Here is a 288358-nt window from a genome sequence, read left to right on the forward strand (position 1 = left end):
AGTCTAGGAACTACTGGCCGGTCAGTTTAACTTTGGTGGTGAGAAAGTTTTTATAAGTGATAATTCTGCCCAAAATTAACAGTTACTTGGACAAATGTTGATTAATTAAGGCAAGCCAGCATGGCGAATCATCCTGTGAATACCCCTGGATTCCTGTTTGGTTTAGGCTGTGTCTTCAATGCATTGCTCACGAATCCAACAAATCCCTGGGACCTGATGGCCTACACCCTCATGTTCTAAAAGAAATAGCTGCAGAGATAATGGATGTGCTGTCTATAATTTTCCAAAACTCCTTAGATTCAGGGACAGTCCCATTAGATTGGAAGTTGGCAAATGTTACACCGCTTTTCAAGAAAGGAAGGAAAGAGAGAAAACAGTGAACTACAGGCCAGTTAACCTAACATCAGTTGTTGGGAAAATGCTGGAATCTATTATATAGGAAGTCGTAACAATGCATTTAGAAAGGCGTAGTTCAGTATGATTAGAACAAGTCAACATAGTTTTGCAAAAGGGAAATCCTGTTTGAAAAATGTATTTATTTTTTGAGGATGTTACTAGTAAGGTAGATAAAGGAGAACCAGTGGATATAGTATACCTGGATTTTCAAAAGACATCCGATAAGGTGACACAAACGGTTAATTGGCAAGATAAGGCTCATGGGGTTGGAGGTAATATGCTGGCATGCATGGAGGATTGGTTAACAGATAGAAAGCAGAGAGTTAGCATAAATGGGGCTTTTTCAAATTGGCAGACAGTGAATAGTGGAGTGCTACAAGGATCAGTCCTCAGGCCTCAGGTACTTACAATCTATATTAATGACTTAGATGAAGAGACTGAGTAATGTATCAAAGTTTGCTGATGATACCAAGGTAAGTGAAAAGGTACAGTGGAATGGTCTGCACTGGAGTGCTGTTTTTGGCTGCAGTCAAGTGCTTCAGTTGGAGTTTGGTGACAGAGGGAGTTTAAGTTAAATTAAGTTAAGTTAAATTCTATCTAAGGTCTAGTCTTTCTTTGACTTGGCAATTAACTAAAAGTTGCTGTTAGGATTGGAAGGTGAATTTTAGTCCAGCCTTAAAAACAGGGCTCATGCGGGCTCTGCTTGCAACTGCAACTAGTTAATTAGATAACTGGCTTAATCAGGCTTTCAGAGACGAGGTTCAGAGAATATAAAAGTAGGCCACCTTTCCTCAGAAAAAAGAGTGGCGTCCTTGGAAAGTAGGAACTGGCGAGTAAATTAGGTGACGATATTTTTAAACAAGTCGCTATACTTGGATTTAACTGAGAAGCATCAGGAATAAGGAAACTTTAGGGCCAATATAATAAAGTAATATAAATAATCCAAAATAAGCCACATGCCAATGAGTAGAGAAATAGGAGGATAAGGCAGATGAATGCGTGGCTGGAAAGATGGTGCAGGAGGGAGGGCTTTAGATTCCTGGGACACTAGGACTGGCTCTGTGGGAGATGACATCTGGGAGATGTACAAGCCAGACGGGTTGCACCTGAACAGAGCTGGGACTGAGTTCCTTGCAGGGTGTTTTGCTAGTGCTGTTTGGAGAGCTTTAAACTAACTGGGTAGAGGTGTGGGAACCAAGAGAAAATATTAGAAAGGAATACCAGGGTGCACAAAATACTGGGAGGGACAGATAGCGCTAGTATAGAGAATAGTAAGTTAATAGGTAAAGTCGGGGCAAGGGAGAAAGTAACAATCTAAATCAGGGTTACTATGCATGTATGCGAATGCACTGAGTATAGCAAATAAGATTGGGGAGTTACAGGCGCAGATTGCCATGTGGCAATAACAGAGACCTGGCTCAAGGAAGGCCAGAGCTGGGTGTTAAATATTCCTGGGTACAAGGTGTTCAGAAGAGATAGGAAAGGAAGAGAGGTGGCGGTATTGGTTAAGGAGAGCATTGCAGTGCTGGAGGAAAGAGAATGTCCCAGAGGGTTCAAGGACACAATCGATTTGGCTGGAGCTAAGGAACAAAAAAGGTGCAATTACATTGCTCAGCGTAGTCTATAGACCGCCAACTAATGAGAAGGACATAGAAGAACAAATCTGCAGGGAAATTACAGAGAGATGCAAGCATTATAGAGTAGTTATAATGGGGGATTTTGATTACCCAAATCTGGACTGGAATAGTAGTAGTGTAAAGGGTGGAGAGGGGCAAAAGCTCCTAGATTGTGTTCAGGAGAATTTTCTACAGCAGTATGTGTTCAATCCAACAAGAAAAGATGCACTGTTGGACCTGGTTCATGGTCTACTTGGCCCACCTCATTTCCAAGTGTCAGTGGGGGAACATTTATATTTAGGAGACAGTGATCATTGTATTATAAGTTTTAGGATGATGATAGAAAAGTACGATACACAATCCAGAATAAGAATAATTAATTGGACAAGAGCCAACTTCGATTGGGCAAGAACGTAACTGGGCCAGATAGACTGGAACGAAAGATTGGCAGGAAAAACTATACCTGAACAATAGGCTACCTTCAAAAAAGAATTGGTTTTGGCACAGTTAAGTTATATTCCATTGAAAGGGAAAGGTAGGCAAACAAATCCAGAGTTCCCTGGATGAAAAAGGAGATAGAAATTAAGATAAAGAAGAAAAAGTGTGTTTGTGACAGGTGTCAGGTAGAAAATACAATTGAGAACCAAGAGGAATACAGAAGATTCAGAGGGGAGGTGAAAAAGCATATTAGAGAAGTGAAGAGGGATTATGAGAAAGGACTGGCAGCCAACATAAAGGGGAATCCCAAAGTCTTCTATAGAGACATAAATAGTAAAAGGGTGGTAAAAGGAGGAGTAGGGCCAATTAGGGACCTAAATGGGAATTTACACATGGATGAAGAGGTCATGGCTTAGGTATTAAATGAATATTTTGCATCCATATTTACCATGAAGTAGATGCTACCCAGGCCATGGTGACAGACGAGGAAACTCTGTCACTAAAAGTGTTCAAAATTGAAAAGGAGCAAGTGTTGGAATAGACTGTCGGTACTTAAAGTTGTCAAGACACTGGGACCGGATGAGATGCATCAAAGATATTGAAGGAAGTGAGATTAGAAATTGCAGGGGCACTGGCCATAAACTTTCAGTCTTCCTAGACTCGGGGTGGTGCCGGAGGACTGGAGAATTGCAAACATTACACCCTTGTTCAAAAAAGGTTGTAAGGATAAGCCCAACAATTACAGATCAGTCAGTTTAACTTCAGTTGTGTGCAAGATTCTAGAAACAATTATTTGGGAGAGAATTAGTAGTCACCAGGAAAAATATGGGTTGATAAGGAAGAGCCAGCATTGATTTCTAAAGGGGAAATCATGTTTAACTAACTTGCTGGAGTTTTTTGAAGAGGCAGCAGAAAAGGTTGATGAGGGTAATGCTGTTGATGTGGTGTACATGGACTTTCAAAAGGCATTTGACAGAGTGCCACACAACAGACTTGTGAGAAAAGTTATTGCTCATGGAATAAAAGGGAGAGGAGCAACGGGGATACAAAATTGGCTGAAAAATAGGAAGCAGAGAGTAATGGTCAATGGATATTTTTGGGGCTGGAGGAAGGTTCCCCAGGGGTCAGTATTGGGACCCTTGCTTTTCCTGATATATATTGATGATTTAGATCTTGGTGTGCAGGGGACAATTTCAAAGTTTGTGGATGATACAAAGCTTGGGAGTGTTGTGAACTGTGAAGAGGATGGTGTGGAACTTCAAGAGGACATAAACAAGTTGGTGGTGTGGGCAGATAGGTGGCAGATAAAGTTCAATGCAGAGAAGTGTAAGGTGATGCATTTTGATAGGAAGAACATGGACAGCGAATATAAAATAAGGGGTGAAATTTTGAAGGGCGTGCAGGAGCAGGGAGAAAGACTTGGGTGTACATGTGCATAGATCATTGAAGGTGGCAGGACAGGTTGAGAGAGCAGTTAATAAAGCATATAGTATCCTGGCTTTATTAATAGGGGCATAAAGTACAAGAGCAGGGAGGTTATGCTGAATTCATATAAGACACTCATTAGACCTCAGCTGGAACATTGTGTACAGTTCTGGGTGCCATGCTATAGGAAGGATGTGAACACTTTGGAGACAGTACAGAAGAGGTTTACAAGAATGGTTCCAGGGATGAGAAACTTCAGTTAAGAAGATAGATTGGAGAGGTTGGGACTGTTCTCTTTGGAGAGAAAAAGGCTAAGAGGAGATTTGATAGAGATGTTCAAAATCATGAAGGGGCTGGACAGAGTGGATAGGGAAAAGCTGTTCCTGTTCGTAAAAGGATCAAGAATGAGAGGGCACAGATTTAAAGTGATTTGCAAAAGAAGTAAATGTGATGTGAGAAAAAACTTTTTCACACAACAAGTGATTCGGGTCTGGAATGCTTTGCCTGGAAGTGTGGTGGAGGCAGGTTTAATCGAGGCATTCAAGAGGGCATTAGATGATTATTTGAATAGAAACAATGTGCAAGGGTACGGGAAAAAGGCAGGGCAATGGCACTAGGTCATCATGCTCATTTGGAGAGCAGGTGCAGACACGATGGGCCAAATGGCCTCCTGTGCCATTAAAATTCTGTAAGCTGTGGGGAGGACACAGGCTACAAAGAGATATATACAGGTTAAGTGAGTGGGCAACAAAATGGCAGATGGAGTATAATGTAGGGAAGTGTAAAGTTATTCATTACGGTCATAAGAATAGAAAAGCAGAATACTTTTTAAAAGCTGTGAAATTTGTAAGTGTTGATGTGAACTTGAAAGTGTTGAAAGAGACTTGGTGCTCGTACAAGAAACACAGAAAATTAGCATGTAGGTGCAGCAAGCAATTAGGAAGGCAAATGGCCTTTATTGCAAGGGGGTTGGAGTACAAGAATAAAGAAGTCTTGCTACAATTGTACAATGTTTTGGTGAGACTACATCTGGAATATTAGGTGCAGTTTTGGTCTCCACATTTAAGAAAGAATGTACTCGCCTTGGAGGCAGTACAGTGAAGGTTCACTAAATTGCTCTGCGGGAGAGGGAGTTGTCATATGATGACAGGCTAAGGAAATTGGACTTTTATTCTCTGGAGTTGAGAAGAATGAGAGTTGATCTCATTAAAATCTACAAAATTCTGAATGGCTTGACAGGGTAGACACAGAGATTGTTTCTGCTCATGGGAGAGTCTAAAACACAGGGAACAGTCTCAGGATAAGGGGCCAATCATTTAGGACTGATATGACGAGAAATTACTTCACTCAAAGGGCTGTGAATCTTTGGAATTCTCTACTCCAGAGGGTTGTGGATGCTCCGTTGTTGAGTACATTTAAGGCTGGGATAGACAGATTTTTGGTGTCTCAGGAAATTGAGGGATATGGGGTGCAGGCAGGAAAATGGGGTTGAAGCTCAAGATCAGCCATGATCATATTGAATAGGGGATAAAACAATGAATAAAAATAAGTGAAAAAAAAACTTTTCATATATTCATTGTTTTATCCCCCCCTTTTTATCCCATTTTTGATCCTTTTTCCCCCACCACCACCCCACCCCTAGTAGGGCCATCTTTTACTTGTTCATTTTGTTCTTTTCAGAGTGCTTGCTCTTGTTCTGCTGTTATCACATTCTGCTTTCTTACCTTTGCCACTATCAGCACCTTTTTTATCCCTTACCACTACCACTAACACTCCCTTTGTCCTTTTGTTCATGACATCTTTGGCAACCTCTCCTTTGCCCCCACCTATCACTAGCCTCCCATCCAGCTTCATCTGCTCCACCCCCCTTAAACAGTATAAATTTAATCACATTTCTGCTTCTCTTTAGCACTGAAGAAGAGTCATATGAATTCAAAACGTCAACTCTGTTTCTCTCTCCACAGATGCTGTCAGACCCGCTGAGTTTTTTTAAGCATTTTCAGTTTTTGTTTCAGATTTCCAGCATCCAAAGTATTTTACTTTTATATTATAATTTACATCATTTTTAACAAAGTAAAAAGTCCCAAGGTGCCTTCCAGAAGCATTCTTTATTTTGCACTGAGCCACATAAGGCAATATCAGGACAGGTAACCTAAAAGCTAAGTGAAAGATGTAGGTTTTAAGGAATTTTTGAAAGGAAAGAGGTTCGGGGTAGATGACCCACTAATTCCACACAATTCTATCTTGTCGAGATGCTTCTTGTAAGATATCTTATCAAAAGTTTTCTGAGAGTTCAGAAATGTCTATGAGATTTCCCTCAACCACTAACTTGATCTTTTGTAATGTGTGTAAATAATGGGAAAAAAGACAGAGGTGGATGAGAGTTTTTTTTAAAGAAGTTTTTAGTTATGATCTGGAATGTGCTGCTTGAAAGGGTGGTGGAAGCAGATTCAATATATATGGAAAAAGTAAAGAATTGCAGGGCAATGGGGAAAGTGCATTGGATTGGCACAGGCGTGATTGGCCAAATGATTTCCTTCTGTGCTGTATGATTCTATGATGTGGGACAGAGCTTGGGGTATGACTGTGGAAGTACTGAAAGGTGGCAGGGTTGCAGAACAGTCACTGTTTTCATGTTGACCAGGACACCAAGAAAAGTCCCTGCTCTTTTGAAAGCATCACGGTCTCATTTTTATGTTTATTATAAACAAGAAACAAACATAAATCCCGTGATAGGTTAGCACTTCCAATAATGTAGCATTTTCTCAATAATGCATGGAAATAACTGAAGTTACTTGCTCCAGAGCTGATAACTTGGCATCATGCCAAATGAGCCAAGCTTACACTTGTATGTCTGCAAAGTATGTCCCTTTCTCCCTCCTTCATTTGTTTCTCCCCCATTTTTGTATTTCTGTCCACTTCTGCACCATTCACTTTTCGCTACTTTTGTTGCTCCTTCCTATGCTACTTCTGTCACTTTTTCCTTCTATCTTGCTTTTCTCTTTTTTTTAATGCGCACTCTTCTCCTATGCTTCTCAGTGTCTTTAATCCCTTTGTTTAGAATCTCTTAGCCAGAACATACAGATCTGTGGCCCAATTGAAATCAAACCTCGAGCCACATTCAAATTAGATTGGCAAGTTGCAGACGCCTGTTGTGTATCCCAAGGCAGCTGACAAAGTGGACATCACCATCAGGTAGGGGAACAAAATTTTCAAAAGTCAAAACCAGGATACCTTGAAAATCTTTGAGAAGGTGGTGCTCCTTGATAGGCGACCAATAGCAGGAGTCTGGGGGAGGGGTATTTAAAGGTGGGAGGTCATGTGATGACATCTCCCAGAGTATGTCAGCCAGAGTTGACAACCCTATTGAGATACCCAATTATTGAGGATAGCAATTAAGAACCACAGGCTTTTGTTTCTGCCTCATTTAAAAAAAAACGGAATCAAGACTTTATTTATCACAAGATCTCAGAATCCTGTATTCTATTCTAACTACTGCTCAATGCATAATGGTAAGACGAATCTCCGTTTAAAAGTCTCATTTATTTTCATTTGCACACTGGGCTCTAGCAATAGACACTTCAAACCAAAGTTGGACTTTAAACTAGCAAACGTACCTCAAGTGTGGGAGATTTTGTTTGCACCCAGAGCCGCAAGCAAGAAAGCATTCGATCTTTCGATGAGAAGTTTGGCTGAATGTGCCATGACTCAACAGAACTTGCCTGCCACCTTCCTCAGCACTGATTGGGGGTTTACCAATGGGCACTGTCCGAATACCTCTTCAAGTGCAGCTTGTGGCTGGCGGACACAGCTGTCAATCTTCTGTTGTCACCGAGAGGCTGATTCCCTTCCAGGTGGTCATGGAGTAATTTATAGGAGGTCATGTGGATAAATTACCCTGAGTAGCTCCTATAATTTACCCCCATTGTCTCTTATGAATCAGTGCCTCGTCCACTGGCCTTTTCCATAGAAAGCATGATTGGCCAATGAGAGCATTTTGACAGAATAGCCAATCGGGCACTGAAAGGCAAACCAACCAGGACAGCAAAAAGCTGTCCCATCGAGAACCAGTTCACTTTGGAGGGAAAAAAGGTTTTCCCCTGGTGCCAACTCTGGATGCTGGTGAGAAGGTTTTCTGTGCATGTGAGAGCATCCCAGTGTAGTCACTTAATGGTCAGTGAACTGACTGCAACATGGCTCCCCCTAGCCCTGTGCCTCATGCTAGATGTCACATGACTAAAGCAAACCAGATGGGACATGTTGTAATGATTGCATTTCAAAACCCAAACATCCCCCTTTTCATAAACAAAAGACAAATCTGCATGCACTATCATGTGTAATTGTGAGTTACCCAAGTTACCCCCATACCGCAACTTTTCTTATGCATTAACAAACAATTTGTTTGTCAGTCACTGCACATGTATTGCATATATGGTCGTTATTTCGTGCAGGTCTCTTAATGGTACGCATTCACATTGCCATTGGCTGTTCTTCTGGGTGATGTTCCCTCTCTGGGGAGTGTCATTCCTGTGGCATTGTGTTGCCATGGTAACTGTTGCTGTTGTTCCATTTCTGTTGCTGGGGCCCAGTGAACCTCTGGGACTGATGGTCGTTCTGTACTCTGTGCAGCTGGTGAGATCCCATCTTCCTCACCGGCTGCCTGCAGTGAAGGAACAGCTTCTCTAGTTTGTATATGCCTGTGGTTGTGCCAGTATATTTAGTCATTTACTTCCATTGCATATGATCGAGGTGAAAACTGCTCTACGCATGTCCCAAGTTGCCACTTGGGCTGACGCCCGATGAGGGCATTGAAGGTTTTTACCCTGATGGGCTTTCCAATGCTCAACTCTGCCAATGGCTTGGCAGTCTTGTCAAAATGAAATTTGGCTTTCTGCTTGATTTAGCTTGATTTTTTCACCCATACCTGTTACTGTTTATGGCTTCTGTAGCTTTTTTGCGATTGGAAGAGTCGTTTGGGTGTGACATGACATTAGTCTTTGGACTGCACGACTTTCTATGCTTTAAGTGGGTGTGTTTCTCCACTTGAGGATTGCCTTGTACACATCTGTGCTTGATTTGTTCGATTTCTTGATCATTCCTTTGGCGATTCTTCACTGCCACCTCAGCCTTTTCATTCGACTGAGGATAGTGCAGAGATGACGCATAGTGTTGAATTTCCCAATCCTTTCTGAAGTGGCTGGATTTGTCATTTATGAACTGAGGGCCTTTGTCACTCATCACAATGTCTGGAATGCCATAACGACTGAAGTGTGCTTTCAGGCATTCTACAGCCTCACCAGTCGTTTTTGAAGTCAGCTTGTCTAACTCCCAGTAGTCAGAATAGTAGTCTATGGTGACAAGATAATCAGTTCCTGCTAGAGAGAAGAGCTCTACTCCCAGCTTCATCCATGGTCTATCTGGGATGTCATGCATCATCAGCATCTCTCTAGCTTGCTTAGCTTGGTACTCCTTACAAGCACTGCACTGACTGATGTGCTCTTTAATTTCATCGCTCATGTTTGGCCAGTAGAGGACTTCTCTTGCCTTCTCAGACTTGACTTAATTACTTGGTGGCTTGCATGGATGCGCTTCAGCATCTCTCCTCTCATCTCCTTAGGGATAATGACTCTATTTACTTTGTACATTATGCCATCTTGGGCTTTCAATTCATCTTGGTGTGCCCAATATGCTGTTGTGACCACAGGTCTGTCCTTGATGCGCTCAAGGCCATCCTTTCATCACTATTTATTGCTTGGAGAGTTGCATCTTGTTGGGCAACTCGCTAGATTTGAGCAAGGCACTTGTTTGTCATATCCAATGTGTCTGCTGGGTTGATGCCTTCCAGAGCATGTTGAACTGCTTCTTCACATTGAATCTGGAAGAATTCACACTCTCTTCCTTAGGGCTGCTGCTCTCAATATCAATTCAGCGATGTGCATCTATTTCTCTTGCTTGAATGTCACATCTATATGATACCTCTGTAAACGAAGCAACATTCTTTGTCGTTGCTTTGGAGCAGACAGTAGCGGATTGAAAAAATTCTTTGACCCACCCAAGCAGGTATTGCTGAAAATGTTCACAAGCAAAAACAATAGCCAGACACTCTTTCTCGATCTGAGCATAGCATTGATCAGTTTGCGTTAAGGCCCTGGATGCAAATGCGACTGGTTATCCTTGCTACATTAGGCTTGCTCCAAGACCTGTCTTGCTGGTGTCACACTGCAAGATGATTTCATCATTGACATCATAGTAGTTCAGCACTGGTGTTTTCATCACCAGTTGTTTGATTTTAGTGAATGCTGCTTCTTGTTCTGTGCCCCAATACTACTGCATACCCTTGGCAGTGAGCTTGCATAATGGTTCACACTCTGACAATAAATTAGGCAAATATTTTGCTAGGTAGTTCACGAATTCAACAAATCATTGCACTGCTTTCACATGTGTTGGTCGCTGCATTGCTGCTACAGCTCTCACCTTGTCAGGATCCAAGCAGAGACCTTTTGCTGTCAGTACTGTAGAGAACATATCTTTTTATTTCTGTTGGACTGTGGATTAGAATTACAAAGGCTGTAGTTTGAAAGACATATCTACTGGAACAGTGTGAGGGATATATACAATGTTGCTGTCCTGGAACAGAGTGTGCCATGAAAGATAGGATGGTGCCAAAGAGGAGTCCAGTCTAACTGGGAAATGCCTGGCAACAACATTTTTAATTGGCTCCTGACCAGGTGACCGGAGTTTTGTATGAGAGTAGTGCAGCAGAGAACAGCTCCTAGCCTGAAAAGAGAAATGTCCTAAAACCTCTTCCTCCTTCATGTGTAAGATTCCAGTAATTCTACAAAAATAGCTAGCTGTTTTTTTCTCATATCTCTATAACCTGCTCTCTCTCTCTCTGAAAAACCCCTGTAAAGAGGAAAAGGGGAAAATCACCATGACAGACATTGAAAAGCAAGTGCTCAACCAGTGAACTAAAGACTGAAAGTGCTGTGAAAACCACCTCATGTCATCAACAACGAACTTAAAGGAATTTGGAAGATATTGATCAAAATCAACTCATTGAATCCTGTATTGCAGAACTGGTGCTATTAAACTGTTTTATCCAACCCTTAAAATCCATGTTTTTTTGTGTCTTATGTGTATTGTATGTGTGTGTAGGGATTTAAGAAGTGGTAGAGTTTAGGCTATAGAATTAGAAATTAGCAGTTCATATTTCTACCTTTTGCTAATGGTTAAAGACAATTTGTTCAATAAACAGTTATTCACTCATTAAGTTTACAAACCTGGTGCTCATATTCTATTAACCTAAATTAAACAATTAGGTGGTTTGATCAAACTTTTCACATTTGTCATGGCTCAGGGAACAGTGGGGCTTGATATTGCAGCGCACTATCCCCAGTTAGTCATGACAAAGTTTGGGGGCTTGTCCCAGGATATTTTGGAACAAAAGACAATGACAATTTGGGTGTAGATTTAGTAAGTAATAAAAGCTAAAAAGAAACACCAGGTTTGTACTATCAAAAATAAGATGGCACTGGAAACTGCTAAAGCTTTCCTGCAAGTGGAAGAGATGTCCCTGACAATTTTACAAGGGATCCCAAAAGGTTAATCGAATTGGCAATTAAATTAAGAGTAGGATTGCCTGCCAAAGCCAGGAAGGCAGACATAATTGAAAAGATAGCACAGCATTTAAAACTGGAAGGAATACCTGAGAGACCGAGTTCTCCAAAGGATGATTCTTGGAATGGCTCAAATTCAGCTGCAAATAAAAAAAGTGGAAGTAGAAGCAGCAGAAAAGGAAAGTGAAATGGAAATGCGAAAACTTTATATCAGAGGGAATTAGAAATGGTGAGGTTAGAAAAGGTGGAAAGAGAAAAAGAGAGAGACAGAGAATTCCAACTTAGAATGCTGGCAGTTAAAAAAAGAGGCACCAGTAGGTTAGGCAGGACTTACTTCCAGATCAGAACCCAGTGGGGAGATGTTTAAATTTGTACAAGCTTTTCCAAAGTTTGAGGAAAGGGATGTTGAAGCATTTCTTATTTCATTTGAGAAGATAGCTAAACAGATGATCTGGCCAAAGGAAAACTGAACATTGCCCATGCAGAGCAAATTGACAGGTAGAGCACAGGAAATTTATGTTTCACTGTCAGAGGAGGTTTCTATGGATTATGATGTGGTGAGAAAGGCCATTTTGTGTGCATATGAGTTGGCCCCTGAAGCACACAGACAAAAGTTTTGAAATTTAAGGAAACAGCTTGGGCAAACTTACATTGAATTTGAAAGGGTTAAGTTTTGACAGGTGGATATGAGCATTACGAGTTGAAACTACCTATGAAGTTCTCAGAGAGACCAATCTCTTGGAAGAATTTAAAAACTCCTTATCTTCTGTAATAAGAACACATGTTGAAGGCTAAAGGGCTGCAACTGCTAGACAGGCAGCAGTAATGGCTGACGATTATGAGCTGATCCATAAAACTAAACCTTTTTTCCATCACCTCCATAAATTTGAAAAGGGTAGAAAGTGGGAGAGTGAAAGGAAGGCAAGTAGCCAGGGTAAAGAATGGATAGCTGGGAAAAACTTGAGATCTCCTCCCCAGATCAGGAAGGAAGGTACTGAGGGTGGATGTACTATGTTAGCTAAACATGATGTAAACGTAGGAGACTCAGTGCCGATAAAACAACATCCTTATCAGTTGAGCCCAGAGAAACAAGCTCAGGTAGAAACAGAGATCCAAAATATGCTGGAAAATCAATTGATTGAGCCAAGGCAAAGCAGCTGGAGTTCACCAGTAGTGTTGGCTCCTAAGCCGGATGGATCAACTAGATTCTGTATAGACTACATGAAAGTGAATGCAGTAGTGAGGACAGATTTGTACCCAATTCCTTGGTTAGAAGATTGCATTGATAGGGTTGGCAGTGCCTCATTTCTTTCTAAACTTGATCTATTGAAGGGGTACTGGCAGGTGCCATTAACATCAAGGGTTAAAGAAATATCCACATTTTTTACATCAAGTGGATTGTATCAATGTTGAGTCATGCCATTTGGGTTTAAAAATGCCCCAGCTACATTCCAGAGACTTATGAATCAAGTTGTAGCTGAGGTACATAACTGTGTGGTTTATTTAGACGATATCCTAATATATAGTAACACATGGGAAGAGCATGTAAAGCGATTAGGGGACCTGTTTAAGCAATTACAGTTAGCTGGCTTAGTTATAAATATGGCCAAAAGAGAATGTGCAAAAGCAAGGGTAACTTATCTAGGTCACATCAGAGCACAAGAGCAAGTGTTGCCAAGAACAGCAAAAGTGAACGCTGTGATAGAATTCCCTACTCTTAAAACTAAATGAGAAATCATGAGATTTTTGGGAATGTGTGGGTTTTATTAGAACTTTGTGTCTAACTTCAGCACAACAGCAGTACCTCTCAGCAATTTGTTAAGAAAACAGACTTTACTAAACCTTTTAAAATGGCAAATGATACTAGCGACTTGGGGGTAGATGCAGTCCTATTACAAGATAATAAATCAGGGATAGAGAAGCCAGTGGGGTACTTTTCCAAGAAACTAAATCAACACCAGAGGAAATACTCTACAGTAGAAAAAGAAACTCTAGCATTGTTGTTGTTTCTTCAACACTTTGAAGTTTATGTCCGATACGATAACAAAGAAACACTAATCTACACTGACCATAATCCACTGGTGCTCACTGAAAAATTTAAAATTCGAAACGCGAGATTGTTTAGATGGAGTCTATTGTTTTCACCATTTAATGTAAAGGTTGTTCACATTGCTGGCAAAGAAAATGTGATCGCGAGTGCAATGTCCCGGGTGTGAAATACTGAAATAAGTTAAAGGGGTAAGAAATGCTGAAGATTGCATATGATTGTATAAAGGGAAGGAAGGATCAATGGAAGTAAGTCTCATGCTTTGTTGTCCATGTTCACATACCTTGTGATGAAACATTTTTGAAATGGCGCTTCATCTCTTTTAAGGGTGGAGGCATGTAAGGAACATATCTTTTTATTTCTGTTGGACTGTGGATTAAAATTATAATGGCTGCAGTTTGAAAGACATGTCTACTCAAACAGTGTGAGGGATATATACAATGTTGCTGTCCTGGAACAAAGTGTGTCATGAAAGGATGGTGCTGAGGAGGAGTCCAGTCAAATGGGGAACTGTCTGGCAACAACATTTTAATTGGCTCCTAACCAGGTGACCAGGGTTTGCATGAGAGCAGGCAACAAACCTCCTAGCCTGAAACGAAAAAAAACCTAAAACCTCTTTCTCCTGTGTGTATGATTCCAGTAATTCTACGATAATAGCTAGCTGTTTTTTTTTCTCATATCTCTGTAACCTGCTCTCTCTCTGAAAAATCCCTGTCAAGAAGAAATGGGGAAAATCACTGTTAGAGACATTGAAAAGCAAATGCTCAGCCAGTGAACTAAAGACTAAAAGTGCTGGGAAGACCACCTCGTGTCATCAACAAAGAACTTAAAGGAATTTGGAAGACATTGATCAAAATCAACCCATCAAATCATGTATTGTGGAATTGGTGCCATTGAACTGTTTTATCCCACTCTTAAAATCCATGTTTATGTTTGTCTTATGTGTCTTGTATGTGTGTATATAGGGATTTAAGAAGGGGTAGAGTTTAGGTTATAGAGTTAGAAGTTACTAATTCATATTTCTTTCTTTGGCCACTGGCTAAAGACAATTTGTTCAATGAACATTTATTCACTTATTAAGTAACCCTGGTGCTCATATTCTGTAAACCTAAATTAAACAATTAGGTGGTTTGATCAAACTGTTCACATTTGTCGTAGCTCGGAGAGCAGTGGGGCTTGATATTGCAGTCACTATCCCCAGTGAGTCGTGACAGTACATGACCTATGTACTTGAATTCAGGTATTTTCAGTTGCAATTTTTTCTTGTTCAGCTGAAGGTTCATCTGGCGAGCTCTCTCTAGCAGTTGCACTAGATTCTGTCGTGGTCAGCTAAGGCTTCTTCCATTGTGTCTCCACATCCATAGACTAGTTGATCATCCACTATGGCTTCCGCTCTGGGAAAATCACTGACTACCTCATGTTGTCTGCATTGATACTACATCTGGAGATGTGGAAATGCCAAATGGCATGCACAACCATCTGTCTCTCCCGAACGGTGTCCAGGATGTAGATAGACAGCTGCTGCTTTCATTCAGCTTCACTTGCCAGTAATCATCGTTTGCATCTAGGGTAGTAAAGGTCTTTTGCCTTGGCAAGTTGTGGCAAAATTCCTTCAACAGTTGGCATGGGCTGATGAGATCTTTTTAAAGCTTTATTTAGGTCCTTTGGGTCTATGCATACTCTCAGTTTTCCAAGTTATTTCACTGCTACCATGCTGCTAATCCAGTCTTAGGAGTTGTCACTTACTTGATATCTCCCTTCTTTTCCAGCTTTTCTATCTTGTTTTTTAGGCTTGATTTGAGGGCAGCTGGAACTCTTCTTGGCAAATGCTGAATTGGTCTTACACTCTCATCTACTTCGAGATGATATTTACCAGGTATACATTCAAACCCTGTAAGCACATTTTTGTATTCCTCTTGGATCTGTTCAGCGGTCAATGGTTTAGTACACTGTGACAAGTTGTAAATCTCTGTTGGCACCTTTAGGGTTACCAGTCCAAGCTTTAGACTTGTTCCGGCTGAGATGAGTGGTTTTTGTGTACTGGGATCTGGAACTCCAGATCTTCATTCTTGTCATTGCATTGGGCTCTCAGATTAATTTGTCCTCTCGGTACGAGTATTGTGCCATCATACCACCCCACTCTTACTCTAGATGTTGGCGAGAAGGATTTCTGTGAATGTGAGAGTACCCCAGTGCAGCTGCTTAATGGTCAGCGAGTGAGCAGCATTCCTATTTGCAGGGTGCAGCCAAGAGGGTTCATTGGGTTGCTATGACAAATGAAAGAGCCAGCTGGAGTAACATTGCTGTTTTTTAAATTTTGCAGTTTGGAAGCAGAATTGGGAAACATTGAACTTCTCCCAATATGACCATACCAATTTTGCATAATTTGCCTACTGATGTATGAGCTTCTAAATTAATATTTTATTATATCAGATCTATAGTAATTATCAAGTGTTTCGAATGAAAATATATACTCCGCTACAGAGCTAGACTCTTCTTAAAATTGAGTAATTGCCCACATCAGTGGAGCAACACTGAAATACAAGGAGACTTTTGCTATAGATATCATGGGTGTAGGAAAGCATATGTAATGTACGCAATTACATTCAAATTAATTTCACTGTACCTGAGAAATGGTAGGGGAGTCAATTGAAGGGAATCAGATTGCTGTTTGATGTTCTGCTGGTGATGACATTTTGCACTTTATGACCATTCAGAAGGTAGAAATGCAGGTTCAGTGATGTCTGCAAGGTGGTATTTATGTTTCACTGCCGCTTCTAGTTCAGAAGGCCAATGGAGTGGTTAACGGGCATACAAGTTTGACATTGCAAACTACATCTAGACAGGAATGCATCCACTATGATAGAAACTGACTGAAGTGAGTGGACATATGGTTTCCATACTCCTTCAGAGAAGATGCAATGTAAACAACAGAACTGTGATCACTGATACAGTTGCCAATATTAAGAACTAGTTTCAGGAATGTATTTTGCTGAAAGAAAATGGATTTCTGCATTTTGACTAATCAGTAAATCTGGCAACAATTCTCCCTTTATAATTTTTCATAAAAATAGAGAACAATAGATAGGTGCTTATGTTATATTATATGACATATTAAACATATTGTATATAACAAACTGTCCAATTCATCACACTATTACATTTCAATTTTGTCATATCAACTTCTCTCATTCCTGGGTATCACAGCTTTGTCACTTTAAAATATTTGTTTTCAGCACTTTTATCACTTCTCTTATAAGTGTATAAATAGTAAAAGAGTGTGTGGCCAATCAGGGGTCAAAAAGGGGATTTATGCATGGTGGCACAGGGTATGGCTGAGGTACTAAATGAGTGCTTGGCATCTGTCTTTACCAAGGAAAAAGATGCTGGTAAAGTTGTAGTGAAAGATGAAGTAGTCGAGACACTGGATGGACTAAAAATTGATGAAGAAGAGGTATTTTAAAAGCTGGCTTACTTAGCTGATAAGTCACCAGCACTGGATGAGCTGCATCCGACGATACTGAAGGAAGTAAGGGTGGAATTTGCGGAGGCACTGGGCATAATCTTCCAATCCTCCTTAGATACAAGGGTGGTGCCAGAGAACTGAAGAATTGCAAATGTTACACCTTTGTTCAAAAACAGTTAAGGATAAAGACAGCAATTACAGTCAGTTTAACCTTGATGGTGGGGAAGCTTTTAGAAATAATAATACAGGACAAAATTAAGAGTCACTTGGACAAATGTGGATTAATTAAGGAAATCCAGCATGGATTTGTTAAAGGCAAATCATGTTTAACTAACTTGATTGAGTTTTTGATGACATCACAGAGAGGGTTGATGAGGGTACTGAGGTTGATGTGGTTGTACATTGTCTCTCAAAATTGCCACACAACAGGCTTGTCAGCAAAGTTAAAGGCAATGGAATAAAAGGGAAAATTGCAGCAAGACATGAAGTTGGCTGAGTGACAGGATACGGTGAATGATTGATTTTTGGACCGGTGGAAGTATACACTGTTGTTCACCAAGGATTGGTACTTGGACCATAACTTTTATTGATCTATATTAATGACCTAGACTTGGATGTGTAGGGCACAATTTTAAAATTTGCAGATGACACAGATCTTGGAAGTATTGTGAACTGTGAGGAGGATAGTGATCAACTTCAAGAGGACTTAGGCAAGCTGGTGAATTGGGTGGAAATTTAATGCAGAGAAATGTGAAGTGATATGTTTTGGCAGGAAGAACGAGAAGAAGCAATGCAAAATTATGTGCACAGTTCAGAAGGGGTTGCAGGTACAGACAGACTTATGGATCTATGTGCACACATTATTGATGTTGGCAGGGCAGGCTGAGAAAGTGGTAGAGCACAAAAGCAAGGAAGTTATGGTGAGTCTTTATAAAACACTGGTTCGGCCTCAACTGGAGTATCGTGTCCAGTTCTGAGTGCAACACTTTAGGAAGGATGTGAAGGCTTTCGAGAGAGTGCAGAAACTGAACCGAACTAAATACTACAGCTACAAAAGGTCAGGGCCTAGGAATCCTGCGACGAGTAACTCACCTCCTGACTCCTCAAAGCCTGTCCGCCATCTACAAGGCACAAGTCAGGAATGTGATGGAATACACCCCACTTGCCTGGATGAGTGCAGCTCCAACAACACTTAAGAAGTTTGACAATGTCCAGAACAAAGCAGTCCGCTTGATTGGCACCACATCCATAAACATTCACTCCCTCCACCACCAACGCACAATAGCAGCAGTGTGTACCATCTAAAAGATGCACTGCAAGAATTCACCAAGGTTCCTTAGACAGCACCTTCCAAACTCACGACCACTACCATCTAGAAGGACAAAGGCAGCAGATACATAGGAACACCACCACTTGGAAGTTCCCCTCCAAGTCACTCACCATCCTGACTTGGAAATGTATTGCCATTCCTTCACTGTCACTGGGTCAAAATCCTGGAACTCCCTTCCTAATAGCACTGTGCGTGTACCTACACCATGGTTCAAGAAGGCAGCTCACCACCACCTTCTCAAGGGCAACTATATGATGGGCAATAAATGCTGGCCCAGCCAGCGAAGCCCACATCCCATGAATGAATAGAAAAAAGGAAAACATTTATAAGAATAGTTCCAGGGATGAGGGACTTAGTTATATGGATAGACTGATATCCTCAGAGACGGTCAAAAGGATATTTGATAGAGGTATTCAGAATCATGAGCAGTCTAGACAAAGTAGATAGTAAGAAATTGTTCCCAATTGTGGGAGGTTCGAGAACCAGAGAATACCAATTTAAAGAGAATGGCAAAAGAACCAAAGGTGACATGAGGAAAAGCTTTTTTTAATGTAGCAATTGTTTAGGATCTGGAATACACTGTCTAAAAGTGTTGTGGAAGAGGATTCAATTGTGGCTTTCAAAAGGGAATTGGATAATTATCTGAAGACAAAGAATTTGCACAGCTACGGGAAAGGGCGGGGCAGTGGAACTAGTTGAGTTGCTCTTGCAGAGAACCAGCATGGGCATGAAGGGTTGAATGGCCTCCTTCTTTGCTGTAACCATTCTATGATTTTATAATCATTTCTAATTTGTCTATCTATTGTATGTGACTGAATCATTTTCGAGCATCATAACTCTTTGCTCAGTTGAGATCAGTTGACACCACTTCAGACATTTGCTGTAACCAAATTTCACATGCTTTTTTCTTTCAATTTAATTGAAACTTTGCTTATGTTTTATTTTTATTTACCCACTTCCAACCTGCAAAATTTATCCATTTGCCACTTCCAGCAAGCTGACACCATTGCTGCATGTTAAGTTTTTTCACACAATCTTTTAATATTTTAATATAAATGAGTGCAATCTTATCTTCCTTTCTCCCCATTGTTTCTCTACTGCCAAAGAACCCTGTCTTGCCTGTGTAGTTACTGAACATTCCATGCCATTGTCACTTTAATTAATTTTTTTGTTGTCTTTTCTCCCCAGTCTGTGTATGGGCACTTTGAATTCATGAAACCCACATATTTATTTAATTACTTATGCTAAATTTCAGCCCCACTGCTAACTTTATTTAATTAATTTACTAGGTGCCATTTATCTATTAAAGTCTGTTTTAAGTGTATGAAGCCTGCATATTAATTTAATTCATTTCTTCATTATGCCAAGGCTCTACTTTATTTAAGTAGATTCTCATAATTCTGTATTCTCTCTTTTCATGCCATTGTCAACATTTCTTCAGTTGTTTAGTTACTGTGGTTTCATGAGATTATCATTATGACCATTATGGCTGCTTTCAATGCAACAAAGCCACCTGTTAACTAACTTAATCAGTGCCAAATTCCATATTTCAATTTGTTTAATTCATTTCACCTGATTGTAAAATATTGCAATCCTTTAGTCCATGAATGTGGCATATTTTCAAAGATCATTCAACATAATTAAAAATAGTGTGCTGATGCATACCTCCAGTCCTCAAATCTTCATTGTTATGTTTAGGGAGGTGGTGGCGTAGTGGTATTGCTGCTGGAGTGGCAATCCAGCGACCCAGGGTAATGCTCTGGGGAACTAGGTTTGAATCCTACCATGGTAGATGGACTGTAGGGATTTGAATTCAATAAAAAAATCTGTAATTAAAAGTCTAATGATGATTTTTGTTGTAAAAAACCCAGCTGGTTCATGAATATCCTTTAGGGAAGGAAATCTGACTGTCTACATGACTCCAGGTCCATAGTAATGTGGTTGATTCTTAAATGGCCTAACAAGCCACTTGGTTGTATCAAGCCAATAAAAAGGAAGGAAACCAGATGGACCACCCAACATCAGCCTAGGCACTGGAAACAACAATGGCAAACCCAGCCCCAATCCTGCAAAGTCCTCCTTACTAATATCTGGGGTTTGTGCCAAAATTGGGAGAGCTGTCTCACAGACTGAGGCAACAGCCTGACATAGTCATACTCGCGGAATCATACATTACAGATCATGTCCCAGACACCACCATACCATCCCTGGGTACGTTCTGTCCCACCGGCAAGACAGACCCAGTGGAGGTGGCAGTACAGTGGTATATAGTCGGGAGGAAGTTTCCCTGGGAGTCCTCAACATCGACCCCGACCCCATGAAGTCTCATGGTATCAGGTCAAACATGGGCAACCTCCTGCTGATTAAGATGTACTGCTCCCTCCTCAGCTGATGAATCAGTACTCCTCCATGTTGAACACTACTTGGAGGAAGTACTGATGGTGTCACTAATGGGGACTTAAATGTCCATCACCTAGAGTGGCTCGGTAGCACCACCACAGACGGAGCTGGCCGAGTACTAAGGGGGCCATAACTGCTAGACTGGGTCTGTGGCAGGTGGCCCCATCCTCACCAACCTTCCTGCCACAGATGAATCTGTCCACCGCACAATCCTTGTGGAGGTGAAGTCCCGCCTTCACATTGAGGATATCCATTGTGTTGAGTGGCACTACCACTGTGCTAAATGGGATAGATTTCAAACATATCTAGCAACACAAGAGTGGGTATCCATGAGGCGCTGTGGGCCTTCAGCAGCAGCATAACGATACTCAGCCACAATCTGTAACCTCATGGCCCACTCTACGATTACCATCAAGCCAGGGGATTGACCCTGGTTCAATGATGAGTGCAGAAGGGCATGCAAAGAGCAGCTCTAGGCATACCTAAAAATGAGGTGTCAACCTGGTGAAGCTATGACACAGAACTACTTGTGTGCCAAACAGCATAAGCAGCAAGTGATAGACAGAACTAAGCAATTCCACAACCAACAGATCAGATCTAAGCTCTGCAGTCCTGCCACATCCAATCATGAATGGTGGTGGACAGTTAAACAACTCACTGGAGGAGAAGGCTCCACAAATATCCCCATCCTCATTAATGGAGGAGTCCAGCACATCATTGCAAAAGATAAAGCTGAAGCATTTGTAATAATCTTCAGCCAGTAGTGCTGAGCGAATGATCAACCTTGGAGCTCCTTTGCAGGTCCCCAGCTTCAGATGCCAGTCTTCAGCAATTCAATTCATTACACATGATATCAAGAAACGGCTGAAGGTACTGGATATTGCAAAGGCTATGGACCCTGACAATATTCCGGCAATAGTACTGAAGATTTGTGCTCCAGAACTTGCTGTACCTCTGGCCAAGCTGTTCCAGTACAGCTACAACACTGGCATCTACCCGGCTATGTGAAAAATTGGCCAGATTTGTCCTGTACACAAAAAGCAGGACAAATCCAACAGGGCTAATTACCGCCCCATCAGTCTACTCTCGGTCATCAGTAAAGTGATGGAAGGGGTCATCAACAGTGCTATAAAGCGGCACTTGCTTAGCAATAACCTGCTCATTGATGCTCAGTTTGGATTCTGCCAGGGTCACTCAGCTTCTGACCTCATTACAGCCTTGGTTCAAACATGGACAAAAGAGCTGAACTCCAGGGGTGAGGTGAGAGTGACTGCCTTTGACATCAATGCAGCAGTTGACCAAGTGTGGCATCAAGGAGCCCTTGTAAAACTGGAGTCAATGGGAATCAGGGGGAAAACTCTCCACCGGTTGATGTTAATGTATAAGTAATCATACTACATGGCAATCACCTTGTTAAAGACAGTTACTAGTTAAATAGGTGATGGGCATTGATTAGCCCATCTAAACAGAATAAAAAGAGGCAACTGGAACACTTTATATGGAAGCTCGTAGGAAGTTAGTAGCATTGAACATAAACCAGCATGAATTAAAAGACCAGCTTAGGTTAATTCTTCTACTACAACTACTTATTGTGAGTAACATGGTAACATGGATGAATTTTAATGATTGCTGTATATGAAGCTTTTTGTCTCAATCCTCTGTAGGAGAAGTGTACTGATGATTTAAGTTATAGGATGGTGCAAGATTATAAGCTTTGACTATCCACCATTTTGTTTGAGTCTGAACCATATCAGCAATGGAAGGCTAAAGTTGAGATGTGGAATTGGGTTTTTCCATACACTGAAAGAAGCAAGGTATGGCATTAGTGTTATAATTACTAGCCAAAAGTAAGATAAGGAGGAGTAAGCTATTTTCAGAGTGGGAAGTGGATGCTTTGGATCATGATGAGGAATTGAACCACCTTATTACAATTTTTGGATAAGTTGTACAAAAAGGATGAATATGAAGCTTGGACAATCTTTGGTGGATTTAAGAAATCTGATGATCAGTCCATGGAAGAATATATAATGGATTTTGATAAATGGTACAAGAGACTACATAGGTTTGAACTTGGAATTCTGGAATCTCTATTGGTGTTTAAATTACTGGGTTATGCTAACATTTCCTATGTTAGTCTTTAGTACCAATGGGTTCAATTCTGGGGGAAAGAATCTCTCCTAGACCAAATGGTTACTGACCAATAAATAAATAAATTTCTGGGGGAAACAGTAGTTCCCAGTCATTTTCTTAGCAAATATTAACAACTATGCTATGAAACAAAGGATAGAGGATTCTATGGTGGCTGCATTTTGAGATCTACCAAATATTAGATGAAGATTCCAATACAAAGATAGGGTTAATGAAAAGAGGTCTGAAAATGGTTGTAACCCTTGCCAATTTGAGAGTTGGGACCAAAAGCATGTCTGGGATGGTGACCATGTGTGTTTAAACCCAAAAAATGCATGGGGGAATAGTTCATTTGTAGTGTGAATCCTAGTATCATTATGCAATGAACTACCCACAGTGAATGAATCTTGTTTTTGAAGTGACCCATGAGTTGGATTCATCAGGCTGAGAATGATTGTGACTGCCATGATTGAATTGTATTGGTCAAAGTTTGAACCCAGTATCTTGATGGTAGATTCCTTCAACTGCATAGTTCTGGACAGTGGTTGCACTTCTACAGTGTGTGGCATGGACTGGCTTGAATGTTATTTGGAGTCTCTCTAAGGCAGACTGGTGAAAGGTCAAGAAGTATGAAAGCTCTACCTGCTTCAGGTTCAGAGATGATGATACATTAACATCCTCCCTTGTAAGATAGCAGAGATCAGTCTGGTTATCAGTACTGATGTGGTTTCTAGCAAGATATCGCTATTAAGTTGATCTGTAATGAAGGCTGAATGTTACTAGACATGAAGAATGATAGAACAGTCCTGTTCAAGAAAAAAATGTGGATCTACGTTTTACTCAGTCAGGCCATTATTGCCTGCCACAAAGGAAGCCAGAAATTTCTCATCAAATGTCCATGAAGTTTTCTTAACTGCTGGGAATAAAAAATTTGGTGGGCAACATTTGGAAGTTATATACAGTTTGCACATCTGGCACCAGAGAAATTGAAGAATCTTCTTTTGAGATGTGGGAGTTGTTGATAAAGGATATGGTGACCTTATTGAACAAATCGCTCTGAAATTTGTGTTCAACACTGTAGGACACCATCACATCCTGTTGTGAGCTTGCCACTAGGGAGTTCAATGACAGTGGCAATGGACTTAAGTTTCCCATAAAGATGGGGTACACTTCATAGATATGGCAACCAAATTTAGCCTAGCCACTAATACACGAAGACAAAAGGACCATTGTCTAAGCTCATAGAGAAATGATTAGGAACACCAAAGTTCCTGACAATGTTTGGGAATTTGCTGCTCATGAGGAATTCTGATATGCAATCAGTTAAGTACACTGCATCTGAGAGCCTGTTTTGTAATGGTCTTTGTGAAAGAAACCATGTGGTAGAAGATGACATGTTAAACAAAATGTTTGCTAATCAACCATTTTTGTTAATTGCAAAATGGTGCTAGCATAGGCAGTGTACACAACTCCTTGAAAATAGTTGAGGGGTACAGAACATACCAGTTGATGTACAGAAGAAATCGGAAGTTCCCTTCCGATGTTGGATGTTCCTCTTCTAGAAGGGACTAGCATTAGCTCCATGTTTTCTGCTCATCCAACAGCTTTTCTGTCTGCATGCAAAGCATTCATTAAAGCTGAGGTTTTAATGAATGCTTTGCATTCGCCAAAGTTTGGCGAGCCTTACGACACTGCGTAAGAACATCGGGAATACCATTTAGACAAGGAGACATTGTATATTACAAAAGGAAGGCTGGAAAGGACCTGGCAAAGTAATAGGGAGTAATGGAAAAGTTATAATTGTGCAACACTGCAATCAGACTGTTAGGGTACATTCTTTTGAGGTTAATTGGTACTGCCTAGACCTTTCTGAACAGGACATAGCACCATCATACACCAAGTTGAGGAGCAGACTACAGCAGTTATAGGATCAACTGACTATGAACAAAGTAACTGAGGTACAGGATAATGGTAGTTGCCCAAAAGGGCAACTACCCAAAGTAGGAACAAAGAACATTCATGCCAGAGGGTATTAGTGTGGAGGGATGCTCCCATCACAAGGAGAGCAGGAAAGGCCACTGGTAAATACAAACGTTGGCTAAATGTACAGGATGAAGGACAAGTAGACCAGATCTATGGACCTTCCTTCCATCATAAAGTCAGAAGTGGGAATGTTCACTGCACAGTATTCAGCACCATTTGCAACTCTGATACTGAAGCAGTCCATGTCCAAATGCAGCAAGGCCTGGACAATATCCAGGCTTGGGGTGACAAGTAACATTTGCACCATGCAATGGCCATCACCAACAAAAGAGAATCTAACTATTGCCCCTTGACATCAAATGGCATTACCATCACAATCCCCCACTATCAACATCATCTGGGGGCTACCATTGATCTGGACTAGGTATGAATATTGTGGCTACAACAGGTCAGAGGCTAGGATCTTGTGGCAAGTAACTCTCCTAAAGCCTGGCCACCAAAGGCACAAGTCAGGAGTCTGATGGATTACTCTCCACTTGTCTGGATGAGTGTAGTTCCAACAACATGACAGTTTGATGCCATCCAGCCCAAAGAACCTGCTTTATTGACACCCTATTCACTCCCTCCCCCACTGACACTGTCAGCAATGTGTACCATCTACAAGAGACACTGCAAAAACTCAAGGCTCTTAAGGCAGGACCTTCCAAACCCATGATTGCTACCATCTAAGATGAGGGCAGCAGTTACATGGGAACACCACCAAGACACTCACCATCCTGACTTGGAAATATATTGCTGTTCCTTCACTGTCACTGGGTCTAACAGCACTGGGTGTACCTACACAACATGGACTGCAGCAGTTCAAGAAGGCAGCTCCCCAACTTGAACGACAGTTAGTGATAGGCAATATATGCTGGCCTAGCCAGCCAAGCCCACACGTAAATTAATAAAAGAAACCAATTGAGTCACTCTTGCATGTCCAAAGCCCTATCTCAATGCATTAACTTTTCACCATGCACCATTAATACTTTTGAAAACCAATCATTCACCATTTTTCTCAGTAATGTGACATTTTTAATGTCAAACATAACAGAACAATTTCTTTAATTTTTGGAAAATATTATTCTTTTAAAATAGAGGTTTAGTAGTTTGTGGGTGTGCCTTAATTGGATTAAAGCCAGCTAGTCTGGGTGCTTTATGTATTTAGTTTTGATATGTAAGAGATAGCATTCAAGTGGGGTGGAAACCTGATGCTTTTCTGGTAGATACCAAGCCATATGTTTATTACTAATAAAATTGGTACTGAAGGGGTTTCATTGTCTCACCAGCCTCTGAACTTCACCTTTTAAATCGGTGGTGGTAGGTATAACTTCAGTAGTTTGCCTCTGCTCTGCACACTCGATGTAAGATCAAAAGGCAGCTGCAAGCCTCCAAATGACTCCACAGTGAAAAGAACCTCATTCTGAATTCATAAGGTGCTTTGCCTGATGTTTGGTTAAGTCAATGTGTTGCTGTTGCCTTAATGGAGATTAGTTTGGGAATTTGTTACAAGTTATGATAATAGTAATTTGTAGCCTGTGTAAATTAATAAAATGTTTCAATTAGTTTAATGTGAAGCCTCACTGGGTCTGATTTTCCTGAATTTAGAGTCGCATCTCAAACATAACACTTTTAAAAACAACTGTCATAACCTATAATATAGGGTTAGGGTTAGGGATAATAAAGTTTCCCTCCGGGGAATTTTAAATAACTCTGCTTTACCAACTGCATCATTGTCATAACAATATAACATAACAAAAATTTGCCCATTAAATTGTCCTTTGTGATTTTCTTGTGCCATGGCACAACAAATGGAGAATATTTAGCCACAAGTTTGAATTCTGAATTTAGTGCAGTATACAGAATGGTACTACCCTCCACCTCTCACCATTTGTATAAATTCCTAATTCCACTCGATGGTACATCCAAGGCTTTCAATTCCTCTATAGTCTAGTTGCACCCCCACCCCACTTCCATCTAAGGAAAGAAATGCTCCCCACTCCCAGAATCCAGGACCCAATCTAAATGCTTGTGAAGCCTTAGACTTAACTGTTGATCCCAGGGACATCACAATGCTCCCCAGACCTGGGTCCCTGGGATCACTTGCTTAGTGATCCCAAATCTTGGACCACTGGAATCCCCTCCTGCAGTGTTTAGTGGAACCCTGCCCCATGCCTGTGCTCTTTGAACCTGAGATTTTAACTACCAGACACTGGGCTCTCTTTTCAATACTCTGTTCTTCAGAATACTATTGAGGTGACAGCCAGAACTCAACTTTCAGACTCAGTTGTCATTTATGGGTTCAAGTCCTATTGCAGGGACCTAAGCACATGATCTTTGTGAACATTAGTGACAGCATAGCACTTATACTGCGAAAGGGTGTCTTTTGGGTGAGATGTTCAACTGAGACCCAGTATGCCTTCATATAATTTTGAGATCTCCCCAGTGTCCTTGCCACTATTTAGCCCTCCACTAAATAGCATAGAGGTGGTGGTGTAGTGATATTGTCACTAGACTAATATGCCAGAAACCAAGGCTCTGCAATGCTCTGGGGCTGGTCCGAAACGGGGTTTGGATCCCACCACAGCAGATGGTGAAATTTGAATCAATAAAAATCTGGAATTTGAAGTTTGACTACGAAACCACTGCCAATTGTCATACAAACCCAGCTGGGCACTAATTTCCTTTCAGGAAGGAAATCTGCTGTCTGGCCTACATGTGACTCTTATTGCCCCCTTGTTCAAAGGGCATTAAATGTTAGCCTAGCCAGTGACACCCACATCCCATGAATGGAGGAGGGAGAAACAAGCATGCCTAAACTTAAAACTACCTCTGAGGTCAGTAAATGCAAGTCTTACTTCTCCTGCTTGCTCTGTTGAATGTAGGAGAAACAGCAACATGAAGATAGCAGCAGTAGCATAAGAGGGATATCTTCCAATTCTCTGTCTGCAACACTAACAGAGATCAACTACAACAGGCACACACCCTACATTGTGCAAACCCTGTCATAAAGATAAAAGCAAATTATTGACTGCTGGAAATCTGAAATGAAAACAGAAAATACTGGATTAAATTTAGCAGGTTTGGCAGCATCAGTGAACATGGAGTCCATATGACTCTTTTACGTTAACTCTGTTTCTCTTCCTCCATAGATGCCAGACTTTTTTCCAGCATTTTCTGTTTTTATTCCCGATCACTTAAAAAAACAGAAAATACTGGGAAAACTGAGCGGGTCTAGCAGCATCTGTAGAGAGAGAAGCAGTTAACGTCTCGCGTCCGTATAACCCTTGTTCAGACACTTGCCTCTCCCTCGCTTCGCGGTTTCTAACTCGACGTATTATATAAACATCACACAAGATGGCGCTGTCGCTATTCCCCTCAAAACGCCCCAAACCCATGTGAAACAAACAGCACATCCACAGTGCACCGCGGTATTCCCCGGCCCCGCCCCTTCGCGGGACGTGTGTGTGCATCCGCCCGCCCACCCGCGCCGCCGCTCGTGCCCCCCACCCCCAAACTCCGTGCCCGCCCTCAGCAGATGTTTGGCCTATGAACGGTCAGGACGCGTGCGCACATTCAAATGTTGACGGGGAATGTTTGAGAGGGAGGCTGGGCGCGAGATTTGGCGGGATATAGAAACGGAGCCGGAGAGCGGCTGAAGGAGCGGCGGAGAGCAGAGCCGAGCAGACGCACGTACACATTCCGGAGCAGCTGGGGATATGGTGACTCCACTGCTGGTACTCAGTCAGCGAACAGCGACCCTCAGCCGATGTATTAATTATTGGAGACTGGCCACCCCGGAGCCCCCGAGCGAGTGCGTGAGAGAGGGAAGGGAGTGAGTGTCGGGAGATACAAACCGTCCTTGTCAATAATGGCCAAGCGAGCTCGGAGGTGAGTGAGTGCGCAGCCGGCGGCATCTCACCAAGCACTCATGGTGATCGAACAACCATTAGTTTAATCACTGATGAAAGTTGCTCTCGTTGCTTGCAGCAGGTTACACTGGGGCTGTGATGTCGGAAGCTATATCCATATAATATTTTTTTAAAAAAGGACTTTCGTACCTTTTTTTGAAGTAACGTGCCGCTGAGTAATTGCCATGCTCTGGTTTGGTGTTTTGCAAGAGTAAGCTTTACCCATGTTCACGTCCATCTAGAAAAGTTGCTTGGGAACTGTTAAACTTCGCAGTTAAATATGCAAAGTGCACCAGGTGTAACGTGCGAATTAGGTTACAAATATTTTATAAATTTTGATTTGTCATTCATGTGTTCCTGCAGATGTAACTTGCCACATCATAACTGGGCGTGCTACATAATACAGTATCATTGTGAAACTGATCAGAGAAGCTGGCCAAAAAATAAAATTGGCAATACTGTAGTTGGCCAATAGCTGCAAATAGTACAATTCAGCCGAAATCATTGCAGTTATTAGTTGTCTGGTTTATTGGAGGGTTAAATTCGCCATGACCTGAAGTTTAGATAAAAATAAAATGATAGGATAAAATTATCCAGGTTTTGTTTCTGGTGTTGTATTAGAGTTGTATTAGAGTATGAGGGGAGAGGTACAAGGCCAACTATTTTCAAATTAAGCCCTTGGTTTTTCTGTCCTTAAATCTCATGAGAATTCCACGGCGTGTATATTGAAAGCTTGTTAGATATGCTGTTCAGAATAATTTAACAAATAGTAAGGGAAGTAGACTTTCTTATCCTGTAAAATAAATTGCAGAAATCAAATCTATTTAATATAAATCAGAGAAGTTAGTTTTCCCTGTCAGTACCTAAAATTGTTTACCTGGATGTTATTCTGAAATGATCAGTTAAGCAAACTGGAAATCATGCAACAGGATGGAAGGAGGCCATTCAGCCTTTTGTGTCCATGTTGCCTCTCTGCAAGAGCAACTCATCTAGTCCCACTCCACTGCCTTTTCCCTGTAGTTCAGCATGGTTTTCTCTTCAGGTGCTTATCCGATTTCCTTTTGAAAGCCACAATTGAATCTGCCTCCTCCACATTCTCTCAAACAGTGCATACCGGATCCTAACCACTTGCTGCATTTTTTTTAAAAAGAAAAGTTTTTCCTCATGCTACTGTTGGTTCTTTTGCCATTCACCTTAAATCAGTGTCCTCTGTTTCTTGACTCTCCCGACAATGGGAACAGCTTCTCCCTATCTACTCAGTCTAGACCCCTCATGATTTTGAACATCTGTATAAAGTTTCCTCTCAGCCCTCAATTCTCCAAGGAGAACAGCCCCAGCTTCTCCAATCTATCCATGTAACTGAAGTTCCTTATACTGGGAACCATTCTTGTCAATGTTTTTTTGCACCTTCTCTAAAGCATTCACACACTTTTTCTAAATTACTGTGCCCAGAATTGGACACAGTACCCTAATTGAGGCTGAGCAAAGTGTTTTATAAAGGTTCATCATAACTTGCATTTGTACTCTGTCTCTATTTATAAGGCCCTGGATGTCATATGCTGCTTTAATCACTTTTTCTCAACCTGTCCTGCCACCTTCAGTGAATTGTGCACATATATGCCCCAGGCCTCCATTCCTGCACCCCAAATTAATTGTACCCTTAGTTTATATTGCCCCTCCTTGTTCTTCCTACCAAAATTTATCACTTCACACTTGCATTAAATTTCCTCTGCCATATCTGCCCTTTCCCTCAGTCTGTCCATGTCTTCTTGAAGCCGATCACCATCTTCCTCACAGTTAGCAACTTCCAAGTTCTGTGTCATCTGCAAATTTTGAAATTGTCCTCTGCATCCAAGTCTACGTCATTAATATACATCAAGAAAAACTTGAGTCCTAACACTGGCTCCTGGGGAACCCTACTGTGTACCCAACCATTCACCTCTACTGTTCCAGTCACTCAGCCAACTTTGTGTCCATGCTACCACTATTCCTTTTATTCCATGGGATTCAACTTTGCTGGCAAGTTTATGTGGCACTTTATCAAAAACCTTTTGGAAGTCCATGTATACCACATCAAGCACATTACCCTCATCAACCCTCTCTGTTACCTTATCAAAAAACTCAAATCAAGTTAGTTAAGCAAAGTACTTCAGCCATGCCCTCTGACTCCTTTTAAATATGCCCCCCTTTTTGGTCCTAATTGGCCTCACCCTTCCCCTTGCTATCCTTTTACTATTTATGTGCCTAAAGAAGACTTTTAGATTCCATTTTATGTTAATTGCCAGTCTCCTCTTATATTGCCTCTGCCTTATATTACCTTTTTCACTTTCCTTTGAACTTGCTGTATTTAGCCTGCTTCTCATTTTGTATTATCAATCTGACATACACCCTCTTTAATCTACTTCATCCTATCTCTCTTTCATCTTCCCGGGATCTCTGGCTTTGATTGCCCTACCTTTCTCCTCCATGGGAATTTACCCTGACTGTACCTGAGCCATCTCCTTTTTAGAGGCTGCCTGTTGTTCCTTTTAATGCTTTGTCTGCCCATTCCAGTTAGATTCCAATTTACCTAGGACATATGTTTCCTGATCTTCTGAAATTGGTCATCCTCCAGTTAAGTATTTTTACTCTAGGTTGCCCCTTGTCCTTTTCCATAAATAATTGTATGGTTGCGGTTTCTGAAGCATTCCCCTACTGACACTTGATCCATTTGACCTAACATTCTCTAGAAGCAGATCCAGCAATGCTTCCTTCTTCGTTGGGCCAGAAAAATACTCAAGAAAATTCTCCTGAGCACTCTAGAGAAACTCTTCTTTCTCCTCTCTGCACTATTACTGCCCCAGTCTGTACCAGGATAATTAAAGGCTCTGATTATCACTATGCTATAGTTTTTGCACCTCTCTGTAATTTGTTTACAAATTTGCTTCCCTCTTTCCAACTGTTTGGCCTATAGAATTCACCCAGTAGTGTAATGGCATCTCAAATGTTTCTTAACTCCTAACCAAATTGAATGTCCTTGATTTCTCCAGAATATCATCCCTCCAAGACTGTAATATTCTCCTTAAACAATGCTGCCACACCACCTTTCTTTCCTTTCCTATCCTTCCTAAACGCCTTGTATCCAGAAACATTTAGTGTCCAATCCTATCTTTTTCTATGGTGGGTTCCTGTTATCACCACAATATCATATATTCCCTTGTAGCCATCTCCACCTGCAGCTTGCCAACCTTATTTACCACGCTTAACATATGTGTACTGTAACCCTAATTTAGATCTTATTGTATTCTCTCTTAGTCTGACCCCACCTAATCCTATTTCTTACACTCGTAATATCCCAGTCCTTCAAGCAATTTGTTTCTCCTTGTGACAGTTGATGTCATCTGCCAGTTTATCCTCTCATGTCATTGTGAGGGGGACTGCAATGGATAAAACAAGCACTAACTTCTACCTGTGTCAAAATTTTCCATCAGCCAAAAAATGGGATGGAGACCTAGTGTAGCTATGTCCTGCCCTAAATTCTGCCCTCATTCTACCCAATTTACACAGGAAGTATCCATTCAGGCTCATTATATCTATATATTTGTTACTTTTAATTTTTTTTAAGGCATCTTGTGATCATCTGTACTCCATATCTGGAGTACCATGTACAGTTTTGGTCTCCTTATTTGAAAAATAATATTATGTTGGAAGTAGTTCAGAGAAGGTTCACTCAACTCATTTCTAGGATGAAGGGTATATCTTATGAAAATAGGTTGAACAGGGTGGGCCTATACCCATTGGCATTTAGAGGAATAAGAGGTGATCTTATTGAAACATCTAAGATCCTGAGGGAATGTGATAGGCTGGATACTGGGAAGATGTTTCCTCTTTGGGGAGACTAGAATTAGGGGATACAGTTTAAGAATAAGAGGTCTCCCATTTAAGAAGGACATGAAGAGAAATTTTCTGAGAGTCGTTGGTCTGTGGAATTCTCTTCCCCAGAAAGCAGTGGAGGCTGGGTCATTGAATTTATTCAAGGCAGATTAGATAGATTTTTGATAGACAAGGAATTCAAGGGTTATGGGGGAATGGACACAGTGGAGTTGAGGGCACAATCTGATCAACCATGATATTGAATGGCAGAGTAGCTCCTAAGACCTGTGTTGATCCAGCTTTTGTTGCCCCTCCTAATATCTAATGGCTCAGATCTAATTTTGTCTGATTAGTGATAGCAGTCGGCCATTTGACCCCTCAAGCCTTTTCCGTATTCATGGGTGATTTTCATCATAACTCCTCTTACTTCTCTTGGCTCCATTTAACAAAAATCTATCACTCAATTTTGAACTTTTCAATTCATCTAGTCTCAACAATGTTTTGGGGGCTGAGTTCCAGACTTGCATGAAAAAGAACTTACTGACTTTGCACCTGAACAATCCAACTCTAATTTTAATTTTAAGTTTATGCTTCCTTGTTCTCATACCGGAGGAAATAATTTCTCTGTCTGCCCTGTTAAATCATCTTTAGATCACCGTTAATCTTCAGGGGAGTACAAATCTAGTCTATGCAATCTGCCATTATAATTTAGTCCTGTTAGCATTTTATTGAATCTGTGCCACAATTGTTCCAAGGCCATTAAACATTTTTGAGGTGCAGTGCAGAGAACTGAATGAGGTACTCCAGATGCGGTCTAAGCTTTATCTAACTGTAGCATAACTTCTACCCCTTTTGTATCCCAGCCCCCATGAGACAAAGGCTAGCGTTCCATTAACATTTTTAATTACTTTTTGTGTCTACAAAAGGTCCACTAGGCTTTAGTGATTTTATGTGCATAGATCCCTGAATCCCTCTGCTCTTCCACAGATCCTAGCTGCTCACTATTTAAAAAATACTCTGATCTATCTTTCCTAGGCCTGACATAGATGGCTTCATATTTCGCCACACTGAACTCCATCTGCCGGTTTTCCCCACTCACTTAATCCATCGATGTCCCTTTGCAGCTTTGTGTTCCTAACTATGCTATTTACTGTGCCCACCCAACTTGAAGTCATTAATCTGTTCCCTCATCCAAATTATTGATAAATATAGTGAAAAGCCAAGGCTGCCCTACAGACAGCTAGGGGACACCGCTAGTCACACCCTGTCAGTTTGAATATGTACGCATTATTCACACACCCTGACCTCCCAACCAAGTCCCTAACCATGTCAATAGTTGTCTCCAATTCAACTCACTTTCAGCTTTGCTAGCAACCATATTGAATGCCTTCCGGAAGTCTATATAAAGAGCATCTATATACACTTCCTTATCTACCACATTAATAGCCTCAAAAAATTTAATTAGGTTATTTAGACATGACTTGCCATTTACAAATGGATGCTGGCGCTAATTCTGTCCCTAATGACATTTTCTAGTAACTTCCCAACAACAGTTAAGTTAATAAATGTATAATTCCCTGAGACCTTAAAGAGAACGCGTGCTTCACGGATTGTTCCCATAATCCCAAGGGCAATTAGGGATGGGCAAGAAATGCAAACCTTGCCAGTGATACCTAAATTCCATGAATGACTTAAGAAAACATGTAGTGTGCAGTAGGTATTGATTTGAGTTTTAACACAATCCGCCAGAGCAGTTTAGCCTTTGTAACACGTTTCCTCTGATCTAGTGTTGTCTGTTTTTTACCTTTTTCTGTTGTCCTGCCCCATGCTGCTGTCATTTCCTCAGTTTGTTGCTTTCTCAGTGCCTTTAAAATAGTGCATAAAGAAACAAATATTTACTAAAAATCACCTTATATGGAATTACTATTTGAACTTACGCAATACTTGTGATCTTGCCCAAGAATTTATAATCTAAACTGTCTCAGAAAATTTGCTGTGTTATGTAAACGCTAAACTTTATCAAAGCACCAGATGGTGCTATGCTGCATAAGATAACTGCAGTGACCTTTAATAGTTTAGTGCTTTGCAAGCTCCAAGTATTGAAATTCATTGCTAAAGTTTGACTATCCATAACATGGCTGGTTTGGTTTATTGAACTTTCTTATTGAGTATATGTTATTTGTGCATTACTTCTTTTGTAAAGAAAGCTGCATAGTACTTCTAATAATAGAGTGGCCACTGACGAAGCTCAAGAATACTGCACACCAGCCTGCTCAGCATTCTCTCAATTATAAACGGGGTTGGAAACGGGCGAGTCATGTGACTGATGTAAAGTCCTCCGGATAATTCAATTAAAAAAATAATAAATTTAACCGCCAATTTAAATAAAGAACACCCTTTTTTTAAAAAAAAATGAACCTGGAAGATTGCAGTGTTGGGGTATAGATCACTTGGTGAGTGTTTTGATTTTCTATGTTTTAGGGATTTTTTCTTGTTGGCCGGTGGGGGGCGTTGTCCAAAAGGCCTGGAAGGTTCCTTGGAGCTGCCATATGGTTGCAAGGTTCTCCTTATCCTGGTCCAGGAAATCAATGAAGGTTGTGGATTGAAGCCAGCAGTTGTCCTGGGTTTAATTCTCTTGGATGAAAGACCACTGGAACCCTTCAGCTCAAGCCCATTTGTCTTGGGTTAACCTTCTGTGTTGGCAGTCCTTGTCCTGAGTTGCCGTGTTGTCTTCAGTGTTGAGGGAGCATGCAGCTTGTCACCATAGAGTGTCTGAACATGGATATCTGTTGCTATGCAAGTCAGGCATGGGGCTGGGACTGGGACAGCAGCCGGTGAGAAACTCATTTAACATTTGTGGGCCGAGCCTCTGGTTAGTGATCCTAAAATAAGAATAGCAGACAGGGACTGATCTGCTTTAAAAAATGGCCTGTCTGCTATCAACCCAGATGGATGGCCACCCAGCTAGCAATAACCTAGCTTGTATTTTATTACTGTCATTGAATAGCATTGCTTGAATCTGTTTCACAGATTCTGCAGCCAGTTATGCAGTTAGCTGTCTCATACTATTGTTTTGAGGTGAAATTTCTTCACTCAGGGTTGTGCATCTTTGGAATTCTCTACCCTAGAGGGCTGCGGATGCTCATTTGTTGAGTATAGTTGAGGTTGACAGATTTTAGACTCCAAAGGAATTGAGAATTAGGTGGCATAGTGAGTTGAGGTTGCAGATCAGCTGTGACCTTATTGAATGACAGCAGGGCTGAGGACTGTATGGCCTTATTTCTGCTCATTTCTTATGTTCTTGGGTTAATTCCAATTCAGAACTATTCATCTTGTGGAATTTCTAACTTTTTAAAAAAACTACAATTGTGTAACTGCAACCTTGATGATAAATGACTGTGATCCGCTCAGCACATATAAGTACTTTTTGAAGTGTGGTCATTGGCTGCATTTTCCCTACATTACAACAATGTGTGACCTTGTCATGTGCATGAAAGCAAAGAGATAAATAACCGAATAATTTGTTTTGGTGGTAATGATTTGAGAGATGAATGCTGTCCGGTACACCAGAAGATCCACCTACTTTTCAATATTGCCATGGGATATTTTGCACTCGGCTGAGGGATGAAATGGTAGTTTAATTTAACATCTGATAGTGCAGCATTCTTTCAGTACTAAGGCGCCTTAGTTTTTGTGTTCAAGCCTCTGCAGTGGACTTGATTCCACAGATGAACACTGCCACTGAAGCAAAGCTTCTTTTAATGTCAAAAAACTTTGCAAGGCGCTTCACAAATGGGCATAACTGAAATGGGTTCAAACCAAGAAGTAAGAGATTAGAAAGCTGACAAGGTGATGGGGTTTGAGATGGTTTTTAAAATTGGAAATAGTGACATAGATGTTTAGGGAGGCACAGTAGGAGATGATGCATGGAAGGTCTGTCAGAGGAACAGAATTTTCAGGAGGAGAAATAGGGCTGAGGAAGAGTTCAGTACAGCCCACATAATGATGTAAGTGATCACATGACCCACACCTAGGGTCAGTCTAGTGTTGGAGAGAGCTATGTATATCAGCAAGCATGAAGACAGCTCCTAGCTTAGAACTATTTACAAATATACAGCAAAAGGTACAAAAGTCAATAAAGACTTGCAGTTATTCTCCATATGACTATGAAGACTTATTCAGACCTATCGAACTGTAACCAACACTCTACAACATGGTGGAAGCATGTGTAAAGACCCAAAACCTTGCAGAAAATGCAGAGAAATACTAAAATGCTAGAAGACTAAAGAAAAATTTAACAAAGCTTTCTGGTCTGAAAAGAAGCTCCAGAAGCAGAAGTGCAGAGGAAAAATTGCTGTGGAAAAGCTCCAAAGAAAAGCTTGGAAGCTGAAGGAAGAAATTAAAAATTCCTACTGCAGCAGAAAACTCCATTGCATCCCCTTTGGAAGTCCAGCTTCAAATCCCAGAGTCAGCAGACCTAGCTAGGATGAGCTAAATCAATTAAAATTCCAGGTAACAGCAAGTCCTGAGGAATCTTTTAAAATTTCAGAGTCAGAAGTGCAGTTTGATTAAAACCCATTTACTAAAAACCCAATCCCTGAGTCAACACCTTTAACACATGGCGTCAAGCTCGCTCCAAAAAAATTTATAACTAATTAATTGAATATTCCGGGAGAATCGGGACTTTAAAAAAACCCAGCTAAAGGCAAGCAAAAGCCAGGATTCGGCGAATTCACAACTTAAAACATTTACGCTGAGCAAGAGATCTCTGCAGGCAGCAGTTCCAGGCAGCCATTCTCGAGAACCTTTTTTAAGCTGAGCACGATTACCATTGTAGTGGAGCCTGTCAGAACTTGCAAGTGTGGAAAACCCCTTTTTTTTTGTCTCCCAAGTGAACAGCAATGTCATCTTGAAATTCAAAAAGCTCTTAAAGCAGAACCTACACTTTAAAAATTTTTTTACCATGGATCAGAATTCAACACTTCCAAACCAATTTGGACTTAGCCAGGGGCCAAACTTAATGGGAAATTTGGTGTCCTTGAGAGGATAATTTCCAAACTGCTGGAGTACATCAGGTCTAAGTAAAAAGTAAGAAAAAGTCCAGATCACTACCTTTATGATGTAAAAGCAAAATACTGCGGATGCTGGAAATTTGAAACAAAAACAGAAAATGCTGGAAAAACTCAGCAGGTCTAACAGCATCTGTGGAGAGAAAGACAGAGTTAATGTTTCGAGTCCTTATGACTCTTCTAACGTTTTCCCAATGACGGATGTTATGCCAACTGTCTTATAGTTACCTTTTTTTTTGGTGTCTCTCCCTTTTTGAATAAGGGCATTACACTGGAAGTTTTCCAGTCCTCTGGGGCTTTTCTAGAATCTAAGGATTCTTGGGAGATTACTACCAGTGCATCCACTATCTCTCTAGCTACTTCCTTTTAATATCCTAGGATGCAACCCATCAGGTCCAGGGGACTTATTGGTCTTTAACCTCATTAGTTCCCTAGTACTTTTTCTTGTGATAATTATTGTATTTATTTCCTTGCCCCCTTTTGCCCCACAATTATTTAGTATTTTTGGAATGCTATTAGTGTCTTCTACCATGAAGACTGATGGAAAGTATTTATTTATTCAACTCCTCTGCCATTTTCTGGTTCCTTATTATTTCCCCAGCCTCATTCTCTAGGGGGCCCATGTTCACTTTGGCCCCTCTCTTCCTTTTTATATATTTAAAGAAGCTCTTACTGTCTGTTTTTATATTACTTGCTAGTTTACCCTCAGTTTATTTTCTCCTAATTTTTTGGTCATCTTTTTGTTGGTTTTTAAAACTTTCCCAATCCTCTGGCTTACCACTAATCTTTGCCACATTGTATGTCTTTTCTTTTAATTTGACACTATCCTTAACTTCCTTGATTAACCGTGGTTGGTTTGTCCCCTCCCTAGAATCCTTCCTCCTCACTGGGATATATGACTCAACAAAGATGAGCTATTTTCTTAAACGTCTGCCATAGTTCATCAACCATCTTTTCTGCTAAAATCCTATCCCAGTCCACTCCAGCCAACCACCCTTTCCTTCCTGCCCGTCCTTTCGAAAAGTCACATACCCATTAATATTTAGTTCCCAGCTTTGATCACCCTGTAACCATGTCTCCGTAATGGCTATAAGATCATACCCATTAACCTCTATTTGTGCTGTTAATTTTGTTCCAAATACTACATGTATTCAAATAAATAGCCATCAATTTTGCCTTTTTACCACTTTTTTTTCCCCCTCCCTTTGACCCTATTTGCTGCTGTTTTTTATGTTTGTGTACACTGTTTTTTCCTGTCACACTCTGGGCATTATTACCTAAATAGCTGCCCTATCCTTTTGCTTTGTAAGCTTACGTATCCCCTCTCCAGATCCCACACATCTATTTAGTTTAAAGCCCTCTATAAAGCCCTACTCATTTGATTCACCAGGACACTGGTCCCAACATGGCTCAAATGAGCCCTGTCCCACCGGAATAGCTCCCTTCTGTGCCAGTACCCCATGAACTGAAACCCTTGCTCCCACATGAATATTTGAGCCACGCATTTAACTCCTTGATTTTATTTACCCTATGCCGGTTTGTTTGTGGCTAAGGTAGTAATCCTGAGATTATTACCTTGGAGGTTCTGCTTTTTAATTCAGCTCCTGACTGTGTTCAAATTCTTTCAGCAGAACCTCCTTTTCTAGTCCTATCGATGTCGTTGGTACCAACATGGGCGACAACAACTGGATCCCTCCCTCCCACTCCAAGCTGCCCTCTAGCCCTGAGGGGAAGCCCTTACCCCTGGAACCGGGCAGGCAAATTAGCCTTCACTTCTCATGCTCATGGCTGCAGAGAACAGTATCTATCCCCCTAATTATACTGTCCCCTACCACTACTACATTCCTATTTACTGCCCCCACTTGAATGGCTCCCTGTTCGATGGAGCCGTGGTCAGTTCGCTCATCCTCCCTGCAGTCCTTGCTTTCATCCACACAGCTGCAAGAACCTTGTAATTGTTGGACAGTTGTAGCGGCTGAGGCTTCTCGAATGCTACCCCCTGGGTCCCCATACCTGCCTCACCTGAAGTCATACCCTCCTCTCCCTGATCAAATACCAAATTTGAATTACCTAATCTGAGGGGTGTGACTATCTCCTTGAGCAATATCAAAGAATTATGCAGCACAGAAACAGGCCCATCATGTCCGTGCTGGCCATCCAAGCACCCATCTAATTCTAATCCTATTTTCCAGCACTTGGCCCATAACCCTGTATGCTATGGCATTTCAAGTGCTCATCTAAATAATTCTTAAATGTTGAGTGTTCCTGCCTCTACCACCCCCTCAGGCAGTGTGTTCCAGATTCCAACCACCCTCTGGGTGAAAAAGCTTTTCCTCAAATCCCCGCTAAACCTCCTGCCCCCTGGTTATTGACACCTCCGCTAAGGGGGAAAAATTTCTTCCTATCTATGCCCCTCATAGTCTTGTATACCTCTATCAGGTCCCCCCTCAGCCTTCTCTGCTCTAATTAAAACAACTCTAGCCTATTCAGTCTCTCTTCTTAGCTGAAACGCTGCTGCTTAGGCAACATCCTGGTGAATCTCCCCTGCGCCCTCTCCAGTGCAATCATATCCTTCCTATAGTGTGGCAACCAGAACTGCACACAGCACTTCAGCTGTGGCCTAACTAGCATTTTATACTGCTCCAACATAACCTCCTGGCTCTTATATTCTGTGCCTCGACTAATAAAGGCAAGTATCCCATATGCCACCTTATACCTTATCTACCTGTGCTGCTGCCTTCAGGGATCTATGGACATGTACACCAAGGTCCCTCTGATCCTCTGTACTTTCTAGGGTCCTACCATTCATTGTGTATTCCCTTGCTATGTTAGTCCTCCCAAATGCATCACCTCACACTTTTCAGGATTAAATTCCATTTGCCACTGCTCTGCCCATCTTGTCAGCCCATCTATATAGTCCTGTAAGGCTTTCCTCCTCACTATTTACGACACCACCAATTTTCATGTCATCTGTGAACTTATTGATCATACCTCCTATATTCACATCTAAATCATTAATGCACACTACAAACAGCAAGGGTCCCAGAACCGATCCCTACAGTACACCAATCGTCACAGCCTTCCAATTGCAAAAACAACCTTTGACCATCACCCTCTGTCTCCTGCCACTAAGCCAATTTTGATAACTTTCTCCTTCGTGATGTGGTGCAATGTCTGCAACTCGAACTCCAGCTCCTTAACTCGGATCCGAAGTTCCTCGAGTTGCAGACACTTTCTACAGATGTGTTCGCTCTGGATCACCTTGGTGTCCAGCAGCTCCCACATGCTGCAGCAGTAACACCTCACCTGTCCTGCCATCACTATCATATCGTATTTTATTTAATTAATTAATTACTCTAGTATCCCCGCTCTTTACACTTTATTGCTGTAAAAAAAATTACAATATCGATGTTATACTTAAGCTACTTTTTTTAAAAAAAGGAAAAAAAGACCAGCGATCTAAACACAAACTAAAGACTTTATTTTTACTTTAAAGGCTAGAAATACTCATCAATCCTACTCGCCAATTGGTGGCTCTCCGCGCTCTTTTCCCTCTTGCGCCTCTTTATGAAGCCTCTCGCCTCTCTCCGTGCTCTTCAATGGACTCAATATAGTTGTTCCAGTCATTTTACTTTTCTAAACTAAAGAGGATCATCAATTGACTTGTGGAAATAATGAACCCCTTTTTTTTTAGAGTCTTTTATAGAGTGTAATCTTTTCCATAAGTTATTATTCACTATTACTTAGATGGTAAGATGTTGTGCTTCCATCTTGTAGATTTGGCATTCGTTGCTCTTAGTGGTGAGTTAGCATGCAGCACAGGCGATGTCCCTGGTGTTGCAGGAGTCGTGCTCGCTGTTGCTAATGTTGCGTCATTTGCTGGTGATGTTGTCCCCTTAGATATTGATGTTTCCCAGTGTTGCTGATGGTCTGTTCTGTTTTTTCCAGCCCTGGTGTAGGTTGAATATAAACTCTCTTGTTTCTTCTCATTTGCTTACCAGTTTTGGTCTCAACTATGTATGATCTTGTTGTCTTGGCTTCAGCAACAACTTTGCTGGGCTCGGGACTGGATCCTCTACATGTACACTTTGTCCTTTCAACAGCTCAGATAGGGATTTAGCATGTTTGTTGAAGTGCTGACCATCTCTTTGCTTCAGTGACTGTGTCTGGATTGGTCTTTCTATAAACCTGTGTTCTCGGGTAGTGTGGTAATGAGATGATGTTGAATCCATACTGTTCAGTGAATTCCTTAACTTCCCTGGATGTGAACTGGGTGCCACTGTCACATATTAATTTTTCAAGAATTCCTTGCTCAGCAAACAGAACTTGTACTCCTGAGATGATTGTTGTGGCACTCATCCTCTGGGTAAAAGGAAGCTTTGAGTAGTAGCCTGTGACTGAGATACACTTGTTTGTGTCACAGTTTGATATTTTTCATAATGTTATTGTAGGCTTCTGGGTCAGAGTGTGGATGGTTCTGTCTGTGTGACTGATATAATGAGAATAGGGGTGCTTAGACTACAAGATTGGAATTATCAAAAGAGTAGGCGTAAAACACTTTTGAAATGGCGATGGATAAATTAGGATGAGGGTTAGGATGACACAGACTCTACAGAGGGATATAGGTTAAGTGAGTGGGCAAAAATTTGGCAGATGGAATATAATGTGGGAAAATTGAGGTTATGCATTTGGGCAGGAAGAACAGGGGAACTGAATATTATTTAAATGGAGAAAGACTGCAGAAAACTACACAGGGCTTTGGGAGTCCTTGTGCATGAACCCCAAAAAGCTAACATACAAGTTCAGCATGTAATAGGGAAGGCAAATGAAATGTTGGCCTTTATTTCAAAGGGAATGGAGTATAAGAAAAGGGAAGTCTTGCTAAAACTATACAAGGCACTAGTTAGACCACACCTAGAATACTGTGAACAGTTTTGTTCCCCTTATCTAAGCAAAGATATACTGGCATTGAGGGCAGTCCAGAGAAGGTTCACGTGGTTGATCCCGGGTATGGAGGGATTTTCTTATGAGGAGAGGTTGATTAGGTTGGGCCTGAACTCATTGGAGTTTAGAAGAATGAGAGGTAACCTTATTGAAACGTTTAAGATCCTTAGGGAGCTTGACAGGGTAGATGCTGAGAGGTTGTTTCCCCTTGTGGGAGAGTCTAGGACCAGAGGACATAATCTCAGAGTAAGGGGTCGCCCATTTAAGACAGAGATGAGGACGAATTTGTGGAATTCTTTATGCAGAGGGCTGTAGAGGCTGGGTGGTTAAGTATATTCAAGGCTGAGTTAGACAGGTTTTTAATCAGTAAGAGAATCAAGGGTTATGGGGAAAGGCAGGAAAATGGAGTTGAGGATTATCAGATCAGCCATGATCTCATTGAATGGCGGAGCAGATTTGATGGGCTGAATGGCCTACTTCTATGTCTTGTGGTCTATGGTTCCACAGGATGTGAATGAAATTTGCATTTTTAGATAAGTGAAGGGGTTGTTTGATTTTTTTTTCCAAGGGGATGGTGTAATGTTTACAACTGGCAAGATAGTGAGGCAAAGAAATACTTTTATTTTTCCCAAAAGGAAAAGGCCATATCGACAACATGAAAGGTTTTTAATATTATGGAAAAAGTAAATTTCCAAAGACATGTAGAACAATAGGATTTTACACACCTAAGAGAGAGAAATGTATATAAAGAAGGATGGAAGGCTATGTGAGGTGTGGCTGTGGAAAATCTGGGAAGGTACACGGTGTGAACCAGACTTTGGAAAAGCCTCTAAGAGCCACTCTGAAGAAGTGCTGCTCCAGTAACTACAAGTTTATGTTAAAAACCTTTTGAATTCCATTGTCAAGTGGGTGCTGTGGTAACCTTGCTGGATTGCTTATTCAAATTTAGTTTGGACTGTTGCCTTAAAGGGGGTGTGTAATTGGTTGTCAGGTTAATCAGGAATTTTGGGATTTGTTATAATATCAAGTAACTGTAATCTTGTGTATGTGTTTGAATTCTTTTCTTTTGACTTTTAATTTAATTTTTAAGATCTCTTGTTAGGGGACTCTTTACTTCTAAATTCAGTGCATAAATCTTCTTGTATTAACTACAAATTGCAAAACCTTTGTGATATCGTGGCCAAGTTTTCCTTGTGGATTTGGTCTGCCTGGCACATACCACTTGCTACATCATAACAATTGTGTGTGAATAAATTGGCTCCCATAGTATGGGTGGTACTTAAGTTATCTTTTTGTGTTGTGTGTTTCTGTACTTTTGGCATAAATTGCATATGGACACCGTATTTTCATGTCTTTGTATATGCCTATCTAATACACAGCGAGTTTACCACCACTCTTGAGTCCAGGACAAAGCAGCTTGCTTGATTGGTACCCCATCCACTCTCTCGACCACTGACGCATAGTGGTAGCAGTGTGTACCATCTACAAGATGCACTGCAGGAACTCTCCAAAGCTCCTTAGACAACACCTTCCAAACCCACAACCACTACTGTCTAGAAGGACAAAGGCTGCAGACACATGGGAACACCACCACCTGGAAGTTCTCCTCCAAACCACTCACCACCCTGACTTGGAAATATATCGCTGTTCTTTACTGTTGCTGGGTCAAAATCCTGGAACTCCTTCCCTAACAGCATTGTGAGTGTATCTGCACCACATGGACTGCAACGGTTCAAGAAGGCAGCTCGTCATCACCTTCTCAAGGGCAATTAGGGATGGGCAATAAATGCTGCTTAGTCAGTAACGCTCAGATCACACGAATGAATAAATAAACTTCTCCATTCCCATGTGGCCTTCATGTATCTTCTGGAGAAGCTCTTCCTTCATTGTTTTGAGTATGATTATTCTTGATTCGGCTAGCAGAACACCCATCTTCCAGTGAGATGTCAACTCTGATAGACCAGTACTGCTGTGTTGCTGGCTGTGTTTGCTGTTTCTTCTCAGGCCATCTCTGGATCCCTTGCTGAGAGAGCATCTATCAGTAAGTCCTCATCTTTGCTGGTCTCATCTCTAATTTGACTCTTTCGGTGGTGTTACATTCACCAGGTGATTAATCTTTGTAACTAGATCTTTTAGTTTGGTTGTCACCACAGGACAAAGACGAGATACAGTATCTGTCAGCACAATTTCGCTTCCTGGTTTGCATTTGAGTGAAATCTTAACTCTGAAGCCTCAAGAGTAATCTCTGTAGTCGTGCTGATGCTTTACACAGATCCTCCTTGTAGATTTGCTCCAGTAGATGATGATGATGATGATCACTCTCCATTATGAACTTTCTTCCTTAGAGATAAGTATTGAACTTCTCATATCCATACACCACTACCAAAAGCTCTTTCTATGTTGGCATATCTGGTCTCAGCTAAGGTCAGAGCTTTGGATGCAAATGCTATTGACTTTCCCTCTTGCAGCAGGGCTGCTCCCTTTATAGAAGCATCTACTTGCAGAGTGACAGTAGGACAGACTTCTTTCCTGACATATTACCTTTTTTTTAGTTTGTTGAAACTCCTTTCTTATGACTCTGACCACTGGTACTCTATCTCCTTTCATCAGCTCCCATAGGTTTGTTGTGTGCTCTGATATACGTGGTATGAAGGAGCTTGTTTATTGGATCAAGCCAAAGAAACTTCTCAACTTTCTCTTATCCCTTGGGGCTTCCATTCCAAAGACAGCCATGATTCTTTCAGGGCTCGGCTTGATTCCATCAGGTGTGTACATCATTCCAAAGAACTAGCATTGTGTTGCTTTCACAATGCTTTTGACTCTGTTTAACTTGATCCTAGTTTTCCTGGTTCTTTCCATGGCTTGATGTATATGGTTGCCATGATGTTTTCCATCTGCACTGGTATATCTGGATCTCATCTGCTGTGCTGACTGCTTCTTTTGCACCCTCTGTCTCGTTTACTTTCTACTGGAACACATCCTGATCACTTGAGGGCCAAAAGGCAGATGCAGGAATTTGTACCGTCCAAAAGGTGTGTTGAATGTTGTCAATAGGGAAGCTTCCGCATCTAGTTTCACATTCCTGTAGCCTTTTCTGGCATTGAGTTTGCTGAAACCTTTTGCCCCTGCCAGTGCTGGTGTAATTTCTTCCAGTCTTGGAATGGGGTAGTGATCCATCTTGGTAGCTTGATTGAGATCTTTGGGACCCAGGCAAATTTTTAGCAGTCCATTTGGCTTCTCCCTCACCACAATGAAATTTACCCAGTCTGTAGGCTCTGTCACTCTGGCAATCACCTTCTTTTCTTCCCTTTCTAGGAGCTCTCTTTGAAGCTTTCCTTAAGTCCTATTGGTACTTTACATGGTGGGGTGGATCACTGGCTTAATTGCTGGATCAATAGTGATATACTCAAAGCATCCAACCGTCCCATCGAAACACTCTGGGTACATTTTCATCAAGTTGTCTTTGCGCCTGATTGGAGAGTGCTTTTCAATGGGTGTACTTCCTCCAATCCTCAGTGTCGCCTCCATCACCTCCTCATGGTTTACTGAGACAATCTGAAGCGCTTCACAGCTGCTCAACCCCAGGATAGCAGGACCATCTGTTTCAGTGATGAAGGACATACAGTTAACATCTTTTTTCCTTTGTGTGTCCCTCTGATTTGGGTTGTTCCTAGGTGTTAAATCTCAGTTTCTCCTGTATGCTGTTAGGTGTTCTGAAACAGAATATTCTTTGAATAATCATTTTATTCCAAATTTTTGGGAAAGATCTTCTGATATAGTCTGAGTGCAATGATACTCTATGCTCCGGTAACAGTCTTCACCTTTTAATATTTATTGTGGGCTTTCCTCTCACCCTCTTCCTGTTCTGAATGGTTGTGTAAATGTTTTTTCTCTGGGAACGGTAGTGTCCAGCCATTTCATGCAGTAGTATGGTTCTTATGTCTATCGTGTTCTCAAATTCACTGTCATTTTCCAGGGTATGGATGTTTTGGTTGCTTTTCCTGTCCATTCACCCAGTTGCACTGGCTCTGGTGCTTTGTTTACTGCTTTCTATCTTTTTGTTCGGCACATTTTTGGCCTTTCCACAAGCTCTGCAAATTGATCTATATGCAGGACATTTCCTTCTGTCTAAAATTATGTGGTCGTCCACAGTTTCTGCACGTCTTTCTCTGTGTTTGGTGTACGTTCTTTTGTTGCTGCACTGCATCAACCCTGTTGCCTTTCTCTTGGCTTAACTGAAGGCTAGCTGTTTGGGTAGTCAGTGTCTGCTCAGCTGTCTGCTCGTGGCTTTGTGTGCTCTGCATTGTTTACATTACGAGCTCGTCCTTCCTAATTAGCCATTTCTGTACTTCAGGGTATGGAGAACCTAAGGTAGTTGATCTATCAGCCTTTCATCTGTGTCCTCAAACTTACATTTTTGAGCTGCATGTTTTAATCTTACAGAGCTGTCAATAAGCTCACCTAATTCCTGTCTTGAGGCCTTGAAATTCATACTGATAGATGCTATGATTTGATTTTGGCTGGAGATGGGTGCTGAACTTCTCAATTTATGTCTGGATTTTTGCTGTCCTCTTCAGTAAGCAGCTTAAATAAATTTAACCCTATATCTCTTGCCCAACGAAGGATATAGCTGACCCTCCCTCTCTTCTTAAGTAACTATTGAATGTCAGTCCACACTTCTGTTTAAAATGCGCAAATGCCTCCAACGACATCAACTTCCCAATTAATTTTAGGTGTAGTGGTTCATTCATCGCTGTGCCGGTAAACGTTTCTTTTTTTGTTTTCACATGATTCACTCAGACTTTCTTCTGGCACTTAATGTGGGTCAATTTTCCAAATTGTTACTAAATTAATTTAAAATGCTTTAGGTTTACCCACAGACACTCTCTGCCACCATGCTATGCCTTGTTGCCTTTTTGATACCTAATGTTGGGAATAATCACACTTTAAGCTTGGAAAGATGAGAGCTCTTTATGTTTAATACTTGCATTCTGCCTTGTACAAAAGGAGGACCAGTTTGAACTGTTTCTGGTACACATCACATGAGTCTCTAGTGCAACTGTGAAATGTGGCCCCTGGAATACTTGCACATAATTAGTTCCTAGCTCTTTACAAATGTTTACAGATAATACACCAATGTGCAACAGTTATGAAGAGCAGCCTTTTATTGATTTGAGAAATAGGTTAAAGCATCCTTAGTGCCCTGGTTGATAAAAGTAAAGTAGTGGACGTGGAAACTCTGGTTTGGATGAATGACTTATGGAGCATACATGTGCCTCCATCTGACTCCCTAGGAATATTGTTTGTTTATGTTTAAATTATGATCCTGATGTTAAATGAGGCGCTTTGGGAGTGGCTCAGATATCAGATGGAAAGCTGGAAGTAAGCAATGGGTGTAATGCAAAGCTGCATAATATGGTTTCAAATATTTAAAGGGCCAATCCAGAGACTTTCCTCATGTCCGAACAGACTCGGGGCGATCAAGCACCCCCCCTTTTAATGATGCCTTCCCTGAAGTACTTCTGGGAGCATTAAGGAGCGGAATAGAGATGCTCTTTCCCCAGCAATGGGAGGAAGAAGCATGCTGCTACAAAGAGGAAATGACTGGAGGTGACTTAGGATGTCGGCAGCAGGAACATTGTGCCAAACTCCTTCCTGCCTTCAGTGACAGAAGCACTTTAATGGCCTACCAGTCAGAAAATGTAGGCATCATTGCAAGTTCACCTACATCATGCACTGCTCATCAAACCCCCTTCCCTCTTTTTGCCGCAACTCTGCTTTTTTTAAGTGGGTGTGAGGAGCCAGCACATCCATCTACCTCGCAGTTGCACCCATCTTTCTCTGTCTTTGCACTTGCTCACATCCCCATCTTTCTATCCAACCCAGTCACTCTCATCCCTACATGATTTCTTGCCTCTCCCTGATAGTCATCCCCATCAAATGCACTCCATTCATCAGGTGAATGTATGCTATTACTGTCCCTCACTGGCCTTAGCACCTTCCAAACCCATGACCATCTAGAAGGACAGGGGCAGCAGATACATGGAACACCGCCACCTGGAAGTTCCCCTCCAAGCCACTCACCATCCTGATTTGGAAATATATCACTCTTTCTTCACTGTCGCTGGGTCAAAATCCTGGAACTCCCTCTCTAACAGCAAGGTGGGTGTACCTACACCACATTAACTGCAGAGGTTTGAGAAGGCAGCTCACCACCATCTTGAGTGCAATTAAGGATGGCCAATAAATGCTGGCCTAGCCAACGAAGCCCACATCCTTTTGAATGAATGAATAATTTTTTAAAAAGGCCTTTTCTTTCCCCTATTGCAAGAAAAGAGAGAGGGAGTGAGGCAAAACACAAGGGAGAAGGACCTAACTGAGGTGGCCCTCTACAGATCTCATGACTGACAGCTAGCGAGGAGGGAGCAATGGAAATCTGTGATGTCTCCTTGTCCCTGGCCTTCATAGATGTGGACCTCCCAGCCACCTTGTGACAGAATCAAACATAGTCCATATACGTGCCTTACAATGCTCACCCATGTGCACCTGATTTGAGCAGTGAGTGAAATATCATCTTCATAATTAGCCACATTCTTACCATGCAAGTATAAAATTCATAATTTTTTTTCTTTCTGCCAGGATCTTCATGCATGTAGCAGCAGCTGATGGACTTCCCAGACAACAAGTCTTCAGAGGAGTTGATTTCTTTTGAGGATTGTTACTGGACTAATACTTACCATGCACCAGCTCAGATATTTGCACTTCACTGAGTCTGGTTCAGCAGATAGTGGGTGACTGCCACTTCACAATTGATTAAGCGCAGATAGTGGTGACAAGGACAGATGTGGAGAGTCTGAGTTGGTGTATGAGGCAATCTCTAAGCTCTAATCAACTGGGCATAGATGCTGTCCCCTGGGGCTTGTTGATGAAAAAGATAAACATTGAGGGGCAGCAGGTGATACATGTAAATTGTCTGTGATTGCAGAGAATGAATGAGTCCACTTTGAGCATGAGTGGGCTGATGTCGCAGAACATTGCAATGATGTCACCTTGCATGGATTGAGTGACCAACTCCAGTTGAACATCAATTGCAGCAATCGAATGAACCCATGCACAGCGAGGCAGGCTTTGAACGCCAATATGCTTGGTGCTTTAAATAGGATGACCAATACCTTAAACTTGACCTTACAGTATGTCATTGATCTGCAGAGTGTTAGCAATGAAGTGTCGCTGGCCCATGAGAGGGATGACTGCTGAAAAGGGATATGGAAGTGGGATTTCACTCAAAGCACTCTCTCACTTCTCATCCATTGCCTTTCCTTCAGGCAGTACCCGAGTTGCTACTTCCTTGCCCAGTGACTGAGCCTATGGCCTTAGGTGGAACCCTCAAGGCTTCAAAACCTAGAGGTCATCAGTGAAAAGCATTTCAGCAGTTTGAGCAGGGACCTAGGCACTCTTGTCTCTAGCGCTGTGGAAAGCATAAGGGTTACACCACATAGTGATAGAAAAAGGAAGAGTAAAGCTTTGTTGTTCACAAGGGCGCATAACTATGTTGAGGTTTCTGTTTAGTAGTACTAAGGGAATCCCTGTACCTGGGTAGCAAGGTGAGAATCTGCTGCTGCTGCATTGGTGTTTTCACCTTCACCCCCACCTCTGATTTGTCTGAAATTAATAGATGCTCTGCAGCACGCAGCTATTATTCTGGAGACCCTGCCTGGTGAATATTGAATGATACTTCTAGATCAGTCCAAGCACCTGAAGTACATCTTGAACTTGCTGATCACTTTGTCCCAGCCAGAAGACTGGAAGAAACATAAATATATCTATGTCAACCTGGCTACTTTATAAAATTATTATTTCTATTTTAAAGATGGGCAAGGCTTTACCCTGACTAGCCATCACTCATAGCAGAGGAATTTCTAACCTTCAGATACCAGCAGGGACCTTTTTCTTAAAAAAAGAGAGGTGCTAATGCTCTCTGACTGCTGACAATCAAATTCCAAATAAATGTGCCAACTGCCTTTGCATTTCTATGGCAGAGCTCCAGCCAACAGAGTCGGCATGTCTGCAAAGGATAAAGGGACCCTGACTCCTATATTAAACATCTCAAGATTCCAGATCTGGGAAAATACATCCTTTGACCAACACCAGAAGTGGGAGATGTGTCACATGACCTTTCCTCAAGCTGCTAGAACCTGTAATATTGCTGTGCAGAACTGAACCCAGGCAGTCTACCATTTTTATCATTAACAGGTAGCAGCAGAAAGAGCTCTGCCCAGGTAAAGCGCCTGGCCCTCATCTGCACTGTGACCTCCTCAAACATTGGAACTTCTGTATCTGTGCCTTCAAGACCAATTCATCTCCATGTGCCATCTTCCATCGTGGAAGTCTTTACTTCTGGAAAGACGGATCCCGTTTCAACCTGCTAACCTCTGAAGGAATAGGCCACTGGATCTTTCGATTCTGGATTCATGTGAAACCACTACTCTTATTTTTATCGTGGTCTTGCCCTGTACCCCTTTCTTTCCCTTATCACTTTTTTTCTATTGTTTGAGTGCAAAAGGGGCAGATGTTACGAAACCCCTTTCCCACTTTTTGTGTGTGTAAAATAAACCAACCCTCTTATTTAAGCTTTAACTCGAGTTTGCTGTGGGGTTGTTAATAGAGGATTGGATCACTCCAAGCTGAAGGGTTGGGGAAAGCATGCCACCACTTATAAAGAGGGAAAATCAGAAATCAAAAACACCTTTCTGTTTACGGATGGGAGTGAGAGGAGAAATCAGGGCTGTTTAAATTAATCCCTCTGCAGTCTGTAGCAGCTTCTGTTGCTCCATTCTTGTGTTTCATTAATGACATCAGTAAGAACTCAACTAATCAGATTTGAAGGGATATCGGTTGTCTCCTGGCAGACACCCCTCAAGTGTGTTTGCGGATCCCAAGATGTTGGGATGAAGTAATCCTGGTGACCCCCGAGAATCTCTTTATACAACACTGCAGTATTTTTCATTGTAATGTGATAAAGTTGCAATTTTTTTCAGTGGGAGAATTGTAAGATTTGAGAAAATTCAGCCTTGGAATAGGTGGATGATTATTTGACAAATATCTCAATTATATTTAGAAGGATTAATTATGATAGGAACCTAGAGCTTTTACCCATCACAGCATAAGGCCATGTTCTGCTGGGGAAAGAAAGGGGGTCCTCAAGTTGTTTAATATGCTTATTTCAAATTCTTAACTCGATATGTTGAATGTCGAAGGTTTATTTGGAAATTCCCAATCCACAATAAACAACAGCATATATTTAAAGAGTGTCCCGGTGGTTGATTTTAACTTATTAGCAATTTTATAACTTCTTCCACAAAAACTTCCTTCAGCCTTTCTTTGTGATGCTGTATGTGTCACCACTGCACATAATGTGATCATAAATTTGAGAAATTCAATGAACCATAACTAAACCACATGAAAGTTGCTCTTAAAGCATGTGTTTGGTAAATTACAACATATAGGATACAATTTACAAATTGCAATTGGCTGATCCGATTTTTGCAAGTAAATATGGGAAATGTATTTTCTTTTAAATTCTCAAAATGCTTTGGATAAGATTGCTGATGCTTCACAGAGGGTGAGGAATTGAGCTGTACGGGGTGGAAAGATCTGAGGTTTGAACCGTGGTTTGTGCTGAGCTTATCACAGCTGCTGTGATAGTAGAGGCACCACAGTGAAGTTGAATAGCCTGGCAACAATCTGTTGAGATTTGCCCATCAATAATGGCCACTTGAGGGGGTAATGGATGTCACCCATAGAATTGTATCCTGGACAGGAATCTCATTTATCATCAATGTCTTTCTCTGACTAAAAAGAGCAAATTTAAAATTGAGCAAAGATACATAAGAAACTAACAATTTTTTATCTTTTTCTTTCAAGGGATTTAAGCATTGGCTAGCATTTGTTGCTCATCCTTAATTGCCCTTGAGAAGGTGTTGGTGAGCTGCCTCCTTGAACCGCTGCAGCTCATCTGGTGCAGGCATGCTCATAGTGCTGTTATGAGGGTGGCCACAACCATCTTCCTTTGTGCTGGGTATGGAGAGTTTTCCTTCTGATTCCCATTGACTTCAATTTTGCCACATTTGTTCAAATGTTTCCTTGATGTCAAGGGCAGTCATTCTTGCCTCGCCTCTTGAGTTCAGCTCCTTTTGTCCATGTTTGGACCAAGGTTGTAATAAGATCAGGAGCCAAGTGACCCTGGGGAACTCGAACTGAGCATCAGTTAACAGGTCAACGTTGTGTAAGTGCAGCTTGATAGCAGTGTTGATGCCATCCTCTATCACTTTGATTGAGAATAGATGGGGCAGTAATTAGCTGGGTCATATTTGTCCTGCTTTTTGTGGACAGGGCATACCTGGGCAATTTTTCACGCTGGGTAGATGCCAGTGTTGTAGCTTTACTGGAACAACTTGGCTAGGGCCATGGCTAGTTCTGGAGCATGAATTTTCAGTGTTACTGCTGGTATGTTGTCAATGCATAGCCTTTGCAGTATCCAGTGCCTTCAGCCACTTCTTGACATTGCCTAGAGTGAATCAAATTGGTTGGAGGACTGCTGTATTCTACAGTCATGTTCTTCCCTCAACGAATCATTTACGAGTATGTTGCCCATATGCATATTAATCCTTCCATGCCACCTTGGGTCAGAGACATTGTTCTTTGGAATATCTCTAGTGCAGAAGCAAGTCTGAATGGTAACCTGTTAAATAATGACCAAATGCTGTTACAAAAGTGAATTTTTTGTCCAGAAGGAAATGCGAAAAGCTGCTGTTTGCATCTATATTTTAATTGTTCATGGGATGTGGGTGTCACTGGCTAGGCCAGCATTTATTGCCCATCCCTAATTGCCTTTGTTCAGAGAGCATTTTTAAGAGTCAACCACATTTCTGTGGGTCTGGAGGCCAGACTGGGTGAGAACAGCAGATTTCCTTTCCTAAAGGACATTAATGGGCCAGATGGGTTTTTATGACTATCGATAATGGTTTCATGGACTGCTCATCATTAGACTTTTAATTCCAGATATTTATTGAATTCAAGTGGGATTTGAACTCGGGTCCCCAGAACATTACCCTGGGCCTGTGGATTACCAGTCCAGTGACAACATCACAACGCCACTGCGTCCCCTTTGGTGAATAGAGCACTTTTTTTGCTAATTTGGCAAGACTTTCATCCACTGATGCCATCGGGCAGATCTCATATTCAAATGTTTTGTTTAGTTGAGTCAAATCCACATAGATCCTAATTGAACCATTGGGCATTGGTACGGTGACAGAATACAGAATTCATTGGTATGGTTACTGGAAAGAGAACCCTTTGCTGTAATGTGCTCAATCTCACTCATGACTTTGTCTAAGAGTGGCTGAGGGACTTTAGCAACGAGGCAAATTGGCTTAGCATCAGCACTTAGGGTTATACAATATTCTGGCTTCAGCTTTCCTAAGCCTGATGATAATGTTGGGAATTTATTCCTGAATGTTATTGAACTGCTCATCAGCAATTTCATCAGCCTTGTAGATCAGCCTCAATTGTAAACATGCTTTCCAGCTTAATGATGACTTTTGGTTCTGTATGACATACAATGGTTCAATGATTTCTTTATCTTTGTATCTTAACCTTGCCAAGGGTTGACCTATGTCTTTCAGTGTAATTCCTCCTGGACCTTGTAATTGGATGGATGATGGTTGTAACTCTTTCGAGTTATCAACAGATCGCATGTAACTCTTTCGAGTACATTCACAGTTCTTGGTTTCTGGGAGTGGGACATGAACCCACAACCTTCTGATTCAAAGGCGAGGGTGCTATGAACTGAACTGAGCCACAGCTGACACCTCGGATGATGGTTGTAGTGTGATATTTTTAAGCCACTTTGCTTCATCAGATAAAACTAAAACACCTGTACCTTTTTAATTTCAACCCTGCAGGGTGTCCATCCACTTTTTTAATAGACCATTAATTATTTTGTTTCATTAGCTTACCCTAGGAAGGTTACTTGTTTCTTTGTGTGGCTCATCCACTTCTTGTACTTGGTCTCATTATTTTCTCTTTTTGCTTGTGGGCTATTTGTGTTCTAGATCAGCAGACAACTTTAAAATGTCCAAACTTTCCACAGTTAATGGCATTCTTGTTTGCACTGCTGGACATTCTTCTTGCTTGTGCAGGGTTTTCCCGCCACACCAAGAGCATTTCAAGATGTTGGTTGGTGTGCTCTTCCCTGATTTTGCAGTCTTCCGCTTTAATGCGATATCTCTTTTTTCTGCCTGACATATTGAATGGTCTCACTCATTCGCCTCCAAGGGACATCACCTTCCCCACAAGCAACTGCTCTGTTTTGCTTTCTGAACTGTCTGTCAAGTGATTTGTACTGCCTTGGTGAGAGTTAGATCTTCTCTTTTCTAAGAGATCTGGAAGAATTTCATCCAGAGCCCCAACTATTATGTGATCATGTGTTAACTCATCTATCCCCTCCAAGCCACACACCATCCTGATTTGGAACTATATGGTCATTCCTTCACTGTCAAAATCTGAGTCAAAATCCTAGAGCTCCCTTCCTAACAACACTGGGTGTTCCTACGACACATTCAAGAAGGCAGATCACCACCACCTTCATGGGCAATTAGGGAGGGGCAAAACGCCCAGAATAAATCCATGCATTCACCCAGTTTTTTTGTTTCTGCTTACTAAATTTTGCTCATTCAATTTTTTTGAATGCTGAAATATGACTCAAATGCCTGGAGTACCTTTTATTATAAGAGTTTGAAGCCTCCTTGACTCCCTGTCTCGTTATTACATCATTGCCAAGAGCTCCAACCACAGAGTAAAGTACTGACCTGATTCTGTTGTTGCTTTTTGTGAAAATCTGAAGCTGTTTGACATCTGGAAAATCTCCTTCTCCAGTTGAGCCTGTTGGAGCTTTCAGTGCTTTGGAATGGTTCTGAGAGTGGATTGGCATTACATGGCAGTGTAGACTCCATGCTTGTCCCAAGCTCTGGATCTGCTACTGCTTCAGTAACCTGGCTTCTAGATTCTGGTCTGTGCTCACTGCTGTCTGGACTCTGGGCCTGTGTCTCAGCTTGCATCTGCTGCACCGGCGATGCTTCGAGTTCTTCAAGTGAGCCTTCAATCAATTTTCTTTTCATCCTTCATCCAAGGAACCACAAGCCAGGCCACTAAAGCAACAGCAGATCCAGAGCTTGGGACAAGCATGGAATCCACACTGCCATGTACTGCCATTCCACTTGCAGAACCATTCCAAAGCTCGCAAGAGCTTCAACACTGGGTCGACTGGAGAAAGAGATTTTCCAGATATCGAACAGCTTCAGGTTTTCACAAAAAGCAACAACAGGATCAGGTCAGTACTTTGCATTTGGAGCTATTGTTGACGAAATAATAATAACGAAACAGGGTGTCAAGGAGGCTTCAAGCACTTACAATAAGGTACTCCAGACATTGGATTTTTTGACTGCAGCATAGCTGCAGTCAAGGTCAGTCACTTCAGCAGAGATAAGCTGTTGAACCTGGAAACTTCCTGACTTTAGACTAATGGATAAGTTGCTAGGCCTTTGGGATCTTGATTGCACTTTCTGAGCCAATAAACCTGTGGTGGTGGGTGTGGAAGCAATGCCAAATAGGAAGAGAAACGATCAACCATGTAGAAATTCATTTGGTTCGTTACTATTATATAAGTTCCCTCTTATGCCTGTCTGATCTCTGTTTCCTTGCGTCAAAAAGTTAGAATTTGAGATGAATCTGATCTTAATTATTGGGAATTGTATTTCGAAACCAAATTTGAGAGAAAATACCAAGGAGCTAACGAAGAATTGCATCCTGAACTCATGTTAACTGCTTTAAATTACTGGGACTGAATTACCCTATCTTTCGAGGTGATGAACAGAAACTTTTCAGATGCCAGCTTTAGCTCATGGAGGTGACACCTTGCCCCCTTACTGAAGCTTCCCTGCCTATGATTTACATAATCCAGCAAAGTCATGTTGTGTTGTTAGTATTGCTGGAAATAGAGATAGTTTAATTAAGTTGTATTTGTGGGTGTTAGGAATGACTTTTAGTTTTAATGTTTAAGTTTGATTTGTATTTCTGTATCTGTGTATTGAAGGTCAAATTGAGTTTTAGATTCGCTTTAAAAGGTGCCTGCATTTCTAATGAGAGTTATATGACTCTGGCAGCTAAGTTAAACAAATGAGTGGAGAAACTGGGCTGTTGCCTAGCAACAGGGGTCCAGAGAGGCAGGTCCCTCCTACAGACAGCATGGAAAGACTAAAAAAAACAGCAGTTTTGAGTTCAGTTTGAAGATATCTGCCGAACAGAAGCCACCTAGAAGAGATAGATAGCCATTCCCAAACTAAAGAAAAGATCCCAAAATCCAGGGGAGTGGAACAGGAGAGTCCCAAACAGAGCTTCTAGTCAAAGGAAGGACAAGGACCAGGGAAAGGTCTTGTTCATGAAGTTAAGAATGAGAGGCAGAGAGAGGCTTCAAGCTGCAGATTTAAAGAGACAAAAGCTGCAGAAAGCAGATTTAAAGCGAGACCAGCTTGTAAGAGGCAAGAAGGTCCAAAGAGATGGCTGAAGGTCTATAACTCTTTGTTATGGGCATGTGAAGCAGTGGTGTACCATTGATGGCTAGGTCAGAGAGAGAGTGCATGGAAGACAGCTTGAATGCATGTGGTGACCCAGGGGAGAGGAACATCAGAAGGAGAGTTCAAAACCCTGGAGGTGAACCCTTGCAGAAGGTGTCTGAGAAAAAGTGTTGGTTTGGGAGTAGATTCCAAAGCGAGTTCTTGGAGAGTGGAGATTGGAGTGTGAAAGATGGGGTTCAGTGAGACTGGTTGGCTCATGGTGTGACAAGTGTCTGGGGGGAGTTGAGGAGAGATCCATAGCATCTGTCTGGGGTGGCATCTGTCACTTGGTTTCAGAGTGTAGTACACCTGACCACCGGTCACCAAATGGTTTAGGTGGACTGTGAACATTAGAGTATGAGTTTTTGTAACCTGTGTTATCCTTACAAATCTGTATATATCTGTGAAGGTATAGTTTATATAGAGTGAAGGAGTATTATAATGTAGTTCATCTTTTGTTTAATATATGTTTTTATTCTTTTGTTAAAGTTCATCAGCTGACTCCTGTGATTCTGTTCAGTAGCTACTCTCCACGCGTCTAAACAAACAAATAAAAGTTAGGATCTATCAAGCTGGGTTCCACCATGGGATCAAGCTTGTCCAGGGGTAATCTCAGCTGGGATCATAACAGTACGGACATCATCTTGTATTACGTGTACTAACTGCATGAAAAGCTGAAATGCTGAGGTCACTGATGATTTTATACAAATATGTTACTCCACAGTCTTGACAGTGATGGAAGGTAAACAAAGGGACAACTAATGTTTCCACCCACTAGAATTTGAATAATTTTATCAATTTGAAGTAATCTAGAAGCATTTGCACTTCACTACAGATCATAAGAAGTGTATAATTTTATGGCCCCTCTTACTGCAGTGACTTTGCTGCTTTGTGCTATAATGTGCACCTGGTTCTTTCTTACAGTTTTCAGACCTTTTTGTCTTTGGCCACTCTCATCCCTGTGGTCGGTCTGTCCTGGTGAGACAGGACATGGCCAGAAATGGTGGTCTGGGACATTGGCTGTAAAGTATGATTCAGTGAGAATGACTGTCAGGTTGTTATTTGACTAGTCTGTGAGACAGCTCTCCCAATTTTGGCACAAGCCCCAGATGTTAGCAAGGAGGACTTTGCACACACAGCCCAGTCAATCCTGCAGTTATCCTTTTTGGTGCATAGGCCGATGCCAGGTGGTCTGTAGTGGATTGGTTCAATTGACAGGCCAGCTTTCAACTTCAGATTTATTAATTAAATTTAAATTCCACAAGCTGCTGTGGTGGGATTTGAACCTTTTGTCTTCCTCTGAATTACTCACCCAGTGACATTACCACTACGCCACTGTCTCCACATATGATAGTATCACAAAGGATATTGACTTGCATGTATTACTGTGTATAGTGAGAATGAGCTAATGAATGTTAGGAGAGTATGAGAACACTGGGGTGAATACCCTGACAAAAATATTCACCAAGGAAACTAGATAAATCCTTAGCCCATCACCATAACTCCTTATCAAGGAACTGTGTTTCCCACTCACTTTATGGCTTGGAGATAATAATGCCTGAATTTAGCTTTCTGAACTATTCCTGCATCAACTAGCTCAGATTACATTAGCATTTATATTATTAATCTACTGAGTAAATGAATGAATTAACCCTTTCTTGCCGATTAACAATAGTTTTGTAACAAAGGCATGACCTAACAATTGTTTATTAACCTTCTACTAGTATGGAAACATTGTATATTAAATATTTACTCAACCAAGTTAGTTGTGAAATAACTGAACTGCTTTTGTAACCTCTTATTTATGCCACAAAAATTCAGTAACTGCTTGCTGATTATGGAATTTTAAAGCACAGAAGGACGCATTCAGCCAATCATACCGCTGCTGACTCATTGAAAGAGCTGTCCAATTTAGTCCCACATCCCAGCTTTGTTCCCTCATAAACCTGCAAATTAGTCCTCTCGAGTCCAGTTGACTTTTGAAAGTTCCTATGGAATCTGATTCCACTGCTCTTGGGTATATTGCAGATCCTAACCTTCTGAAGAAATTTCTTCAGTGTCCCTGTAATTCTTTTGCAGATTTATTTTAAATGTATGACATCTGGTTACTGACCACCTTGCTAGAGGAAATAGTTTCTCCTTGCTCTGTCTAAATGATTCAATTTTGAATACCTCTTAAACTTCCCCTTAATGTTCTCTAAGGAGAACAATCCAAGCTTCTTCAACATTTCTGCATAACTGAACTCCCTCATCCCAGGTGTCATACTGGCAAGCCACCTCTATATCTTCCCCAGGCCCGTTACGTCCTTCATAAAAGTGCAGTGTACAAAATTGTACGTGGTAGTCCAACTGAGGCCTAACGAGAAATTTGTGAAGATTTATGTGACTTAGCTTTGTAAGTAGGGGCAGTGAACACAAAAGCAAGTGCCTCGTATGCTTTATAATCTTATTAACTTGCCCTACCATCTTCCAAGATTTGTGAATATACGTTCCAGATCTCACTTTTACACCCACCTCAATATAGTGCAATTTAGATTATTTTGCCTCCATGTTGTTTCTCAGTGCATTATTTTGCACTTGCATCTGCCATGTGTCTTCCCATTTCAGTAGTCTATGTCCTTTTGCAGTCTGCCACCTATCATTCTCATGATTTAAGTTTTATTGTTCGATGACTTAGAAATTATAACCCTGTACCCAAGTTGCTAGATATAAGCGAAACACTGATCCCAATACCAACTCCTGTGGGACCCCACAGCATACTTTTCGTCAATCAGAAAAGCATTAATTCCCACTATTCTCTGCTCCCTATCCCTTAGCCAATTTTGTCACAAGTTTACCACCGTCCCTTTAATACTGTGCTTCTATTTTCTGAATGTGTGTTATGAGATACTTTAATCAAATGTCTTTTAAAAGTCCATTTATACAACATCTACACTACCATCTCTGTACTTCATCAAAGAACTCATTCGGGTTGGTCAGCCATGATTTGCCTTAAACAAATCCAACCTTGCTGTCCCTTATCAACCCATCCTTTTCTTTCTCCAAGGCTGAGACTGGGGAATCAATAATAGGAAATGAGAAATGGAAGAGACTTTGAACAAATATTTTGTATCTGTCTTCACAGTAGAAGGCAAAAATGACCCAAGGATAGTAAAAAAAGACCGGAACAGGAGGGAGGAACTTAAAACTAAGATAACTAATGGGACTAAAAACGGACAGGTCACCAGATCCAGGGAACTTAAGGTCTTAAAAGAAGTGAGTGCAGAAATAGTGAGTGCATTAGTTGTATGCTTCCAAAATTCCCTAGATTCTGGAAAGGTCACAGTGGATCCAAAAACTGCAAATGTAACACCACTATTCAAGAAAGGAGGGAGGAAAAGCAGGAAACTGTAGGTTAGTTAGTCTAACATCTGTCATTGGGGAAATGCTAAAAACAATTAGGTAGGAAGTAGTAGCAGGACATTTAGAAAATCACAATACAATCAAATAGAGCCAACATGGTTTCATGAAAGGGAAATAGTTTTTGACTAATCTGTTAGAGTTCGTTGAGGATGTAATGCACAGGTTGGAAAGGGGAACCAAGGAGATGTAGTGTTCAGTAAACTCCCGCTGCTCACTCCCCCTCCATCATCACTATTTTGTTTACCCACGCAAATTTGTCTTTCAAATCGCAGTTTGCGTCCTGAAACCTCGCTCATCTGTGGTTTAAAAACGTAACAATCCTGATTTAAACAGCACACATGAACAAAGGTTAACAGAGAACATACTGTACCTTTAAAATTCCATAAAAACACTGTTTGTTCTCTTGTCCTCGAAGAAAGTGTGCACTGCAAAAACCCTTGCACTGCACGTGTGCAGTCTCCATGTGCACGTGGGTTGCTATGATTCACAGGATTCTACAGTAGTGCAGTATTTTGCAGTACAGTTACAAGACAGAACAGTACTTTACTAAAAACGTGTGAGCCACAGCCAAGCAGAAAACACCCCAGGAAGGTGATGACACTTGAACAAAAAGTCGCAATCCTAGATAGACTGCAAAATGGTGCAAGTGCTTCCATTCTAGCCAGGGAATACTTTTGTGAACGAATCCACAATCAGGTACATTAGGCAGTCTGATGAAAAGGGTCAGTGTTAGTGTTTCTAGTAATTGTACTGCCAAGTTAACTTTTGTAAGCAGGAGAGATCCACACTTTGAGTAACTTCTCCATTTCCTCTGTGTGGATGGAGCACCAGCATCAAAGGAGGGCCCCAGTTAATGGTCCAGTCATTCAAAACAGAGCTCTTGAAATGTACCAGAGCGTAGACTAATAAAGAGGGTAGTGCTGGCGACGATGAAGATGGTGCAGAAAGTGCCTCCCCTTCTATTTCCAAAGAATTCTCAGCCAGCACAGGATGGTTCAATTGCTTTAAAAAGTGTTTCGGGCTGCATAATGTGAAGTTGAAGGGGGGAAGGGGAAGGCTGCTTTTGTTGACCATGCATCTGCAGGAGAGTTTCCCAAAGTGCTGCAGGAATACATTGAGGAGAGAGGCTACCAGGCAGAGCAGGTCTTCAATGCAGACGAAACTGGTCTGTTCTGGAAGAAGATGCTAAGTAGGACCTACATTTCAAAAGAATAAAAGACAGGTTGACACTTCTGCTTTGTGCCAAATGTGGCTAGCTTTAAATGTAAACCAATGTTGGTTTATAGGTCAGAAAACCCTTGAGCTTTCAAAGGGAAAAATGTCATCTGCTAGCCTTTTGGAAGGCTAACAGCAATGCCTGGGTATGGCACCTGTATTTGAAGACTGGTTTGCCAATTGCTTTCTGCCAATTGCATTTATTCCAGGGGAAAGAACCTGTCTTTCAAAGTCCAACTGATGCTCAATAATGCACCTGGGCATTATCACACTCTTTTTTGCCGAGAACCATCCAGATGTTGAAATTTTGTTTTTACCCTCCAAATAAGACCTCACATATCCAGCTAATGGAGCAAGGCATCATTGCCTCATTCAAGGCTTACCACACCCGACGAAGTTTCAGCCACACCCTTCATCTTCTGGAAGCAGACCCTTGAACCACAGTCCGTGACTGCTGGAAGGAATTCCACATCCTCGTAGCAATAGGCATAATTAAGCATTCATGGGTTGAAGTTAGAGCTTCAGCCATAAATGCCTGCTGGAAACAAAGTTTGGCCTGAATTGTTCACAGGGTTCCCTAATGTGGAAGCTGAATTGGCCAGAATTGTTGACTTGGCAAAAGGAGGAGAGGGATTTGAAGACATCACCACCGCAGCTGAAGTGGGTGAGTTGCTTCAATCTCAACAAGAGCTCTCTCCGGAAGAATTGGTTGAATTTATGAGATTAAATGAGAGTGAGCAGGAGCTGGAAGAAGAGCCTAGAAAGGCTCAGTTCACAACCAAAATAATAGCAGATCTCATAAGATCAGCCGAAGATTTGAAAAAAGCAAGCAACAGACCATGATACAAGCATGGAAAGAAGCATTGCCTTTTTGTAGAGCGATTGACATAACTATTGCTCTCTACAGCGAACTTTACAAAATTGAAGAACAAAAGGTGAAGCAGTCCACAATAACATTGTTCTTCTCAACCAAATCATCCACATCAATGCCTGCATCAGCCACATCACCCACTCTATCGACATCCATTTTCAAGTAAAGTATGGTACCTGTACTGTGATTTGTAAATTGTACTACATGATACTGTATTCTGTAGTTGAAAAGTTTTACATTGTTTTTGTTTTCTTGTATTGGCAAACAATTTCTTCAGTAAAACTGTCTTTGATTTAATCACAAAATTTTTTATTGATTCATTTCAGGTAAAAATGTGAAATTTGGGGTTGGCTGGAAAATATCTAATTCAGTTGCATTATAAACTGTTCGTCGTCCGCGATTTCACCCTTTGTGATATTTCGCAGGAAGGGAACCTCCACGAACAGTGGGAATTTACTGTATTTTGATTTCCAAAAGGCATAACGGTGTCATATAAATGTTACTACACAAGATAAGAGCACTGGTGTTGAGGGTGATATATTAGCATGGATAGAGGATTTGGTAATGAACAGGAAAGAGTCAGGATAAACAGGTTATTTTCACGTTAGCAAAATGTAACTAGTGGAGTGGCCCAGGGATCAGTACTGGGGCCTTGATTATATATGATGTATATTAATAACTTGGACGAAGGGACCAACTGTATTGTAACCAAATTTGCTGCTGATATAAAGAGAGGTATGAATGCCAGTTGTGGAGAGGACAAAGCTTGCAAAGAGATGTAGCGAGGTTAAGTGGGTGGGCAAAATTTTGGGAGACTTGAGTATAATGAGGGACAGTATGAGATTATTCACTTTGGCAGGAAGAATAAAAAAGCAGAGTATTTTTTAAATGAGAGAGACCGCAGACTGCGTGGGATAGATGGATGTGGATGTCCTTATGCATGAATCACAAAACGTTAGCATGCAGGTACAGCAAGTAATTGGGAAGGGAAATGGAATGATAGCATTTATTGCAAGAGTGGTGGATTATAAAAGTAGGGAAGCCTTACTACAGCCGTGCAGGGCATTGATGAGATTGCACAAGAGTACTGTATACCCTTTTGATCTCCTTACTTAAAGGATATACTTGCATTAGAAGTGGTTCACACAGTTCACCAGGTTGATTCCTTGGATGAAGGGGTTATCTTAAGAGGAAAGGTTGAGCAAATTGGGCCTATACTCATTGGAGTTCAGAAGAATGAAACATACGATTCTGAGGGGGCTTAATGCGGTAGATGTTGAGAGGATGTTTCTTCTAGAACGAAGAGCCATGGTTTTAAAGTAGGGTCTCCCATTTAATACAAAAATGAGGAGGAATTCTTTCTCTAAGGGTTGCTAGTCTTCGGAATTTTCTTCCAAAAAGGGAGATGAATGCTGGGTCATTGAATATATTCAAGACTGAATTAGACAATATTCAGGATTGAATTCGACAGATGTTTGGTTGCAAGAGGGTCAATGGTTATGGGAGATGGGCAGTAAGGTGGAGTTAAGGCCATAACCAGAGCAGGCATGATCCTATTCAATGGCAGAGCAGGCTGGATGGGCCAAATCACCTACTCCTCCCATTTCTTATGATCTGGTTAAGATGTAATCATAAGGAAAGCAGCAGTGCAACTGCCATGATTGTCCTGATACAAAACCTACCCAGACCACTAAAGAGCAACTTTTTGTGGGGCTAAGAAGTACAGGAGTGCTCCTGTGGGATCAGCAAGGGAAGTGTAACCACCCCACCCCCCCCCACCTTAACCCTGCCACCTTGCCTGGACTACCCCACCTTCATACAGTTACCTTGGGGCCCTGCAGGAAACCTTTGGGCCACCTGACTTTCAGCAGCTGCTTGCACATCTCCCGGCTGTTTTAGTAGGATGCCGGCCAGTGGTATGTTAATGAGACCTGGCCACTGGAATTAGCTGGACTGCTGCTCCTGGGTGGACTTGCTATTTCAAATGTTTCTTGGGAGGTTGTTGTGGCTTGTGGGAGTGAAAGTGTTGATATTACAAATCTCAGTTGAAACTTATAAACATAGCGCGTTGCATTAAATGTAGTGGCCAGCAATCATTCTTGCAAATTTTTAAATTTTGACGTATTTATTATCTAGGTAATTTGGATTTGTTTTTGAAGACAAGTAAATAATTGAAAAAGGTAAAGAATGTTTTCCTTCCTTTAGGAAGGAAAAGTGCTTCATGCCATGCTATTTACTTCACTCACTAGGCTTTAGCAGACAGCACACACCCTGTTTAGTTGAAGTATGTAAGCGAATGGGCTCTGCGTAGAGGATGTATTTTGTAACACAACTAGTTATGTGGTTACTTATTCTGGAAAATAGCCATATAAAAACAAATTTTGTCATCCATTTTATCACTGAAACATTGGCCCTACATTTTCCGAGATGGGTAACAGCAAAATACTTGACTGAGGTCACTGATGCACAAGAAGTTTAAACTTCTGATTTCTGCCTGTATTTGCTCTGTGATTCCCTACTCTAGTGGGATTAGAAGGGCATATCCACGGAAACTTGTGCTATTTGTCCTGTACTTGCCCTGGTTTTTATACAGATTTACTGATTGAGCTGACAAGTGTAAAGCTTGCTGAGTGGCGCAGCTGGAATGTGAAAGCCACCAGCACCCCTGACAATGTTTACTTCCTCCCTTTGGCAATGGTCACCACCTCCCAACCAGCAGCATCCCCACTCTAGACTCACTGTTCACCTGGCTGGACAGGAGCCAGGGATTCGAATGTTGGGAGAATTAGCATTGCCAGGGATGCACGGAGAGGGGAAATGAGCAATTTTAGGGTTCGGGAGTGGTGTAAGCACCAGGAAAAGGTGAGGTGGTGGTGTGTGTGGCGGGGGGGTGAACTGAGGAGGGGGGTGGGGGGGCTTGTGGTGTTGGGCATTGTGGGGGGGGTGGAGAAGTTGAGCATTGGCGGGTGGTGGAGGGAGAGCATTGACGGGGGTGAGCATTTTTGGGGATTGAGGAAGGGGAGTGAGCGTTGTTGGGGGGGGAGAGGGATGAAAGTTGTTGAGAGGAGGTTGGAGGTTGTTTAGTGTTGGGGTTGACAGCTCCCTTTAAAAACAGAGTGGGGCATGCCTTCAGTTCATGATGAAAAGGAATCTGGAGCCAAGAACAGAAGGTACAAAGACTTCAGCATAAAATGCTAAGTGGCCCGATTGTTATGACGCAGCAGATGTGTGCCAGGCAGATCAAATCCACGAGGGAAACTTGATCACTCGGTCACAACGATCTTGCAATTTTATTTTATTTCGAGATGAATGCCTTGAATTCAGTAGCAGTAAGCCTACCACGACTTCAGAGGTTTTTAGATATTTATAAATTAAATATTTATTAACAGAGATTTCAAGCACATACATAGGTGTACGAATTGCGACCATAATAACTCCTAAAATCCCTAATTAATCTGGCTCCCAATAGACCCAGGAAAAGTAACACAATATCCTGGATGGTGAGAATTCAAAGTGAGTTTTCTTAGCTTCAGTTCCTGTAGACAGGAACTTGATGCACAGAGGCTGGAGGCTTTTCACGCTTGTGTTAGATATTAGAATGCCTTCTACCCTTACACACAGCCTCATCTCCTCCTTTTATACATGTTTCTCCCTTTTTAATGTAAATTCCATTGTTCCCATATGTTTTTGCAACTTTACTTTTCTCATAAAATTAGTACTATGAAAGATTATTATCAGTAACCCTTTGGGAAAAACAAACACACTGGCTTCTGGTTAAGTGTAACATCCTACTATCTCTTTGAAATTCAAACTAACCTAATTTATCTATATAAATGCAAATTTTCCTCACCTCGCATTCTAAAACCTCAGCCATGTTTGCGTATTTAGCATTTCAAACCTGGCTTCTTTTTGATAACTCAAAGCCTCCAGACAATTTGTCCCCAATTCTATTACACTCCACATGCACATACACACACACACAAACTAATTCAAACCCCACCATTAACCCACTTTTTACAATAAATCGCAATAATGTTATGAAAATTATTATATTTTCATGACACCCAATTAAATTGCAGTCAATGGCAGTGCACCCTCTCCAACACTGTCCAGAAAATCTCAGCCATTTACTTTCCCTGCAACTAGATTACATTTCAATAGCAGCTGTCATTTTAAACTTTAGATTCTTTTAAACAGTATTAAAAAACTTGGATCATATCTTACAATGAGGATGATGGAAAAATAGCAAAATACATTAGGAATAAAAATAAAATGTGCCATAGATACATACCAGGTAAAGCAGCATCTATAAAGAAAAGATCTGGGCTGATACTACAACGACGACAGGCCCTGAAAACATTCCGGCAGCACTGCTCAAGATTTGTGCTCCAGAATTAGCCACGCCCTGAGCCAAGCTGTTCCAGTAAGGTGACCTCCAACACCTACCACCTAAAGGTTCGAGCACAGCACATGCATGGGAACTCCACCTGTAAGTTTCCCTCCAAACCCCTTACTAGTTTGACTTGGAACTATATATGTCATTGTTCCTTCACTGTCACTCGGTCAAAATCATGGAACTCCTTCCCCAACAGCCCTGTGGATGTATCTACACCACATGGACTGCAGTGCTTCAGGAAGGAGGCTCACCACCAGCTTCCCGAGGGCAATTGGGGATGGGCAAAAAACGCTGGCCTAGCTAGTGATGCTCAAGTGCCGTGAAAGCATAAAAACAAATTGGGGTTTTGTATTTTTAAATTGATGGAGAGTTTTGCACATGCAGAAACTTATCACCCTCACTTAACTAAGGCTGGATAGAAATGTAGAGGAGCTGAGACTCTAGGGCTTCCAGTTGTGCATAGACTACAGCTGGGAATATCACAGGCTAAAACCATGCAGTTTACCAGTGCAGTGTGGTCTTGGCTAGACAAGTAGTAGGAATTGGGTCACTGCTTGTCTAGCTATGACGATCCTTCTGTTGGAGCTTTGGTTTGCAGGCTTGTCTGGAGTGGGGTGGCAGGTTTTACTTTGCTGTGTGGGCCCTGGAAGAAAATCCACTTTTTCTTGGATTCCTGCATTACCTCTGGATTTTATAGTGACCTCCAATGTTGCCACCACTTTCTACAGAGCCTTAATTTTGTTGTTCAGCTGTCTTGATTCTAGTATCTGGCCTTCTGTATCTTCAGTTTACTGCTCCTGTTAGAAATTTTCATTCTATTCTGAACTAGACCTGAGATGTTCCCTCTGCTTCCCCTCCTCTGGATTCTGGTCCAGTGCTGCAAATGACCTTTTTTGCTCTGCTGTTTTCTGTCTACTTACGTAGTTGCTGACTCCATTCATCCCTTCATCGCTATACTTGATCTGCTTGTGTGCACTAATAGTCACTGGATGTGAGGAAATTAACCTCACGTAAGCATAGCAAAGATTAGGGTAGAAAAAAAGGGACTTTTTTATTTAATGAAAAGGGAATTAGGCTTGTGGAACAAGTTACATGGCCACTGAAGTAAAGCTTCAAGATTTGCCTTCTGGAGGGAAGACATTGAGAGGTGTGGTAAGAGAGGTTGTTGATAGAAATGAGCTCAAGTCGACTGACAGCATTTTTCTTTATTTTGAAAACTTTTGTTCAAGGAAAAATACTAAATGGACCCTTTTGTAAGAGAAAAGTAAGAGTAAGGAGAGATGATGTCTTGGAGGGGGCATCGAATGAAGCTTTGTGGGTAGAGCTTAGGAATAAAAAAGGGGCAGCCACATTGTTAGGTGTTTATTATAGACCCCCAGATAGTCAGCGGGAAATTGAGGAGCAAATATGTGCACAATTTGTGGAGGTAAAAACTAACCACAGAACTGTGGTCCAGGGGGCCATTCAAGTGGGGAGAGTAATAAGTAGCGTAGTTGTAGTGGGAGGCATATAGTTAGGGGGATAGACGCAGTTCTCGACAGCCGTGAGTGAGAGTCTCAAAAGCTGTGTTGCCTGCCTGGTGCCATGGTTAAGTACATCTCTTTGGGGTTGGGGAGTGGAGTGGGAGGGGAAGGATCCAGATGTCATTGACCCATGTGGCTATCAATGACATAGGTAGGACTAAGAAAGAGGTTCTCCTTGGGGAGCATAAGCAGCTAGGGGCTAAAGTAGAACCACAAAGGTGATAATCTCTGGTTATTATCTGGGCCACGAGCAAGTTGTCATAGGGTTAATAAGATTGTTGTGGGAGAAATGGGTTTTGGTTCATGAGGCACTGGCTGTAGAGAGGGCTTTAAATTAAATAGTGGAGTGGGAGGTTTCAAGTGAAGGGAGATTTGCAAAGTTAAAGAGAAAGGACAAAGCATGGTAGTGATTTGGATAATGATAACCAAAGTGTGATGGGAAGGGACAGAACATGCAAACATGAGGGTTGGTCAGAGTAGGGAAAAATGGTACAAAGACAGATTGCTCTACCTGAATGCATGCAGCATTCGAAACAAGTTGGATAAATTGATAGCACAAATAGAAATAAAATGAGCATGATGTGATGGCCATTACAGACAAAAGGTTGCAAAATGACCATGGCTGGGACCTGAATGTTCAGGGATATTTGACATTTCTGAAGAACAGGAAGAAAGGAAAAGGAGGTGGGGTAGCTCTTAAAGGATGTGATCAGTACAGTAGTGAGAAAGGAGCTTGCCTTGGGGGAACAAAATGTTTTGTCAGTTTGGTTAGAGAGAAGAAATAGCAAAGGAATGAAGTCACCAGTGAGAGTAATTTATAGGCCCACTGACAGTAGCTATACTGTAGGGCAGAGTATCAATCAAGAAAAAATTAGGGCTTTTTTCTTTAAAAAAAAAAGCTACTGCAATAATCGTGGGTGATTTTAAATTTCATATAGATTAGACAAATCAAATTAGTAAAGGTAATCTGGAGGATGAGTTCATAGTGTATTTTTAGAACAATATGTTCTGGAACCAACCAGGTAACAGGCTATTTTAGACCTGGCAATGTGTAATGAGAGAGGATTAATTAAAGACTGTAGTAAAGAATCCTCTAGGCAAGAGTGATCATAACATGTAGAATTTCACATTCACTTTGAGGGTAAGAAATGTGAGTTTAAAACTGATCTCTTCAACTGAAATAAAGACAGTTGGATGGGCGTGAAGACAGAGTTGGCTAAAGTGGAATGGGAAAATGGATTGGAATGGGTTAAAAGGTAAGATGGTAGAGAAGCAGTGGCAGAGATTTAAGGGGATATTTCGTACCTCAACAAAGATGTATTACATTGAGAAAGAGACTCTACGAGAAGGAAACACCATCGGTGGCTAATTAAGGAAGCTAAGGATGGTATCCAGTTGAAAGAAAAGACTCCGGTGTTGCAAAGATTCGTGATAGCCCAGAAGATTAGGAAATTGTTAGAAATCAGCAAAGAATGACTAAAAAATAATAGGGGGAGAAATTGGAGTCTGGGAGAAGATTAGCAAAAAATATAATATAGACAGCAAAATCTTCTACAAGTATATAAAAAATAAAGAGCAACTAAAGTGAGCTTTGGTGCGTTAAAGGGTGAGACTGGGAATCAATAAAAAGTTATTGTATGAGATAAGTCATGGTGTTGGTGGAGGTATATTAGCATGGATAGAGGATGGGCTAACGAACACGAAACAGAGACTCAGTAAATGGGTCATTTGCAGGTTGGCAAACTAATTAGTGGAACGCCACAAGGATCAGTGCTGGGATCTCAACTATTAACTTTCTATATCAATGACTTTGATGAAGGGACTGACTGTATTGCATCCAAATTTGCTGACAATATGTTGATGGGTAGGAAAACAAGTTGAGGAGGATACAAAGAGTCTGTGAAAGGATATAGATAGGTTAAGTGAGTGGGCAAAAATTTGGCAGATGGGGTATAATGTGGGAAAATGTGAGATTCTCCATTTGGTAGAAAGAATAAAAGAAACATTATTTAAATAGAGAGATCGCAGAATGCTGCGGTATAGAGGGACCTGGGCATCCTTGTACATGAAGTTAGCATGCAGTATAGGAAGCATTTAGGAAGGCAAATGGCATGTTGACCTTTATGGCAAGGGGAATGGAGTATAAAAATGGACATTTTGCTATAATAAACGGCATTGGTGAGACCACACCTAGAATATTGTGTACATTTTTGTTCTCCTTGTATAAGGAGTGATATACTTGCATTGGAAGCAATTCAGAGAAGGTCCATTTGGCTGATTCCTGTGATGAAGGGGTTGCCTTACGAGAAAGGGGGCGATGGTGGCTTAAAAATGTCATTGGATTATTAATCCAGAGGCCTAATGCTCTGGGGACATGGGTTCAAATCTCAGTAGGGCAGCTGGTGGATTTTAAATTCAATTAAGTATTCTGGAATTGAAAACTAGTCTCAGTAATGGTGAGCATGAAACTCTCATCGATATTCATTCTAAAAGCTCATCTGGTTCACTAATGTCCTTCAGGGAAGGAAGTCTGTCACCCTTACCTGGACTAACCTACATGTGATTCCAGATCTCCAGTAATGTGGTTGACTCTTAACTGCCCTCTGAAATGGCTGAGCAAGCCACTTGCTTAAAGGCCAATTAGGGATGGGCGATAAATGTTGGCCTTGCAGGCGACACCCACATCTCATGCAAGAATACATTTTTTTAAAATGGAAAGGTTGAGTAAGTTGGACCTATAATCATTGGCGCTTAGAAGAACGAGAGCTAATCTCATTGAAACAAAAGATTCTGAGGAGGCTTGCCAGGGTAGATGCTGAGAGAATGTTTTCCCTCGGTGGGGAATCTAGAACTGGGGACACAGTTTAAAATTTAGCGGTCTCCCATTTAAGGCAGAGATGAAGAATTCCTTCTTTTAGAGGGCTGTCAGTCTTTGGAATTTTCTACCTTGGAGTGGTGCTGGACCGTTGAATATATTCAAGTTGGACAGATTCCTGATTTACAAGGGAGTCAAGGATTATGCGGTACAGGCAGGAAAGTGGAGTTAAAGCCACAATCAAATCAGCCATGTCTGAATGTCAGAGCAGGCTAGATGGGACGAATGGCCTACTCCCCCTATTTCATAAGTTTGGCTGAACATCTTGTCTGAAAGATGATATCTCAAACAGCAATGCTCAGTAATGCTCTTATAGTGTCAGCCTGGAATAAATGTGCACAAATCACTAAAAGCTAATGACAAATACAAAAAGGGCTCATGTGTACTGTCTTGTTCAGGCCCTATCTGGATTAATGCCTTCAGTTATGGGCATGGAATTTCAGGAAAGAATGTATGTCAGGGAATTCATCAGATACCAAGTTTAAATTATGAGGACAGGTTACATAAACTTGACTTGTTATTCATGTGACTGATTAATTGAGTATAAAATAATAGACTTAGAGTAGATGCAGAAAAGCTATTTTCTCTGGTATCAACCATAGTTGGTTGCGCTCTAGTCTTTGAGTCAGAAGATGTGGGCTCAAGTCCTACTGCAGGATTTGAGCACAAAATCAGGGCCAGCGGTCCAGTGCAGTAATGAGGAGTGCTGTGCAGTTGGAAGTGCCCTCTGCCTCCTCAGGTGGCTTAAAAGATCCAATTGCACTATTTTGAAAAGGGGTAGGGTTTCCTGGTAACATTGTCCTGCAATCAGCATCAATAAATCATAACAAATTGCTGTTTGCGGGAACTTGTTATGCACAAATTGGCTGCTGTGTATCCTACATTACTACAATGATTACGCTTCATAAGTACTTAATTGCCTTTAAATGCTTTGGTAGGTCCTGTGTTTGTGAAAGGCATTATATAAATGCAAGCCTTTTTTCTGGAGTGTTGTCTGGAAGCTAGGCTATTTGGGAATGAATTTTTTCATGAAAGGCAGTAAAATCTGGAAATCCCTTCCTCCAAAGGGCTGTGGATAAGGGTCATTTGAAATTTCCAAGACTTAAACTAGGAGATTTTTATTAGGTAAGAAGATCAATGAATATGGATAAAAGGTAGGAAGTGGGGAATGTATAGATTGATTGACTATGATCTAACCCAATGGCAAACGAGCTTGAGGGGCTAAATGACCTAGTCCTGTTCCTATGATCCTTATTCATTTCTGTTTAGGCTATTCAATGAAGAATGGACATTTGTTAAGAAACTATGGGCAGAATTGTCCGTGCCTGCTGGCGTCGGGCGTGTTTGGTGGTGTGAGCAGACAATATGGCGTGAAGGCCAAAAACTGGTTTCACAACGTCGTGAAACCAGTTTGTGATCATCGGCTCAGCCCATCGATGGCAGGCTGTGTTTCCCGCCATCGGACGTTGGCAACCTCATTGTAATACATCAGAATATCATTATAAGGCTAGCCCACCGGACTCATCCACCCCGCTGGATCGCCTGCCCCGACATGTTTCACAACACACATAAAAGGCGTGCACTTGATGGGCTGCACTTTGAGGGGGACTCTGAGGTGAGTGCATAGTAATGTTGTGGAGCGCTTGCAAGGGACGCTTGTTGGACTTCAAAGTTGAGGCAAGTTGGGTTGGGGGGGCAAAGGCTGCTCCGTGGTTGAAGGTAGCACATAAGCACATGAGGGGTGGGCGAGGGGAAGTGGCCACACGTTAGGGACATCTTGTTTAAAGTGATCAATCCTCTGCAGTTGAGACAGTTCAGGCCCAGCCACATTGATATGTCTGGGGTCGGGCCACTAGCTTATCTGCCCACTCGAGCAACACAGAGGCATCAAAGTGCCACCAAGTGCTCCAGAGCTTTTCACCCCATGGCGCACAGATGACCACCTAATGAGCGTTTTAGTGGACTGCAGAACAGTTGGATGACTGGGCACGATGTACAACCTCCTTGCTAAAGCTGGCCATGGAGCAGTCACTGGTGGAGGCACTCCCAGGCCCTTGCAATGTCATCATCCCAGTTTGGACCAGTCTCTCCCATGGTTCAAGCTAACCGTGCAGCTTTGCAAGTGGGGATTAGAAGAATGCCTGTGCATGCAGTTCAAAGGGCAAATCTGCCGCCAGTCAGTCAGGTGGAGTGGGGTGGAGGAAGGTGGGGTTTCGGGCAGCCATGCAGCACATTAAACTCTGACCACCCAAGTGGTGGCCAGCATTCTCTGGGATGTGTTAAGGGGCCTTCAAGGAAGAGCAGCGCCCTCTGGAAGAAGGGGCAGCAGGGGCTCCCGCACACACCGCCGAAGAGCCACAGTAAGCCATCGCTGGTTGGTGCCTAGCTAGACCCAGGGCCCATAGATGCCGCCTTTTATTCCTGCAGATGACCGAGAACTAGTGTCACTGAAGACTGCGCATGTCTAGGGAACTGGTTGGTCACATCTGCCAGCTACTACAGGATTTGGTGCCACGTGGACATAAAGGGCATCCACTGCCAGTGGCCTTGAAAGTGATAGTGGCACTTGGTTTCTACGCCAGTGGCTTCTTTCAGGGCTCCACAGGTGACCTCTAGGGGATATCACAAGCCTCCACCCACAAATGCATCCATGAGGTCATGGATGCCACCTTCGTGACAGCACACAACTTTGTGCATTTCACCCAGGACCAAGAGAGCCAGGATGCAAGAGTGATTGGATTTGCCCGGATCTCGGGTTTCCCACAGGTGCAGGGTGTCATCGACTGCATTCATGTGGCGCTAAGATCTCCGCCGCAACGCATAGCCAACTATGTCAACTGCAAGGGATTCCATTCGCTGAACGTGCAGCTGGTGTGCGACCGCCACAAACACATCCTGCAGGTCTGCACATGGTTTCGAGGGAGTGTGCACGACTCCTACACCCTCAGTCGGCCACAGATCCCTGACGTCTACCAGGGTCCACAGAGGCTGCAGGGTTGGCTCCTCTGGAACAAGGGCTACTTGCAAAGGACGTGGTTAACGATACCTGTGTGACAGCCTCAGACTGCAGCAGAGCAAAGGTATAACCAGGCTCCTGCTGCAGCTCACATCTTGATGGAGCAAACTATTGGGATGCTGAAAATGAGGTTCCAGTGCCTGGACCTGTCTGGTGGAGCCCTGCAATATAATCCACAGAGGATGTCACGCATTGTCGTTGCCTGCTGCGTCCTTTGCAGTGCCAGGTTGTAATGGGGAGAGGAGTTAATTAAGGAGGAAATGCAGGAGCTGGAGGCCTGCTCCCATGAGGAGGACAGAATCACAGAACTGTTACGGTGTAGAAGGAAAGCATTAGGCTCATTGTGTCTGCACCGTCTTTCTGAGCATTTTAACTTAGTACCAAGCTCCTGCCTTTTTCCCAATGTTCTGCACATTATTTCTATTTAGATAATCATCCAATGCCCTCTTGAATGCCTCAATTGAATCTGCCTCCACCACACTTCAGGCAGTGCATTCCAAACCCTAACTACTCGCTGTGTGAAAAAGCTTTTCTCACCTCGCATTTTGCAAAACACCTTAAAACTGTGCCCTTTGGTTCTCGATCCGTTTACGAGCGGGAACAGTTTCTCCCTAATACTCTGTTCAGGCCCCTCGTTAATTTGAAAACTTCTATCAAGTCTCCTCTCAGCCTTCTGCTCTTCAAGGAAAACAGTCCCAACTTCTCCAATCTTTCCTCATAACTGAAGTGTCTCATCCCTGGAACTGTTCTCGTAAACCTTTTCTGCACTCTCTCCAATGCGTTCACACCCTTCCTATAGTGTGGCACCCAGAACTGTATACATACTCCAGCTGAGGTCTAGCCAGTGTCTTATATAAGTTCATCATAACCTCCTTGCTCTTGTACTCTATGCCTCTATTAATGAAGCCTAGAATACTGTATGCTTTAGAAACAGCTCTACCTGTCCTGCCACCTTTTAATGGCTTACGTACATATACACCCAAGTCTCTCTGCTCCTGCACACCCTTTTAGAATAGTATCCTTTTATTTTATACTGACTCTCCATGTTCTTTGTACCAAAGCGTATCACCTCACACTTCTCCACATTGAACTTCATCTGTCCTCCTCATAGTTTACAATTCTCCCAAATTTTGTTGTCTGCAAACTTTGAAGTTGTCCCCTGCATACCAAGATCTAGATCATATGCATATAACAGGAAGAGCAAAGGTCCCAATACCGACCCCTGGGGAACTCCACTACAAACCTTCTTCCAGCCTGAAAAATATCCATTAACCATTACTCTGTTTCCTATCCCTCAGTCATTTTTGTATCCACATTGCTAATGTCCCTTTTATTCCATGACCTGTAACTTTCCTCACAAAGTCTGTTGTGTGGCACTGTATCCGAACGTCTTTTGGAAGATCATATACACCACATCAACGGTCTTGCCCTCATCAACCATCTCTCTAAACTCTTTAAAAAAAACTCCAGCAAATTAGTTAGACACGATTTTCCTTTAACAAATCTGTGCTGACTCTTCCGAATCAATCCAAATTTTTCCATGTGACTATTAATTTTATCCCGAATAATTGTTTCTAGAAGTTTCCCCAGCACTGAAGTTAAACTGACTGGTCTGTACTTGCAAGGCAGACCGTTACAACCTTTTTTGAACAAGGGCGCGTAATATTTGCAATTCTCCAGTCCTCCGGCACCTCCCCTGAATTCAGGGAACATTGAAAGATTATTGCCAGTGCCTCTGCAATTTCCATTCTCTCTTGCTTCAGTATTCTTGGATGCATCTTATCTGGCCCCGGTGCCTTATCAACTTTAAATACCAACAGCTTATCCAATACCTCATCCTTATCAATTTTAAACCCTTCTAGTGACTGAGTTTCTTCCTCTGTCACCATGGCCTGGGCAGCATCTACCTCGTAGGTAAAGACAGATGCAAAGTATTCATTTAACACCTCAGCCATGCCTCTTGCCTTCATGTGTAAATACCCTTTTTTTGGTCCCTAATCAGCCCTACTCCCCCTTTTACCACCTTTTTACTATTGATGTGCTTGTAGAATACTTTGGGATTTCCTTTTATGTTAGCTGCCAGTCTTTTTTTCAATCCCTCTTTGCTTCTTGTATTTGCTTTTTCGCATCCCTTCTGAACCTTCTGTATTCAGCTTGATTCTCAATTGGACGTCGATGATGATGAGGGACAAAGGTGACGATGACAGTAATGAGGCCCTCGCACTGGCCAGATAAGGCAGGTGTGCTTGGGAGGCCCCTGTAGCTGCTAGATTTGTGGAGGATGATGATATCATGCAGTAAGGACACTCCATAGATCTTCACATAGCCTCTGAGAATGTCTGACTCCTATCTGACTGAGGGCAGCTCGCTTGTGCTCTGTGATCAGGGTCATATAGAGACACAGCTATGAAACTTTAAATACATCTGATCCTTTGTCTGCCTTCAACACCTGACCACTTCAGGAGCACAGTATCGCTGGTCACAGATGCTGAAGAGATGGGGGCCAGCCCCACCTTAAAGATGTTCAGAGCACACCGAGAATGACGGAACTCAGTGACGTCTGCCCACGAAGGCTCCGGAGCCTGAGTATGAAATAGTGTCCCGATGTCAACGTGCAGTCGCACGATACTTCGGTCGGCGGGCACGTGCTGGAGTCGACAGCGTGCCCACTGACAATTAAAAGGCCCTTAAAGAATCAATGAAATTAATTTTTTTGCTGCCCATCGAATCTTAACATTTGGTGGGCAGGCAAAACGGCCAAGTGGGCGGGATGAGGTTTCCAAAAACAAATAAGAATAAAATAAAAGTTTAAAATTTTAATTAATAACACGTCCCTGCTCATGTGACAGTCACATGAGGGGACATGTTTTATTACATTTTTAAAAAAATGAAGAACTGAAGAAAAAAATCTTTGTTTCCCTGAGGCAGCTTTGTGCCTCAGAGATTCTGAAGCATGCACTCGCATGCATGCGCGAAGTCAGTGCTTGCCCTGCTCGCCGCCCTCCCCCTGTCCGCATAGGCAGCGCTGAATGCTGCAGCTTGTGTTTCACGGTGGGCGGGCATTAATTGGCCCGCCAGCGTGACATCGCCTTCTGGCCTCGATTGCTGAGCCAACCCGACATGGGCTCAATTCCGTTCATGGATGTAAACATTAAACTTGGCTCCAAAATACTCACTTATGTGGCTCCGACAAAAATCTTGATTGACTTTTGTTCTAAACCTGTTTTTATATAATGTGGAAATGTTTCTTTTCAATTTCTTGTTTCTTATGAATCTTTAGTATTGTTTTTGGGAAATGAGTTTTGGGAAACCTAGTACATTTATTTTTTTATTTTTATTATCATCAATACAGACTTGAATAGCCTTGAAGGTTCTAGTGATTAATTTCAATATGTAAAATAATAATCTATGAACGTCTATCTTTTGGAAACAGTGAAGATGATGATGACGAACATCTGTTCCAAGATCGTGACTATGACATGCCTCAACAGAAAGGTACAAAGAAGCTCTGTAACAAAGTTAAATGGATACCTGATGAGGTAAATCTGAATGGTCCTAGTAGAATATGTGCATGTTTTTTTCATTTCTATAATCTTCCATTTAATATGTGCATGATTTTTAAAATTTTATAAGCTTCCATTTAGCTATCACATAGCCAAAAATGAGAATCATACAGTATAATTATAGAAACAAACTTCCACAAGAAATTGTTTTATAGTTGAAATCTAATTTGACTGCAATGACAAATTGCTAAAGTACTTAAGATATGGACTTGATTTCTGTTTGAATTCTCATGGTTGAACCAATTAACACTTCAGCCAAATAAGTTAAAATTCTTGGCTGTGTTAGTTTCTGTTGTAACATATGCAGTTCTAGTCTACTAATGAATACTCTGTTGTCTCTTGGTAATAAACAGGATGAGAAGTTAAAGAAGTTGGTAGAAGAACATGGTACAGAAGACTGGAATTTCATTGCTAATCATTTTCTCGTAAGTGGAAGAATTGTAAATATTTTATGATTTCTGTTTTGAAAACCACGTTTGTTTAAAAATTCTTTCATGGGATGTGGACGTTGCAGTCTCGGCCAACGTTCATAGCCCATCCCTAATTGCCCTTGAGAAGCTGCCTTCTTGAACTGCTGCAGTCCGCGTGATGTAAGTATACCCATAGTGCTGTTAGGGAGAGAATTCCAGGATTTTGACTCAGTAACAGTGAAGGAATGGCGATAAAGGATTGTGTGGCTTGGAGGGGAACTTGCATGTGGTGGTGTGTTCCCATGCATCCGTTGCCCTTGTCCCTCTAGGCGGTAGAGGTTGTGGGTTTGGAAGGTGCTGTCGAAGGAATATGTGATCAGCAAAGCCATCTGTTAGAGGAAGATAACATTTCCACTTCTCTGGTGATTGGAGAAGCTTTTAGCAGCAATTATTAAATCATGGCCTTAAAGGATACTTTTTTTTTAGAGCCCATATCCACGACATTTAAAAAAACCTGTCACAATTTGCTCAGTTGTGATTATATTGCTAGTTTATACTTTCTTCAGCATTAAGAAAATATAAGGTGAAATAAAGAAACCCAGTCAGTTCTTGCCATTTTTCCCCCCCCCCGTTTTCACAAAATGAGAGAAGTTAATTGGCTGCTAATCTTAAACTTTTTAAACAAGAATTAACTTCTCTGATTTACCTTGGGATGTGCCTGTTTGTGTCAATTAGAATTTGTTATCTTAAAGGGTCAAATCTCCACTTAATAGGCAAATAGTACATTGATTATAAGTACAATGGCCCAGAATTTGCTGGACGGGGCATCTCCCTTAAGCAATTAGAATTAAGGATTGAGAAAGAAACAGAGGAATGACTGAGAAGGAAATAGTGCGAATTAGTCAAATCCACTAGAGAAAAAGAGGAAAAGAAAGCCTAGATTAAGAGAGAGAAGGTGGCAGAAAGTAAAGTAAGAATTTTAAAAATTTTCATAAAGAACAATTTGCTACCTGCAGGAATGAGTCTCCACAGTTTTCAGTTGTTCCATTTCTGGGCTGGAGAGGTTGACTGGCATTCCAGAAAGATAAATCTCTTCATTGGTAGGGTTATTAAGTTCCAGCCAAACATTACTTTGTGGTGGGTTTAATTGGTAATTAATGCTCAAATATAATTTCTAGAAACTCTAGGGAAGGTTAACAGTGAGCTGCTATTTTCATGAGGCTAACGGAGTGGTGCAAATTATCCAGCAATTTGTGCAATTCCTCACCACAAATTGCTGGGCAATTTACAGACTACTATTAGTGCATTAAACTCGCTGTTATTTTGCCAGGAAATTATGACCCATTGTATAATGCTCTTGTCCTTATAAAACACTACGGGGATTATATTTGCGACTCCCCGTTAGACAGCATTATTCCCCTGCTCATAAATGGTGAGGTTTGAGGAGCCCTAGATATTTAGCCTAAGATTTCACCATCGTGAAGAGGCACGGTAGTAAAGGCAGCATCAGATAACTCCTCCAGATTTGGGCTGCTGCTAGCACATTGGCTCACTGATGGGCAGATTGTGGGCCTTGGGAGTGCTATTCTGGGGATTGGGAATGCTGTCTGAGAGATGTTGCAAGCTTCAGGAATTGACGCTGGTTTGGCTATCAATATTGGGTGGGTCATCCATGAAAACATCATGGACTGGAGGGACGGCTTGAGTTAAGGAAGGAGGTTGGTGCCAGGAATGGCTGAGATTGTGGTACATGCATGACATTTAGAGCTGGTTTTCTGAGGCAGCTAGTACTGGTTGTCTCAGGGCAAACTGATGTTGTAGCAGGGACTTGAAGTAGACATTGGGCCCCTTTTTTTGCATAAGCAATAGCATATTCCCTGTTTCAGGCTTTCATAGGGGATGCTTCTCATGGGCCCTTTCCTTTGGTGGGCAACGCACTTCTGGTCAGACTGTGCACATGCATCATGCCTGCCATTTTGTGGCCTTATGCCGCTCATATTGACCCCCAAAATTGACATCAAAAATAACTTATATGGTGCCTTAAACATAATGAAACATCGCAAGGTCTTTACAGGAGGATTATGAAACCAAGTATGACACTACATACTGGAGGCAGAGTTGGAGAGACCTTGAGATTGCATGTGGTGCCATATTTGCGCAAGAATTGATGCAAGTGCTTGTAATTACGCGAGATGTATCTTTGTTGCATTGACTAAAGTGAAATTCATCTTTTCAAGTGAAATGCCATTTCTGTTAATGCATGCTTAATTTTTAAGAAGTGAAATCTTGTCCATCGATTCCTTTCATTGGTGTTGCTTGGGGATTCCTTACTTTTCAGGTGATTGGTCTCCACATGGGGATCATAACAGGTTTTAAGGGGTGTCTTAAAGGAGATGCAGGGAGTGTTTTCCAGAGCTTGGGGCCTTGGCAACTGAAGGCGTGGCCACCAATGGGTTGATTAAAACCAGAGATGCATAGGAGGCCAGAATTAGAAAAGTACAGATATCTGAAGGTTGTGGGCCTCGAGGAGATCACAGAGATAGAGATGCAACAATTCCACAAGAGTTCAGTTAGTAAGTTGTAAAGTTCCTTTATGCTTCAGCGAATTGGAGTTTTAGTTGCAAAACCACATGAAAAGCCTCCTCTGAGTAATGTAACTAACTTTAAATTTGGCATATTCCTGGTTTATATTGCTAATCAAGGACTTTGGAAATGTTGCAGAACCGAACAGATGTTCAATGTCAGCATAGGTGGCAAAAAGTTTTGAATCCAGAGCTAATAAAAGGACCATGGACTAAGGAGGAAGATCAAAAGGTAAGATGATGCTCCTTAAAGGGCATTAAGTTAGTAATAATTAATCTCAGTTTAAATTTTTTTGAATGTTAAACCGTGATTTTTATTTCCTTTTTTTAATAAAAATATGTTTTTGTTCATTCCATTGAATTGAATGGAAAATAGTGGGTACAAAATTGGAAATGATACTATTTTTATCAACTGCGGTATCTCTCAATAACTTTGCAGTTGCAACTTTAGCCTATATGGAACCACGACAGCCTATCCTGTACTCCATTCTTTGCTAAAGTATTTTATTGCTGAATCAATCCACAGATATGTCATTATGTCAGACCTGAGGCTCTGCCCTGTTTCAGATCATGAAAATTTTTTATATTGTGCATTTTTACAGGAACTTATTGTTATGCCTAGTGTTGTAACAATTTTTAAATCTTTGAGAGTATATTGTCTGGATTTGACATTGAACTGGTGAGGCATTTTTCTATAAACTATCTCAAAGTTCTGCTTGCTTGACTGGACATATTCAGGCTTATAATCAGAGTCATTACAGCACAGAAGGAGGCCATTTGCCCCATCAAGTTCATGCTGGCTCACTGTAGAGCTATCTAATCAGTCCTATTTCCCTGCTCTATCCCCAGAGCCCTGCAAGTTTATTTCCCTCAAGTACCCATCCAACTTCTTTTTGAAATCATATAATAATTGTAGCACAGAGGGAGGCCATTCAGCCCACCCTATCTGTGCTGGTTTTCTGCAAGAGCATATTACTTAACCCACTCACCTGACTTTTCCCTGTAAAGCTGAAAATATTTTTTCAATAATTATCCAATTCCCTCTTGGAAGCCACGATTAAACCTGCCTTCACCACATTCTCAGGCAATACATTCTAGATCCTAATCACTTTCTGTGTAGAAAGCAAAGTTTCTCTTTAATGTTGCTTCTGGTTCTTTTGCCAATCACCATCTGTGTGTCCTCTGGTTCTCGACCTTTCAGCCTTTGGGAACAGTTTCCCCATATCTACTCTGTCCAGAGCCCTCATAATTTTGAAAATCTCGATCTAATCTCTATCAAATTTCCCCTCAGGAAAATAGCCCCAACTTTTATCTATTAATGTAGTGAAGTTCCTCATCCATGGAATCATTCTCATGGTTTTTCATCCGTGGAATATTTTCTACACCCTCTCTAATGCCTTCCCATTCTTCCTAAAGTGTGGTGCCCAGAACTGGACAAAATATTCCAGTTGAAGCTGAACCAGTGTTATATACAGATTACATTAAGTCCTTGCTTCTGTGCTCTATGCCCCTATTTATAAAGCCATATGCTTCATTAACTGCTTTCTCAACCTGCTCTACCATGTTCTATGAGTTGTGCATGTATGCTCCCAAAATACCCCTGATCCTGCAATCCCTTTAAAATTGTACCCTTTTGTTTTAGCCTTTCCTTGTTCTTCTAACCAAAATTCATCACTTCACACGAGTTAAATTTTATCTGCCACTTGTCCACCCATCCCATCAACCTGTCTATGTCGTCTAAAAGTTTGTCAATATCCTCGCAGTTCACAATACTTCCAAGATTTGTTTCAGCTGGAAATGTTGAAATTTTGTCCTGTGTACCCAAGTCTAGGTAATTTATATATCAAGAGAAGCAGTGGTCCCTAACACTGAACCGTGGGGGTGCCCAGTACATACCTTCCTCCAGGCTGAAAAGCAACTGTTCACTTGTTTCCTGTGACTCAGCCAATTTTGTATCCATTCTCCCACTGTCCCTTTTATTCCATGGACTTTAACTTTGCTGATAAGCATGTTAAATGGCACTTTACCAAATGCCTTTTGGTGCTTGCTCTCAGCTAGACCTCTGTTACCTCACCAAAAAAACATGCAAGCAGCCCACACATGATTGGTCCTTGACAAGTCTGTGCTGCTTTTCCTTAATTAATCCACATTTGTCCATGTGACTGTTAATTTTGTCCTGGATTATTGTTTCTAAAAACTTTTCCACCACTGGCTTAAACAGACTGGCCCGTAGTTACTCTGTTTAGCCTTGCACCTTTTTTATTAAAACAATGGTGTAACATTTGCAATTTTCATGTCCTCTGCCACTACCCCTGTATCTAAGGAGGATTGGAAGACTTATGGCCATTGCCTCTGTATTTTCCACCCTTACTTCCCTCTGTATATTCCTTGGATGCATCCTATTTGGTCCTGATGACATATCAACTTCAAGGACAGCCAACCTATTTAATACCTCTTTATCAATTTTTAGCCCATCCATTGCCTCAACTACTTCCTGTTCCACTGACTTGGGTGGCAGCCTCTTCCTTGGTAAAGACAGAAGTACTCATGGGCCAGAATTTTCCTGTTGGCGTGCGGGGGCAGGCCCCGCATGCTGACGTGTAAAATAACGTGCGGTGACGTCGGGCGGGCGTCACGACGTCACCGTGCGCCATTGGGATATTTAGGTGGGCGGCCGCGCGATGTTCTTCGCTGCACGCCCACCATTAATTATTCACGTAGTTAAGGCCCTTGAGGCAGCAATTGACTACAATTTTTCGGGGCCCATGCGATCTTCAACACGGGCGCAATGGGCAGGCGGGTAGGAGACATTTGTATAAACCTCATCCACGGACAGGATAAGAGGGGTGAGTGGGGTCGCAAATGTTCTCTGTCAGATATTTAATTGTGAAAGTGACTGATAGTTGCCTGTGTGAGCAGCAATACTTCAAAACTCATATCAGCTACTTGGCAGGAGTGAAAGCCTTCAGGTCAGGTCTCTACAGTGAAGATCATTTTTGGGGCCTGCAGGTTTCAGGAAGCCTTCCCTTCACCTGGGAATGGGAGCTGTGCTCTCCACTGGAGGCACCTCCTCTGAGGAGGAAGAGAGGGCCAGAAGGGGAAGGAGGCCTGGAGTCCACATTCAACCTCCAGGGGAGCCACCTTTGGGAGGAGAGGTGCAGGCACAAGCGGTGCAGGGCCAACATGAAGTCCAAGACGGAACGGACCGCAGAAGACGCCACTATCCTGCTGCCAGGGTATACAGGCGGAGAAGCAGCTACCTCAATATGTCTGAGGTGCAGTGCTGAAGGAGCCTCTGACTCTGAAGGGAGACAGTCACCTCCATCTGTCAGATTAAAGACCTAAGATCTTGGCAAAGTGGGTGGGCACCCCATGCCAGTGGCTCTAAAGGTCACAGCTGCCCTAAACTTCAGTGCCTCTGGCTCTTTCCAGGGGTCAGTGGATGATCTTTGCAGAGTCTCCCAATCAGCTGTGTGCACTTGTGTCAAGCAGATGCTCTGTTCAGGTGTGCATTGACTTTCATCCACTACTGCTGGGACAAGGCCAGCCAGACAGAGCGAGCCAGAATCTTCGCAGCGATTGCTGGCTTACCCCGCATCCAGGGTGCAATAGACTGTACACATGTGGCCATCAAGGTGCCAGCAAGTGAGCCCGGTGCCTTCATCAACAGGAAGGGCTTCCACTCTTTGAACGTGCGGTGTGTGATCACAGGATGCTGATTCTACAAGTCTGTGCAAGGTACCCAGGGAGCTTCCACGACGCATACATACTCCAACACAACCAGGTGCTGAGGCTCTTCAGTGCTCCAGCCCAACTGGATGGATGGCTGGTGGGTGACAAGGGCTATCCCCTCAAAAAGTGGCTCATGACGCCTCTCCACCATCCAAGAACAGAAACTCAGCAGCGGTACAATAGGAGCCGTGCCTCCACAAGGGCTGTGGTAGAAAGAACCATCAGCCTTCTCAAGCTGCGCTTCTGATGCCTGGACCATTTGGGGGTGCACTCCTATACCCCCCAGATCGTGTGTTACTGATGGTGGTTGCATGCTGCCCTCTCCACAATCTGGCACTGGAAAAGGGCGACGCAGTGGACAAGGAAGACGTAGACGCATGAGTCCAGCAGTGAGTCTGAGGATGAGAATGCTGAGGGGGTAGACGCTGACCCGGACATACTTCAAGGAGGCAGGGACACCAAGGAGGCTTTAATCCAAAGAACCTTCAGCTAGCACACCACAGATGGACCTTCAACATACGCCACAGATGGACCTTCAACACAAGCTGGGGCTGCAGGCTCCATACTCGATACCTGAGAGCTAAATCTGCCTGGATAGTAACATTAACGAAGACCCTTGTCAATAAAGCTCAATGTCAAACAACTCACTCATAACACCATGGGTTCTGTCCACCTGCAGAAGTAAGGAATCACCCTGAGGCATGGCAACATATCAAAATTTATTGAGATAACAAACGTAACTTCAGAAACCAAAAAAAAAAGGTGTTGCACATCGCACCAAGTCTTCAATGAACTACTATGAGCCAACATAAAAGCACCAGTGAGAAACCTGTGGTGTGCCTAAGGTGCCTTAAATTTATGCTTATGGGTGCTACGTCTAGGTACTGTCCCCTCGCTGGCACTGGCATCTGAGACAGACTACTCACTGTGCTGCCCTGTTTGCATCGATGACCTTGGCAGGCAACCTCTGGCCCATGGAGCCTTTGGCCCTGCCTGGGATGGAGCGGCCAGTTCCACGGCTGGCTTCTCCCCAGTTGCTGCAGCCTCACCGGATGCCATGGTCACAGGCAGAGGAGCTGCTGCCCTCATCTGGAGTGCCCTGAGAGGAGCCCGCAGAGACAACAGGCAGTTGCTGCGCCAACGAGAGGTCGCTTCGGACCTCCCTGCTCACTGTAGATGGATGGGCACCGAGCTGGGATACTTGGTGCCCAAACCATCTTCCACACGGGCAATGATCACCTGAGGTCAGTGTCGCTGTGAGGGCTTGCAGGTCTGAGCGCAACCCCAGGAGGCCCTGATTGTTCTCCTGGAGGAGCCCCTCTACAATAGTTGCCACTCTCTCCATGGAGGAAGCATGGCGCTTAGCCATGAGGCTCATTGCATTGGTGATGCTCCACGTGGACTCCTTCAGCACAGGCACCACGCCGCACATAGCCTCATGTATCTCTGCCAGATCGTCCCACATACCCTGCTGCACTTCCAGCCTTTGCTGCCTCACGGACGGCCCCAGAGGCACATCATTAGCCACTGACCGAGCATGTGCCTAGTCCCTAGCAGCCCTCTGACTGCTGGCACCCTGGGCACTCTCTCTGCCTGCCCGCACCTCAAGTGAGTGAAGTGCCCTCACTGCTGTGCCCCAGGACAATAGCCGAATATCTAATTCCCGCTGAGGTGCTAGTATCTGCGCTGGTGCATGCCTGGCAGGGATGGTGTGATGCTGGTGAGTGGATTTCTTCTGGGCCCTCTGGTGAGAGGTGTCCCCTCAGCCGCTGCCTCCCGGCCCTGCTCTGGTGATGCTAAAAGGAAGAACGACATTTAATTAGTTCAAGTGGAGACTATGTCGGTTTGCATGCTGATCCCTCAGATCGTTATGCGCTCATCCTTCCATAATCAATGGCCAACCCATGTTGCAAACTTCAATCACTGAGCATTCAGCAGTGCCATGGCTTTTGGGATGCGCATGATGACCTACGTGCTCAGCAAACATCTTCCCATGGCCACTGCCACCGGTGGATCTGGGTGCATGGTGCCTCTCCAGATCCATGACCTGCTGCTCAAAAGGTGTCAGGATCGCCAACTGGGCCTCGCTTCCGCCAGTCTGCATCTGCTCTGCGGAATTGTGCGCAGTCTTCTCCAGAGAAGGAGAGAGGAGCATTAATTAGCCCAGCCTGTACCTAGATTCCCATCACACCCCTGCCAACCCAACCAGAGTGAGACATTGCAGGGCTCCAGTTCTTCGTTACCCTGCAGCCGATGCCCCACCCCCAACCCTTGCCCAAATGCTGACTCCTTCACATGTGGCACCACAGGGCGTAACTTTGCTAAGCAAGGAGGCACAAGCACATGGAGTGCAAAGGCCAGCAGATTGATTGGTGCCCTGTCAACTGGAAGGTCCCCTAACTTTGACATGCTTCCCAGTTCCAGCACTATGCCTAGGTGCAGATCCTTGAGTTTCACCCCCATTCTATACTCTGGGTGTCAGTGTCTCACATGCTGCAGGTGCAGAACCCATCCTAGCTCAACCCTCTCAGGGTGAGCTAGGCATGGGTAATATCTGCTGGTACACCCAGCAAGGGATACATGCCGTGAAGGATTCAATCCCGTTACTGTACTCTAGTTGATGGGTGGGGGGGGGTGTGGGGGTTTGGTTGGGGGGAAAAGGGTGATGGCTGCATTAAGTGACCTCAGCCAACATGATACTCACCCTTCCCAAGCGCAGGAGATAGTTGAATCTTTAACGGCACTGGACCCATGTGCGTCGCAGCACGTCATGGGAGCTCACACTCTCAACCATCTCCTCCCACGCATGTTTTGTCTGGTGGGGAGGCCTCTGCATCCCATCCCTTGGAAGCACGACCTGCTGCCGCCTCCACCCAGCAGGACAGCTGGGCACTCCTCCAAGAAACGAGGGGCACACTGCCATGCTGGCCTGCCCTCTGGCCTGGCCTGTCCTGCCCCGCCCCGCTGGCCTACCCTCTGGCCAGGCCCGCCCCTCCCCGCTGGCCTAACCTCCGGCCTGGCCTGGCCCGTCCTGCCCCGCCCCGCTGGCCTACCCTCTGGACTTGCGTGCTGCACAGTAGCCCTCTGCTGTGCTCTTCTGCAGGCCATTGTGAGCAGCCTTGCAAAGGCTGCCAGGCCTACATTTAAACAGGTCGCCATTAGACCCGGTGGTCTGTGCACTCCTGCCGCCCGCTCTCCTCGGGATTTGAGAAATACGCTGGGCGGGCCTTAATTGGCCTGCCCATGTAAAATGGTGGCGCGGACCCAATCACGGGTGGCAATCGGGTCTGTGCCCACCTGCGTCCACCCGCTCCCACTTGGCCCGCCCGACGTGGGGAAAATTCTCCCCATTTAGCACTTCAGCTGTGCTTCCTGCCTCCATGCGTAAATTACTTTTAGGACCCTAATCTTTACTGCCCTTTTACTATTTTAGACAACTTTGAATTTCCTTTTGTTGGCTGCCAGTTTCCTCTCATACACTCTCCTTGCTGATCTATTTACTTCCCCTCTGCACCTTCTATATTCAGCCTGGTGCTCAATTGTGTTATTCACCTGACATCTTTTTCTGCTTCATTTTACCCTCTATCTCTTTTGTCATCCAGTAAGCTCTGGATTTGTTTGCTATATCTTTACCCCTCATGTGAACGAACCTTGACTGCACCCAAACTATCTTCTCTTTAAGGGCAGCCCTTTGTTCCATTACAGCTTTTGCCTGCCAATCTTTGATTCTGATTTACCTGAGCCAGAACCCCTTCACCCCATTGAAGTTGGCCCTCCCCCAATTAATTATTCTTACTCTGGATTGCTCCTTGTCCTTTTCCATAGCCAACTTAAACCTTATAACACTCTAATCACTGTCCCCTAAATGTTCCCCTTCTGACACTTGATCCGCCTCATTCCTGGGCACCAGATCCACTATTAATACCAATCAACAGTACATCTGTTAAAATCTCTTAAAATCATCTCCTAAGTTGGGTGTTTATTCTGATTGACCCACCTGGAGCCAAGAGCTCTCGTGCCTGGAGATCAATTATAGTAATATTCCTCTAGTTTTTTATTTCATGTCGTTTCAGTGTATTTATTGGTTGTGATGGTGAGGCAGGACTCCTTGAATGCAATGGTCTGTGCTTCCAAAAAAGCCCCCCAAAAGCTGTATTATTTTGGTTTGAGAAAAAACAATTTACAATCAATATACTGTGTATGTTACATAGGAGTACATAGGATATACGGCACAGAAACAAGCCATTTGGCCCAACCGTGCTGGTATTTGTGCTCCATTTGAGCCTCCTTCCATCTTTTCTCATCTAAATCTGCCATCATAACCCTCTTTTCTTTTCTTCCTTGTGTGCTTGTCTAGCTTCTGTTTAAATACAGCTATCCTATTTACTTCAACCACTCCCTGCGGTGGCGAGTTTAAAATTCTCAACTCTGGGTGAAGAAGTTTCTTCTGAATTCCCTATTGGATTTCTTGGTGACTATCTCATATTGATAACCTCTAATGCTTCTAGTAACCTCTCTCTGCTCTTCCCCACAAGAGGAAACATTTTCTTTACAATCTACTCTGTCAAAATTTCCATTATTTAAAATATTTTTATTAGGTTACCGCTCAACCTTTTTTTTTCAGGAGAAAAGGGACCCAGCCTGTCAATACTTTCCTGATGTGTACCCACCCATTTCTGTTGTAATCCTTGTAAATTTTCACTGCATTTTCCCCAGTGTCTTTATGACCTTTTTATAATATGGTGACCAGATTTGCGTGCACTACTCGTAAGTATGGTCTAACCAAGGTTCAATACAGGTTTAGTATAACTTCAGTGATTTTCAATTCTATTCCTTTAGAAATAAAACCTAGTGCTTAGTTTGCTTGTTTTTATATACCCTTGCTTACCTGTGGCCCAACTTTTAGTGATTGGTATTTGTGCTCGGACATCCCTTTTGTCCCTCTACCCAATCTAGACTTGCACTTTCTGACCAAAATGTGCTACCTCATGTTTATCTGTGAACTTCAGTTGCCAATTATGTGCCTATTCTGCAAGTTTATTAATAGCCTCCTGTAATTTATTGCAACCCTTCCAAGTATTGACTATCATCTGTAAATTAGAAATTGTTTTTGATTCCAAAGTCCAAGTTGTTAATTTAAATTGTAAATAGCAGTGGCCCCAGCACTGATATTTGTGGAAAGCCACTTTGCGCCTCTGCCACTTGGAATAACAGCCCTTTACTCCCACTCTGGTTTCTGTCTTGAAGGTAGCTAGCGGTCCATTCTGCCACTTGTCCCCTGACTCCACATTCTCTCATCCCATTCATTAGTCTATATGGGGCACTATCACCATGCTAGATGGGACAGATTTAGAACAGATCTAATGACTCAAAACTGGGTATCCATGAGGTACTGTGGGTCGTCAGCAGCAGCACCACAATTTGTAATCTCATGGGCCAGCATATCTCCCAATCTACCATTACCATCAAGCCAGGGGATCAACCCTGGTTCAAGGAAGTGTGTAGGATGGCATGCCAAGAGCTGCACCAGGCAACCTAAAAATGAGGTGTTAACCTGGTGAAGCTACAACACAGGACTAATTGCATGCCAAACAGTGGAAACAGCGTGTGATTGGAGCTAAGCAATTCCAGAACCAATGGATCAGATCTGAGCTCTGCAGTCCTGCCACATCCAGTTGTGAATTAAACAGCTCAAAGGAGGAGAAAGCTGCACAGATATCCCTATCCTCAATGATGGGGGAGCCCAGTACGTCAGTGCAAAAGACGAGGCTGAAGCATTTGCAACCATCTTCAGCCAGAAGTGGCGAGTGGATGATCCAGCTCGGCTTCCTCCTGAGGTCCCCAGCATCTCAGATGCCTGTTTCCAAAGACGGTGAGCCTGACTCCAGCCTGTCTCTGCCCCCGCACCCAAGATAGCATGGGCGGGCACTGCCGGGCAGGAGGCAGGATCACGACATTGGTAAATGACCTGACTCTCAATTCCCACCTCCAAGGTGAAAATCTGACTCCTTTTGTCTGTCTTCATAGCAGAAGGCACAAATTACATACCAGAAGTAGAGGGTAACCAAAGGACTTATAGGACTGGGAAATTAGCAGAGAGAAAGTATTTGAGAAATTTAAGGGACTAAAATCCGAAAAATCCCCAGCACCTGACCTACATCCTGGGGTTCGAAAAGAGATAACTGCAGAGATAGTGGATGCACTGGTTATGATTTTCCAAAATTCCCTAAATTCTAGAACAGTCCTAGCAGATTGGAAGTTAACAAATGTAACACTTATTCAAGAAAAGAGAGAGAAAATGAGGAACTGCAGGACAATTAGCCTGACAGCAGTCATTGACAAAAGTACTGGAACCAGTTATTGAGGAAATCTTAACGATGCATTTATAAAATCATTGTATGCTCAGACAAAGATGGTACATTCTGAAACCTACCAGGGAATAGACTATTTTAGACCTAGTAATGTGTAATGAGACAGGATTAATACTATTAGGATTAAGACTATACTATTAAGTACTTAATAGTATAGGATCCTCTAGGCAAGAGTTATCATGACATGATAGAATTTCACGTTCAGTTTGAGAGTGAGAAATGTGGGTCCAAAACTGGTGTCTTAACTTTGTAATTGTCTATTCAAGTTTATGAAGCCAGAGTTGGCTAAAGTGGACTGGGAAAATATGTTAAAGGTAAGTCGGTGGAGATGCAGTGGCAGACATTTAAGGAGATATTTCATAACTCTCAACTACATTCCATTGAGGGAGAAAGACTCTACCAGTAGGATATACCATTCATAGCTAACCAAGGGTGATGTCAAATTGAAAGAAAAGGCACACAAAGCTGTGGAGATTAATTGTAGGGTGGAAGATTAGGGAAATTTTAGAAACCAGCAAAGGATAACAAAAAAACATAAGAGGGAGTTAATTGGAGTACAAGTGAAAACTAGCAAGAAATACAAAAACAGACAGTAAAAGCTTCAAGTTTATAAAATGGAAAAGAGTATCTAAAGTGAGCACTGGTCCCTTAGAGGGTGAGACCGGTGAATTAATAATAGGAAATGGCAGGAGCTTTGAGCAAGTATTTTGAATATGTCTTCACAATAGAAGACGCAAAAAGTATCCCAAGCACTGTTGAAAATCAAGAGGCAAAAGGGAGAGAGGAACTTATAACAATCACTATCACTAGAGAAAAAGTAATGGAAATACTAATAGGCTGACACGTCCCCTCGACCTGATGACCTTCACCCTCAGATCTAAAAAGAAGTGGCTGCAGACATAATGTATGCATTGGTTATAACCTTCCAAAATTCCCTAGACTCTTGAAGTCCTAGTGGATTGGCGAACTGCAAATATAACACCTCAACTCAAGAAAGGAGGGAGACAAAGCAGGAAACTATAGGCCGGTTAGCCTAAAGTCTGTCATTGGGAATCCATTATTAAAGGGTTAGTAGCAGGATATTTAGAAAATCATAATACAAACAAGCAGTGCTAACATTTTCTTTGAAAGGGAAATCGTGTTTGACCCATTTCTCTGAGAACGTAACAAGCAAAGTGGATGAAGGGGAACCAGTAGCTGTAGTGTATTTACATTTCCAAAAGGCATCCTATTGGGTGCCACGTAAAAGGTTGATTCTCATGTGTAGAAATACTAGTTTGAGGTGATATTTTAGCATGGAAAGAGGACTGGATACCAAGAAGCAGAAAGTTGGGATAAATGAGTCATTTTCAGGTTGGTAAACCCTAACTAGTGAAGTGCCACAGGGTTCAGTACTTGGGCCTCAACTATTTATGATCTGTATTAGGGATTGACTGTATTGTAGCCAAATTTTCTGACAATACAAAGATAGGCGGGAAGGCAGGTTATGAGGACAATATATAGAGTCTGCAAAGGGAAATCGATATATTAAGTGAGTGGACAAAATTTGGCAGATGGATTATAACATGGGTAAATGTGAGGTTGTCCATTTTGGCAGGAAGAGTAGAAAAGCAAAGTATCATTTAAATGGAGAGAGACTGCAGAATGCTGCAGTATGGAGGGATCTGGGTGTCCTTGTACATGAATCATAAAAAGTCAACATGCAGGTACAGCAAGAAATTAAGCTGGCAAATGGAATGTTGGCCTTTATTGCAAGGGGGTTGGAGTATATAAGTAGGGCAGTCTTTCTACAACTGTATACGGCATAGGTGAGACCACACCCAGAATACTGTAGTACAGTTTTAAGTCTGTCTTAAGGAGGGACATACTTGCAATTGGAGGCAATTCAGAGAAGATTCACTTGGTTGGATAATGAGAGGTGACCTAAATGAAACATAAGATTCTGAGGGGGCTTGACAAGGTAGATGCTGAGAGGATGTTTCCCCTCATGAGGGAATCTAGAACTTAGGAGTGCATTTTCAAAATAATGGGTCCCCCATTTAAGACTGGCATGAGGAGGAATTTCTCCTCTGAGGGCCGTGAACCTTTGCAATTCCTCACCCCAGAGAACAGTAGAGGCTGGGTCATTGAATATATTCAAGCTGAGTTAAGCAGATTTTTGATTGACAAGGGATTCAAGGATTCTTAGTGACAGGCAGGAAATTGGAGTTAAGGCCACAATCAGATCAGCATTGATCTTATTGACTGGCGGTGCAAGCTTAAGAGGCTGAATGGCCTACTCCTCCTATTTCTTGGTTCACAAAAACAACATGGTTTTACAAAAGGGAAATCATGTTTGACAAATATTAGTTTTTTTTGAGAATGTAACTAGTAGTCCAGATAAAGAACCACCAGTAGATGTAGTATACTTGGATTTCCAAACTGCTTTTGATGAGGTGCTGCATAAAGGGTTAATGTACAAGACAAGGGCTCATGGAGCTGGGAATAATATATTAGCATGGATAGAGGATTGGTTAATGGACAGGAAGCAAACAGTAGGGGCATTTTCAAGTTGGCAGGTTGTGACAATTGCAGTGGCACAAGGATCAGTGCTAGGGCCTCCGCTATTTACAATCTATAATGACTTGGATGAAAAAATCAAGAGTAATTTATCTAAATTTGCTGACAGTACAAAGCTAGATGGGAATGTAAACTGTGAGGAGGAAACAAAGAGGGTGCAAAGAGATGTAGACAGGTTAAGTGAGTAGGCAACAAGGTAGCAGATGGAGTATAATATGGGGTAGTTCATTTAGAGGTTATTCATTTTGGGAATAAAATAGAAAAGCAGAATATATTATAAAAGGTGTTGAACTTGTAAATATTGATGTTCACAGGGCTTGGATGTACTTGTACAAGGAATGCAGAAAGTTAGCATACAGGTACAGCAAGGAATTAGGAAGGCAAATGGCATGTTAATCCTTATTGCAAGGGGATTGGAGTACAAGATTAAAGATGTTTTGCTACAATTGTATAGGGTTTTGGTGATTCCAAACTTGGAATATTGTGCATAGTTCTGGTCTCCATATTTAAGGAAAGATATACTTGCATTTGAGATGGAACAGCGAAGGTTCACTAGATTGGTACCTGGGATGAGGGTAGTCCAATGATTGTAAATTGGGCCAGTGCTCTATGGAGCACAATATTCCAAGTTTGGAATCACCAAAACCCTATACAATTGTAGCAAAACATCTTTAATCTTGTATTCCAATCCCCTTGCAATAAGGATTAACATGCCATTTGCCTTCCTAATTCCTTGCTGTACCTGCATGCTAACTTTCTGCATTCCTTGTACAAGTACATCCAAGCCCTGTGACCATCAACATTTACAAGTTTGACACCTTTTATAATATATTCTGCTTTTCTATTTTACTCCCAAAATGAATAACCTCTAAGTGAACTAGCCCATATTATACTCCATCTGCTACCTTGTTGCCTACTCACTTAACCTGTCTACATCTCTTTGCACCCTCTTTGTTTCCTCCTCACAGTTTACATTCCCATCTAGCTTTGTATTGTCAGCAAATTTAGATAAATTACTCTTGATTTCTTCAATTTCAGAATGAGAGGGGATCTCATTGAAACATACAATATTCTGAAGGGGCTTGATGACTGGAGAATCTAGAACTTGGGAGCACAGCTCAGGATAAAGGGCTAATCATTTAGAACTGAGATGAGAAATTTCTTTACTCGGGGGCTTCGAATCTTTGGAATTCGCTACCTAGGGTTATGGATATTCCATCGCTGAATATATTTCAGGCTGAGATGGGCAGGTTTTTGGGGTCTCAGGGAATCGAGGGTATATGGGAACATGCAGGAAAGTGGGGTTGAGGATGAGGATCAGCCATGATGGCATTGAATGCCGGAGCAGGCTCGAGATGCTGCATGGTCTAATCCTGCTCCTATTTCTTATGTTCTTATTTTATTATAGAACAGAAAATACCCAGCCTGTCAGATGATGAGAGAAACAGTTCACGTTTCAGTTTGATGACTGATTGTCAGACTTTCATAGGATTTCTTTTTGGTGTTAGTGCTTTGATTTTTTTCTAAAAATAATTTTGACCATGATTTTATTTCAATGTTTAAAGCATGGAAACTGATACTTCTGTTCAAACTTTTGGCTTTACTTTTCCCCACCGCCAATAGGTAATTGAGTTAGTTCAGAAATATGGTCCAAAACGATGGTCACTGATTGCCAAGTATCTAAAAGGCAGGATTGGAAAGCAGTGCCGGGAAAGGTGGCACAATCATTTAAATCCTGAAGTAAAAAAATCATCTTGGACAGAAGAAGAAGACAAGATCATTTATGAAGCACATAAACGTCTGGGAAATCGCTGGGCTGAGATTGCAAAGTTGCTTCCTGGAAGGTATGTTAAATCTATTTCTACAGTTTTTAAATGCCCTATTTTGACCAAGGAAATTAAAGTAAATTATTATTCTTATGACTGACGATGTGAATGATGTTGAAAAATGAAATAATGGAATATTTTTCCATTTCTTGCATTCAGATAGGATCAAAATACTTCCAAAAATAGAATATTTTTGATGCAGGTAAATGTCCTCCTGCAGTGACCTTGCAGTGTGCCTTTTGTACTGTTTATGCAGGCACCTTGACCACATCTGGTAACAGCTCTGTTTCCTATAGCATCTATTCTTGTTATCTGCGAGTGACTTTTCCAAATAGTGCTGCATCAAGTGAGTGCTGAGTTCTAGACCACTTAGTGCTTTTTAAGAAAGATTAAGCTCGTGCAAAAGTGACAAATACGATATCAGGACTAAAATCTTAATAGCATAGGAATTTTGAAAGCTCTGTTGGAGCATGTGACTCGTAGAAGTTCACAGGGTTTTGTACTGATCCCTTGATGCATGCAGCATTCATAAGCTGTGAAGGGGAATACTCATTTCCCCCAGTAATTTTAATGAGGCTTCTTTTTATTCAATTAAGAGGGGCAATGCTAGTAAGGCCAGCATTTCTTTTCTGTCCCTAGTTGCCTCGAGAAGGTGGCGGTGAACCACTGTGGTTCACGTGGTAAAAGAACTTCCTTGGTGCTGTTAGGCAGGGAGCTTCAGGATTTTGGCCCAATAACAATGAAGGAATGGCAATATATTTTCAACCAAAATGGTGTTTGACTTAGAGGAGAACTTGGAAATTTTATCCAAATCTGATGGTTATGTCAAACAGGCTTCCACAAAAGCAGCTAACATTGGGAAATGAGCTGATAAATATATGTGTTCAAAAGGATTTCAAAATCTTGATATAAATTTTTATGAAAACTGACCAAATTGATACTTGAATGGAGTGGTTGGATTTTTCTTTAGAAGGCAGTTGATCATCTGTCTTTTTTTTCTGATGGCTTTTTTTTAATAGAGAATATCGGGCATATTGGCAATGGATTAAAGTTGTTTGACAGACAAAAATCAAAGAGCTGGGGTCAAGGGAAGTTTATTTCCCTAATCTTTCTTGCATGATACATTATCCCATCTCTTTTTTTCTGTTCTGAATTGGATCTGACACTTGCCTGCCCATCCGGCTAGCCAATGTTTTCTTCATGCTTTCACAATTTGCCAAACCCCAGTTTAGTGTCATCAGCAAATTTCAGTATGGCCCTTCTATTCCTAATCTATATATATATTATATATCCTTGTAGAACGCTACTTAGTGCATATTTATGTTACAAGTAACTCCCTTATATTTTCCACCCTCCAACCATATGCCCATCCATGTGATCACATTCCCATTAGTTCTATTTGTTGTTATCTTCACCATAAGTTTCTTTATATGGCACTTCACCTGAATGCTTTTTGGCAATCCATATAAATCTCATCCACTACTTTCCTTTTACCCATTCTTTTTGTTATTTCTTCCAAGAATTGTATAAGGTTGGGCAAGCATGTCCTGGCTTACTAGACCTGATTAGCATTTGCTTCTTCAAGCATTTAGTAATTTCTTTGTGCATTATAGTTTCCAGTGGTTTATCAACAAGTGAAAACTAATTGCTCAGTAATTTCATGCCTTATCCCTGCCTCCCTCTTTTTGAAGATGGGATCCAATCTGCTGGTGCAACTTTTGTTTTCTGTGGGTTTTTGGGAAATTCAAGTCAGTGTTGACTTCTTCCCGAGCTTCCTTCAGGATGCTCCAATTTAACACTTGGGTTCCAGTAATCTGTCACCCTTAAACTTAAGTGGCTACTTCAGTATAATCTCTTTTGAATAATAATGCTGTCAATGACCTTTTGATACCAAGTTGCTATTAGGTTACTTACTGCAACACTGGGTTTATTACTTGAACTGCAGTTTACCTTTATATTCAAACTTCTCTTCTATCTCTTCATTTTCTAGTGATCTTGGTGCTCTTGAATTTAATGTGTGTATAATTTCTAGTGTTGCATACCAGCAATCTTGATGCTGACTCTAGTCAAGAAGTTTAGATGTGACCAAGTGAGGCCATCATAAAACAAAATTGATTTGGCAGAGTCATCTAGAAGAAAGAGATGAAATTCTTACAATGCCATTGACAAGTTTTTTTCCCTTTGAAGATGATTAATTAATGATTGGCAACTTTGACTGAGTGTGGCATCTAGAAGACCTAGTAAAGTCAGTGGAAATCAGGGAGGGGAGATTCTTCACTGGCTGGAGTCTTACCTAGCACAAAGAAAGCTGGTTGTGGTTGCTGAGGGCCAATTCTTTCAGCTGCAGGAGTTTCTCAGAGCAGTGTCCAAAGCCTCTCCATTTTCAGTTGCTTCATCAATGACCTTCCTTCCAACACAAGGTCGGAAGTGGGAATGGTCACTGATGATTGAACAGTGATCAGTTCCATTCACAACTCCTCAGAGTGAAACACTCAGTGCTTGCATGCAGCAAGACCTGGTCAAAATTCAAGCTTGGCAGGTAAAATCCATGCTGCACAAATGTCAGGGAGTGACAGTTTCTAAAGAGAGAATCTGACCATCTCCCTATGACATTCAACAGCATTCCCATCTCTGAATCCCCCACTGTCAATGGCCACACCCAGATATTGATCAGAAACTGAACTGGACAAGCCACATAAATGCTGTGGCTTCTGACCGGTCAGAAATTTGGAAACTCCTGGAAATCTGCAGTGAGGAACTCATCTCCTGACTCTCTAAAGCCTGTTCACCATCTACAAGGTACAGGTCAGGAATGTGATGGAATACTGTCCACTTAACCTGGATGAGTGAGGTTCCAACGACACTCAAGAATCTCAACATCATCCAAGACAAAGCAGTCTGCTTGACTGGCACCTCATACATCACCTTTTTAAACACTCACGAACTCCATAGCTGGTGCACAGTAGCAGCAGGATGTACGGTCTCCAAGATGCACTGCATCAACTTGCCAATGCTCTTTTATTGGCACCTTCCATACCCACAATCTCTACCACCTAGGAGGACAAGGGCAGCAGGTGCATGGAAACACCTTCCTCTTGCAATTTCTCCTCCAAGTCACATACCATCCTGATTTGGAAATGTGTCACCGTTCCTTCCCTGTTTCTGGGTCAAAAACCTGGAACTCCCTTTCTAACTGCTCATGTACCTAAATCACATGGACTGCAGCGGCTCAAGAAAGCGACTCACCACCACCTGATCAAGGGCAGTTGGGATGGGCAACGAATGCTCACCTTGTTGATGATGTCTACATCCCATGAATAAATAGAACAAATATGACCAGTTCAGTGTGCACATAAAGACCATGCCTATGGTAGGCAATCTAACATTCTTAAATTGGCACATATAATGAAATGGGTTTTAGTAATCCTGTTGGCCCTGATTTTAACTGCCCCCATTTGGTAGATACAGGAAAGGGGAGCAGTTAACCTAATGAGAGTCACTCACCCCAAAAAATCCAGCTTCACACCTACCCTGTGCCAATATTAACCTGCCCTTTTGAGGAAGACATTTGCAGGAAGGAAGTCACATTCTTTTTTAAATATGTCAATGCGGTCTGATAATGTCATCTGGAAAAATAACCGGAGGCCTAAGGAGTGCCTTTTCCTTTATCGAAAAACTTACCTTCTGGCCCCCGGTAAGTTTAAATATTTTTCAGGTTTTCTTGTAGGCCAGAAGACACAGGAGAACTCCTCCTGTCCTCAAGGAAGCATTAGGCCTCCCCTGCTACTCTCTTAGCCTCCTGATTGTGGTCCTGATCTATCGGCTTCCCTTCTTATCTCCTCCCTCCCTCGAACTAACTAAAACCTGTTGCTTGTTTGCATTCCCACCAATCCGCCAAGCTGTTAGAGACTGCAGCATATTTACGTGAGACCCTGCTGTTAAGATCAGCATAGCCTCCAGGTGGCTGGCTTTTCTGGGTTTTCCACATGCTACCATGCTTTCCTGCACTCTCCCTGCCTTCCTATAACGATTGTGTCCCACCAGTATAAGTATATTTTTTAAAAATGGTTGACATTTAACTGATTTTGAAGAATTCCTGTGTTTAAAGTGATTATACACCTTTTGGACAGTCATTTAGTGTGAATGCTCGAAATTCTTTCACCTGAAGTTCAGTATTTTTTTTTTGTTCACCAAGCGTTATATTTACTGTCACAAGTTCATCTTTGTTTTCTGTAGCAGTAATATACAGAACTTCGTCTAGTTTTTATACAAGTATATATACTAAATCCATACAGGACAGATAATTCAATCAAGAACCACTGGAATTCCACAATGAGAAGGAAAGTTGAGCAGGAAGGATATCTGCAGGAGGCTCCCAAATGTGATTTACTCCCAAGCATACAGCAACAGAAAGTACCACCACGGACACCTCTGAACACAGTGCAGTTCCAGAACCAGTTTTTCATTCCTGTGCCCACGCAAGTAAATGACTTGCACTTTTTAAAATTGAGTAATTCATGAATTCAAATAAAATAGCATGATCTTATGTTGGTTTTGATATTGAATCTTGAAAAGCCTTGAATTTGAGATATAGCATATGTCTTTTTTTAAGGCCCTAAGACATCAGTACTTGGGTACAGAAGAATCTTGCACAGAAAATACTACAACAGGTTTTTCTCAAGTAAGAAACAGGCATTTTTTCTTTAATTTGATTTTAATGAGGTTCAAGAATGCATACTTCTTGCAACTGTCTGGTTTTTAAAGTTTTTACACGTATATCAATATCCAGCCATTGTCAAAACATATTGTAAGGTTTAAGCTTAGACATTTTTGAAAAAAATATATTTCTGTTCTGTTTGTCACATAAAAATGCGTTGTGCTTTATCTATTTAAATTATAACGTGTTCTGTTTGGTTATCCATGCTACCTCATAATATGTCTGAATTCAGAAATGGCTTTTCAAAACTCAGTTTACTCTGCTTTAACTTATGCTTCAATCAATACAACTTCTGGTTTCCTTTTAAAGATCAGAAATAATTTGCATTCTGCTTCAAAGTTGTGATTCCAGTTACACTAATGAGGCACTGAGGCTGTCCTATAAATGAAACAAATGTCCACACTAAAATATTTTACTGCCATTTTCATTTGATGTTATTTGATTGGTTAATCCTGTTAAAAGATCATATTTGCCCATAGTACCAGAATTTAAAAACTGTTATCATTGATTGCCTTGCAATAGTTCGTGCACTTGAATGAAAGAGTGAACCTCATATCTTCGTCTCTCTCTTCCTGTCACTCTCCATTTTGTTCTTTTCCTTTTTTGTTCTCTTGTTACATGTTCATTTTAGCAACCATATGTTGATGATGATCCTGATAAAGAACAAAGAATAAAGGAACTTGAACTCCTCCTAATGTCAGCAGAGAATGAAGTCAGAAGAAAACGAGCAGGAGCTGTAAGGATTCTGTGTACTCTCAACCTTTGATTGCTTAGCTTTTTTCATCTTAGACTTGCTATTTCATCTGTGCTTTTTTTCTTATTTTAACCTTTTCATTGTGATGCTCTGGCTTCACTAACATTTTAGAATTGTATTTTAGAAATTACTAAATAACATCTTTATGCCTTGATGTAGTTAGAAGTTTTTTGTCTCGATAAAGATATGTCTTTGGCATTCATGGTCTGTGATTCAGTAAAGATGTTTGGTTTTTTTCCTGCCTAAGTGGCCTAATTCTTCAAAATTATTTTTTTGAATTGAAGTTTAGTATATATTGACTTATATTTTATGAAGCCAATGTATATTTTGATTATGTGATATGCGTTGCTTTGATCAAATTTCTTGTCATGGCTATGCCTATGCTGGGAACAATGCAGGTTTGGAGGTTAAGGTAATCTGTCCTTGGCCTCTTAAAGTTAACTTGGGTCTGAGAATGTAGCAAGAGTGCTGCAACAATATTTTTATCATTAATAAAACAGCCACATGGGAATTTGATGATGTGGCAATAACAGATCTGGCACAAAAAAACCCAGCTTAATATCCCTGGATGTGAAGTGTTCAGGAAAGATAGAGAAGGAAATAAAAGAGGAGAGATGGCATTATTGATTAGAGATAGAGGACAGAATTTTCCATTCTGGAGACTAAGAGCAGTGGCAGGTGGGAAATTTAGTGTGATTCCCGCTGGGTGCCAGGCCATATAAACCTGGATGATCATCTGCTTTTCAGCTCATTAATTATGTATCAACAAGGAGTATGTTGAATCTCATGGCGTGGCAGGCCAGGATTCATCTGCACCGCCATTACCTCAATGAGCTGAAGTCCTGGTGCGGATATTCACTCTGTGAAGGTCAGGTGGGTTGTGTTGTTCAGGTTCTCCATGGTGCCTAAAAGAACCAAGCCCTCCACTCCATGGTTCAGCAAGGCCTCCCTTGCGATTCTCTTGCAGACTGTCCAGGAAAGGCAGGAGTACCGCTTGCCTTGAGATGCAAGCAGGATGTCCTCCTACCTGACCATGCTAGCCTGAGGAGATCAGTGCCTGTGGGGAAACAAAGGACTCCTCTGCAGTGCAGGAAAAGAATGAATGATCTGATGCACGCTGCATCAGTAAGTGAAACTCCTACTCACTCCAAACTCTCACATTTATAAGGCCATCAGGTAGTCTAAGGATCAGAGTCCACAAGGATGTCACACACGACCGGCATATGGGACATCAGCACTGAATGTTTGCCAACCACTTTAAACTCACCATCTCGTGTAAGTTATTGCACAAACTATGTCTTAATCCCTTACTGGGGAGGGTCAGCCGACACAACAGGCACGCATGCTTCTGAACTGCTCATTTATCCATAGTGCTCACAGTTAATACATCTGTCTTTATGCAGGACAAAATCACTCTCAACAAAAGGGAGAGCGCGAAGACTGGAGGGGAGACCCCCGAATTGAGGACACACTCACCCCACTAGAAACAGGCCGCAGAGCTGGCTGGAGAGGATAGGGATCATTCCTGTGCAAAAGGCAAGATTGGCCTCCCCCAACAAGCCAGTGAGGGTGCATCCAGTATACATATGGACAATGACTGAGAGTGACCTATAATGTTGGACCCTGCCTAGTCAATCCCTAATTATCTATTCTAGCAAAAAAAAGGCGAAGGACGACCTCTAGCAAGGACTTCAGCCCCAACCCCCAGACCAGCTCAGGTGAGGATGCTGAACATCCATCTGATGAAGATCTGTCATTGCATTCACCTGCACCCTCTACCAGCACAGATACATGCACCTCAGAGGGACCTAGTTCTAGGTTTGGTTTGAGTTCGCTATCTGGTGATCACCTCACAGACATGGCTGTCACTGCCAGCTGTGCACCTAAGATCTCTGATACTCAGACTGCTGGAGACCAGGCTCCTGCTGAGTCAAAGTCCGATGACAAGCCTCTGGAATTGGCTCTGAGAGAAATGATGGAGATGCAGAGACAGGCATGGGAGCATCAGGCAGTGTTGTCAAAGGCTGTAACCAGACTGGAACAAAAAATGGAAAAGTCCAGCCACATCCTGTCTGATGCCATGGCGCCATCAAACGAGCGGATCAAAGTTTCCATGGGCAGGGTTGTGGCTGCCTTGGAGGCCCAAATCCAGCAGTTTCTGCCGGATTTGCACTTGGACCTGCACGCCATTGCTCTAGCCATGGGGGCATTCCAGCAGTGGCTAGGTGAGAGGGGGATTGGGTGCCTCGACCGCCCCTCAGGGGCCCTTTCTCAAGGAATCAAGGAGGGACCCTAGGACACCCAAAGGTAGGAGGAGTGCTAGCCAGACATCCCAGGGGTATCCACCCAGGACACTCCAAGGGTGTCCTGCTGCTCTAAATTCCCTCTGCCAGTGACCCCATCAATTCCAGCAAGCCAAGCTGAGGAGGGTGCACCTGCCCCAGATCAAGAGACCCTTAGCAGGCCGGGGCTCTACAGACCTTGGGCCACCAGAGGATGCCTGCTGAAGTCATCTGAGACAACAGGGCATAAAGGTCAGCAGGCTGCCTTCCATCTCTGCTGCGGATATCGGGGCTGCACCAAATGTAGTGGTACAGTATGAAAATTTTAAGAAATTTTGAATGCACAATGATGGCATGGGCGTTTGTTCATTTATATATACCCTTCACTATTGTAAATATATTTTGCCTTTATCCCTCTCCAAGTCTTGGGTATTCAATGGCAAACTGATGTGATGCTAGGTCCCATGTTCATTCGAGGGTCAAAAATGTACCCGCCTCTCCCCCGCCCTAAATGAGCTGCCATCTAGATCCTCGGTTGCATTAGCTCTCGCTCAGTGTCATCACCGTGAGCCTTTAGCTTCATATCTGCGACATTAACAAAGGCACTTCATATGTGAGAATGATGGCTGGACAATACACCTGTGACCTTTGGATCTCAGGAAGACATTATTTGGCCTCAGGAGAATTGTTCATCAAAGTCATTGATTATCCTGATGCTATCACACTGAAGCCTCTAGTTTATGGGTGTAACAAGTATTTGTTGTGATTAGTGTTGGAATCTTTTCTCCCAAATGTACTTTGCGATGGCATTTATTTTATGATGGTGAGTTTTTGAGAAAGCTAGTATTCATCATTGAACAGTCTAGGCTTTCATGCCTCCCTGCAGCATGTTTTTGTCTCTGCTTTTAATATTGAATGTTATTCATTTCTGAGTTCCCACTCTCCCAATGCATGAACAATGGAAGTTGGTTCTACTTGGTGACATTAGAAATGTCTGCAAGAGGGAAATGAGTATGTGATGTCAGAGATGTGTGCTCATCCTGATGAAGCTGTCTACTTACCTATGAAAATCTTACTTTGCTCCTGAATGGCTGACTAGTGTTGCTTTACAGAATCCTTCTGTAAAGGCACAGTAAACGCAACTCGATACGGAATTCATAGCATGACTGTACACTTATTAACTTAGAGTAGATAGAAAGGATTGACCTTTGTGAGAGGGACAGACCTTTGTGAGAGGGACAATGTCGAAGACTGTAATGCTATGAAAGTGATGCTTGGGCACATCCCCTGAGTCGTCAGGAGAATCTTTGAAGGGAATAAGTTGTCATTGATTGCTGTGTCAATACCGACTAGGCCATGGTTCTTCCAAATCCCAAGGCAATGCAGGATGTAGACTTGGCAAGCTTCAGACAAATACAGGGTCATAAGTGTTTGTAAATAATCAAACAGAGGTCCTGCTGAGCCACTCTGTGTGAGGAGAATGCAAACAAAACCAGGAGCTTTGGGTGCATACTGTAGAGTGACAGGTCACTGCATCCTGATGTTTGAAAGCATATTGAGGCTCAGTAGCAAGATGATGCCTCTGCATTATTCATCCATGAGAGCTGGTGTTTGGAGAGATGTTGCTGTCCAGATGTTGCTCCCTCTTGAGATGGCCAAGTGCTAAACATTGACTGATGGTTTTCCTGTTTCTGCTGCCTTGCTAAGCTGCTGTCATACTGGCAAGAGTACATCCATGTATGCAATGGCATTTCAGCTGCTTGAAGGCTGCCATGCCCACTGACTCCTTGATGCCATGGTTGTAAGGACTGCACTATGTGTAGTTGCCTCAGAAGGTGCACTAGTGGAGTGCTAACCACATTCCACAGCGGCCACATGTTCCCAAGGCTACTGTGACTTCTAAGGATGACCCCATCATTAATGTTGAAGGCGACTTATACTGCTTCCATGATCATGGTGAGATTGATGACCTTTCCTGAAATGGTGACACTGAGAATGAAGGTTTTGTTGCGTTCCCTGCATCGAAGCCTGACGAGAACTTGGATTGTGAAAACTTGCCTTCACCTTATTCCTGTTGAAATCCTGTAGCAATGAAGTTGTCACAGACACATCTGCTATGTCATGCCCATGCAATGCCATCCTCATGTGGCTCATCTGAATCCTTGCCCTCCTCAGAGTCATCTCCTTCCAAATCCTCCTCGCTCAAGGGGACATCTAGCTCCTCAATGTCTCCCTCTGGCAACACATACCCCCCACCCCCCACCTTTGCAGCGCTAGGTTGTGCATGGATGATGATGTGTGACACTCTCTGTGGTGAGCATTGCAGAGCTCTGCCTGACCTGTCCAAACATCAGAAATGCATCTTTAAGAGGCCAATAGTTTGCTCTATTTAGGACCTTGTGGCGGAATGTGCAGCATTGTATCTCTCCTTAGTTGCACTCTGTGGCTAATGAATGGGCAGCATGAGCCATGTTTTCTTGGGAGCATGGTTGTGGGGGTGGGGTGGGGTGGTGGTGGTGGTGGCAGAGGGGTACCTCTCATCACTGAGGAACCATCCCGCTAAGCGTTGAGGTCCCTCAGATATTTCTGGCACCTGGGAGTGACTCAAAATGTAAGAGTCATGAGAGGTCCCAGGGTACCTAGCACAAACATACTGGATCTGCTTTCTGTGATCATAAATTAGCTGAATGTTCAGTGAGTGAAAACCTTTCCTGTTAATGAATCTCTCAGGCTGCTGCCAGGGATCCCTGAATGCCACATGTATGCAGTTGATGGCACCCTGCACTTGTGTGAACCAGGGATCACAGCAAATCTCACAGCTCTGGCAGTCTGGTTTGTTTCATCCATGTGGCTCTGCAGGCACTGGTAAGCTTTACTGAAAGGGGCATCCGTCATCTTTCTTATGCATTTGCGTGCCTCTGACTGTAAAATTCCGCAAAGATCCCCAGTGAAACCCTGGAAGGATCCAATTGCTAAAAAGGTTCAATGTGGCGGTAACCTTCAGAGCAACCGGCATCGGATGCCCTCCCAAGCCCGTGTGGCGTGGGTTCCTCACCAAGACTGTGGTAAATGTGAGCTACCACATCCCCAGACATGCGAAGGTGCCTGTAGCACTGTCGTTTGCTCATCTCCATGTATGAACTCTTGCCTTCTGTAGACGCTTGGTTGCACCAAACATCTTCATAGATTTGGCTATCCTCTTCAGTATCTGGAACTTCCTGGGCCTCGCTGGCTCTTGATCCTCAGGGCGATGGTCTTCCTTGAGCTGTACCAATCGACAATGGGCCCCCCTTCTCATTCTAATCATAGCTATCAACAAGGCAGTGTTGCTTGCAGCCTGCATTCTCCACTCCTCTGTGCATCTTTAAACAGATACAATTGAGCAATCAATGGTAGCTCCCTTGAATGGTCTCCCTCCATGTACAAGTCTGCATATCCAATCTCTCGCCCTTGACTTGCCATCAGTCTGTGCATGGCATACCAAGGCGACTCCTTGCATGATGAAATCATCCTGGAGGATGACAGATGGCTGAGCATTCCCCTCAGATGCGACTGCGCATTCACAACGAGAGTCTTAGGGTTAAATGACACATGTTGTATAACCCACAGTCAGGCTTCTGGTGACTGCACTTCAGTGGCCTTTACAATAACTATCGATGCCGAATCCTTGCACTTATGTCATGACTACAAGCATGGTGCCTTGAATGCCATGACCAGTACACTGGGAACATTGAGACTTGTAGGGTCTATGCTGCTTCTGCACGTAGCTGTGGCCCTTGATTATTTGACCCTACATCCATTCTCTCATGGCTCTGTAAGGATCAGATGCCACTTAAGGCCATATACACTGCAGCAACTACACTTAATGGATTCTTGCCTTAAATGTGCAACATTAGTAAAGGAGCCAAGCTCATTCATTGTGCATTAGACCCTCAAATCCAGCACTCAGCTGAGCTGTGCTCTCCATGGTTTGAGCAGGAAATTTATAGGGTGCCCCTTCAATCGACCAAAAAATGTTTGGCTGAATTCCTCCCACGTGCCCAGAGGCCCTTCCCCAAACTTTTTTTTCTCTGGCTTATTTTTAAAACTGCGTCATTCTCAGGTGAATCCGAAAATGGTGCTGTTGACTTTGTCCCTGAGACCAGCTTTTGACCTCCCTCTATCACTCACCAAATTCCTTCCATCCTTCTCTATACTCGCTGCGTCCTAAATAACCTTCCACACCTGTTACCCTTGACCCCATCATTGTACGTGTAGATATTTCAGTTCTCCTCATACCACGCCCACTCCCAAACCCCCAAAACTCTTTAATGTTGTTGTCCTCATGCTGTTTGTCAACCTGACCCCTCTCCTCCTTGAGGCCACACGATCACTTACTTTTCGGGACTCCTCAGCTCAAGTGTGAGACTGAATACCTCCCCATGGGAGCCACCGACATGCAGGATCTAGGTGTCTCCCCTGAATGTTACTGTGCCCTCTGCCTCACAGTACCATGACTCAAACCCTCAGGCCCAAATTGCCTGGGTGACTGACCATGCCCTGCAAACCATACTGTGCATGACTGTTAGTGCAGAGAGAGTCTTCCCCTTGCCCAAGACCGGGACTAAGACGTGTGCCACGCAGAGCCCTCTAACATGGTCCATCCAGCCCCAGGACAGTCTCTTCAAGCTGCCCCTAGCAGCGTGGCCTCAACCCCAGGACAGTCTTATAACTCTTGCCCCAGAACAGTCTTTCACCTCCTCCTAGTTCTGCCCTGTCTCATTCTTCCCTTTTTTTGTGCTTCCCACCCCCTCTAGTCCTGCCTCCTCCCCCCCACCCCCTCTTGTGTTTCCTCCTCTGTCTCACCCCACCCATCTTGTGTCCCAATACCCCACCCTTGTCCTGCCTCTATTTCACAATTCCCTGCTGATGTTGCCTCCCGTGCCCAACCTTGGTGCAGCTTGTGTTGCAGGCACCTGATATTTTACAGCTGTGGTTGTAAAGGAAGGTGAAAGCAGCGTCTACGGACCTCCAAATCGTGGATGAACTGAAGTTCGCCAGGTGCGCACAGTGATAAAACAGACCAATCTAATTATCTGCTGTCGGGCACTTAATTTGAAGGGGGAATTTTCCCTTGAGCAGTATGTCCAGCCCAACAAGGAAGGAGGCATGGCTTGATTTGGTTCTGGGAAATGCAGTGAGTTAAGTGGCTCAAGTGACAGTAGGGGGAACATTTAGAGAATAGTGATCATAATAACATGTAGCTATGGGAAATGGACAAGGAGCAACGTGGAGTAAAAATACTGAATTGGTGGAGGGTCAATTTCAGATGAGAACAGATCTGTCTCAGGTAAATTGCAATCAAAGATTGAACAGGCAGGACTGTAATGGAACCATGTGCTGCCTTTGAGGAGGAGATGGTTTGGATACAGCCAAGGTACGTTCCCACAAGGGGAGTAGGGCAACCAAAGCCAGAGTTCCCTAAATATCAGAAAAGATAGAGTAAGACGAACCAGAGAAAGTGTGCATGTGACAGGTGTCAAGTAGATAATACAAGTAAGAACCAGGTTGAATATAGGATGTTAAGAGGGGAAGTGAAAAAAGTATTGAGAAGTAAAGAGACAATATGAGACTGGCAGCTAATATAAAACAAAATCTAAAAGTCTTCTGTAGGCACATAAATATTTAAAAGTAATATAAGGAAGGGTGGGGCGATTTACAGACAAAAAAGGCAATTTAAACATGGAGGCATCTGATTTTTACCATGGAAGCAGGTGCTGCCAAAATCAGTGAAAGAGGAAGTAGTTGAGATATGAGTTGAGCTAAAAACTGATGAAGCTGGCTATACTTAAAGTTAATAAGTCACCAGGACTGGATGAGGTGCATCCAGGGATGCTGAGGGAAGTAAGGAAGGAAATTGCGGAGGCACCGGCCATAGTCTTCCAATCATCCTTGGATACAGGGATGGTGTTAGAGGACTGAAGATTTATCAATGTTACACCTTTGTTCGCAAAGTATGTAAAGATAAATCCAGCAACAAGGGCCATTTAGTTTAAACATGGTGGTGGGAAAGCTCTTAGAAATGGTAATCTGGGACAAAGTTAAGAGTCACTTGGGCAAGCATGGATTAATTGAGGAACGTCGACACAGATTTGTTAAGGAAATATCATGTTTAACCAACTTTGAGCTTTTTGATGAGGTCACAGAGGGTTGATGAGGATAATGCGCTTGATGTTGTCATATGGACTTCCAAAAGATGTTTCATGAAGTGCCACATAACATGTTTGACAGCAAAGTTGAATTCCATGGAATAAAAGGGATAGTGGCAGCATGGAAGTAAAGTTGGTTAAGCAACAAGGAACAAGTGACAAGTGGAGGAAGGCATACAGTGGGTATTCCTAGGGGTTGCCACTAGGACCATTGCTTTTCTTGAGCTTTATTAATGACCTTGGTGTACAGGGCACAATTTCAAAATTTGCAGATGAGACAAAACTTGGAAGTATTGTGAACTATGAGGAGGATAGCAATGGACTTCGAGGACATAGGTTGGGGGATGCATGGCAGATGAAATTTAATGCTGAGAAATGTGAAGTGATACATTTTGGTATGAAGAACGAGGAGAGGCAATATAAAATCAATGGTCATTTGGTTTCGGAACTTGAGTGTTGCTGAAAAAAGAGATGTCGAAGATTTTCTTCTTGCACTCATCAGGACACTTTTTGAGAGAATACCAATATAAAGAGAAAACAATTTATACTGTATGCGAAGAGAGTGCTGATTGGTTGGGAAGTGGACCCTTGTAGAGGTGTTGCCATGAAGAATGCACCAGTGGTGGTGACTGACAATTAACTGCCAAGCATTGTTTTGAAATTTAAACCAGGCAGCTTGACCCTGATTGATCAAGGCATTGCCCCGAGTCCATTTACCAACTCAGAGTCAGAGTCTACTTGACAACCAACCGGCACACTCTCTTCTCCTACAGTATAAATTGTTATTTCCCCCTTATATTGGTAGTCTTGCAAAGAGTCCTGATGAGTGCAAGGTGAAAAGCTTTGACATGTCTCTTTTTTCAGCAATGAAATAAATGAACGTAAAGCGGCTGCAGGTACATACACACAAATCGTTGAAGGTGGTCTGGGCAGGTTGAGAAAGTGGTTAAAAGTGCACATGGGATTCTGGGCTTATAAAAAAAAAGGCATGGAGTACAAATGCAAGGAAATTATGATGAACATTTATTAAACATTGGTTTGGCCTCAACAGAGTACTGCGTAAGATTTTAGGTAGCGTGCCTTGAAAAGGATCTGAAGGCATTAGGGTGCAGAAAAGGTTTATTAGAATGGCTTCAGGGATGAGGAACTTCAGTTATTTGGATTGCTTAGAGAAGCTGCAGTTGTTTTCCTGAGAGAAGGAAAGGCTGAGAGGAGACTTGATAGAGGTTTTCAAAATCATAAGGGACCTAGACAGAGTAGATAGGAAGAAACTGTTTCCATTGGCAGGAGGATCGAGAATCAGAGGACATCGATTTAAGCTGATTGACAGAAGAATCAACGGCAGCAAGAGGAAAACTTTTTATGCAATTGGTTAGGATTTGGAATGCTCTGCCTGAGCGTGTAGTGAGGCAGATTTAATTGCAAAGCAAGAAAGACTTCCATTCATATTACACCTTTCCTGACCACTGGATGTCTCAAACCACTTTACAGCCAATGAAGTACTTTTTGAAGTGTAGTCACTGTTGTAAGGTGAGAAATGTGGCATCCAATTTGTGCGCATAAAACTTCCATAAACAGCATGTGGTAATGACCAGATAATCTCTTTTTGTGGTCTTGATTGAGAAATAAATATTGGCCATGATACTGGGGATAACTCCACAGCTGTTCTTCGATTATAGTGCCATGGGATCTTTTACATCTACCAGAGCAGGCAGATGGGGCCTTGATTTATCGTCTCATTCGAAAGGTGACACCTCCAATAGTGCAGCACCCTCAATATTGCACTGAGGGTGTCAGCTTTGATTTTTGTCATCGAGTGCTTACTTGACACCTTTTTTGAATAAATAAAGGCATGAGGGACGATGGCTCCCTGGTGCTTTTGTTGTGGCAACATCTTGAGCAATCAGAGCCAACTTGCCAACCAGTCAGCACCCTTTTTCTCATGTAGTATAAATTGTTGTTCCCTTTGAAATTTGGCATACTTGCATCTGTCCTGATGAGTGCAAGACAAAAAGCTTCAACAGCATATTTTTTTCTCAGCAATACTCGAGCTCTGTACTACCAAGTGACTATATCCAAGAGGGTTGGGGGTGCTAGAGGAGATTACAATGATATGGAGGGGTGAATCCATGGCGGGATTGAAAACAATGACAATTTTAAAAGCAAGGTATTGCTTGATTGGGAGACATTTTAGGTCAGCAAGCACAGGGTTGATAAGCATCCTAGGTCCAACCACCTTCAGCTGCTTCATCAATAACCTTCCTCCCATCATAAGGTCAGAAGTGATTGCAATGTTCGGCACCATTAGCAATTTCTCAAATACTGAAGCAGTCCATATCCAAATGCAGCAAGACCTGGACAATATCGAGGCTTGGGCTGACAAGTGGCAACTAACATTCGTGCTACACAAGTACCAGGGAATGACCATCTCCAACAAGAGAGAATCTAACCATCGTCCCTTGACGTTCAATGGCATTACCATCACTGAATTCCCCCACTATCAACGTCCTGGGGGTTACCATTGGCCAGAAACTGAACTGGACTAGCCATATAAATACTGTGGCTACAAGAGCAAGTCAAGGGCTAGGAATCCTGCGACAAGTAACTCCTGACTCCCAAAGTCTGTCCACTACCTACAAGGCATAAGTCAGGAGTGTGATGGAGTACTTTCCACTCGCCTGGATGAATGCAGCTTGAACAGAACTCAAGAAGCTTGACACCATTTAAGACAAAGCAGCCTGCTTGATTGGCACCCCATGGTCAAACATTCACTCCCTCTACCACTGATGAACAGTGTGTATCATCTACAAGATGCGCTGCAGGAACTCATCATGGCTCCTTAAATAGCACCGACCAATCCCACAACCACCACCACGTAGAAGGACAAGGGTAGCAGACACCTGGGAACCCCACCACCTGGAAGATCCTCTCCAAGACACTCAGCATCTTGACTTGGAAATATATTGCTGTTCCTTCACTGTTGCTGGGTCAAAAACCTGGAACTCCCTCCTTAACAGCACTGTGGGTGTACCTACAGCACATGGACTTTAGCATTTTAAGAAGGCAGCTCACTACCACCATCTCAAATGCAATTAAGAATCTGCAATAAATTCTGGCCTAGCCAGCAGCGACCATAAGATGTAGGAGCAGAAGTAGGCCATTCGGCCCATCGAGCCCACTCCGCCATACAATGAGATCATGGCTGATCTGATAATCCTCAACTCCACTTTCCTGCCTTTTCCCATAACCCTTGATTCCCTTACTGATTAAAAATCTGTCCTATCTCAACCTTGAATATACTTAACAACCCAGCCTCTACAGCCCTCTGCGGTAAATAATTTCACAGATTGACAACCCTCAGAGAGAAAACTCCTCTTCATCCCTGTTTTAAATGGGCACCCCTTTTACTCTGAGATTATGCCCTCTGGTCCTAGGTCCTAGACTCTCCCACAAGGAGAAACAACCTCTTGGCATCTATCCTTTCAAGGCCCCTGAGAATCTTGTATGTTTCAATAAGGTCACCTCTCATTCTTCTAAACTCCAATGAGTACAGGCTCAACCTCTCCACATAAGAAAATCCCTCCATACCCAGGATCAGCCTGGTGAACCTTCTCTGGACTGCCTCCAATGCCATTATATCTTTCCTTAGATAAGGGAACCAAAACTGTTCACAGTATTCTAGGTGTGGTCTAACTAGTGCAATGTATAGTTTTAGCAAGACTTCCCTTTTCTTATACTCCATTCCCTTTGAAATAAAGGGCAACATTCCATTTGCCTTCCCTTTTACCTGCTGAACTTGTATGTTTCCTTTTTTGGGATTCATGCACTAGGACTCCCAAATCCCTCTGTGCTGCAGCCTTCTGCAGTCTTTCTCCATGTAAATAATATTCAGCTCCCCTGTTCTTCCTGCCAAAATGCATAACCTCAATGTTCCCACATTATATTCCATCTGCCACTTTTTTGCCCACTCACTTAACCTGTCTATATCCCTCTGTAGACTCCTTGTGTCATCCTCACCACCTGCCTTCCCACCTATTTTCCCACATCTCATTAATGAATTTTTTTTTAAAGTGAACAGGACTTGGTGTAAGTAAGGCTACAGGCAGCAAAGTTTTGAATGATCTCATAGGATAGAACATGGAAGGAGCTTGTGGGAATAATCAAGTCAAGCGGTAATTAAGCAAGGGTGAAGGTTTCAGCAGCAATGATCAGAGGCAGGGTGAAGACAGGCAGTGTTATGGAGGAGGAAATAGCTGGTCTTAATGATGGTGTGCATATGTGATTGGAATATATATATTCAAGGCTGAGTTGGACGGATTTCTGTCCAGCAAGGGAGTTGAGTGTTACTGGGAGGCAGGCGGGAAAGTGGAGTTAAGGCCTCAATCCGATCAACAATGATCTTATTGAATGGAAGAGCAAGTTCAAGGGGCGTAATGGCCTTCTGCTTCTATTTCTTATATCCTGCTCTTCTGAAGCTCACCTTTGGGTTAAATATGGCACCAACATTGTGAACAACCTCAGGCCAGATAAAGGAATGGCATCAGTGGCTAAGGAATTGAGTATAGCGGGGACTGAAGGCAATGGCTTCAGTCCTCCCAATATTTAGTTGGAGGAAATGTCTGCTCGTCCAGTATTGGGTGCTGGGGAAAGAGTGATAATTTAGCCACAGTGTTGGTAGTGAATGTCGTCTATGTACATGTGAAAGCTTGTGTTTTCAGATGGTGTTGCTGAGAAGCAGCATGTAGATAAGAAATTGGAGGGGGCCAAGGATAGACCTTTGGGGTACACCAGCGCTAATGATGTGAAAGCGGGAAGAAAAGCCATTGCAGGTGATATTCTGACTACAACTAGATAAGAATGGAACCAGGCAAGTGCATCCCAACTAGCTGGGTGAGCGTCATTGGAGGAGTATGGTGTGGTCAACCATGTCAAAGGCTGCAGGCAAGCAGAGAAGGATGAGGAAGGTTAGTTTACCTTTGTCATAGTCACATGCAGTTTGCTGGTAGTGGTAAAGATTGTTTAAACAAAGTATATGATCAAAATTCTGAATTAAGTAGCCCATTGGGGGAAAACATATCAAATTTACATTTGGACATAAAATTTGTTTTTTTCATATATAATTGGATAGAAAATTGTTTGGGTAAGATTAAATTTACTACAAGTACAGGTGCACTGTTTATTTTTTAGCAACTGACTATGCCTTTTGGTAATCAGATAAATAAGCACTTAAAGCACCTGCCTTCAGTTATAATTTGAATGTGAAACTAAAGAAAACTATTTGTCAAGTGTTGCATGTTTCACGCATTCATAGAAATAAGGATGACGCAAGAAAAACTGCTGTTGGCAATTGCACCCTTGGCGAGGCTGGTTAACACTCTAGAAATCACTAGGAATGCTGTTTAAGGAGTCTAACATACTGGTCTATATGACACAAAATATTGCACAACTTTTGCAAACATTTATGGTGATTTTATCTCTCATTTGGTAGCTGCATTTGGAGATTTGTTGTGAAGCGTGTATTGCTTAAAAATGATGTTGGATTGCCCAGAAATGTGTGTTTAGTGTTCCTCACACATTAGTTTTCAATTCAGACTGAGGAAATTGAAACCTTCAATCAATGTACTTGATTAGAATTGTAGTCATAACCCATATTACATAGTTAGAATTTCAGTTAAATGTTGAGTCTTTAAATTTTTGATTACATTATAGAGTTACATAACATTATTATTATTTATCAATATTTGTGCAGGTATGTCTAAAATTATGACCTGACAAACAGTATATTTTAAATGTCATGGAGGCAACTGTTCAGAAGCTAAAACATTTTTGTATTCAACTGTCTAACATTCAGATTGTTTATTTAAATTCTACTTAGTGGTTTCAATGATCATTTATAACTAAATATTTTGTAACCAAAAATACTTTTTTAAAAAAAAAGTAAGATCATTTAGGATTGCCAAGGTTAACAATATTATCAACAGTACATAATTTAGGTATTAATCTACTTGGATTGTGATGCCTCTTTCTGGAATGTGGAGTATTTTGTTTTGATGGGGAACTATTTTGGTGGATTGGCAATGGTGGATCAAATAATTGCTTCTGCAAAGTCTTATAAATAATTATGTTTAAAAATAGAATTCTGAACTTTATTGCAAACATATTTACTTTAGAGTAAGCTGCTTTTTGTTTAATTGTTTTGTTTAGTCACAAGAGACTACTGACTTCACCTGCTGGTCAAGAAGTTTTTTTGGTGATGAAAGTTTGTCCAGTACCTTGAGTAGCCTGGAGGATAAAGCAACTGAAATTTGTACCAAGGAGCAGCTCCAGGGGACAAGCACACCTGTGCAGCAGGCATCCCTCAACCGTTTTCTTGCACAGGAGGAGAATTCAGTCCTCAATACACTACATTCAATTCCTGATTTTGCTAAGACATTTGAATTAATTGAAGCAGTAAGTTTGTCACTTCCTATAATTGTCGTCACCTAATATGAAATTGATTTCTCTACCATATAATAATGGTACTTAACAATGGTTTGTGCACTTTTAATACTTGTTTTAATTTACCATTTCCATATGTATTATGCAAAGTTTGTTTATCTTGTGTAGAAATTTTTGTTTCCATCTGTAAATTTGTAGTTTGCCTGCAGTAAAAATGGCACAGTCCCCACTTCAAAACCTTTATTTAAAATTTCTGTATTTTCAGTAGTTTTTTTATTCATTATTTTTATTTGTTTTCAATAATGCTTTTCTGGCGGCTGGATTATTTTCTTGTGATTGGATTCTTTTTCTTTACCTTGAATTTTCTTGGATTTTCTTTCTTTCCATAATATTCCAGGATCAATCATATAGCACAGATCAGGATCACGGATCTTGAATTAGACATAATAACCCAGAGAAGGCTCAGTATTGTATCATTGCCAATGCTTACTGCTATATGCCTTCCTGTTATGTCAGTGACAATCTCGTCAATAGGAGCGAGGTTTTGCAAGGTGACAGGACCTCTTGTGCTGGTTGTTGTGTGCAAACTCCTCTAGCAACAAGAGTGGACATGGGTTATTTTGTGCACTAGGCAAGGGGTTTCAACCCTATAATGAGCCAGCTCCTCCTAGTATAGATAATGACAGGAAGAAGCAGCATGTGTGACCAACCAGAGGTATTTTTGAGGGCAGTAGCAACAGCTTTTGAGTGAAGAAGGCAAGAGATGAGGGACAACTTCTCTTCTAACTAATGGAAAACTAGAGGAAGTAGGGAAGGGGAAGTTGATTACATTGAGGCACAGGTAGGGGCCTGTGGGGCTGTGCAGAAAGAATAAAATGTGAAGGGGAATTTGCTGTAGTACTCTTGGTGAGATAGTTAAGTTTCCCACTGCGCAGCTATCAAGTCCTGGACAAAATTCTGCTCGCATTCACACATTTTGCCACCTTTTGCCATTATCTATTTACACCTGTGAGAGGATGAGGTCCTTTTCCTGCCATGACCTTTCTCCACCACTATTTCTAAAATTATTCTTTATTTCAGGCATCTTCCTGCATCTCTGCAGTATTGCTTAACTGGCCTAGCACAAAATGCCATCTGCTGTTTAAGCTGCTGTAAAATCTTAAGAACCTGTAGCAGTGCCCGATTTCCCACCGTCTAATTGCTGAGCAGCTTACGGGAGTCAATTTCAGTGCTGTTGGCTTGCCTGCCACGTGCAATTGACAAGCAACTTGAGAAATTCACTCATCTGATTCTCTTGCTCTCCTACCTCCTGCCAGTTTTATGTTGAAAGGTTTAAATTAACCCTAATGTAAGAAAATTATGAAACATTATGAGGCAAACTGAAATACAAATTGAACCAATTACAGTAAGTGTGAGAGAGGCACTCATTTTTAATTTAAAGTAGGTAAACTGGCTATTACGGCAATAATTTCAAATAAAGGTGTAACTTGTTACCGTATAAACTACAATTAAATATTTGACATCTTTTTAAAAAAAAATGAAGTACTTGCTTATTTGTGCTTCTATTTTTCTTTAAAGGTTTTATTGTGTGTAATCAATTGTACGTGGAACTGAAGATTCTGAATTTGGATATTTATCACCAACAGACCTCTATCTTCAATAATAATGTAGAACTAAACAACTACTGTAACCATAACAATAGAATATGATGACATCAATCTACTTGTATTCAAATTGCAACAACCTTCTTCCTCCCTCTCTCTCTTATGCACCAATAAAAGGACTTGTGTGATCTAGAAAATTTATTTAAGAATGCTAACTAAAAAAGGTTGTGTATCCTGCATTATTATTTGACGACCAGACTGCTGTGTCTAAATGTGAATTAAAATGAAACCTTTTATTATGGATTTTGTTGTTTGAGTGTAACTAGCTTTTTCCTTCTTCTCAGGATTCTGTAGTGTGGAATGAGCTAACCAACTTTGACTTCTCTGAAATCAATGAAAAGACACCTGCTAAACAGACTCCAGCTAAATTTGAACGTTTGCAGCGCAGAGGTGGAATAGGTTATCGCTTTGATGGCCATGCCATTTCAGATCTGAGCAGAAGTACTTGCAGCAACAGCAGTGGGCAGGGTGAACTCATCCCTATAACGTCCCCTATCGTTGCCAAGTTCAGTACACCGCCAACTATTTTAAGGAGGAAAAAGAGACTTCGGCTTGGCCCGTCTCCATCCAGTGACTGTAACAGTGTTTCCTTCATGGACAATAGCACGACGAGCCCAAAAAGTACTCCAGTAAAAACACTGCCATTTTCTCCTTCTCAGGTAGAACTCTCAGAACTAATGTAAAAAGCAGACATCACTGTTTACATTTAGAATCTTTTGTCATTTTAGTTTTTAGCATTATTTAAATTTTCTGTTTAGATGTGGTTTAACTTAGTACAGAAAAAAATGTAAGTGTAGCATATTTAAACTAGATTTAACTGACTTATTTTAAACAACTAACAATTGTACAAGATTGCTTTAAGATTAGGAAGCAACTAGCCAAATAAGTAGGAAAGAATTTCATACATGCAGTTAATTTATGAATAGGTTGCTGCCTAGGGCAGTAAATGTTTGATCTTTAGAATCATTCATAAGGAACTAGATGTATATTGTAGGACAGAAGCTTAAGATGGAAATGGGTTTGCGGCTTTTGACTACAACATTATTTCAAGAAGCTGATGGGCTAGATATCCTTTTTTTATTTGAAGGGTGTTTTTATTGTAGTTGAAAAGCAAATTTCTGAAAATAATCACAGTAGGTGTGTCAGCATGTGTAACGAGTACAGGTCAGTTGACACTTCAAGTGTAAACCCTGTGTCGAAAACAGTTGTGATGAGTTTTTAACCTAGATGATTAACCAGTATTTTATAGATGCTGACACACTTGCTGAGTACTTCCAGCATTCTGTTTTATATTTGATTTTTATGTCATTTTGTCATGATTGCAGTTGTTTGTGGATATTAGAAAATCACAAAAATTCAGCACTAAAATTTTTTTTTATATTTTATTTTCCTGCCCTGAAACCCCAGTTTTTTAATATCTGCTCTGGCAATGATCACCTGAACCTTGATAATACAGCACTTACTTCAACTCCAGTCTGTGGACAAAAAGTTCTGGTCACAACTCCGTTACGGAAAGACCAAACACCGAGAGTTCAAAAAGAAAATGCAGGGTGAGTAGCTATGGGTCTTCCCTCCTCCAGATAGGCATGTAATATTTGGAAAAAATTACTTCTGAAAGCTTTTGTGCTTCCCCATCTCTACATCAAACAGCCTTTTATGTGGCAGAATTTTCCCGTTGACGTGTGGGACCGGGCCCCGCACGTCCACGTGTAAAATGACACGTGGTGACGTCAGGTGAGCGTCCTGATGCCATAGCGATATTTTGCTGGTCGGGTGCACGATGTCCGACGCACGCCTGCCATTAATTAACGGGCCACTTAAGGCCCTTGACTAACTAGTCGATTTTTCGGCTCTTGTGCGATCTTCGGGTCGGTGCAATGGGCAGGCAACTAGGACACATTTGTATTAACCTCATCCATGGATGGGACAAGAGGGCTCACTGGGGTCACGAGTGTGCACAGTCAAGTATTTATTTTTTGAAAGTTTTTGAAACTTGCCTGTGTGTACTTCAAAACGCATACCAGCTGCTTTCTCTGGACTCTTAACCTTCAGGTCAGCACTCTGCAGCGAGGAATCTTTTCTGGGCCTGCAGGTTTCTGGAAGCCTTCCCTTAGCCTGGGAATGGGAGCTGAACTCTCCACTGGAGGCACCTCCTCTGAGGAGGAAGGGAGGGCTACAAGGGGGAGGAGGCCAGGAGTGCAGAGTCAGCCTCCAGGGGAGCCACCTTTGGGAGGACAGGCGCAGGCACAAGGGACGCAGGGCCAAGAGGTAATCCAAGGCGGAAGGGGCTGCAGTAGACGCCACTATCCTGCTGCCAGGGTATACAGGCGGCAAAGCAGCTACCTCAGTATGTCTGAGGTGCAGTGCCGAAGGAGGCTCCATTTCTCAAGGGAGACAGTCAACTATATCTGTCAGATGATTGGGCCTGAGATCTCCACTAACTGTGTGGGTGGACACCCCATGCCAGTGGCTCTGAAGGTCACAGCTGCCCTCCACTTCTATGCCTCTGGCTCCTTCCAGGGGTCGGTGGGTGATCTTTGCGGTGTCTTCCAACCAGCTGTCCACACTTGTGTCAAGCAGGTTACATATGCTCTGCTCAGGCGTGCATTGATCTTCATCCACTTCCTTTGGGACCAAGCAAGCCAGACAGCAAGCCAGAGGCTTCGCGACGATTGCTGGCTTCCCCCGCGTCCAGGGTGCAATAGACTGCACACATGTGGCCATCAAGGCACCAGCAGGTGAGCCCGGTGCCTTCATCAACAGGAAGGGCTTCCACTCCCATGAATATGCAGATAGTGTGTGATCACAGGATGCTGATTCTACAAGTCTGTGCAAGGTACCCAGGCAGCTCCCATGGCGCCTACATCCTCTGACACTCCCATGTGTCGGGGCTCTTCAGTGCTCCAGCCCGGCTTGATGGATGGCTGCTGGGTGACGAGGGCTACCCCCTCAGAAGGTGGCCCATGACGCCTCTCCGCCAACCAAGAACAGAAGCTGAGCAGCGGTACAATAGGAGCCAGGCCTCCATGAGGGCTGTGGTGGAGAGAACCGTCGGTCGTCTTGAGATGTGCTTCTGATGTCTGGACCGCTCAGGAAAGGAGGCGATGCAGTGGACGATGAAGATGTCGACGCAGTGGCTGCGGCTGCACACAATGAGTCCAGCAGTAAGGATGAGCATGCACAGGGAATTGCTGAGGAGGTAGATGCTGACCCGGGCGTACTCCAGGGAGGCAGGGACACCCGGAAGGCTTTAATCCAACGAACCTTCAGCTAGCGCACCACCGATGGACCACCAGGGCAAGCCTGGGCTGTAGGCTCGATACTGAACACCTAAGTGCAAAATCTGCCAGGTTAAGAACAGTAACTAAGGACCTTTTTAATAAAGCTGAATGCCCAACAAAGCACTCATTACAGTTTTGGAAACCATACACGTGCAGAAGAAAAGAGGCAGCCTCAGCCATGGTGACATATCTGAATTTAATATGTCAGGCAAACCAGCTTATTCCAAAAAAGACAATAGTGTTACAAACCAGGACAATCATAAGGTCCTCATCTTGGGCCAACACAAAAGCATCAGTGAAAAACCCATGGTGTGCCTAAGGTGCCTTATGTTTTCGTTTCCAGGTGCTGCGTCTTGGTCCTACCCCATTGCTCGGAGTGGCATCTGAGACAGCCTGCTGACTCTGCTGTCCTGTTGGCCTCGATGACCTTGGCGGTCGTCCTCTGGCTCGTGGAGCATGCTGGCCCCGCCCGGGAGGGAGCTGCCAGTTCCACAACTGGCCATATCCCCAGTCATCGCAGCCTCACCGGATGCTACAGTCACTGAGAGAGGGGCGGAGAGCTGCTGCCCTCATCCGGAGTGCCCTGATAGGTGCCCGCTGAGACGCCAGGCAGCTGCTGTGCCGACGTGAGGTCGCTTCGGACCTCCCTGCTCACCGTGGATGGATGGGCACCGAGCTGGGAAAGTTGATGCCTAGACCATCTCCCACACTGGCACTGACCAACTGAGGTCAATGCTGGTGTGAGGGCATCCTGGCACCCGCTGGAAGCCATGACGGGTCTCCTAGAGTAGCCCCTCCACGAGAGACGCCATTCTCTCCATGAGGACGCATGGTGCTCGGACATGTGGCTCATTGCTTCCTCAATCGTCCACGTAGACTCCTCCACCATGGAGACGAAGCCAAGCATAGCCTCATGTATCTCCCCCAGGTGCTCCCGCGCACCTGGCCGCATTTCCTGCACCTGCTGCGTCATTGACGACTCCAGAGGCATATCATCAGGCACCGACTGAGCATGTGCCTGATGCCCTGCAGCTGACTGCTGGCACCATGGGTACTCTATCTCTGCCAGCTCCTCCAGCGACTGTGAAGTGCCCTCACCACTGCCCCAGGGCACTAGCCGATGTTCGAAATCCCACCGAGGTGCTAGTATCCGCGCTGGTGCCTGCCTCGTAAAAATGGTGTGATGCTGGTGAGACTTCAGGCCCCTCAGGTGTGAGAGGGGGCATCTGCTGCTCCTCCTCCTGGCCCTGCTCCGATGATGCTGAAAGGAAGAACAAGGACAGTGGATCAGTTAACGTGGAGACAATGTCAACGTGATTCCCTGGATCATTATGCCCTCACCCTTCCATAACCAATGGTCAAGCCATATTGTAAAATTAAATCAATTAACATTCAGCAGTGCTATGGCTGTTGGGAAAACAATGCTGACCTCACTGTTGGGCATAAATACCTGGCCATGGCACCCCAGCCTCACTGACATCAGTGGACCTGGGCGCATGGCGCCTCTCCAGATCCAGGGCCTCCTGCTCCCACCAGCTAAGAATGGCGATCTGCGCCTGGCCGCTGCCAGTCCTCACACGCTCTGCTGTGTTATGAGCATTCTTCTGTAAATAGGAGGCGAGCATTGATTAGTGCAAATTACACACGGACTCGCTTTGCACACAGCCCACCCCAACCAGAGTGAGAATATCAGGGCTCCAGTGCCGCCTCACCCCGCTGCTGCCAAACACTCACAAAGATGCTAGGCCTGTTCCGTGCACCCCCCCCCCCCCCAAACTTGGCCACATGCTGCCTACATCACATTAGGCACCACACGGTATATCCCTCCATAGCAAGGAGGCGCAAGCACGTGGAGTGCAGAGTGCAGCAGATGGTTCGTTGCCATGCCACCTTGAAGCTCTCCTCCCAGTATGTCATCACCCTGGCTTGGACATGTTCTGGAGTTCAAACACAGCGCCTCGGTGCAGCTCCTCCAGGTTGCCCCCAAACCAGTCATGTGGAACTTAGTGTAACACATGCTGCAGGGGCAATACATATCTCTTCATCACCCTCTCAGGCTGACCTCAGCATGGACAGTATCTGCTTGCCCACTCAGCAAAGGACAATGCTGTCAATGATTCAATGCAGTCACTACACTCCGACTTGGGGAGGGGTGGGGGTGGGCAGCAGTGGGGTAAGCCGACCTGGGTTAAATGACCAATGCCACCATGGTACTCACCCTGCAACAAGTCGTTGAAGCGTTTGCGCCACTGGATCCAGGTGCATTGCACCACATCGCGGGTGATCGCCGCCTCCTCCCAGGCACATTTTGTGATGTGGGGAGGCTTCCTCCTCACATCCTGGGGAACCAGCACCTCCCGCCATCAGGCAGTAAGGCAGTCATCCGATAAATGAGGGGCACGCTGGCCCCCCGCCCTACCTTCTGGCCTGTCCTCTGCCCTACCCTCCAGCCTAGCCTGCTCCACTGGCCTACCCTCTGGACTGGCCTGCTCACCAGAAACCCTCTGGTGAGCCCTTCCACTTGCCATTGTGAGCAGCTTTGCAAAGGCTGCCAGCGCTTCATTTAAGGCGCTGGGCCACCATTGGACCCGGCGGACAGTGCATTCCCGCCGCTGCTCGCCTGCTCCTGCTATCCTCAGGAGTTGCGCATTATGCTGGCTGGGCCTTAATTGGCCCGCCCACGTAAAATGGCGGCGCGGACCCGATCACTGGCGACGATCGGGGTTCCCCTCTTCCCCCCGCCACCGGCCAACCAGAAAATGCGGCCCATAAAATCTTACGTTCCCAATATGCAATCTTCAGATTACTAACCATACAACATTTAGAACACATGGGTAATATTCGAGGAGCTTGTTGCTATCATGTGATTCTGTAAAAGCTTTTATTTTAATCAAATAGTCTCTGGATGGGAATGGCTTGAAAAGTTGATTGACCTAATTGCATTCAGGGTTTTCTTGTGTATTTTTGGCAAGTGGATCCAAATTCAGATCACAATTTTTATATTTGCAGTTGAACTTTTTATCTGTTTGATTCTCCCTACCCTGCTGAAGATAAAGAACTGGCTTCTCTTCTGAATCTGTCTGTTTTTTGATATGGATTTGGAGCAGTCAACTCAACAAAGTTAAATGTCTTCTTCAAGCCTACTGCCTCAAATCTGCCACTGAAAAGTACCAGGATTCCCCTTCATTTAAAAAAATCACCAATTCCCTTAAGACCTGCCACAAGCCAACTTGGTCATATTTAAACAGAGGTATAGGTAAGCCTTGTGCCTCATCCCTCTCTATTTCCACGATAAATAATGATCACCACTATTATTAGTGGTAAGAGTTGCTGCAAGCTCCCCCTGAGGTGGATACAACACTGGAGAGCCATTTTGTGTGCTATTTTTGAAGGTTAAATAGTGACCTCTTTTAATACTTCAGGATTGACTCAGGAGTTTTGCTACTCCCTTTACATAGCTCTGCTTAAGGCACTGTTTTGCACTATAGTCATGAATTTCTCAATAGGAATACCTTTGTTTTGATATGGACAGAAATATAAAGGGTTAGATTGGAGGCTCTTGGAGTCAGACATCACTAAAGACATCTCTAACTGCATGTGTAGACATTAACTCACCAGAGATTACAGATCAAGAATGCCTTACTTATGTGCAGTGTTCCCTTTTGCGGGCGGACAAAAAAAATTTAAAGCAGCCAAACATGTAACTAGAATTGCCTGTGCGACCCAATAAACATTGGAGAGAATGTTGCTTGTGCATCCCACAGAAGGGTGCACAAGAAAGAAAGAAAGTGGAACAGGATAGAAAACTGCCAGAACAAAAGTAGCATGACTAATGGCCCATAAGTTTGAATAAATAAACATTCATTCACCAAATAAAGTAAGCACATCTGCCTGTTCTCCCCATTCTCAAGTTCTTCACTTTTCCATACTTCTGCCAAGGTTCTTCATAAGACAGAAGTATTTCAACACCCAAAAGTTGCAAATTCATTTATGAGCACACTTACTTTCAAGTCTATATGGCCGAGCTGTCTTTAAACAAAATTAGTAAGAAAATAACAACAAAATCTATCATCCCTTTCTATAACTACTACTTGAAACTCGAATTACCCATTTTACTAGTTAACTAACTTACTCTAGTTTCTGATCTATTCTACAAAGTGCTCCCTGAGTGAAATGAGGTTGACGCTGGTAGCTGGATGACATGGGATCCTTGGAGAACAAAAGTTTATTTCTTCATGGGGGGAGATGGGTAACTGCTGAACCATTGGGAACTGCTTTTGGCAATCTGGTGCTTTTTAGTACCTTTGGGACGGTCTTCACCTGAACCATGCTGGGACTAGTGTTTTGACGGGTTGAATAACTAGGGCTTATAGTGTAGAGGACTTTAAACTAAATAGTGGGGGCAAGAGATCAAGTTTACGAGGATGTGATAAATTAAAGAGTGAGGAGAAGGCAGAATAGATGAGGGGGAACCAGTGGATGTGGTGTATTTGGATTTTCAGAAGGCTTTCGATAAGGTTCCACACAAGAGGTCAGTAAGCAAAATTAGAGCATGTAGGATTGGGGTAATGTACTGGTATGGATTAAGAATTGGTTAATGGACAGAAAACAGTAGGAATAAATGAATCACTCTCAGGATGGCAGGCTGTGACTAGTGCCCAAGATCAGTGCTTGGGCTATTCACAATCAAAATAAATGATTTGAATGTGGGGATCAAATGTGATATTTTCAAGTTTGTTGATGAGACAAAACCTGGTGGGAATGTGTTGTGAGGAGGATGTTAAGAGGCTTCAAGGAGATTTAGACAAGCTGAGTGAGTGGGCAAGAACATGGCAGATGGCACACAATGTGGAAAAATGTGAAGTTATAACATGGGAAAAATGGAAATGCAGAGTATCTCTTAAATGGGGAGAGATTGGGAAGCGTTGATGTCCAAAGAGACCTGGGTGTTCTTGTTCATATGTCACTGAAAGTTAACATGTAGGTTCCACAAGCAATTAAGAAGGCAAATGCTATGTTAGCCTTTATTGCAAGGGGATTTGAGTACAGGATTAAGGAAGCTTTGTTGCAGTTGTATAGAGCCTTGCTGAGATTAAACCGGGAGAATTGTGTACAGTTTTGGCCCCCTTGCCTAAGAAAGGATATACTTGCCATAGAAGGTTCACCAGAATGAATGCTGGAATTGTCCTTTGAGGAGACTGGGCCTGAGACTGGCCAGCTGGAGAGCAGAGGGAAAAAGAGAATCTGGAGGTAGTAACTACCACGTACAAGAGCGAGCGAAAATAGGACCTGGAGACAGTAACCATCACCTAGAAGAGCTATCCAATCCAGTCCGGTTTGTGGGTTCAAGCGGAGCGACCGTGTTCGGAGAGAAATCAAAGTGTTTTATAAAAGGAAAATATGTGATTGGCTGGTGAATATTTTGCTTGTTTACCTTCAAAACTTATGTAATTTATTGGTAATAATAGGGTTTTGTTAGTTGTAGTAAGGTTTGCTAGCAGTAGTCAAAGTTATTGGAGTAGCAGTGTTTATTAATTATTAATTAAGAATAAATTAATTAACACACAAAGATGGCAGGGCAGGTGATGTGTTGCGACTGCAGAATGTGGGATTTCCAGGACACTGGGGTGATCCAGGGCAAACGCATCTGCAAAGTGTCTGTGGCTAGAGGAGCTGGAGGCCAAGTTGCAGATGCTGTGATGCATCAGGGAGGGGGAAAGTTACCTGGACACTTAGTAGCAGGAGGTGGTCACACCCCTTAGGGTGAGGTCATCTGATTTGGTCAGGGACAGGAGGATGTGACTGCGAGTGAGGCAGGTATGGGGACCCAGAAGGTAGAAGTGGAAGAGCCCAGCCTTTGCAATTGTCCAGCAGATTCAAGGTTCTTGCAGCCTGTATGAATGAAAGTTGTGGCTTCAGGGTGGATGAGCAAATTGACCGTGGTACAGGAAGGGGGATTTAATAGGAATGTAGTAGTGGTTGGGGACCGTATAGTCAAGGGGATAGACACAATTCTGTGCAGCTGAGAGTGAGAATCCAGACCGCTGTGTTGCCTGCCATTGCCAAAGTTCAGGACATCTGCTCTGAACTGGAGAGGAAGTTGCAGTTGGAAGGGGTGGATCCAATGGCCACATAGGTATTAAAGTCGTAGGTAGAAGTAGGAAAGAAGTTCTGCTGAGGCAGTATGAGCACCTGGGGGCTAAATTAAAAAGCAGGACCTCAAAGATGATAATCCCTGAATTCCTACCTGAGCCACAAGCAAATTGGCATTGGGTAAATCAGTGCATGGCTCAAGGATTTGAGAGGGGGATTTGGGTTTCGATTCATGGGGCACTGTCACCACTACTGGGTAAAGTGGGAGCTGTATGATTGGGATGGTCTTCGCCTGAACCGTGCTGGGACGAGTGTTTTGGCGAGTTGTATACCTAGAGTAGTAAAGAGGGCTTTAAACTAAGTAGTGGTGGCAAGTTTGGGAAGATGTGATAAATTAAATAAAGAAAACAAGGCAATAAAGCAAGGCAAGGAATAAGGGAAATTATCAGTGTGGCAGGAATGGACAGAGTGTAAAAACCTAAGAGTGTACCAGTAGATAAGGCTAGAGGTTACAAAATAAGTAAAAAGAGAGAACTAAAGACTCTATCTGAATGTACTTAGCATTCATAACAGATGACTTGACAGCAGAAATAGAAATTAATATGTATGATCTGATAGCCATTAGATACATGGCTGCAGGATGACAAAGACTGGGAGCTGAATATTCAAGGGTACATGACATTCAGGAAGGACAGGAAGCTAGGAAAAAGTGGAGGAGTGGCTCTGTTAATTAAGGATGACATTGGTACAATACAGAAAGGTGACCTTAGTTCTGGAGATGAAGATATAGAATCAGTTTGGGTAGAGATGAGAAGTCACTTGTGGGACTCATTTATAGGCCCCCTAACAGAACTACGCAGTAAAATGGGGTATACAGGAAAAGACACTGGAGGCTTGTGAGGAAAGTACGGCAGTAAGCAGCATAAGTGATTTTAATCTACATATAGATTGGACAAATTACATTGTCAAAGGTAGACTGGATGATGCGTTCATAGTGCTTTTGGAATAATTTCTTAGAGTAGCACATTCTAGCACCAACCAGAGAGCAGGCTATACTTAACCTGGTAATGTGCAATGAGACGGGATGAATTAATTACCTCAGTGAAGGTGCCCCTAGGTGGTATAATAGTGATCATAATGTGATTGAATTTCACATTCAGTTTGAGGGAGGGAGGAGTGGATCTAAGACTAGCGTATTATTAAACTTAAGGGCAATTATGGGGGCATGAAGACAGCTGGCTAAAGTGAACTGGGAAAGTGGGTTAAGGGATAGGTCAGTAGAGATGCAATGGTAGACATTTAAGGCGGTATTTCAGAATACTCAAAAGATACATTCCAGTGAGAAAGAAAGATTGTATGAGAAGGATGCATCATTTGTAGTTAAATGAGGAAGACAAAGATATAATCAAATTGAAAGAAAAAGCACTAAGATCCGCAAAAATGAGTGGCAGGTCAGAAGATTGCTATTCTTTATATTCTACCCAAAGAATGACTAAGATTAATATGGAAGGAGAAATTAGAATGAGAGAGAAAACTAGCTAGAAATATAAAAACAGTGTCTGCATGTATTTAAGAAGGAAAAAAGTAAGTAAAGTGAGGATTTGGCCTCTTAGAGAGTGAGAATGAGGAATTAATAATGGAAAATAGGGAAGTGGCAGATAAATTGAAAATAAATTTTGCATCTGTCTTCACTGTAGAGGATACAAATAACATCCCAGAAATAATTGTGAATCAGGAAGTGAAAGGGAGGGATGAACTGGAAGACAATTATAATCACCAGGGAAAGGGTACTGAGAAAATTATTAGAACTAAAAGCTGACGTGTCTCCAGGTCCTGATGGACTTCATCCGAGAGCCTTAAAAGCAATGGCTGCTAGGATTTTCCAAAATTCCCCAGATTCTGGAAAGGTCCCATCAGATTGGAAAATAGCGAATGTGACTGCTCTATTCAAGAAAGGAAGGAGATGGAAAGCAGGAAGCTACAGGCCAGTCATCTGTTATGTAGAAAATCTCAATGCAATCAAGCAGAGGCAGCATGGTTTCGTGAAAGGGAAATCAAGTTTGACTAATTTTTTGGAGTTATTTGTGGAATAAACAACATGGATAAAGGGGAACCTGTGAATGTGCTGTAATTAGATTAATAAGGTGCTACATTAAAGGTTACTCACAAAATAAGAGCTCATGGTGTATGGGGTAACACAGCGTGGATAGAAGATTAGTTACTAACAGGAAACAGTAGGCATAAATAGGTCATTTTCGGGTTGGCGAGATGTGATGAGCAGAGTGCCACAGGGATCGGTGCTTGGGCCTCAACTATTTACATTTCATATCAATGACTTGGATGAAGGGACTGAATGTATGGCTGCTAAATTTGCTGATGACACAAAGATAGGTAGGAAAATAAGTTGTGAAGAGGACATGAGTTTGCAAAGTGTCCCAAATAGGTTATGTGTGGGCAAATATTTGACAGCTGGAGTGGAATGTGGGAAAATGTGAACTTGCCCACCTTGGCAGGAAGAATATTATTTAAATAGAGAGAGATTGCCGAACTCTTGAGGAACCGAGGGATCCTGGTGTCCTGGTACATGAATCGAGAAGTTAGTATTTAGGTACAGCAAGTGATTAGGAAGGCAAATGGAATGTTGTCATTTATTGCAAGGGGAATGGAATACAAAAGTAGGGATGTTTTGCCACAGCTGTACAGCTGGTGAGGCCATATCTAGAGTAGTGTGTACAGTTTTGTCTCCTTATTTAAGAAAGGACATAAATGTGTTTTATATATATATAATGGCAAAATTTTTAGTTTGCCCAACCTGCTGGAACGTGAAATGACGTCGGGATGCTCGCCTGACCTGCTCGAGCGTGAAATGACGTGTGTTGACGTTGGGTGAGCATCCCGATGTCAACGCGCAGTCGTGCGATATTTTGTTCGGCGGGCACACACTGGAGTTGGCAGCGCGCCTGCTGACAATGAAAAGCCCTGTTAAGGCCATTAAATTATCAATTAGGTTAAATTTTTTGCTGCCCATCCAACCTTATGGTTGGTGGGCAGGTGAAAAGGCCAAGTGGCCTTTGAACCTGAAGAGGGTATTCCCTCCAACCCTGCAACTACCACAAAGGCCAGTTGAAGAGGAGAAACTACAATCCCCGATCACACAGCGACCACAGAGACTCGGGCTTCCTTTCACCGGTTTATTCAAGCATATGCAAGGGAGCCGCAATCATTCCTGAAAATGACCCAGCTCCCAGATTGATTACATTTCACTATTTTTGTACTTTTTCTTATCACAATACATTTGAGTACATCCAATCGGTAACAGACACACAGGTATCATGTTAAAACTATCCTATTGAGTACATAAGCATGTGATTTTGCTAACCAATTATTCTAAAGGGTGTATACATAATTATATTATCCAATCAAAATTAAAACACGTACGCAAAGACCTTGATTCTCATAACTCAGGACTGTTTGTGTTCCGTCAAAGCCCTCTCTTTGTATGTCCTCCCATATCTAAGCTAAACCATCTGCCTGTCTCTATTTGAGAGAGGAGTATACCTAATCTAACTTTGTGTCATGTTTATCTCCAGTCCAGCTCTCAAGGCTTCAACGCACCATTGCACCGCTTGACTTGTTCTGCTTGTGACTGGATATTAGCTCATCTCTTGAAACTGTATAAATCACACAAACTCAAGGCCCCTTTGTGTGCAATATACACCTGCTTACCCTCAGCTGTCAATAGGTTTAGCATCAATAGCTGTTTGGAGATTTTAAGTGTTCTTCAGTAAATTCTTAGTGTTCTCTTTTTAGCGTTTTTAATTTTCCCCCAACACACTTTTTAGGAAACCTCATCCACAGGCAGGATGAGGTTTCCTAAAGCAAATAAAAATAAAATCTAAAATTTAAATAATAACATGTCCCTGCTCATGTGGCAGTCACATGAGGGGACATAATGTATTACAATTTTAATTTCTTTATTTACTTTTTATAACTCCGTCTCCCTGAGGCAGACCTGTGCCACAGGGCGATTATGAAGTGCGCACTTCTCTCTCTCTCTCTCTCTCTCACTTTTTTTCTTTCTCTCTCTTTCTTTCTCTCTCTCTCTCTCCCTCTCCTCCTTTCTCCCCCCCCCCCCCCCCCCCCCCCCCGCCAAAAATCACAGGCAGTACTGCTATTCATGTTTCATGCTGGGCGGGCCTTAATTGGCCCACCAGCATGAAATTGCCTTCCTGCCCCAAATGTAACAGCGGCCAGCTTCCTGACCAGCCCCACTGAGCCTGCCCTACAAGAGCAAGGTTCTGCCCATAAGACCCTGGGGGGAGTTTACAGGGTGGATGTTGAAAGGATGTTTCTGCTTGTGGGAGAGACTAGAACTAGGAGACACAGTTTGAAAATAAGGGGCCTCTCATTTAAGGAGATGAGAAGAAACATTTTTCTGAGGGTTGTGAATCTTTGGAACTCTCTTCCCCAGAAAGTAGTGGAGGCAGGGTCAATGAATATTTTTAAGGCAGAGGCAGATAGATTCTTGACTAACAAGGAAGTCAAAGGTTATAGGGGGTAGGCAGAAATGTGGAGTTGAGGCTACAATCAGATCAGCCATGACTTTATTGAATGGCGGAGCAGGCTCGAGGGGCTGAATGGCCTACACCTCTTAATTTGTATGGTCATATTCTCTAGAGTTTAGAAGAATGAGAGGTGATCTCATTGAAAGTGTACAAAATTCTTACAGGGTTCAACAGGGAAGATGTAGGAAGGATGTTTCCCCTGGCTAGGGGTCTAGAACCAGGGGACACAGTCTCAGAATAAGAGGTGGCCATTTAGGACTGAGATGAGGAGGAATTTCTCCATTCAAAAGGTGGTGAATCTTTGGAATTCTTTACTCCAGTGGGCTGTGAAGGCTCAATCATTGAGTATATTCAAGACAGATTGAAAGAATTTTGGATATGTGGGCATAGTGATGATCCTCACCTGTTAATGGAAAGATTTCTAGTTAAAGGAACCTTGGCAGGGATCAGAATGGCTGCATCCTACATCGATTCTTCAGGCTTCAGAAAGCACAAGAATGGAAGTAAGACAGAACAGAATGAAAGAGGATGACCAGTAGCACCTCCACACCTGGGCCTAACATGAGTGGACTGCAAGGAGTGGGAGCATAAGAGTAGATGTTGCTATTGCTCCAGAAAGTGACAATGGAACCCACTTTGTCTTTCATGTGAAGCCTGCTCCCTTCCCCCTGCCTGTTCGCTGATTCTTCCCTAGAGATCTTGCTGCAGGTTGTGAGGGACTGCAGTGAAGTTTTGCTTTCTGTAGATGGAAGAAGCCAAACTCATAGGACAAGTCATGGTTTTATTCACATCCAGTTTCTTTAAATCCCTCAGTGACCCAACCCCTCCCTACCTCTGTAATCTCCTACAAAATATCTGCGCTTCTCTAATTCTTCTTGAGCATCCCAAATTTTAATTGTTCCAGCACTGATGGCTGTATTTTCAGTCGCCTAAGCTCTATGCTCTGGAATTCCCTATCTCAACCTCTCCACCCCTCTACCTTGATTTCCTCCTTTAAGACATTCCATAAAACCTACCCCTTCATCTGCTCTATCAATTCCTTACGTGGCTCGATCTCATTTTGTTTCATAAAGTCTGTGAAGTGCCTTGGGTCATTTCCTTATGTTAAAGACACTATAAATACAAGTTGTCATCGACAGCATCAGGGGCGGTCCCCAGATTCTGTACCACAAGAAGTTCAATGACCTCACAGTGTGGTGGAAAGGTGAGCGGAGTCCTACTTTCAGGTGCCATCTCCAACACTGATTTTCCCAGCATTGTCTTGCACAGCACTCCTTTGACCAATACACTGTGCATCTCCATTCATTCCTATCTCCTCGAGGCACCCCCTCACGTCCACAGCAATGGAGAGTTCCTTCCGGAGGCTGCAAGGCACTCAAGCTCTGCTCAGCTGGACATAGATACTGAAGAGGACTGTTCTGGAACAGGAACAGAAAATGTGGGAGGGAAGTGGCCATGCATTAGGGAAACCTTGTATAAAGTGACCATTCCTCTGCAACTGAGACAGTTCAGGTGCAGCCACATTCAGTAGAAAGAGTGGCCACCTGCATGGGAAATCGATGACTTGGCAGGTAACAGAGTATATGTTTGCTTTGACCAATGGCCTGAACGCGATGGATGGAATTTGCATGCCCGTTGGCGTCGGGTGTCATGCTAGGCATGAGTAGACAATATGGCAGGAAGGCCAAAAAAACGGTTTTACACCATCATGAAACTAGTTTACAATCATCCGCTCAGCCCATCAATGGCGGGCCGCGTTTCCTGCTGCCACACATCGGTAACTTTGTTTTAATACATCTAGATGTCATTATAAGCCCTGCATGCTAGAATCATTCCCCCACGCTGGATCATCCATGCACGTCGGTGTGATTGCACGCTGATGTGTTTCACAGCAGAATTTATAAGGCGTGCACCTGGTGAGCTGCATTCGAGGGGAACATGGAGGTGAGTGCTTAGTAACGTTGCACAGCGGTTGTGAGGGGCGCCTGTTGGACTTCAAGGTTGAGGCATTGCGCATTCAGGCAAGGCCGCAGAAAGTCACTTTTTCCCAGCTGGCTGACAGTGCGGTGCCAGGGCAAGGGCTACACTGCATGTTAATGCACAAGCACGTGCGGACGGTGGGAGGGAAGCGGCAACGCATTAAGGAAACCTTTTATAAAGTGACCATTCTTCCGCAGCTGAGACAATTTAGGCACAGCCACATTGACATGCTTGGAGTCAGGCCTCTAGCTTGTCTGTCCACTCAAGTGACGCAGAGGCCCGAAAGTGCCACTAAATGCTCCTAAAAGTTTCACCCCTCAGGCACAGACTTCAAGCTAATGAGTATTTTAGTGGACTTCAGAAAATTGGATGACTGGGCTTGTTGCACAATCTCCCTGTGAAATCTGGCCATGGAGCAGTCACTGGCGGAGGCACTCTCAGCCCCTTGCAATGTCATCATTCAGGTTTGGACCAATCTCTCCCATGGTTCAAGCTAACATCACAACCTTGCAGTGTGGTTTAGGAGAATGCCTAAGCTGAGGCACAGCTTTCAATCCGGTGGGCAAAGCTGCTGCCAAACAGTCAGACAGAGGTGTGTGGGTTTTCGGGCAACCATGCAGCGCACTAAACTCTGGTAGTGCATCAGGAGCATGGAGCCTGGTGACTTGGCTGTATTCCTCATGGCTTACAGAGAGTGATGGAGAAGAGAGCAACGGAGGTGGATGGCTGGGCAGAAGGAGGAGCAGCACCCTCAGGAAGAAGGGGCGACTGGGGCTCCTGCCTATGCTGCTGAAGAGCCACAGTGTACTGTTGTTCATCGGTGCCTAGCTAGACCCAGGGTCTATAGATGGCACTTGTCATTCCTGCAAATGACCAAGAGCCAGTGTTGCTGAAGACTGGGCATGTCCACTTGCTGCAGGATTTGGTGCCATGGGGACATAAAGGGCATCCAGTGCCTGTGAAAGCTTAATTTTAATGCCAGTGGTTCCTTTTAGGGCTCCACAGGTGACCTTTGTGGGATATCGCAAGCCTCCATGTGCAAATGCATCCAAGAGGTCATGGACGCCATCTTTGCGAAGGCATATAACTTTGTATTTCGCCCGGGATCAGGAAAGCCAGGATGCAAGAGTGCTGGGATTTGCCCAGATCTCAGGTTTTCCACAGGTGCAGGATGCCATCGACTGCTCTCATGTGGTGTACAGACCTCTGTGGCAACAAGTGGCCAACTACATCAACTGCAAGGGCTTCCACTCGCTGAATGTTCAGCTGGTGCGTGACCACCGCAAATGCAGCCTGCAGGTCTGCGCATGGTTCCCAGGGAGTGTCCACGACTCCTATATTCTCAGTAGATTCCAGATCCTTGAGATGTCTTCCAGGGTCTAGAGAGGCTGCAGGGTTGGCTCCTCGAGGGGATAAGGGCTGCCTGCAGAAGATGTGGCTGATGACACCCATCCAGCAGCCTCAGAGTGCAGCAGCCAGAAGGCTGCAACGAGGCTCATGCTGCAACTCGCGCCTTGGTGGAGCAAACCATCGGAATGTTGAAAATGAGGTCCCGGTGCTTGGACCAGTCTGGTGGAGCTCTGCAATATAGAGGGTGTCACGCATTGTTGTCTTGCTGAGGAGGAGATGGAGGAGCTGCACATCTCCTCTGATGAGGTGGATGTCAATGGGGATGAGGGTGAGGAGGTCCTCTCAGGCGAGGATGACGGCGATGAGATCATTGCGCTGGCCAGACAAGGCAGGCACGCTCAGGAGGGCCCTCATAGCTGCTAGATTCGTGGAGGATGATGACGACATGCAGTGAGGAGACACCGTAGATCCTCACTTTGCATCTATGAACATTTGCCTCCTGTCTGGCAGTTTGGCAGCACATATACCCTCTGTGATCAGGCTCCTGTCATGGAGACAGCAGATGCCCATACTCCTACATTCTAGGCGGATGGTGACAACATGCAGTGGGGAAACTCCATAGACCCTCAAATATCTTATGTGAATGTCTGACCCTTCACTTGCGCTCTGTGAACAGGGTCATATCATGGAGATGCAGTAGGGAAACTTTAACTTCTCCTGATCCCATGGCATCCTTTGTGAGTTAACCCTACAGTCCCACATTGTCACCGGATACAGATGCTGAGATGGGGGCCAGCTGCACCTTGAAGGTGCTGGGAGCACACACACAATGATGAAACTCTGTGTCGCCGGTCCAGGACATTCTGGCAGCAATGATAAGCCTATCACCTCAGATTGAAGGCAGACAGACCCCTCCATCGTGCCTTGCAATCCCGCCCTGATGTTCCCGAGCTTGCCTTTGTACCTGCAGCAACTGAGGTATGACCGAATCTAGAGTTTTGTCATCTGATTCAGACTTGGTAGGTTTCTGGTCTCCAGCAGTTCTGAGTGCTGGAAACCTGGGAAGTCCCTGCCTCCGCCTGTTGTTGGTCAGATAGTGCAATGTGCTCACCAGATTGTGACCCTGAGGCTACTCTAAAGCTTGGTCCCACCGAGGTGTGTGCTGTTGCGCTGGTGGAGGGTGTGGGTGAGCGCAGAGATGGGTCTTCAATGAGGGTTTCAGCAGATTCCTCTTCTGAGGTATCTTCAGGGCTTGTGTCGAGGACCTGAGTCGTGGATTCCGCTGGCTGTTTCCCAGATGTGTCTGCGAAAGCAAGAAGAGATAATTAGTGCATGGCAGTGGCCTTCACTCACGGCATGATAAGACCATAAGACATAGGAGCAGATATTAGGCCATTCGGCCCATCGAGTCTGCTCCGCCATTCAATCATGGCTGATAAGTTTCTCAACCCCATTCTCCCGCCTTCTCCCCGTAACCTTTGAGCCCCTTACCAATCAAGAACCTATCTATCTCCGTCTTAAACACACTCAATGACCAGGCCTCCGCAGCCTTCTGTGGCAATGAATTCCATAGATTCACCACTCTCTGGCTAAAGAAGTTTCTCCTCATCTCTGTTCTAAAAGGTCTTCCCTTTACTTTGAGGCTGTGCCCTCGGGTCCTAGTCTCTCCTACTAATGGAAACATCTTCCCCACGTCCACTCTATCCAGGCCTTTCAGTATTCTGTAAGTTTCAATCAGATCCCCCCCTCATCCTTCTAAACTCCATCGAGTATAGACCCAGAGTCCTCAAACGTTCCTCATATGTTAAGCCTTTCATTCCTGGGATCGTTCTCGTGAACCTCCTCTGGACCCTCTCCAGGGCCAGCACATCCTTCCTGAGATATGGGGCCCAAAATTGCTCACAATATTCTAAATGTGGTCTGACCAGAGCCTTATAAAGCCTCAGCAGCACATCCCTGCTTTTATATTCTATCCCTCTCGAAATAAATGCCAACATTGCATTTGCCTTCCTAACTACTGACTCAACCTGCAAGTTAACCTTAAGAGAATCCTGGACTAGGACTCCCAAGTCCCTTTGCACTCCAGATTTCTGAATTCTCTCCCCATTTAGAAAATAGTCCATGCCTCTATTCTTCCTACGAAAGTGCATGACCTCACACTTCTCCACGTTGTATTCCATCTGCCACTTCTTTGCCCATTCTCCTAACCTGTCCAAATCCTTCTCCAGCCTCCCCGCCTCCTCAATACTACCTGTCCCTCCACCTATCTTTGTGTCATCTGCAAACGTAGCCAGGATGCCCTCAGTTCCTTCATCTAGATCATTAATGTATAAAATGAAAAGTTGTGGTCCCAACACTGACCCCTGCGGAACTCCACTAGTCACCGGCCGCCATCCTGAGAAGGACCCCCTTATCCCCACTCTCTGCCTCCTGCCAGACAACCAATCTTCTATCCATGCTAGTACCTTGCCTCTAACACCATGGGCTCTTATCTTACTGAGCAGCCTCCTGTGCGGCACCTTATCAAAGGCCTTGATTGTCTGATGGATGTTGTACTGCTAGACCCTCACTTGGTTGAGCACCGCCTACCTCACCGTCAGCACAGGAAAGGTCCAGATTGTCGCCGGTCAGCTGGATGACTATTTTCAAAGTCCATGAGGACTTCGCTTTCAGGCATTCCCCCACCAGTCTGTGACCTCTCCCTTTGGTTGTATGCCAGCTTGTCCTGCATGAATACAGATGGAGAGTGTAAGCAGGACATCAGCCAGGCCAGATGATGCGTTTGCCTGGCATGTGTGGGTGTTAAGTGGTCCCATGGATGGGATGAGGACAATGACAGTAGGTGCTTGAGGGAGATGTCGGGAAATCTGGGGGCAACATATTTCCTCCCTTTGGCAGCCATGTCTTTGCAGCAGCTTTCTATCCCTTGAAGAGTGCTAGCTCTTTGCAGGAGTGGCCTTTAAATATGGCGCCTAATTTAGTGAAGTCCTGATGTGACGCAGGGCAGGCGAATGAGAGGTCACCTCGCCAGCAACCCTGAATGCTTCCCGGGAATGCATGATGAATGAGGTGGGATTGGGACAATACAGCATGAGGAGCTGCCATTGTGGCCGGCAGGTAAAACACCCTTTTTCCTGTCCGCTACCACACTTAGTGCAAATCTGGGAGAATTCCACCCTTAGTCATCCACTTTAAACAGGTTGATGAGAGCTTCACCTTAGCTGTTCAGGACCACAGTGAAGTGTAACAAAGTGCTCTCCAGGTCCTAGCTAGCATGGAAGTGCAGGTGGACCATGAGAGGGAAGATGGAGAAATGGCACATAGAAGTGCTATCCTGCTAAAGGTGCTTCTCATCCCTTGCCATCTCACCACCACCCCCAGCCCCCATTCAGAGCCCCACATGTTGCTTCCTGTTTCAATGACTGAGGGAGCCCCTGCGCAGATGGAGTTGGGGCAGTCTTAGGCTGGGCCTTGCAGGGTCCAAAGCCCAGAGGACGCCCACCACAGGAATTTTGACAGAGTAGTGAAATGAGCTGCCTGTCTCTAGCTCTGCTGAAACCATAGGTGTAGCACCAAGTAGGCGTAACAGAGTAGAAGAGGAAGGTGCCTTAGTTGCACAAGGGGATTCAATCGGGTGTTTATAATAATTTTGATCTTGTAAATTTAGAATTTCAATGAATCAGGCACTTTATTTGAAGTCTCCATTGTTCAACCATTGTCATTGTTGCCCACTGCATTACAAATGGACATTAGCCTTCAGGTGAATGGTATGACTAGAATGGAAGACGAACAAAGGCTGTGAATGAGGGAGGGAGTTTTGATTGTGGGAGTGATTGGTATAAGGGGGGTGGCAGTGGGATCTGCATTGGCATGTTATATAGCTTCAAATACTCAGTTTCTCTCAAGCATACTAAATGAGCTGACCGTGGGCTTCCCTGGCAGCTAGGTAAGTGGCTGTTGGTGCCCTGGCCACGTCAGCTCCTCCTCTTCCTCTGAGGATGTAGAGCATTCATTGCCTTCCTCCTTCTGCAGCTCCAATCCTCTCTGAAGTGGAATTTTGTGAAAGGTGCAGCAAACCACTATCATCTGGACACTCTTTTTGGTGCATACTGAAGAGCTGTCCCCAGATCTGTCCAGGCACCTGAGTTGCATCTTCAATAATCCCTTTCAATTGACAAATACTCCTGGATAATCTGAGGGTGCCTTAAAATCCACATGTGCCCTCTATGATTCTCTGTACCTGTGGGAATCCAGCCATTGTAGGAAATATGAGAGCCCTATGGCCCTGATTGGCCGCCTCAATATCAAAGTGGACATAGGTGGTGGCTTGAAAAACATGACATCAGTCACCCTGAATGGCCACTGGCAATGCATGCCCACCTAACCCTCTTGGAATGAGGCCTTGTTCCAGGAGGCTGCAGGTGTCAGCAGCAACCTGCCGCGAAAGCCTGAGGCTCTTGTTGCTCAGTCACATCATGAAAGCTGTCTGGATGCATACCCTGTGTTGGGAGTATTGTCTCCTGATCTGTATCTCTGTGTCCATACCCTCTGCCCTATAGAATGGCATGTTGCTGATCAGAAAGCAGTTGCTGATGCTGTTGGTGTCGCAGCTCCTTTTGTTTCTCATCAGATGTTCAAGGTAGAGCTGCATAAGATGCTTCTGTGCAGTAGTGAAGGTGGGCAGCAGGGAAATGCAGATCAAAATTGACAAAGTCCAAAATAGGTGGAAAAAGTTGGAAATCACTTTTTTTAAAGCAGTGAAAGCATACTCCCAAAACAAGTCCTGTTAATACAAACTTTCCACTTAGACAAGGAAGCAGCAGTGTCATTCTATATCCTTCCAGCCTATCAATTTCTTCCTCCATCTAAATTCTTCCCCTTGATGATATAATTCGCAAACATGGGGTCAGCTTCACCTCTCCACCATTCGACCATCCACTATGTTGTCAGACTGCTTGTCCAATATCCGTTTTGGATGAGCCATAATTTTATTAAGTTAAGCATTAGAAAGACTAAGTCCATTTGTCTCACACTGAACCAGACTGTATGCAGTCTTGGCATCCTTTTTTTTGCAAAAATATACTTTATTCATAAAATATCTTCAACCACATTCCAAACCATTTCAAAAACACCATTACAAGGGTACAATCCGGTTCAACTTTTACAAAATGTATCACCAGGTGCATCAGCACAAACAATATTACAATCATTTACAGCCTTTACAGCAGTCTTGGCATCCTATTTGACCTTGAGCTGATTTTCTGATCTCAAATACACTCCATAAAGATGCCTAATTTCACCTCCATAACATCAATATCCTCCACCATTGTCTCAACACATTCATGTCATTGTCACCTCCAGACCCAGCTATTCCAACACTTTTCTATCCGACCTCCCATTATTCACCCCCTATAAACTTCAGCTCATGGAAACTTCTATCGCTTGTGTCATGTCTCACTCAACTACATCCACCACTTGCATGTATTTAGCATAGTAAAATGCCCCAAGGCACTTCACATTGTTACTCCTGTCCTTGCTGACAAGCATAGGCTTCCAATTGCTCCCAGTGCCCCGAATTGGAAAATTCTAATCCTCTGATTTTAAATCTCACGATCTTGCTTTTCTCTATCTCTGTAACCACCTCCATCCTATTAAACCCTTTCTTTTGCATCTCCCCCATCCCAAACACTCTGACTTCGGCCGTTTGTGCACACCCTTTGCTTTGCATCATCATTGATGGCAGTGGCTTCAGCCATCTACACCATACTTTTTGGAATTCCCCCTCTAAATCCTCTCCCTTTCCACCTCCCCCTCCACCTTTAAAGCTCTCCTTCAAACTATTTGACCAAGTTCTTGGTCATCTCTCCTAATGACCTGCCTTTTGGGATCAGCTTCAAGCAAATGTGGGAGCCATTCATTTCACTTGCACTTGCCCTCAGACCTTCTATGGGCTATTGCACTGGAATTTGCAGTGATTAGATATCCAGTTCAGCACAAGGAATCTGTGTAAAGGGCAAGCAACTGTGTCTATGTATCTCTTTAACTAATCAGATTTCTTCATAGGGCATGTAGAGTTTGAATCAGGAAGTGTAAATTAGAACAGTTAATTCAATGCCAGTTCATGTACAGAAAGCAAAATAAAGAGGGGGAAGATTAAAATGGGAATAAGGGAGAGTTAAGTAACAGAAAAAACTTTTAATAATTTTTAAATTTCAACAGTAATTATAATCAGAAGGATTAAGTTTCCATACTTGTAAAAATTAATTTTCAGCACCTGGAGATGCTGTTTGGCAGTATGAATTATCATGCTATTAAGAAAATTACTTGGCCTGGAATGAGCAAGTCCTAAACTTTTCTGATCATCTATCATGTTGGTGCCACAGCTCCCGTGTGTTTCAGTGCCAACTCGAATGGCAACTGCCTGATTATTGTGTTTAACCTTACATGTGGTTGCCAGAAGTTGATGCCTGATTTTACTTTTTGTTAACGCTCTCATTATTTCTCCCACAAAATCCGGGCCATTATTTCCTCCTTTGTCTCTGTGTCCCTTTTCGTCAGGTTACGCCACTATATAAAGCGCCTTGTGTCGGGCAGAGTTGGTGTTTTATTGTTGCCCGTGATCAAAGTGTTTTTATGTGTAAGGTTTCTTACCCTCAGAGTGGTTTGTCCCAATTTAAATGGTTTCCAGCAGCAAGCTTTTTGTGAATTTAAAAAATAAAGAAGATTATCTATTAGAACACATTGCCGCAGAGGTTTAAACACAATGCCTTACACACAACACACAAAGATTAAATGCAGATAAAGAAAAAAAATACAATTGCAGTCTGGAATTATTTTGGTCTCTTTCGGAGCAGGCCTGTTATTTCTTAGATGAATTGATGCTTTAGCATGAATGGAGGTCTTGTAAAAGCAGAGGCTTCTTGTAGTTGAATTGCCATGAGATTGGCTCTCAGGTGAACTTGAAGTTGGAACAGCTTAGGGGAAAGTCTCCCATTTCAAACTATAGATATGTATTACTGTGTCTGCATAGTTGTCTTGCAGCTGGTTCAATGCCTTGAGTAGTGTTTCTAATGATATCTGTTTTTGAACAGCTTCTGCTATTGTATTTTTAAAAGCAGGCAGCAAACATGGCTGCCTTTCCCATGTGACCTGTGACAAGTCCAAAGTCCTTTTCTAAATATGGTGGTATGTTAGACTGGTAAACATCCTGTATTGTGGCTTTTCACACCGAGAGTTTCAGACAGTCAATATGCTGGGGTGAGGAGCCATCACAATACAATGAAAAGTGGACGAGATCCGTTTCATATTCATCTAGCACCAATCAAGTTTCAACGTCTCTTTTGTCCATGGTCCTTTCTGTTGATGGTGCATTCTTAACAAAGGGATGTGTGAAATTCACAGGTGGTTGTGATTGTCCACATGTAATTAGGTTTTTGCATGAGTTCCAAGATTACCTGGAGCTGTATACAGCCAGGTCACATGATATGCTCCAGTCATCTTAAACAAATTTTGGTGTCCACTTTTTTTTAAAAAATGCTTTAAAGTTTTTAATATCTTAATGCCTGTACTGGGCATAACAGCCTTGGGACGTTTATCTATATTAATGGAGTAATATAAATGCACGTTATTGTTATAACAGAGAATCTTTAATTGTTTTTTCTTGAGCTACAGAATCTCTTAAAATGTGCTACCTTGGTCACAAATAAAATAGAATATAAATTGGGAGGGTGGGTTCAATATTTCCTTCCAATACATTGATGGATTATAAAACAATGGAACTATATATATGCAGATGATGAATGTAATAGCACAATGAATGGATAGTAAATAGAATCTAATAACTATTTTCTTTTCAAAAAAACTATTCATGAGCAACTCCTTGGGGAAATCAGCTAGTATTTGAATAAATATGTTTATGGCACTCTTGAACTTGGTTGAATTAATCATTTATTATACATAGAAAACATTCCTGTCTATGCAGCTCTCACTTTTGTCAACATATGAGTTTATTAGCTTGGTATCAGGAGATTCACAGGGATATTTGGCTTTTTCAGAAAAAGTGATGCATAAATCTAATAGACTAAGCATAATTTTCTTTACTTGTGAGTAGTTAGATGTAAAACACACTTAAGTACATAATTTGTTTTCTCCTTTTCCACTCTCTCACTTCAAAAACAAATGTTCTTCTTATTTATTTCAGCTTTATCTAACTTGGCCTCATGTATTACAATTAAAGTGATTAGTAAAGAACAGTTTCTAATGCAGTTTATTTAATACTTAACACTGCAATCTGTGTCTTGTAGATTTAGGACCCCCACAATAAGACGAACGGTTTTAGATAGCACACCAAGGACACCTACACCTTTTAAGAATGCACTTGCTGCCCAAGAAAAGAAATATGGGCCTCTAAGAACGGTGGTAAGTGCAGTATTGTAGATCAATGTATGTCGGCTTAGTTCTGTCAAGCATGTTTTTGTCTGTCTTGAGGCCATTCGCTTCTTTTGCTGTTCCATTCTGCTATCCATTGTTAACTTACTTTATGAAGTATCCTTATGTATTGGGTATTGATATCCATTGGACTGTCCAATGACACTACCCTCCAATGGAAGACAATACATATCTTATCAACCCAGCAACCATGTCACGGTATGGTTGGTGAAAATACTTTCTACAAAATAAATTTGGAAATTAATTGTATGCAGACTGTATAGTATAAATTAAAGGCTGCATTTGCTGCCATCACTGTGCATGCGCAATTGTGTGCTGATCGTAGACCCAGGTTAGTGGCTCCCATCTTTATAGGGGGCAATGTGCAGCAAGGCTCATTTGTGGTCATCACTGTCCCTGGCAGCAGGAGGAGAGAATGCTGTGAATTTCTATCCTGGACTGACAGCAATGGATTTTACAGGAGGTTAGAAGGCAAGGATTTGCGGACTGGAAAGTAAAATCTTTTCCTTGTGGGATATTTTACTGTAGTCTGTCTTACTATCCCAGTAACGTAAATGGATTGTAGGTTGCCGTGAGTGTTAGATTATATTGCCTCCCCTCATTTCTCCCCACTTCTGCCGCTCCTGAGTTCCAGGCTGCAGGCACCAGCAGTGACATCATTGGATTTCTGCGCATGCACAGATCAGTGCACATATGCAGATGGGTATCAGTGGCCATATTACATTGGCAGGAGAGACGGTGCAAGTTAAAATACGAAAAGGTGGTTCACAGAAAACTACCTCAGTATAATGTTGGCTGTTTGTTTTCATCTGTTTGGTACTTTTGATTCACTTATCTGCTTTTGCATACATTATCAACAATGACATCTTGTATTATATAGTGCTTCTAACATAAGATGTCCCAAGGCACTTTACAGGAACACTATAAAGCCCAAGCCGCATAAAGAGGGGAATATTAGGCCAGAAGGACAAAAATTTAGCCAAAGAGGTAGGTTTTAAAGAGTGTCTTAAAGGAGGAAAGAGAGGTGGAAATGTTTAGGGAGAGAATTCAAAAGCTGAGGGCCTAGACAACTGAAGGCACGGCCACCAATGGTGGAACAACTAAAACTGAGGATTCTCAAGATGTCAGGATTAGTTGAATGTTGGTATTTTGGGGGGCTGTGGGTGTCAGAGGAGATTAAAGTAGAAAGAGGTACGGCCATGAAGGAATTTGAAAACAGGATGAGAATTTTGAAATGGAGCAGGGATGAGAAATTTCCACGATTTGGCAGGATTCCAATTTTTAGATAATGGAATTCCACCCTTTTATTTTATTTTCTGAACTCCGCCTCCTCTTGGCCACTGCCACCTCCAATGGAGCCAAAGCCAGAAGGAGAAAGCCTCAAAGGCCTGAAAAACCTCTGCAAATAACTAGGCTGAGAGCAGGCTTGTGGGCTGGCATACTCTGCTGCTGGATGCTTGAAGCCATGGGGTTCGGAGGGCTGGTGGGAATGGGAGCGGAAGAGCAGTGGAGCCTGAGTCTCATTGGGGTTCAACTGGGGGGAGGGGAGCACTGGATCTTCAGCAAACTGGGAGTGGGCAGTTCAGAAGGGGGGGCTACTTAGTGAGAATGTGGGGCAGGAGGGCTTTGGAAAGAGGGGCTGCTGAATGATTGGGGGAAGAGGGGGTTTTGGGAGAGGAGCTCCTGAGTTCGTATATGGTGGGAAGGGGTTTTGGGAAGAGGGGCTGCTAAGTGATTGGGGAGAAGGGGGTTGTGAAAAGGGCTGCTGTGAGTTGGGGAAAGGGGTTGGAGAAGAGGGGCTGCTGAGAGTATATCGGGAAGGGGGTTTGGGAGAGGGGCTGCTGAGTGAGTAGGGTGTTGGGAGAGGGGCTCCTGAGTGAATGGGGTGGCCGTCGGTTAGAGAAAGGCTCTGCTGAGTGAGTGTTTGGGAGAGGAGGGTTGGGAAGAGGGACTTGTGTGTTGTGGCGTGAGTGGGGCTGATAACAATGTGCATGTGGGTGGGGGAAAGGGGCTTCACTGAGTCTCCTGTCACCAGGGAATTGTGGAAAGCTTGATTGAAAGGATTGAATTGATGAGGATATAAAATAACATTTTTACAAGTATCTTAAGATTTTTATATTTATATGATTTATCATATGTTAAGCTATAATATGCGATCTTTAATTATATTCTAAATGTTGCAATGCAGCTTTATTGCTGTTTTGTGTTTGCTGGCACCTGGGGGGTCATGTTAATTTTCAAGCGTTTTTTTATATAGTCTTTCATGGGATGTGGGCCTTGCTGGCTCGGCTAGCATTTGTTGACTATCCCTAATTGGCCTTGAGAGGGTGGTAGTGAGGTAAAATAGGGTCACATTAGAAAATAGTTAGTGGACCTCTGCTGTTGTCCTTTGCCTCCCATTACGTGTACATAATCCAGCATGGTCATGTCTGTTTTTCATTTGGATTTCACCCTGTATTACATGCATCGATTGACATAGGATCAAGTAGATTAGAGAATTAAATGAATGGCTCAAAGAGTGGTGTGGGAAGAAGGGATTTTGATTCATGAGGCACTGACATCAGTACTTTGAAGAGTGAGCTATTCCATTGGGGTGGGCACCATTTAAACTGGGCTGGGACCAGTGCTCTGACCAGTCATATAATTAGGGCTGTGGACAGGGCTTTAAACTAACAGTGTTTGGGGATGGGGGGTAAGGGTTCAGGTGAAGGGAGATTTGGAAATCCAAAGAGAAACGTTGCAACACCAGAACAGTGTAGTGATGTCGGTAAAGACAAGCAGAGTGGGACAGGAAGGGACAGTGAGTTTAACATAAATTGTGTATCAGTGAATAAGGTTATTGCAGGGAATAGAAGTAAAAAATTGAAATTTAAGTTTCTTTATCTGAATGCACAAAGCATCTGCAAGAAAATAGGTGAACTGATGGCATGAGTCAAGGTAAATGTCTTAGATTTAATTGCCATTGCAGAGAAATAGTTGTAAGGTGACCAGGGTTGGGAAATAAGTATTCCAGGGTACACAATGTTTCAGAAAGACAGACAGATTGGCAAAGGACAAGGGGGAGCCCTGATGGTAAAGAATAACATAAGGAAATTAGTGAGAAAGGATCTGGCCTCAGAAGATCATGAAATAGAATCAGTGTGGGTGGAAATTAGGAATAGCAAGAGTCAGAAAACGCTGGAGGAGTTATACTGTTGGACAGACGTTAAACAATAATTATTGGAGCTTGTAATAAAGGCAATGAAATAATTGTGGGGGTTTTAATCTTCTTATAGACTAGGACAAACAAATTGGCAAAAGTGGTCTAAAGGATGATTTTGTAGAGTTTTTTTCATGACCATTTCTTGGAGCAATAGGTTGTGGAACCAACTAGGAATAAAGCTATTTTAGATATAGTATTGTGTAATGAGGCAGGGTTAGTTAGTGAAAGGCCCACTTGATCACAATACCATTGAATTCCATGTTAAGTTTGGAAGTGACATACTCCAATCACAAACAAGAATCTTTAAACTTAAACAAAGGCAATTGCACAGATATGAGGCTAAGGTTGTTTGGGTAAATAGGACTAAAAGGTATGGCAGTAAATGAACAGTGGAAAACATTTAAAGAAACGATTCAAAATGTTCAGCAAAAATACATTTCATTGAAAAACCAAAATTTAGCAAGAAAGAACCTTCTGTTCTTTCACTCAGGAAGTTAAGCATAGTATAAGATTAAAAACAGAGGCTTACAATGTTGCAAAGAACAGCAGCAAGTCTGAGGACTGGGAGCATTTTGGAAACTAGCAAAGGGAAAAAAATAGAATATGAGAGTAAACTAGCCAGAAATATAAAAACAGATTGTAAGAGTTTTTGTAAGTATATAGAAAGGAAGTGAGTAGCTAAAGTAAACACTGATCCTTACAAGCAGAAACAGGAGAAATTATCATGGGGAATGAGGAAATGGCAGAGGCATTGAACAAATATTTTGTCTGTCTTCACGGTAGAAGACAGAAGTTGCATACCTGAAATAGAGGGTAACCTAGGGGCTAAAAAGAGTGAGGTAAATAATATCAGCAGAAAAAAAATATTGGAGAAACTTAAGGGATTAAAATCTGATAAATTCCTGGGACCTGATGGCCTGTACCCTAGGGTTCTAAAAGAGATAGCTACAGAGATATGCTAGCTATGATTTTCCAAGATTCCCTAGATTTGGGAACAGTCCCATCAGATTGGATGTAGGCAAATATAACATTGCTTTTCAGGAAAGGAGGGACAGAGAAAATGGGGGGAAAAAAACTATAAGCCAGTTACCCAAACACCACTTGTTGGGAAAATGCTGGAATTTATTATTAAGGAAGTCTTACTATAATTTTCTAAAAGCATCATTATAATTAGAAAAGGCCAACATGGTTTTACAAAAGCGAAATCCTGTTTGATGAATTTATTTTGAGGATGTAACAAGTGGGGTAGATAAAAGGGAGCTAGTAGATCCAAAAGGGATTCAATAAGGTGCCACACATAAGGTTAATAGGCAAGATAAGGGTTCATGAAGTTGGAGGTAATATATTAGCATGTATAGAGGATTGGTTAACGGACAGGAAGCAGAGAATGGGCATAAACTGGGCATTTTCAAGTTGGCAGGCTATTAGTGGAGTGCCACAAGAATCAAATGTTGGGGCCTTAGCTATTTATAATCTGTATTCATGACTTGGCTGAAGAGACAGAGTAATGTATCTAAGTTTGTTGATGATACAAAATTAGGTGGAAAGATAAGCTGTGGAGAGAACACCAAGGCTGCAAAGAGATATAGGCAAGCTAAGTGAGTGGGCAACAAGATGGCAGATGGAGAATAATGTGGGGAAATGTGAACTAATTCACATTGATCGTAAAAATAGAAAAGCAGAATATTTTTAAAAAGGTGTGAAACTTCTAAATGTTGAGGTGCAAAGAGACTTGGGTGTGCTCATACAAGGAATGCAAAAAGTTAGCATACAGATACAGTAAGCAATTAGGAAGGCAAATGGAATGTTGGCTTTCATTGTTAGGGAATTGGAGCACAGAACTAAAGACGCCTTGCTACAATTGTACAGGACCTTGGCGAGACCACACCTGGAATACTATATGCAGTTTTGGTCTCCATATTTAAGGAGGATATACTTTCATTGGACGTGGTACAGCAAATGATCAGGGTTGAGAGGATTGTCCTATGATGAAATGCTGAGTAAGGCCTATATTCCCTATAGCATAGAAGAATGAGGGATGATCTCATTGAAACCTTCAAAATTCTGAAGGGGGTTGATGCTGAGAGATTATTTCTGTTGGTTGGGGAAATTAAAACATGGGGCACAGTCTCAGGATAACGGACCAATCATTTAGGACTAAGATGAGGATAAATTACATCACTCAAAGGGTTGTGAACCTTTGGAATTTTCCAATCTTTTTGTCTGCCACCCTCATCCCTGAGTCAAGATGTTGTTTAACCAGAAGCCAATTGTAGGTCAGTAAATAAGCACATGGGTGATAAATAAATGGGACTTGGTGCAGGTATGGATACAGTCACCAGAGTTTTTGATGATTCCTGGTTACGGATAGTGGGACTTGGGAGGCTGGCCAGAATTGTGTTGGAGTAGCCAAATTTAGAGGTAACAAAGGCATGGGATGAGGGTTTCAGCAGCAGATGAGTAAAGGCAGAGGTGGGTTAGGCAATGTCACAGAGGTAGACATAGGTGGTCTATGTCGGAAGCTCATCTCGAGGCCAAATGACACCAAGGTTGTGAACAGCTTGGTTCAGCCTCAAAACAGTTGTCTGGGAGAGGGATGGAGAGCTAGATAATGGAGTTTGTGGCCGGGGCTGAAGTTAATTAATATTTTAACTATTTGCCTGTCAATTTCTTTAGTTTGGCTCCTTTCTAAATTATCTTTCGAACATCAATTCTATGGAGTCATGGATGTTTTAAAAATATTTTGCCTTTTGTGGACTTGCATTGTTAAAGTTATTAAAACTTGAGAAATTAATTCTTGATCCTATTCTACAAATTATCCTTTGTAAAGGAACCAATGACTTTTAACACAAAAGGAGGTTTAAATTTATTTTAAACAATAATCGTTCCAAGCAGTTTGAACGGTTTAAACACCTGCTATCATTTTACATGAAGAAATTGTAATCACTCCTTTGTCTACCCAGCCTCAGTCACTTGCACACTTAGAAGAGGATATTCGAGAGGTCTTGAAGAAGGAAACTGGTACTGACATATTACTTGGAGAAGGAATGGATCCCATCTTCAAAATTAGTGAGCAAGAGGTGCTAATATAGTTTTTCTTGGTGGTTCTTGCAGCCTGAATAGTTTATGATTATGGTTATTCTGACTGATTTGTAAATTCCTGGTATTCATCTTTACTTCTATTCTTTTCCTCACTCCTAACAAATCACAGCACACTGCTCCTTTCAAGAAAGTACGAAAATCTCTTGTTTTAGACACATGGATCAAGGATGACATTGGTACTCAAAAGTTCACACAGACCTCTGTTTCAGATGTACAGGTGAGTTTACTAATGTTTATTGGAAACTTTGCAAAGTAGTAATTTTTAGAAGCAAATTAATTATGTATTGGAGTTTTTTAAAGAGAGAATTAGTATGAAAACTTATTGCAATTAGCTACTAAAACTTATTAGTTACAAAGTTTAACTTCATATTCAGTGTCATTGCTTCACATGTTATGGAGCATGCACATGGTTTCTAAAGTAGCTTCCTTAAGATATCTGCTTAACAACTTCCCTTACCATATAAACAGTTTTATTTAAATCAACTGTCTATACTACGTGTTACAGTGGGAAAGACCTGTGAACTAATAAGATTGCATGTTTACAATTTTCCTGCTATTATTTCAGCACTCAAATTTAATCTTATAAAATTTTCTCTTTCTAAACACCTCTTTCTTGGTTTTATGCTTAAGTTTTCCCCATAGTTTTTTCTTCTTTGACAAAGCAGATGATTTTTACCTTGGATCTTTGCTGTTTTAATTCTTAATTTGAGTTCCAAAGAGATAAGCAAAACAGGATCTTTGACTATTAATTCCCTTACTTTCCTAAACCCCCAAATCATCTTGTAGGGAACAAATCATTCTTCACTCAGCCTGAGAACAAAAAATAAAGTTCTCAGTACCAAAAACAATCAGTCTGTGTAACCGCTATGCCTTAGACAATACAAATATGTGCATCACTAACAGACTGCACCATGGACTGTTGAGCCCTGAGAATTGTTCGAAACCTTTGCAGTGCCATATAGCAATTACTGCACTAAAAACAGGCATGTTGCCTCATTTATAGTGTCACCTTGGCTTGATAATATTTTATCAGTCAGAAGGTTGTGGATTCAAATCCCATTTCATGAACTGAACTGACACTTTATTGCAGTTCTGAGGGAATGCTGTTTGGTCAGAGGTACTATCTTTCAGTTTAGATGTTAAACTGAAGACCATTCTGCCTGTTCTTAAGACATAAAAGACGGTCCCATTATTTGAAAAAGCAGCAAGTTTTCCTAGTAACTTGGCAAATATTTATTCCTTAACTAACGCCATCAGAAACAGGTTAAGTGGTCATTCATCTTATGCATTATTAAGGGACCTTGCAGTGTGCAAAATAGAAGATTATGTTGGATTTCATGCAGAAAAGCTAGCTTAAGTTTTGTATTCATATTTAACAACATTTGAGGGGGTTCTCTGTGAAATTTAAAAAAAACAACTTTCTGATACTTTACCCTCCTGCGCCTGATTTAACTGTAATTTTTATTCACATTGATTTCAATATGTGTTTTAGAATTAGCAGAGCTATCCAATGAAATATTTATGATCAAGGTTTCAGCCTCTGGGGATTATAAGGAAAATATTTTTAGCTATCTGTTGAAAGAATTGGTGATACTGTAGCATTTTTTAACAACTTGGAACTGGAAGTTGAATTCTATCCTTTGAAATAAAGCCATTTATTCACATCTAGTATTGTGGCAGCATTTGATTCAATTTCGATAATGAATTGCTTTTTTATTTCAACCTCCACATACAAATAGAACTGTCAATAACTCTCTTTCCTTTTTAAAGGTTCATCTGATATGTGACAATTACATTCTATAAATATTGATTGCGTTACTTATACAAGCTCACTATTCCTAACTCTGTTTTGGGACTGATGGCACAAAATAAAAAGAACTGACTCTTGCCTATCCATACCAGCAATACCCAGTAACAATGTAGTTAAGTCTGGAATATAGAAATAGCTACCTGTTAACTTTTTTCAAAAATGTATTCAACAGTTTATCATTCAATGGAAGAACTTTGGCTTTGAGGAAAGGTGAGAGAAGTGTGGCTGGGGCGGAGGGAACCAAAATTGGTTCTCAGCAGTATGGGTAACAGATTGGTTCTCGAGGATAGGATAGAGTTGTTTGCCATTTTGGAGAGTGGGGACTCAATTGCTTCTTCTGAGGCTTTGGCAGTGGTGGAGTCTTGAATTACCCCTCAATTGTGAGGGGTGGAATTACATAATAGGGTCAGAAGTCTCAAACTGCTTCTCGAACATGGTGGGGTAGGGTACTGGGAGGAGATATGGAATGCTTGTCCTTGGGGTGGTAAGATTCCAAGTTTCTTGGTAATGGAAGGACAGCAGAGGTACTTGGTGCATTGCCTATTTTTTTGCCATCTGCAGAGAGCGTTCTTGGCTCTTGCTCATTAATTGTCACCAAAAATTGTGACGGAATACTCTCCACTTGCCTGGATGAGTGCAGCTCTAACTACACTCATGAAGCTCGACACCCCCCTAGGACAAAGCAGTCTGCTTGATTGGCATGCCACCCACTACCTTAAACATTCACTTTCTCTATCACCGGTGCACAGAGGCACTAGTGTGTACCATCTACAAGATGCACTGCAGCAACTCATGAAGGATCCTTTGAAAGCACCTTCCAAACCTGTGACCTGTACGATCTTGAAGGACAAGGGCAGTGGATGCCTGAGAACACCACCACCTTCAAGCTCCCCTCCAAGCCACACTCCGTCCGAACTTGAAACTATATTGCCGTTCCTTCACTGCTGGGTCAAAATCCTGGAACTCCCTCCCTAACAGCATTGTGGGCGTACCTACACCACATGAACTACAGCGGTTCAAGAAGGTGGCTCACCACCACCTTCTCGAGGGCAAGTAGGGATTGGCAATAAATACTGGCCAAGCCAGGGATGCCCGCATCCCTTGAATGAATAATTTTTTAAAAAATTCTCTCTTTACAGAGAATCGCAGTGCTTCAGTTTTATCAGTCATCTCCAGCTTCCACTAAAAGGAATCATCACACAATTGATACACACAAATCTTTAACTTTTGTATTGTGATGGACTTACAATATCCTCATTGAAGTTCATTAAGTTGAATGGTTGTTCTCTTGCATGTGAACAGTTCATTTCAAAGCTCTTTGAAGCAGTTTATAAGTTTCTTAAAGAATGATTGCCTTCAGATGTCAGCTCAGGATAAGTACTTTGACATTCTACTTGTTTAATTCATATACCACTGAGGCACACTTAGATTTGTATATAGCAGTTGAATGAATGAAGAAAGGTAAATTGCCCACCATAGATATGATCATTTTTATTCTTGGAAAGGATGCACTTTAGTGTACATCTGTTTACAATGTGTTGGAGTGTGGAAAATGTAGTTTCTTCAGGAAGACTGATTAAATTTTTCACCCTTATGCTATGAAAGGTAGTAGTATGCGACATGAATAGAGTGACTCTCTTTCATTGAGTTATTTTGCATTGGAGGTTACATAAATTGCTGTGTACACTTCCTTTTTCTACAAAAGGCAAAAAAATACATATTGAAATAAGTCATTCAAGCTACAACAACAATATGTTGCATTTATTTGCTGTCTGCAACATTTAAAATGTCCCACTGTTATAGAGGATTTCTTGAGCAAAAATGGACAGCAATCAAAAGGAGATGTTAGAAGGAATTAACCAAGTACTTGGCCAAATAATTGAGATTTAAGTGATAAGGAGGGATCTTTATTGGGTGAAATTGTGACTCATCCAAGATTGGAAGTTAAATGAACGGCTTGACGACACAGAGGCACTGGAAGGGTTGTGAGAGATGATGATTGGGTGCAGTGCTGAGTATGATCAGAGTACATTGGTAGGAAGTTCAAGGATAAATCCTGGGGGCTTTAATAATAGTGCACATTCTGGAAAGTGCTGTAGATGTTTTGGGTCTGATCGGATAGATAAGGATCATTCTGTGATGGAAGTTCCACTGAGCTGGATAACAGAGCAGGGTCTTTGGAAGAAGATAGTGTTTTTGATCATTTTGAAAACAGAGAAGTTGAGGAGGCTAAAGAGGATTTGTGACTTGAATAGGGCAGTTTCAGTGTTGTGGCAAGAGTGAAAACTGGGGAAATTCAAAATGGAATGCAAGAAAGATAGATTAGGCTAAAATTAATAGTCAAATTTATTTGCAAGATATATAATACAGAAGCAAAATAAAACAGCAAGATAATGATGGTCTGCATAAATTGGGAAGAATTATAGTTTGTACAACATAAGTATGGTTGTATTCTCTTTTGAAAGAAGTTCAATATGCACCTACAGAGCACTCATGTAGCCTGACTCTTGTACCTGCATTTGGGGAGGGGGCAAAATCTGGATCAATAACTTCTGCTGGATTTGTGTGTCTGATCTTTTGGCACCTCACAAGAGCCAGTACCTTCAGTAGAGAATAGGAAAAAGTGGCAAAGCATAAAATTATCGAAGTGAATACTGTTTTAAAAGATGCATTTTTAAAATCTTGCAGATTTGAGGCCACTTGCTTTCCACAGGGAGGGGAAAAGTTAGAAGTGAGTCAATCTAGATTAGTCTTGCATGTCCACTGGCATTTGGCTTGAGTTGTTGAATTAACTTAGAAGTTGCTTGCTTATATGTCCTTTTCTTTAGGAAAGAATGTGGGAATCAAGTGGGGGAAAGAATAAATGGGGGAAATAAGTTGCCTCTGTGTTAGTCTGAAAGCCTGTTGACCAACTCATTACTGAGGACACTTTTACCTGAAAAATTGGACATCACCGCAAGTAAATGGAGCAGCAATGTTATCTTGTCTCAGATAAAGCAGCAAAATACTTAAAAAGCTGTACGATTTGAAATTCCAATACAGGTAAGCTGTGGCATTGGTCTTTTTGAAGGTCTGCATGCATTACAGAGAAAAAAAAGTTCACATAACTTCTGTGTGTTATCAAACAAGACAGTTGGGAGAATCTGATCATATTCTTGAGTTAAGAAATTTCAACTTCAGGCAAAGCATTCTGCTTCAGCCATGTCACTTACCACTTATTAATTTGGTTCATCAAATCTTCTTGTACTTTGAAAGGTGGATTCTGGTGTTTCTGGTTGCAACTTTTCCAGAGAAACTACAATTTGATCCTATGCCTCTCATATATCCTACATACCTTTAATTCTAGTTACTTGGACCCAATATGCACATGGCAAACAAAATTTTACGTTCGAGAAGCAGGCAGATGTTCCTCCCAATCCTATGTAAATTTGGGCTTGATGATGCCAGGTTAGCTTGATTCCAATATTACAGAAGGCAAGTGGGCCCAAAAGTTGGAACCCCATTCTCCTTCCATATCAGGCCAATTGTCACATCATTGAGGGAATTAAATTGCCAATTCCCTGGTATTTTGCGTAGCTCATGCAATTTAATCGTTGCCGCAGGGACTGCACAGGCAGGTGGGAATCACGGCAGGGTGCTCCAAAGGGCTCCAGGGTGGGTAAGAGCCAACACCAGAGGAGTAGGAGGTTGCAGCTCAGTCTGCAGGAGAAATCAGTGAAGTTGTCTTGCAATTACTTTGTGGGCAAGTTTTCTGTTAAGCCAATGAAGTGGTCATCTGTGAAGGGCTCACTTAGGAAGAGGGGCATGACCTAAGGAGAGGCGATTACAGGGCAGGCTGCAGCAAAAGAAGCCAAAGGTGCCATGACAATAGTCCACTTCGATGGAGGCTCCTCCAATTGAAGAACAGGGAAAGAGAAGAGGGCTGCCACCCAGGGGCAGCAACAACCAACCTGCCAGCAACATGAGTGTCATTGAAAGCCCAGGAGCTCAGTGAAGGGAGCATGGGAAAGTATGCCAAAGGCAAAGATACTACCCTGAAGTAAGGATGTACAGGCATCACTCCAATTTCTTTCATATGACTGAGCGCCAGTGCCACAGAGGCAGAATTTTCTGTGCCCGCTGGTGTCTGGCGGTGGCATGAGTGGACAGTATGGCACAATCAGTTTTATGACTGCATGGAACCAGTTCTCGATTGTCTGATCAGCCCACAGATGGCAGGCCAAGTTGCCAGCCAACGGATGTTGGAAACCTCATTGTGCATCCACATATAATTATTAAGCTTGCCTGCTGGAATTATTGTCCCGTCTCTCCCCCCCACCCCCTCCCCCCCCAAACAGATTGTCCGTCCACGTCGGTGAGAAAACATGCCGACATGTTTCACAGCAGCACATGAGCGCCCATGCACTTGGCAGGCTGCACTTTGAGGGGAACTTGAAGGTGAGTAGATAGTAACATTGTGCAGCTCTTGCCAGGGTCGCCTGCTGGACTTCAAGCTTGAGGGGCGCAGCAGGGTCGGGGTTAAGGGCAGCCCTGCCATTGAGGTGACTTTTGGTGTGGGGGGCAAGGGCAGCCCTGCCACTGAGGCAACTTGGAACGGGGGAGGGGGTGCCGGGCAAGGGCCTGCCTTTGAGTATAGCGCACAAGCATTTGAGGTGGGGGGTAGGGTGGCCGAGGGAAGTGGCCATGCATTAGGGAAACCTGTATAAGGTGACCATTCCTCTGCAACTCCAGCGGTTCAGACGCAGCCACATTGATATGATTGGAGTTGGGCTTCTAGTTTATCTGCCCGCTCAAGCAATGCAGAGGCATCAAAGTGCCACTGAGTGCTCCAAAGCTTTTCACCACTAAAGCTCGCCATGGAGCAGTCACTGCTGGAGGCACTCTCAGCCCCTTTCAATGTCAGCACCCTGATTTGAACCAGTCTGCCTCATGGTTCAAGCTAACAGTGCAGCCTTGCAGCATGGGTTGGGAGAACACCTGAACTGAGAGCACAGCATGCAGTCCAATGGGCAAATCTGCCAATTGGCCAGCTGGACAGGGGCAGAGGTGGTGGGGTTTCGGGCAGCCATGCAGCGCACTAATCTCTGACCATCCAAGTGGTGGCCAGCACCCTCTGGGAACTGTCAAGAGGCTTTCACACTTAACCAGGACGGGCTCTTAGTACACCCATGCTAACCATGTGTGTCTCTCTTCCATCCTGCAGGAGGACTACATCAGGATCATGGAGCCTGGTGAACTAGCTGTATGCCTGATGGCCTACAGAGAGTGAAGACGACTGAGGCTCCTGGCTGTGCAAAGGCAGGAGCAACAATCTCGGGAAGAAGTGGCAGCTGGGGCTCCCACACAAGCCATCAAAGAGCCACAGTGGTATGTCGCTGTTCAGCACTTAGCGACACCCAGGGTCTATAGACGCCACCTGTCATTCCTGCAGATGACCGAGAACCAGTATTACTGATGACTGTGCATGTCTAGGGAACTGGTTGCCCACATCTGCTAGCTTGCCCACATCTGCTACCTCGCCCACATCTAGCTACTGCAGGATTTAGCGCCATGGGGACATGGAGGGCATCCGCTGTCAGTGGCCCTGAAAGTGACTGTGGCACTCAATTCCTATGCCAGTCACTCCTTTCAGGACTCCACAGGTGGCTTCTGTGTGATCTCTCAAGCCTCCACCCACAAATGCATCCATGAGGTCATGGATGCCATCTTTGCGACGGCACACAACTTTGTGCATTTTGCCCAGGTCCAGGACAGCCAGGATGCAAGAGCAATTGGATTCACCCAGATCTCGGGTTTCCCACTGTTTCAGGGTGCCATCAACTGCACTTGCATGGCGCTCAGACCTCTGTTGCAACACGTGGTAAACTACATCAACCGCAAGGGATTCCATTCTCTGAATGTGCAACTGGTGTGCGACCACCAGAAATGTATCCTGGAGGTGCGCGGACCGTTTCCAGGGAGTGTGCATGACTCCTACATCTTAAGTCGGTCACAGATCCCTGAAGTCTTCCAGGGTCCACAGAGTCTGCAGGGATGGCTCCTCAGGGACAAGGGCTACCCACAGAGGCCATGGCTGATCACACCCATGCAGCAGCCTCAGACTACAGCAGAGCGACGATATAATGAGGCTCATGCTGCAGCTCACAACTTGGTGGAGCAGACCATTGGGATGCTGAAGATGAGGTTTCAGTGCCTGGACTGGTCTGGTGAAGCCCTGCTATGTAGTCTGCAGAGGATGTCACCCATTGTCGTTACGGGGAGATGAGCTGGCTGAGGAGGAGATGGAGGAGCTGGAGGGCTCCTCTGATGAGGAGGACGCCAACAGGGATGAAGGTGAGGAGGTCCTCGGAGGCGATGATGACAGGGATGAGGCCCTCGCACTGGCTAGATGAGGCAGGCGCACTCGGAAGACCCTCATAGATTTGTGGATGATGATGACGACAACATGCAATAATGTGACCCCATAGATCCTCACATTGCATCTGTGAACGTTTGACCCCAATCTGGCTTATGAGAGCGCACATACCCTCGGTGCGAATGCTCCCATCCTGGAGACGCAGTGGAGGCCTTAATAGTTGCTCGATTGCAGGAGGATGATGACGACATGCAGTGAGGTGACTCCATAGATCTTCACATAGCCTCTGAGAATGCCTGAATCCTGTCTGGCTGAGGGCAGTTTGCTTGCGCTCTGTGATCAGGGTCATATCATGGAGATGCAGCCATGGAACTTTAAAAGCATCTGATCCTTTGTCCGCCTTCAGCACCTGACCCCTTCGTGAGCACAGCGTCACTGGTCACAGATGCTGAAGAGATGGGGGCCAGCCCCACCTTAAAGGCACTGAGAGCACACAGTATGAGAGAACTCTGTGGCACCAGCCCACTACATTCTGGCAGCAATGACAGGCATCAGTAATGTTTTCAGGTAGTGAGAGGCCGGACCATCACTTCAGTTCGGAGGCTGTACGGAGCACAGGGAAGAGACCCTGGACTGAGACACCTGCCTTTATCTTGTGCATAAAGGTTTCACATCTGAATGACAGAGCACTGCTCATCACAACAAGGAGCCATAGGCAGGGAAGCATTCTTGGGAGTTTATTGACAATAGTGAACAGTATGTGCAGGTGATTAATAGGCTGTGTAACTAATTCTTCTTAACTTTCCTAACCCTGCCGCTACATCTTGATGCTCCCCGGGCATCCACAGAGGAGGTGGAGGCAGCCCTGCTGATTGCAACGCCCTGTCTGTTGATGACCTTGGCGGGCGTCCTCTGAAGGGCCGAAACGTGGAGGGCTTCGGCCTGTGGCGGTGGCACCCTCCTCAGCCTGTGGAGCTGGATAGGCTGGACACTCTCAGAGTCATCTGGGTGCATGGCCCTGGAGTGTGCACCTGCTGACCCGCCTCCCTATGGGTGCCCGAGGGCCCAAGGCTGACTCCTTGAAGAAAAGGGGTGGCTGGAGTGAAATCGACCTGTCCAGCACCCCTCTTGCGTACACACTGTTGGAGTCCAACTATGGCCTTAGTAATGGAGTTCAGCCCGCACAGCAGCGCAGGAGTGACGTCCTGGGCCAAGGTCCATGGCAGCTGCCATCCCACCAGTGTTGACCTAGTGCATTGCTTTGCTGGCACTATCACCTTAGCCTGAAGGTGGATGGACGACTCCATCATGCCTTGCAACCTGAGGAGTGTAGCAGACATCCCTTCCTGATGTTCTCGAGCTTGCCTTTGCAGCTCCAGCAACTGTGACATGACAGAGTCCAGAAGCTCGTCATCTGACTTGGACCCAGTAAATATCTGGCCTCCAGCAGTCCTCCGAGTGCCATCACCTGGGAAGCCCCTGCCACGACCTGTGGATCAAACAGTGCAATGTGTTCACTAAATTGTGACCCCGAGGCTATTATACCGAGGTGTGTGTCTCTGCGCTGGTGGAAGGTGTGGGTGATCACTGTGACGGGACTTCAAGAAGGGCGCCTTCAGATTCCTCTTCCGAGGTGTCTTTGGGGCTTGACTGGAGGCCTTGGGACATGGACTCTCTTGGCTCTTTCCCAGATGTGCCTGCGGAAGCAAGGGGCAATAATTAGTGCATGGCAGTGACCTGTGAAACAGGACACATTACTCTGAGCACGGTTGTCTGATGTATGTTGCACTGCTGGACCCTCACTTGGTAGAGCACTGCCGACCTCACTGTCAGCACAGACTGGTCCAGATTGTTGCCGGTCAGGTAGATGGCTCTGTTTTCAAAGTCAGTGAGGGCCTTGATCTCAGGCATTCCTCCACCGGCCTGCGGCCTCTCCCTGTTGTTGTTTGATAGCTTGTCCTGCATGAATGAAGATGGAGAGAGCGTAAGCAGGACGCCTACCAGGCCAAATAACAAGTATACCTGGTATGTGTGGGTGGTGAGTGGTCCTATGGAAGGGTTGAGGACAATGAACATCTGTGTGAGGGAGTGAATGGTGATGCCCCTTGAACTGGCAGTGAGTGAGGGCCCTGTGGATGCACAGTGTGTTTGAGAGAGTTGAGAGTGACGAGAAGAGTAACCTACTCTGGCAGAACGAAGGAGATCATTTATCCTCTTGTGGCATTGGGTGGCTGTCCTCTTTTGAAGGGTGAGGCACTGACCACTGCTGCCACTGTCTCCCAAGTCTGGTTGGTGACGCCGCTGCCCATCCTGCGGCCAGAGCAGGGTATAGGACATCCCGGTGTGACTCCTCCACATCCAAAAGGCGTTCCAGAGATGCATTGCTGAAGCAGGGGGCTGCAGTCCTTTTGCCTTTCAGAGCCATTCTGCCTTCCATGCAGCAGTCGTGGACTGGAAGCACTGAGATGTGTGCTAGCAGCTGGCCTTTAAATATGGCGCCGGGTGTGATGAAGCGGCGTGGTGATGGTGGATGAATCAAAATGGCGTGTTTCCCAGGAGTGCATAAATAATGTGGTGGGTTTGGGACAACATGATGTAAAAACCCGCCATCGCTGCCCGCGGGTAAAACATCGTTTAACCTGGTTGCTACCGTACTTAGTGCAAACATGGGACGATTCTACTCTGTGTCTCTCCAGGGAGGCGATGACATCCACCTGTGACATCATTTCTGGGGAGATAAGTTCCAACTGCCTGGGTGGTGTTTCAACACCTGTGGCATTCAAGGTAACAGTGGTCCTGAACCTCTATGCGCCAGGACCCTTTCAAGGATCAGCAGGGGATCTTTGTGACATCTTGCAATCTTCAGCCCACCACTGTAGCAAATTAGTGATGGACATGTTGTTCAGAAGAGTGGAAACTTTCATACCACTGACAACAAGAGCTAAGCTGAGAGAGAGGCTTTGGGGCTATTGCCGGCATTCCTGAAATGCAAGGGATCATCGATTGCACACGTGCAAGGCTTCCACGAACCACTTGAAGCGTACATTAACCAGAAAAATTTTCAATCCTTGAATGTCCAGATTGTCTGTCATCGCTGTCACTACATTCTGCAGGTGTGCGCGGAGTAGCCATGATGCCTATATCTTCAGGCACTCCCAGGCATTACGGCTGTACTCGCCCCCTGCTCAACTAGATAGCTGGTTAATGGGAAACCAGGGATATCCATTCAGGAGGTGACTTATGATGCCTGTCAGGAATTCACGCTGTCCAGCTGAAGAGAGCCACGATGTGAGCCATGCCTCCACCAGGTCAACCATAGAGAGAACCATAGGGTCTGCTCAATATGATATTACGATCAGGATGGGAGGAATGCGCTAATGATCTAGCCCCACTACTCTGCAGGCCATACCATTAATTGAAAAGTTTAATTTTCTCACCAAAATAGCCAATTGTCTATTTTCCCACCTGGCGCCCAGAATAAGAGTAGTGGCATTGTCACTAGATTAGTAATCCAGAGACCCAGGTTAATGGTCCGGGCACCACAGCAGATGGTGGAATTTGAATTCAATAAAAATGTCTGGAATTAAGAGCCTAATGATGACCAAGAAACAGTGTCTATTGTCGTAAAAACCCATCTGGTGCACTAATGCCCTTTAGGGAAGTCTGCCATCCTTACCTGGTCTGGCCTACACGTGACTCCAGACACACAGCAATGTGGTTGACTCTTAAAATTCTCTCTGAAGTGGCCTAGCAAGCCACTCATTTGTAACAAACCACTTTTTAAAACAAAAATAGCCAATAAGCAATGACTGGACGGATCACCAGGCATCAATCTAAACACTGAAACCGACAACAGCAAACTCCAGTCCTGTCGACCCTGCAAAGTCCTCCTTACTAACATCTGGGGGCTTGTGCCAAAGTTGGGAGAGCTGTCTCACAGTTAAGTTAAGCAACAGCCTGACATAGTCATAATGGAATCATACCTTACAGATAATGTCTCAGATACCATCATAACCATCCCTGGGTATGTCCTGTCCCACTGGCAGGACAGCCCCAGCAGAGATGGTGGCACAGTGGTATACAGTTGGGAAGGTGTTTCCCTGGGAGACCTCAGCATCGACTCTGGGCCCCATGAAGTCTCATGGCACCAGGTCAAAAATGGGCAAGGAAACCTCCTGCTGATTACCATGTACTGTTACTTCACCCCTGCCCCATAGCTGATGAATCAGTACTCCTCCATGTTGAATACCACTTGCAAGAAGCACTGAGGGTGGAAAGAGCGCAGAATGTACTCTGGGTGGGGTCCATCACCAAGAGTGGCACAATAGCACCACTACAGACCGAGCTGGCTGAGTCCTAAAGGACACAGCTGCTAGACTGGGTCTGCGGCAGGTGGTGAGGGAACCAACAAGAGGGAAAAATGTACTTGACCTCATCATCACTAATATTCCTGCTGCAGATGCATCTGTCCATGACAGTATCAGTAGGAGTGACCACAGCACAGTCCTTGTGGAGACAAAGTCCCATCTTCATATTGAGGATACCCTCCATCATGTTGTGTGGCACTACTGTGCTAAATGGGATCTAGCAAATCCGGACTGGGCAACCATGAGGCCCTGTGGGCCATCAGAAGCAGCAGCAGCAGAATTGTACTCAACCACAATCTGTAATCTCATGGCCTGGCATAGCCCCACTCCACCATTATCATCAAGCCAGGGGATCAACCCTGGTTCAATGAAGAGTGCAAGAGGGCATGCCAGGAGCAGCACCAGGCATTCCTAAAAATGAGGTGTCAACCTGGTGAAGCTGCAGCACAGGACTACTTGTGTGCCAAACAGCATAAGCAGCAAGTGATAGACAGAACTAAGCGATCCCACCAATGGATCAGATCAAAGCTCTGCAGTTCTGCTACGTCCAGTCATGAATAATGGTGGACAATTAAACAGCTCACTGGAGGAGGAGGTTCCACAAATATCCCCACCCTCAATGATGGGGAAGCCCAGCACATCAATGTAAAAGATTAGGCTGAAGCATTTGCAACAATCTGCAGCCAGAAGCACCCAGAGAATAATCTATTTCTGCCTCCTCTGGAGGTCCCCAGCATCACAGGGATGCCAGTCTTCAACCAATTTGATTCATTCCACGTGATATCAAGAAATGACTGAAGGCACTGGATACTGCAAATGGGACCTGACCATAGTACTGAAGACTTGTGCTTCAGAACTTGCCACATCCCTAGCCAAGCTGTTCCATTACACTTACAACATTGGCATCTACCCAGCAATGTTCTGCACACAAAAAGCAGTGCAAATCCAACTCGGCCAGTTACCACCCCATCAGTCAACTCTCGAGCATCAGTAAAGTGATGGAAAAGGGTCATCAAAGGTGCTATCAAGTGGTACTTGCTTAGCAATAACCTGTTCCTGACGCTCCATTTGGGTTCTGGCAGGGTAACTCAGCTCCTGATCTCATCACGGCCTTGGTTTAAACATGGACAAAAGAGCTGAACACCAGAGGTGAGGTAAAGTGACTGGCCTTGACGTTAAGGCAGCATTTGACCAAGTGTGGCATCAGGGAGCGCTAGCAGAACTGGAGTCAATGGGAATCAAGATGAAAACTCTCCACAGGTAGGAGTCATACCTAGCACAAAGAAAGATGGTTGTGGTTGTTGGAGGTCACTCATCTCAGTTCCAGGACATCACTGCAGGAATTCCTCAGGGTAGTGTCCTAGGCCCAACCATCTTCAGCTGCTTTATCAATGACCTTCCTTCCATCATAAGGTCAGAAGTTCGCTGACGATTGCACAATGTTGAGCACCATTCGTGACTCCTCAGACACTGAAGCAGTCCATGTCCAAATGCGGCAAGATCTGGACAATATCCATGCTTGGGGGCTGACATGTGGCAAGTAACATTTGCACCACAAGTGCCAGGCAATGACCATACCCAACAAGAGAACCTAACCATCGCCCTTTGACATTCAGTGGCATTACCATCGCTGAATCCCCCACGATCAACATCCTGGGGGGTTAGGATTGATCAGAAACTGAACTGAACTAGCCATATAAATACTGTGGCTACAAGAGCAGGTCAGAGGCTAGGAATCCTGTGGCAAGTAATACACCATCTGACTCTTCAAAACCTGTCCGTGATCTGCAAGGTACAAGGTAGGAGTGTGATGGAATACTCTCCACTTGCCTGGATGAGTTCAGCTCCAACAACGCTCAAGTTTGACACCATTCAGGACAAAGCAACCCGCTTGATTGGCACCCTGTCCACAAACATTCACTCCCTCCGTCACCGATGCACAGTGGTAGCAGTGTGTACCATCTACAAGATGCACTGCAACAACTCACCAAGGCTCCTTAGACAGCACCCTCCAAGCCCACAACCTCTACCATCTAGAAGGACAAGGGTAGCAAACACATGGGAAAACCACCACCTGGAACTTCCCTCCAAACCACTTACCACCCTGACTTGGAAATGTAACACCATTCCTTCACAGTCGCTGGGTCAATATCCTGGAACTCCCTCCCTAACAACACTGGATGTAGCTGCGCCACATGGACTGCAGTGGTTCAAGGAGGCAGCTCACCACCACTTTCTCGAGGGCAATTAGGGATGGGCAACAAATGCTGGCCTAGTCAGTGATGCCCACATCTCATGAATGAATAAGAAAAACAGACTTATTTGAATAAACTTAGAACAATTGTCTATTATAAAACGAAACCTTTGTTTTTAACAAGTTGCAAGTACTGGTTAACACGATTGTAATCAGGAAGTATAGCTATCTATCTCTTCCTAAATAATTCTCCCAGCATGCACACAGACAAACAAAGGACAAACAGAGTTTTTCTGCAGAGATGGGCTTTGGAGGATGGGTATTATGAAGTAAAGAATAAAGTTTGCAGGGTCTTGAGGCTGTTGACCTGAGTTCCCTCATGTGAAGACAGGCTGCTGGTCCTGATGAATGTCTGGAAGTTCTGACCAACTGTTCTCAGCTTTACAGGTCCAAATGCAGGCCAGTTACATTTGGATGGGGGTTCTCTGGGTGCAGATTGATAGCCGCACACAATTTTAGGCAGGAGCCAGTTAGGGTAGCTTTCCTTCCTCAGCTTGTTCCCCAACAAGACTGCCTTCAAAACCAGCAGGCTCACAACTTGTTTGTTTCTCTTTCCCATGTGATTTCCAGCAATTTACCAACCTTGCTGTTTGTTTTTTTTTCCCCATCAATTAAAGTGATTGCTGTTCAAAAAAACAACCAGATCTTCCTCAAGTACCATAAGGGTCAGGCGATTTATCAGAAGAGGCCTGCTTGTTGACAGTTCCAAGGTGAATTTATGACCTTTTTGAAAAAAAAATGCCAGGTTAGCATCCAAATATGCAGATAATGCCATGCCCTCCCATTTTGCAAAAGAAAAATTCAGTCTGGAGAGGGATGGTTCTAGTAATATGATGCTGCTGCCTTGGCTGATCTGGCGCCTTGTCCAAATCAAATTTTGCATCCTTGATTGTTGTCATGTGCTGTATGATGTACAACTAGGTTATGCAGAGAGGAGAAGAACTTGGGGGTGAGGATGTGGCGGACCACCATTCACCCTCAGATGATGAGTCCAACTATGACTCGGAGGAGGAATATAAGGTTGAACATTACCATGGTGGCCACCAGACACTGGGTGCTAGGAAGAGGAAGGAGTATGGAGGCGCCATGAGACTACTTCTCAGTCTTATTAAGCACACACTGAAAACATCCAAAAGGCTTGCAAACATCTCATAGAAGGGCTTCTGATTTTCATTTGAAGGTAAGATGGCATTGCAACCCCTTTCAACTTAAGAGAGCCTCCAGTCTATGCATAAACCACCACAGAATGCGACAAATACAGACCAGAACACTCAACCTTATATATATCCAGAGGACACCACATTGGCATTTCTGGGTCTACAGTGACTTCTTTCGTTCATTTATGGCTGCTACCCTATCGCTGCAAGCAGTGTTGTGGTCACCCTGTTGTACCTGATGTCCCATTGGCCTTGATGACCTTGGTGGACATCCTCTGCTCGCATGAGACCATGAGGGCCCAGGCTTTGTGAGGGACTCCTACCGGTGGCAAGAGACTCTTCTGTCACCGCAACATCCTGAAGCACTGGTGTCACTGGCAGAAGGTCAGAGGAGCTGCTTTCACTGTCAGAAGCACCCTGAGAGGAGGCCCTAGATCCAGACAGCTGCTGCTCATCTGCCAATGTGAGGTACAAATAACCCTCCCTGCTTACTGTGGATGAATGAGAATCTAGTGTGCCTGTCCATCTCTCACACTGGTAACACCTAACTAAGGTCATTAACAGTATGTGGGCTTGTAGGTCTGAATGCATAATCAAAAACCACTGATTGAGCTTTTGGGCCTGGCTCTTCCTTGAGAGCCGCCAATCCCTCGATTGGTGGAAGCCACATGTTCAAAAGAGAGGGTACTTGTGGCCTGGATGGATTCTCCACTGTCTGTGCCAGGGCACGTATACCCTCTGGAATTTCCATTAGATTTTCATGCATTTTCCCTTGGACAACCAATGTCTGCCTCACATACAACTCATGAGGCTCATCATCTGCCTGGGGCTCAGCAACTTCCTGGTACCCCATGCTCCTCTGAGTATCAAAGGCCCGGCCTATCACAGACTCCGAAAGCTGGCCTGTTGATTGTCTAGTATTTTAAACCAGTTGGTGCAACCGTCTCAGCCGACTTGTGCAAACGCACTGAGGTGACAGTATCTGAGCTTGTGTTAGGTGTAGAGCAAGGATGGGACGATGCACCCTCTGACTTCCTGTCCTCTTCCTCCAACATCAACGCCAGTCCCTCGGGGTCGATGTCTGCTCAGGCTGCCAAGTGACCTGCTAAAGGGATAAAACGGTTGACTTCAAGTTAACAATAAGTCGGCTTTTGAAGCCTCAAAATCCTTCCAAAAAAGGGTGTTGACTTATAAGCCAAGTATAAAATGTGAACCGTTGGTGTAGGTGGCTGCCATTTTGAAATGTGAAAAAGCAGAACATCGGTAATTCAAATTAAATTAATATACATTTCATTTAGCGAATTAATTCTACAAGGATACCTCTAGCCACAATCAAAGTTTGAAAATAGTCAAATTCATTGTCTTCACCATCTGACGCCAAGAGTTCATTGAATTCATTCTGAGTCACTTTGCCTGTGGCATCATCGTAAGGATCCCACTCTAGATCAGATGTGTGCTTTCTGTTTCAGAATCACCCCGCAACAACTCCTTCTTCGCCATCTGTTAAACTGCATTTTTTTGAACAATCTGATGACAATTTATTCATTAATAGTATCCCATGATTTGATGACGCAACCATACAAAACATCAAGCTGACTTAACACGCATATTTCCACTCTTGGTGAAGGTTTTTTCTCTTGTCAACCGTCCACCCATTCCATTTGGCATGAACATGATCCTTGAATGGCTTTTTGAGGCACACGTCCTTGAATGTTACGAACTACAAACGCTAGACCCCTTATATAACTGCAATTCAGCTGTTATTCCTTTGCATGTGATCCCATTGATTACATGGGATCTGAATATGTCCCACGCTAATAAGCTGCGCCCTTTGCTTAAGCTACCAACCCACCTATTCCACACATTATCAATCCACAACTTCACTCCATCCTCATCCATCCAACTGTTGTCAAGGACATGCACAAAAATTTCTGCAGGGAACTTGATGTTTAGCAAGGTGTTACGTTTTGAAGATTATCATGGGCATTAATTTCATCCCATTGGCCATAATGGCTAGTACCACCATCAATCTAGTCTTCCCATGTCCTGTGATTTTCACTAGAACTGTCTTCAAACATTTCCACTCCACAGTTCAGTTGCTTGACATTTTGAAATTCATAGTCATTTCACCCGTGTTGCCAATGTAACATAATGGATACTGGTGTTTTTGTCACTGTCTGATGATCAATCGCTGGAAACTGGTAAATTTGGCATCAAGGTATTTGGTGGCCTTTGAGTGATCTTGGTCTTCTGCTGCAACACTAGACATTTTTGTTTCACAAAGTGGCTACACCAACTAGCTATTGCTCTGTTGTCTTTGCTGGACCTTAGGTTTGATTTGACCCACTTATGCGCATTTCATTTCTGATGACGCTCTATCCATTCTGATGATTTTCGAGGACCCATTCCAATATCTGCTTCTCAAGATCAGGCAAGTGGCTGGTCCCTGTTCTAATGTTTCATTTGGTCTTGGGCATCTTCTTCAGGGCGGATTCTTCCTTCCATTCTAGTACCAGCTTTTCAGTGACGGCAAATTCCCTTGCTTCAGTATAGTTATTTGATGAGTTAGCAAATGTTACGGCTTTTAGTTTGAAACCAGCTTTGTACTTAGTTATTTTTGCCTGAGCACCCATTGCAAAGTTTGGAAGTGTTCTGGAGTTTGAATGCTTATAGGATAGAGATCTCTGCTACATGTTGATGTTTTTTAAAAAAATTACAAAACCTTATTTGATGAGCAGGGGATCAAACAAAATGAAGCTTTCCACCAAATGTACTGGGAGGCACCTTCTTACTAAAGGACATCTTTTGTCCTTTTTTTGTGGTGTTTCAGTACCACAAAAGTATTTTGGATACATTAGCTGTTTCCCAAAGCACCAATTGTTGGTACAGTTGGCTGTGAATCTCTCTTGTTCATTTTTGACAGGAAAGTGAGCAGGCTGTATTGCTAGATGTGCTACCAGCAACACTGTAAAGAGGAGAACAGGTAACTAGTAATGGGACAAAGATAATGTTCACGCGATAAAGAACTAGTTTTTGCTGGGATATATTCAGGACTAAAAGATTTCCTTTCAGGATGTCCAGATACCATCCACCAGTGAGGTTTCTTTTTTATTCATTTATGGGATGTGGGCATCGCTGGCTAGACCAGGATTTATTGCCCATCCCTAATTGCCCTTGAGAAAGTGGTTGTGAGCCTCCGCCTTGAACCGTTGCCAGTGAGGTGTGAATAAGAAAATCCTTTTGGTGTCCCCCTGACTCAAACAGGGAAGATGTGGTAAATTAAAAGGAGAGCACAGGACAAGAGGGCAAGGCATCAATAAGGATAATAATCCGAGCTTGGCAGGAAGGGACAGACCATACAAACTTAAAAGTGTGTCAGGAGATGAGGGTAGAAGTTGCAAAAATAATTTAAAACAGAACTAAAGGCTCTGTATCTGAATGTGCTGAGCATTCCTAATAAAATGGATCAGTTGTCAGCTCAAATAGAAATATGCATGATTTGATAGCCATTACAAAGATGTGCCTGCAAGATGATAAAGGCTGGGACTTGAATGTTCATGGGTACATGATGTTTTGGAAGGAGGAAGCTAGGAAAAGGGAGGGGTAGGTCTGTTAATTAGGGGTGACATTAGTACTACAGAGAGAGCTGACCTTAATTCTAAAGATCAAGATGTAGAAACAGTTTGGGTAGAGATAAGAAATAGCAAAGGTAAGAAGTCACTTCTGGAAGTAGTTTATAGGCTCCCTAACTACACTGTAGGATGGAGCGTACAGGAAGAAATAATGGGGCCTTGAAAGAAAGCTATGGTGATAATCATGGGTGATTTTTGCAGATAGATTGAGCAAATCAAATCGCCAAAGGTGGCCTGGGTGATGAGTTCATAGTGTTTTTGGAACAGTTTCTTAGAACAGCACGTTCTAGAGTCAACCAGACAGCAGGTTATTCTAGATCTGGTAATGTGCAATGAGACAGGATTAATTGATGGCCTCATAGTAGAGGTGTCCCGAGGTCGCAGTGATTTAATTGGCATCCGTTTTGAGGGAGAGAAGACTGAGCCTAAATATGGTGTTTTAAACTTAAATAAAGGCAATTATGAGGGTATGAAGACAGAACTGGCTAATGTGAACTGGGAAATTAGGTTAAGGGATAGGTCAGTATAGATGCAGTGGCAGACATTTAAGGTGATATGTTTTCATAACACTCAGCAAAAATAAATTCCAGTGAGAAAGAAGGACTCGAAGGCAGGGATGCACCATCCGTGGGTAATTAAGCAAGCTAAGATATAATCAAATTGAAAGAAAAACATACAATTCCGTGAGGATTAGTTGCAGGTCGGAAGATTGGACAGAATGTTAAAAGCAGCAAAGAATGACTAAGAAATATAACGAGGGGGAAAATAGAGTGAGAAATTAGAGTGTAAGAGAAAGCCAGCTAGAAACACAAAATCTGATGGTAAGAGTTTATATAGGGAAAGAGTAACTAAAGTGAGCATTGGTCTACCAGAGTGAGAGTCTAGGGAACTAACAGCGGAAAATAAGGAAATTCAGATGAATTGAACAGATATTTTGTGGGTGTCTCTTCACTGTAGAAGACATACATAAACCCCAGAAATAATTGTAAATCAAGGGGTGAAAGGGGGGGAGGAACTAAAATCAATTACAATCACCAGGGAAAGGATACTGAGAAAATTATTAGAACTAAAAGCTGACAAGCCACCAGGCCCTGATGGACTTCATCCTAGGGTCTTAAAAGAAGTAGCTACTGAGCTAGTAGATGCATTGGTTTTACTTTTCCAAAATTTCCTAGCTTTTGGAAAGGTCCCATCAGATTGGAAAGTAACAAATGTAATTCTATTTCAGAAAGGAGGGAGACCGAAAGCAGGAAACTACAGGCCAGTTAGCCGAACATCTGTCATAGTGAAAATGCTGGAACAACTATTATTAAGAATGTTATAGTGGGGAAGTTAGAAGTATTCAATGCAATCATGCAGAGTCAACACACTGCTGCCACTGTGTCAGTGGTGGAGGGAGTGGATGTTAAAGGTGATGGATGGGGTGCGAATCGAACAGACTGCTTTGTCTTGGATGGTGTCAAGGTTCTTCGGTGTTGCTGAAGCTGCACTCATCCAGGCAAGTGGAGAGCATTCCATCACACTCCTGATTTGTGCCTTGTAGATAGTGGACAGGTTTTGGAGAGTCAGGAGGTGAGTTAATCTCCACAGAATTCCCAGCCTCTGATTTGTTCTTGTAGCTAAAGTATTAATATGGCTGGCCCAGTTCAGTTTCTGGTCAGTGGTAACCCCTCGGCTGTTGTTAGTGGGAGTTTCAGTAATGGTAATGCCATTGAAAGACATAGAGTGATAGAGGTCTACAGCATAGAAAAAGGCCCTTCGGCCCATCGACTCTGCGCCGGTCATAGGGAGATGGTTAGATTCCCTCTTGTTGGAGATGGTCATTACTGGGCACTCATGTGTCACAAATGTAACTTGTCAGTTATCAGCCCAAGCCTGAATGTTGTCCAGGTCTTGCTGCATATGGGCATGGACTACTTCAGTACCTGACGAATTGCAAATGGTGCTGAACGTCGTGCAATCATCAATGAACATCCCCATTCCTGACCTTATGATGGAAGGAAGGTCATTGATGAGGCAGCTAAAGATGTTTGGGCCGAGGACCGTACCCTAAGGAACTCCTGCAGCAATGTCCCGGGACTGAGATGACTGACTTTCAACAACCACAACCGTTTTCCTTTGTGCTAGATATGATTCCAATCGGTTTTCCCCCCGATTCCAATTGACTCCAGTTTTGGTAAGGCTCTTTGATGCCACACTCGGTCAAATGTCGCCTTAATGTCAAGGATAGTCACTCTCGCGTCACCTCTTGACTTCAGCTCTTTTGTCCATATTTGGACTAAGGCTGAAAGGAGGTCGAGCTGAGGTGGGCCTGATGGAAACCAAACTGAGCGTCAATGAGCAGGTTATTGCTGAGTAAGTACTGCTTGATAGCACATTCGGCAACCCTTTCCGTCACTTTGCTGATGATTGAGAGCAGACTGATGGGGCAGTAATTGGCCAGGTTGGGTTTGTCCTGCTTTTTGTGTACAGGACATACCTGGGCAATTGTCCACATTGCTGGGTAGATGCCAGTGTTGTAGCTGTATTGGAACAGCTTGGCTGAGGGCACAACTAGTTTTGGAGCACAAGCTTTCAGTACTACTGTCAGGATGTTGTTAGGGCTCATAGCCTATGCAATATCCAGTACCTTCAACCATTTCTTTATATCACATAGAATGAATAAAATTGGCCGAAGACTGGCATCTGTGATGCTGGGGACCTCACGAGGAGATGGGATGGATCATCCACTAGGCACTTCTGGCTGAAGATGGTTGCAAATGCTTCAGCCCTGTCTTTTGCACTGATGTGCTGGGTGCCCCCATCATTAAGGATGGGGATATTTGTGGAGCTGCCTCCTCCAGTTAGTTTTTTAATTGTCCACCACCATTCACGACTGGATGTGGCAGGACTGCAAAGCTCAGATCTGATCTGTTGGTTGTGGGTTCGCTTAGCTCTGTCTATCACTTGCTGCTTTCACTGTTTGGTATACAAGTAGTCCTGTGTTGTAGCTTCACCAGGTTGACGCCTCATTTTTAGGTATGCCTGGTTGCTGCTCCTGGCATGCCCTCCTGCACTCTTCATTGAACCAGGGTTGATTCCCCCCAGCCTGATGATTAATAGTAGAGTGGGCTGTATGCCGGGCCATGAGGTTACAGATTATGATTGTATATAATTTTGTTGCTGCTGATGGCCCACCGTGCCTCGTGGATGCCCAATTTTCAGTTCCTAGATCTGTTTGAAATCTATCCCATTTAGCACGGTGGTGGTGCCACACAACATGATGGAGAGTATCCTCAGTGTGAAGGCGGGCCTTCGTCTCCACAAGGACTGTGCAGTGGTCACTCTGAGCAATACTGTCATGGATTTATGACGAGCAACAATTATCATAATTGTCTAATAATTATCAACTATTTATTGGAGTTCTTTGAGGAAGTAACAAACAACCTGTGGAAAGAGGGGAACCTGTGGGTATGGTGTACTTGGATTTCCACATCAAAGGTTACTACACAAAATAAGAGCTCATGGTGTTGCGGGGGTGGGGGCAACATATTCGCATGGATAGAGGATTGGTTAGCTAACAAACTGAAAACTAAAAGTAGGCATAAATGGATCATTTTTGGGTTGCAAAATGTAACGAGTGGTATGCTACAGGGATCGGGCTGGGCCTCAACTATTTACAATTTATATCAATGACCTGGATGAAGGAATCAAATGTGTGGCTGCTAAATTTGCTGATGACACATAATTAGGAGAGAAAGTTGTGAAGAAGACTTAGCATCTGAAAAAGGATTAGATAGGTTAAGTGAGTGGGCAAAAATTTGGTGGATGGAATATAAGTGGGAAAATGTGAGTTTATCTACTTTGGTAGGAAGAATAGAAAAGCATTATATTATTTAAATGGTGTGAGATTGCAGAAGTCTGCTGTACAAAGGGATCTGGGTGTTCTGGTACATGAATCACAAGTTAGTATGCAGGTACAACAGGTGATTAAAGAAGGCAAATGGAATGTTGTCATTTATTGCAAGGGAAAATGGAATATAAAAGTAGGGATGTTTTGCTACAGTTGTACTGGGTATTGGTGAAACCACATTACTGTGTACAGTTTTGGTCTCCTTATTTAAGAAAGGACATAATTGCAATAGAAGCAGTTCAGATAAGATTCACTCGACTGATTCCTGGGATGAAGGGGGATGAGGAAAGGTTGGACAGGTTGGCCTCTATCCATTGAAGTTGAGAAGAATAAGAGGCGACCTTATTGAAACATATAAGATCCTGAGGGGACTTGGCAGGGTGGATGTTACCCCTTGTGGGTGAGACTAGAACAAAGGGACAGTTTAAAAATAAGGGGTCTCCCATTTAAGACTGAGATGAATAGAATTTCTTTTCTTTCAGTGGGTTGAGAGTCTGTGGAATTCTCTTCCCCAGAGAGCCGTGAAGGCAATGTCATTAAATATTTTTAAGGATGATTTAGATAGACCCTTCCTTGTTAGTCAAGAATCTAAGGGTATAGAAGGTAGGCAGGAAAGTGGAGTTGAGGCCACAATCAGATCAGCTATGATCTTATTAAATGGCGGAGTAGGCTCAAAGGGCTGAATGGCCTACTCCTGCTTCTAATTCACATGTTTGTATGTATGCATCATCTTTCAAGTTTCATTTTTGGACCCACTTTCTTTTTGTGGCTAAATGAAGGGGTATTGAGATATTCAGCTTGGGTAGACTGTGGAGCAGGGATATAAGAACATATGAAATAGGAGCAGGAGTAGGCCATTCGACCCCTCAAGCCTGCCCCACCATTCAATAAGTACATGACTGATCTGTCCCAGGCCTCAACTCCTCTTTCTTGCCAACTCCTCATAGTCCTCAACTCCCCGATATTTCAAAAATCTATCTGCTGCCTCTTTAAATACTTTCAGTGATCTAGCCTCCACAACTCCCTGAGGTAGAGAATTTCCTCCACCCTGCTGAATTATCTCTCATTTAATGGGAATAGTCTTTGAGTCATCTTGGGAGAAGTATTTATTCAGACCAGAACGGATATTTATGGGGTGATTGTATTCTGAGCAGCCATTGTGGCCAAAGTACAATAGCCAGACAGGCACAAATCATGGAAATGACCATCTCTAAGTTGCTGGATAGGCAAGTAAGAAAAACTGCCTTTGGTTCAATACCTACTTCAGTAATAACTGTATATTTACCTTGGGAAGTCATTGAAAGAATAATGTCTTCTTTAATTATCTAAATAGCCTGGAAACATAAGAATGTTTTGAGGTGAGAACAGGGAAGAATAAACAAAGTAACTGGATCTCAAGTAAATATTAAAAATTCATTAAAGGAGACAGGGAAGAATAACGTTATTTGGATCTTAATTGGGTGCAATTAATTTGGTCTGCAAATATATACTTGCGGGGCCTCAATCTTTCAGCCATCAGCAAAGTGTGCAATGGTACTTCATCAGTCATGTGACTGTTTCTGCTACATTATAATGATGGGTCAGATTGCAGTGGACTTATGCAACACATCAGAAACAACACCAAGATGTATGACCAATGCCGTGGGTAATTTTCTAAGAAGATTAGGATTAAGCTAAAAGATTGCAACTGCAGCTGACCAGTTTAATGTTTAGAGACAGATTGAATTGCTATCCTTTTAATTTCATTCTGTATTTCTTCGAATGATGATTTTGTAATTTAATTTACAAAAGAAAATCACAATGCTACTTGTTTCATTAGTAGAGGGCAGGATATGAGCAGCTGAGGTTTGGACTAATTAGCCATTATGAAGGCTGGAAAGCCAGCAAATAGGCAGTGGAGTCATCCAGTCTAGAAGTGTCCAGGTGTATATGTGAAAATAAGCTGGGGTAAAAGACAAAAAATGGGCTTTGGAGATCTGTTCAGGTTTGAATAGGGTCCTAAGTTTTTTTTGTGGTCTAGTTCAGCCTAAGCAAATGATTAAAAGGAGGATGTGTTTTATTTGGTTAGAGGAAACTGCAACTCCTTCCTGACTTAATGCCAGAAGGCGTAAAGGGAGTTGTGAAGTTGAAAGGAAACTGGAGAGGTAGAACCATATGTCATTCATGTCACTGGAAGATGAGCCAAAAGTACAGATGAAGTTACTGAAGGACAAAACATAGGAAAGGACCTAGAATAGATCCGTGTGGAACGGGAGACCAAAGTGAAGGTGGAATAAAAGCTGAAGTTGTGCTGGTTGTATTGTGCTGAATACAAGTGGAATCAAATTCAGTAGACAGCAGAATGGGAAGATGTAGGATCAAAGAATACTGCATCAAAGGTGGCCATTCAGCCCTTCATATCTTTGCCAGCTTTTTAGTTATCCTGTTAATAACACTGGCCTGCTCTTTCCTCAGCCCTGCAAATTTTTCATCTTCAAGTTCATATCCAATTTGTTTTGAAAGTTGCCTTTTAATCTGTTCCACGACCCTTTTAGGCTGTTCATTCCTGATAATCATAGCTTGCTGCATAATAAATGTTTTCCTCGTGTCACCTCTGGTTCTTTTGCAAATCACCATTAATTTGTGCCCCCCGACTATTGACCCTCTTGGCACTGAAAACAGGTGGTTCTTATTTAATTTATGGAAGGTTTTCATGATTTTGAGCACCTATCAGAGGTCTCTATAACTTCCTTTACTTTAAGAAGAATAACCTCAGTTCGTTGAGTCTTTGCACATAACTGCAGTCTTTTATCCTGGTACCATTCTCGTAAATCTCCTCTACATTCTCTCTAAGGCCTTCCTAAAATGTAGTGCCCAAAATTTGACACAATATTCCAGCTAGAGCCTAGCCAGTGTTTTAAAGGAAAAGGGGGGCTCCTCACTCGGGGTGTGCAGTGTACAATTCTAAAGGGGGTAGGAGCAGAGGAACCTGTGTGTATGTGTGCCTAAGTCATTGAAGGTGGAAGTATAGTTAAGAGAGTGGTTAATAAAGCATACAACATCCTAGGTTGTATTAATAGGGACATAGAGTACAATAGCAAGGATGTTATGTTGAACTTGTATAAGGCACTAGTTTAGCCTCAGGCTGTATTGCATCCAGTTCTGGGAGCCGCACTTTGGAAAGATTTTTAAAAATATATTCATTCACGGAATGTGGGCATCGCTGGCTGGGCCAGCATTTATTGCCCATCCCTAGTTGCCCTTGAGAAGGCGGTGGTGAGCTGCCTTCTTGAATCGCTGGAGTCCATTGGTATAGTACATCCACAGTGCTGTTAGGGAGGGAGTTCCAGGATTTTGACCCAGCGACAGTGAAGGAACAGCGATATGTTTCCAAGTTAGGATGGTGAGTGACTTGGAGGGGAACTTCTAGGTGGTGGTGTTCCCATCTATCTGCTGCCCTTGTCCTTCTAGGTGGTAGTGGTCGTGGTGGGTTTGGAAAGTGTGGTCTAAAGAGCCTTGGTGAATTCCTGATGCAAAGGCATTGGAGAGAGTGCAGAAAAGATTCACGAGCATGGTTCCTGGGATGAGGAACTTCAGTTATGAAGATAGATTGGAGAAGTTAGGATTGTTTTCCTTGGAGGAGAAAAAGAGGCTGCGGGGAGATTTGATAGAGATATTCAAAATTATAAGGGGTCTGCACAGAGTAGGTAAGGAGAAACTGTACCCACTCATGAATCAAGAACAACGGGGCACAGATTTAAAGTAATTGGTAAAAGAAGCAATATAAGAACTTTTTCACGCAGAGTGGTTAAGGTCTGGAATGTGCTACCTGAGAGTGTAGTGGAGGCAGGTCTAGTTGAAGTATTCAAAAAGTAATTGGACTGTTATCTGTAAAGGACGAATATGCATGGTTATGGGGAGACGACAGGAAAATGGCACTAAAGTGAATTGCTTATTTGGAGATGGGTGCAGGCACAATGGGCTGAATGGCCTCTTTATGCACTGTAACAATTCTGTGGAATAAAGCTGTTGCCTTGAGCTGGAAATTAAGAATACAACAGATAAAAGTTGACCAGAACAATTAAAACCAAAGAAGTTTGTTTCATTTTTGTTGCTACTGAAGTCCTGTGAAATTTTTTTTTTTAGAAGTCTGAATTGCTACTTTTGTTCGGTTGCTTAATTTGTTGTTGACCTTGTTCTTACCAGATTGTTCATCAATCTTGCGACAGATCAAGCTGGTGAAATACGCTTGGAGGCACCTGTGAGTTTACAGTATCCAGTCCGTAGGTCAAAGTGAATGCTTCGCTGCATCGCCTGGACTTCCTTTTCTTTTTTGTTATATTGATTCTTTGGATGTGGGTGTCGCTGGCAAAGCCAGCATTTATTACCCAAGTTTAGTTGATCTGAGAAGATGGTAGTTAGCACCATCTTGAAGCGCTGCAGCCCATGTAATGTTGTTTGTATCAGTTTGAGACCACTGAGTGGCTTGCTAGACCATTTCAGGGCAGTTAAGAGCCAATCATTTTGGTGTGGGACTGCAATCATAGTTAGGCCAGACCAGGTAAGTATGGCAGATTTCCTTCCTTAATGGACATTAGCAAAGCAGTTTGATTTCTGTGACAATCTGACAGGACTTTTTTTTATTGTTTCCCACAGATTTTTTTAAAAACTGAGTCGTGGCTCAGTTGACAGTGCTCTCACCTCTGAGTCACAAGGTTCCAGGTTCAAGTTTCACTCCAGGGCTTGAGCACAAAAATCCAGGCTGACATTCCAGTCTCTTGCTTCCTCAATCAACATCACAAAACATAGATTACCTAGTCATTATCATATTGCTGTTTGTGGGAGTTTGTTGTGTGCAAATTAGCTGATGTGTTTCCTACATTACAACAGTCATTAAAATTCAGAAGTACTTCATTGGCTATAATGCGCTTTGAAATGTCTGGTGGCCGTGAAAAACACCTTAGCAAGCCTTTTTTTATTTTTGAATTCAAATCTTAAAACATTCATGGTGAGGTTTAAATTTGTACTCTGAATTATTAATCCAGGTTTTGGGATTAAAATCTCATTAAACAATCAGCATGCTACTGTACCCATATAAGTAGATATTGGACCTAACTCTGTCCCCAAAACAAGGGATCTGCTTATAGGAACAACTGCTTCCACTGAACACGAGATAGTGACAGCAGGTTGGAAATTTGTAACTAGATAGCATCCTTCTATCACTTAAGAATGTCATCTGTGATATTGGCCAGCTCTTTAAGGTTGAAGCTTCTGGAGATATTTGAATGGTGAGCTTTAAAAAAGCTGCAAGATGGTAATTGGAAGAATGAATGAATTCAACGAATTAATGGATAACTAACTACTCTGGTTACTTTTTAAGCTGCCACAAATCTCGGGTATCATTTTAGAGAAATTTGGAGGATGCTTTTTCCTATGTATGATTCATTTTATTTTGTATGATACACAGATGAGCAGTGAATGGGAAGCAGTAGCTTGTGGGAAAACGGAAGATCAGCTAATAATGACTGAACAGGCTCGGAGGTACCTGAATGCGTATAATGGCAGCAACACAAGCAGGAGTCTGATCCTATAACTGGCCACTGATGAAGGAGCACTATCAATATACACTAAAACTGATTCAGATTTTGAGCTGAAGTCTTTTATCATAAACTTAACTCCTAACCTACCTAGGTGTGATTTCTATGAAGAGGTTAGAGTCTGTTTAAAAATTCTGACATGTAAAAAAAAACCTAACCAAAACTAAAATGAAGCTGCTTTTGCTAAGTGTAATATGTGCTTATATTTAAAGCCAAATGAAACACAATGGATGTAAAGGTGGAGAAAAGTACTGTCTTGAGTTGCACTCTTTTGTCTTGAATATGCTGTAAAAAAAGAACAGACTAAATGCTATTGATGGATATAATGCCATATAATGGGTAATTGTCATGTAGTTATATTTTTGCAACTGATCCAAATTCTTAACCAAACATAGTGACCAATTAGGATTTGGTGCTTGTAATCAAGCATTAAAAATTAAACCAACCAATATCAGATATTTGGCAATTGACAAAACCAAGAGAATTTCCTATTGTATGGTAACCTTTATTTTGAACATATGTTAATATATGATCAAATAAATGTATGTGAAGCATAAAACCAAGTGTTTTTATAATGTAAGTAGACAGGATGAAGATTATTTTTTCCAGTATTTAACATAAGTCTCTGAAAAGTGAGATAGCATCTTGAATGTATTGTATGTAGAAGCAGGGAAAAGTTAATTGGGAGGAAAGGGTACATTTTCTTAAATTATTTTCAGCTTAATAGTATTTATGTGTATGGATCGAGCACCTCGGAGACACTGTTGATAAGAAATGATTACTGCTGGTCACACGTTCCAAAATATGCACATCTGTTAACAGATGAATTTTCTTCATATTTAGATACTTAGCAGAAATGCAAATATCTTGAGATATAACCATTAAAGTGGACTGGTTGATTGGGGGCAGGGGTTTGTATTCACTTTCAGTTGTCTCCTTATTCCATTGAATACTTGGATCCAAGGCATGGGCAGAAGGGAGAAAACTTTTTTAATCTTCCTTTGCATAAAATAACTGCTGATTAATGCTCCTGCTTGAAACTGCTCTTGCACTGCTTCCCTCCTTCTCACCATGCCTTCTAGGAGAGAAGGTGGATGAAGAAACAGAACGAAAACTGCGCACAAACTTGTATCCTAAACATTTTACAGTAGCATATCCTGCCTCTGTAAATATAGATGAATTAATGTAATTCCACTTCCCAATCTAGTCACAATTGCAATATCATTTATACTCTGCACTTAAATGTTTCACCAATAATGGATGTGCACAAATGCTGCCTTGTTAAATTGAAAATTGACTAAACAGCCAAAGGACATGAAATGTTGTTGTTGATCTGGTCTGCTATTCATTTTATTTTTTTTAGCAAGATATTGCATGCAAGTCCGTTATTAGTGAGTTGCACCTTAAGATTGCAATTCATAATTAACCAGTTTTTCATTAAAATATGCTTCCATAAATGTACTGTAAACAAAAATGTTCTATTTAATACAAGAAGCATTAACTCCACCAACTGCAATCTACTTTTATGAAAAATGGTTGCAGTTTTAGGAGATAGAAGCCCAGAAGATATGTTCTTTTTTGTTTTCATAACATCACACCCAATTGGTATCATTTTCATAGCATAATGATAACATTCTCATTACAATATATATTTATAAATAGTGGTGAGAGGGAACCTTTTCAGCAACTTTAAAGTGGTAATAAAATTATATATATTGCGCTACAACTTCAGCTGACAGCAGACAATCTTTTAAACTCTATCAGATTAATTTGATTTTGGTTATCTTCTGCATACTTTGGTTGTACAAACCTAATTAAATGGCCATTTCTTTATCTACTGGGTTAAATTTTTAGTGTGTATGTCCATTTTGCCTCACCTTATTGGAGTTCATGCAACTATAATGATGTATCATCTTCATAACACTGAAGTTTCTTCAACACAATTCGTGGTATCACCGTATTGCAGCAAACGAGGGGAAAAACATATCCCTTGAGCTCAGTATTGATTTTTTTAAAAATTCAGTTTGTTTACTTTTTAAGAAGTATGCTTAAAGCCAAGCCATCTAATCTTAAAAGTACCTCAGAAGAGAGGAACAAAATCTCACTGTTTAAAACATTGGCTTCAACTTTCCTGAACTGAAGATATTTGCACTTTTATTTTAAAGAAATGTGTGTATGCATTTTTTTTTTGTAGAAAGGTTTTAGTTATGTGGATCTGCAGAGTACAAATGTGTGCACAGAGATGTAGCACTGACATGTTTAAAAAAACAAAATAGTACATAGTTATTAAATAGCTATAAAATATCTAGACACTCTTTCCTCTCCTGAGTTGTACTGCTATGCACAATAGCAGGATATGCTTGCTGCTACTGAGAGATGGAAAAGGGAGCATCTGATGCACTGTGTATAGAATGTACATAGTTTGTATGATGGAAACAGTGATTCTGTAACATTTAACAGCTATTTTATGTGTGATGGTTCTATCTTGCATGCTGTGTTGGCTAAGCACATTTTAATTGGACACTTTTTGAAGGTTGTGTTTTTGTTTTTTTTATTTTTGGTGTGTTTTTAGGTGGTTTTGTTTCTGCAGGGTTGAAGTTTTGAATGTCATACATGTAGCAGTTATATAAATCCTGCAGTTGCTCTGATTGCCTAGTCTCTACAGATTTGCGTAACACCATTTTTGATTATCAGTCTTGCATTATTCACGGATGCTGCATAAATACTGAGGTTGTTTAGTTATGCCATTATACTGCCATATGGGTTAAGCTTCTGCAGTGATCTGTCACCTTTATTATACTGGTGCATGTCCTTCCTTTTGTCAGGATCAAAAAATGATGCACCAACTGTCCATGTAGAGCATTTGTATGTTGTCAAAATAAATTGCTGTGTGCTATCATGTGGTTGTGTATCTTTTCAGAAGCTTTATCTCGGAAGAAAAATGAAAGAGTGAAAAATCGCTGACATCAGAGCAATAGAAATTGAATGGGTGTCTGAGTCTATTGACCCTACATTATGGTACACTGATTCACTAATCACATAATGCAGATTTCCCCTTTATCTAGTCATACATCATAAAGTTCCATAACTACTGAGATTGAGGCAAATGGAGTTTAATGTGGGAAAATGTGAAGTTGTTCACTTTGGCAGGAAGAACAAAAAAGCAGAGTATTACTTAAATGGAGAACGGCTGCACAATTCTGAGATGCAGAGGGATCTAGGTGTTCCAGTACATGAGTCTCAAAAAAATTAGTATGCAAGTGCAGCAAGTAATTAAGAAGGCTAATGGAATGCTATCCTTTATTATGAGAGGGATTGAACATAGAAGTAAGGAAGTTATGCTTCATCTATTCAGGGCATTGGTGAGACCGCAGCTCCAATACGGTGTGCTGTTTTGGTCTCCTTAATTAAGGAAGGATGTAAATGCATTGGAGGTGGCTCAAAGGAGGTTTACTAGATTGATACCTGGAATGAGTGGATTGTGTTATGAGGAAAGGTTGGACAGACTGGAAAGTTTCCACTGGAGTTTAGACAAGTTGAGGGGTGATTTGAATGAAATTTACAAGATCCTGAACGGCCTTGACAAGGTGGATGTCGACAGGATGTTTCCTCTTGTTGGTGAGTCCAGAATAGGGGACAAGTTTTAAAATTAGGGGTCGCCCTTTTCGGACAGAGATGAGTAATTTTTTGAGGGCCGTGCAACTTTGGAATTCTCTGCCTCAGAAGGTGGTGGAGGCGGGATCATTGAATATTTTTAAGGCAGAGGTAGATAGATTCTTGTTAGGCAAGGGAATCAGTGGTTATCGGGGTTAGATGGGGATGTGGAAATTGAAACACAAGATCAGCCATGACCTTATTGAATGGCAGAGCAGGCTCGAGGGGTCGAATGGCCTATTCCTGTTCCTATTATGTTCTTAATAGGATGTGTGTGTTACCATATAAGGGAAATTTCATCACTCTGGACTTGAGGTTTTCCTCAGCCAACTCAAGTAGCAGCCTAGCAACGGGCAGTGTAATAGCCTTGTAAATAGTCTGATGGAGTATGGTATGGTAAACCAAAAAGATGTAGGAAATAGATTGCAGGACAGGGGCTAACTGAGTAACTTCATGGGGGTGGTGAGGAAGAGAGCTTGGTTGGCATTTTTTTTTCTATTAAAGAATTTGCAAACCTGCATCAGACACCATTACTTTTTATGTCTAAAATTAACCACAGACCAGGAAGTTCCAGATTCATTTCCTGGTCTGTGTTGAATTTCTTGAGTTCAGCAAGTATAGTGAGGGCACAACTGGTCTTGATGCCTTCATGCTAGGGAGGAAATCAAATGGTCTGTTCTTTGTCCAAAGAATATTTTATTCATAAAAATTTATAAAGGTACATTACATAACAGTTCAAATTTGATATTACATGAATTGCAATATAAATCTTTTCAGTACAGTACATGAGGTGCCTCACCACACTTGCCATTACGGGTTATATTTATAATGTACATTTACGTTTCATGTCAAACATTCTCTGCTGCATAGCTGCTTCCAGCCCCTTGGTGTACTGTAGTGGGAGGGCCTTAGACAGTGATCTTTCCCCATTAAGCCTTTGTCCTTAGCCCATAATCCTGGACCTTGGATTGTGCCAGTCTGCATCACTTGGTCATCAACAGCTCTTTGCACTGGAAGACCAGTAAGTTTCAGACAGGCCAGAGTGTATTTTTCCAAGTTGATGGTCCTCCTGCAGCAGCTGATGTTTGTGTCAGTATGCCCCCCCTGGGAACAGCCTGAAAAGCGCAGAGTCCCGTGTTATGGAGCTGCTTGGGATGACTCTCAACAAAAACCACTATATCTATTTCCAGACCTCCTTTGTAAAGGCTCATTCCAAAATCGGGAGGGCGATCGTCTCTTCCCAATGCCAAGTCCATTGGCTTTGAGACTCCAGGCATGCAGGAAGGATCTGATGAGGCCCCTTTCACGCCAAGTATCGCCTTGGTGTTTATTTGAAAGTTCTGGCATTAAGGCATTCTGCCAAATAGCTTAGCATGCGCAAGGAACCATCCGCTAGTGGATGCTATCTTCTTTGCATGCAAGGCCTCGAGGGTATTACATGCAGAACCACTACTTGATGGATTTGTCATCAAAGATGTTTTTCTGCACAAACTTTTCCATGAGGAACAGGTAGTGCACTGTCCAACTGACTGGAGTGTTCTGTGGCAATGTTGCCAGACTCATCCTTTGCAACAGCAGGGACAGATAGAACCTTAGCATATAATGACACTTGGTGTTTGTGTACTGAGAGTCTATGCACAGCTTGATATAGCTGCACACAAAGGTGGCCATTAGGATAAGAGCGACATGGAGTATGTTTTCTTCTCTGCCCCCCCCCCCTCACCTTTCTAGGGATTTGAACATCGTGTCCCTGTGGACAAGGTCCATTTTTGTTCTCCAGATAAAGAGGAAGATAGCTCGGGTATCTGCCACAATACGGGAGTAGAGTTGCACAGAGTGCCTCACGCCTGACAACCAGGTTCCTACCACAATGGAGAGAGAGAGACCGTGGTTCCCACATGCCCAGTTTCTGTTTCACCATGGCTGTGGGCCCCTTCCAGTTTTTGGCGCATGCCCCAGCCCCTCCAAACTATATCCCCAGCTTCTTCAGCTTGTCTGCCTGGCAGTAAAGGGGACAAAGGATCGGTAGGCCCAGTTCCCAAAAAACATGGCCTCAGTTTTGCCATGATTTACTTTGGCTTACGAGGCCTGTTCAAACCAGTTGCAGATGTTCTTTGGTCTGCGAACAGACAGCGTAAATGAGCAGAAGACAGCGATTTTGTTCATGTACAGGGATGCTTTGACCTGAGTGCCTCCACTGCCTGGGATTCTTACCTTCTTAAATCTGCACCCTTCCTCATAGACTCAGCAGAAAATTTGATACAGCACACACACAAACAATACAGGAGAGAGGACAGCCCTGCCTGACTCCAGGTTTTATAGAAAAACTTGGATTCCCACACATTGATTGAAATTGTGCTCCTGCTGTTTGTATGGAACAGTTGGATTGAATTGCAAATTCTGTCACAAAACTCTTTGGGAGAGCACATCTATCATGGAGATGTGTGATATTCTTGTCATAGGCCACCTCCTGTTCTAAGCTGATGAGGCAGGTTCCCCCATTCCCACATTCCCCCATCTCGCACATCGCCTCACTCTACTTTGGGAATATGATCACCTAACGAGATCTTCCTGCCGGCTAGAGTGCAGTTCTAATCAGGATGGATCACAACATCCAGAGCAGTCTTTACTCAATTGGTGATAACCTTGAACAGAATTTTGTAGTCTGCTTTAAGCAGTGAAATGGGCCTCCAATTTCTGATTTCCTCCTTCCTCCCATTCCCTTTGTAGATGAGGGCAATGATGCCTTTCCTCATGGATTCTCACATGCTGCTGGCCAGAACACTTCCAGCATGTTTGCACCAATACAATCAACTCGGCCAGTAAACTGACTTCTGGGAGTTTTACTCGTCTCGAAGGACCTGATGGACTTTGACAGCTTGCCAAGAGTTAGTGATTTGTTCAGATTCTCCGTGTGCTGTCATGTAGGACATCTGATCCCGGAAATGGTTGCACTAGGGTCTAAGCCAATAAGAATATGCCCTATGGGTCAAACACTGCAGTGAATTCGAGCACATAATAGACTGACACTTAATTGTAGCACTAGGGAAGCACTACATTGCCAGAGGTGCTGCCATTTGCACGAGAAATTAAACAGACTGCGTCTGCCTGCTCGGCTGACACTATTCAAAGAAGTGGATCCTTAACCACCAGAATCAAAACAACTTAACCAGTTATTTATCTCGTTACAAATTTATAAAGTTCTTTGTCTGTGACAACCGAACTAATTTTAATTGCGTGAACTACATGATTTTTAAAAATTCATTTATGGGATGTGGGCATCGCTGGCTGGGTCAGCATTAATTGCCCATCCTTGACTGCCCTTGAGAAGGTGGCGGTGAGCTGCCTTTGTGAACTGCTGCAGTCCATGTGGTGTAGCTACACCCACTGTACCGTTAGTGGGGGAGTTCCAGGATTTTGACCCAGCAACAGTGAAGGAACAGCGATATATTTCCAAGTTAGAATGATGAATGGCTTGGAGGGAAACTTCTAGGTGGTGGTTTCCCATGTGTTTACTGCCCTTGTCCTTCTGGATGATAGCGGCTATACGATTGGCAGGTGCTGTCTGAGGAGCCTTGGTGAGTTGTTGCAGTGCATCTTGTAGATGGTACACATTGCTGCCACTGTGTTGGTGGTGGAGGGAATGAATGTTTGTCCATGGGGTGCCAATCAAACTGCAGCAGCAAACGTGGGAGAGAAATAATCTGTAACTGGAGGAGCAGCGAACACCAGCAGTGGTGAGTCGGGGCCTGTGAGCCAAAGGCCAGGAAGCTGAGGGCCGAGGAGCAGGGAGCGGGGCCCAGGCGGGCAGGAGCGGAGCACAAGTAGCAGGAGTGGGCCCTGCTGCATCAGAGTAGTGAGTGACTGGAGACTGTGGGAAAGTGGGGGGAGAGAATGATTTGGAAAGAGAGTGTGAGGGGAGGGTGAAGAGTGTGTGATGCCGGAAAGAGAGGGGGTGAGATTGTGAGGGTAGTGTGTAAGAGGGAAGTGAGCAACCTGAGCCTCGGAGTGAGCCAGACACACACACTCATCCTATTACATTTTAATACTTTTGTTTATTTATTACTCTTTGTTTTTTTTTTGCTCAGCAAGTTGTTTCTTTTCATACCTCAGGTTATTTTTTTGAAATTCATGTTTAATGTTGTGCCAAACATTATGTTTCCGAAATTTGCTTATCGGCCCTTTAAATGTGAAAAAGTTTGAAATATGGTCCCCCATTCAAAAAGTTGGACAAGCCTGTTCTTGAACCTTCTCTGAACTGCTTCTAACACATTTATATCCTTTCTTAAATAAAGAGACAAAAACTGTACACAGTATTCCAGGTGTGATCTCACCAACATCCAGTACCACTGTAGCAAAACATTCTTACTTTTATATTTCATTCCCCTTGCAATAAATGACAACATTCTGTTTGCCTTCCTAATCACTTGCTGGATCTGCATGCTAACATTTCCTGATTCATGGACCAGGACACCCAGGTCCCTCTGTACCTCAGAGTTCTGCAATCACTCTCCATTTAAATAATGTGCTGCCTTTCTAGTCTTCCTGCCAAAGTGAACAAGTTCACATTTTCCCATATTATACTCCATCTGCCAAATTTTTGCCCACTCACTTAAACAATCTATATCCCTTTACGGACTCCTTATGTCCTCTTGACAACTTACTTTCCTACCTGTCTTTGTGTTGTTAGCAAATTTAGCAACCATACAATCGGTCCCTTCATCCAAATCATTGATATAAATTGTAAATAGTTGAGGCCCCAGGGCTGGTCCCTGTGGCAGTCCACTCGACACATCTTGCCAACCTGAAAATGACCTCTTCATGCCTACTCTCTATTTCCTGTTAGCTAACCAATCCTCTATCCATGTTAGTATGTTAACCCCTACACCAGCAGCTCTTATTTTGTGTAGTAACCTTTGATCTTTTTCTGATCTCGCCCCTTCAGGTGTAAACTTTGTTGGGGTGGCTAGTTTTCTTGGGCAGTAGCACAACCTGGATGTTGGGCAGGACCCCACCCTGGGCTATGGTGGCCCTTCCCAGCAGCTTGTTGAGCTCCTCGTCAGTATTGGTGCCAATGCCCCATGAATTGAAACCTATTCCTCCCACACAAACCTTTGAACCACACATTTAACTCTTTAATCTGATTTACCCTATGCCAATTTGCTCAAGTTTTAGGTAGTAATCCAGAGATTATTACCTCTGATGTTCTGCTTTTTAATTTAGCCTCTAGCTGCTCATATTCCCTCAGCAGAACTACTTTCGTAGTTCTACCTATGTCATTGGTACCTACATTGACCATGACCACTGGATCTTCCCTCTCCTATTGCAAGTTCCTCTTTAGCCCAGAGCAGATGGCACTGTGCAGACAACATAGCCATCTGGACTGTCACTCTGGGCTGCAGAGATCTGTGGCTATCCCCCTGACAATACTGTCCCCTACTATCACTATATTCCCTTTAAATCCCACTACTTGAATGGTTTCCTGTAGTGGTCAGTTTGTTCATCCATCCTGCAGCCACCACTTTCATCTATACAGGTTTCAAGAGCCTCAAACTTGTTAGACAATTGCAAAGGCTGAGGCACCTCCACTTCTATCTTCTGGGTCCCCATTGCTGCTTCACTTGCAGTCACACCCACCTGTTCCTGACCAAATCAAAAGGCCCAATCTTAAGGGGTGTGACTGCCTCCTGGAACAAAGTGTCCAAAGTAACTTTCTCCCTCCCTGATGCATCGCTGTGCCTGAAGATTAGCCTCCAGTTCAATGACTCTGAGCTGCAGCTCCTCAAGACACAGACACTCACTACGGATGTATTTGGCCTAGATCACACTGGTGTCCTGGAGTCCCCACCTTCTACAGTTGCAAAATATCACCTGCCTTGCCATCTTTATTTTGTGTTATTTAATTTCTGAATTCATTAATAATTAATAAACTCTAATACTCCTGATAAGCTTTATTACGACAAGTAAAGTTTACTCATAAAACCTTTCAATTATTAATAAATTAACTTAGTTTTGAAAGATAAATGAACAATATAGTCACCAACCAATCATTTACCTGCTCCTCGTGACATCAGACTTTGATTTTTCTCGGAACCCGGTTGATCCACAGACTGGCGGTTCTCCTTGCTCTTTTTTAAATGAAGTTTACCCATTCTCCTCGCACTCTTTCGAAGTAAAGTTTCCCTGCTCTCCGCACTCATTTTAAAATGAGTGGAGCCTTTGACTCATATTTTAGCCTTTGTTGAAACATCATCATAGAGAGAGTGCAACATTCAACTGTCTGTGTCTATGTGTGTGTCTTAATTGGATTAAAGCCAGCTAGTCTGGGTGCTTTGATGTATTGTAGTTTTGAGATGTTAATTTTGTGAACAGTAAGGAGAACAGTAGGGTAAAGTGTTCATTTGCATTTGTTGAACAAACCATTCAAGACTGCGGGGAAAATCTTGCACCTAGCTAGAAGAAGCCAAACAATGTGTTTATTTTTTCAGCTTACTTATAAAATTGGTGCTATGAAATAAGTTTTATTGTTAGAAGACCTGATGTTCAAAAGACCTAGTGATACAATGGGAAATTTACATTTAAAGGGAAAGCTAGGAATATAAAGAAAGGAGTTTGTGTGTGTAGGGTAGAGGCATTTAAGACCTAACCAGCCTATACGCCTCCAACCAACTTGCAAAGGAACGACATTTGGAATTCGTAAGGTCAAATGTGCTTTGCCCGGTGTCTATTTAAAGTCTATGGGTTACTGTTGCCTTAGTGGAGATTTACCTGGGGGTGATTAATTGGGGGATTTGTTAAAAAGTTATTATAGTAGTAATTTGTAGCCATGGGAAGGATTTTGCCCTCGGCAGAGGTGCTCGGAGGGGGCGGTCAGGAAGCTGACCACCATCCGCGATCGCCTCCACACCACGATTTCACAAGGGCTGACCAATTAAGGGCCACCCAGCGTCAACTGTGAGTGGCAGCGCTGAGCGCTACCTGTGCAGGCGGAGGGAGGAGGGAGAGCCGGGCCTGGTGCGCAGTTCACGCACGCGTGAGGAAGCGTGCTTCAATCTCCCTAAGGCATGGAGCTGCCTCAGGGAGATTGAAGCACTGTTTAATAAAAATAATGAAGAGAATAAAAATGTAATAATACATGTCCTCTCATGTGACTCTGTCACATGAGCTGGGACATGTTTTTAATTCAAAAGTACAGCTGTTATTTCATGTTTATTTGCCTTAGGAAACCTCATCCTGCCCGTGGATGAGGTTTCCTAAAAATGTAAAGGCTGCTTGGCCTTTTCACCTGCCCGTCAACCATAAGGTTGAATGGGCAGTGTAAATTTGAATTTAATTAGATTGTTAATGGCCTTAATAGGCCTTTTAATTATCGGCGGGCGCACAGCCAGAATTGGCTGTGCCCCTGCCGAATGAAATATCGCGTGACTGCGCGATGACATTGGGACGCATGCCTGAGGTCATCTCGCGTCATTTTACGCTCAGGCGTGTCGGGCATGCGCCTGCACGCCGAGCATAATATTCTGCCCCATGTGTGTGTTTAATTTGTTGTTAAATTAATAAATGTTTAATTTAGTTTTATGAAAAAACCACGAGACTCAGTGGTCTTATTCCTACTGAATTCAAAGTCTGTATCTCGAAATTACAAACATGGATTATGACAGTTGTTTCAAGTTTCCCTCTAGGATTTGAACAACTCAGCCTTTACCATAGGCTGTATCAGAATAATTAGGGACTCTTGGTGGGATATATTTGTAATTCCTTTATTGGTTTGGAATCAGTGCATGTTAAGGCTACGAGTATGAGAAGCACTTTGAATTCAGGGGCAGAATGTTCACAGCGGCGTGCAGGGTAGGCCCTGCACGGCGACGTCGGGTGTGCATCCTGACGTCACTGTGCGCCATCGCGATATTTCAGTGGGCGGGCCACGATGATCTCCGATGCGCACCCGCCATTAATTAATGGGCCACTTAAGGCCCTTGAGCCAATAACTGACACTGATTTTTCAGGGCCCGTGCGATATTCAGGGTCTTCACACGGGCGCAACGGGCAGGCCACTTAAAACCTCATCCACAGGCAGGATAAGAGGGGTTGCGAGTGTTATTTGTCACACATTTAATGCTTAAACTTACTGCTACTTGCCTGTGTGAGTAGGAATACTTCAAAAATCTTCACAGCTGCTTGGACAGGAGTAACAGGCTTCAGGTAAGGACTCTGGAGTAATCATTATTTTTGGGGCCTTGCTGGTTTCAGGAAGCCTTCCCTTAGCCTGGGAATGGGAGTTGTGCTCTCCACTGGAGGGACCTCCTCTGAGGAAAAAGGGAGGGCCAGAAGGGGGAGGAGGCCAGGAGTTCATATTCAGCCTCCAGGGTAGCCACCTTTGGGAGGACAGGAGCAGGCACAAAGTCAACAGGAAGTCCAAGGCAGAAGGGACTGCAGAAGATGCCACTATCCTGCTGCCAGGGTATACAGGCAGCGAAGCAGCTAACTCAATATGTCTGAGGTACAGTGCCGAAGGAGGCTCCGTCTCTCAAGGGAGATGGTGGCTTCCATTTGTCAGATGATAGACCCTGAGATCTGCACCAACTGTATGGGTGGGCACGCCATGCTAGCGGCGTTGAAGGTCATGGCTGCCCTCAACTTCTATGCCTCCGGCTCTTTCCAGGGGTCGGTGGGTAATCTTGTGGAGTCTCCCAGTCAGCTGTGTACACTTCTGTCAAGCAGGTGACAGATGCTGTGTTCAGGCATGCATTGACTTTCATCCACTACCGCTGGGACAAGGCCTGCCAGACAGACCGAGCCAGAGGCTTCGCAGCCATTGCTGGCTTCCCCCATGTTCAGGATGCAATAGACTGTACACAGTGGCCATCAAGGCGCCAGCAGGTGAACTTGGTGCCTTCGTCAACAGGAAGGGCTTCCACTCCATGAATGTGCAGATAGTGTGTGATCACAGGGTGCAGATTCTACAAGTCTGTGCAAGGCAACTCCCATGACGCTTACATCCTCAGGCACTCCCAGGTGCCAAGGCTCTTCAGCGCTCCGGCCCGGCTGGATGGATGACTGCTGGGTGACAAGGGCTATCCCCTCAAAAGGTGGATCATGATGCCTGTCCGCCATCCAAGAACAGAGACTGAGCAGCAGTACAATAGAAGCCACGCCTCCACAAGGGCTGTGGCAGAGAGAACCATCGGTCTTCTCAAGATGCGCTTCTGATGCCTGGATTGTTCAGGGGGCGCACTCCAATACCCCCCCAGATCATGTGTCACTGATAGTGGTTGCATGCTGTGCTCTCCACAATCTGGCGCCGGAAAGGGGGGATGCATTGGAGAAAGAAGATGTAGATACAGATGCTCTGGCTGCAAACGATGAGTCCAGTAGTGAGTCCGAGGATGAGCACGCTCAGGAGAACACTGAGGGGGTAGACGCTAACCTGGGCATCCTCCAGGGAGGCAGAGACACCTGGGAGTGCCTGAGGCTTTAATCTAACGAATATTCAGCTAGCCTACCACAGATGGATAGCAACACAAGCCAGGGCTGCAGGCTCCTTACTCGATACCTGAGAGCAACATCTGCCTGGTTAGGAACATTAACTATGTGACTTGTCAATAAAGCTCAATGACAAACAAGTCACTCATTACAGCATGGGTTCCTGTCCATCTGCAGAAGTAAGGAAACACCCTGAGTCATGTTCCCACATAAACATTTAATGAATTAACAAAATAAAGCAGGAAAGAAATTGAATGCAAAGGTGTTCAGCATCACACCAACATGTCATCAACTCATAGCGGGGCAACATAAAAGCACCAGTGAGAAGCCCATGGTATGTCTAAGGTGCCTTAAGTTTACGTTTCCGGGTGCTACATCTAGGTGCTCCCCCCTTGCTGGCACTGGCGTCTGAGACAGCCTGCTCACTGCGCTGACCCGTTGGCCTCGATGACCTTGGCGGGTGTCCTCTGGCCCGTGGAGCCTGTGCTGGCCCCGCCTGGGAGGAAATGGCCAGTTCCATGGCTGGCATCTCCCCAGTCACCGCAGCCTCATCGGATCCCACAGTCACTGGCAGAGGGGCGGAGGAGCTGCTATCTTCATCCGGAGCACCCTGAGAGGAGCCCGCAGAGATGACAGGCAGCTCCTGCAGCAACGCAAGGTCATTTCGGACCTCCCTGTTCACCAGTGATGAATGGGCACCGAGCTGGGATACTTGGTGCCATCTCTCACAAGGGGGAGCTGAGGTCAATGCTGTTGTGAGGGCTTGCAGGTCTGAGCGCAACCCCAGGAAGCCCTGATTGTTCTCCTGGAGGAGCCTGTCCACGAGAGTCGCACTCTCTCCATGGAGGAAGCATGGCGCTCAGCCATGAGGCTCATTGCATTGGTGATGTTCCGCGTAGACTCCTCCAGCATGGAGACCATGCCATGCATAGCCTCATGTATCTCCACCAGATCCGCCTGCAGACTTCCAGCACTTGCTGCCTCACGGACTATTCCAGAGGCACATCATCAGCCATCGATAGAGCAGGTGCCTGGTCCCCTGCAGTCCTCTGACTGCCGGCGCCATGGGCACTCTCTGTCTCCGCCCGCATCTCAAGTGAGTGTGATGTGCCCTCATAGCTGTGCCCCGGGACACTAGCCGACAAAATAATTCCCACCGAGGTGCTAGTATCTATGCTGGTGCCTGCCTGGCAGAGATGGTGTGACGCTGGTGAGTCCAATTGTTCAGGGGCCTCAGGTGTGAGAGGTGGCCCCTCTGCCTCCTCCTCCCGGCCCTGCTCCGGTGATGCTGAAAGGAAGAACAAGGACATTTGATTAGTTCAAGTGAAGACAATGTCAATGTGCATGCCTGTCCCCCAGATCAGTATGTGCTCATCCTTCCATAATCAATGGTCAACCCATGACGGAAGCTTAAATCACTGAACATTCAACAGTGGGATGGCTGCTGGGACACACATGGTGACCTCAGTGCACGGCAATCTTACCTCCTCGTGGCACCCCAACCTCACCGCCACCGGTGGACCTGGGCGCATGGCGTCTCTCTAGATCCATCATCTCCTGCTCGTATCTGGTGATTATGGCCAACTGGGCCTGGCCTCTGCCAGTCTGCATCTGCTCGGTGGTGTTGTGTGCGGTCTTCTCCTGAAAAGGAGGGAGGAGAATTGGTTAATCCACCCTGTACCTGGATTCCCATCGCATCCAACCAGAGTGGGACTTTGCAGGACTCCAAAGAGTCATCATACCGCAGCTGCCGCACACTCACACACCAAGAAGCCAGGGCCGATCCCCCTTGCCCACATGCTGCCTCCATCACATTTGCCACCACACGGTTTAACCTTGCAAAGCAAGGAAGCACAAACACATGGAATGTCAAGGGCAGATGATAGATCGGTGCCCCGCCACCTGGAAGCTCCCCTCCCAGCATGTCAACAACCTGACTTTGACATGTTTTGCAGCTCCAGCACTGCGCCTAGGTGCAGATCCTTGAGGTAGCCCCCAAAACAGTACTCTGGGTGTAAGTGTCACACATGCTGCAGGTGCAGAACCCATTTCAGCACTACCCTCTCAGGGTAAACTAGGCATGGGCAATATCTGCTGGCCTACCCAGCGAGGGGAACATGCTGTGAATGATTCAATGCTGTAACTGCCCTCAGAGTTGGGAGGGGTGGGGGGGAGGGGGAAGCCTACCTGTTGTGTTGTTGTGTTGTTACTGATGCCAACATGGTACTCACCCTTCCAGAGCGCAAGAGGTCATTGAAATGCTTGCGGCACTGGACCCAGGTGTGTCGCACCACATCGTGGGAGCTAACACTGTCTGCCACCTCCTCCCAGGCACGTTTGGTCACGTGGGGGGACCTCCTCCTCCTGTCCCTAGGAACGAGGACCTCCCGCCGTGCTGCCACCTCCTCGAGGGCAGCCAGGCACTTGTCAGAAAAGCGAGGGGCACAGTGGCCCACTGACCTATCCTCCTGCCTGGCCTGCTCACCAGCAGCACTCTGGGGGACCCTTCTGTTTGCCATGATTCACACCCTTTGCAAGGCTGCAGGAGCACTATTTAAACAGGCTGCCGGGTCACCACTGGACCCGGTGGTTATTGCAGTCCCGCCGCTGCCCGCCCACTCTCGCTGTCCTCGGGAGCCGCATTTCATGCTGGGCGGGCCTTAATTGGCCTGCCCACGTAAAATGGCGGCGCGGAGCTGATCGTGGCTGCGGTCAGCTCTGCACCCACCTGCACCCTGCCAAAGGGGAGAAAATTCTCCCCCAGGAGTTGGTGAGGTTTTTTAGAAGCAGTGACACTGTGAAAACGGTTGTATCCATGGCTAAATCTTTTTTTGGAAGTGGAAAATATAACTCTGATTGGGTTACAAAAAGTAACCAAGAGTAAGTTAACAGTTGGTGGATAAATTACAATTGGGGTTACCTGCAGGGGCTAGGAAATCAGACATAATTGAAGTGATAGCACAGCATTTGAAATTGGAATGAATACCTGAGAGACAGTTCTCCAAGGTGAGGTTCATTGAAAGGGCTCAAATTAGAAGAAAAGGAAAGAGGCAGGGCATTCAAAAGGGAACAGGCAGAAAGGCAGGCAAGAGAAAGAAAACAGGAAAGGGAATTAGAAATTGTGATGGTAGAGAGGGACGAAAGAGAAAAGAGAGAGAATTCCAACTTTAAATGTTGGCAGTTAAAAAAGAGAGGCCAGGTGAGGAAGGACTTATCTCCAGAGTACAGCCCAGTGGGGAGATGTTTATATTTATACAAGTTTGAGGAAAAAGGTATTGAAGCATTCTTTATTTCATTTGGGAAGTTAGCTAAACAGATGAAATGGTCACAGGAAAATTGGACATTATTGTTACAATCCAGGTTGGTGGGTAGAGTGCATGAGGTATATGCTTTGCTATCTGAAGAAGTATTGGTGAATTATAATGTGGTGAAAAAGACTATTCTGAGTGCATATGAGTTGGTTCCTGAAGTATACAGGCAGAAATTTAGCAATATGAGAAAGTAGCCTGGGAAAACTTATATTGAGTTTGAAAGAGTAAAACAAAGTAACTTTGACAGGTGGATATGGGCATTAAAAATAGAGACAACGTGTGCAGCTCTTAGAGAAGTAATTCTTTTGGAAGAATTTAAAGACTCAATCCTTTCGGTATTGAGAACTCATGTGGAGGAACAGAGGGTTCAAACTGTAAGGCAAGCAGCAGAGATAGCTGATGATTATGAGTTAGTTCATAGAGCTAAACCTTTTTTCTGTCACCCTTTTAAATCCAAAAAGAATATCAAGTGGGAAGGTGAAAGGAAGATGGGTAGTCAGGGAAGAGAACGAGTAGCTGGAAATTCCCAGGAAGTTTTTCTCAGAATAAAAAGGAAGGTAGAAGTGACATTCGAAAAGTGAGGTGTTTTCATTGTAATAAGTGGGGCACACAAAGTCAGTGTGTTGGAAATTGCAGGGAAAAATCTGTTGGAATTATTGGGGTGCAGAAAAGTTCTGGAAGTAAAAGCACTATGGGTTCTGAGGTTCAGGCACAGGAGAAACCAGTGGTGTTTGTACAGGTAAAACAGGGAGAATCAGTGATAGGTAAAGAAGTGGGAAAGTGTTCACAGTTTACTCAAGAGAATCCTGAGGAGCAGGTTGTAGAAATGTTTAAAGACTTTGTGTGTGAAGGGAACATGTGGACATGTGGACAGGGTGGAGTAGGTAAAGATGTTAAAATTTTAAGAGACACAGGGCTAGTCAGTCCTTAATGTTGTGGGATAGTGATATTTGTTGTTCAGAGGGAGTATTGGAGGAGCAGGTGATAATAAGTGGGTTCATGGAGATGCTAAATCTATTCCATTGTGGAAGGTAAATTTAAAGAGTAAGTGGAAAGCTGGCAGTTATTGTTGGAGTAGTGGACAAATTGCCCATTGCAGGGGTTCAGTTTATTCTGGGGAATGATATAGCTGGATCACAAATGTGGGTGATGCCTATGGTAGTTGAGCAGCCTGTAGGTGTTTTCAACAGAGATGTTACAGAAGGAGCATCCTGGATTGTTTTCAGATTGTGTGATAATGAGATCAAATGCTCAACGGGAAGAACAAGATAAACAAGAAGGGCAGGTAGTTCAAAGGCAGGAAGAAGGTGTTGAAATCCAATTAGCAGGCACTGTGTTTGATAACATTGTTCAGGAAGAGATAGGAAAGGACAATTCAGCTGAAGTGTTTAACTCAAGGCAGTTAATTAAGTTGCAGCAGGAGGATTTGCAATTAAAACAGTTATGTCAGAAAGCTTTCTCAGAAATAGAGGCAAAATGTATTCCAGTATGTTATTACCTTAAGGGTGATATTTTAATGAGAAAATGGAGGCTAGATCATGTCTCAGCAAATGAAAGCAGGAGTGAGGTACATCAGATTATTATCCCATTAGGGTATAGAAATGAGATTCTGAGGATTGCTCATGAAATTCCAATGGGGGGAACATTTAGGAATTAGAAAGACACAAGCAGAAGTATAGAAACATTTTTATTGGCCAGGATTGCATAGGGATGTAGTCAAATTCTGTAGAACATGTCCATATGTGTCATGTTATAGGGAAACCACAAGCAGTGATTAAGCCGGCGCCTTTAATCCCAATACCAGCATTTGAAGAACCTTTTTCTAGGGTCATGATTGTGTAGGAACCCTCCCTAAGACTAAAAGTGGAAGTCAGTACTTACTGACAATAATGGATGTGTCTACCAGGTTTCCTGAAGTGATACCTTTAAGAAATATTACAACTAAGAAGATTGTGGAATAGTTAACTAAATATTTTTACAAGATATGGTTTACCTAAAGAAATACAATCAGGTTGGGGTTCAAATTTTATGTCACAGCTGTTTAAGGAAGTAATAAACAGTTTGGGGATAAAACAATTTAGGTCAACAGCTTATCATCCAGAGTCACAAGGGGCTTTGGAAAGGTGGCATCAAACTTTAAAAACTATGATGAGAGCATATGGTCAGGATTATCCACAGCAAATAACAAGAAAACAATTCCTCTATCCCAATCCTATTAGAGACACTCCTATTGCATTGACTGGTTTTAGCCCTTTTGAACTAGTTTATAGTCTTGAAGAAAAGGGACCACTAAAATTGATTTATGAGAAACTGGTGGGTCAAAATCCAGAAAGTACTCTTCTGGATTATGTATCAAATTTCAGGGAAATAGTGGACAGGGCATGTGAATTGGTTAGGGAACATTTAAAGATATCACAGCAAGTGATGAAAGTGAAGGCAGATAAGAAAGCTAAAACTCAGTTTTGTTGCTGGAGAGAAAGTGCTAGTTCTGTTATCATTAAAGGCTCATTAAATTTAGTGGACCTTACAGGATTGAAAATAAATTGATTGAAGTAAATTATTTAATAAATACTCCAGATCAAAGCAAGAAGTAGAGGGTGTGTCATGTAAATATGCTTAAAAAATACTTTAACAGGGAAGGGGAACAAAAAGAAGTATTAGTGGTGGTGGATGTTGAGAAAGAGGTAGAAGTGCAGGACTCTGAAATTGATTTTCCTCTAATAAAATTGGATAATGAGGGGGTACTTGAAAATTTAAATGTAATATTGAGTTACCTTCCAGACAAGTGTCAAAGTGATTTGTAAAAGCTATTGCAGTCACACAAACCTATTTGTGGGAAAAAGTTGGGGAGGATGGATTTAGTTATACATGATGTGTCTGTACAAGTTTCATCTTCAATAAGACAACATCCTTATAGATTAAGTCCAGGAAAATTAACACAAGTACAGAAAGAAACCAATTTAATGCTTCAAAATTATATAATGGAATCTAGTTACAGTAACAGGAGTTCACCTATTGTACTGGTACCAAAACTGAATGGAACACAAAGACTGTGTGTGGACTATTGAAAGGTGAATGCGATGAAAAAAGTGGATTCCTATCCTATACTATGGTTGGAAGATTGCATTGAGAAAGTGGAACAATCACAAAGATTGACTTACTAAAAGGATATTAGCAAGTACCGTTATCAGAATGAACAAAGGAGATATTGGCTTTTGTGACACCAAATGGGCTATATCTGTTTAAAGTCATGACATTTGGTATGAAGAATGCGCCAGCGACATTTCAAAGACTGACAAACAAAATAATTGCAAGTCTAAGCAATTGTGCTGTTTATATTGATGATCTAATAGTTTTCAGTCAGATGTGGGAGGAGCATTTACAGCATCTGAAAGAATTATTTTCTCGATTACAAGAAGCTAATTTGGTGATGAACTTGGCTAAAATTGAATTTGCAAAAGCGTAAGTTAAGCATCTAGGTCATACCATTGGACATGGTAAGGTGGCTCCAAGAGATGCAAAGGTCAAGGCGATCATGGATTTCCCAATGTCTACAACAAAATGAGAATTTGAGAGATTTATGGGCATGAGTGGGTTTTACCGGAAATTTGTACCAAATTTTAGCAGTGTGGTTGCTCCACTGACTGATCTATTAAAAAAGAACAAGAAGTTTCAATGGACACTGGAGTATCAGAAGGCATTTGATAGTTTGAAAACTGTATTAACTATGACACCAGTTTGACAGTACATAATTATGCCAAGCAATTCAAGTTGGCCATTGACGCAAGCGATATAGGAATTGGGGCTGTACTGTTACATGATGACGACACTGGAATTGAAAAACCGATCAGGTATTTTTCATGGAAGTTGAATGCACAACAAAGGAGATATTCAATGATTGAAAAGGAGACGTTGGGTTTGGTGTTAATATTGCAGCATTTTGACATCTATGTGGCAAACAATTCGTCAGAAACAATCATTTATACAGACCACAATTCTTTAAAGTTTCTGGACAAATTTCCAGACAGAAGTGCAAGGCTATTCAGATGGAGTTTATTAATGCAACCATTTAATCTACAGATTATACATATCACTGGACGAGAGAATCTGATTGCAGATGCATTATCAAGAGCTTGAAGCTTATAGGGAAAATTGGACATTTTAAAACCTGGGCACTGAACTGGAATGATTTCTGCTGATAATATATATACACAAGTCCTTGGTATCTTAATGCATGCACCTGGTAATGTAATAGTGTAATAAGTATAGGAGATAGTGTAAGATGGGTTATTAAAAATGAAGTCGTCTTTTAAAATTATGATGGTTTATTTTTCGATAAGGAGGGGGAAAGTCATGAAGAGATAGTAATGTGTATAATGATATTGGAAATTACTTTTTAAAATAAAATTCCAATGGGGGGGCGGTGGGTCTGTCTCTAGGGGTGTGTATGTCTCTAGGGGTGTGTATGTGTGTGTGCCTTAGTGGGATTAAAGCCAGCTAGCCTGGTTGCTTTGATGTATAGTAATTCTGAGATGTTAATTGGGTGAACAGTAAGGTAAAGTGTTCATTTGCATTTGTTGAATAAACCATTCAAGAATGTGGGTAAAATCTTGCACATAGCTAGAAGAAGCCAAATAATGCGTTTTTTTTAATATAAAAACAAAATACTGCGGATGCTAGAAATCTGAAACAAAAACAGAAAATGCTGGAAAAACTCAGCAGGCCTAGCAGCATCAGAAAGACAGAGTTAATGTTTCAAGTCCGTATCAGTCTTCTTCAGAGCTAAAGAGAAGTAAAAATGTGATGAAATTTATACTGTTTAAGGGGGTGGAGCAGGTGAAGCTGGATAGAAGGCCAGCGATAGGCGGAGGCAAAGGATAGATTGACAAAAATGCATTTATTTTTTGAGCTAAAAAAATTGGTGCTATGAAAGGAATGTTATTGTTAGAAAACCTGATGTTCAAAAGGCCTAGTGATACAATGGGAAATTTACATTTAAAGGGAAAGCTAGGTATATAAAGAAAGAGTTTATGTGTGTGTGTGTGTATGTGTGTGTGTAGGGTAGAGGCATCTAAGACCTAACCAGCCTGTACGCCTCCAATCAACTTGCAAAGGAACCTCATTTGGAATTCATAATGTCAAATATGCTTTGCCCGGTGTCTGTTTAAAGTCTATGGGTTACTGTTGCCTTAGTGGAGAGTTACCCACGGTAATTAATTTGGGGAGTTGTTAAAAAGTTATTTCAGAAGTAACTTGTAGCCATGTGTATGTGTTTAATTTGTTGTTAAATTAATAAATGTTTAATTTAGTTTTATATAAAAACCACAAGACTTGGTCTTATTCCTACTGAATTCAAAGTCTGCATCTCAAAATTGCAAATTGCAAAATTGGATTATGACAGTTGTTTCAAGTTTCCCTCTGGGATTTGAGCAACTCAAGCCTCTACCATCGGCTGTGTGTCATAATAACTATCTATCTACAATCTAGAGAAGATTTGATGCTGAGAAAAGCGGTACAACTAGCTAGGCAGGCCAAAGTTTGAAAGTAAAACTGAGCGTTTGTAAAGGGCAAGTGAGAAATCCCGTGGGAAAAGCCGTTTGAAGCTAGTTTATTGGGTGCAAAACTGAAGGCACATCGCGGCAGCAACCAGGGAACTGTGCTGAAAGATCACCAACCACTATTTTATAATGTCCCCGCTGTGGCGGGAAGAAGGTCCACAGGCTCAAAGAATGTCCTGCCTGAATCACATAATGTCTTGGATGCGACAAAGTCAGTCATTTTAAAACAGTGTGCGCCATTCAAAAAAGTCTGGGTCTGCAAAGCAAAAAGAAAAATCTTTTAAAGGAAGCTCTATACCAGAAGTACAGGAGCCAGGCAGCCAGGAAATGACTTTTCTCAGTGAAATCAAAGAGAACAAAAGCCAATACTGCAATGCTAACATTGAAGTCAATGGATATTATACAGAATTTAAATTGGATATAGGAGCTGGAGCCTCAGTTTTGTCTGATGGAGTTAAGTGACTGCAAAAGGTTATTCTATAACTTTCATCAATTCAACTTCAAGGTCCATGAGAAATCATGGTAATAGTCAATGGTCAGCTTGATGTAACATTAAGGTACAATGACAGTGTCTCAGAGATTTTTCTGTCATTCAGAACTAGGAATGCTCCTTGTTAGGGAAGCCTATATAAGTCTGAACCTGATCCTTAGGATTGGAGAAGTCAATGACCAAGACCAAGACGACAAATTTAGAAGAGAATTTCCAAAACATTTCAAAGGCTTGAGAAAATTGAAAACTGTGTACTACATCATGCTAAAGGTGGATGCAAAACCTATTTGTCTGTTTATTTAATTTATTTTTTTATTAATTCGCGGGATGTGGGCTTCGCTGGCTGGGCCAGTATTTATTGCCGATCCCTACTTGCCCTTGAGAAAGTGGCAGTGAGCTGCCTTCTTGAACTGCTGCAGTCCATGTGGTGTGGGAACATCGACAGAGCTGTTAGGGAGTTCCAGGATTTTCCAGGTGGGTGGGCGATTCCGGCAAGTAGGGCTTATGATTAGATGCTGAAGTATTGTAATTAGGTTGCTGATGTGCAGCATTGGGAAACGCGGCCCATCACTGATGGGTGGAGCGGACAATCACAAACTGGTTTCACAATGGCGTGAAACCGTCTCACCGTATTGAACCCCACCTCCCATCTGCCATGATGGCTTATGCCAATGTGGCCTGAAAATTTTGGCCTCGGTCTATGATGAATGGTCCCATGAGCTGTCCACCTGGAGATCCTCCAGAAGATTCACCAAGGACATCTTGGTATTGCCAAGTATGAGGCCAGGTTGCAACAATCTGTGTGATGGCCAGGTGTCTCACACACTGTCAAAGACATGGTCTCCAACTGCATCAGCTGTGCCATTCATGGACAGGAGCAGAAAGAGCCACTTTGCCCTCCTCTTTTCCAAAAAGGCAATGGGAATGCCTTGCTATGGGCCTATTCGAATTCAAAGGAGAAGTATTTCTCATCATTGTAGATTATTATTACCACTGGATTGAGGTGCAAAAGCTACATGGGTTCACCTCTGGAGCCATTATTAACCTCGTTGAGGAGGATATTTTCCATGGCATTCTGGCCATTGTCATCTCTGACAATGGGCCACAAATCGCTGATGAACGTTTCTAATTCTGTGCAGCTTCATATGGATTTGTCCACATCACAAGTTCACCGAGGTACCCTCAGGCCAAAGGTGTATCATTAAAGATCTCCTCAGAAAAACCAAAGATTTTGAGTTAGCCCTAATCAGCTACTGCTCTAAGTCATTGCAGAGCAGCTTCACCCTATGCAAGCTTTTGATGGACCTCAAGCTAAGAACCCAATTTCCTTCCCTTCCTCACACATTAATGCCAAACGTCACAGTAAAGGACCACGACCGTTCCCAAGAAAAGGAAGAAGGTTATAGAGCAGGCCAAGCCCGCACTTTCAACTAATGACAAAGGGCTCACAAGCTGCCCACACTTGAAAGGGGACAGATGATGTGGATTAGGGACCAACAGCAAGAAAGTACCAAAATAGAAAGGTTGCAATAACCAAGATCATAACTTGTCTAGACAGAATCCAGTCTAGACAGAGCCCCCAGTATCATCTGAAGAAATAGGAGTGCCTTGATGGGCTGAATATCCTGATGCTCAGGAGGAAACGACGACTACAGAACCAATATCAATGAAAACAAGAAATGATGACTCTCAGAGAATAATATTGAAGTTAACAGGTTCTCAACAACCTCAAAAAGAACTCTGGACATGTTCAGGGAGATTGGTGAATCCACCACAAAGATTATCCCTGCTAAAACAGAGACTTTGTGGGGAGGTGTAGGAGGATGTGTACATAGCATATGGAGATAAAGATTTGGCGGGAGATGTAAAGGATTAACTTAACACTACTCTAACAATAGCTACTGAGCATGTGCATAAGGAGCTATGTAATAATGATGTCACCCAGGAGAGTATGAGGAGAGGCTCTGTCCTAGTGCTTTGTAACCTGTACATAGTTAACTTAATAAATAAAGATTACTCTGAAAAAGAATCTTTACCTCCAGCCAGATCTCTTGTTAAGAGTAAGATATCCTACATCTTCCAAGATGACCCAAGAACAACAGACAAATGAGATGGCCAAGGGACAGTATGTAGATGAGGAATAGGAAGGGGTCAAGAATGGATGCTTGGGGGTTTCTGGAGACTACAGCGCAGGGCTGGAAATGTTCTGGTTAGGGTTAAATAGGTAAGAGAGTGAGATAAAAAGCAGTATCATCAAGCTGGACATAGAGGAGCGACATTAGAAGTGAGTGTTGTGTTGAACTTTGGAGAGAAGTCAAGGAGGAGGGGGAGGTGGCATAATGCACCATCGTGACAGTTAGAGAATATTGTCTGTGACTTTGGTTAGGTCTATTTTGATGCAATACAGGACCTGAAAATCTGATTGGAGTAGATTCAAACAGAATAGCAAGGGAGATCAATGTAGGTCTGGGGGTGGGTGGGGGTGGGGGTGGGGTGGGGGTGACAATACGTTCAATGACTTTGTAAAGAGAGGTCAGAGATGGGTAATAATTGAAAGGACAGAGGGTTGAGGGTGGTATTTATTTAAGGGGGGTTGTTTGTTTCTCAGTAAGTATATGTTTTAAATATTGTTCAAGCTCAGTGAATATCAGAATCAAAGAACTTGAGTAAAAGCCCAAATTATTCCATTTCAAACATTCCAGTCAATGAAACATTTATACAGTACAAAGTTAGCATTGTTTCACTGCTGTTAGTGTAAATTCATATCACTGGTATTCATTGCCAAAATTTAACTGCTTAAGTGGAGCCTAGATTCGCTTACTTTGCCTACACATACGATTTAGAATAATTCATAAAAAATAATGATGGCTTAGTATGTTGGTTGAGGGTGGTGGAAGGGGTAGGTCTCTGCTTGAAAAGTTGCTAGAGTGGCTATGTTCCATGACGGTCTGCAACTTGGTTAGGAAGACATGCAGCAGTAAAGGAATATGGAGACACAATATAAAATAAGGGGTACAATTTTTAAGGGGGTGCAGGAGCAGAAAGACCTGAGTGTATATGTGCATAGATCATTGGAGGCGGGACAGGTGGAGAGAGTAGTAAATAAAGCATAAATATCTTGGGCTTTATTAATAGGGGCATGGCGTACAAGAGCAGGGAGATTATGCTGAGTTTATATAAGATCCTAGTTAGGCTTCAACCGGATTATGGTGTCCAGCTCTAGGCACCACACTGTAGAAGGATGTGAAAGCATTGGAGAGAGTGCAGAAGAGGTTTACAGAATGATTCCAGGGATGAGAAACTTCAGTTATGAGGATAGATTGGAGAGCTTGGATCTATTCTCCTTGGAGAGAAGGCCAAGAGGAGATTTGCTGGCGGTGTTCAAAATCATGAGGGCTGGATAGAGTACATACAAAGAAACTGTTCCTGCTCAGAAAAGGATCGAGAACAAGAGGGCACAGATTTAAAGTGATTTTCAAAAGGAGCAAATGTGATGTGAGAAAAGACTTTCACACAGCGAGTGGTTTGGGTCTGGAATGCACTGCCTGGAAGTGTGGTGGAGGCAGGTTCAATCAAGGCATTTAAGAGGGCATTAGATGATTATTTCAATCGAAACAATGTGTAAGGGTAGGGGAAAAGGCAGGAGAATGGCACTAAGTCATAATGCTCATTCGGAGAGTCGGTGCAGCCACGATGGACCCAATGGCCTCCTTCTGCACCGTAACAATCTGTAATTCTGTGATGTTCTTTCTACCACCTCACACTTCTCTGCATTGAATTTCATCTGTCACCTGTCTGCCCATTACACCAACTTCTCTATATCCCTTTGAAGTTCTACACTATCTTTCTCACAGTTCACAATGCTTCGAAGTGTTGTATCCTCCGCAAACTTTGAAATTGTGCTCTGTACACCAAGGTCCCTCCTGGGGAACTCCACTACAAACCTTGCTCGAGCAAAAAAAAAATCCATTAACCACTACCCTCTGTTTCCTGTCGCTTCGCCAATTCCGTATCCATGTTGCCACTGTCCCTTTTATTCCATGAGCTATAACTTTGTTCACAAGTCTGCTGTGTAGCACTGTATCAAACACCTTATGGAAGTCCATGTGCACCACATCAAGCACATTACCCTCATCAACACTCTGTTACCTCCTCAAAAAGCTCCAGCAAGTTAGTCAAACATGATTTACCTTGGCCTACTCCTGCTCCTAATTTGTATGTTCCTATGTATGTACCCTTAAGAAATCCATGCTGGCTTTCCTCAATTAACCCATATTGACTATTGATTTTGTCCTGAATTATTGTTTCTAGAAGTTTCCCCACCACTGAAGTGAAACTGACAGGCCTGTAGTTGCTGGGTTTATCTTTATACACTTTTTTAAACAAGGGCACAATTGTTTGCAATTCTCCAGTCCTCTGGCATCACTCCTGAGTTTAGGGAAGACCGAAAAATTATGGCCAGTGCCCCTGCCATTTCCACTCTCACTTCCCTGGATGCATCTTATCTGGCCCCGATGCCTCATCAATTTTAAGTACAGATCACCTATCCAATACCTCCTCTTTTTCAGTTTTAAACCCATCTAGTGTCTGAATTACTTCACCTTTCACCATAGCCTGGGTAGCATCTTCTTCATTGGTAAAGACAGATGCAAAGTATTTATTTAGTATCTCAGCTATGCCCTCATGTGTAAATCTCCTTTTCTGTCCCTAATTGGCCTTACTCCTTTTACCATTTTTACTATTTATATGCCTATAGAAAACTTTGGGATTCCCTTTTATGCTAGTTGCCAGTCTCCTTTCATACTCCCGCATTGCTCCTCTTATTTGCTTATTCACCTCCCATCTGAAGCTTCTGTATTCAGTTTGGTTTTCAACTGCATTTTCTATCTGACATCTTTCATAAGCACACTTTTTCTTCTTTATCTTAATTTCTATGTCCATTGTCATCCACGGAGCCCTGAATTTGTTTTCTCTATCTTTCCCTTTCAAGGGAATATCTTGACCGTGCCCGAATCATCTCTTCTTTGAAGGTAGCCCATTGATCAACTGTTTCTCCAGCCAACCTTTGACTCCAATTTACTCAGCGCAGATCTGTTCTTACCCCATTGAAGTTGGCTTTCCCCCAGTTAATTTTTCTTACTCTGGACTGTTCTTTGTCCATTGCCATAGTCATCTTAAAATGTAGGATACAATGATCATTGTCCCATAAATATTCTCCTACCGACATTTGATCTATTTGGCCCACCTCATTTCCAAGAACTAGATCTAGCAGTGCCTCCTTCCTCGTTGGACTTGAAACATATCTGGTTGCCATGGGGAAAGGGTTCAGGTTAAAACTTATTGAAAGTAAGGTGCAAGTTTTAATACGCAAACACAAAGGACAAGGCAGTTGTTCTTACTGTTTGCAGGTTCACTGGGTGGAATTTTCCCATAATGAGGTTAAGTGCAATGGCGGGCAGTTTCAGCAGCGCCCAGCCCACTGTCCATAATGGCGGCAACTCGCTTCAGATTCTGCACTTGGAGCCTCATTAATTATGCAGAGGCAAATGACTTGGGGTCCAAGGAGCTGATTCATTTGCCCGCCATCAGCTGGCGGGTTCAAAGGTCCGGGCGCCACATTTAAATGCCAGTGCAACACACAATCTCACTCTCTCCAGCCCACCAGATAGCTGGCAGCCAGAAGAGGAAGGCCGAGAGCCTGAACAGGAAGGCAGCACCCGCTTCACCCGCCAGACCCTGGTCAGAGGGTGCAGGCATATAGGCAAGTGCTCTCTCTCAAGGATGGTTGCAGGAAGCACAGCAGCCTCACCTCTCCTGCCTGGGAGACCGTCGCGGAGCAGGTCAGCACAGCTGGCATCCACAACTGAAGTGCCACCCAGTGCAGGAATGATCTCATCCGCTCCACCAGAGTAAGTCATCCTTCATCATCTTCCAATATCAAACTCTCATCATGGCATCGTGCACTCAAATGGCTACGCTCTTCAGGGATCTCACGCAATCATTAGCAGGGGACACATTTCAACATTCGTTCTCTCACCGAGACTTTCACATCACCGCCATCCCATCTACCATGTTGCTCACACTCCATCCTCTGGCCCTTTTGGGGAGGGCTCACCACACACAGGGGACATGCATCTCACCCAACCTCTGCTCCATCCCTTCTCATCACATGCCTTTCTTTCTTCTTCATACAGACCAAGCTGGTGCACAACAGGCGCGAGAGATCACAGACCAGGGGAGGGATGGCCGATATCATTGCCCTCGATGAATTTGAGGAGGCTGCAGCCAAGCTGGCTGGGGAGGACAGGGATCGCTCCTGTGGGTAAGGGGAGATCAGCCTCTTCCACCAACCCAGTACGGATCACAGCTTCACCAGATCCTGACATTCACAGTGAGTCACATACAGTCTTAACTAGTTCATGCTCATTAGCTGAAACTCTATTTTCTATTTTCTGGGCACCAGCAAATCGAGGCCCCCAAGCCAGTCCAGCACCACCAGAGCAAGACCCCAGACTTCATCCGAGGATGATGCTCCGGAAGAACCGTCGCGGCGCTCACACGCACCCTCCACCAGCTCAGAGACACACAGGTCAGTGGGGCACAGATGTAGATTAGGCTCAGGCTCATGTTCTGGAGGACACCTCACTGACACACCCTGCAGCAGTTGGAGGCAGGGACAGCCCAGGTCTCCGGCACTAGGAAGGCTGTTGGAGGCCAGCCGCCCACTGGGGTGGAATCAGATGATGAGCCTTTGGAAGCGGCCACCAAAGCTAAGCTGAAGATGCAACAACAGGCGGCGGATCATCAGGCAGAGATTCGGCAGTCACTCAGCAAACTAGAGTGAACGATGGAGGAGTCCATCCACGTTCTGTCTGATATTGTGGGTCCGACATGCGAGCGCCTCGAGGTCACCATGGGAAGGCAGGCGACCATCATGGAGACCTTGGTCCAGCAGGTCTTGCCAGATTTGCGCTTGGCCCTGCACTCCATGGCCACACACCCTGATGGGCACCATCAGGATGTAGGTGACGTGGGGATGAGGCACCATGACCCCCCCACTAGGTGCACCATTTCCTGCAGGAGTCAGGGCGGGGCCGTTTGGGACCCACTGGGATGATGAGTGTCAGCCAGACACACTGGGGGCCTCCTCTCAGGACACTCCAAGAATGTGCAGCCACTCGCAGCCCCTACTGCCTATGACCCCATCTGCTCCAGCTTCAGGCTGCCGAGGGCACTTCTGCCCGAGCAGGTGACCCTTATCAGGCCAGGGCCCTCCAGAGGACGTCCGCCAAGGTCATCAGGACATAACAGCCAGCAGGCTGCCTCCACCTCTGTGCAGTGTCAGGGCTGCACCTAGGCGTAGCTCTAGAGTTAGAAAAGTTAAGAAAAATTGATGTCAGTTTTGGGTCACAGATGTGCTTGAAATGTAACTAAATTGCACTTCTGCGAATACATTTGATGGTTATGTGAATGTTCCTATCAACTAAAGGCATTGTGATTTTGTACTTTGGAATCCTCTTATTTCGAGGTTTAGCCTTCCTCCCACTCAGTGATAGTGTCTCACTATGAGATTCACATTCCTATGATGTCAACCTCAGTTGAACTAGCATCTGCACCCCTTGTGTGATGTCAGGGAGATGTGTTTTAATCTTTATCGAACCCTTCTTCCTCAAAGAACACCATTGAATGAGGGCAGCTCATCAGCATTGATAATCTAGTGGCATTGGTGTCTCCTCAGTGATGGTGTCAGAAGAAAAGACATGCATGGGAGGAGGAGATCCCTAGGCATGTCCACATCTCGAAGTTTTTGCATCATTAGATAGCGGCGAAGGCTTCAAGTCTTCTCTCGCATCGCTCTTGTCCTAAGTGGGCTCACAGTTCCCAGAGCTCACTCACTCATAGGGTCCCAGAGACCAAAGCAAAGATCATGGCCTGGCGATTTATGAGGCAAGTGCGAGTGTGGGATTTGTTCTCGCTCCAAGTGGGTGGACATCCCGAGTTGAAAGGCAGCAGCATTGAAAGCTAGGAGAGGTGTGGCCATAATCCCTCACTCGGGATTACTCTTCCTGGGACCTGTCGGCAATTAACATATCACAGGCACGTCTCCCGCATCTTCCTTCTCCCATGGCGTGATCACACTCATACTGATCCTCAGCAGCCTCCAGAGGTTCCTGGGCTTCCGGGTCTTCATGCTCCGATGAACTCTTCATCCTCCTCCAGCTTATTCTCTGGCAGGGGATCACCTCTTTGCATTGCCAGATTGTGAAGGGCTCAACACACTGCGATGATGCAGGAAACCCTATCATAAGTGTATTGGAGAGGGCCACCTGAGCGGTGCAAGCATCTGAAGCACATCTTCAGAAGCCCTATGGTCTGCTCTATGAGGGATTGTGTGGAGCTGTGAGCAGCGTTGTACCTCTCCTTCGAACAACTTGAGGGCAATGCACCGGTTTCAGCGGCCAGCATTTCAGTGGATAGCCCTTATCCGCAAGCAGCTATCCCTGCAGCTGTAATGGCTCCTCGAAAATCTCAGGCACCAGGAGTGACTCAGGATATAGGAGCCATGGCAACTCCCAGCATACCATGCACAAACATGCAGCATGATCACACATCAGTTGTACATTGGTGGAATGATAGCTCTTGCAGTTTCCTGTAAAGGGCATCTGTGACCTCCCTTATGCATTGATGTGTTGCGGACTGAGAAATGCCACATAGGTGATCCTTGCAGCGATCACCTTCAAAGCCACTGGCAGGGGATGTCCTCCAACTCCACATGGCATCAGGTCTTCATGAAGAATTTGGCATATGTGATGTACCAGATCTTGGGACGAGCTCAGACATGCACGGCATTGCCTCTCACTGGTTTGTAAATAGGAGACTCTTGATTGATTAATCTTAGGTCTGGTGAGTTGCCCCCATTGTCTGCGTCACTCCTCCTGACCCTCCTGTTCATGCTGAGGCTCCATTTGACCATGTCCCTCCTGCTGGAGCTGCGCACGGAGTCACCTTCTCTCCTTCGCATCCTCCATTGCATTAGGACCCTGACAAAGACAGCATTAAGCCCTGGATCTATATCTGCTTTTGCCTTCTCTCTGAAAGGAAACATTGAAGACATTAATTATTCAATGGGCAAGAAAGTGAAGCTCAGAAGATGACATATTTGGAAACTGTAAGGTTATATAGGTTTTCTTGTCCTATCTGCATGGTGGCTGATGCTGCCTTGCCCCTGAAACACTAGGACACATATCGAGGTGGCCAAGATAGCATCGCAGATATGTAACATCTTGAGCGCTGCATGGGATACTAAAGTTTAATTGAGATGAGTGACCCAACCTAGCTCTGTGCTCCAATCCCTGAAGTGGCATATTAATGACTAATCAGTTGCTCATTGTTAATGAGTGGATGCCCTTTGGCCCATCAGGAGTTTCACACCTAGTGAATATGTAACAGGCCTTCATTGATGGAATGCCATATATGATGCAGCTGTGCCTCCTTCACTATTGCCTGCATTCAAAAATTCTACATTCCTATGTGTCACTCTTGAGATGCAGCGACTGTGATGTGAAGCCACTGAGTTCCGAGTAGTGCGTTAACAGTGCTAATGAAGCCATTGGCTTTAAGTCGCATTCATCGCAAGAAGGTTTTCATCCTTTCTTTCTAAGCAGACTCCTGCAGCAACAAGAGGTTAGAGGCCGATCCCAGAAAGGCCTCCATAGTGTTCGCCCTTCCCTTTCACTGCCATTCCACCGCTGCCTTCCCCCTCCGTTGCCCCCATAATGTTCATCAAGGCCATCCTCACCTCACAGCCCACCCCTGGTTGAAGTGCTAGTCTCTAAAATTGGAGGTCTGCATAAGTACCACAGCACAATGGTGTTCCTCATGACAATGAAAGCAAAAAGAAGGAACAGTCCAACCCTACAGCCCCAACAGAGTGGTATTCAGTGCAATAGGACCAGTGCAGCACTTTGGGAGGTATGTTCCACTCACCTCGAAGTTACCAACGAACCAAGATCCCACTTGTGCACACCACCCTCTTTCAAATAGATTGGAGGCTGATGTAATTTCCTGCTGGTGTGACAAAAGATGAAAGGTGTGGCAAGATTCCGGTGAGCAGCTGTTTTAATGAGCATTCATGACATGCTAATGAATGCAAATGGTGTTCACGCCACTCGACGGCAGGATAACTGACCCGCCATGAGCACACTGTCGGGAGAATTGCAACTTATTTTTACGAAGGCGGATTTGAGGCACTGGATTCTCTGCTCTGGTCTGCCACAAAACCAGCCGCGGGCGGGATGGGAAAATTCTGGCCACTGACTCTTAGAGGCAGTCAAACAGAGTTTTGGGGAAGACCACCAACAACAGGTGCAGCTATGCCAGGCAGAAGAAAAGGACTTCTTTGGGGTTAACCACCAAGCAGAGTGCTGGTGAGGACAGAATCAGTGTTCAAGGAAGCAAGGAGCATGAAGAGTTTAAAGACCATGGAATCACCTTACAATGGGAAGTCGATTTGATTATGCTCAAAGGATTGAGTGAAGGGACTTTATTTAAAAGAACACTGGGAGATTCACCCTGGTAAAACAGGGAGAAGAAATCCTGTTATAGACAAGAGGAACTTTGGACTTTAATTGCCAGACTATAATTCTGCAGAGAGTGCAGCATAATATATAAACATGGCATGGGGTTTTCGGTTGAGTTAGGAAGTTACCAGGGAATACTTTTCCTGTAGTTTAGCATATTAGTTGCCCACTAAATAATGTTTGTTCATTACAGTAAAAGTATTAAAATGTGAAATCTTGTCATGTGATCCTTTGAGTCGGTCACTGGGCAATTTGTATCTTTTTTTAAACTTATCGGTCTCTGTGGACATAGTAACAAATTGGGAGCCCTTGTGGAATATAAATCCAAAGGCTGTGAAATGAGCACACTAGAATTTGCCCCAAAGTTTAAACACACAAGATTTCACAGTTACATTTGCTGTAGTCAATAAAAAATCAACATGGTTACATTCAATGCTCAGGCGTTTCTGGTAAGAGATGACCTTATTGTTGGTGCCTTAGAACAGTTAACAAAGAATAATTTGAAGTCAGTGGTAGACAAAGTAGAGGCTTGAAAGTAGAGATTAAGAAGGCAGAGATTGTTGAATATTGGCTCAAGCGAACCTTGAGAAAGAAAAGGGTAATCCCATTAGCATTCAGGTTGAATTAGCTAGGACGCAGTTACAAATGAAGAAACTTGAATTGGAGAGAGATAGAGAAAGGCAAAATTTGAACCCGAGAAAGAGAGGAAAAAGAAAAAGAACGCGATGCAAAATCTTGAACCAGAACACTAAAATGAAAGAGAAAATAGAAAAATTTGAGAGGGAAAACCTCGAATTCCAGAGAGAAAAAGTAGTGAGGAAATTTGACCTTGCCAAAGAAAGGATTTGAATATGCAAACAAAGTGTGGCAGGAAAACTTGACAATGACTCAGATTTAACTTCTAGTTTTGATCTGGCAAGGAATATTCGCTTGAGTTGAAATGTATTTTGCGTCATTTCAGAAAATTGCTACAAAACTGCAATGAGAGAAAGTTGGACAATTTTATTGCTAAGCGTGTTTGTGAGGAAAGTGTTAGAGGTATACATGTCTCTTTCTGACATACGGTCTAATGATTATGATATAGTGAAAACTGCTGCTCTCAATGCGTATGAGTTAGTGCAGGAGGCTTACAGGCAGAACTTTAGAAATTTAAGGAAGAAACAGAGTTAGACTTTTGTGGAATTTGCTAGAGAAAAGGAAATTATATTTGACAGGTGGTTTGGGCCAAGAAGTTTGCACAAGATTTTGAACTTGAGAGGTATTGCTAATGAAGAATTCGAAAATAGTATCCTCTTAGGAATAATTATGGAAGACCATAAAGTTTCTAAGAACAGCTGCTGTAATGGCTGATGATTACAAATGGTGTCACAAGCATGTTGGCCGTGAGTCTTTGTTTGCAAACCCACACAGAAACTGGAGAGGTCTGAACAGAATCCTGGTTAGAGTGAGGATGATAGCAAAAATGAAAAGGCAGATACTACTTAGAGTTTTACAGAAAGACAGTATGGAGTATAAGTACGATTCAAGAGGATCAGCATGCTATTTTTGACATAAGGGAGGGTGTGTAAAAGCTGACTGTTGGAAATTAAAAAGCAAGATTGCAGCATTTGTAGGATTGCATAGTGTGTCTTCAGTGTAGCAGTAGGTGGGTCTTGTGACAAACCGGTACCTTCAGGTGTTTAACAAAAGCAGAAAATGCTGGAAAAACTCAGGTCTAGCAGCATCTGTGAAGAGAGAAACAGAGTTAATGTTTCGAGTCCGTATGACTCTTCTTCAGAGCTTCAAATCTTTTTACTGTTGGAGCAGAGCAGAACATAGAAAATTATAGAAGTTTAGTGCTTAAGGGTGAAATGACCCTATTTTTGTTCAGTGAAGGAGGCAAGCAAATTAATATTCTTAGAGATACAGGGTCAGCCCAATCGCTGATGTTGACAGATGGCAGCAATTTCCCTTCAGAAAATTTGCTATATAAAAATGTATTGATATGGGGTATCGAAGGAGATTGTTTACTCACTCCATTGTATGGAGTTAATTTAAAATGTGTTTTAATTTCCACCATTGTAATTGTGGGGCTTGTGCCTAAGTTGCCTATTAAAGCTATGGATTTTATAATAAGAAATGACCTGGCTGGAGGTAAGATTTTGCCGTCTTCAAATGATTTCAGAAAAGTCCTGTGAAGCTGTTAATACTGAAAATGTACAAGAGAAAAACAGTGCTGTACAAATCCATAACTTTCTGTAGCCCTGCTGTGGAAATTACTGTTTCAACTAAAGATGTAAGATGTGTCCAAAGAATCAGAAGCTCAAACTGTTAATATTAAAAGGACATCGGATCATTAGACTGAAAGCAATGGGTTAATGGCAGCTGGAAACAAATTAAAGCTGTTTGAATTAAAAATGCAGGTAGAACTTGAACAAAAGGTGACAAAGCAGATAGCAACAGCACTTAAAGGTGCTGATAAAACAAAGGAAAGTACTTTTAAAGAGAATAGCACCACTGCTACCAATGCTGATGCCATAGAACTGAGGGGAAGGATTTGTGTCATTGAACATAAATTAAAACTTCGGAATGATGAAACTTGCACTTGCTAGAAAAGAACTAGTCACAGCTCGGGCTGAATGGTAAGACAAAAAACAAAAAGAATTTGTGAACTGACAAGAAAGAAGTATCAAGGCTTTTTTGTCTGATCACTGACATAACCTTATCGAAATTCTTAAAGCAGCTAAAGAGGATTTTACTTGACAGAAGAAATGAACTGCTAGCACAAAAAGAGGCCATGTTAGAACTGCATCTCCTGGAAATGAACACTGACAGGTTAAATCATGGAAATTAAATTCAAGATCACTTTTATCTTTAAGTTGAACAGGATGGGAACAATTTGGATGTATGACTGATTGAAACTTTCGTTAGACTTGGACATTAAAACACATGCAGTCAAGGAAGAGAATGGAGATCAAGGACAGAATTTTCCTACCCCGCCTGCGGCAGGTGGGAGTGGAGAATCCAGGGGCAGGCAAAAAGTCGGAAATCCGCTGGCATAAAAACAGCTTGCAATTATCCCGGTGGTGGGTTTATGGCGGGTCAATTATCCCACCGACTAGTGGCATGAACATCATTTGCATTCATTAACATTTCATAAATGCTCATTAAAACAGCTGCTTGCCAGAATCTCGTCAGGCTTTCCAATCTTATTTCACGCCAGGGAAAATTACATTGGCCCCAAACCCATTTGAAAAGGGGTGGCATGCCCAAGTTGGACCTCAGTTCATTGGTAACTTAAAGGTGAGTGGAACATTCATAGGCTACCTGCCATAGCGTTGTGCCAGTCTCGTTGTGATGAACACCACCTTGCTGGGGCTGTAGGGTTGGTCTGCTCCTGTTCTTTGCCTACATTGTCCCAAAGAACACTGTGCTGTGGTACTCGTGTAGGCCTCCACTTTCAAAAACACTCCAACTGGGGTGGGATTGATGAAAACGAGGGGGTCCTTTCTGGGGTCACCCTCTAACCTCTTGTTGCCACAGGAGTGAACAGGAGTCTGCTTAGAAAGAAAGGAGGAAGACCTCCTTGTGACAAAAGCCATTGAAAGCCAATGGTTTCATTAGCACTGTTAAAGGGCTACTCAGAACTCAGTGCCTACACATCACAGTTGCTGCATCTCAAGAGTAACACATAGGAATGTAGAATTTTTGAATTCAGGCAATAGCGAAGGAGGCACAGCTGCATCATATAGGGCACTCTGCCAATGAAGGCCTGTCACATGTTCACCACATGCGGGTCAAAGGGCATCCATTCATTGACCATGAGCAACTGATTGGTCATTAATATGCCAATCAGAGATTGGGACATAGAGCTAAGTTGGGTTATTCATCTCAATTAAACTTTAGCAACCCACGCAGGGCTCAAGATGTTACATCTGCGATGCCATCTTGGCCACCTCGATGTGTATGTTAGTCTCAGGGACAAGGTGGCATCAGCCACCATACAAGTAGGGCAGTTTCCAAATGTGTCATCTTCTGAGCTTCACTTTCTTGCCTCTTGAATCATTAATGTCTTCAATATTTCCTTTTAGAGAGAAGGCAAAAGCACATATGCAGCCTTTGTCAGAGTCCTAATGCAATGGAGGAGGCGAAGGAGGGAGAGGCGACTCCGCACACAGCTAGCTTGAGAAGGAGGGACATGTGGGGCCACAGCATGAACAGGAGGGTCAGGAGGAGAGATCCAGACAATGGGGGTGACTTGACAGATGTAGGGTTTATGGTAGAAGGGTCTCCTATTTACAAATGAGAGAGGCGCAATGCTGTGCACATCTGAGCTTGTCCCGAGATCTGGTACATCACATATGCCAAATTCTTTGTGAAAACCTGAAGCCACATGGAGTTGGAGGGTATCCCCTGCCAATGGTTTTAAAGGTGACCGCAGCACTCAATTTCTTGGCCTCTGGTTCTTTCCCAAGGATAAACAGGAGACCTGCATGTCATCTCAGTCCGCAACACATCGATGCATAAAGGAGGTCACAGATGCCCTTTACAGGAAGGCCTATCATTATGTCAAGTTTCCTCTAGATGATAGCCAGGCTGCAAGATTCACTGGCTTCGCTGCCATCTCAGGCTTCCCAAGAGTGCAAGGAGCAATGGACTACACCCATGTGGCTATGTGGGCTCCATGGCAGCAGGCCCTAATGTTTATAAACTGCAAGAGTTATCGTTCCATTAATGTACAACTGGTGTGTGATTACCAGAAGCACAAACTGCATGTTTGTGCACGGTGCCCTGGGTACTTGCCATGACTCCTACATCCTGAGTCACTCCCAGGTGCCTGAGATTTTCGAGGGGCCATTACATCTGCAGGGATGACTCCTTGGGGATATGGGGTACCCACTGAAACGCTGGCTCATGACGCCGGTGCACCTCCCTCAGAGTCCGTCCAAGGAGAGGTACAATGCTGCTCACAGCGCCACATGTTCCCTTATAGAGCGGACCATAGGATTTCTGAAGATACATTTCAGATGCTTGGACCGTTCGGGTAGCTCACTCCAATACACTCCCGACAGGGTTCCCCGCATCATCGCAGTGTTTTGTGCCCTTCACCATCTGGCAATGCAAAGAGGTCCTCTGCAGAGGATGAACTGGAGGAGGATGAGAGCTCAATGGAGGATGAAGATTCGAAGGCCCAGGAACCTTAGGAGGCTGCTTAGCGCGATCACGCTATGGAGGATGACATGGGGGACGTGCCCGTGATATGTTAATTGTTGACAGGTTCCAGTCAGCGTGAAGTTAAGTGAGGGCATATGGCCAATCTCTCCTAGCCTTCAACACTATCTCCTGTCAACTCCAGGGATGTCCACCCACTTGCAGCGAGAATGAGTCCTGCATTCACACTTGCGCATTCTGGCCTCATGAATCGCCAGGCCATGATCTTTGCTTTAGTCTGTGGGGGCCTGGGAGTGAGCTTACTCTGGGGACTGAGAGTCTGCTCAGGAACAAGAGTGAAGCAAGGGGAGACTTGAAGTCTTTGCTGCCATCTAATGATGCAAACACTGCTGTGACTGAGATGTGGACATGCATAGGGATCTCCCCCTCCCATGCATGTCTTTTCTGCTGCCACTACCACTGAGGAGAGACAAATGCCGCTAGAATATCAATGCTGATGAGCTGCCCTCACTCAATGGTGTTCCTTGAGGAAGAAGGTTAGAAACGCTTACGTCGCACATTTCCAATAAAGATTTAAACACAGCTCCCTGACATCATAAAAGGCTAGTTCAACTGAGGTTGACGTCACAGGAATGTGAATCTCACAGTGGGACACTATCACTGACTGGGAGCAAGGCTAAACCACAAAATAAGAGGGTTCCAAAGTACAAAATCACAACACCTTCAGTTGCCAAGAACATTCACATAACCATCAAATGTCTTAAAAGTGCAATTTATTTACATGTCTCGCACACCTGTGACCCAAAAGTGATATCAATTTTTCTGAACTTCCCTAACTCTAGTTCTACGCCTGGGTGCAGCCCCGACATCCACAACAGAGGTGGAGGCAGCCTGCTGATCGCTCCTTCCTGATATCTGTGATGACCTTGGCGGATGTCCTCTGGTGGCCTGGGGCCTGGAGTTCCTGGCCTGATAAGGGTCACCTGCTCAGGGGCAGAAGTGCCCTCGGTGGCCTGAGAAGCTGGGGTAGATGGGGGATCACAGGCAGAGGGGACTGTGAGCGGCAACACACACTTAGAGTGTCCTGAGAGGAGGCCCCTGAGGTGTCCAGCTGATGCTCATCCTCCCTGTGGTTGCCCGAGGGCCCTGCCCTGACTCCTGCAGGAAATGGTGCAACTGAAGGGAGCTCAAGGTGCCTTGTCACCTATGTCTCGATGGTGCCCACAGGGCCGAATGCAAATGCAGCAAGACCTGCTGGACCAAGGGCTCCATGGTGGTCACCAGCCTTCCCATGGTGACCTCGAGGCACTCGCATGTCAGACCCACAACATTAGACAACAGAACATGGACAGACTCCTCCATCATTCACTCTAGTCTGCTGAGTGACTGTCGAATCTCTGCCTGATGTTCTGCCACCTGTCATTGCATCCGCAGCATAGATTTGGTGGCCACTTCCAGAGTTCATCATCTGACTCAGACCGAGTAGGTGGCTGGTCTCCAGCCACCACCCACCCCCTCAACACCACCCCCCCCACCCCCCACCCCAACCCTCACCCCCCCACACTGCCACCCACCCCCCACACCGCCACCCACCCCCCTCTCCCCCTCCACCCACCCCAACCCTCCCCCTCCCCTCCACTCCCCCCACCCCCTCCAGTTAACGAGCATGAGACAGATAAGATTGCCTGTGACTCACTGTGAATGTCGGGATTTGATGAAGTGATGGAGCTATGATCCATACTGGGTTGCTGGGAGAGGCTGATCACGCCTTCCCCACAGGAGCAATTCCTGTCCTCCCCAGCCAGCTCAGCTGCAGCCTCCAAAACACACTGAGGGCAATGGTGTCAGTCGTCCCTCCCCCGGTCTGCGCTCTCTCATGCTTGTTATTCATACAGGCCAAGCTGGTGTACAAGAAAGAAAGGCATGTGATGTGAATGGATGGAGCAGAGATTGGGTGAAATGCATGTCCCGTGTGTGTGGTGACCCCTCCCCAGAAGCGCCAGAGAATGAAGTGTGAGCAACATGATAGAAGGGATGGTGGTGATATGAACATAAGAAATAGGAGAAGGAGTAGGCCATTTGGCCCCTTAAGCCTGCCCCGCCATTTAATAAGATCATGGCTGATCTGCCCGAGGTTTCAACTGCTCTTTCGTGCCAGCTCCTCATAGCCCTCAACTCCCCGATATTTCAAAAATCTATCTGCCTCCTCTTTAAATACTTTGTGATCTAGCCCCCACAACTCTCAGGGATAGAGAATTCTAGACATTCACTACCCTCTGAGAGAAGAAATTCCTTCTCATCTCAGTTTTAAATGAGTGTCCCCTTATTCTGTAACTATGTCCCCTAGTTCGAGATTCCTCCAATAGTGGAAACATCTTCTCAACATCTACCCTGTCAAGCTCCTTCAGAATCTTGTACGTTTCAATAAGATCACCCCTCGTTCTTCTAAACTCTAATGAACAAAGGCCTAACCTGTTTAGCCGTTCTTGATAAGTCAACCCTTTCATCCCAGGAATCAGCCTAGTGAATCTCATTTGAACTGCCTCCAATGCCAGTATATCCTTTCTTAAATATGGGGACAAAACTGTACACAGCACTCCAGGTGCTGCCTCACCAACACCCTGTACGGTTGTAACAAGACTTCCCTATTTTTAAACTCAAACCCAATAGCAATATAGACCAAAATACCATTTGCCTTTTTAATTACTTGCTGCACTTGCATGCTAACTTTTTGTGTTTCATGCACAAGAACATCCAGGTTCCTCTGTGCTGCACTTTTTTGGAGTGTCTCTCCATTTAAATATTACTCCGCCTTTTGATTTTTCCTACCAAAGTGCAGGACTTCACACTTTCCTAAATTGAACTCCATCTGCCAAGTTTTTGCCCATTCACTCAGCCTATCTATATCCCCTTGCAGATTCCTTATGCCCTCATCACAACATGCCCTCCCACCTATTTTTGTATAGTCAGTAAATTTGGATACTTTACACTCTGCTCCCTCCTCCAAGTTATTAATATAGATAGTAAATAATTGAGGCCCTAGGGCTGATCCTTGTGGCACTCCACTAGTTATGTCTTTCCAACCTGAAAAAGTCCCATTAATCCCGACTCTGTCTTCTGTGTGTTAACCAATCCTCAATCCTTGCTAACACATTACCCCCAATACCGTGAGCTCCTATCTTGTGCAATAAACTTTTATGTGGCACCTTATCGAATGCCTTCCGGAAATCCAAATACTCTACATCTACCGGTTCCCCTTTATCAACTCTGCTTGTTATATCCTCAAGGAACTTTCTCAGTGAGAGAATGTGTGTTGGTATGTGTCCCCCACTAATAGTTGTGTGAGATCCCTGAAAAGAGTAGCTGTTTGAGTGCACGATACCATGATGAGAGTTTGATATCAGGGGCAGTTGGAGGATGACTTACCCCAGCAGAGCGGATGAAATTGTTCATCCCCTTCCTGCACTGGATGGCATTTCAGGGGCTGCTCTGACCTGCCCTGCAACGGCCTCCCAGGTTGGAGAGGTGAGGCTGCTGCACTTCCTGCAGCAGCCATCCCTGGGATAGAGCACTTGCCTGCACACTTGCACCCCTTTGATCAAGGCCTGGAGGGCTTAGTGGGTGAAGCAGGATGCTGCCTTCTTCTTGAGGCTCTCGGCCGCCTTCTTCTGGCTGCAAGACATCTCTGGTGGGCTGGAGGGAGTGAGATTGTGTGTTAGACTGGCCTTTAGATATGGTGCCCAACTTTGGAACCCACCAGCTGCTGGTAGGCAGACAAATCAGCTCCTGACCTGCCAGGTGATTTGGACCAATATAAGCCTTTGCATAACTAATGACCCTCCAAGCACGGAATCGTGCACGAGTTCCCATCATTCCGGCCAGTAGGGAGGGCGCTGCCGAAACCTTCATCACTGCACTTGGTCTCGTTAATGGAAAATTCCATCCCAGGAGTTAAAACCTGAACAGGTTTGTTCAAAGACCATGTTAAATGGCCAATACTCTGATGACAATATTGTTCTTGACAAAGTAACCAGACCAAACCAAGTTTACAATTTTCTAATCCAGGACAAGAGAAAGCTGTAAAGACTACGCAAAATGAGAAAGGAGGTCTTCTGTGATGGGTGACAGAAAGCGAAGCCACCAGTAGTAAATTGAACTTTTGTCTGCAAGCAGGTTGGAACTCCAAGAACTCACACAAACTGGGCTATGAATCCTAACAGTCACATGCATTTGGTGGCTATGAGTTAAGCATTATAATGTTGCCAAGATTGAATGTTTAACGGTGAAATGTGGAAAAGTAGAAAGAATATCACCTCCACTCTATGTAGTAAGTTAGTTATTAAGGAGTTTACAATGTTGCATTTTGATAAAGTTATAGAAAAATCATTAGTATGGTAATGATCTTTCGTTCTTTCAGTGGGGCGATGTTATGACTACTGGACTTAAGACTATTATGTTTTAAACTGTTTCCTTTAACTCAAGGTAAAATGGAATAGTGGAGTGGGTGACCTAATATGAAGTCTGCCCACAGACAAGGCTATGTGAACTGGTTGCCATGGAGACAGGGGCTCAAGTCGAAACCTATTCAAAGTAAGGTGCAAGTTTTAACATCTGAACACAAAGAAGAAAGCAGCTGTTCTTGCTGTTTGCAGACTCACTGACTCAGAGGCAATCAGACCAAGAGTTTTGGGGAAGAAGATCAACAATAGATGCAGCTATGCCAGGAAGAAGAAAAAGACTTCTTTGGGGTTAACCACCAAGCAGAGGGCTGGTGAGGACAGAACCCATGTTCAAGGAAGCAAGGAGTGTGAAGATTTAAAGACCACGGAATCACCAGAGGATACCTTGCAACAGGAAGTTCATTTGATTATGCTCAAAGGATTGTGTGAAGGGGACTTTGTTCAAAATGACACTGAAAAGCAGGAAGAAGTGATTCCGTTAGAGAAGGGAGGAACTTTGGACTTCAATCTCAAGTCTACAATTCTGTGTAAAATGCAGTGTAAAATATAAACACAGCATGGGGTTTATAGTTGTGTTAAGAAGTTACGAGGAAATATTTTTTCTGTAGTTTAGTGTATTAGTTGCCTACTAAGTAATGTTTAGTCCATGTTTATTGTGGCACGTTTATTACAGTAAAAGTCTTAAAATGTGAAATCTTGTCATGTGATGATTTGAGCCAGTAACTGGGAAATTCTCAAAAGTTTTTGGTCTCCACAGGGATCATAACACGCTCTCTCTTCTGTTCCACCCCTAAACTCTTCTAGAAAGTTCTCTTTGTTTCTTTCTATTTGGGAGATATTCACAACCTTTCCGGCGTACTTCAGTCATAATTCTGGTGGAAAAGTGCTGGTAGGGTTAAAAATTACATGAGGTCTTGACATTAGACTGGAGTTTCCTGGATGACTCATTGGAGGTGGAATGTTTGCACAAAACAAGACCAATACAAAATCATGGATACAGCAGACAATGAATACAGGGGCTGGATTCCCTATATCAGGGTATTAATGTACCTTCAGCCCTCCTGGTCTATCATCAGTGACAAGTCCAGGCAGTCAAACAAATGGGCATGTAGGAACCACTTAGAGAACCAGCCTCTGTTGTCTTCTTCTTTCTTTTCCATCCTCAATTCCAATAACAGCTTTGTCACTAAGATGAGACCATCCAATCAGCTGCCTCTGACACTATCCTCACTTTCCCGGCCCACTAGGCCAAACATTCTCTAAGGGTCTCCCTGCGCTAGACTTGAACTTGTATTTTTCTCCAATTTCTCCTAATTTCCTCTCTGAGCTCATCTTGGCCATGAGACCCACCTCCAGCTCCCTGGCCCTATTGCCACTAAACTAGCAACCCAACTTCCCTTCCTGGCTACTACTAACTGGCTGACATTGTTGATAGTTCATTCTCTTCAGGTACTATCCGTGTCTCCTTCAGATCCGCAGCCATTGCCCCTCTCCTCAAAACAAACTACTGACCCCTCCGTCCTTGCAAATTACTTCCCCATTTCCAAACTCCCTGCCCTCTAAAGTTGTGCATGTGTTCTTCCCTCCCAATTCTGTGCTCATCTTTCCCAGAACTCCATGTTTGAATCCCATCAATCAGTTTTCCATTCCTGATACATACCGAAACAATTGACATCCTATGTGACTGTGACAAAGGTGAACTTTCCATCTTTGTTCTTTTCAACTTGTCTGCAGTCTTTGATACAGTTGACCACACCATTCTCCTCCAAGGCCTCCCCACTGTCATCTGGCTGGGTGAGACTGCACTTGTCTGTTTCCATTCTTATCTATCTAATTGTAGGCAGAATATTAGCAGCAATGGTAATCTCTTCTTGCAACATTATCTCTGGTATCCCCATGGATCCATCCTTCGGACCTCCCATTTCTCTTTTGCCTTTTGGTGACATCATCTGAAGTCAGTTTCCACATGTATGCTGACAACACCCAGCTATACCTAACAACCACCTCTCTCAACCTCTTCACTGTTGTTAAATTGTCAGACTGCTTATCCAACATCCATTACTGGATGTGCATAAATTTCCTCCAACTAAATATTGGGAAGACTGAAGTCATTGTCTTCAGCCCTGTCACAAACTCTGCTCCCAAGCCACTGACTCCATCCATCTCCTTGGCAACTGTCTGAGGCTGGACCAAACAGCTTCCAATCTTGGTATCACTTTTGACCGCATGGTGAGCTTCCAGTCACATATCCATGCCATCACATCACCCAAGACCATTCTTGCCTCAGCTCATCTGTTGCTGAAACCCTCATCTATACATTTGTTACCTCTTGGCTTGACTTTCCTAACACTCCCCTGTTGGCTTCCCATGCTCTACACTCTGTGAACTTCAGGTCATCCAAAACTTAGCTTCACATGACCTACCTTGCACAAATTCCCGTTCACCCACCATCTCTGTCCTCGCTCACCTAAACTGGCTCCTATTTAAGCAGCACATTGATTTAAAATTTCCATCCTTGTTTTCAAATCCATACCTCCCTCCTCACCATGGCCTCACCCGTCCCTACCGTTATAATATCCTCCAGCCCAACTGCCCTCCGAGATAGCTGCATGCCTCTGTGGTATAAGGGTCTGGCAAATACAGGGTTAACTGTGGGACTGGGTACAGTACCGCCCACAGTGATCTAAGAGAACACATGACCTGCACCTAGGAGTCAGTCTAATGTTGGACAGCTATCTCCACAAACAAGCATGGAGACAGCTCCTCACTTGAACCGTTTACTGTGTATATGTACATATTTTTTGTAGTTAATAAATACATAAAACCTACTTGAGACAAGATGATGTCATTAAGATATACCGAATGGCATCTAACACCCTACAACATGGTGGCAGTGAATGGAAAAACCCAAAACCTTGCAAAAAATACAGAGAAAAACTAAAATCCGCATGACTAATAAAAAAAAAAATTGAAGAGCATTCTGACCTGAAGAAAAGCTGGGAATCAAAAGAGCAGAGGAAAATCACTAGGGAAAAGCACCAGAAAGGCTTGGAAGCTGAAGGCAGAAATTTAAAATTCCTCACTGCATCAGAAGATGCCATAGGATCTCTTGGAAATCCAGCTTCAATGCCCAGAGTGCAGAGTCAGCAGGCCTAGCAAGGGTGAGCTAAAACTTTTAAGTTCCAGAATAAAGCAAGTCCTGAGAAACTTAAGTATTTTAGTGGTCAGAAATTGTCATTTAAAAACTGTTGGAAAAACCTGATTCTCGAGCCAGTGCCTAAACACAAGCTTACTCAAGAAGGGAAAAAAATGAATTAATTCAGAAGATTTGAAACTAAGACCAGCAATGGCCAGGATTAAATGCTTTTGTGACCCTAAAGCATAGCGCTGAAACAGAGAAGTCTGCAGCTCATCGATCCAAGCAGCCATTGTTTAAAATTTTTTCAAGGCTGAGCATGAGCGCCATTGCAGCGGGAGCCCACCAAAAACTGGCAAATGTAAATAAACCTTTGCCTTCAAATGAACAGCAAAGCCATCTTGAATTTCAAAAACTGTTTAATGCTGAACCTACACTTTAAAATTTTTAATCATGGATCAATAATCCAACTTCCCAAATCAGTTTGGACTCATCCGAGGGCCAAACCTAATGGAAAATGGTTCATCCTGGAGAAGAGAATTATTAAACAACCGGAATACATAAGGTCTAAGTGGAAAGTCAGAAAAAGTCCAGATTAATACCTTTTTATACTGGTTTGGTGAACTTGCTGATGAAGTAATCCTAATGCAGTGCATTGATGAATCCTCAATCATATTCAATGAAGTATTACAAGCCTTTGATGAATATTTTAATCTTCAAGTTGTGGAGGTCACAGAGCTTAAAAAGAGGCATGAAAATCCTTAGTCAAGTGCCAGAAGGACAAAAGATAATACTTTGAGTAAACAATATGAGGCCACCACAGAGGCAGGGAACTTCCTGAAAGTCTCAAAATTATATCTTTTTGGAAATTCTGACACATTGCCACCTGCTGTTGCAGTTCAGATAGTGTGGAGCAAGCAGCTTGCAGTGAATGAAGGAAAGCTATCTGATGAAATGTAAAATAAACAAACCCTGCAAAAGGAAAATGAAATAAGGTTAGAAAATGTTCATAACAGATCTGAATTGGAAGATTGAAACTCAAGATTCAAGCTGAGTATATACCCTTGGAAGCACATGAGACATTAAAGTTGTCAATGAACCAAACTGTTCAAGATCTGAACAAACAAATTTTTAGGTGTCACAGAAGTACAAGAAAGAGACTACAGAGCTGAAGAAAATGGTGGACATTTTGAAGAAAACTTAGAGTTTTTTTTCCAGGGAAACATATGAAGAGATGAAAATCAAGAACCTAGAATGGTAGAACCTCTCACAAAACAGCATGAAGAGTCTCAAAAACAATTTGCAGAAGTGCAATTACAGAATGCGAGCTTGAACAATACCAAAGAGCAATTATACTCTGTCAATAAAAAACTGATCAGTGTAGAGAATCAAATTTCATGTGCGATAGATGCATTTGATAAGGAAAAATGAGAGCACTGGAATGTTAATCACAGGAAGTAGAACACTTGAAAGAGGTTGTGAACCACTTAAATGATGAACTTGTAGAAACAAATTCAACAAAAATGGATCTTCAATTAAAACTTGATGAACTTCAAGCATCAGAAGTCTCTAGTAGGCATCATACAAAATGCTGGGAACAGGAGAAAAGATTACTGATGAATCAGAACACTTGCTTGAAAGCATAATTAACAACCAAAACTGAACTTCTTGAACCTCGGACCAATCTGAACAACAAGAAGGATGAGGCGTGCAGAATGGAAGAGCAAATCCAGACTTTAAAAAGCAGAAAATGTGAACTCTACGGAACAGATTGAAGGTCTAATGAATGAATTGAAAGAGTCTAAGGAGCAGTCAATGACCATGGAAGAAAGATTCTGAAAAGAACTGATCGTCCAGGCGAAGTTGTTGAACTTAAGAGTTCTGCAGATAATTCTGAAATGAAAACAACTCAACTTACAGTTGCTGAGCTGAAAGAAAAGTTTCATAAGCTCGGAAAACAACTGGAAAAGAAGAAAGTAATCAAAAATTTGGCTAAAAGAAGTGTGAAACAAGTGAGAATGAAGGTTCCATTGTTGAAATGTGAACTTCCATATGCGTTGCGGCGAATTGCACGACAAAAGAAGACGAAAATACACTATGAAGACGAGCACAATGATCATCCACCCAGCAAGAAACTGGATGGAACAACAACCAGAAATGCCAAATCGACAAAGAGTGGTTCAATACCAAGGCCAGGATATTCCGGTGGTCAAGAGGGCAGGCCCAATCGGGGCCCGACCGCGAATTCACACTGGTGGGCCAATTACGGCCCGCCCAGTGTGAAACGCGTGCTGCAGCACTCAGCGCTGCCTGCCCGGTGGGGTGGTGGGAGGAGAAGGGCGAGCGCGGAAGTTCACTCATGCGCCTGCAGGAAAAGCTCCTTGAGGTGCAGAGCTGCTTCAAGGAGATGAAGATTTTTGAAAATAAAAACGATTTTAAAAATGTTAATAACATGTCCCTTCATGTTGCTCTGTCTCATGAATGGGGACATGTTAGAAATTAGTTTGAAAAATTTAAAAAAATTTTTTAATGACTGATCGAAATCATGGATGAGGTTTCGCAAAAAATCCAAAGGCTGCTTGGCCTTTTCGCCTGCCCGCCAACCATAAGATCGGATGGGCAGCGAAAAAATTCATTTAGTTAGATCCGTAATAGCCTTAATAGGCCTGTTAATTGTTGGCGGACATGCTGCCAACTTGCACTTGTGCCTGCCGACCAAAATATTGTGCAAGTGTGTGATGACGTCGGGGCGTTCGCCCAACATCACTGCTCGTCATTTTACGCTCGTTCGGGTCGGGCGCGCACCCACCTGACGAGTGAAAAATTTTGGCCCAAGGAATGGAAAGGGAGTTAAAAAGATACTCAGATGCCAGGACAACCTTCAAATCAACAGAGTTTACCTGCAACAACAAAGCCTACCATTCCCCTGACAGCAGTGCGAATGAGATATGGAAGGGTTTTAAGGCCCTCAGACCACCTGAACCTATGAACTCAGACTTGAAGTGGGGAGATGGGGTAGTAATAATGATGGAAATACAAGGGGTAAGCCAGAATAAATTGAAATACTTTGGATAAAAACTTGAGGAGGGGGAGAGGTAGTATAAGGGCCTGGCACATATAGGGTTAACGTGGGACTGAATACAGTACTGCCCACACAATGACGTAAGAGAACACATGACCCGCACCTAGGAGTCAGTCTAATGTTGGACAGAGCCGAGTGCACCAGCAAACATGGAGGCAGCTCTAGCTTGAACGCTTTACTGTATACATGTACATAGTTCTTGTAGTTAATAAATAGATACAGTTAACCTACTTAAAACTAAGACAACTTCATTAAGGCCTATCAAATGGTATCCAACACGCTCTAATTCTGGCCTCTTGAGCACCCCTGATTTTAATTGCTCCACCAATTTGGTGACCATGCCTTCTACTATTTCTTTCTTCCTTAAGAGACTGCTTTGAACCAACCTCTTTGAGCAAGCTCTTGGTCATCTGATTAATTGGAGGATGCAAGTCTAGGTAAGGCAGAGGAACAAAGATCTGAGTACAAATGCACCAATCACTAAAAGTTGCATCACAGGTTAGCAAGGCCATAAAATAAGTAAACCAAGAACTATGCTTCATTTCTTGAGGGATAGATTTGAAAAATAGGGAAGTTATACTAGACGTGTATCAAACCTTGGTTAGACCACATTTAATATTCTGCTTGGAGAGGGTGCAGAGAAGAGTACATATATCAAAAATGGGATGAACAGGCTGGATTTATTTTCTCTTTATAAAGGAAGGCTGAAAGGTGACCTAATAGGGGTCTTCCAAATTATGAAAGGTTTTGACAAAATGGATATTGAGGGAATACATTCTCTTGTGGACTAGGCACAACAAGAAGCCATCAATATAAGATAGTCACAAAGAAATCTAATAGGGAGTTCAGAAGAAACTTCTTTAGCCAAAAAGAGTGGCGAGAATAAAACCATAAGAACACAAGAAATAAGAAATAGGAGCAAGAGCACATGGCCTCTCGAGCCTGCTCTGACATTTAGTACGATCACGGCTAACCTGATTGTGGCTTTAACTCCACTTTCCTGCCTGCCACTCATAATCTTTGACTCCCTGGTAGATCAAAGAACTGTGTAATTCAGCCTTGGATATATTCAATGACTCAGCCTCCACTGCTCTCTGGGGTAGAGAATTCCCAAGATTACAGGCCCTTAGAGAAGAAATTCCTCCTCATCCCCATCTTAAATGGGAGACACCTTATTTTGAAATTGTGCCCCCTAGTTCTAAATTCCCCCACAAAAAGGGAAACATCCTTTCAGCATATACCCTGTCATGCCCCCTCTGAATCATATGTTTCAATAAGATCACTTCCCATTCATCTACTCTTCAATGAGTACAGGCCCAACTTGCTTAACCTTTCCTCTAAGACAACCCCTTTAGCTCAGGAATCAGCCTAGTGAATTTATTTCTGCATTTTTAAAATTACTTTATGAGATGTGGGCGTCACTGGCTAGGCCAACATTTATTGCCCATCCTTGATTGCCCTTGAGAAGATGGTGGTGAGCTGACTTCTTAAACCACTGCAGTCCATGTGGTGTACACAATCAGTGCTGTTAGGGAGGGAGTTCCAGGATTTTGACCCAGCGATATTGAATGAATGGTGATATGTTTCCAAGTCAGGATGGTGAGTGGCTTGGAGGGGAAATTCCAGGTGGTGGTGTTCCCTTGTGTCTGCTACCCTTGTCCTTCTACATGGTGGTGGGCGTGGGTTTGGAAGGTGCTGCCTAAGGAGCCTTGGTGAGTTAACCTGTAGTGCATCTTGTAGATGGTACACACTGCCGCCACTGTGCGTCAGTAGTGGAGGGAATGAATATTTATGGATGGGGTGCCAATCAAGTGCTTTGTCCTGGATGCGGTCAAGCTTCGAGCGTTGCTGGAGCTGCATTCATCCAGGCAAGTGGAGATTATTCCATCATACTCCTGACTTGAGCCTTGTAGATGGTGGACAGGCTTTGGGGAGTCAGAAGGTGAGTTATTCGCTGCAAGATTCCTAGCCTCTGCCCTGCTCATGTAGCCAGTGTTTATATGGCCAGTTCATTTCAGTTTTTGGTCAATGGAAACCCCCAGGATGTCGATAGTGGGGGATTCAGCGATGGTAATGTCATTGAATATGAAGGGACGATAGTTAAGTTCTCTCTTCTAAGGCTGTAATGAGGTCAGGAGCCGAGTGGCCCTGGCAGAACCCAAACTGAGCGTTAGTGAGCGGATTCTTGCTAAGCAAGTCCCACTTGATAGCACTGTTGATGACCCCTTCCATCACTTTACTGATGATTGAGAGAGTAGACTGATGGGGCAGTAACTGGTTGAATTGGATTTGTCCTGCTTTTTGTGTACAGGACATACTTGGGCAATCTTCCAAATTGCCGGGTAGATGCCAGTGTTGTAGCTGTACTGGAACAGCTTGGCTAGGGGTACAGCAAGTTCTGGAGCACTTCAGTACTATTGCTGGAACATTGTCAGGGCCCATAGCCTTTGCAGTATCCAGTGCCTTCAACCATTTCTTGATATCATGTGGAGTGAATCAAATTGGCTGAAGATTGGCACCGGTATCTGGGGACCTCCAGAGGAAGCTGAGATGGATCATCCACTCAGCACTTATGGCTGAAGATTATTGCAAATGCTTCAGCCTTATATTTTGCATCTTCTGATGTGCTGGGTTCTCCCATCATTGAGGATGCGGATATTTGTGGAGCCTCCTCCTGCAGTTAGTTGTTTAATTGTCCACCACCATTCACGACTGGATGTGGCAGGACTACAGAGTTTAGATCTGATCCTTTGGTTGTGGAATCTCCAAGCTCTGTCTATCTCTTGCTGCTTATGCCATTTGGCATGCAAGTAGTCCTGTTTAAGCTTCAGCAGGCTGACACCTCATTTTTAGGTATACCTGGTGCTGCTCCTGGCATGCCTTCCTGAACTCTTCATTGAACCAGGGTTGATCCCCTGGGTTGGTAGTAATGGTAGAATGGGGGATATGTTGGGCCATGAGGTTACAGATTGTGGTTGAATACAGTTCTGCTGCTGCTGATGGCCCACAGCGCCTCATGGATGCCCAGTCTGGAGTTCCTAGATCTGTTTGAAATCTATCCCATCTATCCCATGGTGGCAGTGCAACACAACACGATGGAGGGTATCCTCAAAGAGAAGACGGGACTTCATCTCAAGGACTGTATAGTGGTCACTTCTACCAATACTGTCATGGACAGATACATCTGCGGCAGACAGGTCAGTGAAGGTGAGGTCAAATATATTTTTCCTCCCGGTTGGTTCCCTCACCACCTGCTGCAGATCCAGTCTAGCAACTATATCCTTTAGTACTCAACCAGCTCAGCCTGTACTGCTACTGCTAAGCCACTCTTGTTGATGGATATTGAAGGACCTCAACGAGAATAAGTTCTGCATCCTTGCTACCCTCAGAGCTCCCTCCAAGTGTTGTTCAACATGGAGGAGTACTGACTCATCAGCTGAGGGAGGGCGGTACGTGATAATCAGCAGGAGGTTTCCTTGCCACGTTTGACCTGATGTCATGGGACTTCATGGGGTCCAGAGTCGATATTGAGGACTCCCAGAGCAACTCCCTCCCGGACGTATACCACCATGCTGCCACCTCTACTGGGTCTGTCTGCTGGTGGTGTCTGGGACATTGTCTGTAAGGTATGATTCCTTGAGTATGCCTATGTCAGGCTGTTGCTTGACTAGTCTGAGCGCTGTCCCAATTTTGGCACAAGCCCCCAGATGTTAGTAAGGAGGACTTTCCAGAGTTGACAGGGCTGAGTTTGCCCTTGTCGTTTCCGGTGCCTAGTGCAATGCCGGGTGGTCCGTCCAGTTTCATTCATCCACTGAGTGGCTGGCTAGGCCATTTCAGAGGCCATTTAAAAGTCAACCACATTTCTGTGGGTCTGATGTCACATGTAGGCTATACCCGGTAAGGACAGCAGATTTCCTTCCTAAAGGGCATTAGTGAACCAGATGGGTTTTTACAACAATCGACAATGGTTTCATGGTTATCATTAGACTTTTAATTCCAGATTTTCATTGAATTCAAATTCCACCATCTTCCATGGTGGGATTCAAACCTGGGTCCCCAGAGCATTACCCTGGGTCTCTGGATTACTAGTCCAGTTATAATACCACTACTCCACCACGTCCAATGCAAGCATGTCCCTCTTTAAGTAAGGAGACCAAAGCTGTACACAGGTGCTATCTCACCAATGCACTATATAGATGTAACAAGACTTTCCTACTTTTATACTGTATCCCCTTTGCAATAAAGGCTAAGATTCCATTTGCCTTGCTAATTATTTGTTGTACCTGTGTGCTAACATTTTGTGATTCATGTATGAGGACAGCCAGATCCCTCTCTACCGCAGCATTCTACAGTCCCTCTACATCTAAATAATACTGTACTTTTTTTCCATTCTTCCTGCCAAAATGGACGACGTCACACCATCTGCCAATTTTTTGCCCACTCACTTCACCTATCTACACCCTTTGCAGAATCTTTGGGCAGGATTTTCTGGTCTGCAGTATAAATTGGGAGGTGGGAGTGAAAGTGATTGATTTCCGTTCAGGAGGGCAGGACAGCTGGCCGCAGAAGATCTTGCACTGATCAGCTCATTAGGTATGCGTGTACAAGGAGCATAGCGAATCTTGTGATGGGGCAGGCAAGAAGTCGACGCCCCCACTCTTGCCTCATGCGCTTGAAGGTCTGGGCACCATATTTAAAGGGCAGCCAGACAACTGTTCACTCACTGCAAGCCATTGGCATCAATCTGGGTCTCTGAGTGCACACAGACTGCAGGCAAACCTTTCTATCTTTACCATCCCAGCTATGTCTCAGGGCAGACAATGAGTGGCCCCAAGGTTCAGTTATGTCTTTATGCAGGTGCTCCTCCAGGCCATCCTAGAAAGGCAGGAGGTCCTGTATCCCAGGAATGGCAGCAGGAGGCCTTCCTGTCAGACCAAGGCAGCCTGGATGCAAGGCAGCCCAGGTCAGTGCCAGTGAGGCCCACAAACAAACATGCTCCAATGCAGGAAAAGGATGAAAAATCTGCTGCGCTCCCCCAAGGTAAGTGGCACCGTCTACTCACTGCAAAGTGACATCATAAGGGCATCAGGCCATGTAAGTGTGCAAGTGCAGAAGGATGTCAGATAAGAGGATCACGTGCAGGACTCGGCAGCAGATGGAACACGTAGACTGAATGTGTGGCAGCTACTTCATGCTGTCAATGTTGTAGCAGTTGTTGGACAGTGTGGGTTTCAAACACTGACTGGGGAGGGCTCAGGAGCTGTCATAGGCACGCATGCTCATAAAGAGGTCATCCACCCATCGGGATGACGCTTGGTCCTTCTGAGTTTCTGCAGGTGAAAAATGTGCACAACCACCCGGAGCATTCCCAGACTGGAGGTGGTGTCCCAGATATCAAGATCCTCACCCCTTACAAAAAGGTTACTGAACTTGCCAGGGAAGGCCAGGGAAGACCAGGGAAGACCAGGATTGAGCATGCACAGATGGTGAGACAGGACTTTCCCAGCAATGCATTGAGGATGTCTCCAGTATGCTGTTGTCAGATGCACATACAGGACTAATGAGTGAGACATTGTTTAGAGAAGGGAGGGTGCATAACCATCATATAATTATTCCTCTTCTCCACTCCAGGTACTAGCAGCCAGGCTAAGGCAAAGAAAAGGAGACAACCTATTCCCAGCTCCACCTCCACCTCAAGCACCACCTCTGAGGATGATGACTCAGGATCCTTAGAGGATACACAATCATGGTGCTCACCTGCACCCTCCACCAGCACAGATACATTCATCTCAGTAGATGTGAACTCTGGATTAGGTTCAGGGTCACAATCTAGTGAGCGCATCACTTACACGGGTCCACAGCTGACAGCCGAGGTCTCTAACATTCTAAGGACTGCTGGAGACCAGGCCGTTGCTGAGTCCCATGCAGATGAGGAGCTTCTGGACTTTGCATCTTCAAGAGGTTTCTTAGGGCCGAGACAGTTGGGGGAAAATCAGGCAGAGTTCCAAAGGCCATGCAGCACAGACTGGAACAAACGCTGGAGGAGTCCGCCATGTTCTGTCTGTTATCGTGGACAGTGAACTCCAGCATGCGAGCACTTGGCTGCTTCCATGGAAAGGGAGCCAGACGCCTTGGAGACCCAAGTCCAGCAGAACACACAGTGACTGCTGGATGTGCGCTCGGACCTGCTTCCATCGGTCTAGCCATGGGTGCAGTGCAGCAGTGACTAGGCGAGGGGGTGATGGAGCAACTTCTCCTTAAGGAATCAGGAAGGTGCCATCTGGCACCCACAGGGAGGAGGAGTGCCAAAAGGCATCCCAGGGGCTTCATCGCAGGACACTCCAAGGGTGTCCTGCCACTCAACCTCCCCTCTACTTGTGACACCATCTCTTCCAGCAGGTCAGGCCAAGCAGGGTGCACCTGCACTTGTGCAGGAGACCCTTAGCAGGTCAGGGCCCTCTAAGCCTTGGGCCACCAGAGGATGCCTGCCAAAGTCATCACAGCCAACAGGGCATAGCAGTCAGCAGGCTGCCTCCACCTCAGTTGTGGATGTTGGGGTGTATAATCACTGTATATATTAGTCACACTTCTAAATATATGCTCCCTTGCACTGTGGTTAAATTTGACATACCCACATTGCGCTGCTAGTGGCAATGGTCAAAGGCATTTAAGGGCAATGCACTTTATTTCCCATCAGATTCCAATGATGTGCTTCCATTGAAACACCTTTTATTGTCTCAATAGTGTAATCACGGATTATCCTGACATGACTATGTTTAAGCCTTGGTCATCATTCATTTATGTGCGATCTAGGCACACATCAGGCAACCCATCAGTTACTACTCACCTGGTTTTGAACACTCAATGCTTTCTGCGCATTTGCAGAAGTCATTGCATGTCTGTTGGTGTCCTGCTGTGTGATGTGAGAAGGATGTAGAGAAGCCTCAAGGGGAGTTAGACAGGCGAAGTGAGTGGCCTGGAACATGGCAGATGGAGTATGAGGGTCAAAAGCGTGAGGCTGTCCACTGTGCTTGGAGCAGCAGAAAAGCAGTCTTTCCTAGACATTGAGATAATGAGAAGTGCTGACGGCCAAATGGTCCTGGGCATCCTTGTTTATAAGTAACTGTGAGCTAACATGCAGGTGCAGCCAGCAGTTACAAAGGCATCTGGTAAGTTGGCCTTTATTGCAAGAGGAATTGAGTACAGGATTAAAGATGTCTGGCTGCAGTGGTCTGGAACCTTGGCAAGATCGCACCTAGAGTATTGTATGTCCTCTTGGTCTCCTTACCCAAGCAAGGATAGGCCTCCCATAAAGGGATTGCAACCAGGCTCACCAGAATGATTCCAGGGTCTGTGGGATTGTCCTAAGAGGTGAGAGTGAAGAGACTGGACCTGTATTCTCCACAGTGCAGAAGGGTGAGAGGCAATCTCAGTGCAGCCTAAAGACCTCTTACAGGGCTCTACAGGGTGGATGCAGGAAAGATGTTTCCCCTGGCTGGGATGTCCAGAGCCAGGGACCACAGTCTTAGAATAACAGGTGGACCATTTACTCATAGATGTCTACAGCACAGAAGGTGGCCATTCAGCCCATCGTTTCCACGCCAGTCAATAAAGATCTGACCACATTAATCCCATTTTCCAGCGCTTGGCCCATAGCCCTGGAGGCTATGGCAATGCAAGTAAATATCTAAATACTTCTTTAATGTTATGAGAGTTTCTGACTCAACCACCCTCTCAGGCAGTGAGTTCCAGACTCCCACCACCCTTTGGGTGAAAAAAAGTTCTCCTCAACTCCCGTCTTAGCCTTCTACCTCTTACCTTTAATCTATTCCCCCTGGTTATTGGCCCCTCTACTATTGGAAAAAGTGCCTTCCTATCCACCCTATCCATGCCCCTCAATCATATACACCTCTATCAGGTCCCCTTTCAACCTTCATTGCTCCAAGGAAAACAACCCCAGCCTATCCAATCTTTCCTCATAGCTCAGACCTTCCAGCCCAGGCAGCACCCTGGTAAATTTCATCTGCACCCTCTCCAGTGCAATCACATCCTTCCTATAATGTGCTGACCAGAACGGCATACAGTACTCCAGTTGTGGCCTAACCAGCGTTTTATACATTTCCAGCATAGCCTCCCTGCTCTTGTAATCTATGCCTCAGCTAATAAAGGCAAGTATCCCATATGTCTTCTTAACCACCTTATCTACCTGCCCTGGTACCTTCAGGGATCTGTGGATACGCACACCAAGGTCCCTCTGATCTTCAGTACTTTCCAGGGTCCTACCATTCATAGCGTAATCCCTTGCCTTGTTAGCCCTCCCTAAGTGCATTGCCTCTCACTTTTCTGGGTTGAATTCCATTTGCCACTGCTCTGCCCACCTGACCAGTCCATTGATGTCCTCCTGCAGTTTACGGCTATCCTCCCCACTATTTATCACCCTGCCAATTTTCGTGTCATCTGCGAACTTCTTGATCATACCCACTACATTTTAAGTCCAAATCATTTATGTACACCACAAAAAACAAGGGCCCAGCACTGAGCCCTGCAGAACCCTACTGGAAACAGACTTCCAGTCACAAAAGCATCCCTCTAACATCACCCTCTGCTTCCTGCCTCTCAGCTAATTTTGGATCCAACGTGCCACTTTGCTTTGGATTCCATGGGTTCTTACTTGCTTGATCAGTCTGCCATGAGGGACCTTATCAAAAGCCTTGCTAAAGTCCATGTAGATCACATCAAATGCATTAACCTCATCAACACTCCTGGTTACCTCCTCAAAAAATTGGACTGAGATTTGCAGGAATTCCTTCCTGTTTGGAAGTCTCCACCCCATAGAGCAGTGGGAGACACAGTCATTGATTATGCTCAACTAATAGAGTACTAGTTTTCTTGATAATAACAATGTCAGGGGAAATGGGGGTAGTGAGGGAAATCAGCAATTAGAAAATCAGCCCTGTTCTAGGTGAATGTGGAACAGGCTCGAGGAGCCAAATAGCCTACGCATGCTGCTCTTTACGATGTTCCTATATACCTAGGTCCACCTGAAAGAGTTTTCTGCAAAACATTGTCCCATTTGGAGCAAGTATCAGGGTGACACATCTCTGCCAAAATAATACTGCACGTGGCTTTCAGTGTAGCATGCATATGGGTTTGCTGGAGCCAAGGTGCCCGAGATTGTGGGAGTACAGTGTCATGCAGGTATTTTTGCATACATCTGGCACAAGTGGTATGTGTTTCAATACAGATTGGTGCATGCAAAGGATCATACTGCCAGCAGAGCTAATGAGAAGCAGTACAATTTATTTCAGCTATCAGAAAACAAGATCAGAGAGTAAACTCTAAGATCTGCCCCAAATAGGGAGCCCCAGTCCCCTAGCCAGAGAATTAAAAACTAAAGTTTGAAAGAAATGTATTGGTAGCTCACTCGGCCTGGAATCTGTCAGCGATTAGATTGTCACAGGCCTGTCGGCTGTGTCACACCATCCGCACCATTCTGTCCCTCACCATTGCTATCTCCTTCTCCATCCTCATCATTGCAGGAGATATCTTGTCCCTCCATCTCTAGCTCTGTGAAGACATTTCCCCACCCTTTATTGAGCAAGGTTGTGCAGGGCACAGCACACCACAATTATCTGGGCCACTCTGTGGGGAATACAGATGTGCCCCACCTGAGCAGTCCAAACAACAGAATCTCATTTTCAGCAGGCCTATCGTCTGCTCAATGGTGGCCTTTGTTGAGGCATGTGCAGCATTGTACCTCTCATTGGCAGTACTTTGCGGATTCTGAACTGGTGTCATCAGCAAGGTCCCCTGGGGGTATCCCTCATCTCCAATGAATCTGCCTGCAATCAATGAGGTAGACCAAACATTTGTATGAATGAATGAGAATGTAGGAATCGTGAGAGCTTCCTGGGTAGCGTGCACAAGCCTGAAGGATTTGCTTGGTGTGATCACATACCAGCTGAACATTCAGGGGGTGAAAACCTTTCCTGTTAATGAATGCAGCTGACTGCTCCCAGGGAGCTCAGTGTCACATGTGTGTAGTCAATAGCCCTTGCACCTGTGGGAATCCTGTAATTGCTGCAAAACCCAATGGGCAGAATTTTTCGCTCGGCATGCGGGCACGTGTCTGACCCACTCGAGCATGAAATAGCATGTGATGACGTTGGGCGAGCGTCCCAACGTCATCGCACACTCGTGCGATATTTCGGTCGGTGGGTGTGCACGAGAGTTAGAAGCGTACCCGCCAATAATTAAGAGGCCTATCAAGGCCATCAAAGTAGTAATTAACTGAGATTTTTTGTTGCCTGTCCAATGTCATAGTTGGCGGGCGGGCAAATCAGCCAGACGGCCTTTGCATTTTTCAGGAAACCTCATCCATGGGCGGAATGAAGTCTCTGATATTACTTTTTTAAAAATAAAAATGTTTTGGACAGAATTTATCATCATCGATATATTCCGGTGGCTGATTCTGATGTGTGGGCATTTTTTTCCAGTTTTTAAAATTTTTATTTTTTGCATTTAAATTCTTCAGCTGCCTAAGGCAGCTCTCTGCCTTCAGGGAGCTTTCATTGCATGCTCCCCTGCCCCCGCACTGACTTCAGTGCTCACCCTCCTCCCGCCCCCAACCCCAGCAGCGCTGAACCTTTCACACTGGCTGGCAGTTAATTGGTCTGTTCCCCAGCCGCTTCCAGGCCCGCCAATCGCAGGTACCTGCTGAATTAAAAATCCTGACCAATGTTCTAGTTGCCTGGCTCTCTGTCGCCTCCTGGATGCATCTGTGCGTGGCAGACTGGGGTATCACAGAATCTTAACGGCACAGGAGGAGGCCATTTAGCCCATCGTGTCTGCACAGGCTCTCCAAATGAGCATTATGACCTAGTGCCATTACCCTGTCTTTTCCCCATACCTCTACACCTTGTTTCTATTCAAATAATTATCTAATGCCCTCTTGAATACCTTGATTGAACGTGCCTCCACCACACTTCCGGGCAGTGCATTCCAGACCTGAACCACTCATTGTGCAAAAAGTTTTTTCTCACGTCATATTTACTTCTTTTGCAAATCACTTTAAATCTGTGCCCTCTCGTTCTTCATCCTTTTATGAGTGGGAACATCTTCTCCCTATCTACTTTGTCCAGCCCCCTCATGATTTTGAACATCTCTATCAAATCTCCTCTTAGCCTTCTTCTCTCCAAGGAAAACAGTCCCAACTTCTCCAATCTATCCTCACAGCTGAAGTTTCTCATTCCTGGGATCATTCTTGTAAACCTCTTCTGCACTCTCTCCAATGTGTTCACATCCTTCCTATAATATGGTACCCAGAACTGTACACAATACTCCAGCTCAGGTCTAATGAGGGTCTTATATAAATTCAGCATAACTTCCCTGTTCTTGTACTCTATGCCCCTATTAATAAAGCCCAGGATGCTATATGCTTTATTAACTGCTCTCTCCACCTGTCCTGCCACCTTCAATGATCTCTGCACATATACACCCAAATCTTTCTGCTCCTGCACCCCCTTCAAAATTTCACCCGTTATTTTATATTGTCTGTCCATTTTCTTCCTACCAAAATGCATCACCTCACATTTCTCCACATTGAACTTCATCTGCCACCTATCTGCCCACTCCACCAACTTGTCTATGTCCTCTTGAAATTCCACAACGTCCTCCTCGCAGCTCACAACACTCCCAAGGTTCGTATGACCATTACTCTCTGCTTCATACTTTTCAGCCAATTTTGTATCCACATTGCTACTGTCCCTTTTATTCTATGAGCAATAACTTTTCTCACAAGTCGGTTGTGTAGCACTGTATCAAATGTCTTTTCAGAGTCCACGTACACCGCATCAACAGCATTACCCTCATCGACCTTTTCTGTTACCTCTTCAAAAAACTCCAGCAAAGTTAGTTAAACACGATTTCCCCTTTATAAATCCATGCTGCCTTTTCCTAATCAACTTATATTTTTCCATGTGACTACTAATTCCATCCTGAATAACTGTTTCAAGAAGCTTCCCCTCCACTAAAGTAAAACTGACTGGTCTGTAATCGCTGGGCTTATCCTTACAACCTTTTTTGAACAAGGGTGTAATGTTTGCAATTCTCCAGTCCTCTGGCACCACACCTGAGTCGAGGGAAGACTGAAAGATTATGACCAGCACCCCTACAATTCCTACTTTCACTTCCTTCAATATCCTTGGATGCACCTCATCTGGCCCCGATGCCTTGTCAACTTTAAGTACTGACTGTCTATTCAACACTTTTTCCTCATCAATTTTGAACCCTTCTAGTGACAGAGTTTCCTCATCTGTCACCCTGGCCTGAGTAGCATCTACCTCCTTAGTAAAGACAGGTGCAAAGTATTCATTTAATACCTCAGTCATGGCCCTTTCATCCATGTGTAAATTCCCTTTTAGGTCCCTAATCGGCCCTACTCCTCCTTTTACCACCCTTTTACTATTTATATGCCTATAGAAGAAGACTTTGGGATTCCCCTTTATGTTGGCTGCTAGTCTTTTCTCATAATTCCTCTTCGCTTCTCTAATATGCTTTTTCACCTCCCCTCTGAACCTTCTGTATTCCTCTTGGTTCTCAATTGTATTTTCTATCTGACACCTGTCATAAGCGCACTTTTTCTTCTTTATCTGAACTTCAATCTCCTTTTTCAGCGAGGGAGCTCTGGATTTGTTTGCCTACCTTTCCCTTTCGATGGAATATACCTTGACTGTGTCTGAACCAATTCTTTTTTCAAGGTAGCCCATTGTTGATCTACGGTTTTTCCTACTAATCTTTCGTTCCAGTCTATCTACCCAGTTCCATTCTTTCCCCATCGAAGTCGGCTCCTGTCCAGTTAATTATTTTTACTCTGGATTGCCTATCGTTCTTTTCTATCATCATCCTAAAATGTTCCCCCACTGACACTTGATCTACTTGGTCTGCCTCATTTCCAAGAACCAGGTCCAACAGTGCGTCTTTTCTTGTTGGATTGGACACATAGTGCAGTAGAAAATTCTCCTGAATGCATTCTAAGAACTTTTGCCCCTCTCCGCCTTTTACACTACCACTGTCCCAGTCTAGATTTGGGTAATTAAAGTCCCCCATTATAACTACTCTATAATGCCTGCATCTCTCTAATTTCCCTGCAGATTTGTTCTTCTACGTCCTTCTCACTATTTGGTGGTCTACAGACTACACCGAGTAATGTAATTGCACCCTTATTTGTTCCTTAGCTCTAGCTAAATTGATTCTGTCCTTGAACCCTCTGGGGCATCCTCTTTCTCCAGCACTGCAATGCTCTCCTTAACCAATGCCGCCACCCCTCCTCCTTTCCTACCTCTTCCGAACACCTTGTACCTGGGAATATTTAACACCCAGTTCTGCTCTCCCTTGAGCCAGGTCTGTTATCGCCGCAACATCATATTTCCACATGGCAATCTGCACCTGTAACTCCTCAATCTTATTTACTATACTCTGTGCATTCACATGTACATACATAGTAACCCTGATTTAGATTTTGTTACTTCTCCTTTACCCTGACTTTACCTATTAACGTACTATTCTCTATACTAGTGCTATTTGTCCCTCCCAGTATTTTGTGCACCCTGGTATTCCTCTCTAATATTTTCTCTTAGTTTCCACACCCCTGCTGAGTTAGTTTAAAGCCCTCCCAACAGCACTAGCAAAACACCCCACAAGGAACTCAGTCCCAACTCTGTTCAGGTGCAACCCATCCGGCTTGTATAGGTGCCATCTCCCCCAAAACCAGTCCCAGTGTCCCCGGAATCTGAAGCCCTCCCTCCTGCACCATCTTTCAAGCCACACATTCATCTGCCTTATCCGCCTATTTCTGTACTCACTAGCACATAGCACTGGGAGCAATCTGGAGATTACTACATTAGAGGTCCTGCTTATTAATTTTCTACCTAGCTCCCTAAATTCTGATCACAGGACCACATCTCCCTTCCTACCTAAGTCATTGGTCCCAATGTGGACCACGACTTCTGGCTGATCACCCTCTCCCAGAAGAATACCTACAGCCACTCTGTGAAATCATTGATCCTGACACCAGGGAGGCAACATACCATCCTGGAGTCACGTCTACGGCCACAGAAATGCCTGTCTGTTCTCCTAACTAATGAATCCCCTATCACTACAGCTCTTCCTTTCTTCTTCCTCCCCTCCTGTACAGCCAAGCCACTCGTGGTGCCACAAACGTGGCTCTGACTACAATCCTCCGAGGAGCCAGCGCCCTCAACAGCTTCCAAAAAGGAAAACCGATTAGTGAGCAGGATCCCAGGGGACTCCTGCACTAACCTACCTACTTCTCTTGGTCACCTATTTCCTTCCTGTCTCTGCGGCTTGACCACCTCTCTGAAAGTGCTATGCACGTAGCTCTCAGCCCCACTGATGCACTACAGTGACTCCAGCCACAGTTCAAGCTCTGAAACCCGGAGCTCAAGTTTCTGCAGCTGACAGCACTTCCTGCACGTGGTCAGCTAGGACACTGGCAGTGTTCATGACTTCACACATATTACAGGATATGCATTCCACTTGACTGAGCTGCCCTGCCATGCCTTAACTCTACTTCCCTTACGTTAACTTTATTCTACTTTGGATTATTTATATTACTTTATTTTATTGGCCTTAGATTTCCCTTATTCCTGGTGCTTCAAAGTTAAATACAAGTATAGGAACTTTAAAAATATTACACTTTTCTAATTTACTCGCCAGTTCCTACTTGCCAAAGCTACCGCTCTTTTTCTGAGGAAAGGTAGAAAAAGAAAGAGCACCTCCTCCCTTCTCACCGAACTACTTGTCACCAAACTCCAACTGAAGCACTCTACTGCAGCCAAACACAGCACTCTAGGGCAGACAAAGTCAGCACTATAAGATAGCCTACTTTTATACTCTCTGAGCCTAGCCTCTGAAAACCCGATTAAGCCAGTTATCTAATTAACTAGTTGTAGTTGCAAGCACAGTTGCACAAGTCACCAGTGAAGCCCTTGAAGGAGCCACTGGCAAATAAGTTTAGGGCCCCTGTCACTGTTAATGCCACTGGACTTCATTGAGCAGCTGGCACATGTGATTAACCACATTCCAGGACATTCAAAGGCACCTCCAGCATTCCCTTTCACTCATCTGCAGGTGGCTGCATTCAATTTTGAGCCAATGCTTGCCACTGCACTGGTCCCTGGTTGCCAGCTTCCTGCATCCCTTGAGGCTCGGGCACCACTGTCTCTTGCTACTCTAGCCATTGCTGCTCCTGGCCCTAGGCCACCTGTGCCAGTTCCTCCTCAGCTGGACCATGGTCAAGGGCAAGATGGTTTTGTGCCATCATTGTGAAGGCCCGAGGTGATCTACGAACAATTTGCAGTGATCCATCTCGTCAGCATATTCTTTGAAGTTTTCCATTCCTGATCATTTTAGCCAATGGGAAGCCCTGTACCTAGCATTGGTCTAGCCAAGATGTCACCCCCCACCCCTCCATGGTGAAGACTACTAGGGCTACAGATGTCATGAAAATATAATAATTCTCATATTATTGTGATTTATTGTAAAAATGGGTTAATAAGTGGGGTTTGGATTAGTTTCTCTGTGTGTATATGCGTTTGTGTGTGTGTGGGATGCAATTGAATTGGGGGCAGCTGGTCTGGAGGCTTTGAGTTGTCAAAAGGAAGCTATGTTTGAAACGTTAAATGTGTAAACATGGCTGAGGTTTTAGAATGTGAAGTGTAAGGAAAATTTGCATTTTTAGAGACACCAGAGTAGTTTGAATTTCAGAGAGATGGTAAGCTATTACATCTAGCTAGAAGAAGCTAAGCCAAACAGTGTGTTTATTTTTCCCAAGGGTTACTGATAAAATTAGTACTGTGAAAGATTTATATTATGTGAAAAGTAAAGTTGCAAAAACATATGGGAACAATGGAATTTGCATTAAAAGTGAGAAATATGTATAAAGGAGATGAGACAATGAAGATTAAAATCATCCATGATTTTTGCAGGACCTTTCCTACAAGCCACCTTTATTTCTCGATTTGTACCCTACAGTGTATCTACTTTTAAAGGCCGATAACTGCTCCTACCAGTGATTTCTTTCCCTTCCCTTCTTTCTTTCTTATTTTCACCCAAACTGATTCTACATCTTGATCTTCTGAGCCAATATCATTTCTCACTACAGTACTGATCTCAACCCTTATTGACAGGGCTACCACCACATCCTTTTCTTTTCTATATTTCTGAAGTGTCAAATATCCATGAATAGCCATGATCACCTTGCAACCAAATCTCTGTAATGGCTATCATATCATGCCTATTTATTTCAATATGTGCTATCAATTCATCTATCTTTTCATGAATGCTGTGTGCATTCAGATAAAGAGCCTTTAATTCTGTCTTATTACCATTTTTCCCTACATTGCACCAGTAAATAGGGTCAATCTTATGTTTGTATGTTCTGTTCCTTCCTGTCATACTCTTGATTATAATTCCCCTTATCCCTACCCTGCACCATTGCCTTGTCCTTTCTCATTAACATTCTAGATCTCTCCTCATATGAATCCTCCTTCCCACTACTTAGTTTAAAGCCCTCTCTGCTAATGAGTTAATGAGGATGTGGAACTCACTGCCACAGGGAGTGGTTGAAGCAAATAGTATGGATGCATTTAAGAAGAAGCTAGACAAGGACATAAGGGAGAAGGGAATAGATGGTTACGATGGTAGATTCAGATCAGGAAACTTGGAAGGCAACTTGAGGAGTGCAAAAACGCTGGCATGGTCTGGTTGGACTGAAAGGATGTACAGCACAGAAACAAGCCAATGAGACCTTGTGTAATCTGCCCTAATATCCCTAAGTGGCTTGGTGCTAAATTTTGTTTTCTAATGTTCTTGTGAAGCACCTGGGGAGGTTTTATTATGCTATACAAGTACAAATTGTTTCTTTTCAGGTGATAGATGATGCGTTACAATGGCAGTTACAGTATGGTGGGGAAAGGAGCACCAACAGAAGTAAGCTGTATTTCAGGTAGGAATTGTGTGGAGAATGTACTCCTCTGTGTCCTCCTCAATCACTTGTGCCTCCCATTGCAACCCATACTATAGCGCCTTCTCCCTACCAATTCTATGTTTTAATGTCCCTCTCTCTCATCACTAACTATCTCTTCCCCTTTTGTATTACCCCTTCAAACCTTCTATCTTCCTTTCCCTTTCAGTCCACTATCACTTACTTCACCTTTAGCTTGCAGGGGCAAATTTGTGTTAGGCAAGGTGGGACCTTGAAATCTCCTATTACAGTGTCTCTTACAGGTCCAGCAGGTACTACCTTGGCATCCCCATAGGGGCAAACTGCATATGAAAGTTTTAATGAAATACACAACAGACATAGCAAATTTATTATACTGCAAATTGAATTGTACGCTCTCAAAATATGTAAGCCTATATATTCAATGACCTCATAAAAGTATCTCTGAATAAAGTTTTCTGATAGCCCAATATATAAAAAGAAAATAAAAAGTTCTGGGCATTTTGAATGATCAAAACTCAAGCTATGTTTCTTGTTATGCCTCTGGCCTACGATTTCCAGCATTATCCGTTTAATTATGATTCAAAATGATAACTAATTAGGAAAAGAGAGAAATGCGAAAAATATTCCGTTTATACTATTCAACAATGAAGGAGAGCCTAGAATCGTTAGTCCTTGTTAGGACTGTGTCCAGAAAAGGGATGATCTGGATTTGGCCTGTTGGGTCCCCATTTCAAAATATGAAAAGGGGTAGGAGTGCTGCTTTAATCTTCATCTTTGTAATTTATCTACTGGGCAAAGCCTAACTTTAAACATTAGTCAGGTTTGCACTTTGGAGATTGTCATGATTACTTTTCTCTTATGTCTAAACCACATATTACTTGATAGTGCAACTATGCAGAAAAAAATCAACAATTCTTTAAACCTTAAAAGCATTCTATAGCTGAAAGAAGTAACAAACCACATCTCCACCTGCCTATAAGTTACTAATCCCCCGTCAAGGTACCAGGCCTCATAACACATGAATTATTGGAAAAAAAAATACATGCATCAGACTGAAATATTAAACTGGCTGTAAGAATTTTCTATTATTAGTAGAAATTAAAAGTTAAAGAAGTTTAATAGATCATTGACCTGTTGCAAATTAGTGATTAAACATTCCACTAAGTTGATGCAGTTTTAATATTTTAGACCAGTTTGAATAGGACATAATTATTGTTTAATAAAATATTAATTTTTACTTTTTCCCCCCACACAAAGTTCTCAAAATGCTGTATTTGTGAGTTAAAAATAGAAATGGCCCACATTGTCAAAGAATATTCTAAGAATCCATTCACTCACCCCACCAAGAAGAATGAAATATAATAGGCCATTAACTTCCAAACAAATGTAAAGACTACATTTGTTAAAATGTTATATAAATGGACAACAAACAACGTTTGGGAAAACTGGATTCACTCGTGCAACAAGATATTGAAGAGGATCTTACAAAATTTTGGCAATTTCTATGTCAGCAGGTTTATCTTGATCACACATTTAAATTTGATAAATTCAAAGAAAGAAGCTAAATGTTAACCATGTTAGTGGGTCCAGCTTCAGTATTTGAATTGCGGCTTTTTAGAATAAGATCAGAAATGCTCATTTACAAGTTTGAAAGGCAGTAAGCTTACCATAAAGCAATGCATTTGTGACCTATTGTTCAGCCAGTCTGTTACATTAATGGAAAGATTCAGCTGCTGTCTGTCCTTGTGCACAGCCCATGCTGTGATTTTGGCATAGCTTCTATTTAGCTTTAATTTAGAAAACCAGTTATTTAAACAACAGTTTGTTGTACCAATTGATGGACTAGTTATATCTTGTGGAACTATGTTTAGTATTACTAAAAAAACACTAAATTCTATGCTGATTCACCCCCAAGAATAGCCTAGATGGAAGATATTAATTTCTGTATTATTATCCTACTACTCATTTCCTTGTTTTTCCTTTACTTATCTGTGCTGTGTATCATTCCATCAACATAAAAAGTGAACAGGCAACCTGTTCCCAGGCTCCTGCCAATAGAGTTGTTCAGATACGCAGCTATTAGCTGTACAAAAAATGTATCAATTTAACTGCAGATTTTTTGAATAACAGTGCAAATAAAGATAATTTATAGAGACAACATAAAGGATTATAGCACTCAAGAATCTGAATGCCATCTTACTGAGGGTTAATGAATGTTGTGAGGAAATAAACAGAGGGGAAGTGTTGAAAAAAAATGAAGAAATACCTTGCAAAGCTTTTACATTATATTGAAGTCTTTTAATGCCTCCAAGTCAGAACATCATGGTTTCAAACTCTACTCCAGAGACTTTAACATGTACTCTTGCCCCATCTGCCCTCTCAGGTTGATAGAAAAGATTCCACAGTCCAATCGCCTGGTATCCTGGACAACAGTCATCCCTCTCCAATTACCACTAAAACAGCTCATCTAGTTACTTATTGTTGTTTGTGGGACCTTGCTGTGTGCAAATTGACTGCTGCGTTTCACTACATTAAATAGTGATTACGCTTCAAAAGTAGTTCATTGGTAGTAAAGGCTTTGGGACATACAAAGATAATGAAAGGTGCTATACAAATTCAAGTTCTTCCTTTTTTACTTCTGCATAACTCTTTTCATTTAGGGTTGATTAGCACTTCCAATTTTATGGCCTGATGTTTTGGATTGTTTGCAATATTGGGACTCCTATTTGTACATTGTAAAATGTCAAGGGTCTGCATATGTGAGGGAAATAAAATTATTCATGGTATGAATTGTCATTTAAGTATACAAATCTTGTGTGTTTGGTATGTATATTGTTATGCCCAGTAAAGACATATCATAGTCCTAACATTCAAGATACAAACTTTACTCAATGTGGACTCTTTGAAGTTGGCCATTTTCAAAAAGAAAAGCCAATGTGTTGCAAAGATGGCTGCTGAAACTCAGATGACCTGGCTTGTGTATTCAAAAACTGCCTCCCAAGGACAAAAGGAATCATTGCTGATGAAGAGTTGTCAACTGCACCCATCCTGAAACCATCAGGAGACATCCCTGAATTGAATGGGTCTTTTGAAACAAAGAAGGTGATCGTCTTAATCACACCCTCCCCCCCCACAGGATGTGCATCTTAAAACAATAAAACAGGAAGTGGCTAAACAAACTAAGACCGCCACCATATTTGGAAAAAGAACTGTGAGGAGTCACATGATCAGGGAGGTATGTTTGTCTCCTTATAATCTTTAATGTTGTCTGCAGAAAGAGATGAAGCATAGATGTTATTGCCTTTTCTGCCTTAAGAACCAAAGACTGTAACATTGCAAGGTCTCCAAGTCTGGTCCTTTTTGGGTCCAACACTGCAGCAAACTGACGTCCTGATGCCGAGACTAAAAGCAACTAACTTTGACCCGCAGAGAGTCAATCCCTTTGAGAGAATCCTGAAACAACTTTGACGTATGACTTTGGCTGTTGAATTCACCTCAACTACCCTTCAGGAGTGAAGGGGCCTTCATCATCAGACCAGCAATGTGTGTTTTTCAGAACAAGACAATTATGTGAATTATGAACTATTCTTTTGCTTATAACCTGTAGAAGTGCACTATTCCCTTCAACTGTACTTTCTTTGAGTGTGTTTGTGTGTGACTGAGTGACATAACATTAGATTTCAGGGTGAGTACATAAATAATCCTCTTTAGTTAAATCCACAGAAAGCTTGCTGCTGCTGCTATTTAAATTGTCCACACACTCATGGGTTAAAAAAAAACCCAATCTTTCTTTCTGATTGTGGATAGTTGGGAAAGGAATAGGGATTTCTGCAGTTCTCTCACACCCTGTTCTGTCCAGAACAATATGTTCATGTTGGATAAAGTAAGTCTCTCTGTGAATGGAGAAATCCGATATGCACAATATATGCAGAATATCAGGTAAATAGTTATCTATAACAACAATTTGTATTTATAAGCACCCTTAATATAATAAAACATCCCATGACACTTGACAGGAGCATTATAAAGCAAATATGACACTAAGCCACATACGGCAATATTAGGGCATAAGGCCAAAAGCTTGGTCAAAGAGATAGGGGTATACTGAAAGGTTTAGAAGGACAACATATCATGACTGCAGCTTACAAGCAAAGGAGAAAAGGGTAGATTTTTTTACAATCTCATAGTAAGTCAGTTTCAACTGAACAGCCAGGAAAAACAAAGAGTGTATTTAGTTACGTACATAAAGAGCACAGCATGGGTTGATACAAACAGCCAAAATTCATAGAAATATTGAATAAATAACCCTGACAAGCACTTCTGATGTGCATCTAAAAAGCCAGCTCACTTTCTGGTAAAGCCGAGGCCTTACCAGAATAAATCAGCACTGTTTAGTAACAAACCATGTTGGTGGATAAAGGTCATTGCTGTGAATAGCAAATTGTTCTGGCAAAGTTTATAAACTGCATGAAGCACATGCCATTTAGAGATGGCGAGCAATGAAAATAGAGAGCTTGTGAGGAAGTTAGGTCACTACAGAAAAATGCATCTCCTCTGTGATATTAATGAACCAGACAACTTGCTCCAGGCCAGGAAATGACCAAATTCACTGGCAACAAGTGAGTTAAACAATGGGCTTTTATTGTTCACTAGTTAACAGAGAAACTGCTTTGCAGGTGTAATGTACATTTATGGCAGAGCTGTCTTGCATACAAAGTTTATCACATTATATGAATAAAAGGATTAAGAGACAAAATGTCAGAAGGCTCAGAACATAAGTTCTAAAGGAATCAAAAGCTGAATATTGACAAATTAATGAAAATCAACTCAAAAAGACCAAAACAGTGCCAGAGCAGCATGTGGTGGGGCAGTTCTATAAATGAGGTTCACTTGACTGCCCTCCTGCCTCTGTCACAGTGCTAACCTTTGTGTACATCAGACGCCAGATGGGAGTCAATTACCAAGGTGACAAGAGGATCATCTGGCAGGCACTTGCAAAAATCTGCTGCTGTCTATTATTTGGCGGGAAGGCAAAGGTTCCTGATTAATTCTTTTAACGAACAAACTGGTCCCTCTTCAGCATTAGGCGTTCCATTTATTTCAGTTGCACTAGGGTACTTGTAACGGCTAAGAGAAAATCTAAAATAGGATTCACCTTTTGGAAAATGTTTTTGATTCAGAACTTAGGCATTGGTTAGAGTGATCTCATTCTGAATTGCCATGTGTGGTTTGTTGCTATGTAAATATGAATGTCTGAAAGTCAGGTTGAGTCTGCAATGATCTCACCACTGAAGTGAATTATATCTGTTTGCATATTTTAAAAAAATGTCAGTGGAGTTTGAGTATGCAACTGCACACTGGTGAACAATGGCTAATCTCTCAAACACATTGAAACCTGATTCAATGCACTGGAGACCTTTGTCAATAAATAAAGAATTTGCATATTCAAAGAAATTAAAAATCAGATTGGTATGACCTAAACATTTAGGTATGCTTCTTACTAATGGCAGCAGCTCCTTGGAGCAAGGAGGATGCTTGTTACCGAGTTCCAAAAGAAAGAGAGAGAGAGGGGCTGTAAGAGATAGTGGTGAAGTCAGTGCAGGATAAAGGAGGTGGAACAGGGAAAGTAAAAAGGCCAAGGGAGAAATAGCATTAAAAAACCCAAAATCCACATTGGCAGCCATTAGTCAGTCTGTTGTTACCTGGCAGGGGAGAGACCATGAGCATGGTTCTGCCAAGGCAAGGTCGGGAAGCAAAGGTTATAACCAATCGAAACCCATACCATGGGTTATCTAACACCGTCCGAGTAACGGTGAAGGACAGCGAGGGAGGATCACCTATGGATCGGGCCTTCTTCGCCAGGAGGATCCTATTGAAAGCGTGCGGTTTTGAAGCTCCGGAGATCTTCACCCTGCAGGACGTCCCCAGCGCTGGATTTTCGACGTGACGTTCAAGCGGGTGGCAGACTGCGTCCAGCTCCTGAGGGTGTTCGAGAAGAAGAGAGAGCTGCCGGAGATGAAGATCCTGACGGCGGAGCCGCTCTTTGCTCTGCCGTTGCAACGGGACTGGGTGGTGATGGTGCATCTGTACAACCCCTTCGTCCCTGTCGCCGACGTGGTCACCTTCTTCACCAGGTACTTCGATAAGGTGGGGAGCGGCACCGAGATTCGAGATGACTTGGGGATCTGGACAGGCAAACGCCAGTTTAAGGTCACGCTAAAGACCGACGGTAAGGGAGCCATTTTCCACCCTCCTTCCAGATTCGCTATCGGGGGAAACCGTGGCTACCTGGTCTACGCTGGGCAACCCAAGCATTGTCGCTCATGTGGCGGCCAACTGCAGCGCCTCCCTCTGCAAGATCTGCAAACAGGAAGGGCACCAGACAAAAGACTGCAAACAGGCTAAGTGCTGCAACCTGTGTGGCGAGGCAGGTCACCTCTACAGGACGTGCCCCAAACGCTGCCGTACTTACGCACAGGCAGCCAAAGCCAACGAGGGGGAAGCAGAAGAAATGCTTCATGTCACTCCAACCACCAAGGCCCCCAGGGAGCTCAACGGGACAAAGGAGGACACAGAGAGAGACAAGGTGGAGGAAGAGATTGAGGCAACAGATAGCCAATCAACAGCACTACCCCCTGAACCACCCAGTCCTCAGGACAGCGAATCAATGGAGGAGGAGGCAGCAGTGGAAAAGCAGCAGGGGGAGTGGCAGACGGTGAAGAGAGCCAAAAGGAAGAAGGAGCGAAGAAGAAGCAAAGCCATTTCCCAGACAAGTGGCAAGAGGCGTCTCCCATCCGACATGGATGACAAAGGCAGCAGCTCTTCGGATGAAGAAGTGCCAGGGCGGCACCGACAGAAGAAGCGGCAAAGCTCCAGGGCGTTGGAGGACGAGACACCCGAGCTCCAGAACATTGGAGACAACAAGGAGACCAGCGCACCCCAACTTTGCCTGCAACCCGAGGAGGCCAGTGCACCACAGCCCCAGGAATCTGGGAGCAGTGAGGCAATCATCGCACCCCAGCTCCGGGAAGCTGGGAACAGCAACGCCCCAGAGTGGGTGAGTTTTGGAGAAGCTTCTCCAGCAAAGGTCATCTCAAAACCCGCTCTCTTCGCGAACCCCCAGATGCCACCTGAGCAGAACACTGCCAATGAGAACTTCCTCAGCCCATCCAAAGTGAAGGATTTTGAGCTCACTACGGGTATGAAGGAGCAGACTAAAGGTCCGGGACTCTCAGAGACAACAGGTTTGGTAGGAGAATAAATGCTTTAAAATGGGTTTAAAGATTGTATCCATAAATGTGTAGCATTAAATCTACTATGTGATGTGTTGCGACCTTGGACTACCTTGCCAAGGTCAAAGCTGACCTGTTGTTTCTGCAGGAGTGTGCGATACCACACCTCAGCTCCTACAGGCAATGGTCACGATGGTGGTCCCATGGGCCATCAATCTGGTCGGGCGGAAACGACTCTCGTTCCTCCAGCTTGGGTATTCTGCTGCGGGGAGGCAACTTCACCGTCTCCAAGGTTAAGGAGGTGGTGGGCGGGCGCCTCCTCGTAGCAGATGTAATGTACAAGAATGCTCCACTCCGGTTAATTAACGTGTATGGCCCGTCACAAGGGGCCGAGCGGCTGGAGGTTTTTCAGCAGCTCCCACTGCTGCTGGCGACCTCCAGACCGGTCATTCTGGGCGGTGACTTCAACTGCATCATCGATGCGGCTGGACGATCCAGCAGGGCCGACAGCAGATTGGACGCTACGTCCAGATCCCTGATGGAAACAGTTAAGGATGCCAAGCTGCACAACGTCTTCAGCAACCCTGCAGACGGAGCGCAGCGTAGATACACCTGGTCGCGGCCAGACGGGTCCATCCGTTCCAGGATAGACTTCCTGTTTGTGTCCCGTGCATTCACAGTCAGATCCACCGACGTCAAGCCGGTGTTTTTCTCTGACCACTGCCTCCTACTGGCGGACTGCCACTTAGAGAAGGACCAGAGGGTGGGCAGGGGGGCATGGAAGCTAAATGTGCAACTGCTGACCCCAGAGAACATTGAGGAGCTCAAGAGGGATTACAAAGGTTGGAGAACCGTGAAACCCCTCTTTGAGTCCCTGACACACTGGTGGGCAGCGATCAAGGGAAACATCAAGAGGTTTTTCATCCTCAAAGGCACCCAGAAAGCTAGAAAGGAACAGAGGGAAATGTCTCGACTCCAGAAAAACATGCAGAATCTGCTCCGGCTGCAGTCGATGGGGGTCGATGTCAAGGAGGAACTCCAAGAGGTGAAGAGCCAGCAAGCCTCGCACTTTGCCTCGGAGGCCTCCAAGATCATCTTCCGTTCCAGAGTCCGCTCCGTGGAGCAGGATGAGACGTGCTAACATTTCTTCTTCCAAAAGGTACACAGAGAGAGCTCTGTGATCAGCAGCCTGAAGGAAGAAGACGGGTCAGTAAAGTCATCGCAGTCCGACATTTTGAGGATCAGCAAATCCTTTTATGCCGGATTGTATGACGTGAAGCCCACGGACAGCACGGCCTCCCAGTCCTTCCTGTCCTCTATCACGGAGGTCTTAGACGACAGTACACGGGAGAGCCTGGAAAAACCGCTAACTCCTGATGAACTGACTAAGGCCCTTGAGTCCTTCGAGAAGAGTAAAACTCCCGGAAGCGACGGCTTGCCGGCGGAGTTGTATTCGGCTCTGTGGGACTTGATCGGCCCAGACCTGCTAGAAGTATACGAGTGTATGCTCCTGGCCGGCAGTATGTCAGAATCCATGAGGAAAGGCATTATCACCCTCATCTACAAGCACAAGGGGGGAAGGGAAATTAGAAATTGGCGACCCATTTCACTGTTGAATGTGGACTGTAAGATTCTGTCCAAGGTCATCGCCAGTCGGGTCAAATCCGCTCTGGAATTGGTGATTCGCCCTGACCAGACCTGCACTGTGCCAGACAGGAAGATCTCTGACAGCCTCGCTCTGCTCAGGGATACGATTGCCTATGTACAGGACAGGGGTGTGGATACCTGCCTCATCAGCTTGGATCAGGAGAAGGCCTTTGACAGAATATCGCACACCTACATGGTGGATGTGCTCTCCAAAATGGGGTTTGGGGAGGAGGGAATTCGAAATTGGATCCAACTGCTCTACACTAACATCAGTAGCGCAGTCTCAATCAATGGGTGGGAAACAGATAGCTTTCCGATTAAATCTGGAGTCAGGCAGGGCTGTCCTCTCTCGCCTGTTCTTTTTGTGTGTTGCATAGAACCCTTTGTCGAGTCCATCAGGAAGGATCCGGGCATAAGAGGAGTGACGATCCCAGGCAGTGGAGGCACTCAGGTAAAAGCCTCCCTGTACATGGATGATGTCGCCGTCTTCTGCTCGGATCCGCTGTCGGTGCGCAGACTGATCCACATCTGCGACCAGTTCGAACTGGCCTCGGGAGCCAAGGTAAATCATGGGAACAGCAAGGCCATGTTCTTTGGGAACTGGGCTGACCGATCCTTTGTCCCCTTCACTGTCAGGGCTGACGGCCTGAAGGTGCTGGGGATATGGTTCGGAGGGACCAGGGCATGCGTTAGAAACTGGAAGGAGTGAGTGTCTATGGTGAAAAGGAAACTGGGCATGTGGGAGCGACGCTCCCTCTCCATTGCGGGTAAGAACCTGGTCATCAGGTGTGAGACACTCTCGCTGTTGCTGTACGTGGCGCAGGTCTGGCCCATTCCACACTCCTGCGTGGTGGCGATCACTTGAGCCATCTTCCGCTTTATCTGGAGGTCAAAAATGGATCGTGTCCGCAGGGACGCAATGTACAAGCCTCTAGATAAAGGGGGAAAAAACATGCCCAACATCGCCTTCATACTGATGGCCACCTTTGTGTGTGGCTGCATCAAGCGGTGCGTAGACCCTCAGTACGCAAACACCAAGTGTCACTATGTGCTGAGGTTCTACCTGTCCCCGGTGTTGCGAAGGATGGGTCTGGCCACGCTGCCGCGGAACGCTCCAAGTAGTTGGACCGTGCCGTACCACCTGTCCCTCGTGGAAAAATTTATGCAGAAAAACACCTTTGACCACAAGTCCATCAGGCAGTGGTCAGCACGTAACGTCTTAGAGGCCCTGAGGGAAAAGGAGAGGGTGGATCCTGTGGGATGGTTCCCCGAGCAGACTGTCAAAGTCACTTGGCAGAATGCCTCATCGCCAGAACTTTCCAACAAGCACCAAGACGTGGCTTGGTTGGTGGTGAGAAAGTCCCTCCCCGTCAGATCCTTCCTACACGCCAGGAGTCTCACCCCCTCTGCACGTTGCCTTCGAGGTGGCTGTGGTGGGGAAGAGACCGTTGTTCACCTCCTTGTGGATTGTGCCTTTGCAAAGAAGGTCTGGAGAGAGATGCGGTGGTTGCTGTCGAGGTTCATCCTGAGCAGTTCTGTGACACAGGACTCTGTGCTCTACGGGCTGTTCCCAGGGACACACACCGAGACAAACATCAACTGCAGCTGGAGGATCATCAACTCGGTGAAAGACGCGCTTTGGTCTGCCCGAAACTTGTTGGTCTTCCAGCACAAAGAGTTGTCCCCGACCGAGTGTGGCAGACTGGCACAATCCAAAGTCCAGGACTACGTGCTGAGGGACGCACTAAAGCTTGGGGCAGCTGCCGCAAAGGCGCAATGGGGAAGGGTCGCTGTCTAAGACCTTTCTGCCACAACGCACCGAGGGGCTGGGAACTGTTTAAACCCCCTCGGGCTGTACAGCTCAAAATGAAAGGCTGTAAATGATTGTAATATTGTTTGTACTGATGCACCTGGTGATACATTTTGTAAAAGTTGAACCGGATTGTACCCTTGAAATGGTGTTTTTGAAATGGTTTGGAATGTGATTGAAGATATTTTATGAATAAAGTATATTTTTGCAAAAAAAAAAAGTTGGTCAGTTCATGATCGACATGAGGTTGTGCGTGGTCTTGCGTTTCCTTCTTGATCTCGTGTCTTCAGCCTTTGTCATCCCCCCTACTTCAAAGCCAGCTATATTTTGGTGAAGCAGTGATCACTATCATGGTACTTTATTCCCAGAAGTTGAAGGTCAAAGCCAATTTCGCACTCCCACTCCACCCCACCCCAAGTAGGATTTCAAGGTATCTTTGAAACGTTTCCACTGGCCGTGGTCTTTGACCAGTCGGGAGTTGGGAGTAGACAGCACACTTTGGAAGGTGTGTCCGGCATTCTGATGCAGCAGCATGTCCAGTGCAGTTGTTGTGCGAGAATGGTCACCTCTATGCTCAGGACACCTGCTTCCTAGAGGATGCTGGTGTTCATGCGGCGACATACCGATGTTACATGCATGATGTTCCATAGGCAGTGTTGCTGGTATATTTTTGAGCTTTCTCAGGTGGTGGTCATACATCACCTAGGTTTTGCAGCTATAGGAGGAGTGTCGGGAGGATGACTGCTTTGTAGATTGCAACCTGTGTGTCCGTCCACAGGTGATAATTAAAGGTGACTCGTCTGAACAGCTTCCCAAAGGAAGAGATCAAACACTGGATCCATGCTGGATCTCCAGAACTATGGCCGCTGACTGGGACATGTGGCTACCAAGATAGCAGAAGTGGTTAACTGCCTCCAGGTGATGACCTGCATCTATGATGCTGGGGGCATTTAGTGCGAGCCCGGCTTTGGCTGGAGGAGGACCTTTGTCTTATTGACATTCAGATGCAGCCCTAAGACTTGATATGTTTCTTCAACCAAGTGACGGGTAACCTGTAGGTCTTCTTGTGTGTGCGCTAGGATAACACAAGTCTTTGACATACTGGAGGTTTATTATGCTCATGCGCATGGCTTTGTTAATCGCTTTCAGTCTTTGGTGGTTGAAAAGCTTCCCGTCGAACCTGTACTCAATTTGAACCCTGGGTGGGAGGGTGTCCTCGACCATGTTGGGGATGGCTGCTAGAAAGATGGGGAAAAAGGGTGAGTGCAAGCACACATCTTTGTTTGATTCCAGTTCTGACAGGAAAGGCATCAGACTCTGGCCCACTGAAGAGAACGGTGGCAGACATTTTGTCATAGAGAAGCTGCACAACCTCAATGTTTTTCTGCACACAGCCAATGTGGTCCAGGATCTTCCACAGAACTGTCCGGTTGGCCGAGTCGAAGACCTTCATCAGATCAACGAAGGTCATGGTTTAGGCTAAGGGGTTGCTTTGCTTGTGGCATTTCTCTTGGATCTGCCTGTGGTAAAAATTGGATCTGTCATGCATCATGTTGCCCTGAAACAACATTGGGATTCTGCTAGAATGGCTTCTGCAAGTGGAAGTAGGCAGTCCAGTAGTATTCTGGCAAAGATCTTGCCTGTGGTGGTGAGTAGAGCTATGCATTGGTAGTTATCATATTCAGCATTGTTTCCCTTCTTGAAGATTGAGATAATCTTGGCATCTCTTAGGTCTTCTGGGAGCCTCACTTCATGCCAGATTTGCCAGAAAAGTAAGCACAACCGAGTCCCCACCAAGCTTATACATCTCAGCTGGGATACTATCCAGACCAGCAGCCTTGTTGTGTTTGTCTTTGTACAATGGCTCAGCCTCAGTTTAGGGATGAAGGGTTGGCAAGGAACTTGTCCACTGCGTACAGAGTCAAGAGCGGCATCCAACACCATTGAAAAGAGCCTCAAAGCGCTCTCTCCACCTGATCTTGATGGAGTCAAGCAGGGTGGACATTTCAGCAGCTAGAACCGATGTGAGGCCGGATGTGCGCAGGCTGTAGAGGCTTTCGCGACCTGGTATTAGCTTCTTAAGTCATGCTGGTCAGGGTACAGCTCGATCTTCCTAGCTTTCTTTTGCCACCGATTGTTCTTGATTTCTCGGGTCATTCTCTGGACTTCAACCTTGGATTGTTGGTAGGAGGTTTTTAAAGGAGCTGTTTCTGGGGTCACTTTCCCATAGGCGGAAGGCAGCTCTCTTGATCAAGAATGTTTTCAATTGCAGTGTCGTGGTCACCGACCCAGTCCTTGTGGTGGCGACTGGTGGAACCCAGTATTTCAGCACAAGTTGAAAGGATGCTGGTCGAGGCCATTCCAGATGGCTACACTAGATGTGCCGGCTTTGAGGAGAGCGAAGAGTTTGGACTGTAGGGCTTGCTGGAAGGCCTCATAGGTGGTCTTTTTCTGGAGGGAGTTGGCTTTGAATCTCCCACAGGTAGCCTTTTCCTGCCTAAGCTGACATCGGTTGGGCTGGAAGTTCATGATTGGCCCAACTAGACTATGGTTGGTCCAGCAGTCATCTGTGCCATGGATCACTTTTGTGATGCTGATGCCTCTTCAGTCTTGGATGTGGACGATGTAATCTATCAGGTGCTATTGTTGAGAACAAGGGTGCTGCCAGGTGGTCTTGTACCTGTCCCATTGGCATAGCACAGTGTTGATAATTAGAAGCTCGTGCCCAGCGCATTTACTCAAAAGTAAGATGCCCATGAAATATGAGCATCCTACTCCCTCTTTCCCCATCATCCCTTACCAGACACATCCAACTCTGACACTGAAATCTCCAAATGAGACTAGTTTGTTGTCTTCTGGATACCACGCAAGGCGCGGTCTAATTCCGCATACAACAGTTCCTTGATGATGTCCTCTGAGTCCAGAATACTGATCACACTGACCAGTTTTGATGCGTCCATCCACGTGAAAGACAGAGTCAGAGGATCATCAATTAATTGCCTCATCGGTTACCCCAGCAGCTGGTTGACAAGGTTGTTCTGGGTGGCAAAGTCTACTCAATCGATGCACTTCTTCATGGGACACTTGCCTTTCCAGAAAAAGGTGAAGCCATCGCCAATCTCCTTCGGCATACCTTCCCTGGGACGCCTCACCCCTCTGACGGCAGCGTTGTCAATATTGACGGTTGCAAGTTCCCTTGCGATGATGGCGGTTTGTCTTTGGGGGAGCAGATTGTCTTCACTGTCAATGAGGGAGTGAACATTCCAGGTCACAAAGGCTAGGGTCTGCTTGTGACCCTTTCTGGGATTTTCAGTGTTCTCATTTTCTCAGCCGCAGAAGAGTGATCCTGTTGGATGCGGTTGTCCATCCAAGAAGGGGGAAGAGAGACCATAGAGGGAATATGTTTCTACACTAGGTTTGTTATTTAAATTTGCATATTATGCTTCTTTTAATAAAAACTATTGTGGTACCAAGACACAGTTTTTAAAGAGATCAGAATGACTGAAAACTAGAAGGGAAAACCTTTGCATGTCTTTTAGCTAAGTTTACTTGCAGAATGCAAATAGCGTAACAGGATTCTGGTCTGTAGCCTGATGCTGCATTGTGCTCTTGCATAAAATACTTGCAATGAGCTCACTAAAGATTCTTACCATATCTGAGGGTTGTTAAACAAAATAAAATTCAACAATTTATATTCAAGCCACTCATGCTCCAATTCATGTCAGCCTCAACCCTGATGTCACCACACTATGGTGTCTACCTTTTCCCTCAGTCCTAATTTTCTCCATGAGATCCATCTTAACTTCCTTATGAAGTATACCCTTGGTGCTCAACTGCTCCCAGTTCAATGCTTGCCAAGATCATCTATTTCTCTTTTCCTCAGATAACCTTCTCTCCTCAGTCACATCCGTACTTAAAAATGTGAAAACTTAACTAAAACTAAAACTTGAACTACTGCTCCATTTCTGTCCTCTCCAGCCAAGAAACATATGAACATAGGAAAAGGAGTAGGCTATTTGGCCCCTTGAGCCTGTTCTGCCATTCAGTGAAATCATGACTATTTTGATTAACAACTGTCAATCTCAGTTTTAAAATTGTCAATTGATTTAGTATCATTTGCTGTTTGTGGAAAGGAGTTCCAAACTTCTACCACCCTTTCTGTGTAGAAACATTTCCTAATTTCAGCCTTGAAATGTCTGGCTCTAATTTTTAGACTACGCCCCCCCCTAGTTTAGACTCCCCAGCCGGTGGAAATAGGATAGATGGAGAGAAACTATTTGTTCCCCTTATTGTCTTTAGAATTGTGATCAAATCACCACTTAACCTTCTAAATTGCAGGAAATACAATAATAGTATACAATACTAGGTTGTGTAATCTCTGCTCATAATTTAACTTTTGAAGTCCAGGAATCATTCCAGTAAACCTACATTGCACTTGCCCCCAGTCCAATATATCCTTCCTAAGGTGTAGTACCCAGGTCTGCTCATAGTACTTCCGGGTGTGGTCTAACTAAGGCTTTGTACAGCTAAAGAATTACTTCTACGCCCTTGTATTCTAATCATCTAGATATAAAGACAAGCATTCTAGAAGCCTTGTTTTGATTATTTTTTCTGTCCTTATGATGATATTTTAATGGTCCATATATCTGGCCCCTAAATCTCTATGGACATCTATCAATTCTAGTTTTTCACCATTTAGAGTGTACCCTGTTTTATCCTTTTTAGATCCAAAACAGATGACGTCACATTTAGCTACATTATAATTTTTATGCTTCCATCAACACTGCTTACAATACCTTTGTGTCATCGGAAAATTTGGATATCTGGCTTTCTATGCTATCATCTAAGCCATTAATAAATATTGTGAATATTTGAGGTCCAAACACCACGTGTCACATCCTACCAATTAGAGTATCTGCTCGTTATCCATACTGTCCCCTGCCATTCAGCTAATTTCCTAATCAGGTCAATAATTTGCCTTCAATGGTGTAATTGTGAATGGTAGAGGTTCCTGAGTGTCCTTGCACATGAATCACTCCGGGTTTTTCACTCCGGGCATTGGCCGTGGCCGGGCGGGTGGGGGGGGATAGTTGGGCTTGCTGCCTCCAGGAACAGTGCAGAGGCAGCCACAGGAGCTGCTGAGTGCTGAGGCAGGCAGTTGAAATGGCCCACCTCAGTGCTCTTGGATTTCATCCCAGTTGTAATTAAAACAGTAGCCCTCACCCCTCCCCCTGCCCCATTCCTGCCAAATCATGCCCCCACCTAGCCCACATGGCCTCTTATATCATCCATGCCAACCTATGCTCCTCTACCCACCTATGGCCCTTAAAGCCCCATGATAACTTAGTGCCAACTAATGTCAACCCATGATCCCCAATCATCCCATGGTTCCTTATAGCCCCATATGCCAACTTACTGCCAACCCATGCCCCCACCCACCATTTTTTTCCTTTGCACCCTCCATGCAAACCCACCCAATCCATCATGGGCAGATCTCAGGAGCCTCACTGAGATGAAATAAAATAAAAGTTTTAAGTATTATTACAGACTTCATTATATAAAAAACCTCTGATTGATAAAAGACAATTCAAGATGTTTAAATCCCTTCAAGTAACTTAACCCCTTATTAAAAAAAACAAACATTTGTATTCACAACTCCACATCAAAGACAACCAACCCCTTAATACCCTCTTGTCAATCGAACTGTGAACCTACAGGCCCCCCACTGGTGATAATGGGAGGCTGTGGAAGCAGTCAAGCAGCAATAATACTATAGTGATAGTCCTCAGGCTTATGTCAACAAGCAGCCACTGAAATTGCGAGCACCAACTTTTTCAACTCAGAGACACAGCAGGGTGGGGTTTACTTCAAAATTTAAAGCCCAAGGGTTTTAAATAACTTGACAGCTTGATAGTTTCAGACCTTGTCCACCTTTTGTGTTTATTCATGTCTACTCTTAAAAATTGTAAGTCACACACTGCAGGAAACAGGCTTGCTCCAGGAAAAATGGGGCCTGTCTGAACTCAGCACTGAGTTCAAATGGCCCCACTGGGTTTGTATTTTCCGTATGTGAGAATCACATTCCACCCCCTTTCCTCTACCAGTAAAAATAGGATGTCAGAAATGGTGGCGAGATTTCCAGACCTGGAGTCCTGGCGCCTTTTGGCGAAAGTGAGGAATCTCTAACTGCCTGAAAATCGGGTCTCTGGAGTATACGTGCAAGTTTTGGTCTCCTTACATAAAGAAGTACATATTTTCCCTAGAGGAGTGCAACTAAACTGGTGCCTGAGATGAAGGGATTGTCCTATGAGAGCTGCAGATACTCAGTCTTTGAGTATATTAATACAGAGGTCAATTGACTTTGGGTACTAAGAGAATTAAGGATATGTGGATAGTGCAGGAAGGTGAAGCAGAGGTAGAAAATCAGCCATGATCTTGTTGAATGGCAGAGCAAGTTCAAATGGCTCCTATTCCTTATGTTCAATTCCATGAGCTTCAACTTTAGCCAACAATCTCTTGAGCAATTTCATCAATGCCTCTGGAAGTCCTTAGAAATAACATCCATAGCCATTCCCATGTCCACTACTTTAATTGCCTCTTCAAAAATTTCAAACAAATTTATCGGGCATGACCTATCCTTTACAAATCCATGCTGGTTCTCTCTGTTCAGCTGAAAATTTTCAAAAAAAGTGTTCAGTTACCCTATCCTTAATTATAGGCTCCTGTAATTTCCCGACCACAGATATTAGGCTAACTGTCCATAATTCTCCAGTGTCCCTTTCTCACATAGCAGAGTGCATGTCCAATTTTCCAATCTAAAGGAATGGTTCCCAGATCGAGAAAACCTTGGAAGATTATCGTTCGGGCAACTGCATTGTTTTTACCTATTTCCTTCAAAACCCTGGGGTGGAAACCATCTGGTCCTGGAGATTTGTCACTCTTTAGTGTCATTATTTTATTTGTAATGGTTATTTTGCTTAGCTTGATTTTGGTGAATCTCTATCCATGATTCAATATTAGTTTCTTTGGGGTGTCTGGCATGCTGACCTCTTCCTCTAATACTGATGCAAAGCATCAACCATTCCTTTATTCAACATGTGCACAATTTCCTTATTTTCAATGACGATATCACTATTATTTGATTTCAAGGGGCCCACATTACTCCTGGCCGTCCTCTTTTTCCTCATGTAATTATCAAAATTTGTGTTGATCTTGATAACCCTTACCAAGTTTCTTTTCATTCTCCCCTTTTGTAGCTTTTATCATCTGTTTTGTAACCCTTTGCTGTTCTTTATATCTTTCCTATTTGCCAAGTATCTGTGCTTTTTCTTTGCACTCAAAGCTCAATGAACATATCAGATTCCTCAAGTATAGTTTCTGTCTCACAGCACCAAGACCACCCCAGCAAAAGTCAACAACAACATGTGTAACCGCAACTATGATGCCCTATTCCTCTTCATGACCTTTGCTACAGCCAATTGTTTCATCCTCCTGCTCCACCTCACCTTGCAATCCTAATGTTACCTGGTTCCAGCCTTGATTCCACAACTATTACTATCTGATCTGATATCAAATCTCAAATAATCCAGTATTTTATTTAGCTCATCAAAGGCAATAAGACATCATGTTCAGCTCCTGGCAGAGATCCACCATTCTCTACTAATATCCCACTAACTTCAGATGGTATTGTGAAGGAAAAGCTAGGCCCAAGAGTCTCATCCCTGATTTCGAATCACCCCATGGCCTCACCCACCCTACCCTTTTCCACCTTGTATTTATACAGCACATTATTAACGCATCTCAGAAACATCCACAAGCTCTTCACACGAGGAAATATTATTATTACTGTTGTGTAGGTGAACATAGCTGCCATTTTGCACACACGCATAAATAGGATTTCCTCAGCACTTCCAGTGAAGGTATGGCACAGGAACAGGAACAGCTCTGTGGAAATTCCTGGTCTATATTTCTATTATTTATTTAAATGAGATATGGTTATTCGATGTAATTTTGCTTACTGCAGGTTTGACAAGAATCCACATTGATGTATGGCTGAGTGTTGTTCTTTGTTAGAGCAGGTAACTGAAAAATCTTAAACTGTTCTGATTATTTAGTCAATCACTTCAGGCCCAATGCAGGATGTAACAGGTCTGACTGCTTCACTTGCATATCATGATTCCTAATGCCAGGCTAACACTGCAGAAAACCAGCCATGATATCTTTTGATAGTTGATTGGTATTTCCAAAGTACTAACTTGATTTCAAATAACCTGGTGCTGGTGGCAGGGCTGTTCTCAGAGCATCTCGAAAGGTAGAATTTGAATGACAGCACTTACACAAGCATAGAAATATATTGACTACTTTCTTCAGTTCTAACTCATCAAGCTAGAGGCCAGCACCTAACGACTCTGCGGTGGTTATATGAAATCCCACGTATATGCATTGCAGACACTGGTTCAGATTTATCATCATTTTAGTGAAGATGTATTGGTCTTTATAGCTGAAGAGGTACAAGGTTAAATTTTCGTAATCATGTGAAATCTGCTATTTTGAATTCCTTCTACTTTTCTCTTTTAATAAATTGGGATGGCAGTATATAGCTTAAGTCACGCACTCTGATAGAGTGTTGATTCTTCTGCTACCTAAAGGATGGAAGAACTTAAGAAGGCTTGTGCCAATTCTAATGAATTAGATAATTTGGGACATATTAAATATTAAATCACACTCCAGTTCAGAGGGAACACGAGCTTTCTTACAGGAGTTGTCTTTGGCATCGAGTATGCATGAAATATCAGAGTAATACTTGAAAGCTAATACCTATCATCACCCTGAATAAAATTTAACAGATTGTTGGTCATACTTGGAACCTACTTGGTTTGAACAGCTCAGTTCCATAAAAGGAATTGCATTTGCTAATAAGGTTTTTTAAAAAAATTATTTTTGCTGAAAGCCTTCCCAGCCATTTATATCAATCAGCTCAATAGTGCAACACGGTAAACTACTGCTTGTAATATTATCATTGTACTGTGCTTTGAAAAATATGAAAGAAAATGTTGAAGTATTAAAGGATTTAGTCATTTTGCAATGTACAAACAAGGCAGATTGGAGTTTGAGGAAGGAAGACTAAGTTCACAATTTAGTTGCAGAGCTAGAATTATTGCTCATTGTAATTTCCGGCTCAAGACTCTGAAATCTTTCATTTTGCTAAATAATATAAATAATACATCAGCAAGGGGAGCAGGTTGCTGGCCTAAAGTGAAGGATGAAGTTTACAGGTTAAATTCATTTTGAGATGTGTAGCACAAAATTGAACAAACCTAGAATTGTTTGGAAAGTACTTTATTAGGATTCTCATTCATGCTTTCTAGACTCAACTCCTTATTGGCTTTCCAAGCTCCAACAACGTTGCACCACTTGCCCCCCTCATCATTGCCCCCATCTTTGCTGACTTTCATTGGTTTCCCAGCCTACTTGTGCTCGTCTTCAAATCTTTCCATGGCCTTGTCCCATCACAACACTGTTACATTCTTCAGTTTTATAACACCTCCTGTCGATTGACTCTGGCCTCTTATGCACCCTCTCACCACACTCCCTCACTGGTGGCAGAGCTCTGGAGTTCTGACCCTAAACCACTCTGCCTTCCATCTCCCTCTCTGTCTCTAAATGTAATGCCTGGCGAAAATGAAGATCTTTTGAGTCAGATGGATAATTTACACCCCACTGAATTTTTGAATGTATTGAAATATTTGATAAAGTCCCTGGTTACCTTTCTTAACTCTCGTTCATGGGATAGAAAGTTGATAGCCCAGCTTTCTGGGCCTGGGAGCCAAGATACTAGACTTCCCTGCACCGGTTCGAAACAAAGTGGACAGTACATAAAATTTGTGTATCCGCCTTATCTCCATAATTGTAGCGAGGCCCAATAGCTCCCGCTCTGCACACCACAGGGACCAAGTAGCATTGTGAAGAATCCACCTGCTCCAGCTAGCCTTCTCTTTTTAAAGGCACAATCCCTATAAAAGGGAAGTTACAGCATTATACTGCAGGTTGCTGATTAATCACATTGAAGCACCAAGGGACAAGAAAGATGTCACATCACACCAGGGAAAGGATTCCCCCCCTTTAGTGACGCCACCCTGGAAGCACAAGTGGAGACCAGCAAAGCAGCCATGTTTCTGTTAGGGAAACAGGAAGCCTTCCTGAATGAGCCTCAGAAGGGAATGGGGGTAGGTGGCAAGGATGGTTTATGCCTAGAATGTGGCTTCCAGGATCTTGAAACGGTGCAGGAGGACTCTCAGCTATTCAGTGCAGAATTCCCAGCCTCTTGACTTGCTCTTATAGTCGCAGTATTTATATGGCTGGTCCAGTTAAGTTTATGCCTACTCTGAGCAATCTTAGCAGCAAAACTTTACTTTGGGAGACCAATAACTCACTCTGTGGTACTGTGGGTTGCTCTGTGACATTGATTGAAGGTCCTCTAACCTCATATGTTGTGATGGCAGAAGAGGGTCATCAGCTATGTATGGAGGGGGTAGCCCTTGTCAGCGAGCAGACATCATACATTGTATCTGGGAGGACTGAATGCACTTGGTCTTGCAAACTGGTACAGGATTAAAGCATCATGGGTGCCACCAGGATAGTGGACATTACCGAGATGAGCTTTTTGACACCAATCTTGTGTTGAGAGAGTGGTAACCCTTATGATTGAGTTATTGCTCCCCATTGATGTGTAGGGCCTGCAGAGCCAAATGTCTGAAGTTGATGGTGTCCTGCATCATCAAGAAGCCCACTATCCTGGCAAATCCACATGCCTCCTGGTGTACCCTCCTCAGCGAGAAGAGCATGAAGACCCCTCTCCTTCTGTACAGTGCTTCTAATACAAACATACAAAAATGGGAGAAGTAGGCCATTCGGCCACTCAAGCCTGTTCTAGCATTCAATAAGATCATGGCTGCTCTGTCTGTGTTTCGAGTTCTACACTCCCATCTACTCCTGATAATCTTTGATTCCCTTGCCTAACAAGAATCTATCTACTTCTGCCTTAAAAATGTTCAGTGAACTTGCTTCCACAGCCTTCTGAGGCAGAGTTCCAAAGTCGCACAACCCTCAGAAAAAAATTTTCATCTCTGTCCTTTAAGGGCGACCACTAATTTTAAAACACTCCACTTGTTCTGGACTCACCCACAAGAGGAAATAGCCTTTCCACGTCTACTTTGTCAAGACCATTGAGGATCTTATATATGTCAATAAATTCACCCCTCACTCTTCTAAAGTGCAGTGGAAACAAGCCCAGCCTGTCCAACCTATCATCATAAGACAACCTGCTCATTCCAGGTTTCAATCTAGTAAACCTCCTCTGAACCACCTCCAATGCATTTACATCCTTCCTTAAATAAGGAGACCAAAACTGCACACAGTATGCGAGATGCAGTCTCGCCAATGCCCTGTATAACTGAAGCATAACATCCTTATGTTCATGTTCAGTTCCTCTTGTAATAAAAGGATAGCATTCCATTAGCCTTCTTGATTACATGCTGTACCTGCATATTAACTTTTTGTGACTCATGCACGAGAACACCTAGAACCCTCTGCACCTCGGAATTCTTCAGTCGTTCTCCACTAAGTAATACTCTGGCTTTTTATTCTTCCTGCCAAAGTGAACAACTTCACATTTTGCCACATTATACTCCATCTGGCAGATTTTTTCCCCACACTCAACTTATCTATATCCATCTGCAAACTCATGTCTTCTTCACAACATATTTCCCTACCTATCTTGTGCCATCTGAAAATTTAGCTACCATACCTTCGCTCCCCTCAGCTAAGTCATTGATGTAAATTGTAAAAAGTTGAGGCACCAGAACAGACCCCTGCAGTACTCCACTAGTCACATCCTGCCAATCAAATAAAGACCCACTTATGCATACTCTGTTTTTTGCCAGCCAGCCAATCTTCTATTCAGGCTAATATGTTACCCGCTACACCATTTTATGCTTTTATTTTTTGCAATAACCATTGATGTGGCACCTTATTAAATGACTTCTGGAAATCTTTATCCACAGCACATGTTACTCCTTCAAAGAGCTCTAATAAATTGGTTAAACATGATTTCCCTTTCACAAAACCATGCTGACTCTTCCTGATTACCTTATCTTTTTCTAAGTGCACAGCTAGAACTTCTTTAATGATCACCTCCCTGATTTTTGTGTGCATGGTGAACTGCGACACGTGAATGCAAGGGCAACACTGACTTTCATGGCTGCTAGGAAGGCTCTCCTCACCTAGTTTGATGTTCCATGTCAACGTGAAGGAAGTGGCACAATCCGTGATGACCTCTGTTATGAATCATAGCCTCCACAGGCACTGCTCCAGGCTTAGTGCTCAGTAGGAGTGGTGTTTCTGGAAGATGCTTTGTGGATAGACCCTTCCATGGGGAGCCCTCCTTCTCCCCTCTCCTTACAAAGCTTCACCTCTATGCCCTCTCCTCTCCCTGGTCCTGTTCATTTTGCAGAGTAAATTGTGTTGCAACTCTTGCCCTCATACCTATGTAAAGTGCTGACTGCTCTTTCCTCCCTTCCTGTGGTCAGCAAAACCTCTAAGTTACTCCATCTGCTCACCACTGTGCTTCTGCAAACTTTGCCTAAGCACAGGTAAGTCAAAAGCACCTCAGCTGAGAGTTGAGTAGCCCTTAAAAAGCCTCAGAGCAGGATCCAACTTGCTTCAGGTTCAGAATTGAATAAGGAAGATGAACCTGAACATATGTTGACCAAATTTGGTATCCTGGCATTGCATTAACCTCAAGCTACTGACATCACAGTATCTCAATTTCATTGCCTGGGCGCACACAAGGGACACGCCTGCATGTGCCACTCCACTTATTTAACACAGCGCCAGCTGTGCGGAAAGTGGCCAGAGACACATCAGAAGCTCAGGTAGGCTTTCATAGTGTCACAACTGAATTTTGTACCCAAGGAATTCATTTCTCTCCTCTTCTGTAAACCACTTTAGGCCACTTTTGATGTTAAAGATGATATATAAATGCAAGTTGTTCTTCGTCTTGGCATTACAATTTTTATTAAAAGAATGCCTGTATGCATTAAATCTTTTAAACAGCACTGAAACACAAGAGATTATAGATGTGCTAGAGAAAATGCAAAAAGATTTACAATGAATTGAGATGATAAAACCATCAGGAGAAATTGAACTGGTTGGGGTTATTTGTCCGGAAGAGAGAAGGCTGAGAGGTGACTTGACAGAGATCTTTAAGATTATGAAGCAGTTCTATAGGATAGACATTACATAGAATTTACAGCACACATACAGGCCATTCAGCCCAACTAGTCTGTGCTGGTGTTTAAAATTCACACCAGTCTTCTTCCATTCCAGCTACCTGATCTAAGCCTTTCAGCATATCTTTCTATTCCCTTTTCTCTCATGTACTCATCTAGTTTGCTTTTGAAAGCATCTAAGCTATTTACATCAGCCACTTCCTGTGGTAGAAAGTTCTACATTCTAACCACTTCATGGTAATGTCTCATTATTTCCTTGTTTCTCTCTCCACAAATGCTGCCAGACCTGCTGAGTTTTTGCAGCTTTTTTTGTTTTTATTTCAGATTTCCAGCATCCGCAGTATTTTGCTTTCATTTCATTATTTCCCTATTGGTTTATTAATAACTATCTTGTATTTATGACACTAGTTTTGGATTCTCATACGTGGAAACATTCTCTTAGCATCTACCCTGTTGAATCCATTTATAATTTTAATAACTTCTAAGAGGTCACCTTAAAGTCTTCTATTTTTTTTAAAAAGAGGCACATCATGTTTAATCTTTTCTGATAGCTGTAATGTTTCAGTTCTGATACCATCTTTGTAAATCTACTTCGCACTTTCTCCAGTACTTCTATGTCCTCTCTATAATATGGAGATCAGAAGTGTGCACAGTACTAAGTGCAGCCTTACCATGTACTCTAACAAGTTTAACTTAACTTAACTTTTAAGTTCTATAGCCCTAGAATTAAATCCCAGAGCTGTGTTAGCATTTTGGGGCTGGATTTTGCAGCAAGACCACAGGTCCTGGTGGTGGCAGCTGAAGCTGGTGCTGCTTCTGTTCGGGCTTTCAGCGACCGGTCACACAGGACCTCACAATTCTGTTATCATTGTTGTAGGCAAGGCTGTTGGTAAACTTAAAGCTTATATTAAACATTCTAACTATATACAGGACAAGGCTTAGCATGAGGCTTCACTTGGAACTATATTTCAGCATGCTCTGCTGTCATGTGATCTTACATCACTGATGATGTAGACTGTCTATTTACATATTTAACATTAACCCTAATCCTTTACATTATATCTCCCCCACCCCCCAAAGTCTCTGACTCCATCGAATACATTATTTACATTATACTTAAATGACAGCCAGCCAATTAACTCATGGGAGACACTAGGGGAGGATGGGTTGGGAGGGGGGGTTCATCCAATCGAACTGCAGAGGCAGGAAACAAGACAGTGACAACAGTGTCAGGTGACACCATGGCAGGTGCTGGTGCCATATTTAAAGGGCTGTCAGCCTTGCATTCACTGCTGCCTGTTCATAAACAGCCTTGGCCTGAATGCTGACTTGATACAATGGCAGAAGGAAGACCCCGGGTGGCCCTATGGTTCAGTGATGCCTCCCTGCAGATTCTCCTCCTGGCTGCAAGGGCAAGGCAGGAAATCCTCTTCCCCAGGCACGGGAAGTGGAGACTTGCCTGCCGACCAAGCAAGCCTGACGGAGATTGCAGAGGAGGTTAGCAGCCATGGGGTCACTCAAAACCTGCACCGAATGCTGCAAGTGTGCCAATGCCCTCATTCAGTCTGCCAAGGTATGCACTCCACACCTTTTTACTAACTTGTATGTGCTAATGCAAAAGTGTGCACTAGTGAAGAGGGTGTGACTACCTAGTCGGTGGCAGTGGAGTCAGGAAGCATGTCCTGCTGCATGAGGCATGGCTGCATCTCGGTGAGAGGCGCCCATCTGTCTTTACTGACCCCACAAGGTCCCTCGAGAGTGGCTGTATACCGGAGACATTTGTATGCCCTGATAATGAACTGCTGGGTCCCCACCACCATAGGTGTTGTTCTGCCTCCATGGGGAAAACAGTATTTTTTTTGTTTGCAGGAGAAGACCAAACACTAAGGAAAGGGCTACTACTGGTGGAGGGGTGCCATACGTTCCCATCCTAACCCCAATGGAAAAGGTGGCCTTGGAAATTGGAGGGCACCAAGATGGACATGCAGTTGCTGATGGTGAGACAGGAGTGCCAATTCAAAATGGTAAGTGAACAAGTGAGATGCACAAGTTTGCATCTGGCATAGTACACAGGGCATAGTTCTCATGCAATCAGTGTTGGACACATGAAGCTCCACATTGAGCATAGCTGGGACAAGGAAACGGGTAACCCTTACCCTTTCAGTGCTTCTGTCCTCTCATGCAGGTCAGCGTTAAGGTAAAGGACACAGATCTCGAGAGACCGGGAATCAGTTGACCACCTCTGAGGGGGAGGAGGAATCCTCAGAGGGTGCAGCATCACAACAATCCCCCACACCCTCCACCAGCAGAGATACTCTCATATCAGTGGGAATGCATTTGTGATTGGATTCAGGGTCACAACTTGATGAGCGTATCACAGACGCATCAAGCAGAAGACAAGGAACTGACAGCCAAGGCCACTGACCAAACACAGACTAGGTGACCGCTTTGCAGAACACCTTTGCTCAATCTGCAAGCATGACTCATCCTTCCGGTCACTTGCATTTTCAATTCACCATCTTGCTCTCATGCTCACATTTCTGTCCTCAGCTTGCTACAATATCCGAGTGAAGTCCAATGCAAGCTGGAGGAACAGCACTTCAACTGCCATTTTGGCACTTTACAATCTTGTGGACTCAATATTGAGTTCAACAACTTCAGACCGTGAACACTGTCCTCCATTTTGAATTTTTCTTCCCCAGTGCCAGTCTGTATCTTGTTTTCTTGTCTTTTGCTTTCAGACAGTGCTGACCTTACTCTGCTGTTCAACTCTGAACCAAAGTTTTAGTCTTTAATACTTTCATTACCACTTCTTTTGTCTGGTGTTCTATGACATCTTTGTTATTTAATCGCTCCTGCCCTCCAACCTATCCCTGACCTTCTATTTTGCTCCAACTGCCCTTCCACCCTTTTTCAATAGCATAAAACCTATTCACATTTCTACATCTCTCCAGATCTAAAGAACAGTCATACTGGACATGAAATTTTAACTCTGTCTTTCTGTCCATAGATGCTGCCAGACCTGCTGTGTTTTTTCAGTGTTTTCTGTTTTTATTTCCTCAGCCAGGTTCTCTCAGCCAGGTTTCTGATTAGACCATAATATTGATGCAATCATCCACAATAAGCTCAAGGATGACAAGGGCCTTGTTCAAAGTGAATGCACATTCTAAGAGTCATTTCCTCTTGCACTTTATGAGCCAGATAAAATATTCAGGAGTAGCACCATTTATTGGCTCTATAAACAAATGAGTGCAAATAAACATTTTAAAAAAGCACTAGTGATGATTAAGAAAAAAGCTGCACATGTTAGAAGTCTGAAATGTAAACAGAAAATGCTGGAAATGCACAGCATGCCTTTCAGGGTATGTAAAAAGAAAGGGCAATTGAGGTGCCATTCTGCTGGAGAGAGAGCAGTCGGAAGCAATTGCTGCTTTCAATTGTTGATGATCTTGTCCCAAATCCCAGAGATGAAATCACTTAAATAATGGAGGCAGTTGCCCGGGCCTGAAGTGGCAAAGAAAGGGGTCCGTCTTGTGTTGCCTGTTGGAATGACACCCTATCACATCCCCCCACCACCAAGAGGAGGAACCAGAGGACCGGTCATGTTAAAGCAAAGGGCAAAGTTTATTTTTGCTGCTCCAAGGGAAATCTATAACTTGGAAACAGTAGCCAATTCTTCTGGGATTGATTAGTGTTGACTTTTAAAAGTTAGGGCCTAGTCTCACTGGGCTTGGTCTGCCAGAATTCCCAAGGTAGTCTGGGAACATGCCCAGAAACCCCTCCAAAGTGCTGTCATAATATGAGGGGAATGGGAAGAGAAAGTGCCCATTTCCTCCTGTTTCCTACAATAAAGACACAAATAAGGTTTTGTTGTAAATTACAGCTCCTGCACCACAATTCCAGTGGAATTCTGCCTCCTCAGGCAGTGAAATTTCTAGCAAACCTTAAAGGTACGGGTATGGATCTTCATCAAAATCTGTTAGAATAAGAATCTACATCCGAAATGTTAATCCATCTTTTCTGTTCACTCAGTTCTATTTTTCATTCATTGTATGAACATACAAATTAGGAGCAGGGGCAGGTAATTTGGCCCCTTGAGTCTGCTCTGCCATTTGATAAGATCATGGCTGAACTGATTGTGGCTTCAATTCTACTTTCCTGTCTACCCCCTATATCCTCTGACTCCCTTGTCAATCAAGAAACTATCTAACTCAGCCTTCAAAATATTCAGTGACACTGGGAGTTGTGTGAGAGATCCCTGACAGTGGTCCAAAACAAAAACAGAATTACCTGGAAAAACTCAGCAGGTCTGGCAGCATCGGCAGAGAAGAAAAGAGTTGACGTTTCGAGTCCTCATGACCCTTCAACAGAACTGAGTAATATTAGGAGAGGGGTGAAATATAAGCTGGTTTAAGTTGGGGAGGTGGGGGAGGAGAAGTTGGGGGGGGGGTCGGCGACAGTGGTCTCTTGGCGTCTGATTCAAGAGCCAGTACTGGATATTTGCTTCTTTTTTCAGGAAACAGGGAGTGAGAACATCATGTTAAATATTGGCTTTATTCACTTAACCCTCAAATCCCATTTGAAATAACTCCTTCCTCACCTAGTTTAGCTAGTGAGTATCAGACTTGGAGACAAGAATTGAATAGTAGTGAACGTAGCTGCCTTTGATATTATAGCAGAATTTGGCTGCGTATGGTACAAAAGACCCCTAGGAAAACTGAGGTGCTTCAGAATTGTAGGAACAACTCTCCAGTGGCTGACAGAAGTCTGACAGAAAGGAAGATGGTTGTGGCTGAGAGAGACAGAAAGCCCAGTTATCTACCTCTGTCCTAATTGCACCGCCATTGCAAAGCCCCCACCACCTACATCATGGGGTACATCAATGACCAGCAGCTGAACTCAACCAGCTACCACTGTAGCTACAAAAGCAGGGTAAAGGGTAGGTACTCTGCAAGTAGCTTACCTCATAACACTTCCATCATTCCAAAATGTTCCAGCCAGGAAAATAATAGAAATCTCATCACTCAGCTGGATGGATCCAGTTACAACATTCAAGAAGCTCCACACTACCTATCATTTGATTGGTACCCCTGCCACTGGACTCAATATACATCCCCTTCATCACCAGCAGAGGATGCACTGCAGTAACTTACCAAAGTTACTTAGGCAACACCTACCCGTCTTGCGACATCTGCCACCAAGGACAATATCAGCAATACTGCAGGAACATCACTCCTTTCCAAGTTACAAACCATCCTGACTTGGACATATGTCCTGGGATTCACCAGTTAATGCCCTTATATACATTTAAGCTGAGGCATACAGGTTTAGGTAAAAATCCTGGACTGTGCCAAGTTATTTGCTCTCAGCTAAAATGGCAAGAGAGGCTCAAGAAATTGCCCCAGTGCTCCTGAGTTAGGGAGTAGAAAATCAATCCAGATTCCTGTTCCTGCTTGCTATGCAGCAACCACTGCTAGATGTATGTTTATATGGACACTAAGAAAGGCAGTCCAACGGCAGTGTCCCCTCCCAAACCAACTTGCCCAGCATTAAGGGGCTAATCATTCAAAACTAGCTCCGCTGTGTGGGACATGTCTTGCGTATGCCTGACAAGACTCCTGAAGCAACTGTACTACTCAGAATTAGGTCGTGGCAGGAGATAAAGTCAAGGCATCAGGGAGGGCACACAAACCTCCAAACACATCATCTGCCTGAACCTTCAAGCATCACATGTTCCCTGTGTGGCAGAGTCTACATATTGCGCATTGGGCTTATCAGCCATCTCAGAACCCATCGAATTAGAGGGGAAGCTGCCTAAAATAAGCGTAAGGGTAGATGTCATGTCCCTAAGACATGAAAGAGATAATAAACTGTTTAAATCAAACCTTACTTTTTTGCTGATTTAAAAATGGGGGAGGCAGCGGTGTCACTGCCAGGTACTGTCACTAGACTAGTAACTCAGAGACCCAGGGTAATGCTCTGGGACTCAGATTAGAATCCCACCATGGCAGATGGTGAAATTTGAATTCAATAAAGATCTGGAATTAAAAGAATAATGAGGAAACCATTGTCAATTATCATAAAAACCCATCTGGTTCACTAATGCCCTTTAGGGAAGGAAATCTGCTATCCTTATCTGTTCTGGCACCAGAAAAGACAATGGCAAACTCAGCCCTATTGACCCTGCAAAGTCCTCCTTACTAACATCAGGGAGCTAGTGTCAAAAATGGAGAGAGCTGTCTCAGATTAGTCAAGCAACAGCCTGACAGTCATACTTACGGAATCATACCTTACAGATCATGTCCCAGACACCACCATCACTGTCCCTGGGTATGGTGGTAGTGCAGAATTGAACTCAACCACAATCTGTAACCTCATGGCCTGGCTTATCACCTACTCTACCATTACTACCAGGCCACGGGATCAGCCCTAGTTCAATGAAGAATGCAGGGTTGCAGAGTCGGTGGCACAGCAGTATAGATAGTTGGGAGAGAGCTGCCCTGGGAATCCTCATCTTCGTTTCCAGACCCCATGAAATCTGATGGCATAAGGTCAAATTTGAGCAAGGAAACCTCCTGCTGATACCACATGCCCACAGTGTCTCCCCACCCCTGCTACGCTAGCCCGATGAATCAGTGCTCCTCCATGTTCAACACCACTTGGAAGAAACACTGAAGGTGGCAAGGGCACAGAACATACTCTGGGTGGGAGAATGTCAATGTCCATCACCAAGAGTGGCTCAGTATTACCAATACAGACAGAGCTGGCCAAGTCCTAAAGGGCATAGCTGCTAGACTCTTTCTGCAGCAGGTGGTGAGGGAACCAACAAGAGGGAAAAACATACTTGACATCATCCTCACCAACCTAATTGCTGCAGATGTATCTGTCCATGACTGTATTGGTAGGAGTGATCTACGATTAGTCCTTGTGGAGACTAAGTCCCATCTCCACATTGAGGATACCTTCCATCGTGTTGTGTGGCATTACCACCGAACTAAATGGGATAGATTTCGAACAGATCTAGCAACTCAAGACTGAGCATCCATGAGGTGCTGCGGGCCATCAGAAGCTGCAGAATTGTACTCAACCACAATCTGTAATCTCATGGCCCAGATATCCCCCACTCTACCATTACCATCAAGCCAAGGGATCAACCTTAGTTCAATGAAGAGTGCAGGAGGGCATGCCAGGAGCAACACCAAGCATACCTAAAAATGAGGTGTCAACCTGGTGAAGCTACAGGACTACTTGCGTGCCAAACGACATAAGCAGCAAGCGGTAGACAGAGCTAAGCAATTCCACAACCAACAGATCAGATCTAAACTCTGCAGTCTTGCCACATCCTATTGTGAATGGCGTTGGACAATTAAACAGTTCACTAGAAAAGGCGGCTCCACAAATATCCCCACCCTCAATGATGAGGGAGCCTACATCAGTGCAAAAGATAAGGCTGAAGCATTTGCAACAACCTTCAGCCAGAGGTGCTGAATGGATGATCCATCTCGGCCTCCTCCTGAGGTCCCCAGCATCACAGATGCCAGTCTTCAGCCAATTTGATTCACTCCACATGATGTCAAGAAATGGCTGAAGGCACTGGATGCTGCAAAGGCTATGGGCCCTGACAATATTCCGGCAATGGTACTGAAGACCTTGCCATGCCCCCTAGCCAAGCTGTGCCAGTACATGTACAACACATGTACAATCCGGCATCTACCCAGGTATGTGGAAAATTGTCCAGATATATCCTGTACACAAAAAGCAGGACAAATCCAATCCAGCTAATTACCACCCCATCAGTCTACTCTCGGTCATCAGTAAAGTGATGGAAGGGGTCATCAATAATGATATCAAGCAGCACTTGCTTAGTAATAACCTGCTCACTGATGCTCAGTTTGGGTTCCACCAGGGCCATTCAGATCCTGACCTCATTACAGCCTTCGTTCAAACATAGACAAAAGAGCTGAACAATAGGGGAGGTGAGAGTGACTGCCCTTGACATCAAGGCAGTACTTGACCAAGTGTGGCATCAGGGAGCCCTAGCAAAACTTGAGTCAATGGGAATCAGGGGGAAAACTCTCTGCTGGTTGGAGTCATACCTAGCACAAAGGAAGAATGTTGTGGTTGTTGGTGGTCAACCATCTTAGTTCAGGACATCACTGCAGGATAGTATCTCAGGGGAGTGTCCTAGGCCCAATCATCTTCAGCTGCTTCATCAATGACCCTCCTTCCATCATTCGGTCAGAACTGGAGATGTTCACTGATGATTGTACAATGTTCAACACCACTCGCTACTCCTCAGAATCTCAAGCAGTCTGTGTCCAAATGCAGCAAGATCTGGACAATATCCAGGCTTGGGCTGAAAGTGGCAAGTAACATTTGCGCCACACTAGTGCCGAACAATGAACATCTCTAACAAGATGGAATCTAACCATCGGCCCATGACATTCACTGAATCCCCCACCATCAACATCCTAGGGGTTGCCATTGACCAGAAACTGTGGCTGCAAGAGCAGGTCAGAGGCTAGGTATCCTGCAGTGAGTAACTCACCTCCTGACTCCCTAAAGCCTGTCCACCATCCACAAGGCACAAGGCAGGAATTTAATAGAATACTCTCTACTTGACTGGATGGGTGCAGTTTAAACAACACTCAAGAAGCTTGACACCATCCAGAGCAAAGCAGCCCACTTGATTGGCACCCCATTCACCACCTTCAACATTCACTCCCCCCACCATCAACACACAGTGGCAGCAGTGTGTACCATCTGCAAGATGCACTACAGCAACTCACCAAGCCTCCTTAGCATCTTCCAAAGGATGACTACAACCATCTACAAGGACAATGGCAGCAGACACATGGGAACACCACCACTCGGAAGTTCCCCTCCAAGCCACTCACCACCCTGACTTGGAAATATTTCAGCATTCCTTCACTGTCACTGAGTCAAAATCCTGGAACTCTCTCCCTGACAGCACTGTGGGTGTACCTACACCACATGGACTGCAGCGATTCAAGAAGGCAGCTCACCAGCACCTTCTCAAGGGCAATAGGAATGGGCAATAAATGCCAGCCTAGTCAGCGATGCCCATACCCTATGAATTAATTAAAAAAGAGTGGACTTTGCTGAACCAAAGGATGAATACTACAGCTAGCATGGTTCACAAGTTGGCTATGGTTTTTGGAAATTTCCAACAGCAGTTACCAGGTAAAGGCTCAACCCTTATCCTTGTGGAATTTCACACCTCTCATTGTGAGGGCACATTAGAAATCAAAACGAGGGACCAACAGGTGATCTGTCTCAAAAACAAAAATAGCTGAAAAAACTCAGCAGGTCTGACAGCATCTGTGGAGAGGAAGACAGAGTTAACGTTTCGAGTCCGTATGACCCTTGATCTGTTTTGAAGAGTCATACGGACTCGAAACATTAACTCTGTCTTCCTCTCCACAGATGCTGTCGGACCTGCTGAGTTTTTCCACCTATTTTTGTTTTTGTTTCAGATTTCCAGCATCTGCAGTATTTTGTTTTTATCTAGGTGATCTGTCTCCCCAGCCTGGTCCTATAACAAAGGGAGAGCCATCAAAGCCTATTGTACTTGCAGAGGTGCCAATGGCCACCTCCTATCTCCTAAAGTGAACAATGGATTTTGACCAGAGGCATTAAACTGCTTGTTTGCCTGCTGAGAATTCCCAAGCTTCAAACTAGGAAGCTTTGCTAGAGACTGTTTGTTGCTTACCACAGAGCTTACTTCCCTAATCTAACACTAGGCAACTCGCGCTGGGTGACTCTTCTTTATATACACATCTGAGTATAATTAACTAATCAATACCCAACATATGTTCACCTTAAATTACTGAGTGGAGGTGTCAGCTGTGGTTCAGTTCATAGCACCCTCGCCTTTGAATCAGAGGGTCGTGGGTTCATGTCCCACTCCCGGAAACCAAGAACTGTGATTGTACTCGAAAGAGTTGCAATCTGTGACTGTTGATAACTCGAAAGAGTTTAAATTACTGAGTATTTAACATCAACAGAATCTATCCGATACTAATACCTGCAACTGACTCATTAATGGGTGACATCACGTGACCTAAGTTTCTGGCCTTAGACTCACAACAGTTAAACTGCTGTTTAACCTCCAGCCTGCAAACACTATAGCAGGCCTCAAGGCTGACCAACAACCAGCATCAAGTCTAAGCTTCTCCGAAGCCTGTTTCTCTGGAAGATCCCTGCTATTGCCTGCCAAGCAGACCAAGTCTCTGTATATCCACCTCATCTCATTGCTTCACCATCAACTTTAAAGGGACTCTGGAATTTCTGTTTCAGCTAGCAAAACCCGCCTGAACTGTAACTCCTCCATGAAGGAACCCTCACTGGACTCTGACTTTGCGGATTCTGACAATCACATGAAATGATAACCTCTTTTAAGTTATTCATAGTTGTAAAAACTTTTCCTTCCTACCTTTTTATTGTGGGCTTGTGTTTATGAAGTTGTGACCATCCTTTAGATTTGAATGTATGAATAAACTATACTTCTGATTTAACTCTAAAAAGACTTTTCTGCGAGTCACTTAAAAATTTGACCTCACAAACTGAGGGTTTGGAAAACACACCACAGCCTATTTCAAAAATGAAAACACCTCTACTTATGGACAGAAGGCGATAAAATAAAGGAGTTCAGGTTTGCCTCCCTCCCCTGTCTGTAACAGTAGGATTGCTTTCAGCTGTAATGCCTTTGGAGCTTCACTGTCAAGATCCACTCATGAACAGTAGTTACTTGGATGAAATAGTGGAGGGTGATCAGCAGGAAGTCAATATCTTCAGGGTGCAGGGAGAAAATTGTCAAGAAAATGAATCTATTTATGACAAATGCATTACAGAAGTGACATGAGTGTTTCTAAACTTCAATAAATCTCAAAATATTTTAAAAATTAGAAGTGGAGATTACAAGCTAATTCATCAGCCACTTGACTGATTTGCACTGAAAATACCACCACATATTTTCAAAGGTTACCAATGTATTTTTTTCTAATTCATCTATAAATCAAATATTTGAGATCTCAAAAATATTAATACTAATGATTATGACTCCACTACACAAGCATTCTTGTTTGTACATTAGGAAATGCTGAAATGAAATGAGTTTCGATGGCTGAAGCGGATGACGATTTGACTGCTGTCCCAGTAACACTCGTCCCGGAATCCTACCTGCCTTAGTTGCAGTGCTTTTTATAAATATTGTAGAGAAAGATTGTCATCACAAACAATCCCAACAGCAGTTTATTTTTTCAGCTTCCAAAATGTTTCTCTTAGAGGAATGTCGCAAAATTTGCCTCTAAAGAAGGCCACTTGCAGTGGTTAAATAAAATTCAATGCCCCCAAAGCACTGCATGTACAAGGCATAGTTATATGAATTTCCGTTCCCAGCACGGAGCTTTACCAGTTGAGAGCGCAAATGCGTAAAATTATTCCCATAGTTTAACTAAACGATCATTTATCTCATAACTCAATTTCATAATTTCTTAGCCAGATTGATCTATAGAAGTGCAGGATGAGAAAACAGTCCCTATCACAGGGAATGGGGGCTGGTTGCCGACACGGACTGTTTCCCGCTTTTTGAAATACGTCTTCTACTTATTAATCACAGGAGTGATATTGAACCTACATAATCTCGCTCAGTCTAGGATTTATACTGACCCTTTCAGTTGCAGAAAGGCAAAGAAAAAGGAAGATAAATATAGAGAGGTTACCCAAATACATATTTGGAAAGAAAGCTGCGTATGCCGATTTGCATTGAAAAGAAATTCAATACTTGAAGGGTTAAATAATTAATCTTATTTTGAAAATGTAGCTTCACAGGATTGTCCTATTTTCAACACAAACATTTGACTGTTCGATAAAGCTTAATGTTTAAGCCTTCTGTCTAAACACAAAGGAGCAGACATGTGTTTTGGAAATAAATTGTAGACAGGCTATGTTAAATGAGGGTTCGTTGTACAAAAAGGATAATTACAGTTGACACTACCGTGTAATAAACAGATGACCTCTGACTTGTGCCACCTGCCGTTCCGCTGAGACCCCGCTGAATAGCTGACAGAAGGTCGTCGCTCGGCAACAATCCTTCTCAGATTAGTGACAGCTGTGTTCAAAAAAAGGACTCGGTTTACAGGTTGCACGAGAAGCATTTAGCCTTCCGTCAAGCTGCTGACATCTGTAGTTGGCTCAGGGATTACACCTGGCCCGAGTGAAGCTTGGATAACCGGCGATTTCTTAGAAAAAACAAGCCGAGTCAGAGAACAACATTTCTGGTGTATCTCTCTCTAGTTTCTATCCAAGCTATGTATTTCTGCTGTTTCACTCTCATTTTATAAAATCTTCTTCATTTTTAAAAATACCTCTTTTGTAAATTGTATCTTCTTTAATTGCAAGCTTTTATTGGCAATGTGTTACTGTCTCAGTTACAGGATACACCTGCTTTGCAAATGTATTTTCAAAAGGAGAAAAAATGTACAGGAAATATTTTACTTTGGAAGTCACACTTTGAATTTTTAAAATATGTTTCAAGCATTTTGAAGGCTTTCTTTGACTGCAGTATTCAGCATATTTTTCAATTCAGTTTTTATCCGGATGACAGGCCATGACTTCTAGTCCAGTGATTACAGCAGAGTTTGTACTGAGCTCCTAGTGTTTAGAATAACGCAGTAATAATAAATAGAACTCACAGTGACCTCTATCGCTAAGTGCTGCTACTGCATTTACTGACTGCTGAAACTATTTGGAGGTTGGGAAATTACATTAATAAAACATCCATTAAAATAAGTATATATATTCTAATACTTCTTGTAACAAAACAAGTGAATTGCCATTAACAAATATGGGACACCTGCTTGTGAAGAGTTAAAAATGACTAATCATTATTATCTTCTTTCAAACACTACCTTAAAAGCAAAACTAATACATTAAAAGCTTGAGAAGACAGTGCACCTCAAGAAATGCAACAAAATAAGATTGCTGAATGCTATTTACCAACCAAGAAGCACAAAATTGTGATACAGACTGTTACCTGTAAACTTGTTCCGCATTTACTGCTCATCATGGCAAACCCTCATAACCTACTGCCCTTTTTTTCTGCATTTCAAGCCAACTGATACTTCAGGGTACACATTCGAGATTTTGAACACAATGACATCCTCTAAGGGCATCATAACTTGGGGACTAATTTTGACTAGCAATACATATAGCTTAAGACTTAACTTGGCATTAACAGGGTGGTAACACCCTCAAAATAGGTTGGTAGATTTATTCACCCATTAATGGGAAGCTCCACTGGCTGCCAATGTTAAGGGGGTCTTTCCTGGGGTAGCCAGAGCACCTGCCTGTATCAGATGGTAGGCCTTTTTACTATGCAAATCAAGGTCCTATAATATTGTTAGGACCTTCATTGTAATTTACAAGGACAAATTAAGTGGAGTGCATCGTACACTCGAGTCCTGGTGTTAAGTGCTGTAATCTGTGGTCTTTAAAGGAATCACTGCTGGCCACTCCAAAAACATTGCCAAAACTTCTTGCAAGTTATAGATCTGTGGATGTGAAATGCTCCTTCTGGTTCCACAAAATTACTGCAGGCTGTTACCAGCTTTGGATCGCTTCCCAAGACCTACCTTTACGGGCTGGCTCTGTACCCTATAATCACATTTCAAATGCTGTTGAGTTACATCAGAATGTCTGCTCAGGGCATGTTACTTTCCAGTGCCAAGGGGCTGAGACCTGGCCCTCGAAATGGCTCAGACCTCCCATAAGTAAGAGTGGGTGAGCAGTTGGTACATTTCATTGGTCAGCTGTCCGACGGTTGAAACTTATCCCCTTGTTACACAAAGTGGCTGAACAAGACATGATTATCTTATTTCAGTCACTGTGCTTGTGTTTCTTTATCTTAGATCTCAAAGTTACTTTTCTTCTTGTACAAGATTGCATAAAATTTAAGGTACAGGTACCAAAAGGAGAAAAGCTGCCCGATTTAGTACCTTGAGTCTCTTGGAGGATACAACCTTGCTTATCTTGGCAATTCAGAGCATGGAGGGAATAAGAAAAGATATATGCAGCAGGTATCCCTCAAGTGGATGCCCAGTACCACGCTCATCATATGCATTATGCCCCTTTTCATTCACATTATTTTCAATGTAAGCTTTACTTGGAACTTCTGGAACCTGAGAGGAAGCTCCGATTCGAGGGAAACAAAACTGGTAAAAGGAAGTAGAAAAGTAGAAAGCAAAAATAGAAAACAGACAAAGCATAAGCAAGCATCAAATAGGGTCAAAATAGAGAATAATGTTAAAAAAGCAGATTAAAGGCGCTCTATCTGAATGCACGTAGCATTTGCAAAACGGTTGATGATTTGAATGCACAAATTGAGGTAAATGGGTATGATTTAATTGCCAACACAGAGATGTGGCTATAGGATGACCAAGATTGGGAACTGAATATCCAAGGATATTCAGCATTTAGGTAGGATGGGCAAAAAGGAAAAGGAGGCGGAGTAGCACTCTTAATAAGGGACAAGATCAGTACATTGGTAAGACAGGATCTTGGATCGAAGGATCAAGATTTAGAATCAGTCTGGGTGGAGCCAAGAAACAGCAAGGGGCAGCAAACATCAGGTGGGAGTTGTTTATAGGCCATCAAACTATAGTGGTAATGTTGGGCATGGTATAACTCAGGAAATTAGAGATTCATGTAACATGGGTAATGGGTGACTTCAATTTACACTTAGACTGGGTTAACCAAAACAGCACTAATGCTCTGATGGACAAATTCCTGGAGTGTGTACAAGATGGGATTCTGGAGCAGTGCGTTGAGCAGCCAGATAGTGATCAAACTATTTTGGATTTAGTGTTGTGTAATGAGAAAGGGCTAATTAACAACCTTGCCTTTGGGAAATAGTGACCATAATATGGTAGAATTTTGTATTAAGTTCGAATATGATATAGTTCATTTTGCAACTAAGGTCTTAAATCTGAAGAAAGGAAATTATGAAGGTATGAGGGACAAGTTGGCTATGGTGGATTGGGAAAATACACTAAAATATTTGGCGGTAGACAGGCAATGGCTAGTATTTAAAGAAATACTACAGGGTTTACAACAGATACACATTCCTCCATGGCACAAATACCCAAAGGGAAAGGTAAATCAACTGTGGTTAATGAAAGAAATTAAAGATTGCATTAGATCAAAGGAAGTGACTTATAAGGATGCCAGAAAAAGTGATAAGCCTGAGGATTGGGAGAAATTTAGAACTCAGCAAAGGATGACCAAGAAACTGATTAAGAAAGTGAAAAGAGAATATGAATGCAAACTAGCGAGGAACATAAAGGCGCACTGTAAATATTTATTTAGGTACACGAAGGGAAAAGATTAGCTAGAACAAATGTGGGCCCATTACAGGTGGGGACAGGAGAATTTATAGTGGGGAACAGGGAAATGGTGGAGAAACTAAACAGTTACTTCGTGTCTATCTTCACGGAAGAAGATACAGACAATCTCCCAGAAATACTAGGCGACCAAGGGACTTGTGAAACTGAGGAACTAAAAGAAAATACTATTAGTAAAGAGATAGTACTTGAAAAGTTAACCGGGTTGAAGGTTTATAAATCCCCTGGACCAGATGAACTTCATCCCAGAGTGTTAAAGGAGGTGGCTAGAGAGATAGTGGATACATTGGTGGATATCTTTCAAAGTTCTCTAGATTCTGGAAAGGTTCCTGTGGACTGAAACATAGCAAATGTAACACCGCTATTTAAGAAGGGAGGATGGAGAATTACAGACCTGTTAGTTTGAAGTCAGTTTTTTTTAATTCATTTTTAAAAATTAATTCATGATATGTGGGCTTTGCTGGCTAGGCCAGTATTTATTGCCCATACCTAATTGTCCTTGACAAGGTGGTGGTGGGCTGCCTTCTTGAACCACTGCAGTCCATGTAGTGTAGGTACACCCACAGTATTGTTAGGAAAGGAGTTCCAGGATTTTGACCCAGCGACAGTGAAGGAACAGCAATATATTTCCAAGTCAGGATGGTGCGTGACTTGGAGGGGAACTTCCAGGTGATGGTGTTCCCATCTACCTGCTACCCTTGTCTTTCTAGATGGTAATGGTCGTGGGTTTGAAAGGTGCTGTGGAAGGAGCCTTGGTGAATTCCTGCAGTGCACCTTGTAGATGGTACACACTGCTGCTATTGTGCGTCGGTGGTGGAGGGAGTGAATGTTTGTCGATGTGGTGCCAATCAAGCGAGTTGCTTTGTCCTGGACGATGTCAAGCTTCTTGAGTGTTGTGGGAGCTGCACTCATCCAGGCAAGTGGGGAGTATTCCATCACACTCCTGTCTTGTGCCTTGTAGATGGTGGACAGGCTTTGGGGAGTCAGGAGGTGAGTTACTTGCTGCAGGACTCCTAGCCTCTGACCTGCTCTTGTTGCCATAGTATTTATACGGCTAGTCCAGTTCAGTTTCTTGTCAATGGTAACCCCCAGGATGTTGATGGTGGGGGATTCAGTGATGGTAATGCCATTGAACATCAAGGGACGATAGTTGGATTCTCTCTTGTTGGAGATGGTCATTGCCTGACACTTGTGTGGCACAAATGTTACTTGCCACTTGTCAGCCCAAGCCTGGATATTGTCCAGGTGTTGTTGCATTTGGACATGGACTGTTTCAGTATCTGAGGAGTCGTGAATGGTGCTGAACATCGTGCAATCATCAGCGAACATCTCCACTTCTGACCTTATGATGGAAGGAAGGTCATTGATGAAGCACCTGAAGATGGTTGGGCCTAGGGCACTATTCTGAGGAACTCCTGCTGTGATGTCCTGGAGCTGAGATGACTGACCTCCAACAACCACAACCATTTTCCTTTATGCTAGGTATGACTCCAACCAGCGGAGAGTTTCCCCCCTGATTCCCATTGACTCCAGTTTTGCTAGGGCTCCCTGATGCCACGCTCTGTCAAATGCGGTCTTGATGTCAAGGGCAGTCACTCTCACCTCCCCTCCGGAGTTCAGCTCTTTTGTCCATGTTTGAACCAAGGCTGTAATGAGGTCAGGAGTAATCAGTAGTAGGGAAAATATTAGAATCTGTTATAAAGGGTGTGATAACTGGACATTTAGAAAAGAATGGTAAAATTTGGCAGAGTCAACATGGATTCATGAAAAGGAAATTGTGTTTGATAAACTTGTTAGAGTTTTTTGAGGATGTTACTTGTAGCATTGATAAAGGAGAACCAGTGGATGTGGTGTATTTGGATTTTCAGAAGGTTTTTGATAAGGTCCCACACAGGAGGTTAGTAAATAACATTAGAGCACATGGGATTGGTGGAAGTAAACTAGTATGGATTGAGAATTGGTTAACAGACAGGAAGCAGAGAGTAGGAATAAACATATCATTCTTTGGATGGCAGGCTGTTACTATTGGGGTACCACAAGGATCAGTGCTAAGCCCACAGCTGTTCACAACCTACATAAATGATATGGATGTGGGAAGCAATTGTAATACTTTTAAATTTGCTATGACACCAAATTGGGTGGGAATGAAAGTTGTGAGGAGGATGCAAGGAGGCTTCAAGTGGACTTGGACAGGCTAAGTGAATGGACTAGAACATGGCAGATGGAATATAATGTGAATAAGTGCAAAATTATTCACTTTGGTAGAAAAAACAGAAAGGCAGAATATTTCTTAAATGGTGAGAGTTGGAAAGTGCGGGTGTCCAAAGGGACCTGGGTGTCCATTTTCATGAGTCAATAAAAGCTAGCATTCAGTTGCAGCAAGAAATTAGAAAGGCAAATGTTATGTTGGCCTTTGTCGTGAGGGGATTTGAGTACAGGAGTAAGAATGCTTTGCTGCAGTTATATAAAGCCTTGGTGAGACCTCACCTGGAGTATTGTACAGAGTTTTGGTAGCCTTATCTAAGGAAGGATATATTTGCCATAGAGAGAGTGCAATAGAGATTCACCAGGTTAATCGCTGGGATTGTTTTATGAGGAGAGATTGGGGTGACTGGATCTGTATTCCCTAGAATTTTGAAGAATGAGGGGTGACCTCATTGAAACTTACAAAATTCTTACAGGGTGTGACAGGTTGGATGCAGATAAGATGTTTCCTCTGGCTGGTGAGTATAAAACCAGGGGACATAATCTCAGGATAAGGGTAGGCCATTTAAAACTGAGATGAGCAAAAATCTCTTCATTCAGAGGGTAATGAATCTTTGGAATTCTCTCCCTCAGAGGGCTGTGAAAGCTAAATCAAGACAGAAATCAATAGATTTCTGGAGACTAACGACATCAAAGGATATGGAGATAGTGCAGGAAAGTGGCATTGAGGGGTTGAGATATGATCTAATTGAATGGTGGATCAAGCTTGACAGGCTGAATGGCCTACCCTGGTTCCTATGTTCCTACTTGAAGATATACTGGGGAGTCAGCCTTCTAACATTTGTTTCTTACCTGTTATTGCAGTCCTGGAGACCAGCTCCAGGATAAGCCAGTGTCACAGCAAGGCTTCACACTACATTCCTCGAACTGAAGCTTGCAAGCAGCAAGAGAGTGAGCTTGAGGAGGTAGCGGCAGTTGAGGAGGTAGCGACAGGTGAGGCAGTCTGCACAGAGAAGTAGGAGGAACTTGGTGGTCAGATGATAATATGGATCCATTTCTGATGCTCTGCACACTCAGAAAATCTGCCCTTTGGGAGAAGTTCTGTGACTTGTTGAACTCATGGGCCCATGATGGGTATGCAGACAGCAAGATGATTAATTTGGACAAATGTCACTGATAACAGCTTGGAAGGATGAGGTATAATCCAGTAGCCACTTTCACACCCTTTGAAAGAGTTATGCATATGGTAACAATTGTCTGCAGGTCAGAATCTAGGAGAAGAGATAACTCTGAGATATCTCCTTTGTGAAATCTCCTTTGTGATGTTTAGAGAGAACTGTTTGAACTGGTAAATGCAGGCCTCCCAAGATAAGGACGGGTACATATATGATACCTGATGCATACCTTCACAGCTATCTTTTTTTTGTCTGAAGAACTAGTTTCCCCTTCCGAATCTAGAGGCCCCAAAGAAATTCCCATCCTGGCCACTTTCTTTGCTATAGGTGAAATAGCAGCTGGACGTTGTAAATAAATACATTAGATTTCCACACACACTTTGGGGCACACAGTCACTCATGAGGTGAAAATATAGTCAGGTGAGTGCTAGTGCTAGGCGTGTGCTCAGTGAAATCAATAGGGAATTCAGGCAGCATTAAGGAAGAGATTACTAGGTTGTTCTGTTAAATATGGATAAATTTAAGAGGACATTTTTTTTTCTTTGTCCACTCCTAGAAACTCATATCATGAAATCTATCTACCTGAAGCCAATGATTTATCTTCATTAAAATCAATGAATAGAAAAACCTAGGCTGCTCATATGATTTCCCAATATTTTGGATTGTCAGACAAGACTCCATTTGGAAGCATACAACCGGAAAATTTATCCAATCTATTTTTCTTCTAACCTTTTAAATTAAAATGCTATCAAATGTGAAATGAAAAGTGTTCTACAATGGACCAGAATATATCATTTGTTACAACATTTTCTAAGGGGAAATGCCCAGGACCCCTTTAGAAATGCCGTGGTGACCTTTACAAACCACT

At 43.4% G+C, this 288358-nt stretch overlaps 1 protein-coding gene across 5 annotated transcripts; it reads left to right on the top strand.

Moving 5' to 3' along the window:
* Nucleotides 1–28437: 28437 nt before the first annotated feature.
* On the top strand, nt 28438–181675 carry mybl1 (v-myb avian myeloblastosis viral oncogene homolog-like 1). 5 transcript variants are annotated; one of them, XM_078540399.1, is made up of 15 exons: nt 28438–28774; nt 78063–78168; nt 78546–78617; nt 81324–81416; nt 95470–95690; nt 99968–100154; nt 100285–100353; nt 101021–101125; nt 115818–116063; nt 118000–118374; nt 119123–119265; nt 143288–143402; nt 149598–149714; nt 149846–149953; nt 178650–181675. In XM_078540399.1, exons 1-15 carry the CDS (start codon nt 28755–28757, stop codon nt 178773–178775), a joined length of 2103 nt encoding a protein of 700 aa, XP_078396525.1. In that variant the 5' UTR covers nt 28438–28754; the 3' UTR covers nt 178776–181675. The 5 variants fall into 5 exon arrangements, with proteins under 5 accessions (XP_078396525.1, XP_078396529.1, XP_078396524.1 ...); XM_078540403.1 differs by having other exon boundaries at nt 78063–78124; XM_078540398.1 differs by lacking the exon at nt 28438–28774 and adding an exon at nt 62344–62612 and having other exon boundaries at nt 78063–78124.
* The last annotated feature ends 106683 nt before the right edge of the window (nt 181676–288358 follow it).

The sequence above is a fragment of the Cetorhinus maximus genome, chromosome 4 (genome assembly GCF_964194155.1).
Source record: "Cetorhinus maximus chromosome 4, sCetMax3.hap1.1, whole genome shotgun sequence".
In the NCBI taxonomy this organism is placed as follows: domain Eukaryota; kingdom Metazoa; phylum Chordata; class Chondrichthyes; order Lamniformes; family Cetorhinidae; genus Cetorhinus; species Cetorhinus maximus.

Bases quoted from the DNA above. Each gene is read 5' to 3' on its own strand.
- mybl1 (XM_078540398.1), top strand. From the start codon at position 62,480: ATGCCTGCTGGAAACAAAGTTTGGCCTGAATTGTTCACAGGGTTCCCT. The intron at 100,354-101,020 runs GTAAGAAACAGG...TGTTCATTTTAG, and splicing joins CTACAACAGGTTTTTCTCAA to CAACCATATGTTGATGATGA. The intron at 149,954-178,649 runs GTGAGTTTACTA...TATGATACACAG, and splicing joins CCTCTGTTTCAGATGTACAG to ATGAGCAGTGAATGGGAAGC.